A 288,358-nucleotide genomic window follows, 5' to 3' on the forward strand; every position below is an offset into this window, starting at 1 on the left:
AAGAGGCAACATCCCAGTTACTGACAGCGTCCTCACATCCCTTGAAGGAGGAGTTTGGCACAATACTCCATCTCGTGGGGCAACATGTGACTTACTGCCCTTGCTTTCTGGAACTAGGCGTTGCTCGACTCTCAATCACATTACCCCGCTCACTCACACCCTAGTTAGAGACTGATGAAATGATGCTGGGCCATACTGTTCAAAACAGCAGCACAGATTCATTTCTAATTATCTTTTCTTCTACCCACTCTTGCCCTGTCCTAATCCAATGCTTGCACAATGGCAAGCATTAAATACTTCGAATCTGGTGGCTAAAAACCTATGGCCAGAAGAAGTGGCCAAGTAGTAGGATAGCAAGGGTTGGGAGGGACATCCACCCAAAACATGGCTTAAGGCAGGGTCAGCTCCAAAGCTAGATGTGGCTCCGAAGTTAAATCAGGTTGCTGAAGGCATGGTGAAGTGCTTTTGAGTATCTCCAAGGATGGAGGTTCAACAGACCAACACCTTCAGAGACCTGGTACATACTGAAGTTTACAGCAACTTCAGTTAACCAAAATTCATAATTGTGCATTCATCTTCCCAATCGCCGCTCCAATGAGAAGAACCATACTGGCAAGTGTGGTGGTCAATGGCTGGTGGCCAATGGCTCCGTGTCCAGGTGGGGGCTGGTGACGAGTGGTGTCCCTCAGGGGTCTGTCCTGGGACCGGTGCTGTTTAATGTCTTTAGCAGTGACATAGACAGTGGGATCGAGTGTGCCCTCAGCAAGTCTGCAGATGACACCAAGCTGAGCGGTGCAGTCATACCCCAGCAGGAAGGGATGCCATCCAGAGGGACCTGGGCGGGCTGGAGAAGTGGGCCCACGTGAACCTGATGAGGTTCAACAAGGCCAAGTGCAAGGTGCTGAACCTGGGCAGGGGCAATCCCAGCCATGAGCACAGACTGGGAGAAGAACTCACTGAGAGCAGCCCTGAGGAGAAGGACTTGGGGTTCTGGTGGACAAAAAGCTGGACAGGAGCCATCAGTGTGTGCCTGCAGGCCAGCAGGCCCATTTCACTACAGTCTTGGTGGACATCCTGAGATCAGACAGAAAACAGGAGATTTCGTGGTGGCAGGGAGAGGGCTGGGGTCACTGCCGAGGGGCAACTTAAAGAGGGAGCAGGTAGCCCTGGGGCAAGTGAGGAGGAGCTGGAAGAAGGGAGCACAAAGGCAACAGCCCTGGGGATCGCCTTGGGGAGGAAAGGTCGATAAGAATGAAAACAGCTAAGGATAGCTGTTTTGTTTGTTTGTTTGTTTGTTTGTTTTTCTTTCCCAGATACACACAGAAGAAAAGAAGTGTGTTTTTTTTTGGAAAAAAAAAAGCTAGAAAACAGGTTGTATAATTCAGTGAAATGGCATTGTTATCACTTCAATACACCGAGCAGTTGTATATTAATTTCCTCCTCTTAAACAAACCCTGAAATACTACCTATAAAGATTCACTGCGTGTAACTCACTGAGACAAACAGGGAGCGAAACCACATGTGCCACCACCTCTTAAAAATGCTAACACCATTGCCAAGTGGTATTGAAAACCAGCCATGCAATTGCAATCACAACAAGTGACAAACTACGGTTAAAAACACTTTGGCATTTACAAGGGTTAATTAATTGGCTCTCCTCTAATCTTCTTTCTGATGCTTGATCACGGCATTTAAACCATGATTGACCTCTTGTCTGATAATTGCTATGAGAAATAATTTCCCTGAAGTTCACACGACTGATGAACTATTCTTAAATTCACTTTTTTTATAACCAAACCACCGTCATGCCAGGGTCATGAAGCCACCAGTTTCCGCAGTGAGAGGACAAAGCCGTGCAGTCCCAAGCCAAGTTTCGTAACGGGGGGGAATGCCTTTGGAAAGACCCAAGGGGAGGTTTCCTCAGGAACAAAAACACCATCTCAGGGCAGGCTGGGACCCTCACGTCCCAAGCAGGAGCAGGTATAACAGTCACGGCATTGCTTTGATAGCATTTTTCTGTCATGTACCACTTTCTCCCAGCCAACAGACTGACTCAAGGGCTTGTTCTGCTCATGGAGAAAGATGCACACTTTGCAACTCGTTATTTTCATTGCCTTCAGGAGCAAACGTTGCCTATATCACAAGCTTTGTCCATGTATCAGACACTGCTGCTCTCCACGAGCTCTCTGCTTGAGCAGCACCAGGAGAAAGCAAGGGATGGATTTGCAGAGAAAACCAGGCTTGGGAAAGCAAAATGGACCTGAGGCAGAAAGCAGAAATAATGAGACCAAAGACCTTGAAAATGGAGGAGAAACCAGATGGCAAAAGCTGGTGAGAGGATGGACTTGGTCGTGGTGCTCCCCATCAGGCAATCTGCAGAAGGGGTCCCAGCACCCAGTGACTGGGAAACCCATCAGATCTCCCAAAAAGCCATTCAAGGGTGGAGGAGGAGCGCAGCACTGCGACTAGCTGGAAGTGTCCACACAGCGTGGTTCGGGGTTGAGCATTCACAAAAGTGGAGAAAGCATCGCTCCTTGGTTTGGGTGGGAGAAGGTCGGCAGGGAAGCAAAATGTGTCGGATGTTCCTGTTTCTGCAAGACAAGGTGGGACCCATCCCTGAATCAGGGAATGGATGAGGTCGGAGGACATCTGGACCAACCCTTGCTCGAGCAGCGTGCCGAGGACCATGCCAGGACCCCAGGACCATCACCAGCAAAGAGCAGGTTTGGGGCTGCCACCATGGGTCCTGAGCCTCCAGAGCTGCCCTGAAGGAGATGGGGACAACATCTGCGGTGCCACCAAGCTCTTCAAGACACCTCTGGGGGCAGTGGATGTGTCTGGGTGGCAGTGGCTGTGAACATGCACCACGGCAGCAGCTATGGCAGGGCAGCTACAGCTGGTTCAGCCTCCAGTTTTCACCCTGGTGTTCTCCTTTAGAGACCTTTCTTCTCCTGTATTTTCTCCACAGGAAGAACTCGTGGTTTACCTCAATGAGATGTCATTCTGTCTTCCATAAAGAAAACAGCCTCGATGTTTTTGTTGCTCTTTTCTGCACCCTACTGTAACCACATTAAAAAAATAAAAAAATAAAAATCGATCACTTCGCTATCTATTCCCCAAAAGCATGAGCAGAAGATAAAACCTTCTTGTTCCCTGCCATCGCAGATCTGAAGGCTCCATCAGCCACCTCCACCGCTGCACTCAGTTATTAACAGAAAGGCACAAATGCAGGAATATTGCAGAACAGGTCACGGCCACCAGCGCTCAGACCACACCAGAGCCTTGAACGGTTGCCATCGTTTTCTTCATAGCAGACGCATGCTAATTAAATAATTGCTGTTTCATTTTGGTGGTGGAAATTCACGGGGCTCATTGCTGTCTCCTTGAAGGTGATGGGCCCCAGGAAAGAAAATAATACCCTCAAGGGAAGGGCATCCAAGAACATACTTGATGTGGGGTTCAGGACTGCATATATACCCACTAGTGCAAGTACTGCTATAAAAGCAACATCAACCTTTTAAAAATGAAGAGATAAAATAATAAAATAAATATTACATCCAGAAGAAAAAACGCACCCCAAAACCCTAAAACCCAAGGACAGTGCAGGAAATTTCAGCTGTGAAACAACAGCAATGAAAACAGGCTGCCTCACTGAAGTTACTGACTGAGTCAAGGAAATGAAGAAGTCCACAAGTGTTTGTTTTTGTCCCATCCTGCCTGGATTCCAGTTTATTTATACACAGTCTGTGATTTTGATTTCAATTTTTGATTTTTTGATTTTGATTTTAAGCTTTTTTTTTAAGCTTTTTTTATTTTAAGATTTTTGATTTTTTATTTTTTTTTTAATTTTTTTTTCATTAGAAGCAGTGAAATAAAGCTGATTTTCAAAAGTTACAGTAATTTTTCTCTTTCCTTTGAATCGAAATGCTTGGGGCAGACAAGTCACAGACCAGCGCAGCAGGCTTTGTGTAAGAAAAACGTCTCGCTTTTCCAAATTAGCTGGAAGGAGAAGAAGGTGTTTTTCCCCTGCTGCCCTATCCCAGCTCCGTGGCAGCACCGCTCTCACCTGGGCAAATGCCCTAAACACGCAGCAGGGAACTGGGAATGAGGAGCTCACAAGCCAAGTTCAGACCACTGGTCTTATTCCCAGTGGGCATGGAGACTGATCTATTCCTTTCACCTCTGCAACCGCCTTTCATACCTTTAAAATGTAAGCCCACCTTAAGCATTATCTTCCATGGACTAAACCACTGCTTCTTTCCTAAGACGTTATACTTAAGGAGGGTTTCACAGAATCACAGAAGGGTTTGGGTTGGAAGGGACATTAAAGATCACCTGGTTCCAACCCCCTGCCATGGGCAGGGACACCTCCCACCAGACCAGGTTGCCCAAGGCCACATCCAACCCTTCCTTTCAGCTCCAAGTTTAAGAAGGCAATGGGGTAGGACATGGCTCTTGTGGGAGTTTGTTCTTTACCCAGCTGGTGAAAAAGATATTTTCCAGCAGAGCTGGCAGTGCTGTAAAGCTGGAGATGTTCCCCTGAATCTGCGCTGCTAAGCATGATGATCCCTGCAAAGTCGTAGTAAGGCTGATGAACCTTCAGGTAAGCTCCCGGGCTCTTTATAAGGTGGTGGCCCTTGGTGCTGGGGCCCTGCGTTGCACCACGGGGAGCTCCAGACCAAGGATATTATCAGCAAGTGTCCCAACTAGGGGCTGTCCCATGGGGGAACGTGTGTCACGGACACAGGTGGTCCCTCAAATGTGCATGGAGATGCCACCAGGAGGCTTCCCTCGGTCAGGAGTCCCAGAGGAAGCTCCAAACTCTTGACTTGGCTTTTACCACCAGACTTCTGCTGGTGGTGGTAACCAAAGCTCGGCACCACCCTGTGCAGTGCCTCAAATGGGCAGCTTTTCACCTAAGTTACCAGTTGCCTGAGGGGAGACAAAAAAAAGCCCCCAGATCCTCAACCCTGACATTGTCACGCTTGCAGCAGTTGTCCTTGAGTAGGTGGATGGGTTTGGGGTAAGAGCAGCAACCGACAGAAACAAACCGAGGGGCTCGAGGGCTCTGAAAACACTTGGCGAGATTCCTGCACCTGTGAGCATGGGAAGCAATCCACAGGTTTATGCCAAGAAGAATCCCAGAATGTAATAACCTTCAGTTTTGAAGCCTGTAGGATTCACATTTTCAGATTTTTCTCTCTCATCATTAAGTGCCAAATAGCTTTCTTATTTTTCCTTTAAGTTATCATCAAAAATGCAACTGGTTAAGTGAGTAGAACTCCTGGAGTATTTCAAGAGCTCAGAAGTTGACTAAAATACCAAATAGACCTAAAAGCGTGAAAACTGCAAGCAGATTTCTCCCCTTTCCATCAGTTTTTATAATACTAGCACAGACCTGGGGCCGAGTTCTCCTAAAAACTCCTTCCCAGGTACCGATACCCCTGCAAAGCTTAGCGCACGCGGACGTTTGGGTTCGTGCTGCTGTCAGTGAGGTACACCCTGAAACCACGTTGGTTTGGCAGCAGTTTCTCAGCAAGGGGTTAAGCATTTCAGCGGGGCCACGGCACGTGGAGATTACAGGGGCTGAGGGATGCAAGAACTGGAAGGCCACTTTTTTTTTTTTTGGTGAAACTACACATTTTTGGGGAAACTTTGGAGATGCTTGACGTAAACTTGAGAATTTGACAAGCCCTCCAAGGACTCCCCCAACGCACACTTCATGCCCTGAGATGTCCTGCGTGCTGCCATGCTCAAAACAACAAACCCAAGGGCGCAGAGGCTGTTCCCAGAGAACTAATTTCGAATACTCTGTTTCACGGTGACAGGGACAGGGCCAGACCTCACTGTGGTCATTTCCCCCATAAGCTAGGGCCAGCCCTGGCAATGAGAACAGAAGGAGTTAATCCCTTATTTACAACACCGTAATATATGTAATATATATATTTACAACACCTCACTTCTCCTTCACACACAGGTAATTTATACGGGGATCATCTGGGCTGACAGATGAAGGCAGACGGCTGTAAAGACTTTCCTTCAGTTCAAAACACAGGGATCCAAGAATCATGATATTCTTAGGAATGCTATATAATGCTGTAATGTCCCAAACATATTTTTAAGCTCAAGTAGGAGAAAAACCCACCCTACGTTCCTCTATCAACCCTTACGCTGCTCAGGAAGGGTTTAGCATGAACCCATCTGAGAAGGAAGGTGCTGGAGATCTCCAGGCCCAGCCCAGCAGCACAGCCCAGAGCTGCCTGCTACCACTTCCGCGGATAGGACGGCATCAATGTTAAGCCAACATTGTGAAAATGGAAGCGTTTGGTCCCAGCTGCTCCAGTTCCTGACTTCTCATCTGAACATGAGGCCACTTCCACGAGCAGTTTGCAGGGACAACGCTGAGGTGGATCTGAGCAGCTCCCATGGACGGCAACGCACACGGGGACAGCGGGGATGGACGGTGGCCATTGTGACAAAACCTTGCCTGTTGGAGCCCAGTTTTCTACTTTTCCCCCCTTTTCTTCTTGAAAAGTGCTTCCTAATGGTTTGTAGTAATTTGTTGTCCTACATATGTATGAAATGAAGCATAATTGTGACACGAAAGGGAGCATTTTTTTATGCAACCAACCAGAAGGAACACAACACAACTAGGCTGCTTTGGTAGAAAAGAACAACTTGAATCACATTCAAAATCATTAACTATTAACTATCAGATTAGAATAACAAAATGGGTTGTATTTAGGGCCTGGATGGATTTTTTTTTTTTTTTTAATTTGCCTGTCTGTGGATCTTCTCATTTCTGCTTTAGCAGATCAAGCGAACAAAATGAAAGTGCTTATATTTTAAAAAGTATGAGGGACATCAAGATATCCCCCAGGTTTTATTCTTTCCAAAACGTCTCCTAAAGTAAGGCATTCTTTATTCCAGTGTAGCATCTTCCAAGCCATCGAGGTAGGACCTGCTGGGACATTATCTGCTGGGCAATGCAGATCCAAATCTAACCCACCTGAGCGGAACCCAAAAGGGGTCCCCTGTCTGTCGGGGTCAGGGACGCTGCCATCCATCCCGGCTATGGAGAGCCATGGGGACGTCAGCTTCCTGTCTAAGGCTGGTCTTGGTGAAGACCAAGGAGCAGTGCCCACCTGATCATAAAACTCGTGTGGTATCAGCAGTTAGAGCCCAGCACTGGGACCTGGAAAACACGTTTCTGGAGCTCCCCGGTGCTGTGGTGCACCTCCACACCTTTAGCAGAAGTCACTCTTTCATACACAGTTGTGCAGAGTGGCTGCAGCCCACTTACCATGGCCTCCTGTACATGTTTGGGAAACAATTCCCTAAAATAAAACTCAGTAGTAGAACAGTACCCAACGTTTCAGAGATCACTGCGTTAGCTTACTTTATTCATTCTTGTAACATATGTCAAACTTTGATGCGGAGTTCTGCTAACTAATATCTAGTCAAAGACAAAAACCCCTAAGTCGAGATCTGTGAAGACTAAGCAGTTTCATAATTTTCAAAATAAGTTCTTGAATTTTTTATAGTATTTGATAGCAGCTTTTTATTGGTTACAAAACCTAAGCCCATATACAAAATTAGGAACACATTTAGATGCCTCTTTGAAAGAACGTTTTAGTCTATTTTAACTGATAGTTTAAAAAAATAATAAAAACAATGCAATTTTAAACACTGTTCTGAAAACGTAAAAGTGCAGCAATATACTTTGTTTCCTTTATTAACTATGAAATGGTGCAATCCCAATCAAAAGCTGATAAGGTCACAACAGAAGGAACTGAGCGAACGCTTTGTCTTGCTTTACCTCAGTTCTCCGATGTTCACTTTTAATGTAATGCATTGAGTGCAAGAAAAAGATCAAATCTTCACAGTAGTGGAAAACTGTTGTTTTAGTATCAATTTGTATATAACCTGTAGGATAGTAGTGAGTGCAGGCTGAACAGGGTAACCGTCATTCTATATGGCATATAGGGAAACTAAATTGAGTTAGAAAGGGAAATATTTGTTCACAATAACACCTGCTGGAACTCTAATTTCACAAGAACTTTGTGACCTTACCTAACTTTGACTTTTTATTGTTTAGTTTTTTAGCGAACACCACACAGTTTCAAGATCTTAGACTATAGTGTGTGAATAGGATGCAGTTACCATATGAAGCTTCAACTCAACTTTTGGGAAAAGAAAAAAGGCACAATGAACTTCAACTCAATTTTATGTGCACAAGAGTTGAAAAATCTGAGCCACCTTAAAGAGAAATTGATTCTAAAATTTATAAAACCTATAAATAATCAGAGGCCAAACCACTATATTAAAACAGATTATCTAGCAAGTAAAAATCTTGCAGTTTAAACATACGCTTGTATCAAGTTAAGATACAAGACAACTCGCTCTTTAAAGTGGCTCCACCTTGGCAGATATATATTTAATGAATGCACACCTGCTATGCGTTGTTCATCAGTGGAAAAACAGCTGATCCACAAAGCTCTGATGGCATCTGTCCTTATCTTCATCACAGTAAATACAACCCACATCCAATAACTAAATTAGTTTAGATTTTTCTATCCCTTCACATCAATGCATTGGGAAATTACACCCAGTAAACAACAGCAACAAAACCAGTTTGTGTGATAGCTTACAGAATTTCACAAGTATCGATCTTCGCTCCAGCAATACCAAAATCCCTTTGAAAATGACTGGGTCAGGCGATTTTCCAAAAGCAATGACCTCACATACCTTACGTAAAGTTATTTAATGTGCACTGCACATCGGGTTTATGCTGAATCATGGCAGCTTCCATCCAGCCTCACACATCAACCAGTTTGCATCTTTTGTAATCACGTGAATAAGATTTGAGACTAATTTCTGAATTACTCTTCCAATACTCCAAGAATGAAGCTTTTATGACGCTTCTAAGTAGTTGCTGGTTTGTTGCCAACCACATCATCATAAGCACTGGTTACTAAGTAAAAAATAGTTTAAGACTAAATTACAGTAAACATGAAAGCTCCACAGTTTAAACCCAATATAAATCAACCATATCCAATTATCAATTTAAAACAAAATATATTGACTACTGAAAGTTGAAAGCAAGATTCTTTTTTAACTAATACATTTTTGGACAGATTTTTTTTTTCTACAGTCTGGGATTCTTGCTTTCAGCTTAAACAGAAGTTCAAGTCCATAACAGGTTTGTAGCTCAGGTAAAATACCATGCACAGCATTTGATTACTTCAAAACAGCAGGAACACACAGGCTGAAGTGAGTGGTCAAATAGGGCTCGCTGTTCTCAAAAATTAGGTATAATGGCAAAGCTTTACCAGTCCAAATCTACAGTTCTTTCTCCAACCCTGGTTTCTGAGGCAGTTAACGAACACACATCAATTACTGATAGATGAAGTAGTTTTTTTGTTTGCTTTAAACTTAAGTGTTTAATCAATTGCCAAGTGTTTTTTTTTTAAGTTACTTTTATTTCAGTTTCACCAATGAAATTCAATTGGCTTGCATTTTTTAATCTATTCTTCCACATAAAGTATATGAAAATATGTTTGTGGAGGAGGATGATGGAGGCTCAGAGCAAACTGGGCCCCTGTAAAGTCTTCCAAAATGTACGCATCATACCAAAGTGTCTTGATCCACAGCGCACCATTTTCCAAAGAAGCTACTTTTCCGTGGAAAGCCAATGTGCCACCACTATGGAATATTCTTAACAAAACTGCAGATTGCGGTTGTCAGCATGTGGCACCAGGAAAAAGGCAAAAAAAGGTAGTTGGGACTGTTAAAAAGAATTCTGAAACAGTTTAAGAGATCATGCATATGCATTTACAGTCCATGTGATAGTGATGTTTGGCAACTGCAAAGTGACCGATACATGGCTTGCTTTAGAAGCATCAAAACGAAGAGGCATGTGTGTCTTGGAGCCTTTTGTTTCTTCACTTGGTAGCCATCTGGTGGTGCTTCATACTGGTGTGGGACAGAGAAGCTGCACTTTTTTGAACTTAAAAATTAAATTCTTTTGTTTGAAGGTTGGCCGTTGGGTCGAAATTGTAAGTACCTCCTTGAGTGGCTTCAGGAATGAGACTGGGATCTTCATCGATCTGTGAAATAAAGCAACAAAAGTGCATCAGAGGCCAATTCCCAGCACAATCCAGCACACGTAAGCGAGATTCACAAACCTTCATCTATTTATTAAGCATTATTGCAATAAAATTAGATTAGTTTTTTCAATTCAATTCCTCAGCTTTGTTTAAAAAGATCAACACATCAGCTCTGTTCTAATACCATTGGGGGAACAGAAAATCAACACGGCTAGAGACTGGGTTGCTGCTCAGTCAAAGCTGTTGCTATTTTAGCTGTGCAATTTAATTTTCAATGCCAATTTCCAGCACTTCTTCAGTTGGCTGATCACTAGATGTAAATTCCAAAATTAGTTTTGTACTTTCTCCCATTTATTGCAACATGAAAATTTTTATTAGCAGCTGATAGAAAGACTTGTATAAAGCTTAAAAGAATAATTGGCATCTCCTATTAGGATCTGAAGGATTTAGACTAACTCATTTCAGAGCAGTTTTACGTAATTCCCGTAAGTGCAATCTGAAATATTTTTAAACCAAAAATACTTTATGAATATAGAATGCAAGGCATCTGCACCCAACTTTATCCAACTTCCTCAGGGCTGTGAGGATTTAAGCGTTCACTGCCATAACTGCCTCTAGAAACCAGAAGTACCACTGGCAGTACCCTCAACCTGCACAACTTCAACCCCTACACATCCTCCTCCAAATCACCAGCTGCACCCGTGCCCCGAACACACCGTCCCTACAAATCAGGCTGTAGCAGTCACACGCTGGTTCAAACTGTGTGTCATTTTGGAAGCACATATAAGAGCCCTTGTGGGGTCTAAAGAGGTTTCTGAGGTCTGTCATTGGAGTAGTGCAGACTTCTGAACTGACACACCTCAAGTCTTTATGTTTCTTTCTACTTTGGGCGACTTAACGGCTAAATTGGAAGGAGGGATTAAGGCATCTGGGGACAGCAACAATTCGCAGGAGGAAGACTAGGGCATGTCACTACCAAATGAAGATCGAATCTGGTTTCAGAATGCTTTGCAAATGTTTGTGAGTTGATAAATTAGCACTTCTGCCTTCTGGAGGGGTACTACAAAGTAATGTTAAAGAAGTTCTCCTATCTTTTATGAAATAAACAAAAGTCAGGAAGCTATCAGTGCTGGTCCTAAAGTACCTGCCAACTGCCTGTGCACTTTACAGGGCTGACTCAGCAAAGGAGCATTTGGGATTAACAATGAAGGGGTGAATATCTAGTGACCAGCAACATCTTATGAGAACACAGAAACTCAGAAGCTCCTGAAGTGACAGAAGGCAGGAATACTCCTGGGCAGTCAAGCTTAACACTACCAAGGAGGCAAACATAACCACTCTCTTCTCTCCTTGGATTTCGTTTCAGTTTTTTTTTTTTTTCTTGTTTGTTTGCACTGGTACTAAACTGACAAGGGTTCATTTTGCCACTTACAGTTACTGCCTCAAAATTTGTTTGTTGCTGTGTTTTAGTTCCAATCTGCCAATTATGGAATTTCTACAATTCCTAGTAAGTTTCAGAAACTCCAGAACACGCGCTACCAGTATAAGCAATAATTTGAAGTAAAGTCTCGCTCCCAAGTAAAGGAGGTAAATTCAGCCAATTAGGCACAGACTAAATCACACCAGTTTATGTAAAAAGTAAATGCACAAAAGGGAGTAGTAACCTCAACAGGGGTATTTTTCCACCCACACCAACCAGACTGTGCTCTTCAGTTAACTACGGAAGTCTCAGAGCCATTATGGAGATTATTAGACACTGCCCACAGAATCATTAAAAGCATAGGGAACTTTTCACAGATCTTAACTTTTGGTGACTAACCTCACAGCTGCACGATGGGACCATAAATGGAAAATTAGGAAGTCATAAAATTAGAGCTGATATCTGAAGAGTTCAATTTATGAGGCTTGTTAGCCAAAAGAACCGAAGACACAGTACTGCCAGGCTGCAGAAGTGCAAACACCCTACAAGGCCTAGAAAAGGCAACCATTATTCCTGAAGTGTTTCTGAGGCACTCACAAGCAGCCAGCAGCAGGAAGAGCTGTAAACCAAACTGTCAAAATGTCTACTTGGGATGCAAGAAAATATCTGATGGTCTAGCTCAAACAGCTGCAGAGAGTCTTCTGGTTTTAATGACTCTCTTCAATGCAGAATCCAGACTGAGCAATTACAGAGCTGAAATACAGTAATCTATCTGAAATTAAGGATCTGCTCTGCCACTCCTAAGACTGATGTATGAGAAAGCAAAGCAGGAGAGCCAGAGAACTGTTTTGACTCTAATCACAAGTAATTACATGTCAATGTACAGGTCAATATAACATTAGGTCAGCATCAATCAATTTGTTTAACTAAAACGAGATCACTCATCATAATGTTGCTACAGAAGTTCTTGATATTGAGAAACTCTTCAAAGACTTTCAATTAAGGGAAGGTGAACTGAAAAAGGAACAGGAAAACTGACCTCCCGGCCAACCTATTATCACAACTGGAACTGAGCAACAGTGACAACGTACATACTACGATAACAGTAACAGCACAGCACATATGCTTTTCAATCCTTAGCATACTTACATCATCACCAGAGAAATACTGATCTATGATTTCAAATGCTAGTTTATAAATGTCTTCATTCTCATGCTGTTGCAAGGCTTCAATTTTCTCTAACCCTGGATAAAAGAAAAAGGAGAAGAATTTTAAGTTTAATCTAAAGTGAGTTACTAACTACTTTGAAAAAAAAAAGAAAACAAGAAAAATCATGAGAGATTACTAAAGAAACATAATAAAAAAGATGCAGCTCAGTTTCCAAGTATTATCTACACAATAGCTATCTTTGTCTCCAAGATTTTAAAAAAAATAGTTTGTGAACCTTTGCATGCCATGGAATATCCCATTTTATGAACACAGGATAAGGGAATTTTCTCTCTTTTTAGATAAAATTCTCTGTACTTCTGTGTTTGTTTTTTCATTTTTAAATTATTTTTTAAGACTTCTGCTGTCTAACATGTAGCTTTTGTCCCAGTCATTGTGCCTTCTGCATATATGAATAAGGAAGTGGCATTATTTGTGAGTTGCATACAATTTTTAAACAATAAGGCAACAAAGTCTCATGCTAAGAGCAGCTTAAAACTATAGTCCCATTTTCAAACTGGATGTGGTATACACAAGGGAAAAGTTTTCAATACACTAAGTTCTTAAACATCCATTTAGTGCTACCTTACTCTACTATATCAACTAAAATTGTAGTCCCAAACTGGGAAAAAACAAGGAAGCCTTGAAGAAAATAGGGAGGCTTGTAGCTTGTTAATACAAAGTTTGCAATACTTTGTTAATACTGAGTAAATACTAAGACTGCAATATCCGAAAGCCTGACTCCTCATCCTGTTTCGGTCTTAATGGAATTATGATCCTCACATCTGCTTCCAAAGCAGTAATTAAAGCAAGAATTGTGTTTTACCACACAACCAACTATATGCAACAGCCAAATGAAAAGAAATACAATTCTCATTTAAGTCTAGAAATACCTAAGCTACAGAAAGCTCCTCCACTGACTGCCTCCAACATGACCATCCCCAAAACAAGCTAAACAGGAAAGTGTGTCATTTTCCTCATTGCAAAAGTCTCGATTGCTTATTTAAATAGCCCACGGTCACAAAAATGCTGTACTAAACATCAACAACGGCCAGAAGACAGAATAAAATTCAGTAAATTAATTTTTTAAAAAGCCTAAAAAGCACTTACCTCCACACTCTTCTATAATTTCAGCTATTGAGCTGGCCTCATCACCAGCCATTATCAGGATGTTTTTCAGACCATCCAGCACCACCTGTACCACTTGAGAATCCTTTACTGAGAGTAGATTGCAGAATGGCGGGATTACGTTTTGCTGTACAAGGTATTCAACCTAAATAATAGGAAAAAAATCCTTTGAACAAAGCATCCAAAATGCTTTGAACATTTTACTTCTTACAAATGGCTGCAGGTACAATGTTTTCAGGACAATTTGAAATCCTACTACACATACCTGATCTTTTCTCCCACTTATTGTCAAATTGCTAATTGCCCAAGCAGCTTCCTTTTGTGTTCCAAAGTCCCCCTGAAGAATAAAATTAATAGCTCATTAAAATCCACATGGAAACATCTGTCAAGCTTATTATTAAAAATCACCGACTCCTCATGTCAGGTTTATAAAAAGAGGATGACAACTCACATAGCTGATAGTTTGACTGACCTTAGCCAGCTGGTGTATGATCATAGGGATTAGACCAGCATCTATTACAGCCTGAACTTGTTGTTGGTTTCCTGCTGTGATATTGGAAAGGAACCAAACTGCTTCCTAAAAATGGAAAAAATAAAAAAGCAAAGCACTTTTCAAAAACAGTCAACAGATAAAAAAAAAACAAACCGAACAAAACAACCTCAAATCCTCAACTCATACAATGACCAATCTCTAAACAGCCTCCGGGTTTCCTCCCCACTAGCACTTCCAGCACACAACCTTTATTGCACTGTGAAAGCCAAACATGCAGGGGATCAATACAAAACTGATATGATTAATTCCCTGGGCCAGATTATTACTTACACAAGGAGTGTTTCCATTCGCTGGGAGTGATACTGGCTTAAACCTTACATCCACTTTGCGCTGCTGGAATCACAGCCACGTTTTAAACTTTTGATCAGTTTTGCAAAGAAAATCAGTAAAACCCCATATAAAAAGGGACTTCTGTAATATTTGACCTGACAGCTCAGCAGTAGCTTTCTGTGCTTCCAGCTCCCATTTTGTTCCTGAAACATGAAGTAGAGCTTATAAAGCTCATTCGAGTTTTCCCATTAATTATCAGACAGGACAGGACTCTCAGTCCTCAGACCTTACTCAGCAGTTATCGCTTTCAGGTGGTTCCTCAGCATAGATAACATTTAATGGCAGCAACAAATTCATGGTTACAATGGGGGATACTTGTCAAGACAATTGAGAACATCTTAAAAAAGCTCTAATCTTTACTAAAACCAGACTTTAATAAGCCATCAAAGAGCCAATTACAAAGTACTGCAGAAAACAATGGGTTCCATTTTCCAGGGACGTATATCTGACTTTTATTTGCTCCTCACAACATTTATCAAAAAACTCGAAGGTGTTTATACACTCCCCTTATACAATAATAGTTCATTTCTTGGCATTCAAAAGCACTGAATCTTGGCATTTCTCGTTCTTTCCTGAGTGCTACAAGGGCAGTCAGAAACAAATCATAGCTGTTTGAACTGTCAAAGATTAACTTCTTCAGTGCTCTTGGCAGTTGCCAGGCCCTGAAGACATAGATTCCTCACTAACAGATTTCCCCTCAGTGGTAAGCTAAAATAGGGAAATAAAGATAAACAAAGACAAAGATAAGTGTAAGATAAGTGTAAGATAAACAAAAGGCGAGAGAAACGAAAAAACTTTCTTCTCCTCCACCAGTCCCATCTCCGCAGGGAAAGATGGCATGATGATTAACAAAAATTATTAACAAAAAACATCATCAAATACAGCTCTGGAAAAGAGGCCATCGATCACATTCTTTCCTCTAACTCTCCCTATACCACCCAGTCCTCTGCAGAAGCAAAGTTCCCTCTGCCAGAAGGAAGGAGAGGAAACCCAGGGATAGTTTTCAAAAAAGGGCAATGGTATTCCCTACTCCCTTGAAAGCGAGGACTGACAACAGAAGAGAAAAAACTCCGCAATGAAAAAGGTGTTATTTCATCAAGCCTCTTTAATTTTGCTGAGTGGAAAAACTGGATCAATCTCACCCATCTCACTGGACTCAACCCAAAGTAACAATCCTTACATATGAAAAACCCTAATGCAAGTTCAGCAATTACTCACTGTGCAAGCAAACTGAAAAAAAAGTATCACACTTAAAAGCAAAAACCATCAGTCCTCCCAAAAAGCACTGGGCATCAACACCAATGCACAGATCCCCAGTATGCCTGGTTGGCTTCAGCCCTAATTAAGCACCAGCCTCAAAGGCTGCTGCATCTTTATGCAGAATTGCTGACATCCCAGAGATAACAGCTATAAGAAATTCTTCTCTAACGTGCTACAGACTACAGTTCTACATTTTAAACAACAAGATTAAGTTAGGAAGAAGCAGATCATAATATACCTTGTTTATCTTCTCTTTTGGATGCGTCAGGAGGTTTGGGAAGTAAGACAAAACATCACAATTGAGAACAACTTGTGTCTGTTCATCAGTACCAGTTACTATGTTGCCTACTGCTCTCAGTGCTGCTGTCTGAATATCCGAAGTGGGAAGGAAAAAAAAAATTGCATGTTAAAGACGTTGCTGTTACTTATGCTAAAACAAAGATCATTTTAAAATGCCTCTACAAAAACACTTTGCAAAACACAATTTAGCGCTTCAGCCTGCCAGCTACACTCTAAAAAGGGGTGCTGTTTCACCAGAACAGAAACACATACTACAGAATTTTACTCAATAGATGCACTGCAGCCCAACTCCAAAAGTGTAAAGACTAGAAAGTAAAAGGGTATTAAAACAATAAAATAATTCATTGTGTATCTGATCTGATTTACAATAAATGTATCTAGGTCTTGACTATGTCTGCCAATATTGCTTACTTTTCGATTCAGGTCTCCACTGCAGTATTAAAAAAAAAAAAGACTACTTTTATTCTTATTGACTCTTACTTGACTTTCAAAAATGTACGCTATACTCTTATGTATTAGTTATTTAGTGCTTTATAAGTGACAGAATACTGGAGGGACTTGTTTTCATCAAATGAACTGGCCTGACAAATTTCAAGACAGCCAAGTCTCATCCAAAGTCCAAACTAAACAAACATGATAAATGCGCAGACATAGAAAAAAAAACCCTTCCACATTCCAATGGTTAGTTTATAAAAATCAAGGACATATTAACTAACTTTAAGTTTCCCTTCATTTTTGAAATTAATCAAACAAGGTCAGTTACCCTACCTTTTGTAGATAACCAGAAATTTACTCTACTAAAAGGACTAAGAATCTGCAAATATTTTAACATTCATCAAGTCTCAAAATCATAGCTGATTTCCATGAGCTATTCAGATGCTGCAACCATACATGTGGCAACAGAAAAAAAGAGTATATATAATTTGGAAAATGTAAAACCTATTGTCATTAAGTATTCTAGGAGCACAAAAGGAATGCACCGCTGGTAATCACCCAATGGAAGTTAATGTTTAACCTGTCACTAACAAAATCAAAGAAATCTCAAAACAACTTCAATGTAATTTTAAATTACCTTTTTTCCTTAGTGTAGGTAACATTTTTGTTCAGTTTACCTACAACAAATGTAGCTATAAATGCTCGTCTCAGAACACCACTAATAAATACTTGGAAGCACATTCTTTAAAGCAAATAGGTTACAAAAGACTATTCAAAGACACTGAAGCAGACTTACTTGAACTTTAACCTCCTGATGACTCAGAAGGGGAACTAGGAAAGGTACAACTCCTGAATCAATCACCATTTGTATCTGTTCATTACCACCGTCTGTTAAGTAGGACAGAGCCCAAACGGTGTCCACAAGAATCTACAAGTTGGAAAGAACATGGTTTATAGATTGAATAGCAAGATCCGTATAACCCAGTCTTAATTTAGCGATCAACATTCCACACATCTGGGTAAAAAAGGAGCATGCAACTCCGCTACAGGAAAAACACAAATACTATAATGCAAACTGATTTGTAGAATTTTAGATTATTAGGTACACCTATGATAACTGGGGTCATTTGTACCATGAAAATAATTTCTATGTCCTCTTTTTTTTTTTTTTTTAACTAAACACCACGTTTTGGTGCATAAAATTACAGCACACATCACCTGACTAAAGTAAATTTTTTGGCTTGGTTTGCATTTCACAGATTGATGATCAGCTCAGGTAAGTAACTATGCTAGTAACTTTCTGAAGACAATACTGAGCCAGCCTCCTGGCCCTGCCCTAATCTGTTAGATGTGCTATCTTCTGATTACAGAATACCTAAATTCCCATGGTATGTAATCCATCTATATACACTTTAACATTTCTGATCCATAGTGCAGTTTTGAAGTTAAACTGCAAACTATCCTCAACGTATCCTCTTTGGCCTTCATATCGAGATTAAAATCCACAGCAAAGAACTTCTTACACCAGCTAAAGGAGTAACAGCTATTGTAAGGTGGCAACTGTTCAAGCAAAGGGAAAAAACACAAAGGAATGATTATCATGCAGGGCACTCTTAGTATCTTAAAGAAAGTAATGACTACATCACTGACGACTCGATAAGGATGATTTGAGAGCCCTCAAAAAAAAAAAAAAGGAAAGGTACAAAAGTTACTGTTATTTTAAAGGAAGTTTTTGAAGCAGAAACAAAGCTAGCAGAAAGAGTGGTAATATCCCATCACTTAGAGATGATGTTAGGAACTGCAGGAAGAGAAATCTGGACCCCGCTGAGGGCGTCATCTGTTGAGGTATCTGGATCTCTGCATTTCTAAGTAAAAGTCCATTGCAAACCAAAGCAAAGCAGTTGCTCTCTGTAATAGTAATGAAGACTAAGGCCTGAATTCATTGCACTTAAGTGAAGTGCCTAAATTAAGAGCAGAGTTAGCCTATGCTCCCTCTATATTCTGCATGCTAAGGCACCTTTTATATTCTGTGTACTAAAACACCTTTTGAATGTGGCTCTCATCCGGTTTACCACGATGAGCTTAGAGCAACAGGCTCCAAATCTAAGCATCTTAATTATGTTCTGAGATCAGATGGTCTGAACTTGTGTTTGAAAGGCCTTGTAGGCAGAGCTTGTGCCCAGGCTGAGTGCTCCATGGTAAGCAAAAAGGAGCCAGTGGCCCAGCTCACTGAGATTTAAGGGAGCTTCAAATGGGAACAGCACAACTTGCACCCAAATAGCAACTTGGGAGCCAGCTTCCCCTCCCTGACAACTTAACCAAAAGAAACCTCATCTGCTATTTCCATAAAGGCACCTGCATTCTACTTTTAAAAGAGGTACCCATCCAAAATTTCCAGCTATTAGGACAGCTAAATAGTACTGAAGATGTGGGAAGGACTGTAAAGTCCTGTCCCATAGGCTGTCTCCACCCATTTCCAGGGACCAGACAGCATGGACCTAACGCTCTCCTGACACAGCCTGCTGCTGCCCTCACCCACTAACGCCACAGGGACAGCAGAACGTGCTGCAGTGGAGCCGGTATCGCAGCAGAAGCAGTGAGAGATGGTGCCTCACCAGTTTGCTGCCTCACAGCCCTGTTGGTGACGAGAGCAGCAGCCGCCAGAAGTGCTCACAGTACTGTTGGCTGACCTACCTGCATCACTGACTCATCTCCAAAGATAGGTTTGCTGCTCCAATACTCAGAGGCTGGGACCACAGTGGTACCTCCAAACTAGCACCTGACTCTCAGGATCAAAAAGATGGGCACCCTAATTGAGATCAGTCAAAACCTGGCATCACATAGTCTCATATCTAATTTAAGAAGCTCTCACACAATCATTGCTTGCAAAAAGCTTTCAAATTTGGCAGGAAAAAAGAAAAAGCCTATAGGTTAGATACATTTTGGTTTTACTATGAGTTTCCATTCAGGTTTGTCCAAATCACGAATTGCAAAGTCACCATGTGCTGTCTCCCACTCATATTACACTGGGAAAACTCTGGCAAAATCCCAAACTAAACTGTTGGCAAATATTTGTGGAGCCATGCCCACTACACCATTAAAAAAGCAGCAGAAACACCACCACCTCGTTGTGGAAACAGATAACCTAAGACATCTCCACCAACCTTATGTCCTACCCCTAGACACACCGCAAAGGTTCCATTTTTGCTTCCCTAATTTGGAGGTCACTACGGGGAGCAACAGTCCAAGACATTACAAAGTCCTGACAGGAGGAGGAGTAGAAAAGCAGCTCAGTAACCCTTAGTTATACAGATCTTGGTTCCTGAAGTCATGATGTAAGACCTCAGGAGGTAAGTCCAGATCTCTAGGACTTTACTTTGAGAATGTATGTAAAACCACGGTTCAGGAATGTGGGAAGTACTGAAGGTTTAGCATTAAAAATCTGAAGAGAAGTTGTTGAAGGTGCCACAGAACAATAGCTGATTGATATTTACTTAAATATATTTTTATATGTGATTTCTTTAGTTAAACAGGTTGCAAATTCAGGCACCCAACAGGTTGTAAAAATCCGAATTACCCACATAATTACAGTATTTGATCCAACTAATATATAGAATTATACATATCTTTGCACACATGTATTATATATCAGCTATTCAAAATTACAAATTGGGGCAGAATTAAGTCAAGTCAATAGTAAAGATCACAATTCTAAATTTTCAGTGCTCAATTCTGCAAAATAGTATTTTTTTAAAATGTAATTTCTAACGTAAATATAAGCCTTTTAGAAAAGATATTTTAGGAGTGGTGCTTGCACTTCATTTTTCATGGTCTGAATGGCTAGTTATAATAATCTTAGCATCTAATTGTCCATTTACTGCTTAAGTATATGTAAATTAACACACAAAAACAAATTAACCACCAACAAAATCTTATAGCATTTTCTCTTAGAGAAAACAATCTAAATATTTAGAACTTTAGAAATTACTTACATTTATATCTGTATGGTAAATGAGAACACACAATGCTGGCAAAATCTGAAAAGAAGTTCATCAGTCATTAGAGTAGAATAAAATTTGCTGTGTAAACACGAATCCAAGTAGTGCAGTCACAAAACTTGAGACTCGAGACTAATGTTTGAGACTGCATTAGTACATTACTCATGTATTTCCCAGCAACTGCTCATTCCCTCCCCCAAAGTATGTATAAAAATATATTTTATTTAAAATTTGTAAAAATACAAGGAAGTAATTTATTTCAAAGACACACAGAGAGCAGACTAGACTTAGAGAAAACACAAAAACACCGTAAATAAGACATCTCCCTGCTATTTATGAAAGCTTAAAGTTATTGAAAAACATAGTAAAAATTATTTACATAAAACCCTCTTTGGATTGAAATAAAATTATATATTTTTGTATTCATGTACAGAGAAAGTATATAACTGAGTAATGGCAAGACTGCTTATAACAGTGTTGTTTTTTTTTTTAATTTGGTAAATTCTTACTTCTAAGAGTTTCTGCTTCATTTTGGAGAATACATTGGAGTTTACTCACTACCAATCTTACACTTCCAATCTTCACACAGCTTCAAAAACCGCACCTGGGCTTTGGAATTTATCTTAAAATGAAGAGCTTTACTTACAACTGTAGTTCTAGTCAAATAACTTTACTAGATGCGCCTACTCTAAACACTGTATTTGTTCACCAGTTTAAAAAGATTTGCAGATGCTTCTCAAGTGAGGACTTGACAATGACTGCATGTTCACAACTAATCAAAACACAAACTACACTACATTCAATATATGTATTTCCTCTTACTGAAAATAATTGCGTTTGAATAATCCTATATACAGAATATATATAGAACCCTGTTTGTAGTCTTTTTTGATAAAAATATTAAATGCTGAGTACGTTAACACTTTCTAGAGTGTTAATTTTGTTGCATCCATTCTAATATATGAATAATCAATCTTCAGTTTCAGATGTTATGAGTAGTTTTGCTATAATCTCAGTAAGAAGCACCAAATTGGTCAAATTACTTCATTTAATAACTGGTAAGTGACAGAAGACAGTGGCAAAAGACATACATAAATTCATAGTATGACAATGTGAAATATCTAGCTTCTAGCCCAGAGTATAAAAAATTATCTCTCTTGTAATTCTTTATTTACCTCCTGAACTGTCTCCATAGGCGGTGGGGGGTCCTTATTCCTGCAGAGATTTACAATGACCCATGTGACGTTCCGAAGGAAGGTGATGGGAATGGAGGGATTGATGAAGGACAGAAGAGGTTTGACAACTCCCAGTGATATGACATAATCTCTACACTGAGGACCATCACCTACAGAAATGAAAATTGTTGTAAAAGAAATTACATTAAAAATGGAAAATCTTGAAATGTATGCAATGACATGTCGGGATACTGAAATTCTATGTTTCCTCACCAATAGTTTACTACTAAAAGTTCGTGTTCAATTAAATATACATACGTACGGATATGTATGTATATTTTAGGAGACACAGAATTTATCCTGTTAACATTTTGTGTAGCAAGTGGCACTACTCTTTAGAAAAAAATTGCATGTACAGATGTAATTCTTGCCACATGAAAAATTGTATTAAGCCACAGAATTCAGAGGAAACATAGTCTCACATGATAATGCCGATGTTCAAAAGTCAAATTCTAAAATGAAACACTCCCTGAATTCCAACCATTGTAAGAACAACAGTTACCTATAATATTTCCGAGAGCCCAGACAGCCTGCTCACAGACATTCTGGTGTGGTGAATGAAGTAGTCTCAAAAAGAGGGGTACTGCATCTATAGAACGAAAGGATTGGATTTGTTTTTATTGGAACATAATATGCATAATAAGTTCATTGATCCATATTAAACTTTCTCTACCACACCTTATACTAAGATACAGATTTCTCTTATGAACAGCATATAAAATTTCAGTTAAACATTTCTATAAAATCTGGAGAGGGGAAAAATAGACTCAAGAACAAGCAACTATTAAACAACACTGCTCCCCACATTTAAATATTTCCCCATCTTTCTCAAAGTGCTATATAAGAGCCACAGATCTGTAGGTGCTAGGTTTAATGTCCTGGTGATTCAGATTTTCCACTTATCCAAAACAGCAATACATACCTAGCAGAAAGACATGCCTACTCATGCAAATGTGCTTCAAATCTTGACTTTAAGAAAATAGCTTTCCTCCCAAGAGGTGGCTATAGTTAGTTTCCACATGCAGTGAAGACTTGCATCCATCTGCCATACAGTACTAAGACGAGTTTTTATTTGTTCTTATGTAACACAGGCAACATACCAGATTAAGGAAGTGCTACTGATTTTAGATTTCAGTCTTTGATGAAATAAATACATTTAAGAGATCTAAGCTACTCCCATGTGCTATTTCCCCTCAGAGAATCCGTATTCTTTGAAAGCTGGGAATTCTTACAACAGTTTTATAAATCTTTATATTATCATACTCATCCTATAGCCTTTCTAAGTAAAGTAAAATACATCAATTTGTATACTCTGGAAGAAAAGCGTATTTTTTCTTTAGATACCATAAGAACCAAAATAGCTTTAGAAATTTTACAGAATTGCAACACAATTTGTGAGCAGCTATGAATCAATATTCTGTTGATAATTTAAGATGCAATAAGGAGCCAAAACATGCTGTTATTTTTCTGGAAAAAAAAATAGAGAGAGTGATGAAGAATAAAGAGAACCTAAATTTCCTTCCCCAACCTGAATGAGTAATTCAGCAATAGCCTACAACTGACAAGTTGGGAGGGAAAGCAATATAACATTGCTTAAGAACACTTTCTTTTCTTGTCACAATTATCCTACTTCCGTTAGCTCAAGAGGAATATTCAAGCTTCCTTTTCCCAGTGATTACAGAGACCACATTTCAGCCATACATGTATTCAACATATTTCAGAGAGAGGAGGGTCAAGTATGCAGTTTATATTAGACTGCAATCCTGGTATGCTTTCAAAAGCAGGAACGAAACTATTTCATATCAGCTCTCAAGCAGGACAGTCTGAGAAAGCGTGAGTTGCACGTTCTCTCATCTACTGCTCTCAAAAAATTAATTGCTTCTGCTCCAAATTGGCTCGTGCCAGATCTATTCTGTGAGTACAGGACTTTCCCTCTCTTGCTAGGCCCTCCAACTGCCATCTGTCCCTCTGGATTGCAGGAAGCCTTCTTCTTTTGGATTTAGGCTGGAGCAGCCTTCTCTGAAAGGGTCTATCACTTTGTTTCCTCAAACTGTCCCTTATCAAAAATAGAGCAGAGTTCAGAGGCGCTTAGTCACCTCCCAGTACAAGGCAGCCAGACTAAACTTCTGCCATTTTCTCTTCAGAAGCAAAACTTAGGAAATGTTTTTTGCTTCTGCAGATCATTTTATCACACTTGCTTCTTTTCAAGCATTAGCTGAACAGATTTTGTGCGGGACAAATCCCAGCCTGAACTTCGAGTAATTCTGCATCTAACAGCAAGGCTTTTAGCTGTGCACATGCATTTTTTCATTCTGATTTTAATTTTAATTTTCACATTAAGATCTTATTTCCACACTCTCTTTTCTGCAAAGCAAATACTATAAGTAGCCTTTTCATTTGGATTCATTCACCCAAAGATGATAACATTGCAACTTGAAAAAGGATGAAAAAAAATGCTTAACCGATTAACAAGCTGGGAAGGATGAAAACTTGGGAATACATTTTCAAAGATAGACATCTGTAAAGCAGAATTAGATTAAAGATGCATTTAGATTAAAGCAGAAGTGCCCAAATGATTTAATTATTTTTTTTAAACAATTTCAAGATTTTTACAATTTTTAAAGGCTTTGGATTTTTACCCAAAGCTCATTTTGATAAGCGTTCTTATTCTATTGCTCCAATATAGTAACTATACAGAATCTAACTGTGAGATATTTTATAAGCCAAACATAAAAAATTGCATTTTGATTTGAAAGACAGGTTCAAATATTTAAAAAAAAAAAATCAAATAACCAAGTCACCATTTTCCTGCATAAGAACACTGACTATGAATAAACTAAGGCAATTTATTATATAATTACTTAGCTACAGCCTCCCATTTAATGACAAAACATTGCACTTAGCATAAAGGTGATTGTTGGAAGATAAGCATGTTGATACACAAAAGCTACATATAAAATCCAGAAAAATAAGAACAGATTGATTGAAATCAGCACACATAAATTATCTTCAATTAGCTCTAATTTTCTGTCTCTTCATAATGGAAGTGTCAGTGGCTGGTTAAATAAGAATCGAAGCCAGCACAACAAACACAGTGTGTACAGGAGAGATGAATCATATGGTCAAAGGAAAGGACGGTAATTTTCTTAACTGTGTATTTAAATGGGCAATCTTACATAACCGTGTATTTAACAACTTTAGTACGATTTACGAACATACCCTTGAGGTAGAAAGAATTACTTCCTAATGTAAGGTTTAGCTGAAGGGGAGTTAACGGTACATGATTTCAATAATCAACTCCAGAATTAGAAAGGACTAACGCTCTTGTCAAACTCATATCATCTGTCATTCTCTATCTTCTTTAAAGGGAGATTCAGTTCTGTGATCCTTAATATTAATTGTTACTGACAAACAGACCAACCTTTAAGAACAACTAGAAACTTTCGAGAAAGACCGATACATACAATTTTATAATTTTAATAGTTTTGATGACAAGTGGTATGTTATCCAAAAACCCCCTTTTTGCCTTTTACCCAAAACATCCACAACCCCCCAATAAACAAATTTTAATACTTACTAGACTGTACAACAGCTTGAGTTTGTGCAGAAGTGCCTGATGCTATGTTAGTCAATGCCCATGCAGCTTCAAATTGTAATGACGGGCTGTAATGAAATAATTTTACAGTAATAACTTGAAACAATCTTCAGATTATTTTATGGATGACTTCAGCATGAATAGCTGCGTGCACTCTCGGACTCTACATTTAAGCAGTGCCACCAAACTAAAAGTTTTTCCAAAATACTCTAAGGCTGGACATTTCAGAAGAACAGAGATGAGAGAAAAATATTAACTTTACATTCTATGTCCTTTTTTAAACTGCCAATCATTCCAACTTCGTATTAGTAAAAACTAAAAGAAATAAAAGAAAAACAAACAGTAATACTTGTTGAAGCACACACCAGCTAGTGAAGCTGACCGCTACTCTAATTAACTAATTATCTCCAGTATGAAAGATTTCAAGTACACATCATCATAAAATTTAATTATGCCTCTCTAATGGGTAACAGACACCTCTTCACATCCAACTGACCCAAAGGCATACTTAGTGAAGAAGTGCAACCGTCTTACTGCCATTAGCAGTTCTCAATAAATTAACCATGGCTGACCATAACTAATAATACACTTGTGGCCCTTCTAACATCACATCCGAGATGAAGTACAAGCAGGTACACTGGGACAAAGGCATTTTTCTGCTCCATCACAGACAGGGTAAAGATCTAGAATCAGTAACGAAAGACAGCATCATACCTGTACTACAATCAACTTACTAAATGCAGATAAAATTAGTTACAAATACTACAAAAGCTGGGGGAACGTCCAACCCAAGATGGTGTCTATCAGCTGCTGTTGTCTATGCCACCAGAAGTATAGTAAAACAGTTTGCATGAAAACTTGTTCAAACAAATGTTAAAGGTTAAAAGTTGTAAAAGCTATAAAAGACTTTACAGCTTACAGTGGTTGCAATAATAGCAAGGTGTCTAGCTTCAGGAGGAACAGAGAGCGTTTACTATTAGGTGACTCTTTTTCATTCCTGTGCTTTTTTGGTGTCTTCACCATTATGTTTTATATACAGCCATGCCACCTGTTTCCCTTAAGCTTTTCTTGTGCATTAGTTTCCAAGGAATTTTAAAGTATTACTGGGGATGGGATTGCGAAAGAAACGGAGATGAAGGCCCAAGAGGTGTAAATAAGGATTTGTAAAAACAAATAGTACCTGTAGGCAGCTATCTATAAGCCTTATGTTCTAGGATTAAACGCATTAACATTCTAGTTCTGTGTGGTCCTCAAGCACACAATGAAATTTTTCTTCCCCTTGGGACCTGAGTGGCCTTGGGATAAGCTTCCAGTTACAACATGAACATCAGCTTTAATGATCTGTTACACAAAGCCTTTGCAGAATTTACCTCTACTAAATATTATATAGCAATCACTATTAAAAGGACTGCTTAAGAAAATGCTATGTTCAGTTTCAAAAGGCTTATTAAACATTTACAGGGATAAACCATACAAATACTACAAATAAAATTCAAATTAAATGAATTTTCACGGCACTGAACCGTCTACTTCTAGAGCAGATAGACATTTGTGACCCATTTTAAAATGCTACCCTGATATGAACGTTATTGCCAGCTGCCTTCTTAGTAATTGTTTTGTTAAAAAAACTAGAACGCTACTCACGCTTCATGTTTTGCAACCATCAAATTATACCCAAAATGTCAGTTTGCATTTTCTGAAGTTTCTAGCCCTTGCGGTTGCAGAAATAACCTTGAAAATGGAAATACTGTAAATACATTTATGGCTGCCCCAGACCAAAGATAGCCTAAAACATTTACTTCAGATGTATTAATCCCCGTCTATCTTAAGGGGCTCGTGGATTGCGGAATATAGCAATTTTCTGACATGACCTGAAATCCATGCAACTACACACTCAGCATTCTCATTTATTGAAACTCGTTTTCCAATGAATAATCAGAACCCAAAGCATGCTTACTGTTTTGTTCCATCACATAACGGAGCAGTGCAGAGCCAGAAAGAAGCCCACCTTGCAGTATGAATGAAAGGAGCTAGAAACTTAAGCTAATTACCTTAATGAAAGAGATGACAACTGTATTCTGGTATAGAGAACAGCCCTGTTCACAACCAAGCATATGCTCTGCCTTCACAAATACACGCACCAAGTCTGAGACACGTTTCTTAAAAACAGTTAACAGGAAAGTCTGAAATATTCAAAACCTATGAGAAATGTAGTAAAGTATCTTCCTTCACCTAGATATGCTCAAGCAAGCACTAAAAAAGAAAGTGACATTTCAGTGGCAGAATAAATGCTCCTGGAGAATTAAGGATTTATTGTCATGGAATCTGATCCACTGTGTAAGATTTTGCGGTGCTGTGGATCCCTCAGTTCCACTGGCAATACCCAGAGTGTTTTGGTTTCAGTTTTTCAGTAAAGGTGAACATCTTTAAAGGTATACTTACTTATCATCTCTTTCTAGGCATTTTACCAGAATTGGTAAAATTCCTGATTTTATTAAGTCATCAATAGGTGGATTTCTGTCACTGGATAGGAGTTTTCTGTGAAATTAAATGCAAAAGTAAAATAAGTAACTCATCATGAAAAAAATGCGTAGGAAGTATATTTCTATGTCTTTATTTTTACCTTGCAGCTTGGACAGCACTCAGCTGGATCACTGGGTTGTCACTTGTGGCATTCTAAAAAAAAATGACAATAAAAACTAAAAAAAATCCACAGAACAATCAATTCTAATTAAAAATAAATAAGTAAATATAACATACCTGCAGTATAGCTTCTAGTGTTACATTTTGCTTGAAAAGAAAAATAAAATGTTTTAGTAATTTTGTTGTTGAATCATACTGTCTTTTTCAGCTTTTAATACAATCAAACTAATTTTAAAGGCGTATCAGTTTATAATTTTCCTTTCAAATAACTGCAAGACTTCCAGTGTTAAAGTAAAAACAGAATACATTGTTCTGAGACACCAAAGTTTTAAAAGTAATTTCCAGAATCAAGGTACTTACTGCTTTGAAGTCAGCATCAACATCAGAATCTTCTAAACTTTCTTCCTGGGGAACATTCCGTTTTTTCAAAAGATGTTCATCTCTTTTGTTCTATAAAGGAACAGCAAAAAATAATGACATTCAATGCTAATTAGTATAGGGTGACGATATTATGGCCCTTTTCAAAATAAAACTTTAGATAATAAAACTTTAGATAAGATCACTTTCATAAAGCCATTTATAGCTGCAACCAGAATTAACAGTATTTCAGGTGTAAGAACCTAGCAGCTTGCAAATCACAGACAGAACTAGGATAATCCATGACATTTCAATGAACTAAAACTTGCAGTTTGGGTAGGAATTTTCTAACAAATTTACAATACACATAGATCTGGGTGACACTGACATTTAGACTCATAGAAGACAAATTATTTTCCAGTGAAAGATTAATTTTCAGCTAAATTCACTTTCAAGTTCCCTTGTTACATGAATTTACACCTTGTGTGTAAAGTAGCATGCGTCCTACACACTGACACCTGCAGTATTTCCTGCTCACTCACATTGTTAGCCTAGTTCCTGAAGTAAAAAGCACCGTCTAGCCATAGCTCCCTTAAGGAATTAGTAGAGAAAACACTGCCTTTTTGGTGATAAAGTACCCATTTAACATTTCTACTTTGCTTAATTAGAATATCTGAGCACCTAAAACCCTAATTAAAAAAAGAAGGCAGTAAAATCAGGAGTTGTGACTGTAACCACACACACAACTTTACAAATTTAGAGTGCCTTAAAAGCATTATTATATTTCAAAGGTGTGAAGTGGCATTTTCCCAATTTTAGACTGTATTTCTTGTTTGCTATGTCTAGATGTACAATCACAGAAAGTGCAATGGAAGAAGGTGATGCAGCATGTATATCTGAACGCTTTTGCTTATAAGCGTATCAAGATTTCAATCTCCGATGAAGTAAAACCTTGAAAAGGTGTATTAAACAGCAATAATATCTAAAACAAATCTATTGTCTTCGCAATGAACAGCAGGCTTTTCAGTCTCCAAACAATTATCTGCTAAACAAACAGTAGTGACTATGGAGATTGTGTCATAACACGCCTTGCCTGTAAAGTATAAGAAACCCTCTAAACTGAGTCATGTTTGTTAAGAGTCTCCCCCCAGTGTTTCATTTCATCATGTGTTAGATAGACAAATAATTTCAGACCCCAAATTTCTGACTCTGTCACCATTCAGACACTTCAAAATGAATTTAAAGCAACTTTACCAGCCTCAGTGTGAAGGGCTCCCAAGCAACATAAGATTTTTTCAGATACAGAACGCTAAAACAATAAACAAGCACCAAAATTAAACAGCTCTTTAATGCAGAAGAATGGATTTCACAGACTCAGCTTAGCTTCATTTTTTGTCAAGACTAAGAGCAGAAACTAAACCCTCGGGCAGCACGCAAGATCATCAAGATGAGCTACGGCAGCCTCTCCAGAGCTGTACAGCGATGCCAGAATACTCGAGCACACCCATACAGCCAAGCATTAGATGTTTGTTGTTGTCAAGTGCTTTTGGAGCGAAGGAAGATAGAAATGAGCAGGCATCGAATGCTGAGAAAAAAGCGTCACGCAGACGAGCAGTACCAGGCGGACACTGGAGGATGGATTCTCTGTGAAGACCTATGTCATATTCCTGCTGTTCTTCCACACCAACTACTTGGCACTGCCATTTTAAGCAAACACCACTCAACCCCAGTCAATCTGGCTTTGCTCAAGCTCAATTCCTTTTCCTCCTGTTTGTCTAAACCATGGCCTGTGCTTTGGCAACTGCAGGGACCAGATCCGATTTCCCCACGTGCAGCTCAGCGCTCCTGCCCAGCGCACGGCTCCTACGCTCACATCCCCCTCTGAGGAAGCAGTTCTTCCTGCCTCTGATGGTCACAGCTCCTACACGAGCAGCTCTGCCTCTAGGGGAAAACAAACCAAAACTGGGAGAAGGATTGGTGCCTGATGTCTGACGTCCTGCTGTCTTCAGTCCTTCTCTTTCCACCCAGAGATACCACTGCAGATCACATCGGTCCACACTGGAGTTTGCACATGCACAAACAAATGTACAGGGAGAAAAATGTAATTATTAGGGTGCATGCGCTGGTCCAGCAGTCATTCCCTCTTTGCAGAAAAGGTGCAGCCTGAATAAATTGGGGTCTTAGTGCAGAACTGTTGCCAACTGTCTGCTGGAGCAAGCTAACTGACTCACAGTGAATCATTTACTGGGAAGGATTGAGTGTCACTAGCAGCAAACCACTGTGGTGCAAGGCAGGGTTTTCGGACCAAGTTCTCCTAAAGTATTTGGCTGGATTTTCATGCTCATAAAACTCAGGGAAAGAGCTTTACGGGGTTTTTGTAAAGTATGTTTGTTTCAAGAGCTGTTATCCATACCAATTCAACTGGTGATATTTACTGATTTCTCAGTGATTCGTTATCAGTGGCACTCAACTACGTGTTACAACACCCTGCAGTAAGACAGGTGGTCTCTACTTCTAAATTTCTGAAAAAATCCTCTTAGATGCAGCACTCTTGCAGATTCCTTGATTCAAATGATGATGAAATACCCAGAATAGCCAAGAATTTAGCAAATCTAAAATATTTTTATTGAACTTTTTGAGAAGAAAATTTCTAGTTAGGAAATGTTACATTGTCTCTTCTGTTATTTTCAAGTTTCTTATTCACAGAAGTCTCCCATCTGCTAAAAAAATAAAAGTTCAAGTCATGAATTCTCCCATATAGTGTTTTTTTTTTTTTTTTCCACACCATTGTGTTAGCAGATTCCCCCACCGTTGAATCCTCTGACCTTCAGGAAGTGAAGGTACTGTCCCCACATTTGGGGAGAGGAAAATGGCACACCGCCGTCCCACAGTGCTCCACACAAAGCATCTGTGCTGGCACAGAATGGAGGCAGCTCAGACAGCTTCAACTGAAATCCCTCCAGGATGTGGAAGGTATGCAAGAGACATTTAAAGTCAAGTTGCTTCGCTCTCATCCTAAGCACAAATTGAGAAGTAAGGGCAAAGTCTTGTCAATTGCGTTGATTTTAAACAGATCCCATCCATTTGCAACAAAGATGACCTTATTAAAATCGGTCAGAATATTATGATATCCACACACGTGTGGGCTGTATCTCCTGAGCATTACTTCCATCCTCTGTTTTTTCCTCCCAGAGCTACATTAGCTAGAAACAGTTGAAAGTGCATCGCGCGTTTTCTAGCTTGAAAGATCTAGAAGTTTTTGGATGCAAAAAGCAAAGCCATGCTGCAGCAACTGTGGCACTGATATTAATGTGTATCCCACTATAGATGCATGGGTCTCGTCGATTTATACAATTGCATTGTTCTGAGAGAGCAGTGTTCTTCAGGGCTGTGCCTCTACAAGAGCGTAGCACAAAGGCTGCGGTAACCAGTTACTCCAGAAAACAAGACTGAAGGTGCATTTTGGTATCTCCTCTCTAACATCCTGAAAGATAATCCTGGAAAGTCATCCTCCACAACCACCAGGCAGTAAGTCCAGAGCATGCCAGTGGACAAAGCACTGGATTATTCCCTGTCTCTTCACTTGAAGAACTTCTGAAAGACAACCTGCCTGGAAGCGTTATTCTTTAAGATACACACTTCATGTTTATTCACAGTGAGCGAGCATCTGTGCAAATGCTGTTAGCTGACATAGTTTGCTTATAGCATCTCGAGAGACATGCACGAGTTCTCTCGAGAGACATGCACAAGTTCTGTCTGCTTGTGGCCATAAAATGGGTGGTGAACACATTTATTTTGAGTTCTTCCAATCCCCTAGATATCTTTCAGGGACTTGGACAAAGAGGGAAGAAGGGCAGGTTCTGAATGAACACATCGTTACAGAAGAACAGGAATAGAGAAGAAACTTCTCTCTCTCCTTCAAGCACCTGTCCATGCGGACGTTAATGCAGTGGGTATCTCCAGACAGTACTCCCCACCAAAATTTCATTTACCTTGAAGGGGACTCCCATGAATCCCTGAATAGCCCCTGCAGGACTGTTCTCCTAACAGCAGCAGCGTGCCTAGCTGTGAAAGACAATGGAGCTCCCCATGAACAGCTCCGTGGAGAGCAGGAACGAAAGCACCCCGCTGTGAGGTCACCAATGATGCAGACAGTCACAGAGGAATGCTATTTCGAACTCTGAACCCTCAAACACACACAATTCTAGGTTTAAATCTTTCCTATGAGGGTGGTGAGGCACTGGCACAGGTTGCCCAGAGAAGCTGTGGATGCCCCATCCCTGGAGGTGCTCAAGGCCAGGCTGGATGGGGCTTTGGGCAACCTGGTCTGGTGGCAGGTGTCCCTGCCCATGGGACTGGGGGATCTTTGAGGTCCCTTCCAACCTAAATCATTCTGTGATTCTATACAATCCTACTACGGGACCCCTGACAAAGGAAAATGGCATCAGACTAATAGGAAATCTGAACACGGTGAGACTGTAACACTGAAGAGGCTGAAAAGACTGTAAGACTGAAAAGGCTTCCATTTCTAGGTGCATGATAAAGACAGCCAGAAGATACACCATAACTGAACTAACCAAGAGCCTGGTTCTCCCCTGTTCCAGCAAGTAGGTCAACAGGTCCCTAGAGAGCCTTTTATACCTGCATACACAACTACCCAATTCCTTTGGCAGCATGAGCATGCCTAAGAGAACGATTCCTAATGTTGATGTTAACCAAAATAAGCAGGAACGAGCATGTAAGATATTCTTACCCTCCTTAACTGTCAGAGAGAACTGAACTTCCTGGGACATAACTGACCAAGTTTGATACTAGAATTTCTGTGAATGCAGGCAGCATCTTCAGGCTGTCAGTCATATGGTACGAGAGGCTCCAGAAACTATGACCTTAGCCAGGAAAAGTGAGAAAGAACAAGAATGTTCCTGTAGCTTCTCACTGTTTGCAGATGGTTGGGCTGAAAAACAACTGGCAGGAACATATATGCACTTACTGAGAAGCACTAAAAATTTCTTACTAAGGAAAGCTATTCTTACTAGCACTTCTTATAAATTCAAAGTGTCTGTGGAACCTTCCAGTCCTAAAAAGTAGCCCTTAGACTCTTTGAAACAGCTGTGTTCATTTTCAAAAATATTCGGTTTCGGGCCACCTAAATCACCGAGCACTGTATACAGTAATTTCATAGACTGATCACTCCCCTGCATAAGGTGAAAGAACATGATTTGCACCTCAAAGTGATCGTAAAATGTTTGTATTTTGTCATATTGTAACAAATCTCCATTCTTTTATTGCCTATATCATATCATCAGCCTCTTCTGTAGGCTCCTATGGTGAAGCTGAAGGCAAACAAGCATACGTGGACACAGCCATTCCGTTCAAGGACCGGTGAGAGATCTGTCAAAGGGAGAGGCGTCAGGCTGGAATCCCTGATGAAGGGTAAGTTCTCGCCACCAAGGAAACCAAGCAGGTCTTCTCCTTCAACGTGGAAGATTCTCAAAGGCTGCCTAAACCATGCATGTGATGTACAGTGGCGTCTGAAAGTTTATAAACAGCAGGTGAGTGCTTGTTATGAGCTTGTCAGTGTTCTGGTGGGGAACACACCATGACAGCCTACAGACGTTTCCATACAAACAAAAGGTTTGTGGACACACCTGGCCTGGCAAAATTGCCAAATAGGAACAACAGGAACTATACCATGAGTGCACTTTCTTGTCCACCGTGATGATCTGTGCACAGTCCTTGATGACAGATACTCATCCTGTTCGTTTCACTGGCAGGGGGAAGGCTAAGCATCGTGACCAGTAAGTATGCAAATCCTGCAGATCCTGGTACTTCTTGTTTACCTTCTTGGATGATGGCTACAGGATTCAGAAAATGCCTATTGGCACAAATAAGTTTCTAAAGCAACATGACCTACAGAAGAAGAACCCTTCATGTCCGATGAAGAACTCCCGTTTTTTATATGGGAAAATCCTATGAAGGGTCTCACCTCTATTGAGAAGCTCCAAGGTCTAAATTGAGAAGTTACAATAAAATACTTGCCTTCAGGTAAAAAACATCTTTATCAAATGTTTATTCATGCCAGGGAAAGGCCCAGGAACTCAGCCTCTAGTAAGAAGAAACTCTTTCAGCACTGAAGTTAAGACTGCAGGGCTAGGCCAGTGGTGGAGATAGATCCAGCTTGTCTGGCCATCCCTTTTAAGTTACCCCCGCTGTGACAGAATGAGCTGGGCTACTTTTTAGGTTTCATTTAAACATAATTTCTATTTTATTTTATTTTATTTTTTAAATTTGGGGGGAGTGCCTGACAGCACCTGCCACAATAAAGGAAATTAAATGCCTACTGTCCAACTTCAGGGTGGTAAAGGGATAACCTAAAAACCTCAGTTGAATATCCTCTGAACGAGTTTTTTAGGTGGGCTATTCAGTCTGAATGGACTTCTAGTAACAGCTCTTGCATATGAGCCTGGGGAAAGACTTAATTTCTTTAATGGCTGGGAAAGGACCATTAGTTGGCTCTACTCATTGCCACAAAACTCTTTAACCCCTACGGGGATTTAAGAACATGACAAAGGAAATAAAAAAACAAACAAACAAAAAGCCTTGAGATGATGACACAGGAACACGTTCTCTGGCCATTTGGTTAGCATATAAGGAGGCTCTCCAGGAGAATACAACAAGCAGTTAGTGATCTGCTCCAGTAAAGAAAACTAGACCTACTTTTCTTCTAGCAGCTCAGTTAGGACCTTTACTACAATAAACAGGCCTTTATTAATAAACATCCTACACATCTGGATGTGCTAGTCCTAAAGGAGTCCCTCTGCAACATTTCCCTACTTAGTATCACATACAAGGCTTTTTGTCTTAAGGACAATTATCATAATGCTTCAAGATTAGGACATGAATTGGTAGTTCAGTGGACACCACTGGCAAGAAAGTCAACTTCACATCTCTTGAATTCACAATTTACATGGAAAACAGTGGACAGAGCCCCCTTCCAAAGGCAGAAGATCAAGTCTGACAATAATCCAAGGATCACATCCCAGACATCTTTTCCTGGGACTTGCTTGCCTGGAGTGGTGAGTAAATCTATCCTAAAAATTCAGTTTGACCTCCCCACCCCACTCCTTTCCTGCAGTAATTCCGTCTCCATCCAGACTGTGGCATAAACTATAACAAACTGTGAAAGAAACATTTATAACCAATTACAAGTTGCCTATCTGGAAAGACAGCGTGGTTTTTTTGGTCCCCAAATGACAACCAGATCTTAAGCTATAACAATAACAACAGCAGCCATGCATCCAAAACTTGACAACTTCCTACCAGAGATGATAAAGTAGAGTATCACAACAAAACTGTCTACTGCCAACAGTATTGTAAAGTTTTGAAACCCATACAAATGCTAAACAGGTCAATCTGATGGTGCTACAACCCACGGATATCAAAACAATATCCTAAATCCTTGAGGAACTAGGTCCCCTGCATCCGAAGATGGTCAGATTCCATGACTGCTTCAGATAGAATGAAGTTACAGTTCGAAGACAAAGGTTTGGTTTGAAGACAAAGGCAGTGGTTTGAAGACAAAGGCAACTTTTCTACATTTAACTTTTGCTAATTCACCTTTGTGACAACAAAGAGCAGCCACAATCTTTTTATTAGGCTAGTCCACATCTTGCTTAGAAATTATAACTAAAGACAAGCAGACACATACATGCACACCAGTGTGTGGCCCAACAGCTCCAAGCAGAGCTGCATCTTGGTAGATTCCCTGACTCGACAGGCCCCAATCTTTGCAACAGCTTGCTCTTTCTAAACTGGATTCAAGTCAGCCACCAAGGAATTTCTTCATAGCCCTTTTCAGCTGAGCATCCAGATGAACACATTGAGAATATTCTTCTCTGAGGGTGTTTTCTTTGAGGAATCACTCAAAGCAGGGTAGATGGGCAAGAATCTGCATAACTCACACTGGCTAGAGAAGCCTCCAGAAGAACACACCGATTGTGCTTCAGTGTCCCTGCAGGGACTGTAGTTGTTCCTTGAACTGATGCCTGAAACGCGTACATTGCAATGAATGAAAAGGTATGTGTTCACACTGAACTGGACCTCATACACACCAACAACAAACAATTTGGGAACGTGGAGGTGAAAGGCAGCTTTGGCTGCAGCGACCATAAGATGGTGGAGTTCAGGGTCCTGAGGGCAGGGAGGAGGGTGAAAACCAAACTCACACCCTGGACTTCAGGAGAGCAGACTTTTGCCTCTTCGAGGATCTGCTTGGAAGAATACTGTGGGATAAAGGCCCGAAAAAGCTGGTTAATACTCAAGGATCACCTCCTCCAAGCTCAAGAGTTGTCCATCCCAACAAAGAGGAAATGCCAGGAGGCTTGCATGAATGAACAAGGAGCTCCCAGCAAAACTCAAATGCAAAAAGGAAGCATACAGAGGGTGGAAGCAAGGACGGATAACCTGGGAGAAATACAGAGACATTGTCCAAGCATCCAGGGATGGAGTTAGGAAAGCTAAAGCGCTAATGGAGCTGAATCTGGTCAGGGACGTCAAGAGCAACATGAAGGGCTTCTGTGTGCACAGCACTTCTGTGCTGTGCGGGTGACCGAGCAGTGGAAGAGGTTGCCCAGAGAGGTCACAGAGTTTCCCTCCTTGGAAATCTTCAAAAGCCACCTGGATGTGGCCTCGGGCAACCTGCTCTAAGCAGTTCTGCTTGAACACTGGGTTTGGCCCAGGTGACCTCCAGAGGTCGCTTCCAACCTCAGCTATTCTGAGGCAGGGGGGTTGAAGTAAATAGGCTCACTACTTTGCTTATGTCTACAGTAGCTCCTAAATTACCTTACAGAAGAAAGATCAGGGTGGGGACAAGTACAGCATGCCAGAGAACAGGCTAAAAAAAAAAAAGGGACATGGCCATGGCTTCTTAATCCACCCCTCATTTAGAAAATAATTGCTTTGTCATGCATCAATCTCAACTGGCTATTAGAGCCTTCATGAGCTCATGTCTATGAGCTCAGAGACAGCTGAATTTGCCAAGAAAGTAAAAAAAACCCAAATACCTTGTGAGGGACCTGGATCTTTATAGGATTCTAGTTAGCTGGCCTTAAAAGATGACAGCATCTTCTGTTTCTGCTGAGGTTAGGAGTATAACCCTTCAAATGAAGGGCAACATGAAACCCAGTGACCCTACTGACTACATTTCCCAAAACACACAAATGACCCAAGTTGAGTTTCCTCCTCACAGAAAGCCAAATGAACCAAAGAATCCCTTACAGCAGTAGACTTACTGCCTTCATTCAGGTATGCAACCTTAAACTGAATCCTAACCATTATTTCCCCACCACCACGGTTTAGATTGACACTCGACAGCTATTTAACCTGGTTAATTCCAGGGTCCCTGTTGCTAACAGAGCAGTCTTAGGGTGTTGCTGTAATGCTGACATGAAGCGATGAACTTTCTAACTCAGACTTTGCCAGGACACTACATTGAGCAGTGTCTGTACAATTCTGAATCCTGAGACAGTCTCCAGAACCAAAACTGACATCATTATCTCGTCTGCCTGGAAAGACATGGCTACTTTTTAACTCTTAGGACCATCGTTGTACTAACAGCACAGCCAGAGACCAAACCCATCCTTTCAAAAACGTAGTACCCCGCTGCCACAACGCACTGAGCGTTCAGCAAGGCCGATACGGAATCAGAGAAGGACACCTGACTAGGAGGAGTGTCATTTGACTGGCTCACTGTGCCAGCTCAGGCCCGGGCCAGGATTCTGCCAGACACTGCTACGTCAGAGATGGCTTCGTTTGCTCAATTCCTAAACGAATAACAAGTGCTTGGAAAAAAAAAATCTTAAAAAGGTAAAGTTGCTTTCTGAGTAAGAGCTGCAGTGTGGTATGGGAACAGTGAATAGAGCTGTGAATTATTTTTGAAATGCCATGGGTTGTACGTGCACCCTGATGCCTATCATCTCAAGAAAATAAGCACCTCAGAGGAACACACACAGAAATTGTTTATTACTGTTCAAAGCGGTGATTTATTTATTCCATCTTACAAAACAGACATGTAAGCAACTCCATCAGATCCATTCATTTAATATTTATACACAAGTTGATTCAAAAGACAAGCCCGTTCCTATGCAGCCCTTCAACTGCACGGATCAAGAATACGCTCAATTTGCCTGTTTTCTTCAGAAGCCAGGTGCACACTCAACATCTGGATAGCTGGGAGTAAGAGAAGCTCTCTCTTTGTTTTGAAGAGAAGCTCTCTCTTTGTTTTGAAGAGAGACAGATGGATTGTTAAGGTCATGCCAACACAGCCATAACCCTCCCGCTGTGGTAGCAGTGTTAGTTGTATAGATGAAAACTGAAGCAGTAATACTACATATTACCCACTCTACTGCTGGAGCTCAATAAAATATATCCCCTTAAATTTCAGCCCCAGTTCTGCACCAGGAGCAATGGTCTCCTACCTGCCACAGAGTTCCCACAGCAAACCAGCTGCCCACCGGCAGCGGTTCACTTGCTGCAAATGAACGACTCGAATGCACACTGGATCTCTATTATTAACACAGACTTCTGGTGTACGCAGTGGAAGACGCTCAGCAAACACTCCAGAAGAACACAACTTCCCGCGTTTAAGAGTTCTGCAGCTGCTGTTCACTCTTGATTTACAGCCTGTCCTAAATCCAGTGCTTAGGCTTCTCTCTAAGCGTGTAACTGATCTGTGTATGTGCAGTTTTTAGTGAAAAGAAACTAGCAGCTCACGAGTTTCCTTTCTCATCTTCACTTACGTATTACTGGTACATCAAAGATTCCTTCTACACAGAACAATCCACTGCCTTGTCTTCAGCACATCACCTGAATTTCATTTCGGTAACAAGTGGCTGATTTAATTTTTCACTTGCTACCCGCCACTGTATGCAAAGCCAGCTTCCTCCACACCTTGGGCTCTACCAGGCCTAATGAAGCCACATTATGCTACACAAGATTTTCAGACATGTTCAGCTAGTTTCTTTGATTAGGAAAATAGGAAACCATTAAAAAAATCTTTAGGTTATACATCATGCTCATGTAAGTATTTAAATATTTTCTCCAGTCATGTGGGTTCAATAATATTTCTTCAACTAATTCTTGTACTCTCAGGATGATATTGTAATGAGAGACAAGTGGTCCTGGGAGAACTCAAAAAAGCAAGTCTCTTCTTAAAAACGAGCAGAAGGCTCCCAGAAAATACTAGCAAAAGATTCTTGGTAGCTCCTACACAATCAAGTGAAAAGTAGGGACAAGATTTATCAAAAAAAAAGAAGTCAACAGAGCTTCTATCTATATAAGCTTCTATCTTCACCTTGCTTTTAGCAAGGCTTTTGGCTTCTCTTGGTTTGCAAGTAATTTGGGTGGGTGTGCACTCTTAAGAAAGCCCCTGGTGATTCAACTGGCCAAATGGGAGATGCATCAAACGGAGACCCAAAACAACTTGGCCTGTATCTGGAACATTCAAAGCACACACTTCCATCAAGTCACTAAGGGAAATATTAGAAAAGACAGAGCATACAGAAAAAAATGAGGATGCCCTGAAGCATATTGGGGAACAGAACAGGAATTTAAGTCAAGAAACCGTCTGGAAAAAGCAGATGCAATTCATAAGACAAGAAGCAATCAGGTTTAAAACTTCTGCATTCACTTAGCTACCCAAATAGAGCACAAACAACTACCCTTGTTCTGCAGTACTGTAGGAAGTGTCCAAAGGATGCAATGGATCACAGGCTGAGTTTGAGTCAACAACATACTCAATATAAATAGGAATACTGCGTTAAGAATCGCCTTTCACTGTCCTCAGTATCACATGAACCTCAGCTGAGGCCTGTTTTGGGCATCACACTTCCAGAAAGATCTCATTTGAACCTGATGAGTAGCAACAAGTCAGATCTAGGAAACAGAACATTCCAGGAAAGAGCGAACAATTGAATTTGTCTCAACATGACAGAACTTTAGGGGACAGTGTCAGTCCTCAAATATACTGAAGGTACCCAAAGGTGAAGAAAGTTTACTTCTCTTTACATGTATAGTCCAAAAGTTGTTTAGCTTGTGGACGCTTCCCCCAGCCTTTAAGGTGCCCAGAAAGGCTGCTGGAAATGTCTTATAAATGACAAGGGTGCAACAAGTCCTGTATTGAGACACATTGCTGAACTAGATGACTTATTGTCACAATCTTCCCAGCTGTATTAGAATTTACCCAATATAACCAAAGTCTGACCCTAAAATTAACTCCCTCTACAGTACAGAAGCAGTAATTTCCAGAAAGCAAAACACGGTAACTGTGGTATCACAGTGAGAGGCAGCTCAACTACCACATCACTCTCTCACTCCCCCTCCTCAAAGGAACAGGGGGAGAAAACGCAATGAAAATGGGCTCAAGAGTTGAGACAAGGACAGGGAGATCACTCAACAATTATCGTCACAGGCAAAACAGAATCAGTACAGGGAGATTAATAAAATCTATTGCCTATTACTAACAGACCAGAACAGTGAGAAACTAAAAGCAAACTAAAACCGCCTTCCCCCCACCCACCCTCTTTTACTTCCTCCCCCTGAGCAGCATAGGGAAATGGGGGCTGCGGTCAGTCCCTGACACTTCGTCTCCGCCACTCCTTCATGGTCACTCTCTGCCCCTGCTCCACGCGGGGTCCCTCCCACGGGATTCTGGCACCCCCAGGCCCCTGCTCCTGCGTGGGCTCCTCTCCACGGGCTGCAGCTCCGGCCCGGGGCCTGCTCCTGCGGGGGCTCTCCATGGGCCGCAGCCTCCTCCAGGCCACCTCTACCTGCTCCACCGGGGGCTCCTCCACGGGCTGCAGCGTGGAGATCTGCTCCATGTGGGACCCATGGGCTGCAGGGGGACAGCCTGCTCCACCAGGGGCCTCTCCACAGGCCGCAGGGGAACTGCTGCTGCGTGCCTGGGGCACCTCCTGCCCTCCTGCTGCACTGACCTGGGGGGCTGCAGGGCTGGGTCTCACTCCTCTCTCCTCCAACTGCCATTGCACAGCAGGGTCCCCCCCCACCCCCGTCTTAAATGTGCTCCCACAGAAGCACAACCAGCATCACTCACTGGATCAGCTCTGGCCTGCAGCAGGGCCCTTTTGGAGCCAGCTCTGATCTGACATGGGGCAGCTGCTGGGTTCTTCTCACAGAGGCCACCCCTGCAGCCCCTCCACTACCAACATCTTAGCACATAAGCCCAATATAAGAACTTCCACACCTTCTAAGTGCTAAAATTCTCCCCTTTCCCATTCATAAACCTTAAACATTCAAACAGCTAACAGCTTCACAATAAGATGAGAACTGGTACAGAAACTGAACGTGGTTTATTCCCAAGCCATACCCTGGAGTAAAGCGGTACTCTTGTTTTGCTGTGCTGAGCCTAATGAGTGACAGAGTAAATCTAACATTAGAAACCACAATTTGTAATCTACAAATATACAAATTCTCTATTTAAGTTTGGGGCTAGACAACAAACCTTATGGCAAATTATTTAGCAAAGACACCAGAGCATTTTAAGCAAAGAAAAGTAACATAGCTGATAAAGAAAAGCAGACTCACCTTCCGCAATTCAATCGTAACTTCATTTCTGTGTCTTCTCATAGTCTGTAAATAAAAAATAACAGATTTACGTATAAAGAGTTTTGTTTTGGAATCAGTTGTTTCTAGGTCAAAAGTGCAGTTATTCACCAAAAGAGAAGTAAAACTGTGTGCATAATTTACAGCTCAATCTTTCCTAGCAAGATGCATGAGTTGTTTTAGGTTCTTTGTTTGTTTGTTTTTTAAAAAAAAGATTCCATGCCTCACAGAAGGCTTTGTTACAAACCACAATCAGTATCCCAGAGGCAGAAAACATTTACTTCCCCATGGTTTCACTGGGATGACTCTCCTGAGGTTTGTGTGTGCACACCAAGAGACGCGCTAAGTACAGGTTTAGACAGCCCCATATTCGCATATGACCACATGCCCAACCCAGACACAGAACCTATGCCGACTATCTGGCCACAATCAACCACGAAGAATGTCTAAGAAGATGGCTGAGCTCAATCCAAACAAGATAGATTAGGCTTGTAGCAAAAGGAGACAAAGCAGTACAATGGCGCGGTGTCCACTTTGAATCTATAGCTTAAACAGTGTAAAGGAAAACCAACCCGTAAACGTCTCAACTCCTCAAAGATATCGGGCACTCAGATGTATTCCCTTCAATACAGTTATCACCCCTCTTAGCTAAAAGAGATCAGAAGATTCAGAAAGAACAATTTTTGCCTACTGAAATCAATTTCCCTAGGTCCATTTTCAGTGGACATAGCATTGGAATGCAATTCAGAAGAAAATCAGGACTGGGTGACTGCTGGCAGCCTACAAAGATCACCCACACTAACTAAAATTAACCTTTTAAAAGGCTTTCTATGTTCCATCCTTGCTGCTGACCTTCACTGCTACTATCATTTGCTTTTGAGTTGGGGCAAATCACTTCCCAAAGTGAAGAAGTATCAGTGAAAAGAAGCAGTACAGAGAAACCACCACTACTCCCCCATCAGCCAGCTAAGAAAATACCAAAGATCCTAAAGCTCCGATTTGGGTAAATGAAACGAGCAGACTTCATTCACACCATGAATCTGTATGGGACGTGGATTCAGTGCATAGAATATAACCTTGGCTTCACTGTTCTCAGCCAGTTTGCATAGCAGGATCCATTTAATTAGCTTAGGCTGGCTAAACCAGAAGGAAGGCTTGTCTTCCCGTTCGGTGCTTGATTAACCAACCCACTCAGGTACACACAGACACTTTGCATTTTACATCCACAAAGAAGAGAGATGCTACTTTAAACAAGGCAGGTCCTCGTTACAGGAATAGGACACTAGCACTGCAACACCTACCAGAAGCACACCGTCCTCCCTCACTCATCATTTTGCTAAATCATTTGATCCTTGCGACCACCCGAGTGCTGCAGAAGCTCGGTATGCCAGGACCAGGTTGCTGAGGTATGGGAAGGAACTGGGCAGGTAAGAAATGGACAGAAGGTGAAGAACCTGTAAAGTCACTGCACACAACTAGCTTGGCCAGTCATTCAAGTTCTAAGTAGTATTAGAATTTTATATTTGAATTATCTTAATAACTAAGTCAAATGTAAGGGCACTGAATAGCCTAAAACAATTTTCAATACTTCTTCCCCACAATAACTTAGCACTTCAATGACAAATGCAGTTAGACAAGTTTGTCTCAGATTTCTGCTATAAAAGCTCCTTTTCAGGATCGTTCTGAATGTGCTGGACACCAAAAATCCCCAGGAGACCTCCCACTAGCAAATCTTTTATTCCTACTTACCTTAAATTTTAAGACATATCCTATCACAAGACAAATCCGTTAACCTGAGTGTTCTTTAGGATTCCCCCCCAGCCAGATCCAGTATTCTCAGTGCCAGATTATGAAATCTCAGAGATCTAATAGATGCAAAGCAAAACTTAAGTTTCAGATTTGCTCTCTGCAACTACCTGAAAGGAAGGTGTGGGGAGCTGGGGGTCGGCCTCTTCTCACAGGTAACCAGTGACAGGACTAGAGGGAATGGCCTCAAGCTGCCCCAGGGGAGGTTCAGGTTGGAAATGAGGAGACATTTCTTCCCAGAAAGAGCAGTCAGGCACTGGGACGGGTTGCCCAGGGAGGTGGTGGAGTCACCGTCCCTGGGGGTGTTCAAGGAAAGGTTGGACGTGGTGCTTAGGGACATGGTTTAGTGGGTGACACTGGTGGTGGTGGGGGTGGTTGGACCAGATGATCTTGGAGGTCTTTTCCAACCTTAGTGATTCTGTGATTCTGTGAATTTACTCCTCCATTAAATCTATGTGATAATACTCCAGAATATTTTCTATTGAGCAGAAAAAAATCAGACCAAATTTCAAACTCTGTTGGGGGACAACTATGACATTTGTCACCTACCATTCTAGAAGGAAAAGAAATTGAAGAAAAACTATATGCTGCGTTCAGCAGCTTAACATTTGTTTTAGAAAAGACAAACAGAGTGCAGTCCCAGGCAAGTATTACTATTCATTTCATGAATTTACTGTAAAACCTCTTCGAACAATACTTTGACTGAAGATGGTTACTCGGAGTCAACCCTCCACAAAAGCTCTACTGGGAATACCCTAAGCTTCTTTCTGAAGGCAAATAATTCACTCAGCTTTTCAGTCAGTGTTTTGCTTCATGCTCCCATTATTTCAGCCCCACTGATCCTATCCTATTACAATTCTGTCTCTGTTTTTCTTTACTAGTTGTTTCTTTTATCAAACTGCTCTTCAAAACATTTGACTACTCCATTATGGTTTTACATTTGATGTGCAGGAAGCCTCCCATCTTCTCCTCGTTTAGAGCACCACCACTCTTTAGAAAGATTCTTCAAAGAGGCTCTCAACTTTGTGCGCTTTTTCTTAGTAGCCACATACATTTTCTGAGCTTTCATGTGTGTCTTAAATCAATGCCTGCACTACCTGAGTTTTATCCTTTTACCTGTTCTTTTGTATTTCCCTTTAAACTTCTTGTACGTAGTTTCTCTTTCAAAGCAGCTCTGCTACATTTTCTTTCTTTCCTTCCTTCCTCCTTTAAAAGGCAGCACACGCACCACTGGCTCCAGAGCTGCTTCTCCATTCACAGAGCAAGCGGGCTGATAACCGGCGATATCGCCCAGCCTCAGCTTCACAAATGGGCTCCCACTCTCGGAGGTTCCTGTTGACCCTGCATCTTTAAAAATTCAGCATGTTGGGGTCACCGGGACCATCCAAGACTCGTTAGTGCAGTATTAGGGCTACGGTCCATCCTACACGTATGTGGGACTGAAGTTCCCAAAGAGATTCCATTTCATTTGTTAGTTTTATGCCTGCTATTTAATTAGGATTTGTTTAAACTGTTCCCCATCTTGGTTTTTTCCCTCTTTTCCACAGGAGGTGACAACGATCCCAGTAGCGATGGGACTGCCCCATTACAGGCCTCTGAACACCTGCTATTTGGCTACCCTTGCCTTGCAAGACCTTACTCTTAAGACCAAAAACGTGTTGCACCCTCATCTGATGACAGGGAATGCAGGTAACATACAGCACCATGCTATACAGCAGACTCTCCTGCTGGGCTTTTGCAAGCTTTGTTTTCCAATTTGCAGATTGATAAATGTACCTTGTAATCTTATCTATTTTTATTTTATTCCCCCAACACAGACTTAAGTGATCCAGCAAATTTTTTGGCATTTCTTAAAAAATAGGTATTTAAAGCTTGCGTTTCAGATGAATCATTTCAGAAACACAGCAGGTTATCAGCATCTTCCTACAGCCCCAGAAGGAAACACAGCATAACCCAACCGCACACAGAAGCTGTCTTGGAAACTGGTGCTAGCCCTCCTTTAAGGAAGCACTAGCACTGTGAGCAGAACACCATGCTCTCATACCACCTGCAAGCCCCAGCACGCATGGAGGTAGTACGTGCTATCTGAAAGAGATTTATACTGTAATAGCTTAAACATTTTCCCCAGCTGAAACAGTGAGTAGAGACAAAATTATCCTGCATCCTAGCCCCGTGGATTCATTACCAGCTTTCAGGCTGGGAGGACAGCCATCTGCTAAAATCTCTCCAGGCGGTATTAGCTGAAGCCTAGCGAGATGTTGGATGTAATACCGCGTGTGACATCCACAGCATCCAGCTAGTCATTTCTGAGCTCAATGTGCTCAAACATGTAACTTCATGTCACGCTGAAGCAGCGTATCCCAAAACTACCCCAAGACAAACCTGAACCGTTCCACTGATTAAAAGCCAGGCTCTAAATCTCAGAAAGGGAAAACTCTGCATAAGCACAACCCTACAAAACACAAGCTGATGTAAGCTTATTCCTACAGAATCTGAACTAAATCTACCCCACTCCTAAGCACAGGGGTATTAATGCACCATTTTCAAGGTACAAAATGATTGAAAAAAATTAAGTCAAACGTAGATGTTTAGCTGTATTTCTAATGTCAAGTTCCTTGATATTTTATCTTATAAAATAATCCAGAAAAACAAAAAGTCTACTAGATGCTGTTAGGTAAGTTACTGTTCTCACTTCCACCCTGTATTTCTGAATACTCTTCCAAAGGCAGATGCAAAGTGTTACATGCCAGCAGTCTCCCCCTGACATCTTCCACTTCAAAGAGAAATAACCTCCAGATCCAAAGGACCAAAACCGAAATTGATTTCAGATGGCAGCAAACAGAGTCACTGTGCACATTAGGGCTGCTGTGTTAAAGACTGCCACTGCACCTCCTCCTAACTGAATGCAAATCTTTCAGAGCTGCTTTTTAGGCTCTTCCATCCTTGTCATAATGGTCAGAAAGAGATGAGAAGTCAAACCTAACAAACTGAGGAACCTTATTTCAGGCCGATACAGGACACAACAATGCTAAGCTGACAGAAGATCAAAATTTGTTAAGAGATCAAGCCTTGAAAATAAAGCAGTTTACAGAAATCAGTGCCCAAAAATAAGGCTTCAGAGAATGCTACTGTTCCTGCAAAACAGTCTTTGATACCCTTTAATGGGCAGAAGCTACAGAAAACACAACTATTCTCACCAGATCAGTGTTTCAACTCCGGTATCTCTCCTCCAACAAGATGATGACAAGCAACCTCAAAGCTTAACATCAGAGACACCTACGGGGAAGGAAAATTTCTCCCAATTCTTCAGCTGATAGATGGTCTATGATGACAAACCGAACGTGGAACTCTTGATACCAGGACGCAATGGCTGAAGATAATCCTACAAATTTCTGACTTGTCATCGTAATAGCAACCCTTGCCAACAACACATTTAAGGAAGCATTTTTAAGTGACTGAACACTTGGGACCCTCTGGCTCAGCCATATGTACTAAACTAGCCCTGCTTGTGAAATGCTGTACAAAGGTGTACAGGATGCTCACTACACGTTAAAGAGCAAGTATTGCTGCTGCAACACCACCTCTTGATGCCTTTATGATGGCCCATCCACACTCGTGTAGCAAAGAAACAAAAAAAGTACTTCAAAGTTTTGGACAGCATTTAGATTACGCTTCTAAGGGGAGAATTAAGTCTCTTAAGTGTGCCTCTTTGGCCTCTTGGGCCTTTGCTCTAACTCAGTAAAAGTTAACTGCACAATAAATTAAACTACTTGAAAAGGCAACTCATGGCTTCTGTAAACTAAAGGAAAAAATCAAGAAATCCAGCAACTAATCATTTCTTTTAGTCTAATGTACATCAGAACAAATTAATAAGTTTTCCAAATCCCTCTGTAGCAAATATGTAACGTGGTGTGTTTCTCCTGAAAATAATACACATATGTGACACTCCTACCAAAGTTATACGAGAAGAAAACTCAGGCTAATTCAAAAGGACAAAACCATCTGAGACACAGCAGTCATAAGTGGAAGGGCTATTAGGAGAGCAGTAATGGATGTAAAACTTTGGTACTGGTTTATGCAAGTTAGATTTCAACACACAATGAAATACTGGGAATAGTCTTCGGGTTTCCATCAACAACATACATCCTCTTTACATAAAAAAAAATCAAACTGCCATGGTAAATGGTATAAACTTTAAACTTTTTAACCATTTTTAGCTATAACTATCATGTCAGAGGGGAGATTAAAGCGCAGCCATCATTTAGTGACTCAAAATCTCCCTACCAGTGTAACAACGAGATCTGGAGCTGTGTGGTGCTCCCCCAGACCAGCCACCTCGTTAAGTGGGATACCTGAGGAGTGACATCTTTTAATCAGCGCACTTACACACCACGTGCATTGCAACAGGAGTGAGGCCAGAAAAACTCACAGATGGAGAGCAGGACACAGATGTTTTAGGCAAGCCAGAGCAGCAATCCTGCCAGCTAGCCCACTAGCAGCTAGCTGCCTGCTCCTGCTCTCCAGCAGGTTTCAGTATCCCTGCTAGTCCTGGAACAGAGGAGCCAGCTTCATCTGGACAAGACAAACACCACTCACCAATATCAATTTTGGCAATTCTGTGGACACAAAACATATTTTCAGGAACTTTGATAAGACGTGCATTTAGTTACTTTTGAACTTTCAGCCATTAAGTGGAGACGAGGGAAGAAATTCATTGACTGATTCTAATTTCTCAGGGTCTACAAACTTCATTAAAAGATAACTGTTCATTTAAATTCTTTACTTCTGCTCTTGCCTCTCGCCATGAAAGGAACCAGTCTCAGAAAACCAGAATATAAATGCTGACGGGCAAGAGCTCCCCTGAATGCATAGCTGGGAGAGTAAGGTAGCTTGATTAAGCATACAGGGCACCAGAAAAGCTTAGCATTTGCAAGTCAATTCCAATCTGCTTCCACCTGCCTAACTGAAGAAAAACTGGCCCACTTCCAACAGCTGGACTGGATTTAACTAATACCTCCCCCCTTGCATACGAGCATACCCTAGAGCATAGTTTTAAATAGTTTACAAGGTAGCTGTGGGTGCAGTACAGTGAGAGGAGGTGTTTGCACTGATGAAGTTAAACACTGTGCTTCCCCAGAATTTTTACTAGCCTTTTTTACCCCCTTATTCCTTCTCCGACACCTTTTAGCAAGCATGAAATACTGCGATGCACATGAAAATGCAAAAGCCCCACGGGCTGGGCTGGTTCTGGTCAGAAGACAAAAAAATTCAAATATTTGTTTGTATACAGCCTTTGAGATGACTCAGGTTGGCAGCTGCCTATCTTTGGTTAACATTAGAAGTTAAACGTTCTGTATTTGCATAGGAATATCATTTGTTGGTGCGTTCAAAGTTGAGGCTTAGCCTGATGATATTGTTTTACTCACTCTGGTAGAGCTGGCTTCAGCCAAACGAAGTGTCACGCAAAGAGACACTGATAGAAGGTGATGCTGCTGTTCTCCTTGTTCACATTTTCAAAGCACACAAAGCCTACTCCAAGAACTGCAAGCAAAATTAATACCCTTAATCAAAGTTTTGGGATGATTAAGCCAAAATTTCGGGATAGCATCATGGTGGTGTGAATGCAAGTACTTCAAACTGGAAGAACTGAAACCAACGATGATGTGGACACTGATCCCCCTATTTCTTTCGGACACGTGAAAAGATTTGCTATCCATGCCAAACTAAACCAAACGTATAGTCAGAATTAAGCCTCCCTGCTAGGTTTATTCCTTTAGGTACGAGCAGCATGGATAATTGGCTAACCTCACGCTCCCACACCCAGTGCATAATGAAAGCAGACTTCTTCCTCACACCCAGTCGTGAGATTTAACTAATTACCGAGTACTCCTATAAACCTCCAAATTATTCTTTGAAGAAAAAGTGATTTTTTTCGGCAGTCAAATAGACTACAACATTAGCACATCGCCACCTCTGGCTTCGTTATCACAGCTCCTATTAAATTAAGGCCACCCAGCTGGTTAGAAATGCAGGCAGCGTGCGTGGATTCCACAACACAAGCACCAGCTCCACCAAAGCAACCAAATAAGACAATGTACCTGCACACTGACCTGAGACTCCAAGAGTTTTATTTCATTTGATGGCTGTTGTGCCCTAAAGGTATTTGTTCCTCTTAGGAAAACATTATATTACTTTGCTGAAAGTATTAGAACTTAGTTCAGATTCTCTGTGCACTGCAGAATCTTACAAGAATAAAGATTCCTTTTGGCTAGGAACTTTTAATGCAGTACTAGGGACATCAGGAGCAGAGTGCAGTGATTGTGCTACTCTATTTGATGCCACAGTCTGTTTTGTTTGGGACTCACAAAGGCCATTGAGGAGAAACTACTACTTTTTCAGTTGGAGCTACCACACTAGTTTATTTTATATTTTTACTCCCCACTTTGGGGCCTCTAAAATGAATACCAGCTGCTTTTTGTTAGCCAGTCTGGGGCAAGATAATTCACGTAGCTGAACCTGGACAGTCTCAGCAAACTGGATGCATCAGATACCCACTGACTCTTTCACTTAGCGATGGGCAATGACTCACTGAAGTCGGACACGCATGCCAATATGAAAAGCCACAAGCCTCCAATTATTGTTGCTCACGGTGTTGAGTCACCTGAAAGCCCTACGGAAGCAGACAAAGCTGCCCATCCATGTTATCTGCTTCTACTGCTCCAAGTGATCTTGGCAGAAAAGCGGTTGCCAAGTTTATTTTTTAACCACCTGTGTTATAAGGAAACTCTTCAAGGTCCTGATACCCCCTCTTTGCATTTGTTTAAGCTGTGTACTGAGCTACGACCAAAGCAGTGAGTTGTGAGCACTCCTGTTTTAATTTCCATACACCAATTACCTGGTTTACAAGTACAGATGTATCAGCGTTCTCAGGAGACCGGACCCAAAGCAATTTAGCTGGCTGCATTCAGCACAAATTGCACTGATATTGAAGGACACGAAGCAGCCCGGAATACAATCAACATTATCTGGTGTTTTAATACAGCATAAAAGAAGAGCTGGAATTCTCTATCCAACATCACCATGCACGTATAGATTTCCAGTCTCTGCTGCGGTGTGAATCAGGCTCATTATACCTAGCAAAAAGTTTCACAGCATTTCCATTCAGATGGAAATCTTAACGCCGCTCATCACACCTCTTCTGACATCAGAGGAAGATTTAATGCAGCCACACGGGCTCCACCTAAGTCCAGCTGAAGTTTCCAGGTAACCCCAAGCTAACTCATCGCTGCACAATGGTTGTTTGCTCAGGCCAACAGGATCACCAGCTAATTCGCAGCAGTAATTTTGTCCTGCGGTCCTACCAGGAAAAGCAACCTGTCCACACGGCGTTCCAAGGGACTGGGGCAACGTCTCGCTTTGACAAGCCTCACTTCACGAAGGGCCAGCCTTGAGGAACATAACTGGAGTTCTGACGTTCATGTTACAGCCCAAAAGAAGCTGCTGATCTGCAGGATACCTGTAGCAAGCATTTTGTCTTTTCCTGTATTTTTTTCTTTTTTGGAAACAGAAGGGCATGCTGAATGAAGTTTAACTCTGACGAGTTGTCCCTTCTCTCTTTGATTTTCACAATGGTGGCAGGTCTGCCTTATCCGGACACCTTATATACACCTGGAACACTGGGTGATCAAGATAGGCTAATTACAAGTGATTCCTATTCAAATTTTTTTAAAAGTTTAGAAGATTAAGGCTTCTGGACACACTAAATACATCCAAGGATTCAAAACATTGGTACAGGTTTAGGTTACGGGAATCTGCTCTTGCCAGCATACAAATTCCCATTCAGTTGTGCAAACACTGAAGATATTTATGACCTCCTTGTGTTGCAAGAACCGTGTATCAGATGCCTTAGAGCCTCCCGGAACCAGAAGCACACCCTCTCCTTGAAGCAAAGCATCCGTGCTGCCCTGCTCTCTCCCCACACGACCCCAGCTCTGCCCTCCCCTGGAATTTCTAAGGAAGTCATCATTGCAGGTGACTACTTTCAATAACCAGTTACAAAATGAAGTATTTGGTCAGAAAGGCCTCACAGATTTCTGTGGCAACTGTCACAGAAGAAAGGACATTCTTAAGCTTGTCCAATATTTATACTAGTTTCCCCTTTCCCCTCCTTTAAACGAAAAAAAAAAAAACAAGCACACAGAATAACTCTCCCCAACTCCCTCCCTCTTTAAGCTAGAATGTGGCAGACGCCTTTCTGGGGCTGGTCTGTAACCCAGACACTGAATTTGCGACTTATTTTCTTACATCCCTTCCAGAAGCATCAGTTCAGGCTAAGGACAACAACCTAGATGTCTCGTAACAGAACGAACAGCTACCAGGCCAAATACCAGCCCGACACCTTCTTGTACAATCCATGTTTGAACAATGACACTCCCTCTCCAGACACTTAAACAGTCTTCAGCTGTAATATCAAAGTACCTCACACGATACATTTATAAGCATCCTCCCTGTGAAATGAGGGAAAAAAGTCCAATTATTCCCATCTATAAAATGGGAAACAATAATTGCAATTTGCATACATTTACAAGGTGCCATGAAAAAAAAAACAACAGGTCCCTAGAGAGCTAGACTGTATTCAACCATCCTAAGTTTTTTTGGTCTACTGTTACATGACTCAAATTAAATGTTTGGTTTTTTTCCCCCCCTATTTTTGAAAGACATAATCAAAAGGCACAAAAAAAAATTAAATGTGCAAGCTGCCTAATTAAATCTACGAAGAGATCATTCTGCTCAAGATGCAAGAGAAAACAGACCCAGCTGACAAGCCTGGAAGAAAATGGAGCACTGGGAGCCGGAAAATACACTCCAGCAACATCCCACGATCCTTTAGGAACCCTATCAGCAGCCCCTCCAAATGCAATCATTGCAGTGTCACGAACTCTAGATGCTTCTACCTCACTTTTTTCACGTGACATGAACCTGAATTCATGTTTCTCCTGTCTGAAGGTTCTCTCCTTGAGGTGCCTGCAGTTTACCCTTCCATAAAAAGGGCACCAGCTAGCCCTAAGAAGTCAGACCACCAGAAGTGGCCTGGTTCTGATGGACTTGTGTCAGAGTCCCTTAAACACCTCTGCTTGCCTGGAAGGGTGTTCTCCACAACTGCTTGTTCCATGTTATGAACTCTTCGCACTGACAGCCTATGTTCTCCTTGACTCCTGGCTGGGACCTTTCTCAGCCTTCTCCTTGACTCCTGGCTGGGACCTCACTTCAGGATTTGCTCTTGGTGTGGAGAGCAGTCTCTACCCGGCCACAAGTCAGATGTTCGATGCAGAGAAATCACCACCTCTGACTTTGCATCCATTTGGTTGCGAGCATGCAAAGAAGCAAGAGACTCTGATGCCAAAAACCCACATACAGTGACGGTGTTTGGTGGTTACGGTGACCTTGGCTCACCTGGGAGGGAACTACAACATCTCCACGTAATTCCATCGATACTGGGACTTAGATTGCAGCTGCCTAGGAGAAGGCAAGGACTAGATTATGCTGAGAACTGCAAACCTGCGATCTCACGCTACGCCCAGCCAGGAATCCCTTACTGCATCCCCAAAAAACAGGCACAAGGTGCCCTAACACCTTGTCTGACCACCTTATCCTCATGCAAATGAGCTTTGACTGGGTTCTGCACCAGCAAGTTTGCAGTGGGGCTTGATTGCTCATTGAAATACACCTCCATCAAGGCTAACAAGTCAAACTATGAGGAAGCCATTTCTCCGAGCTGATTTTGCAAATCACCTCTTCCATCACTGCCTCCGAAGTCCATTTGTTACTGAACTTGACAATTACCAAGGTTAAAAACGCAGAAGAGACCCTGAGCCGTTCACAGGCACTACAGAGTATGAGGGAAATGAGTAATGCGGCAGTAGGTGGCTGAATGGGGAAGGATACTCATTTTGCCTCTAGTTCTGCAGCCATCCATGCAGCACACACTCCTATTTTGTGCTTGCTGTACTTTATTAAACACACACACCAAATCAAGCTCAAAACCGACGGTAACATTTGCTTAACCTGAGAGAGGAGACGAGTGCCAGCTGACCCAGAAGAAAGGGCACAGAACTTCCTCAGCAGATTCAATGGCATCAGCCTGACAGCGAAGGGATAAGCACCCGACACCAAGCACCACCCCACGCACACGGCGTGCTTTCTCCCTCCACGCCAACCACACTTTGAGCCACCACTTGTCTTCTCCTGGACGTGACAGGCCAGCGCAGGAAGCTAAGGGAGCAGATCAGAAGAAACGTGAAGAGCTTTGCACCTAGCCCACCCCACTGCACCGCCGGTTCTGGGGCAGGACCAGCTTCTTGGAAGAAACTGGCTCTGACTACCAACGTCAGTGTCTGTGAAACAGAATGCAAAGCCCACAGCTTCTGCTCTTACAGAAGTATCTAGGAATAAATACCAGCCCAGCATCAGTATTTCACAGTGCCAGGTATTTTAGAAGTAATAGCCTGTATTCTTGGAAAATATATAGGGTTTACAGTTCTTTTGCATCTCAAGTCAGTTTACTTGGCAATTTCTTCACATGCCCCATCAGCTTCAGCCACCTTGTTGCCTCTTCAGGCTGTAATCTCATACACTAGGTGCCTAATTCCACTTCCAACCTCATAATAAATGCAAATCTGATGATCGCTCGGTTGTAGCTGGTACATCCTCCTAAGCACTGCCTCTTCAAATAATGAAGTTGTAGATGAAAAAAAAAAAAGCCTGGATTTGTGCTAGAACTGCACAAACATTATGAAAATCTCAAACAACTTATGTAAGAAGAGTTAGAGAGCTCTTTGAACTAGTATGACAGTTATGTTGCTCCTGACAGTTTACACGTTAATAACCTACCCTTTAATAGGAGAGGTTTTAGGGATAGTAGAACAACAGCTATAGTTGCTAGACATACTAAAGAATGGAAAAAAAAAAAGAAAACCACGTGTAATTACAGAAGATTACCTAAATCTTGGCATATCTCTACAGCAACTAACAATAATGTCATAGAATCACAGCATATCCCAAGTTGGGAGGGACCCACAAGGATCATCAAGACCAACTCCTGGGTCCCCACAAGGCCATCCAAAAAAAAAAAATAAAAAATCAGACAATACAGCGAGCACAGACCCCAATCAGCTTACAAAGATTACGTTCATCAAAAGACGCCATCTCCAAATTGCTTTCTTCACAGGTTGAAATAAACAATGTCCTCCCAAGGTATCTGTGTCTTTGAACATTTTACAGCAATGCATACAGCTGATCTGGAATTTCACAAGGAAAACATAAGACAGTATACCTAAGTGAACTTAAGTGTTTTTTTTCTGCCACGAGTGACAAACTTTTGACAGCACTGCACTTTTTACTTGCAGACTAACTAAAGTTTGCAAAATTCTGCAGCAACAGCAAGCAAGGAGGCTTCTCACACACACCTCTTATTTTCTACTCAAGTAATTCTTTCCAAGGTGCAGACACGGACACCTGCATTCTCCCAAGGGTATGCTGGCCTGAAAGGTTAATAAAGAAGCTGCAGGACAGCTCAGAAGCTCTGCACGAGAGTATTAGATCTTACCTTAAACGTGGCTCCCAGCAGGAAGCTACCTGATACCTGTGTTTTCACTTTGACTGCTGAGCTTCACTGAGCCAGCAAGGCTATTAAGGCAGCAGGCCCACGGTCACCTAAACCAACCTAAATCAGCTGGTCCAGCCCTATTCCCTCCCAACCCTTCTTTTGCCAGCATTAGATCCTGTGCCAGCAGAGGGAAAAGCAGAAAGCTGACCAACCTGTCAAAGTGAGCTCCGGAAAGAACCCGGGTTGATGCAAAATAGCTGGGAGTAAATATACTGAAGATGCCCGAGCTGATGACAGAGATCCGGGCTAAGCCCAGTGTCTTCCTCTGCCTCATACAGGATCAGGAGGCTGAAGGTAAAGAGTAAGAATGGATGCTGCAAAGTCCCTAGACCAAAGGTGATATAGACCAAAAGGTGATAGAGCTGGCCCCAAAAAACTGTAACTGGGGAGAAGACATCAGTGGTCATGACCTCAGTAATTTAAAATCAAATATAGCACTGGGAGGTGGAAGATGACAGGGTAGCTATGCCTCCTTTTGGTAAATAGCCTTTAACAAATTTCAGCAGGTTCACCCTACAGATCAAACAACAAAAGTTCAAGATACCAAATGTCTGTATTATTTTGCCTTGCGATTAGAGGCATGACAAACATAGAAAAAGGAAATTTTAATCCCAGTCATTAAAAAGTTTTTACAAGTAGTTATTTAGGCTATAATGTACTAGCTCCTCAGTTGCTGCCTCTTTTTTACAGGAGTACAGGGAACTTTACTTTTGATCCAGTATGCATTTTGCTAATTACATGATCACAGTCTCACTGTACCACACAAAAAATAACAGTAAGTCATACAGACAGTCCTACAAATAAGAGCATCTCAGTTTATCTAGAATTTTTCCTCAGTTTTAGCCAACGATGCTGACTGATCCCGATAAAAAGAAATGTGCTGAATTGTTTATCTATCAACTTAAACACCATGACAGGGAGCCAACAGATTGGTGCCTGCTATTTGTCATACAGAACAAGTAACAAGTTTCTGGTCCAGGAAGTCAGAAGAGTAAAAAGCTGCAGGAAGGACGTTACCAGGTAAAGAATGAAGCTGAAGAACTGCAAACAAAAAAAAAAAAATCAGAAGGCTGAAGTTTGGTTTTATAAAAGCTAGGTTATCTTGGATGTAATTATAAACAAATAAAGCCAGCAGTTACAAGGGGTATTACAAATTAAGCGATTGCAAACTGTTCAATCTTTTCCTGCAAAGCCTCAATTGTATTGGAATAATCAGCGCTGTACATTTAGAAAAACACCCACTGACACTTGAGGCTACATGCCTGTGATCAACGCAGGAAGGCTTTCTCACCATCCATGGGACAATTTTAAAAGCCCCTTCTTATCTCTGGAGAAAATAAAATTGAGAAGGCTGTAAGGAGAAACTGTTGTGACAGTCGTTGGTCCAAACGAAGCCGCTTGGCTCCTCAGCGCCCAGCTCTGCTGGTTCAGGTTAGCTCTGACTGCTGCTAATCACATCTCAGGGCCTATAAAAACAGAAGAGTCTCGCTAATAAAAGCGAGAACGCAAGCTAATATTAAGTGACTAATGCTTTGTTTCTGGCATTTGATTTTGCTTGGAGATAAACGCCTTTAGTATTAATGCTTCAAAACCAGAATTCCAGCTCTACATGCACAACTCTACCTCATTAACACAAGAAGGCAACTAAAAGGTGAGAAACTTCCACCCAAACCTCAAACTCAGAGAAGCAGGGTGGGCCTGTGCAGGTCAAGGAGTCTGCGCGCACCTGCCCAGCAGATCCTTCTCTTCGGTCCTAGAAAAGGAGCCCAGAGAGAAGTGGCACGGGGTACGAAGGTCTGTCTTAACGTGAAACCAGTGCTTACTAATCCTTTGTTTCCCTTACGGTTGCATTAACGAAACGCAAAGATGATCGTGGCCTAGCAAACCCAGTAATAAAATATGAGTTAACTACAAATTAAAGGAGTGTTTTGGTCTGCCATAATAGTCTGTACCCAGAGGGGATCAATAACAACTCATCAGTATTTATTAGAAGCCAAAGGAAGACTACTAAGGTACTCTTAAAACGCATTCAAGGCTGATGAGTTCAAAGGCAGGGACTGTCTCCAGGCAGAAGGTGACTCAAACAACACTTTTCAAACCGAACCGGAGAGCACACGGCCTTGAATATTTGAGATTTTCCGAAGGATATAATCTAGATACCAGACCATGATTTATTACTCCGTCGTTCTAACCACTTTTTTCCTCATTGGTGGAATCTGACAAAAAGCATAGATGCAGATCAGCAACAGCACTTCTCATCTTGGTTTTCAGAGTACAAGAAAATTGGAGGCAGGATCTTTATGTAACACTCCTTATTGAAGCACAGGCACTGAAACAAGCGTATTTTATTGCTGACAGTTGAGAATTATGTACAATACTTGATTTAGGAAAGAACTGTTTGGTGGAGAACTGATAATTTTCACTAAATACAGACACATTGTCAGACTGCGTAGTAGTACCTCAAGAGAAGCACAGCAAGTAATGGCAATTACGTGGTCCTGCTGGGCTCCTTCATTCTCTGCTATAAACTTAGCTTACCTGGTTTTACTTCTAGGTACCCAAGTTACATAAAGTTTACTTCGCAGAATACTCTGAACTTTTGAATAAGTACCATGATTAGAAAAAAAAAGCCAAAAAGGAGGTATGGTAAAAAATTTCACACGTGACTTGTGTTGGGAAACATGAAAGACACTGGTTCACTTAAAGGCCTGTGAAAGATGAGAAATGCACCTAAATTCAATTAGCATACCTGCACAAGTGTACAACTTTTACTCACTCCTGAGTTTCACCTGTTTGGTGCCCCCAGAAGACAGGTGCTTCTTTGATTTTAATGCTTTTTCAAAAGCATGGGTGAAAGCTTCGGTTCTGGCACCGTTAACGTGGTTATCTGGCAAAGTCTTAGGCTCAGCTACAAAAGGAAGTCAGTCAGCATACTGGAAGATAACCCTAGAGGATACACTTCTCCGTAACAGCAAATACCCTATTCCAAAATAATTACTCCACTTCAGGAGGAACTGTTCTCCTGAGAGCTAAGGTACCTTAGCCGGTCTGGTCTAACTAATTCCAGAGGAGCTTAGGCAGTCGATTCTCCTCCTCCCCCCCACAGAGGCGGATATTTAATTCCCCTAGTCTTGGGCATGCTATAACATAAGCAAGCACGGGTGACAGATCAGTTCACACTAGGCATGAGCATACCTAACCTTTCCCTGTTTAGAGCTCCGATGGATTCAGGCCAGTGGCTGAGAAAGCGGCAACAAAGCCAGCAAGCAACACGGGGAGATGAGACAAGGACAAAATGAATGAGGAGCAGCAGCAGGAAGAGCCTCGCTGGATAAGAAGGGGAAAAAGAAACCCACCACGCCTCCTCCTACCCTGAAAAGCAACCGCTTAAAGGAAAGATGGGTAATTTTTAGCGGCTTGCTAGCGTTTACTAATGTTAGCCAGGAGTGTTGAAGTTAACGCGCTCCTCGCAGACAATATTATCCGTGAGAAAGACCCGCTGTCACTAAGTTAAGCGAAAATTAAGAACAGTTTACATGGTGAATGTCATCTTAAAGGCACTGCCGCTGCCAAGGCTGACCCGCATAGAACCGTCTCCACCCAAACAATAGCAGCGGAGGTGTGAATTCTGCTCAGACACGAAATGTGCTTTCGGAGGGCTAAAGCCCCGGCCGGACCGATGACAGAGGTGCGTTTCGGCGATCGTGTCGCGGTGGGCTACCAGCAGCGAGGCGAGCACCCTGAGGAGAACCCGGCAGTTACCTGACACGCGTTTCGGCTCCCCGTTCCCGCGAACCCTCACCAGGCTGGGAGTGGGATTCCAGCACAACCCTTACACACCCCTTTTTTTTCCGTTTCTCACCCCCAAAAAAAAAAAACAACCATAAGGTGAGGGGTTTTCCCCCTGGCTTCGATGGGGGCTGGCACCGAGGACGCCCCCCTCGGAGGCCATTGGGGGCGAGCGGGGCCGGAGGGGGCCAGTGAGTGAGAGGGGACCCCCGTGGGCGAAGGGGGCCCCCCGATGCCCCCCCAGCCCGGCGTTTTGGGGCGAGGCAGCGCGTAACCCCCCCGAATATTGCCAGACGAAGCCCGAGGGCCGGCTGCAGGCGGCGCAGCGGCCCTCAGCGGGGCCCGGGGGCGGCCCCCCCCCGGCGGCGGCCCCATTGTGCTCCTCTCCAGCCCCCGGGGGCCGCCGCCCTCATGACGGAGGAGAACAAACCGCCGCCGGCCTTCCCACCCCCCCACCCCCCCTCACCCGGCCTTCCTCCTCCTCCTCCTCCTCAGCCGCGGCGGGAAGGAGGAGGGCGAGGAGGAGGAGGAGGGAGGCCAGGCCGCGGCCACCGCCGCTGCCGCCCACCTCCACGTCGCGGCCCTTGTTCTTGAAGCTCTTGATGCGGTGGTTCTCCAGCCCGGCGGCGGCGGCGTTGTCGGTCATGGCGGCGGCGGCGGCTCTGAGGCGGCTCCGGCAGCGGCGGCGGCGGCGGCGGCGGCTCCGGCTCGCGCGAGGGGCGGGGGACGCGCCGTGACGAGAGCGCGCGCGCGGTGGTGGGAGGGGAGGGGACGGGACGGGAGGGGGGGGGGGGGACGGCACGGGCGCGCGCGCCGTTGCCTAGCGACCGCGAGAGCGGCGGGCGCGGCTCGGCCAATGGCGGCGCGGCTCTGCCGCTTCGCCCCGCCCCGCCCAGCTCGGGCTGAGGAGAGGCTGCGCTACCCGCGGGGCGCGGGGCATGGTGGGAGGTGTAGTTCTTCGCCCCCCCTCCGCCCCCCCCTCCCCCGAGGGCGGCGGCCTCGCACGTGGAGCGGGAGGAGCCGTTGGTCCCGGCCTGTCAGGGAGCGGCCGTGGCGTTCGCCCTCTCCACGGGGGCTCCCCTGGTGTCTGAGGGGGGCAGCGCGCCCGCTGTGACCAAAAGATCCCCCCCCATAGCCGTCAAAATTACTTCAGCCCCCAGGCCAACGTGAAACACTATTTCTGAGGAATAAAACCCAAAAAAACTGTCCCCCCCCAAAAAAAAAAATACCCCAAAATGTGTCATGTTCACACCTAGCCCGCCTGACACCACCTCACGGTCTGCGACATATCCTTACAGACCCCATTTTCAGAGAGTCCCCCTCTAATCACTCAGCTCCTTAATACCCCAGCCCTTCTTCATGTCACCGAAATGGCGGCGACCCGTAGCTGCCTGCTCTGCCATAGGGAGGCTTGCAGCCTGCTGCAGAGGAATAAAGTCTGAAAGACTCATGCTTCGTCACCGTCTTTCAGCTGTGTGCCAAATGTGTGTATCTAAGGGACCGGTGTAGCATTTCCATCACTTCCATCCCTCCTGTATCCACGCAGTTTTGGCTCCCGACACACGTCCCTCTGTGCGTTTTCCTGACTTTTTTTTTACCTGGGAGTGCTTCACCACCACTGCTAGCAATGGAAGAGAAGAAGGAGCCCAGAGCAGGCAAAGCCCACGCGGCACGAGCAGTGTGACGGCATTTGTCAAGACGGCTCATGTCAGAGGCAGCTTCTGGGCCCGACGCTTGCAGTTTTGAAGGGGAACTGGATCCAGCTGCCCAGCTGTCCTTGGCAGAGCTGCCGAAGCAGATTCAGTAGCTGAGAGCTTTGCTTTACCCGCCAAGAAAGGTGGCTGCAGCTGCCAGCTGTGGCTTACTCAGACCCGCTCGGACATCAGAGCAACGCCGGCTCGGTCGCTGCCAGACGGGGTGTTGCAGTTATCCTCTTCAGGAGTTGCTGGCCATTGCCACGAACAAAGGAGCTTTGTTCAGTATAACCTATGAGGTAACATGGAAAACTTACAAATAAGAAATGGAAAGCGCCCAGACTGCGACAACTCAATTTACCGATCCATAAATCTATAGCCGTTCCACCAGATAGATAAAATTTATAGATGCAATCGTGGCAATGTCTTTTCTATCCCATTTCTTCTTCCTCATGGTATAAGCCTATCAGAGTGTCTGTAGTGCGTTTGATTCCTCTTAGTAGACCCTCAGGTATTGAATGCCTCTTAGACAGAGCTACATGGTAGTTTGATCAGTTTTATTGCCTGAATAAAGTGGTGCTCATGACTATATAATTAAACTTGCATGTACTCAGAGAGAAAACATTTTGATGTAGTTAAGCAAGTACTACTTTTTGGCACTGTAATTAACAGATACTACCAGTACTTTGCTACTTTGGAAACTGAGTGAACCCTGTGGTTCAGGGTAGCCATTCTTCCTCACCACATGAGCGTCATATGAACATGTTCCTGGCCACCAAGACCTGAAATGTACATGTCAAGCCCTTGAGCACAGTCATAGGATTTACTGGCCTTGAGCTGCCCCCTCCCACGCCATTTCAGCCCCCCAAGGCCATGAGTCCCTGCCCCAGCAGTGCTGCAGCAGGGTGGTCTCCAGCTCCACCACAGCCCTGCCTGGCCACGGGCCCTGAGGTAGGCTGATGTCCAGGGCAGGGCTGAAATGGGGCTCCTGGGCCACTGGAAGAGGTGAAGGGGAAGAAGGGAGGCTGGTTGTGGCCAGCAAGGTCTGTGAGTACCTTCAGTGCCTCAACAATATAAATTTTGTCACTTAAGAGGCATGGGGAGGAAAAATCTTTCATAACAATTCAGAGATGAGGGACTGTAACAGCTCTTTGGGTATCCCATGGCTGAACAGAGTCGAGCTGTGTTTGTTTCTGGGACAATCTGTTGGTTTCAGCTAAACAAATTGACCCAGCTGGCAATACTGCCATATTTTGGAAATCACCTCAAGAACGCAGTGTCAAGAGGCTGCTTACTCCTGTGGTAGCTAGTCACTTGCTCTTTTGCTGTCTGTAATCTTGCCTATATCTGCCAGTCAATATAGTTGCAAGAAAACCAGCATGTGAAAGAAATGTGATGAACCTGAGTCACGCTCTTGCCGGCTGTCCCTGCAAGAAAGCTCGGGGAGATTTAGGTGCGGTGATTTAAGATGCGACCTGTTGCCAGTCCCACCCTGCTAGTGGCTGTCAGAAGGCAGGAGGGGTGAATAAAACATGTGTCAGCTCCCCATTCTCTCTATCCACAGTCACAGGTAGCTGAAGCCAAGACCCACAGCATGAAGAAGGTGTGGGTGCCTCCTGTTGCTCCCAGCAGAAGAGGGGGGCAGCTGGCAAGGTGGTGTGGTCTCAAACTGCTGCTGCTGAATTGGCTGTCAAAAACAGTCCATAAAATCGTGCCACTTCTAATCACAGAAAGGTGCAAGGACTGTTAATTAAGTCTCCAAGATCACCTAAACCACTCATCAGTCTCATGTCCTGCTCACCCATCCCAAAATGGGATGCCTAAGCATCTCTGGCTTGGGTTTCAAGACTGCTGTGACAACATAAGACCATCGGCACAGTGGAGCAGGAGGGAGCTTTTCTCTATAAAATCTGCTGCTTTTCAAGTGCTCCCTAATTCCCAGCAGATGTTAACTTTTGGGGCTTGCTTTCCCTTGTCTGATAGAGGGAGGCTATTAATGCATGTTTGCAGTACTTACTGTCACTGAAGTCAAATTTTGTCTTCATAGGGAAAGTTATGTTCTTACCTCATGGTGACTAAGGCTTAGTAATGAACATGAAGTAAATCCTGGTAAAGACTCAAGCTTTGTTAAAGGCTGCCATGAAACACTGTGGATGCTACGAGTCAACATGCCTGAAGGAGAGGCGAGAGATCCAACAAAGAGAAACCCATGGAAAGTGGCTGTGTACAAAGATACACGCCCAGGTCAGGAAACCCCTCATCTGAAAACGAACCTGGGGAAGTGTTGGGGGAAGCATCAACTTTTTTTCTTGTTCTAATGCTTTTCTGATGGACACGAGGAGGAAATCTGTGCCAGGACAGTCCCAGAGGGTTGGCTTTGCTGCTGGGAGAAGTTGCTTCTGGGGGCCATACGAAGAAATGGCAGAGGAGCTGGCATGAGGCTGGCTTTGGAAGAATCAGTGAGCAGCCCAGGGGTTGGGTTTATGCAGGCCTTGGTATCTGCAGACCAGGAACAGGAGCACCGATGGGACAGCTGGCTTTTACACCAGCATTTCCAGAAGCTGGGGGACATTTCTAGTGAAGGAGGAACCGTAACACCTCCAGTTATTCACAGCCCCCCGGGTTCAGTCTAAGAACCAGATTGCTGCCTCAGCATCTTTGTCTACACTTTTGCAGGACAATTAGGGGAAGTTCCTCCTGGGACAGAGTATCACTTTCATCCTCCACTATTCTCACAAGAAACCCCAGAGTTTCCTCATTTTATGCTGTTTCCCACTGCCAGTGAGCAGCTCAGTAAGAGAAGGTGGACCAGGGCCAGGGGTGACAGCAAGGTGGACGTGGGGTGGGGGCTTTGTGGGCTTTGTGAACAAGGGCCCTCTCTCGTGGTACACAAACAAGAAGAGCTGGTCGGGTGACAGTAGCCAGGGCCAGCCAAAAGCCCAGATCACCAGACAAGACCGTAGTGGTCAGTCCCAACTCAAGTCAGGGTCCACACTGGTGTTATAGTTATATAGTATATATAGTATATAGTTATAGGGCCAGGTATGGCCGCAGCTGCATTGTAGCTCAGGCAGAGACCAAGGGCCAGAGCCCTGCTTAAAAGCAGCTCCAGAGAGAAGGGCAGCGAGTCCCCGCCAAGGCCCCTCACAGCTTGCTTTTTGATTCAAGGACAGCCAGCTGGGCTGCCAGAGCTGGCCCTGGGCCCAGCCAGCCCCAGGAGGAGGAGGACGTCCTTGGTGCCTGGGCACATACCTGGAGGTGAAGATGTCCCTTTCTCCTGACATCTGAGCTTCAGGCTGCTGCAGAACCAGAGGGGGCACTGAGGCTTATTCCAGGGCCTGGCCAGCCCTCCCAAATTTAAGGCAGTTAATAATCAGCAGCCTGTGCCATTCTACCCACAGCTTTGACGTGAGCAAAGCTTCTGAGATATAGCTTGCAGAGCCATGGGTCCATCACCCTCCTGGAGCATGGCATTAGGATGCAGGCAATAGGAGGCTGGGCTGTACCACAATGGGTTCGCTGTTTTTTTCTGGTGGAAACAGCTCTGAGAGGTCTCCTCCAGGGCCCAAACCCTCCAGCACAGGCAGCCTGGGGATGCCAGGCCCCAGCACCAAAAAGAGCCAGGAAATTCCTGACGTGGACTGAACTGTGCCTGAAGGAGACAGCAAAGGGATTCTGTTTACAGGAAAGGTCCCTGAGGACCTGGGAGTGACTGTCTGCAGGATGGCTCTCTTAATTTATATTTCAAAGTGGATAATTTAATTGGCATAATTGGGAGTTTGCTTTCTTCTCTTCATTACAGATGTGCAGAATATGGCAGCACAGTCAGCGAGAGGGAAGCGTGTCTGGAAGGGAGATAACTGCAGAAGAGCTCTATAACAAAGTAAATAATGTCGTCAGATTTGGGAAACTTTATCTTCGGGGTATTGAAGACCTCCTTTAAATGCGCTGGTCGCGGGGTATGGGGCACCACATTCCTCACCCTCTGGAGCAGGAGAGGTTTGGTTCTGCTTCATGGCAAAGAGGAAGCCTGGCTGCCTCTGGAGCTCCTGGACTCCGAGTCAGCCAGCATGGGAAGACCCACAGCTTGCTCCCACCGGTGGCTGCTGCTCCCCTTGACCAAAAACCGCTGCTCGGTGACAAGGGGACCTGGATGGGTGGGGGAGAGCGGGTAGAGGTTAACATTTCAGCCCGTAAGCTCCGGCATGAAGAAGATCCACCTGCTACAAACCAGACAGCCTTGTCCTGAAGACTGAATGAGCTTGAGGCAATCCCCCACGGCTCTACCTCACCGTACAAACCATGATGCTCAGTTTCAGATTTTGGCACGTGTCAACAGTATACTTTTTCTCCTAAACACAGCCTCTGAGAGCTACAGGACTTGCTACCTGCACTGCAAGAAATAGGCTTTTTTTATTATTATTTTATTTTTAATCAGAAATATCTCAGAGTGGAATCGCAGTGACACCAAAGCAGTTTTCAGCGCTCACGTCATCGAAGGTTATCAAGAGCCTTCAAGTGGATTTGATGTGATTTCACTAAGTCAGATTAAGAACTTTTCCTATAAGCAAAGGCAATTTCAGGTGAATAATTACTGCAGACAAGACAAGGGTTTACTGGGGTGGCTCAGGAGGCTTCTGCTCCCCTTGGTGCCAGCAACACAACGCGTATTTCCCTGTTGCATGCGCGTTGTGCAGGCCGTGCCTCCCGCGCCCTCCCAGATCAGGCTGTTCCTGTCCCTGGTTAATGCAGCTCTGATTACAGCATCCTAAGAAAGGCGGATTTTCTTTCGTGCTTTCATATCCAAGTATTAACCTGCCCTGACATCGCTTCATTTGTGAGAGCTGAGATCAGTTCCCTGCAGAGGTTACACCCAAGTGTACGACAGAAGTGGAGGCAGATTCCCGTAGCTTCTGTTCTGCAAAACAAGCCTTAGCTTCTGCTCAGATATATATTATATATATGTAAGCATATCTCACAGAGAATATCACAGATGCAGTGCTGTGGGATGCTGGAACAAGGCACACTTCCCTTTGTGTGCCTTAATGGGAGAAAATTGAAGCGTAGTTATATTTCTGCTATCAACACGTACCACTAGAGCTGGCTATTGCCACCATGTCCCATTCATTGGAGGAGAGGTTCTACATATTTAAAGCCTGCAAATAATTATACACTTGGTACTGTGCTGTTACAAACAACGTGTAATATTATTGTCTCAGTAACTTCCATTTGTAAGAAGTCAGCACAGCAGCAAGCCCCCAAGCTTACACGTTGAAACGTTTTGCCGTTTTCACGTGATTATTGGCAGAAATGGCAAATTTATTTTAAAACCTCTCGTGATCTGCTCTCAAGATCTATTTGGATTTTCAGTCCCCATGGCAATAGCGTCCTAAGTTCTGAAAATAACAATGTGCACAGCTATTTTGACTGAAGGAACCAGACGACACACGCGCATAAGGCTAAGCAGATGGGTACGTGCTTTCAGCGAGAGAGTTTCGTTTCAGTCATGAAGGTAAACAGCTATTTTCCGGGCACACAGAGAGATCTGCTCTACTTGGCCAGACGTGTCAAGCGAGAGAGCTCTATTTTTACATTGTCACTTTTTAAAGTAGGCCGGCATTCATCCTTTTGAATGGCTTTCTAATGATATCAAATGTGTTTCGTGCACCGTGAACCCATTTGGCATTGCTCTTCTCAGCAAAATGCCACTGAGATGGTGACACAGAAGGCGAGAGGCAGGGAAGTGGATCCTGGCCTCATTTTCTATGTTTACGTGTTCCCCCTTTGGACCGAAGCCATTAATCACGACGGGAAGCCTTCTGGGTTGCTTTGGTTAGGGGCAGGAGTTTGTTTTCACCTTTGATGCTGCCTCAAATGTTTGAAGATAATGGACGATGATGCAAAAATCACCTACACGGGACGTTTCTTTGCTCACAGCTCTCTCTGCCTTTCTGATGAACCTTGACTTCACCCCAAGAATGGATGGACCTTATCTGCAGGGCACCACATGGACCTCATCTCCTGGCCACCTGGAGCCCATCCCTGCGTGATCCCCAGTGCAGGAGCATCAGGGCTGCTGGGCACGTGGTCTCCTTGGAAGATGGACACCGTCTGCCGTCGGCACTCGCTGGCTGGCACTCAGCTGCCCCCGTCCTCCCCCAGGGAGATGTGAGGAGGGTGCTGAGACAGGTGGAGCTGCACAAAGATTGGGTCACAGGATCTGTAGCTGGTGGAAAGCTTTGACTCCAAAGGTCGCTTTTGGGGAAAGATAAAAAAAAAAAATAGAGAAATAAAAATAGAGAAACAGAAGGGAAAGGAAAACTCTCCCCAGCGGTCAGCTGGGAAGACAAAGAACAGGAGGACCCCAGAGGAGCATCCTCTGCTGGGCATCCTCCACTGGTGCCCCAACCCCAACAAATTTCCCATAGTAACCATAATTCTTTTTTTCATATATGTATATCTTGAGCACGTATATATACAGTTTGAGCATATCTATATGCTCAAATCCCTCTTGATAGTTCCTGCTCACAAGGCTGTTGGCACTGCTGGGAGCACACGTTGATGGGGGCAGGCGTGGCACGCTGGTTGCCTGCGAAGCTTTGTGCGTGCGTTTTGTGGGGTCCCCCACTGTGAGCCAAGAGCAGCAGCCAAGGAATAGGAAAAGAGGGGATAAAGAAAGGGTGATTCTCGCACCGGTGGTGATCACTTCTCGTGAGAGCCCGTTGTAACAGCACCGTCAGGACTTGCAGGTGCACGGCTGCGAGAATAACGCAAGAATTACATGGAGCATCCATCTGCAGCCCAGAGGCACCGCTACAACTGACCCTGTTCCTGTCCCCAGCATCATCGGATGGATAGCATCACCCCAGGCAAGGGGCAAGGCAAGAAAATAAAAGAAAGGAAAAAAAAAGAGAGAGAAAAAAAGGGAGCGAAAAAAAGGGAAAGGAAGGGAAGGGAAGGGAAGGGAAGGGAAGGGAAGGGAAGGGAAGGGAAGGGAAGGGAAGGGCAAAAGAAAATGAATAAGGAGGGTTGCAATTCCTACTTCACTTCGTGTCTCGAGCTGCAGTGGATTTAAAGTACAACCTCAAACAGCATGAGTGTTGGCAATGCTGTATCGAAGCTGACGCATGATGATGACAACACAACATGAATGAAAAATGTGGATGTGGAGTAATTGAGAGGGGAGGGAGCTTTCTCCAAATATTTGCTCACGGATCGTTTTGTGATGATTCAACATAGTTGATGTAAAATCTGGCTGAGTTGAACCAGGTGTGAGCCAGCCTGGTGTGGGTACTACAATATAGCTGAAAGTGATATTTAATACCAATTTATTTGGTCAGGAGGGGCGGTGAGAGGCAGGAGGAATGGGCACAGACCAGTAACTTGTTTATCTTCCACAGCCACGAGCGGCACACGGGAAGGCTGCAGGCAGGGCTCAATGCCTGGCCTTCCAGCATCGCCCCTCCAGCCACGAAGCCGGTGGTGAGCCAGGTCAGGGACCTGATCCAAGGTAAAAAGAGAAGGCTAGATGTCTATATTATTCTTCTTCCCAGGCTATTTTTCATGCTCTGAGCCAGCTAATAAACCAGAGGCCACCAGGACCTCCCAGAAGCCCTCCAGCAAAACTGCAGCAATGCGACTCGGTACTTCCTGCCCTGCCAAGGTAAATATAAGCAGGGAGGAAAACCAACAGCAGCGAAACCAAAAGCCCTGCAAAGCTTCTTCGTCAGTTTGGAACAACCCAAAGTGGTAGGGGCATGGTTTGGAGGCAGTCCCAGATGAGTGACCCTTAGAAAGACCCCGGGCTCCTCACTCTGCGCATCGCTGTGGCCACCGTCAGTGCTCTGGTGCCCCAGGTATTATATAAATACACATAAACATATGTGTGTATATGTATATCTGAAGTTGTACAGAGGATACTGAGTGAATCCTTGCTCCATCAGTGTAAAAGGAGTTAGAGCGTCCCTGTGTTTGAAGAGATAGCGGTGCTCCAGGCTGCAAAAGATAACTGTGCTTTTCAATTTAAGCTCACAGCTATGACAGCAGCGCAGGGGGTCCCCCTGCTCTGAGCGCACCCAACCTGCGCTGACTGATGGCTGTTGTATTCAAAACCTCCTGGGCTGCTGTGGGGAAAGTGCCAGAATAAACATCTCCGCTCCCTCCAGAGATGCAAAAGACTGAGATGCATTTAGGTGCAAATACCTGGTTTGATAACTAACACGTCTGGGTTTTCGTTCGGGCTCTTGCTAGGTGCTGCTGGTGGTTTGATAATAATTGCGGTTACTGTTTTGGATGGTATCAAGCGCTGGGAACATATGTGGGGATGCTGAAGCCAGAGGGGAAATCCTTGCAGGTTGCGAGGGGTGAAGGAGCCACCCGCCGTCCGCCTTCCCTTCGCATTTAACTTCTTCATCTAGCAGTTAAGCCGGAGATGATAAGATTTCTATGCAGATCATTAGAAACCCATATGGGTAGGGAGTGAGTGAAATATGAACACATTTTGTAAATCTAGTAGAAACGCAATTCAGGAAGACAAATGGAGCTATTAAAACTTCATATCTTAGATATATCTGACCAATATACACATGTTATTCGGAGCTGTAGTTTTGGGAAGTTACTTATATAACATTAAAATAGCAATAAATCCCTCAGAGCGATCGTTATTTAGCACCCACGTTTCACTTTATTCCCCAAAAGGATGCTGAGAAGCGAAACAAAGAATTAGAGGGCAGATGCCTTTCACAAGCTCTCCTTAATTGCTGCCCAGGTCGCGTTTCTGGTGGCTCAGTAGTAGGGGAGCTCTGCAAAGGCCACTCAGAGCCATGGAAGATATCATGGTGATGGGCGTGCGAAACACCAGCAGTCCCAGAACAATGGTCCCAAATTTCAGTCCAAAGCAGCCTATCACAGCGGTGACATCCCAGGGTGCCAGCCCTGTCCATGGCACAAGGAATCGGCTTTGTAACCCACTTTGAGAAGCCAAAGAGCAGGGAAGGGACCTAGAGCAGATGCCTACTGCTAACAAAGCAGGACCACGAGCTGGATGGCCTCAGACCTAGGCGGGCCACCTTCCCTGGTGCCACCAACCCTTGCTGTCCTCTCAGCAGACCCCCCACACGCTTTCCATTCTCACCCACGGTATTTCGCTTGCAGCGTTCATGCTCTGACTGTACGAATCTCTCCTTGGGCAGCAGGAGAGCAGCAAAGGGGAGAACCAGCTGACTGAAGAACCCGGTAAAGGCTAGGTGATTAGTTTTCCAATCATCGTTTTCTGTCTTTAGATGTAGACACAAGTCCTGTAAAGTGCACTGGCGGCCGGTTCTGCTGCACTTGGGTTTCTTCACAACCAGTTTAGCTCGACTGCATTTTTTTGGGCCTCTCTGTTGGGCCCTGACAGCAGATTTCACCATGGCTTGTACTTCTTTGCTAGGCTCTCCGCAGGCGTAGCATGGGGCATTGCCGGTGCCGGCAGCGCCGTCCTTTCTGCCTTCACACGCGTTGTCCCCGCTTCCCGTGATGTGCAGGAGCTGCGTGCCGGCAGCCAGCAAGCCCTGGGGAGAAAGTAGGGAGATCAAAGATTAAATCGTCTCCCTTAGCCGTCGCACACCAGCCTGCCAGGCAGCGAGCGTGGGTGCGACACGCTGTGCCTATTACCTTCAGCCTCTCAGCACAGACACGCATAATCCGGGGACGACAACTGATTCCACATCCCAGACCCAACAGAGAAGCACATATAAACCATGAAATTACTTGCCATGAATCACGGATTCATTACTTTAAGGAGGCGACAGCGTCCTTGAGAAGTGCTGAGGGATGCTAGTCACCCTCTTAAAATCGTTCGTGGGTCTTGGTGCAATGCAGGAGGCAAAGGTGAAAGGAACAGCACGCAGCAACAGTTGCTGACCTGTATGCCAAGTGGTTTCACAACGCCGTGGCTGTTTTGGTGTCCTGGATGTCTCCTGGTGACTGACACAGTAAACTGCTGACAGCGTCGGAGTTTAGGCAAGCTTACAGGGAGCAAACTGGAGCATGATGGTGGTTTCTGGTGCACGGCAAAGACCAGTGGGTCTGGGAAAGAAGATGGGGGAAAAACACTGCGTTTTTGTGCCTCTTCTGGGTGAAAAAAAAAATCAGTTTTACCATATTTCGAGTTTTATCTCCCCAAACAAAGAATGAGATTGGCAACTTTATGCTATCTCAGAGAGGAGAGGAGAGGGAGAGAAGAGGGAGAGGGGATGGGACGGGACAGGTAGAAGAGAACAGAACAGTTTTGTTGGAAGAGCTTCAAAGGTCATCTACTGCAACTACTCGACCTCTTCAGAGCTAACTAAAAGTTAAAGCATATCAATGAGAGCATTGTCCAAATGCCTCTTGAGCACTGACAGACATCAAGCACCTCTGCATCCTACGCTGAGAACTGCCTTCAGCTGCCAGGGAGGAGGTTTTGGGGAAGCCCTGTCTTTTTGGGCACGCTCCTGATAACCCTGACACATGGTGTGGGCATCTAGCAGCATGCTGGGGACGTGGGACCGGCCACCTACGGGGTGTCCAAGGGTGATGGGGTGACTCGTGATGGCCAAAGGGCACTGTGGTGGCCTGCTGGAAAGAGAGATGATGCTCAGAGCCCGAGTCCAACAGGGAAACATGGATACCCTGGGCTGATGTGCTGAGTCAGGTCAGCTACAGCACTGCACTTCATTGTTTTTTTTGCAGGTATCAGGAGCATCCCCAGGGTGTGCAGGGCTCTGGATTTCACACCCAGAGCCGTCCTTCCCTGCAGTGAGACACCGGGACAGACAGTGGCAGGTTCATCCCTTGCAGGAGCTGGGACTGCACAAATAGTTCAGGATGGTGAAAGCCGAAGGCAGACGGCACCACCCTTGCCAAAGAAACCATGCCGGGCCCCTGCTTCAGCAACGCCATGTGCAGCAAGGTGAGCCAAGGCATTTCATCCCAGGAAAAGCTTCTTGTCCAGCCTGGGTGATTTAGCATCAGTCAGCACCAGAGTGTTTGATTTAACACACATTTTCTATTTTACTTTGCATATTTTTGAAATAACCAGCTAGGAAGCTATTTGTATCCTTTTCACATCCTAATTGCAGGAACAATGCTTTTACACTGATATGTGTAATTTAACCTGTTAGCTCATTCCTTCCAAATACTGGCTTTCCATGAAGCGAAAGGAGTATCAAGACAAACAGCAAAAAGTCTGAGGGGCGAATATTTACACTGCCATTTGCCACGTGTTACTCACCATCGTGATGGCAATCTCATAAAGCTCTTATTCAAGCCTGTTTTCCTGCTTTTTAGCACCAGATTTGCCTGTTTTGTGACAGGACACCCCCCAGCCTGCAGACTTGTGGTGCAGATTACGGGGCTCAAGCGTGTAGGAGACCCTTGGCTCATTTTCCTGCCTGATGCTCTTGCCCAGGAGAATGTCAAGATCTTGCTCCTCTCAAATCTCCATCTTCCATCGAGGTGCTGGAGGTAACTGGGACTGGCTTTGGGGACAGGGCAAGAGAGGGAAGAGGTCTGGGAGGATCTGCCACAGGGCCGGGGCCGATGAGACGCAGGTAATGATGATCCTGAGGGTGCACGTCCTTCACAGAATCACAGAATCATCTAGGTTGGAAGAGACCTCCAAAATCACCAAGTCCAACCTCTGATCTAACACTGACAAGTCCTCCACTAAACCATATCACAGAGCTCTACATCTAAACGTCTTTTAAAGACCTCCGGGGATGGTGACTCAACCACTTCCCTGGGCAGCCCCTTCCAATGCCTAACAACCCTTTCAGTAAAGAAGTTCTTCCTAACATCCAACCTAAACCTCCCCTGGTGCAACTTTAGCCCATTCCCCCTCATCCTGTCACCAGGCACGTGGGAGAACAGACCAACCCCCACCTCGCTACAGCCTCCTTTAAGGTACCTGTAGAGAGCGATAAGGTCGCCCCTGAGCCTCCTCTTCTCCAGGCTGAACAATCCCAGCTCCCTCAGCTGCTCCTCGTAAGACTTGTTCTTCCTGCCATCCCTTCTTCTTCGTGTGGTGGCATCAGCAGGCTGCCACCGCTGTGTGAGTTAAAGCCAGAGTTCGGGCTTTCCTTCCACAATTGTTGTGTACTGGGGGGTTAATGCTACAAAACTCAGCTACGAAATTGTTATGTACTGGGGAGTTAATGCTCTAAAACTCGGCTACGGATGGTGCATAGGAATTTCAGAAAATATGGAAATGAACTCAAAAATTCACAAGTTACAAAGACGAGAAAATTAGGAGGGGGTGAATCCGCATTCAGTGAAGATAAGACACTTGTTAGCATTTCATTATGACTTTCCTCTTCTGGAGGGCTTACAGACATAAGACACCCTTGTTAGTATAGCTGCATGCTTCAGAAAAAACAGAAATTGCAAAATGCAGCTATTTTGGTGCTGGCATTTTCCTCTCTCACTCTATTTAGGGGGCTCATTTGCCTGTATTAATGCTAGCAGCTTTAGGGCTGGGCCAGCACATCCAGCTGCACTTTCAAGGCTCAGACCGAGGATAAAAACCCTTCCTAGGTTCCTGAGCTTGTTTTCGGGTCTCAAAGCTCAGCATTTTTGCTGATTTAAAACAGGTCCCCAGGTGAACACTGCCAGGTGGCTGGCTGCCACGCCACACTTTGGACCAGGTCCCGTAGGGATCCTCCAGCACCTGAGGTGGCTTCTCAGTGGAAAGCACCTTTTGGGATGCTCCTCACCAAGGTCCTGCTCCAGAGGGGGATTTAGTGGCTGCTGCGAGCTCAGCCAGCAGCTCCCAAGCCCCAGTCTGGAGCTGTGAACCCCAAACCACGAGGTTACCTTTCCATCCCTCCTCATGGCTTCAGCACATCCCCCTCGAGAAGGTGTGGGGAGCCCTTTAGGATCCCCTGGGTATGGGTTGGGTCATCCCGCATGTCCCATCCTGGGGCAGCCTCCAGGCACCAAAGAGTGGGGCGAAGAGAGGAGGCACCTTCTCCTCTCACATAAACTCTACAGTTGTATATAGAGATTTATATAATCAATATAAATTTTCTTTATAGCTACGCATTGTAAATGTAAGATGTGTTTATCACAGATTGGATGAGGTTGGAAGGAACATCCGGAGGTCATCTCCAACCTCCTGCTTGAGCAGGGCCGCCTAGAGCAGGTTGCCCAGGACCACACCTTTTATATTACGTTTTATATTTTACATTACATTTTATATTTTACACACCCAGCAGCTCTGAGACCCCACAACGACAGCACATTTCCATGCTGTGCATTCCTCTCACTGTGGTGGAAAGGGTCCGGCCGTGTGAAGCACCCACCTGTGGAGTGCAGCACGCAGAGAGGCACAACGAGACCCAGCTCCTGTCGGTTCAACCCGCCCCAGGGGAAGCTCCGAATTCCTCCTGGAAACCTAGTTTGGAGGTTTCAATAGGAGCACTGAAGAGGATTTGTGGAAGGTGATGGGACCAGACAGAAAAAGGGTGAGGGAGGCCCCGGCGGCAGTTTTCAGCACACCAGGGCTCGGGCAGGGATGGGATTTCTGATGGATGCAACTCATCAGCAGGAGGGTGCTGCAAGCGTGGAGGCACCATGGGAGAAAGGAGGAGATGCTGGAATGGAGAACGTGCAGGGTTTTGGGTCTACCTTTCACCCCAGGACTGAAGAGGCTGCTCTCCGTGACATTTGGGAAGCCAGATTCCCATCCAGGTTTGTTTATAAGTTATTTCTTACCTGACTCCAAAGCTGGATGATGATTTCAGGGCAGGAGGTAACTGTGTTGAAGTCCCCATGTCCACCCCATCCTCTGGCCAGCAACGGCTGTGCTCTCAGCAGGAAAAGCTGATGGGGCCGAGCATCCCCTCCGCTGCCCACGTCCACGGGAGAGAGCCCTTGGCTGCCCGGCTGGTGCTGGTCCCGCTCCTGCGAGGTTTCCGTCCGTCTGATGGAAATTTGTCCGTGCAGAGCTGCTCAGGAGGGCTTTGCCATGCTAGCAGGGAGCGAACAGTTGTTTCCCCTGCCAGCGAGTTCTCGGATGCCCACATATCCCCGCGCCTTCCCCTAAAACAAGCTTTTGCGAAGAAGCTGAAGCGGTGCTATGCAGTTACCAGAGACGGCTTCTCTCGTGTAGCTAACCTGAGAGAAAAGAGCCAGATGAAGTCACGCATCGCTAATGCGCTCCGGCTTAGTCACCGGGGAGGGCAACGAGCGCGGCAGACTTATTCGGGATAAAACCAGCATCGGGTACAGCGGGATTATGAAACAATGGGGACTGATGGAGAGCCGCGCGGAGCAGAAGCCTCCCTGAATGGGCGTTTGAATGAGCCCTGATGATAATCGCTGCCTGCACGGCCCCGCAGCTCGCTTCAGTGCCGTGCCCGCACGTGCCAATCGCCCCGCTTAAAGAGAGCGCTCCCATCCGCACGGCAATATTTTCTGCCACTTTTGGCTGTTTGCTCTGCTCTTCAAGCCGCTTGCTGCCTACGAAGGCTGCTGGAGTTTTGCATTTATACCTTGCCTGGCATCTGCCGCTGCCCGACTTCCATCCCGTCTCTCCCGCTGGTTCTGCCCCGCTGCACTTCCCCGTGGTTAAACCGTCAGTGCTGCAAGTTGTGTCATGCCCTTGATGTCCAGAAAGGAGCGGGGAGCTCAATCCCAGCTGCTTTTGTGCAGGGTAGCTCCTAGGTGTGAATTAGCAACCGCAAGGCTGTATTCCCTCCGAGGTGGCCCTCGTTGCCATCCGACGGTGCGTGTGCGCTCTCCCCTGGGCTCTGTGTTGCAGAGGGCTTTAGAAAGGTTTTTGTGGGGCTCATCTAAAAAAGATGCTGTGAAGGCCTCTCTCTCCCAAAACAACACATTCCCCAGAACACTAGGTACTCATGCTTATCACTTAGTGTGGGTATTTCACATCCCACCAAAGCCTGCCGATATCAGTTCCACTGCCACGCTCCGGAGGTATTGACAAAGCAGTTACCAAGATTAGAAAAATTCATTAAAATATAGTGGAAAAAAACCAGGCATGCTTCTTGCAAACGCAAATAGCATTGCTAGCAGCTATTTCGCCAGGTCTCAGGACCTACCTGACAGCAGACAGGCTTGCTATTTGTTTCCTGTGAATCAGTGGAGAAAGACTATTCCCTTTCCTGGACCCAGAAATCATTACCACGGTGAACTCCCCCCTGAGCGACTCTTCCTTGCTGCTGGACTAAAAATGCTCGACAAAGCTGAACTCTGTTATCCCGTGCAGCCTCAGCAGTCATACTGTACTGAAAGAAAAAACAAAACAAGACAAAACAAGGTTTTGGTTGCAAGTTTGACCAGCTTTCAGCTAGAACTCGTGAATGTCTTTAAAAGGATGTGATTGCACCCACGTTTGAGTTCCTCTATTTTGCCTTCTTTTTGTTTTGTTTTCACTTGTGCACTGAAAAACAGAGGATATTTGTCAGTGAGGGAGAAATGTTTCTACATGGCTTAAGGACAGACGGATACAGTAGGTGTCCTGCTGTGGTCACGGTGCAATGCTGCTTGCCCCCACCCCTTTTAAACATGAAAGATGTGGCCGTATCGCTGCCTGGAGCTGGAGCTGGAGGTAGGAACATTTTACTTTCTGAAAAGACTGAAAAGGAATAAAAAAAAAAACAAAGCTCTTCAATTGTAGGACCTTGCTCAAAATGCATTAGAAGAGGAGTTACCTAAACTAACAATAGCTCTCTGACACGGATGGGCAGCCTAGAATTATCCTGAACCACGCGGCTCAGCAAATGGCTCTGGGATTGTGCAGCTTCTCCTCTCAGGCACTGCAGCCCTGTCTGAACGCAGAAGTTATTTCCTTTCTGTTCCTCGCAGGCTGTACAACTCCTGTGTCTCCTTCTCTCCTCTCCAAGCGTGGAAGCAGATATTCTGGCCAAAAGGCATTAGCAGCGTAATTTATGTCCATCAAAAGGAGGGAAATAACCTATTATGCCAATGCACCTGTGCACACCACCCTGATTTACACCACAGCGTGTGTTTTGGAGGAAAACTCCATGCCTCTCCCAACCCCTTGAGTCTTCCCAGAAACCTTGAGCCTCCTGCACACATGCTACATGCCCTCCTCACCTGTTGTCCAGAAGTGGGGATCAAAACCTCAATTTACTGTGCCACACCAAGTAGCTTTTTTCCAAATACTCCCTTGGGAACGGGTCACAGACTGAGTTAATTCTTCCGGAAAGCTGCACGGGTCACAAGCTGACCGCTGCTGCTTTGGGGTGGAAGTGTGGTGAAGCCTCCTGTATGTTGCCTGCATTATTTAAGTATTTGTACGCTGGCTCTGCACTTGTGATTTTTGGCCAGCAAACGGGTAACGAGGCTCTGCTTCACCTGGCAGAGACTCAGGCCACCTACCCGCAGGACAATCCGTTGACCACCAGGCTCCTGGCTGCTCCTGGATGGAAATGCTCTCCCTTCTCCTCAGCTTCAGTTTGGAAGCTTCAAAGTCCTTGGATAAAGAGGAACGTGGCTCTGTGCTCCTGAGAGTACTGTTCTTGTCTGGGGGTGACTTTGGTGTCGCAGGTTTCATGCTGAGAATTGTTTTGTGATTTACAGTACACCCGTGTTGGATAATCACCAGGTATTACGCAGGATATAGCGCGCCGAGCTGAGCAGACTTCTGGCTTCACCTAACGTGGGCATTTTATTATTAAAGTGTCCTCTTCATGGCATTTGAAAGAACACGGGACAGCTACTGGTACTTAAAAGGAGGCTTAGAGCAATTCTGGATGCCCTGAGCCACCCTCAGGCATCGTGTCCCAAAGGAGAGCCACCGGTGCTCTGGGGGAGAGGTACAGGAGTGACTTGGAGAAGCATATGCCAATCCTGCCCTGCTGGCAATCCGATACGAGGGCTGGGTTTTGCACGATTTATGTGCTGCCATCAAGGTGAACAAGCCAATGAGTGTGTTTGAAATTCTGTGCGCCATTCAACACTGCTAGGAGCAGCAGCCTGGGGAAGGGGGAAGGACCAAGCAGCGCCTCGTGGCACCGTCCGAGCCCCTTACGCAACAAACGCCGTTCTGCGATGCGTTTTAGGCTGCTTGCAAGTTAACAGCACTTGGGGCAGCTGTGCTGAGACATCGGGACTCCTCAGAGGATAGAGACCAGGACACCAGGTGAAAGCAGCGTGACAAAGGAAGGCATCGAGCTATCTAGAGAAACACATTGGCTGTAGTTTCTGGAGCACATGGGCTCAAAGAAGTGGAACCTGGCTGCAGGCCAGCGCGACTTGCGACTCCGCAGGAGGACGAGATCATGCAGACCACGAGAGGAACTGGGCAGCCAGCAGGGCAGCGTAGCTCGCCCTAGTGCAAAATGTCTCCAGGCTCTGGGGAGTCAAAATCACCCAGTAATTTGCAAATCAGGCTAACGAGAGCAGCTGCAGATCCTTTCATGTCAACACAACAGGGCTTGCACTGGTATAAATCATGCGTGTTGCTATGTCTAGAGGCAGGAAAATAAGGAAGGAAGAGAAACAAAGGGCAGAAACAGAGATGGCCCTAAAAGGGAACTTACTTTCTTACAGAGCAATCCTGAAGGCAACAACAAGGCACTAAACAATACAGCACGGCCGGGTATTTCGTTGCTGCGCTAGGTCGGGGTCTGCCTTCCCCCACAGCCCTGCGCTGGGACAGATACAGAACTGGACAGACTGGGGGGATCTGGCCTTTGCCCCAGGGTGAATCTGAAATCCGCGTCTCTTTGGGCGAAGATGAAGAGTGAGAGAAAAGAAATACCTTGATCCCCATCCTACAGAGAAGGGACAGTGGCGGCAGTAAGGTGACCTGCACAACGGGACGGCTTTATCGGTACGGGCAGAGCAGCGTGCTGGCCTCTAAAGCTCGCCTGGTAAGGACAGAGCTATTTCTGTAACACCGGATTAATTTATTTATTTCAGCAGAGCGACACCCTCCTGAGGGCAGCGAGCAGCTACAAGCAGTGCTTCTGACGGTTCGAGACTCACCAGCCCAGAGCTCCTTCCCACCTGCGCTAGCTGGGGATGCCAGCCCACTCATGCGGCCCTGCGAGGAAAAGCTTCAGGAAAACGTGGGGCTACACCGGCAAAAACGTCCATCCATCCATCCATCGCTGCTGCTCGCGCTGGCCGAGGAAATGATTCACGGAGCATCAGCGGAGCTCTTGTGCTGCACGACACGCATCTCCCGCAGGGGCTTTAGCTGGCAGGATTATGTCCACCTTCGCTTTTTGAATAGGGACAAAGTTTCCCAGAATTTAGGAACTGACAACATGCGACAAAAAAAATGGTCGTCTTATTACTTGTGGGGAAAATGGGCCTTCGGAGCAGGTAGAAAAGATGATAAATTAGATGAAAGCCAAGAAAAATCAGCCCAATCCTCTCCTAAAGCAATCTGTGGCAAAATAGAGACTCAAAGATTATTAGACAGCCCTCCCTTCACCGTCACATCTGAAGGTGTGTTCACACCCCCTACTCCGTGAGCCTGATTTAGGAGTTCTAACTACTACATTCAAATGAGAGTGATTCAGACTGCTCCGACTCGATTTCTCAGACAATGGAGAGAGGGAGTTGTGGCAGGCGTTAGCATACAAGCAGCCTGAACGCGGCCCCAGCTGCCTCACGCTCCCCAGGTTTGTTCTCCTGACATCCTGCTGGAGGAGGAGGGGCTATTCCCATCCCACAGACAGGAGATGACTTTGTCCAGAGCATGCTACCATGAAACAAGCCCCTTCCACCAGCTTATCTCTATCGTGCCAGAGTTTACTTTGGCTGAAGACTGCATTTTTCCAAGACAAAATCCTCACCAAACTACTGAAATCGTTATTCAGTGTAGTACCTTTTTACTTACGAAAAGGTCATAAGCCATCTTATGCCGAGTGCAGATATTTTAGGGCAGAAGGGAGTTTAGATTTCTCAACAATGGGGATTTTAACATGCACTGCTTGCCAATGAAATGAGCACATCCAAGAAAAATGACTCAAGTCTTCATGTTTCTTGAAGCTAGGGACTGTCTTGTCTCTTAAATTTGCCAGTTTTTTCCATGGATGTGACTTGGCTTCTATTTTTGCTCTCCTTGTATTATCTTGAATTAGATTGCATGCACAAGGCAAACTAAATACATACACAAAGATATTTTTTTTTCTTGACGGGTTCTGGAAGTAGGTAGAACTGGCATTAAGTTTATTTGTGCACATCTCTTCACACTGAATATCTTCCATTTTAGCAGATGTCTCCTCACAAGAACATTTTTTTTTCGATCTCATTTAATCCCCAGCCCACCTCTTGACTACAGCAAAGGAAATTCCAGTGCCTAAGCTATTCCTCTTCCCCAGAAGTGTCAGACGTTTGTTCCCTGTGGGGAGATAAAGAGCTCTTCTGCTGACTCATCTGTGCAGCCAGATCAGGTAGGCTTCCTTGGGTCCAACACAGGGCTAGAAAAGGGTCTAAGAAAAGCTAAAATGTCTGGATGGAAAAGAAAAAGGAAAAAAAAAAAAGCTCTCAAACAAGCCAGCTCAGGAAGGAACTGGTCCTACCAACTGTTTGTTCTTGCAAATACTCTATTTGTAAACATCCACCATCCAAGCAACCAAGATTTCTGCCACTGTACATCCGAGAGCTCTCCCGAACCCCTTCAGTTTTTGTGTGGAAATCCAGATCTAAGATGTCAGTAACTTGAAAAGCACTTTATTTGGGAATTAGGGACAAAACAGTGAAAGGATCATTTGGCACTGAGATTTGTTCAAAATCTTTAGCAGCAGTCCTGCAAATACTGTATAGTTTTGGACATATTTACACAACCAGGTCCCTCACTACAGCAAGAGGTGATAGTTAACCCAATTTCCAAAGCCTTCCAAAACGTCGTAGCTCGGGAGCCTTAGCCGTGGACCTTAAATCCTGGAGTGACAAAGACGCACAGGCACCCATTTCACTGATTCACCTTGGGAAACCTTATCTCAGCCACGAGCCTGAGCAGTTCTCAGTATACAAATCAACATCAGCACAACACAAACTGGTAACAGAGCTGAGCGAGTACTGCAAAAGCAATCAACGAGCTCACTCATATGTGGTTAAGGCGTTCTTGTTAATGACTAAGGAGTCTATTCCTCTTATTTTTGCATACCTCTATATGCATGGCCTTCCATTCCCAAGAAAGCCTGCAGAAAGGAAAAAAAAACAAAACCACAGCATGAATACTCCTAGAAGTCTGTCTTCACATGAACGTTTGCACCTGCATGGATGTACAGCGACCTCCGAGCGCCCTTGGTAGGCCTGGGAGCAGAAAAGCTCTCCGTGAGATTTCAGAGACCCAACGCACATCACAAAGCTTCTCTCAGCAGTGTTTATGTTGCGGTATCCTGACACGACTCTTTTGTCTAAGCGTGCACAAGCTTAGTAAAAAACACTCCCCCACACCTCATTTATGTCTATTTACCACAGAATTAGGGGTTATACTAACCAAATGAATTACTCATTGCAAAGAGCTTTTTTTTTTTTCAGATCCAGTATTACCCAATACAATCTGACATGTCACTTTTGAACCCTCCTCTTTTCAGGCAATCCTGAAAAGGTATTTCTGGCTTTACAGTATCTAATTAGGATTTTAGGCTCCTTGGAATAGTATTACCAGGCTGCATCTATCCTGGAGCACCATAAACAGTTCCAGCGTTATCAGAGTAACAACTCTACTGATCTATATGCAACCCGTATCACGTGCCCTGTCAGTTCAATTTATTTATGGATACACAAAGTCTGGTTCAGACTTCCTATCTTGCTGCCACTGTACGATCTCAAGAGGACTCATAAAATCTACAGTATTAGTTAATACAAAGTTTTGCACTCTGATAGCGTGTCCAAATTGTAACATTCAGAGATTAAGAAAACATTTAGGTACAAACAATTAGTGGAAATACCTCGACAATTTCACTGGGAAGCATGATTCATTCTTATTAAAATGAATTTTGCTACTAGGAAATATATTGTTAAATCTTTAACTGAAAGTGACATCAGAGTGAAGCTTTCAGAAATATTTACTGCGCCTCATTTCTCTGGGCAAAGCTGGGGCTGGGAACGCAGTACGCTGGTTTTGTTGCCAGACGTTTAAATGACACGCTGAGATACAGGTTAATTCATTTGCTCTTTCTGTAGCTTCTTACCTGTGCAATGGAGTTAACTGCACCCTTGCTTCTCTTATGGGCTATCTCCACAATATTTATTTCCAGGTGAAACCCGTGGTGTCTTTCCATTTCGATAAGTGGATGGTAATAATCTTTTATTCATCCCCCTTACCTTAGACAGTTTCCCTGCGACACCAATTATAGAACAAGAAGTTTTCCAGTGTTCAGACAAGAGGTGTACTTACACTGTGCAGTTTTACAAATGCGTCTGACTCTGTTTACGATGAGAAATGAGCAACTTGCAGCTGTAAAAACAGGCTCCTCTAATATTTTTGGTGATTTTAGCAACTATTTTGAATATTTTGTATTTATCAGAATGTTCTCCATTTCAAACCTTTGACTTTGAAGAAGACAGCCCTCTCTGCACCTTCAAGGAGAATGAGAATTCTCTCACCAAGTCTATGTTAAGCTCAAGATAGCAGCTTTTACTGTTAAATATTCTTAAACAGATCAGGCTTCAAAATAAGTTGTTTGCTGGATACACTTAGATGAAGTGATAAAAACTTCTTTAAATATTTCCTCCTTTCCCCAGGAACACAAGAAACTTAATTCCACATGAAGCACTTTCATCTCAGTAGTCTTTGATGGCAAAGAAACACTGTTGAAGGCATTGTTCAAAGATACCAAAAGGAAAAAGAGGGACACCTTCCCCCTCCTTTTATATTTAAAAAACAAAACCGCATAATAAGCATTCCAAGTTTGAAAAGCTGAAAAATTTGATTACAGAAACATTCCTATCAAATAGCAGAGCAAAATCACCTCAAGGACGAATGTTTTGTATAATCTTCAAATATAAGATGCACAGCAGAGCAGATTTCAAGGGGAACCAAAACTGCACCACTCCAAGTCTCCCTGGTTTATACCATGCTGAAAAGGGCATCCCGTCCTTTCAGGCTGAAAAGTTCCATGCTCTTACATGATAGAAAGGCGAAACCGAAGGAAAACGTGGTCCGCTCAGAATGCAAAGAAAGATGCAGAAAACCATACGTTGAAAGGCTTTGAGAAAGCTGTATTTGAAAATTTCAGAATCAGATCATTTCTAAAAAATATTTAAATAAATTATTCCTTTATGCAACTGCATCAACCCAGGAAAAGTCAAAAACAAAAACCAAACATCCAATACGAAGATTTTCTTTACAATAAAAGTTCTTCCAGGAAGTATATTAAATACATGACAACAGAGGAAAAAAAAAGCATCTCAATTTATACTTATGGGCATCACATTTTAGAACAATGTCTTAGCCATTAATCATTTATAAATGATTCACAGAGAAATTAAATAAGATATTCCGTAAAAGAATAATCTGATTTACAGTGTAGATGTAAGGCTTCACCGTAACATCTCATACCCTTCACCCATCTCTCTGCATACCCAAGCTGAGCAATCTGTACTGAACTCTGCTACCAGAGCGACACAGAGCCATGGTCCTCAAAAAACACAGGTGGCGTTCAGGTTTGCTTTGTTAAGGTTCAACAAAATAGCGTCTGAAGTATTACTACACAGTAACCTATTATCCATCGCAGTCAAAGGAAATGAAAAGCTAGGAGAAATACACATTTGCCATTTTAAGACGGAGGGAATGGATTAAACGACACCTTGCAGAGGCAAGAGAAGCCTAGCTGCTAGTTATGCCATCGTATCGTTAGTCATCGTGCACAACCAGGACACCGCAACTCCTAATCACAGACTAGAAATACAGTACTTCCTTTTAACAAGGTATATAGCTTCCGTCTGAAAAAGCTGGGAAAAAGATCATGAGAACTATCAGTCTCCATAGCTATCATATTTATAAGAACTACCGGCTTTACAGAGCTCCAGTTCATCCAAAATACTGAATTGAATGCTGATGTCAATGATATTCCTTAGTTACTTTAGGCATCGAGTACAGATCAGAAAAAAACTGGCCCAAAACATTGATTTTTCAACCACAAAACATTGCCAGAAATCTAGTATTTGCAACACAATTATCTGGTGTTGCAGTTAACATATTAATTCCGCAGACAACAGTCACAAGTACTTACTAAAAATACGGATATGTTTCCTAAAGGTAACGTGAAGCTTTATTTAAGATGACAAAGCTTTTTCTTAACAGTGCAGGGTGCAAATTTTCAGTACGAAGACATTCAGAAGATTTGCTGCTCGAAGAGGATCTTCTCAAACCCTGGGGGAGGCATATGATAAAATTCACTGAACTGACAATCCAGAATGGCACTGTCATCAACTGCAGGAAAGAATTAAACAGAAGAAATTAGAGAAGAAACACATGCAGCTTCATCCTCTATTACACCACCTTCCTAGATTATATTTGCCATGCTTATAACATGAGGAATATTCTACAACGTCCGTTACCTACACATAGGAGAATTAAATGAAACTTCTCCAACAAATTTGCTAAAGCCCTATACGCATACCCAAGGAGAGCAAGTCACCTCTCTGTGCTGGTATTTACTTTAGTCAGCAGCAGTCCTTGCTGAACCCAAAGAGTACGCTACCTCTGAGTTCACGTTAGCAGGGCTTCAGACAATTCCATTCAAATTTTCTACTCTATTTTTCTGTAAATCTGTAGACTAAGGACACTACTCGATGCATACTGCAAGGCTGTCACCTCCACAGCTGCATATTTTTTCTGCCCGCTTCCTATTTTGCTGGAGTTTTACAGGGTTTCAGCTGCCTGCTATCACTTTTCTGGAGGTTACCAAGATCTCCAATGTCTGTAGTGGTTGGTGTCAGACCATCTGTTCTAAGATGTAATACGAAGAGAGCTTCCTTGACTGCCTCTTTAAGTTGGAAATTAATGCTTTTTACAACACCGTTCTCAGTTTTGGACCTCTGCATAAACTGCAGGGCACGTGTTATTAACCTTCAGCACAAAAAAAAGATACTACTGAGGATTGTCACAGAAAAACTTTCATGTACCATATAAGCAAACAGAAACGCCCAGCTGGACAGAAAAGCTCTCTTTCAAAGATAACTTTCTCCAAATAAACCAGGTATATTAGATCAAAATAGGGGAGATTCATCTCCATAGTTTGGTTTTAAATTTAAGTATCTCAGAACCAAGGTAGGAAAAAACTCTTATCAGTACATTTATACAGTGCTGTAGCATTTATGCAGAGTCTGCATCGCACTTATGCAAAGGTGCCTCAAGTACAGCAGCTGTGGGGAGCAACCTTCAAGTTCACTTTCCTGTTTTACACACCTGATAGAGTAGGTAAACACAGTATCAAGTTTCTTTTAAAAAGATATCCATAGTTCTACTCTGAATTCTGGAAAGGGAAATGCTTAAGAAACTCTCTTCACTGTGTTCAGATCCTTTCCCATGACTAGAAGTGCACATTAAAAAAAGGACGTTTGTATTTAAAATGTGTACCAGTGTAAGTGCCACGCAAAATCAATTTGGAGGCTTCAGTTGTTACAGCAGTATGTAAGAAACACTATAGTTATTGTGAAATTTTGTCCACTTGTAGAAGAGGATAATAAGAACCTGGCAAAAAAAGGCTGCTGAATTCCCCTGGCACAGAACTCTAAGTCAGAAAAAAGATGATTTCTAATAGGCTAACAAGTTACCGAATGTTTTCTAAAAACAACCTGCTTTCTCTAACACCATTTCCAAAATAAAGGGAAGATGCAAGAATCAGCTATCACACCGTAACTCTTCTCCCACTGCCCGCCAAGCTTTTCACACGAGGAGAGCCGGCAGTGCTGCGGGGCAGCTACTGGCTGCCACAGCACTTCAGCAGCGCCATCATGTGGCTTACAAACACATCACAAAATGACTGTATTTCCACTCCTAATACCTCGGAAAGGTGGAAGTCTAAATTTATAGACTTCAAAGGCTCTGCAGCATATCTAAGAGTATTTGCTTCCTGCTCATAAAATGCAGTATTACGAATGTGTCAGGATATAAATGGGAACATGCCAACAGTTCGTTGGGAACCAACCGTGAAATGAAATAATTATCCACATCATATAGCTAATGATATCTCAAGAGCTAAATGAGCTTGGGGGAGGATACTACTTAGACAAGACTCTCACGTGGGAACAAAGATAAAGTGGAGAAGGCTGGAGGTGCAATGCTGGGAATCCAATGAGCAGTGATCGTTTGCTGTAAGTTATACGACAACCCAGAGTGCAGCACAGGTTATGTGCTGAACGAGGGGAAGCGCTGCCTTTCAGATGAGATGTTAAACAGCCTTCTGACTACTTGGGAACTACAAGAACACCGCCAAGTTCTGGAAGGGTAAATTGTTAACACACGCCTTGGCCAAATTCCAGCTCCCGTAATTCATAAATTCTTTCTTAAACCGCCTATGAGGGGATTAACTGGACGTGGTATTGGTTTCTTGTTCAAAATCGCTCTGCTGTATTGATAGGTGATGGCAAGAGCAGCTACCACACCTCACCCACCAGTTGCTGCATTTCAGAAATGGCCATCACCTTGGTACTGCAGCAAAGAGCGGGCCCACCAGGCAGCAGGCAGCTGTACTGGCACGACAGGGGAGTTATTGCTTCCGTAAGAGAATACAAATGGCAATTCAGTATCTATTCATATTTAACACTGAATACATTTACAAAGTGTGAAATTAATGGGCATAAATGCCAAGCTGCAGAGATAAACTAGATTAGCCCACATGTCCATACTAGGTTGAATTTGTTGTTTTTCTTTCTTTCGTCTGCTTCATGTTTTTTTTTTTGCCCAGCAGCTTTTAGACTAACTGCAGGAACTTCCCAGCTTGTCGGATGTGGATACTTTGCCAACAGTCAGTAAGCAGTGCTCTTTTTTTCTAGCTATTAAACAGCATTAAAAAATTAAGTGAAAATATACCTTTGTATTTTCCTAGCTTTGTGTTTCCAAGCAGTTCTTCGTTGTAATTGCCAAAACAAATGATTGAGGTGTGACTGGAAAGATGTGTGCTCCATCCAAGTGAGGAGAAGAATTCACAAGACAGACTTGGTGCAAAAATATTGTCCATACTATGAAATGGTTTGAAAATCTCCTACTTACCATAGACCACTGGATAGACAGTCCCTCGGATTCCTGACGCTGGACAATGCATGTTCTTCCCATTTAAATATACATTTAGTTCTACATGGTCATATGTAATGCCCTACAAAGCACAGAAAATTAAAAACAAAACAAAACAAAAAAAACCACCATCAACAAGTTTATACACACAACATTGCTACTTAATTCAGCTTTTTCAGCCACAGGCAGATTTTAACACCATTATGCAAACCACAGCATTCTAGAAAACTTCACTTGAAATAGTTCAGCACAGGACTGGAAGTTAATAAATGATCAGAAACATTTGTATTTTCAAATACTTGGGATTCCTTAATGCTCATTCAATTTAGATGCAATCAGTACTGTACACGTCTTACTAAGGCCAGTTTACAAAAGACATTTCTAGACTATTCCTCACCATGGCACAGAATCACAAAATTTCCAATGAATATTAAGCAGTTCGCAGTCTTCGTTTTTGTACCTTCCCGTGGAAATGAGTTTCCTAAATAACGACGCTATGAATTCAGTTTATTTGACCAGCACTTCACACATCGTTACAAACATGCTGACCAGAGAGCAGAAAGCAAACACTCATGAGGTAATAAATCACTTATTTGTTAGACAAGGGATTTTTTTTCCTGACTGTTTTGGTATGGCTGAGTGTGGCACTTTGTGTTGTCGTTCACTGCCTCAGAATCTATTTTCATGACAGAACACAATAAACTGACATTTATGAAAACTGGGGAGTTACCAAAGTAACACATCAGCTACACTTTTGTGACTGAAGTCGTTTGAAACTACATTGCTTGACCAAACCCTGAAACAGACTGCAACCCTCCAATAAAACAACTTCAGAAGGGGATTAAAAGAATAACGTAGTGTCTGAGGTAAAGGGTGGAGGAGTCAGCTTTAGCTGTTTAGGGCTTCTAGGGATGAATTTTCTAACCATTGCTATACAGAAGCAAGGTTACCCAGCAAGAAAAGTAGCAGTGATAAATGGTCTAAATGTCATTGCTCCCATGAGTTTTCGAAAATAAATCTCTAACAGGAAATTGAGAAAACGACAGTAATGAACTGGAACCCTTTGAATGCCAAGCCATAAAGATATTTTGGAAACAGTGAGGTACAAAACCTTAGGATTCTCACTTTGCTCTCATTCTTCAATTGTCTTCCCACTTGGTATCTCTCCCCTTCCCTACAAAAGTTTGGCTAAAAATACAATCCACCAGTCAGCCAGGCCCTCTCTCTGCTCTCTTCTAATTATTAACCAGTCAGCTGTGGGATCTAGAGTTCAGCTGGGCACGGAGGCAGGCCACGTAACACATTCCAGCGCGTTATTTGTTCAGGAAAGTCCCATCTCAAACAGTGCAGGACCCTTCTGACGGAGTCATCAGCCAGCTGGATACAGCAGCCGGGCTGCGACACAGCAGGAGAGGCCACCTTTCAAACCCTGGTAAGACCTGTCCCCCACTCAGGATCACACGGATGCTCAGAACAAAGTCCACTTATCTCCAGGCTGCTGATCCATTCAAACACAACAGGAGTTCACATCAGCACTTTCCAAACTGGGAGACGACAATAATTTGATTGGAAACGGTCGGTCTGACCACACAGCAGCTGTAAATAAAGAGAAATCTGGGAACAGCTGGAAAAGATGCAGCAGCTTTACGAAACTCACCACCACATCGCCCTCCTGTGGCAAGTTGTTTGCTGGTAGCCTGTTTTTCTCCTCGTTGTTATAATAGAGAGCTCCATCATTCCTCATTACCAGACTATGGACGTCTCGACCCAGTGGAATTTGATTCAAGTTTGCTTTCTGGGTTGCAACTCCAATACCCCAAATCCCTAAAACATGACATTAACACGATAAGAAAAAAAAAGAATATATATATATATATACACATAATTTTGACTACCTGACTGAAGCAGGATAGTATAAAGAATATAACATGTTCTTAACTAGTGCCATGGAGGTACTACCAGTAGATATCTATTGGAAATACCAACAGTCACAAAAGATTGAAGATCTATCAGTATGTATCTTGAAAATAAGGATCCAGAGAATTCTAACCACTTAGCTTAACTTTTCCTCCTAAAAAATACTAGAAAACAACTCGGAGAATCTAGGAAGATGTAAAAAATAAATCCAACTAGCATGGGTTTGTGAACAACAAATCTAGTTGAAACTATGCAATTTCCTTTTTCATCTGGTTAGACCAGCCCTAGGGAAAAAGGAGAAATGGTAAACACGATAGATATTGATTTGGTAACATTTCTGATCCTCATACGACATTCGAACACTCAAATGAGGAAAGCGTAGTCAAGGTGAAGTTACAGCAAGGCGAGTGCACAACTGGTTAGGAAACTGTATTTGGAGACTACTCATCAGTAGCCCTCTGTCAAATCAAAAAGATGACGTGAGTGGGGTTTCAGACTTTGCAGTGAATGCCCAAGGTCAGATGCTATTCCGTATGCACATTAATGACTTAAATAACATGACAATTTGCTTGTTAAACATGCTGCCAATATCAACCTGACAGGAGTGCAAGCTCTTCAGAGGCCAATTTTTAAATAATCCCAACAAATTGGTTAAGAGGTCTGAAATATGGAGCAAGCATTTCCTTTTTCTGAATTACAAAGAACAGCAGGTAAGCAGGAATAAGTAGCAAAAATACAGTAGTGCCTTGGCAACCAGTTCAAAGAATATAATTTGAGGGTTATCATAGAACACATGCCGTATTTGAGTGTGTCGTACTGTCATGAAATACTTCTGGATGTATGGCATGTATAAATGAAACATATTGCATATAAAGTACACAAAGGACATCCACTGCTGCTGCAGCTGGAGCACGGCATCCATTTAAAGCATCACCCCTCAAGACAAATCAGGTCAATTAGAGAAAGTCTAGAAGAAACAAGAAAACCAGTCAAAAAAATGTAAAAACATTGCCTATAAGTAGACAATGAAAAAAACTGGGGCTCTTTAATCTTCAGAAGACTAAAACAAAGCAAAAATATAACTAAATTAATTTCAGAAGACAAAATTGCAGAACAATTTATTCTCATATTTACAAATCCAGAGTGAAAACAAAATTCAGATTGGGCTTTGTAAAGCTTCCCAATAGTCAGGCTAAATGACCCCTGGTAGACTGCGCAGGGACACTTCTGTGAATTGAAGTTTTAAGCTAAGCTATCTATAACTCTCCTGCCCTGGGACACAGGACAAGATGAAGCCGGGCTCAGAGAAGAGTTTATTTCCTGTGTTTCTGAAGTGTAACAACGCAGATACTGTACTTGTGTGAATGATGACAATACGTGAACAACAGCTGCAGTTGAGTTGATTCTCCCCCTCAACAGAAAGGATACTAAAATTGCCAGATTAAGAGTGAGCTGGGGTTTATATGTAGTTTAAAACCAAACTGGTTTAAAAACAAATGGTTTGAGTGTGAGGTGTTTTAGATAGATTCATGTTCACAGTGCCAGCACCCCAAACCAAGTGAGTGCAAACAATCCCTACCCAAAAAGCACTGGGTTCAAGCTCCAGTATTGTGAAGCCTGTCTCTGGACAAACACTTCTCTCCTTTCTTCTCTCTGCTCTTTGAGAAAGAACAGCCCCATCTTTAATATCTGATGTTTTTAAAAATACAGTCTGATTTTTAATATTATAATACTGATAAGTCTGGAGTGCCCTCTGTACTAGTTGAAGCAGACTGTATTAGTAAAAGTACAATGTTTCCAAATTTCATTCACTTTCTGCTACCTTGCATTGCAAAACCGTACAAAACAAATGAACAGGGTGCTGAAAGGCTCCTCTTGATAAAGCAGTGTTGAAAAAGTGCTACACATTAGATTTGGAGTGCAAAGCATAGCACAAGGAATGTTACTATTGCTCAAACACAGTACATCTTAATAGCAAATCAAGGTAGACAAATAGCCAGAAACATTGCTGGATAAACTGCACTATTAAAAAGCTAACACTTCATGGCCAGTGTTTTATGTGGTCATAAATGTGTATTTACCAAAATACATTTCTAAAATGTTAACAAAACACATGCATATAACAGCATACAAAATAATATGGTGTTTTAGGATTTGCACTTACCATTCTTTTCAATATTGCAGAGCCACAATTAAAGATAAGAATAAGAAAAAATTTCATTTTATAGAATGACAACCTATAAGAGCCTCCAATATTCACAAAGTTCAAGGATGCAATTTGAAAGATGCATGTGCTCGGCATTTGAGATACGACCGACAGCAAGCAATCTGACATACCTTCCACGTTTAAAGTTGTACATTTTTGCTGACTAACCTGTGGACTGGATTTTAAACTCAAAATAGCTCTTGTTCTGATGCAAAGGTGCATTGGCTAGGCAGCCTCCTGTACCGCATATTCTCCTGCCGTTTTTAACAATGACAACATCTGTTCCTGCAAGAAGAAAACAAAACACAGAACTTCAAAACATTTTCAGAAGTCTGGAAGCAGACCTTAAAAGCCCTAGACATGGAGAAAAATTTTTGTTCTTTCAGCCCCAAGTAAGAGCTTCATTAGTCCAAGAGAATTACGATGACGGGCCACGCTTTGAAGTAAGAAACGGGAGGCTGTTTATAGGCTGGTTCATCTTTCAAGTAGGGTTTATTTATTTAAAACCTATACGCTGCTCTAATTTCATCTCTTGGGCTTTAAGGCACCATGCTGATTACAGCCTTTGCTCAGCCACATCAGAGGCATAACTTACAATTTAGTCAGAAGGGCTCGCTGTGAGGAGGACCTAAGCCCCGTACTCGGTCTCTATAGACTGGAGAAAAACATTCTGCAGTGAGAAGGAAAGGCACATCAAGTAGAAACATGTGATGGACTTGCGAGGCGTTCAGGTATTCTCAGGTGAAGTCCTTTTGTTAGAAACATGCCTGCCAGTATGGAGAGGGGAAAAAAAAGAAACGTAATCCTGCTAGGTTCTCTTTCTCTGGCAGAAGACTTCACCTATAGGTACCGTTGGCACAGCCATGAATATGGTAGACTCCCCAGGTCCAAAACAGGCCAGGAATTGCGCTGGAAAGCAGCCAGGCTGCTTTCCTCCTCACTGAGCTGTGGATGAAGGGCTGCCTCCTCGATGGAGCCTGGGCACGGCTTGGTGTGAAGATCACCTCAAGAAGAGCTTCAGGCAAGGCTGCAAACGGTTCTGCTCCTTCCCTGAAGCCAAGGAAGGTGACCGCACACCCGCTCACATCATCTGCCTCAACTGAACCTAACTCAAACCTCTTTTTATTATTTTTATTTTTATTTTTATTTTTTTCGGCTTCCTCTGCAAACTCTTTCGATGCGAATCCCTTCGCATCCCTTGGCGGTGGGCTGCATTCCCAGGCACCTGCTGCCAAGCGCCGACCCCTCCCCGCGCCCTTCCACCACAACCCACGCCACAAAGCAAGGCGAGAGCCCCCTGAGGCCTCCCCCTCACCGCCTCATGCACGGCGACCCCAAAACGACAGCTTTTCCCCCCAAAATAACTCTCGCGGTGACACCTCCCGGCCCCGGGAGCCGCCTCCCCGAGGCTGAGGGGCAGCCGCGCTCACCCATGCGCTGCGTGTCGAGCTGCACCGCCGGCATCTCCTTCAGCGGGATGTGGCCGGCGCCGCCATCCCGGCACCAGCGGAGGCAGCAGAAGGCGGAGGCGGCCATGGCTTGGCCGGGCCGAGCCGAGCCGAGCCGAGCCGAGCCGAGCCGGGCCGGGCCGGGCCGAAGCGCGCAGCCGCCGCCGAGCCGCGAGATGGCGGCGGGTCGCGGCGCCCCCTGGCGGGCGGGAGGTGGCGGCGGGCGGGCGCGACATGGCGGGGCGCTGAGGGGAGCGCGGGGAGCCCGGCCCTCGGGGAGAGGCCTCGCAGCGGGCCGGGGGCTGGCAGCCGGGCAGGCTGGGCTCGGCTGTGCCTCCCCTGTGCCTCCCCTGCAGTGAGGGGTGATAATGCGACAGTGGGAGCCCGCCCGGACCCCGCTTTGCTCCCTTCACCCCGCTTCCCGCTCGGATTTTCTGTCAGAGAAACCTCCGGCAAATGTCGTGCCTGCTGGTCCACAACGCTCTGCCGACATCAAAATACATGTGTTTAAAGGCATATTTATCTCCAATTTGAGATGAAATTGGTCCCCGTGGTTTTCAGCTGCCATCTCATTTTGCTACATTTCACCTAGAAAGCTCCCTTAACGTTTTCCTGCAGTATGCACCTAATGTAACCCATGTGGTACAACATCATCCGTCTTGGGGGCTTACGCGGGTGTTCACATCCTTTGTTAAAGGAAAGCTTCACGGCAAGAAATATCTTATTGGTCTGGATGGGCTGTATCAGTCACACTTACCCCTTCGCTTGAAACATGAGGTGAAATGCTGCCTTCCTCAAAATTGTGCCTAAAACCAATCTGATTTTAAGAGCAGCTTTAAAATATGCTTCCTTTCTTTTATTGGACTTACTGTTACAGCCCATAAACATTTGGGGTCAAGAGCTGACTTCCTTAAAATATGCCAAATGGGATTATTCTTGGACTTCTAAGAAGTAAATATTAGGTGGAAACTGATGTTTATTCATTTCGTATGTAGGGCATCGTCGTTCTCATTGGTAGCTCGTTGTTCACATAATTAGTCCCATTTAAGTCACTGCGGGATTTTTATTGTCTGTCGCACACTGCGGGTTTGTTACAGTAAATGCTAAATGACAAATGTTAATATATTATATAAAAAAAAAGAAAAGACTTAGGAAGAGACGCAACCTCCAGATGACTTCCTATCCTATTTCTTCTCTGTGCCCCAATAATCTCCTTTCTTCCCCGAAATGACCACTGGGGAAACAAGCACATCTTGCCAAAGCTGTCAGACTAAAGGGGAACAAGGCTTTTGGGGGGCGGTTGCTGGCACTTTCCCACTCCAGTGCTTTCTTACTGGAGATCCTGGTTTCACCAGTCCCCAGACAGCAGCAGCTGTGGCGCTGGGTGTCCCCCAGAGCCAGCACCAAGCCCAGTGCTGGTGACAGCTCAGTGTCACGGCAGGGTGCATGGTAAAGCTGCCAAGCCCCACCTGGGAAAAGCAACAGGGGACAAGGCTGGTCAGGTGGAAAAAGGGAATGTCAGCTGGTAATAAATACAACTTTTTTGTATGCCTCTTGTGGAGGAGGAGGTGAGAAATGGCAGCAAGATAGTACCATATCTGTAATTTTTTCTTGACAGCCTGTTTAGAGCATATTTGAACAGCTAGATTTCACAAAATTTGTACAATGCCCAAGCAGCTGCCCCAAGGAAATGGAGATCTGGGCTCCAGCATTCACATGTATAACTGTGGTTGGCAATGAAGGGTTAATTCAGCGTCTGCTGAATTTCTTGAATGTGCATTTCTTTCGCTGGGGAGGCCAAGTATTTAGGGCCCTCCCACACTGGAAGCAAAATTATGCTCAGCATGCCTAAACATGCTTGTTGCTCACAGGGTTTTAGCTTTTTTTTTTTTCCCTTGAACAGTAGCAGCAGAGACATTTTGTCTGGGAACCATGTTAGAAGAACAGGAAAAAGAACAGAAAAGAAGACCAGGTCTCATCCATTTCACAAACATGGGAGCGCTGGAGATTGTGCTGGAAGAGAAGGGTGGTCATAGACTTGTTTTGTTCCCTTGCTCTGAGTTTCATTCACAAAACACAACTGTCTCTCATTAGCCCTGCAAAATAGATCCACAGGCTGCAAATACGTCTCGGTAAGGTTCCCTGATGTCACCAAATTCGCAGGAGAGAGGGGAACTATGTATCACCCGTTGTTACAGCATGTAATACAACATCACCAATTAGTCTCAGCACGATAATTCCTCTTCATCAGAGCCTTGCTAGGGAAAAACACTGGGAATTGCTCCTCCACTGCCACAAGCATTTTGGAGGCATTTCCACCTGTGAAAATGAATTAAAGAAAGCAAAAAAAAAAAGTTATTAAATGTGCTGGAATAGATGTAGTAACATCTTCGTGGGGCTTGCACAGAAGTAAATGATGGCGCAGGACTGGAAAATCAAGGTTTGTTTACTGAAAGCAGTCCTTCCACTCACAGGGTCAGGCCTGTGGTTTGGAAGATGATACAGACAAGGTCTCAGATGAAAAACAGGTTGTGCTCTTACTCTTCAAATCTTCGTTATAACGTGTTCTGGGGAGGATTTACTTTCTGTAGGAAGTCTCCTACTTCATGCAGTTAATCTGACACTTGCCAAGTCATAGCAGAAATTGTGTATGAAAATTAATTTTGTTCCCAGTTGTTCTGTTTACTTTGGAGGTCACTTCCCCTTTCCTTTCTATGCCGTAGAAGCAGAACCGATCAGGGCAGGGCTTTGATCTATAGGCAATCACAAACCTCATTAAAACCGACAGGCAGGCTGGCCAGGCTTCATTCAGGAAGGAGCAATTAAGCGCTTTTATGGCGTAAGATAGCGACAAACTAGAAACCGCTGCCCAGGGCACCGGGCTGCACAGCCAGGCACTGAGATGAGCTAATTCGTATGAGCAAGCACTAATTTGGGGAAAGTCAGAGTTCTCCGGGGACCGCTTGCGAGCACGGCAGCAAGAGCGCAGATTGGTTGCAGCTGTGTTTGCCTGCGTGCATGTCAGGGAGCGGAAACACCACGCGAGAGCCAGCAGACAGTGGGAGAAGCAGTGGTGCATGGCCCTGAGAAAAAGCCAAGGGACAGCTTCTTCTGGGCAAGCATCCTGGCGAGAGCAGCAGACTTGGACCGCCGCGCCGTATTCCCTCCCATTTGCTTCCTCTGCGTGCAAGGAAACGGGACGTGGCTGTACATTCTTTGTAAATAAATAGGATTACACCAAGGAGATAACTGAATTCACCACCACGTTTTCCTCCTAACGGGGAAATCTGGCGACGAGCTGAATATTAGTTAACCGTGCGGGTCAAAGTTCCGCATGGAAAACTAGGGAACTTTTTGGCACTGCTAAAATAGTCATCAGAGACCCTGCAGACACCGAGGCAGTCTCTGAAATTCAGACCTCAAAACTGCAGTCGATCATTTCAGCTGCTGATGATCCTTCACGGATTTTTAATGGCTACTGTCTCTACAATGCATATGAAAAGTAGTTTTTATGGAATGATAACAAGAAACTGCTTTCTCTGATCTCTCCTTTGGAGTGTTTAATACAGCCCAGATGTATCTGTTGAAAAAGAAGTGTGGTCAGATGCAATGTAGTTGTGCGACGTTTATACACGGCTAAGGTGTTTGATACACAGCGCTGCTCTGAATAGTTTATTCATGTTGTCTCACAGTGTCTTCTTACTGAGCTGTATTGGCATCGCCTCTCTGGCAGGTTTATTTCCATATTTAGGTCCCGACAGCAGCCACACAGCACATCTCAGGTTGCCTCTCTCCATTTGAGGATATGCTCACATGAATAGAGCAGCGTGCTTCGAGAAGTTATCATCCTAAAGCTGGACCTGATTCTGGGAGTGCTCCAGCACCTCTGCAATGGGCCGTGAAGCCTGAACCTCCTTCAGTGGGAAATAAAGGTAGACCTGGAGCCCAGGATAAGTCTGGGAAATGCCCTCAGCTCTTTTCTTCGGTGTTTCACCCTCGGAGACAAGTGCAATCGGACAAGTCTTTGGTAGCATGGCTTTGGAAAAGCTTTACTGATGGAGAAGACAAACCTGAGGAAAAAGAAAAAAAAAACCAAACAACTGCTACTTTTAACTCCTGCTGCTTTTATCCATCAGTTTTGTGATAGATATCTTCTCCAGCACAGCACAGAGGGTGGCTGGGGCCTGCAATAAGCAGCTGGTGTGGCCAAAGGGCAAGACTCTGTTACTTTTGGCAGCGATGCCAGCAAGAGCTGGCTGGAAGCATTTGGGAAATTATGGCTGGGGGGGAGGCACTTCTGTTTTATGTTGACACGTGTGCAGGCTGCCACTGGAACAGGCCCTCTCTCTAGCTCCCTTATGCTGGCGTTAATGTCTGTTTGGCTGCGGGATCAGCTGGGTGAGGAGATTGATCCTGCTGAAAACCTTTTTTTTTTTAAACTGGATTAGCTTTCGGCTCCGTTGGCAAGCGGGCCTAACCTAACATGTGGCCGCATGGATGTCAGAGCCAGCAGAGAGAAGGCATCAGGAAAGCAAAACTAAGGGAAGGGAAAGGGATGGGGCTCTCTTTTGTCAGTAGCACAGTTGGCTTAACTCTCTGTCAATCCGCCTCTCAGGGCGAAAGTACCTGTTACAGCTTGAGTCAGTTTAATGGCTTGCATCCACAGAGAGGAAAAATCCTTATTCCTGTTTTCCTCCCTCCTCTTACGTTAGGTCTGGTGATTGTCTAATCGTGTTCTCAACTGGTTCAGCTCGTTGAATCAGCAGGAAACGAACCCAGGCACAGAAAAGGGAATAGCGTTCTGCTGGCATAGCGGGTTGAATCACCTCGGGAAAGTGTCTGTGAAGCGTGGTGGAGCTGGTACGAGCAAGGCGAGTAGCAGCAGGGAGCTGTCAGGCTGCTGGCTGAGCCACACCACACAGCTTCAGTCTCAGAAATCGCCCCTCACAATGCTTAACACAAGAACCGTGGTCTAGGTCCTCTCTGGAGCTGAAAGATGCCAATAGCTGCTGCTGCCCCTTTGCCTTACAACAAATAGGGATGTTTGTCTTGTGAAGCTGGTAGTTGTCACTATTTTATAATACCTCACAAATTAGGCTGGATATAAGGAAGAAATTCTTCACTCAGAGGGTGGTGATGCAGTGGAATGGGTTGCCCAGAGAAGCTGTGGTTGCCCCATCCCTGGAGGTGTTCAAAGTCACTTTGGATGGGACTTTGAGCAGCCAGATCTAGTGAAAGACGGGTTGGACTAGTTGTTCTTTAAGGGGCACTTCCAACCCAAACCATCCTCGGGCTCTATGATTTTGAATCCTCCCATTTATCCTAACACTTCCCTTCTAGCTGAAACTCTTCTTTAAACCTGGATTTCCCTTGGGTTTGTTTCCTTATTCGTTAAGAAAATACTGCTGCAGATCTATTAAAGCTCTTTTTCATCAGCCAGAACTTTCCTCTGAAACTTCAGCAAATGGCCTCTGATGCTGCTTCAGGAAAACACTCTGTGCTCTCAGCTGTGAGAATGCAGGCTATAAGCAACCTGCCCTTGAAAAAAAGCTGCATTAACAATGAAGGGATTACAGAGTAGAGGAAGATGGACTACATTTGTGCAAAACAACTGGTTGTGTGCAGTTTCCTGACCTGTATTATATATTTTGCATGTGTAATAGAAATAATCACTCAGACAGAAGTAATAAAGTGCCCCAAGTATGTTTGATGATGCTGAGGACAGCCATGGTACACTTGAACACAGAAATCCCGTGACTGCTTAGGAAATGATACTGTGGCTGCTGTGTTTGTCCTGAGGTTTAACCTTTCAGCTCTGAAAGAAGCCCAGGAAAGGAAGGACAAAAAATTTTTGGATGGTCCGGATGAAGAGGAGATACCCTAGGCAAGCTGGTCTGCGCTCTTATGCCCATACAACTCTCTCCTTGTTTATAAGGAGACAGAGAAGGACAGGAAAATGAGCCAAAAGAATTAATAGAGAATAAAATATACTCTAAAAATACATCAGGAAAAAAAAAGTTGTACAACAATTTTACAATGATTAGGGAATCTAAAATGCCAAGAATGACATCTTGTTGTTAATATCTTTAATCAATATATTCAAAAGAAGATGAGTAAAAGTAGGATTTTTTTAGTATAAGGATGGCAGTTAGGAAAGCATAGACATGGGAAACTTGGAAAACGTAAATGCACAGGCATTGGGATATTACTTGAAATCAATCTGGATAGCTGGGGAATGGATTTAAATATCAGTTTTCAGAAACTACCTGGAACTGCTTGCTTTTAAAAATCACAAAGAAGGTGCCAAACAATCAAGAAATAAATGGGCCATTCAAGTGCACCTAAAAGTCTTGGCCGCTGTTGTGTGGCACCTCTATCTTCTGGAACCATTCTCCAATAATGAATGGATGAAATGGCCAAGTGTGTGAGCACTCTGAAGAGGATGTTTGAAGATACCCACCACTGGTCAAACCATTCTCAACGAGTCTAGCTGAGAGGGCAGAGAAAGAGGTCTGGGAATCAGTGCAGGAGGAAAGATGTGAGCTCTTCCTCTTCTGGCCACGGTAAATAGGGGAATCACAGCTTCTGTGTGTTACTGAACAGCTTTTAAAATCCAGATTCCTAAAAAAAAAATGGAAAAGAGATGTCAGATCACTGGGGGAGCTTTGTTTGATAGAAGTATGGTCCAGCCTGCAAACTCCACCTGTGTGAGTAGTCCTGGACGCGAACAGGGCCATGTGCCCGACGAGTGATCTGACTGGGGTGGACAAATGATGCGTGAGGGAATGACACGAATGCAGGGAGCAGAATACCTCAGTCTGGGCACAGAGCTTCACGAAACCATTTCGGCTTCAATGGCGACTGACGGGACTGCAAAAGGATGCGGACCAGGGCGGTTCTCCCCGGCCTTGGAGCTTCGTGATGCTGCACGTATGTGAGGGACCCTCCAGCTGGAAGGGTTGTGGAGCCTCAGGACATCCAGGACCGCGTCCCCACCGCGTTTTGGAGCGCATAAAGCCACCCGGCTGTGCTTTAGCACCCGGCAGGTGATTCAGCAGCATCCCCCTCCAGGCAGCACTCCCAGCCACGCCACCCCCCTCACACCCACGTTCCCATTTACCAACCCTAACAGCGGGGCCGCCTCTCCCACACCCCCTGACCCCTTTTCTCCTCACGGCCCTGCCTCGCCGAGCACACCCCGGGCCCTGCCCGCCCCTCGGCGTTGCGGGGAGAGGAGGGGCGTGCGGCGGCGGGGCCGGGGCATGGCGGCCGGGGGGCCGCTGAGGTGAGCCGGGAGCGGGGCTGGGGGCCGCGGTGCCCGCCCGTGAGGCGATGGCGACCGCCCGCTGCCCGCCTTTCCTTCCCCCCCCCTCCCCCCCCTCGGGCCGGCGGCTGGGAGGCGGCCCGCGACCATTTTCTGTGGCGCCGCTGCCATTTCGGGAGGGCCCCGAGGGTGAGGAGCGGCCGGGGGGCGGCCATTTGTGCCGCCCTGCGTGTGGGGCTGCGGGAGGGGGCGGCCCCCGCGGGGTTTCTCGGCTCTCCTCACACGGAGAGCTCCGCGGTCTGGGGACGGGACCCCCTGGGTGCTGGGGGGACTGGTGGGCTGCCCTTCCGTCGTGCCAGCGGTGGGTTTGTCAGGCCCTCCTGAGGAAACAGCGCTCGCCCTGACTAAAATTACCCATTTATTTATTTATTTTACAGGCCTTTCCAGCTTTCCGAAAGCTGAACGGCTTTGGATCTGCCTGGCGCTCCTGGGAAGAAGAAGAAGAAACGCTTTGGCTGTGAAATAATCGATATTCGAAGCGTGGCCGCTTGCTTCAGCTCCTTCTTGGCCGCCTGGACGCTGGGTGGACGTGGAGGTCGGCTGTGCCGCGTGTTTTAGCCCCGGTGCGTGGTCAGGTCGCGGTTCCTCTCCGTGGGGTGAGCGGGATTAAGATTATTGCTGCCCAAAGGAGGAGCTCCCACCTCCCTTCCTCCCGTCTTTATCTCGTGGGACCCTTGTTTGGGGTTGGTTGAACACGCTGACCTGACAGAAGGCTGGTGAAGTAGCTGATAGGAGGCCCTGACAAGGTCTGGGGCCCCTTGCGAAGGAAAGGGGACAAGACCCATCCTCACTACTTCAAATGCTTGTGGAAATACAGCCTGACTTGGTCACGTTTTACTTAGAGCACTTACATGTCACTGAAGGAAACTTGTAACTGAAGAAAGTTCTCTTTCTGTTTCTGTTTTCTTTAAAGTTTGGAGAAATTTTGGTTTTGCTTTCTGCCTGCTAGCTGGTAAACCCAACTGTGCTGAGACGTATGCTAGATGAATTTGTTTTTGGAGTGCAGTAAAAAGCTACACTGCTTGTTTTCGCAGTTATGGTTGCATTTGTTTTGCCGTTCTTCTGAATGGTAGAACCGTGGCAGTTGCTCTTTCTTTCAGGTGGGTGACATCTGCTGGGTTTGTACCCAGAGAGACCTTCTGTAGCTCAGGTGAAGAAAGAAACCATTGTGCCTTTTGGTCTGTGCGCTGCAGGTGGCGAACTCTAGTTCCTTATGCACCTGTGTGAGAAGTCACACAGAGCTTCCCAACAGAGAAGTGGTGGTGTTGCTGGGTTTTAAGCTGTACTTACTCGCGCAAATACCGGGTTGCTGATACAAAGGGATGTTTGGGTACAAAGGGACGTTTCAGTCCACAGGCAGTTTATTCTCTGAAATTAGCCTCCTAAAGAAGATGGAAGTTCAGCTCTCCAAACCAGTCCTACGAGTTTTCAGTATTTTCAGTTTGCTCTCCTTACTGTTGCTGTAAGAGATTTTTTTTTTTTAAAGTAAGCTCATAGCCTTGCCAATTTCCTTTTCTTTTTCATTATTATTTTTTTTAAATCCTAAGCTTTTAATGCTATCATACAGTGTTTTTGCAGTTCACTTGCATTTATAAAGTGTAATTATTTAATTGGATAAGCGGGCCTGGAATGCACCAAGACAGTTTTATTTGGATCAGGAAACCTTTTTGTATACGCTTTTGTATTTATAGGAGCTTGAAAGTCTTCAATGTTTGTCCTGCATTTTTGATGGGACACGTTGTAGTAAGCGTTTTCTGCAGTGGTTTGCAGTGCGTGCTGTCAGGCATACAAAGCTTCTTTTCCTGTTCCCTAACTAAGAAGCAAACTCCTCCCTGGTAAAGGAGGTGGACCGGGGCAAATGTTTTCTGCACTGTGGATTTCCAGTTACTAGAAGATAGAGAACTGTCATTTTCATTTGGCAATTATTATCCTTTTAATGCATGAGCAAAACTGATCTTTGTGCTGCTACCCTGGCTAAAAGCTACGAGTCCAAGTTGGAAAGACAGAACCGTTCATAAAGACGATTCAGGCGTTTAGGGGCAAAATCAGCCGCTTCCCTTCATCCTATTGTTTTTACCATTAGGAAGAGGAGGCAAGAGAGAAACCTTGTGTATGCCAGCATTAAGAGGTGTTTCAAAATTACTTTCTTTTTACAGAAAATGAAGTTTCTGCGTGGGATCTGTGGCTTTAAAGGAAACCCTTGGCGGCACATGGAGTGATTAGACCTTTTTCTCCAGGGCTTTTTCCCTGGCTTTAACGGGTGCCTTCTTCTGCCTGATGACCTTAGTCCTCAGGGTGAGTAGAGAACCTGGCAAACTTTTCAAACTTTGGTTATCCAAACACAGGGAATCCCCCTCCTCCTTGGTGCTGGAGGAGCACGGGAGTTTGCTTACACCTCTCAGGAACGTGAGGTCTCACCGTGGCTGTATCTGTCCTCTCGTGGAGGAAACTCAGCGTTGACCTTGCCTTTCTTCCCTGTAGCTATCTGCGCTTTCCTAGGATCAGTGGTACGCTATTGCTCTTCTTGTCCTGTGCAGCATGGATCTACCTTTGCAGCTCTTCTCTTGGCTCCCTTTCTTTGCTGCTTTATATTTCGTAGAGGGGACAGGAACCTTAGTAATAACACCAAAACTACTTAAAAGAGCTCATTCATATTCTTTGCTTGTTACGGGACTACTTGGAAGCTCTTTTTTTGTGATAAATCTTCTAATTTATAAAAGGAATTTTATCATATATTTTAAAACATAGTATGGAATGACTACACAAGGGAAGCATCTTTTTAATTACAGTTCCAAACTAAGCATTTGAGAGTTTTGGCAAATACAAGCTGTCACCGTGTTTGGTCTTTATAAATTACGTGTTTTCTAGAGCACGCTGTAATTACAAGCTGCCTGCACCTGAGAACTTGGCTTTGGTTAGAGGCACTGGGAGAGCAGTGGGATGTGTCCTTTCATTGAGACTTCCCATTGCAAAGGAATGCATGGTTAAATCCTTTTTCAGTAAGTCCTGCCCACGAAAAGAAGTTGCTGAGGCATTAATGCTGTGAGAATGGAACTGGAAATAGAGATCGCGGATGAATAAAATAGTTAAGAGTTTCGTTTCGCTATGAGTTATCAAGGATTATGGGCAGCTGTTCTTTGAAGTACGCTAACTCTGTGCCGAATAGCTCAACGATAACATACTCGCCTCGTTACTTACAAATATTGCGGGAGAAAATTAAGTTTTTACATGATCAGTGACTCACCTTTGTCTTCACATGTAGAGAAAAGAGCCATGTGCTCTGTAGCTAAAGATCTTCTGAAGCTTTGCTTTCTCAGTCACCTTTAATATTGCCTTGAAGTAGCGGTGCACGGTGTTTGAAACTGAGCTTTGGGTGAGTTGAGCAAGTGGAGGTAATCAAATCTTAGCAGGGCATATCTGCTGTGGAAGTCCAGTTTCTGGGTATTGCAGTGAAGGGAGATGTAAGCCTCGAGTTACTAGGACATGAGTTATTTTCATTTGACGCGGAAAGCCCTCGCTGGGTTTGGCAAGCCTTCTTTTTCCAGCGTTTCTGTTTGTCGGAAAATGGTTCTGCCTGGAAACCAAGCCGTTCTTGTGCCTGCCATCTGGTGGCCAGATACCACGGCTAATTTAGTCTGCAGAGTATCTTGAGTCTGGGCCTGGGCTGGTTGTGAGAACCCAGCCGAGGGTCTGTCTAAATCACACCTGAGGAAAAAAAGTAGATCCTTTTCTCACCGAGCCACGCCTCAGATTATTTTTTGCCTGGTTCCAGGGAGGAGAAATGCATTCCAAAAGTTCTGTTACCATCTTTATTTTCTTTCCTAGGATACGATGGAGCTCCTAGAGGAAGATCTCACCTGTCCCATTTGCTGCAGCCTGTTTGATGATCCTCGTGTCCTGCCCTGTTCACACAACTTCTGCAGAAAGTGTCTGGAAGGCATACTCGAGGGAAACGTGCGGAACGTGCTGTGGAGGCCGTCCCCTTTCAAGTGCCCCACGTGCCGGAAGGAAACTCCTGTGACGGGGGTCAACAGCTTACAGGTCAACTATTCCCTGAAAGGCATCGTGGAGAAGTACAACAAAATCAAAGTCGCTCCCAAAATGCCCGTGTGCAAAGTGCACAGCGGGCAGCCCCTCAACATTTTTTGCCGGACGGACATGCAGCTGATCTGCGGGGTTTGCGCCACCCGCGGCGACCATACGAAGCACGCGTTCTGTTCCATCGAGGAAGCTTACTCCCAGGAGAAGCGGGCTTTCGAAACCCTCTTCCAGGGCTTTGAGACGTGGCGGTGCAGGGACGCGCTCTCCCGCCTGGATACTTTAGAAACCAGTAAGCGCAAAGCCCTGCAGATGCTGACCAAAGATTCCGACAAGGTGAAAGAGTTCTTCGAGAAGCTGCAGCACACGCTGGAGCAGAAGCGGAACGAGATTCTCTCCGACTTCGAGACCATGAAGCTCGCAGTGATGCAGGCCTATGACCCGGAGATCAATAAACTGAACACCATCCTGCAGGAGCAGCGGATGGCTTTCAACATCGCGGAGGCTTTCAAGGACGTGTCCGAGCCCATTATTTTTCTGCAGCAGATGCAGGAGTTCAGGGAAAAAATCAAGGTGCTCAAAGAAACCCCGTTACCGTGTTCCAACGTGGACGTCAGCCCTACGATGAAGAGCTTCGATACCAGCCAGTGGAACGGGATAAAACTGGTTGATGTGGACAAACTGTCCTTGCCTCAGGAAAACACCACCCTGAAACTGAAGATTCCCTCAGTCTTTTCGCGCAGGTTTATAGCAACCTCTCTTATTTGCTTGCTTCTTCTTGCTGTCACCAGAATGTCCTTTGTGGATTCTGTCGTTGACAATCTCCAGTGCTGGAAGTCTCAGTTCTTTACGATTAGCTTATCTTATTTGGCAGATACAGTGGAGATAGCAGATCATGCCGTCTTTTACTGGGAACAGATGACAGATGGAGCTTCACTTCTGAGGGAAAAGTGTAAAAACTATACGTTGGTGGTACTGGATAACGTTGCGCAGTTTGTGTGCAAATATAAACTGTTGTGAAGCCCCTACTGAAATGTAAGAAGTAAAAGAGATCTGGTGAAGAAAACATAAAGCTTTGTAAAATTAATTGTGCTTTTTTTTAAAGACTTCCGATGAAAACACTCAAAACGTTTTGATTCAAAATGTTCAGTAATGATTCAAAATGTTTCAGTAACGTTCGTGCAGTTTGAGCACTGCTGAGCTGGAAGGTGAAGGGGAGCTTTGGAAAACACATTGATTCAGGATTCTTGTTGCAGGTGATGAGGGGGATAATTCCTCGTTTTAAATCATTTTCCTTACCGAAACATAGGGCCGAGCTATGTGCTTAGTGTGATGGTAATGTGTTTGTAGAACCAGAGATTGTGTACCCTTTGATAAGAAGCGTTCCTCCCTGAAGGGCACAGTTAATTTTAACGTATTTTTTCCCGACGGGGAGGTGGTTTGGAAACAGGCAGAACAGTTCTGATGGAGAAGCGGAGCACTGTGCTGGGAGGCGCCCTGCAAAGCACAGGGCGCGTAGCTCCCACCCTGGAAACACTTTCTACCTGAGTATGTTTCTACTGGTACTCACTGAAATAGGTACCCGTATATATGCGTATGGGTATGTATACATACAGGTCTATATATTTTTGTGTCTAACCAAAAGCTGAGTATCCTGTGTACTCAGATTACTGTAGGTAATGGCTGTTGTTTACATGTACTATACAAAAACCTATCTCCAGGGCAAGCATCTTGAATAAATCCTAGGGGTAAAGAGAAACCAGCCGAGGCTGCTGCGAGAAGAACAAGCTGCGTGCTCGCAGTTTACTTTTCCGGCGTGAAATTGTCTGGGGGGCGGGGGGAAGAGCTGTCTTGGTAGATCCGTGTTTCTTTAAAGCCACAATTCCTTAAAAAGTGTCTTCAAAGCAACCAGCTCGGCGTGGTGAGAGGCAGGCCTGTGGTCGGCAGGCCTGTGTTCTAGCCCCGCAAAGGTGGCAGCAGATCCTCTGCTCTCCTCTCTGTCGATCCAGCTTGTAATTGCAAGAGCCAGGAAACTGTGTGTAACGCCATGGGAGCGTGGGTGTCGGTGCTTGGAAGGGCTTTAGCCCTGGAACGTGTTATAGGCTCTCCTACTGTTACTGGGTTGTCGTGCACCTTGTTTCAGGAATTAATTGAACTTTCTGAGTGCGTCGGCTTGGCTGTAGGATAACGCAGATTTCAAGTGAGCTGTAAGCTTGAGTTCCCCGAAGTGCCCTTCTCTAAGAGCATACGATACCGAAATATATTGCCTGAAGTACATCCAGCCTCTTTTTGCAGTGGTCCTCTGAACAGCAAGAGGTAGAACGAAAACATGTTGTCAACGTTTCCAGAAAACAAACGTAATGGGTGCCATACTGCGGGGGTATTCCTCGGCCTCCGTCAAGATTTAATCTGTTGCGACGGTCAATTCGCTGTCTTCCAGTAGTCCTTGCAAGCGGCTCATTTCAAAAATAAAACGCTAAATTCCAAGAATCAAAGTCTCCAAGCAACCGAGCCCTGCAAACAAAACTATTGTACACGGTATTTACAGCTTTGTTGCCTGGGAAGCCTGTCGCTGCTCCACACCTCGCTCCAAACACTCGCAGGAAGCGGCGAATGCTTCGTGCAGCTGCAGATGGCTCGCAGTTTAGGAAAGATCCAGCCACAGACGTGGAGAGCAGAGCGTCATAATAATTCTTGACGGGCTGAGACGGCAATGAGCAGTCGGGAGGTGGTCGCTCTGAGCGTGGGAGGTGTGAGATTTGTAACCCGGGCGTCCACCTTGCGGCAGTTCCCCGAGTCCAGGTTAGCACGGATGTTGAGCGAAGACGACCAGGAATTTAAGCTGGTGAACGGGGAGTTTTTTGTGGACAGGGACGGAACTTTGTTTAGTTACATCCTGGACTTTCTGAGGACTCTGCAGGTCTCTCTGCCTGCTGATTTTTCGGACTTCGAGAGGCTGCGCAGAGAAGCAGAGTTCTATGAGCTCTACCCTCTGGCTGACCTTCTGGGCCAGGAACACCTGCTGAAGCCAAGGCTGGAGATCCTGGAGGTGCGTTTCTTCCTCCAGGAGACGCAGGCTTTTTTCCGCGTCTTTGGTTCCTGCAGCACCACCGTGGAGAGGCTGGCTGACCAGATCACCGTGTTTTTGGGGCAGAGCTGGAGCAGCCCTTTTCCTTCTCAGAAACCACTCGTTCCACTTCCCTCGGAAAGACCTTCTCATCACGACCTGGTTTTTCAGTGTGGAACTGAATACGCCGCCGGTGACCAGTTTGTGGCCAGGTACTCTCCGTAGTGTGACTTCTCAGTGTGGAGATGTCTTCAGGACTTCTAGTCCACGAAGTACACGCTCTTTTAAAGAAACTATTGGACAAATGTCTGAGAGAAATGAAAAAAAAATCCATCTTTCTGTACTTTATATTTCTCCAGTTCTGAAGTGCCCAGTTGAATTTCTGTTACACTGATTTGCCTGTTCTTAAAAATGTTCCTGACTTTTAAAAATCCTGTTCTTGATGTATGTTTTTTCTGTTCTGTTGGGTCTTTCTCTCTCCTTTCCTCTGTGCTCTCGCTGCTAGGCTCTAGGATTTCGTGGCATCGGTGACCTCCTAGAAAACTTGAAAAACACAGGGCGAAATGAGAGAAAGGAAACAAAATCAGGAGCGAGGTGCAGGAGAAGGCTGAAATCCACTGGCTCATGGCCCCCTAGACTTTCATATCAAAAAAAGAATGGCTAAACAGGGTTGAAAATACCGGTGGAACTGCGATGGTAATTCAGGGGCTGGAAAGCTTTTGTAGAGCCTTTTAACCGCGGGGAGGGAGAAGGGGGAGATCATTAGCTGTGTGCTGCACAGTGGGTTTTCTTTGAAATCAGAGCCAGGTTCGGTTTTTATTAAGACTGCTCTAAATCAGCGAGTTTTGGGATAGCAGTACCGTATTCTAATGACAACTTATAGTTTTTAAACAAGCTCTTGCTGGATGTCTCCATCATATGGAGACACGTTCTTACTGTATAAGAAAACGTAACCTCATTTGTCCTCTGCGACTGTTAGAACATCTGGAACTTTATGGAAATTTCACTGAAATCGTTCCAAAAGGGTTATTCTCTCTGAATATCTGAATTAACACTGCAGTCCTTTGATTACTGAGTTTATCTTCCTTCCTTTTAGCTTTCTGTAGCTTTTCTGAGCGAGTGGAGGGAAGAGAGAGCTACTTTGCATTTGTGAAGCAACACGTCTTTACGTGCCAAACCTTAATTTTGTAATTTTTGAAATGATTTTGCTTGACTAACAGTTGGCTGAGTAGGTTCCGACAACTTGAAGAGTGGGAAAAATATTTCCGATTCTTTCCTTTATTTCTTCAGACGTAGTGAAACTTTTCCTTTGCAGACTGGTGGACGAGCGTACCTTGATTAGTGAAACAAGAAAATTTTGATTACGCAGCCTGCTGAATTTCTGTTGACTTATTCTCTGTGGTGAAACGGATTCTTTTGCCTTTTTTTTTTTTGTGCTTTCCCTGCCTGTTTGGTGTAATTCCCTGTGGACTGTGGAACAGTTTCACCCATCAGCTTACGTGTTTTGTAATAGTATTTTTACACGACTGCTGTTCCTTGAAGTGTCTGGGTAGGTTCTTAAGCTGTACTTTATATCAATTAAAGTTCTTTGAGGCGACGTGGATATGATTTTCGTACTTGTCACCACACGGCCTGCTGTACAAGGTAACTTTGCAATAAATGTCACTGTTTGTAAGAGAGATCCTGTGTGCTTTTGGGACGAGCGTGGCTTCGTTGTCCTTCCCGTCGCTTACTCCTACCTGAAAGCTGCTGCAGCTTTATAGCACGGCACTCTCCTTTTCAAGGCAGTAAGTTGTGATGTGGGGGTGAGAGAGCAGTGCTTATTCCCTGGTATGGTACAAGCTGAGAAACACCGTTCTTACGATGAGGGAAAGAGTTGAATTGTCCTCAAAGGACGGAAAAGAGACCCGGAACCTTGCTGCTGGAGGTCTGTGTGACTGTGCTGAGCTGCACCACCTGAGGACCTGGTTTGTTCTTAAAAAAAAAAAAAAAAGATTGATTAAATCCTTCAAGTGTTCAATCCTCTAAAGTGCTCTGTAACTGCTCTTTACAATTTATTTTTTCTTATTTTAGGTATGTTTCCATAAAGCCTGACAATAGGAAGCTGATTAATGGTGTTAATGTGCTGGGTCTGCTGGTTGACACCTTACTCAAAGACGGATTTCGCCTCGTAAGCACCAGGACAGTTTCCAGTGAGGAAAAAGTCGAATGCTACAGCTTTGAAAGGCTGAAGAGGCCAGCAGGCCTCGCCGTCACGGTGAGCCAAACCCCAGGGAGCTCTGGGACAGCACAGGCAAAGAGAAGCCACACGCAGAAGGGGAAATAAAGCCTTTTCCTGTAATCTTTTGAAGGTGGAAGAGGGGTGTGTCAGCACCAGTGGCCTTTTTTGTTTGCTTGTTTGAAACTGCAGCTATTGAGGGAAGTAACAAACAAACAATTTTTTTTTTTTAAAAAAAGTATTTGGAAAAAAATTGTCTTCCTGCCTTTGACTGCTCCACCCTCTTCAATTCTAAATAAACGAGCCACAGATTCAATACTGTTTTTGTGGACCAGATTCCAGTATTTTCAAGGGCTGTTTTTGTTTTTCTCTGTGGCTAACATTTATGTTAGGACTCACAGAAAAATCAGCCCCTCCTTCTAGAAACTAATTTTTGTTCTGTGCTAAAATGTAAGTAGACTTCAGATGTGAGAATACACGGAGGAATAAACAACGTGACCTGACTCTCCTCTGAGCAGTTTGGAGAAGTGGCTGGAGGAGCAGTGCGAACCGGAACGGTCGGATGCTGCTTCTGCTTTCGGGAGAGGACCTCCACGGATTCTCCTGCGCTTAGCTGAAAGCAACAGCGTGGCAAGATCACAAGTTGTGTTGCTGTGTGACTCAAGACATGAGAACGTGGCTTTGTGAAGCCACCACTAGTGTTCATGGAGTAATAATGTGTTACTGTCTCTTGCAAAATACTCCTCTGTCCTCTTCCCCTCATCTGAAGCCACTGAGCTGCTCTTTGGTGCTGAGAATTAAGCGATAAAGGTCTGCAGAAAACACTTGGGAAGCAAACAAAGGGTCAGTTTTCAGAGCTTTAACTGTAAGAAGAATAAAAATATGACAACAGTCCTTCAGATGGAAGAGTTGGTAAAATTTTTAGCAAAATTAAAGCATCTTTTTAATGCTTGCTAAATACGAAATGTATTTAGGAGGAAGGCTGGGCAGAAGTTGCTTTAAAAGGCATGGGGATGTTAACCCTGGACGATGCTTTGTAAAGATGCCCAAATTATCTCAGGTTCCAGGCAAGTTAATGGAGCTTTGTAAATTAAGAACCTTTCATCCTGCCTCCTGCAGGAAAAAAATTATGGCAACATCAAGTATTCGTTATTTGAAGCTGACTTTTGTTTTTGTTGATAAAACACCATCTTTCCAAAGTTACATCAGCCTCTTCGGCTGACTAATTAGATCTGGCTTACAATGAGCTTTAAAATGTGAATTTATTTGCAGCACTTAAGAATGAGAGTGGTGGGGATCACCCTCCTGTTCCTTGCCTGCAGGATTTTCAATGAAATGGATCATTATCATACGCCACTATTGGACGTTCATTTTAGTTTGCTGCTACAATAAAGCATTTTAGCTCGACACAAGTTCGAGAGTTCGCTGGCAACAATTAGGTTCTCTTTGCTTCTTTTAGAGCTTCCTAGCAGGGAAATAACGTGATTATGGGACTACGTCTCCTAAGCAGCTTACAGGTTATATACATTATGATGTTCTACATTATATAATGTGGAACAACAGCCTGGATGCCTTCAGTTCAAACTGGATTAATTTTTTTTGGTCAATGTGTTAAAGTGTTGAGCACAGCCCTTTTGTTAGGCCTCTGTTTATTGTATTTACTTCCTCCTAACTACAGTTGCGACAGTGGAACAAGGAACCAGCCCCTTCCAAACTTGCAGGACTGCTTCCACGTGATTTCGGCTTGCCCCGAGGCCCCAGGCCAGCTGGGTTTGCAGACTCTGGATGGTTCTGCCCTGCTGGGAAGGTCTGCGTCAGGAGCCACACAATGGTGGACTTTGTGGTTGGCCTATTGAAGGCAGATTTAGGGTGGCACAGCAGACAGGCGGTGTGGGATGACTGCCCCGGCAGGGTGCTGTACAAAAACAACACTCCTTGTTTTCGAAGCAGTTGGTTCGTTTTGAGGTACGCGTACTGACTTTCCAGAAAAGTTCCCGTTCCTCAAATCGAAATAGAACCAAAACCAATAATTATGAGTATTGAATGAGTCACTAACTGTGAATATTAGTGAGGAGACTTACCAATAATAGCAAGAAGAAGACAAAAGTGACAACTTTGTATGGCAAAGAGAAAACTAATGGACTTGAAACTGTATTTAAGCATCATGATATAAATGATGGCTGACAGCAACACTGTAACTACATGAGAACTGTTTTAGAACCCTCTGTAGTAACAAAGTTAGGCTATTTCACCAACTAGAAGTAGAGTTTATTTTCACTGCTGTAGCAGCCATTTTGCAAACTGAGTTTGGACTCCTTTAAAATAAAGTGAAAGAAAATTTGAAATACTTACATTTGGATTAAAAAAAAGCTTTAACCTATGTCATTACTCATGCTCCATGGTTCTGCCTAAATGAATACTTACTTAATACAAGCATTTCACAGAACCACAGCAGGGCAGAGGCTGTCAGGGAGCTCTGGAGGCCCCTGGCCCCAAGCCCCGCTCCAGCAGGGCCCCCCAGCGCAGGGTGCCCAGGACCCCGTCCAGGCGCCTTGTGCCGCTCTCCCAGGAGGAGACCCCACAGCCTCTCTGGGCAGCCTGGGCCAGTGCTCAGCCGCCCGCCCAGCACACAAGCGCTGCCTGGTGCTCAGAGGGAGCCTCCTGCCTGCCCCTCGGTGCCCACTGCCCCTGGCCTGGCGCTGGGCACCCCTGAAAAGAGCCTGGCTGCGGCCTCTTTGCCCCCTGCCTGCGGGGATTCACAGCCCTGGGTGAGATCCCCCTGAGCCTCCTCTTCTCCAGGCTGAGCAGTCCCAGCTCTCCCGGCCTCTGCTCGCAGGAGAGGTGCTCCAGGCCCTTCCTCACCTGGGTGGCCCTACATGGACTGTCCCACCAACACTGAGCAGAGGGGAAGCATCACCTCTCTCAACCTCCTGGTGATGCTTTGCCAAACGCAGCCCAGGACAGCATCAGCCTCCTTGGCAGCAAGGGCTCTTTAGTGCAGGGCTCTGCACTTCTCTGTGTTGGCCTTCAGGAGGTCCCTGTCAGCCCGTTTCTCCAGCCTGTCGACGTCCCTCAGGATGGCAGCTGCGGCCCTCTGGTGAGTTTGCCACTCCCAGCAGTTCTGTGTCATCTTCAGACCTGCTGAGGGCACGCTTGGCCCCATCAGCCAGGTTGTTAAGGAAGCTGCTAAACAGGGCTGGACCCAGTATTGACCCCTGGGGCTCACTGATACTTACTGGCCTCCAATGAGACCGATCACCACCCCCGGGCTTGGTCATTTCAGTGACACAGCTTACAATGGGTTAATTTTTATTGAGCAAAAACACCATTCTTTGACCTTAAAACTCTTGACAGTGGAAAAATACACCAGTGAAAGTTCCCGTCCTGTAAGGAACCGTGCATACTTTACCTCGACCTGGTGTGAGCACGTGCGGTGGGACTGCGCGCATTTTTGAAGTGAAGCCCATGGCAGCCAGTAGGTTTGGATTCCCACGTTGTTCTGTCATTTTTTCCTGGAAATGAGCGGAGAAGTATCACCTCTGTCACTTGCGCTCCTTGTTTCTTTTTCTTTTTCTTTTTAAACCGGTACTTGCTTAAGTAAGTTTGAGAGCATGTGTGTGTATGTGAATAACCCAATAGAAATTTGGTGGAAGTGCATGAGTGCATGTTGTCCTGCAGGATACCCACGGGACAACCAGGACTTTAATTGGAGATGGTTTGGTGTTAAGCTGGTTCCTCGAAGGAAAGCACCTGCCTGGACTTCTCTGCATAGAAAGTGGAGGCAGCAATGGCAGAGCTACAGGTGTAGCTTCAAGCTACAACCAAATGGCAGTTGTCACAGAGGAAGGGGTGGAACTGTGTTTGTTTATAAAAATAACGATTTACTAAAAGGATCTTCAGCTGGCCTGGGCTACTGCCCTCCACCTTGCAAGATCACGTATGTTAGTGGCGCTGAACCAGAACGACAGTTCTCCTGCGCCCTTTTGGGAGGGGTATGCATCGTATCCCAAGGCACTGAGGCAGACAGAAGGAAGCAGTGGCTGAAGTTCCTCCTGTTCCTTTCTTTCGGAGGTCCCAAACAGGCGTTTATGAAGTGGAGAGCAGACTGTAGAGTATGGTCAGTGGAGTAGTTCCCATCGGTGCATTCCCACAGAAGACACTGGCAGTACAAGAGGTGAATTTGGCTGATGGGCCTCCAGATGAGCTGTGAATGATTTTAAAAGCCTTCCGGTCAGAACTAGTTAGGTATTAAACTGAAAGCTTTCACACAAATCTTCGCAGGTACGATACAATCTCTGCTGGACTAGGTGTGACTTGTAGGTGACGTGGTCATGCTTTTACAGACAGAATGAGGAGCTGTGATCACTAACATCTCGCTCTATTTCTGATTAAATAGGAATGGGATTTTGAAACATTTAGACATTTTTTCCAACAAAGTTGGAATTTGTAATCGTTGGCTTGATTCACTTCTTCAAGTCATTGCCTGCTTTCTCAAGAGAATTCCTCTTCCCCAGGAGGGTACAAAATTTGCTGATTACAGTAAACTTAGTTCTGTATTTGCCTTTTTGTTATTCCTCAGATTCTGCAAAAATGTGCAAATTGCTCCAGTGCTGGAGATGCTGGAAATTGACTGCGGTAGCGCTGGGGCACCACGAGCCAGTCGGTCCTCCAGCTCACTTCTGGACGTGCAAGGCACAGTGAGCTCTCCTCTGGTTATAACACACACGCGTACTCCCACAACAGAAAGGCTGCTAGAGGGAAAGGAACTAAAAGGTACGATAATGCAGCCATTGTGTCCTTCAAGCACTTAAAGTTTATGTGACAGAAGTGGATTTTCTAAAACTAGGTGATTGCTTGCTGCTAGATTTGTTAAAGGCTGATGATTCAGAAAGACAGCACCTCATTTGTCTTATAGAATCATGGAGTCATTTGGGTTGGAGAAGACCTTCAAGATCATCAAGTCCAACCACCAACCTGATGGTAGCTACCGAGTCCCATCACTAAACCAAGTCCCTTAGTGCTATGTCCACACATCTCAAGTACCTCCAGGGCTGGGGACTCCACCACTTCCCTGGGCAGCCCGTTCCAATGCTTGGCTGCCCTCTCCATGAAGAAATTCTTCCTCATGTCCAATCTGAACATCCCTGGAATGACTTGAGACCATTGACACAACTTGAGACTGTTTGGAACAACTTGAAACCGTCTTGTATTTTCTTTCTTATTTTAATAATTTTTCCCTCATTTTTAGTTGGATTTTATCCTGTATTTCTTTATTCAGTGTTCGAAAGTTCCCTCTTGTTCTCATTATCTCTTCTGGGGACATGTCCTTTGTTTACCACCTTAACTGTTCATGGATCTATTGGTAGCAGCAAGAGGAGAGTCCAGCATGAAACACCTTCCTGTTCTTTGTGTCGTGTTGTCTCCCCTGTCCCATAGAGATTCTTTGGGTATTGATTTCAACATGGTAATTCTTGAGGGGCTACACTCCGTCAGGAAGTATAGTCGCTACACTACATTCTTGTACATCTGCTGTCAGTGCTCCTAATACTGTATAATCAATTAAGAATAGATGTCTAAGTAAACCTATTGTGATTGATACTGTGTTAAGACTTAAAAAAGAACAATCTTTCAGCTTGGGCTTTGTACTGTGAAGTGTTCTCCTTTACTAAATAATTCCAAAACATTTCTCATTTCCCTGTGTAGTTGAATCTCGTGACTTGAAGACTCCACCCAAAGATGCAGTATATGAGGAATTAGTAGCCATAGAGCAAAGAATGATGCCAGAACAATTGCATCCTGTCTTGTGTGCAAACAGGGGTTGTAAATTCTCTTCTGACTTTTGGGGAGCTTCTATCCACAGTGGGCTGCTCCCCCTTTTTACCTACTTTGGCTAATATCCAGTTGTAATGTTCACAAATTACCCAGTTAACCCGAGCGGAGCAAGGCCAATGTACTTTTTTCTGTCTCTGGAAGGGATAAGGCTAACGTATATCCAATGCATAATCTGGGTGATACTCGGTTTTGATCCATAGCTGAATTCAGTGCCAGAAAGCAGCCAAAGTGGATTAGAAGTCCTGTTTGAGATCACAACGGAGCGTTCGTAACTTTGAATAATTCAAAAAAAAAAAAGTTTGTTCCCAGATTGCTGGAAAGTGTTATTGAATATTCATTGGGAAACAAGCTGGGAACTATCCAAGAGGGGGAGGGAGACTCATTGCCTCTTGCTCCTTCCCTGTGATTTGTGCTGAACCCTTGCCAGGCTTTAACTTTACAAGGTTTATTTTTATTGATTTTCAACAATAAACAGTGGGAGTATCTACAATAAAAGATTTACAGTGCATCACGAGGAAATACAACTCCCTACCAAATATTATATTGATCTATTCCCAGATGCTACTGAAACAGCATATAAAAGCCCAAATCAAGCCCAGTGATGGAGAACTTCCTCTCTCTAGTGACAGATGCATATGACTGTTATGTCTTCAGAAAACAATAAAAGGGAAGGGAGTGACTCTGCTTCTTTGACCGTATCTTCAACAGCCCAGTTAAATCTGTCAACTCAATGTAATCCACATAAATAAAGAATTGAGAACCAAGGGAACTGCTAGTGCGTCTGAAGATTCCCACTCTTTGAAGCTCCATCTCCTGCTGCAGTCAGGCCCTAATTAGTCACAGAAGGCCTCGTTGTGACGAGTAAATGGATGGACCAACAATGATTTGAATAGTCTGGAACTGGCTGGAGATATGCCTGGAGCCCAGAATACTCTCAGATGGGTGGGTGGGATGTAAATCACCAGTCATCGCACAAAACACAAACAAATCTGACTTCTATTTGAAAAATGGGGGAATGGCAGCGTTCTAGACTGTAGTGTAGTTTCTGCTGAAATAACCCCCTGAAGTTTTATCTGCAAGTGTGATCTGACGTGTAAATTTCCCCAAGAATTCTTACTCCGTTTCTACTCCATTTCCCCTCTGACGCAACGGTTCAATAATTGGTGGCTTCTTTCTGGTCAGAAGGATGATGAATGTCGCCCTACAGGCTGGAAACAGTAATGTGTACAAATCTGCTTTGGAGAATGAATTTAGTGCTTTGCTTTCTAAGCAAGTTTCTGCTACAACAGTCAGCTGAGTGCTTGCTGAAACTGTTAAGAATTAAACATTGCAACATTGTTCCACCCTGATTCTAAGCAGGAAAAAAAGGCAATAGCTTGGAAACATCAAGTCTTGGGTTTTACTGGTAACTCTGGAGTTGGGAACTCAATTTTCTTTAAGTTTCAAAGGCAGTTTGCAGCTTTCATTGAGGGCCTTCTGAGAAGACTGGTCTATGCTTCCCCCCCAGTAATAACTAAACTGTAATAAAATTAATTGCAGACAAACCATTTCATTTACAACGCTGCATTCAACCATAAACAGCACACAACACATGTTGAGCCTTCCATCTTTAATCTTTGCATCTTTTTGCAATCGCTTCAGCTTGCTCCTAGGCCTGGCCACTGGTGGAACAGAGGAACAGGTCATGCTCTAGAGGTGGGCTGAAACCCATAGAAGAAAGCAAGCCCGCTTATTTTCCCCTTTAAGAGGAGTAAAGGGATAACATATGGCTGGAGAGGGTCAGTGCCTTTGTAGGACAAGACACAACTTGCTGAATCCAAGGGAGGACAGTTAACAGCTGTCAAATTTTAACAACATCAGATACAGAAGAGCAAAAGATGTGATGGGGTGAATAAATGGGTGGATGATAGCTGCTACAGGAACTTGGAAGAAGCACAGAATGACATCTATACATTATGACGACAATCTAGACATTAGTGAGACTTTAGGAACATTTTTTTTTCCTCCCAGTTTGTTAGGTAGGTAGATCTGTAGAACATCTGACACCATATTTTGCATATCTGAAGAACAACATTTCTCTCTCAGGTCAGTTCTGTACCTGCACTAGGAGGTGAACCATTAGAGGATCCAAACATTAGGTGGGTTAATCATCTTGGTATCTCACATCTGGAAGCAGAAGCTGAGCTTTTGCTGGCTGCATAGACGAGTGCTGAAGATACCAGCGCTGCCTTGGCAGCACAGGGGTTGTAAGCCTCCACCGGACTGGACACCTCCTCGTGGTAGCCTTTACTTCAATTCCACTTGCAGCATAGAAAGCAGTAACACTGTCAGCAAATTCCTAAATGGGGAATTAATAGTGAATAAATCCTCTATCAATTTTCCATAAATTAGAAACGCATTCTCTTCCAGAACAGACTTTTACTTTCCTTTTCCCCCCCTTTGTGAATAGGTCCTTAAGCCATATAATCTTTGTTTGGTACCTGTGATTGTCCAAAACCATCTTCTGAAAATGGCTCAGTGTACTGTGGATCCCTGGGAGACACCGATGGCTTAATGATTAATATGGCCACGTTGTCAAGACAAGAATGTAAATGAGAAGTCATAACTGTGTGACCCTGGATGTAACAGATCCTTCTCCCATCTTTGGTTAGGTAAAGCAGAACCTGCAAACTGTTGCCTGTCACTATTCAATAAGAGCTTTCTTTGACAACTGAAATATGACAATGCAATCCAGAGCTAACTGCTTCTCATACGGAGTCCTGAAACCTGTACAGATAGATGTAGAAAAGGATGGACAGAAGATCAACTTTTTGCTAGACTCAGCTTTCATTTCAGAGACTTTCTGCAGAACCTTGTCTGGAAAGTGCAATCCCAGGTAGAGGGACACTTGTGCAACTTCTCCATTGGGTATAGCATGTCCTGTATGCTGTGCCACAGCACTCTGTTGTGCTTAGCTATTGAAAGCCTGACACACTCTCACTGAACTTCTGAGATATGCTTGAGTTTGAATAGGAAGGTCTAACATCACAGGAAGTTACACAAGATAAAGCTATTGGAAAATAGTCTGCTATGGCTTCGATAATCTATATTCTGAGGAAGGATCAGTACTGACATCTGCTCACAGCACCAAGATATAACCACGAGTGGAAGACAGGCACAGGACTTCATACCCACAGCATTCAGGATGCAGAGATGTGGTTTTGTTCTGGAACAAGTGATGACAAGAGCACTGGTCTTGCACAGGAGGCTACAACTCTCACTACAAAGATCGCGTAGCTCCTTCAAGCTGGGTGGATAGCAGTGTGGAAATAAGTGTTTTGAAAGCTCAAAGCAAGGCGTTTAACCTGGTTTTGAAAAATTACTAGCTGAAAATATTAGTCTGATCTTCCAGATGTACGTATTTGCATCTCATGAGATCCAGGACAGGCCAAAGTGAATGCTGTATTGGAACCGAATCATTAACTCAACACCTTTTTCCCCTCCCTTTTTAAAAGATCAAGGGGTTTCTCTTATCTTTCATAGGAAAAGGGATGCTACTAATTATCTATATTAAAATGCCCTGGAAGAGAATAGAGTCAATGAGTAACTAAAATAGACCATGCAAGCCCGTCTCTCTGATGCCTGGCACTAACCTGTTAACAAAACCACTTCAGTGGTTGAAAGGAAGAAGGTGGAACTTCAAAACTTCCAGATCAAAGAGTCAGACGCTCTGCCATGTTGATGAAAGATGCAGGTGAACCACTAAACACGAGGAAGAGGTTTTTTTTTCATTTTTTTTTTTCCTCTTGAAATCTTGTGTTGCTTTGCTGGAAGGCATGTAGGTCTGGGCAGTTAGAAAGCCTGTGCTGTGATGCCTGTTCTTGGGAACTGGTATTTACTCTCAGGGACCTAAGAATAGCGTGCAGGACCAGTCTATACTAAACAGATCACAAAACATTTAATAGCTGCTTGTAATTCAAAAAGCCCATAAAGAAGTTGTCTTTTTATAAAGAGGTCTGTCTCTGGAAAAGTAATTGCTATAAACCGTCTCTACTGCACCAGATCTAAAATTCCTCCCCAGGTGCCTGTGGCAATTCTTAACCCCACTTTAAATTATTGATTGCACCTATTAATTAACAATACCCTATTGGGCTTGCATGCTTGGGTAGTTTGGTACCCTCTCTTATAGGAGGGTAGCTCTTTCTGCAGCAGATACAGAAGTTACAGAACTTCTTCCTCCGCCCCATGTCACTTTTTGCTGTTATCGGACTGCCTTACTTCCAGTGAAGGCTGTCCCGAGACCATATTCTGGTCTGACCACACTTAGTGATGTTTCTGGTATTTGGTGAAACTCTTCTGCCAACTGGATCTTTGAAGACTCTGTAGGTAATGAGTCAGGAGCTGCCATGTGGTGAGAAACAGACAATGAAGTGTGGACACAGACAACTGAACCTGTCCATGTGGTATTTGGCGACACAGCAAGAACAGGCATTCTTTGAAGGCTAAAGTTAAATATCACAGAATGGCTTGAGTTGGAAGCAACCTCAAAAGATCATCTAGTTCCAACCCCCCTTGCCGCAGGCAGGGACACCACCCACTAGATCAGGTGGCCCAGGGCCTCATCTAAACATCCAGATGGTACCTTCAAGGACCTCTGCCATTTAATAACTGCTCGTGAGCGTACAGAAGTGCTGAAAAATGCAGTAAGTCCCCATCTCTATCAGTAACCCTACTGTGAACGAACCACAGCTGATGACTTTATCTAGTGTAGGATGTCCAGCTAAAGAGAACCCTACAGAAGGATCCTTCTGTTCTCCTCTGATTCTGACTGAGCACAGGAATATTTCCTATAGAATTAGTCCTACAGGATGTTGGAGACTTACAGGAACTTATCTCTCAGTACCAGCAGATTAGAGAATGGTTCAGTCACTACTGAAAGCTGGACATCCACAGAGGCTTGTAAGGGCCAATTCTAAGCCTGATTTGATAATGGACTGCTGAACTGCTCCATCAGCTTCCAGCTGAAGGATCCAAAGGTGACTCAACTTCATCAAAATTAATTCCAGTATCACTGCCACTGGTGATTTCTACTTAAGCAACACAACTGGTAAAGGATCCAGGGACTGCAGACCACATACAATGAAATACCTAAGGTAGCTCCAAGACTGCATCATAGAACAGCCCGCTGTTCCCAGGTTTGAGCTTTGTACAATGAGAAAATTAGGATCTGCTTTGCAAATGTTCTGCTCCTCGTCACCCTCTATTCAAGGTCTAGCTGTGTTAGGAGACATGCTGACAGCCTAGGGCAAGAAGTGGAAGAAGCAAAAGGGTTCTGGTCTTTCTCAGTGTTTCTGCTCAAGCAAACTAGAACCAGAGACAAGGTGCCTCTATCACTTGTGACACTTTGGGGCAAGATGTTCTGCTTGCTCAGCCTTCTTAAGAGATTCAGGTAATGCTCATCAAACCAAGTAAATGGTATCTTACATGGACAGCCTGAACACATTACACAGGAACTTTCTGAATATTCTGAATGTACTCATTCACGGGTTACATCTTGATATGAAATTCCTCCTGGGCTAAAACAGTTCCTCCAACAGAAAAACAACAGAAATGCTACAATTTCCAAAACTAAAACCAATCTTAGCAGCTAAACATCAATAAATTAGTGAATAACAGATGACTACCTGATATATCACAGGCTAATGAAAAGCTCTATTGATAGTCACTGGCAGTCTGGAGAACTATGGGATGGAGGAATGAACACTGCTCTTCCACAGAGCTGTTGCTTCCACGTGTACCGTAGAACAACACGCTCCTGTACCTGTAGAGGATGAAGAAAGGAACAGCAAATATAATATGATTTGTTTTTAATATAGAGGGTGATGAAGAAATTCCTATCCCAAGGGCATGCTTTATATGGAAATGAGAGTGGTTTCACTAGGCCTAGAAGTCTCAAAGGAAGAGTCTATTGGCAGCTTGAAAAACTCAAGCACTATAAATCACCAGGAACCGATGCTGTTCTCGCAAGAACTCTGAAATCAATGTAAAAATTAGAGACACAGATAAGAATGTCGTTACCTTTAAAAATACCCACTGCTCTAGACTGGATATCTGCTCATACCTAAACACTTAGAGAAAAAGGTACAGCTTTAGAGGAAACTGACTGACAAATACTTCCATAGATTAAGGCAGCACCTTTCAAAAGCTACTTACTTTAAGCCTGAAGAAGCATAAAACATTGGGATCACACCACCACAGCTTTGCCAAGTACACTGTATGTTTTAAGCTACTAGAATTGCTTGAAAGAAATACAAGTTACACAGATGCTCCAAGAGCCTTGAGGGATTCTTCAAGTTTAATCATAATTTGGAAATTAAATAACCAACCCCACCTCAGAGGAGGAAAAATGTTGTAATTTTTCTGACCAGAATAAGCTGTTTAAATCTTTCACCCAGAACAGGCTCCTGTCAATCCCTAGTTTGGGAGGTTGTCAGAAATAAAAAAAAAATGATGGTAGAGTGAAGAGGCGAATCATTGCTGGCAGTTAAAGTAAGTCAAACTGGTAAGGTTCTTTACCTGTTATTTCCCCTCTTGAGCTGCTGTATAGAAACCAAGAACATAAAAGCTTAAGTACATCTTTACTGGTGCTCTCTCTAGCAATGTAAAAAACTTTGGCATAACAGATGTCTGTGATCCAATTCATAAATACTCAGCTATCTCAGTGTTCATCTTTGGAAACATAAGGTACTCCTTTAACATGGTTTAATGGGGACTATAATTTATTGTATGCTCTTTTTACTATTACTTCAGGAAACATCTTAGGAAGAGAATATGGAACTTGCAAAGAACTGCACAGTTAGTCCAATAAAAGCAAATTCAAGTACCCTTTGAAATCCTACCTGCAGCTTGCTTTCATCTGGTAATGGTAATAATTATCGCTGCCAACAACCTTTGAACAAAACTGTTTTGTGACTTCTATGCTTTTTTGCACATATCATCGATTTAACAAGAAAGATGGGGAACATCTGTGGACAACTTCTCCCAAGCACTTTTCCAGAAGCTAAAGGCATGAACATGAGTCTCCCCCCAGGCTTGTGAAGAACCCAAAACCCGGGTTCTCTGTTTCTCTGGTGAGTCCCTTGGCCTTGAAACCACTTCAACCAATTTCTTAAGAGTCTTCTGATGGATTTTAGCAGGTCACATCAATTTTTAAAGCAGCTCACTGGACTTAGTGACCTTTCGCCTGTCCCTGTCTTTCCCATTCCTCCTCTTCAATCACATCATGTATTACCACCCTCGGTTGTTTTTGTCAACTGTTTTATCTGATTACAGTTAATCTTTCAATGTGTACCAAAGAGGAGAGAGAGAGAGAAAGAAAGTCGTTGAACACTTCGGCTTTCTCAGCATCATGTTAGTCTTCTGTCCTATGCTGTAGTAGACTAATTCTCACATGGGACTCTCTACTACTGTTACAGAAAATAATTTTTAGCCACAAATCCAATTCTTCAAGTGAAGACAATTTTTTTTTTTAATAACATTAGCCACATCTGATACAGAACGAAATCATCTGTGTTGTCTAACTTAGAGCAGAAGATTCTGTGCCTTTGAGACAGTTCTTCCTGGAAACTTTCCTCGGGTCACCCATTACCCTGGGAAATTTCCTCAGGTCACCCGTTACCCTGGGAAATCTCCTCAGGTCACCCTGTTCTACCATAAACTGTGCCTTTTAAGCATGGATACACCATTAAATTCCAGACGGTCACTGCTTGCTTACAGACATATAATTCCTATTATCCCACTGTCACAGGGATGTACAGTGAGCATTACAAGGCAGGTTTTAGATTTCTTTCATGGGCAGTTGATACCTAGTACGGCACGTCCTTCAGCTTTCCCATATTTTAGGCACTTACTTCTTCTAAAGAACAAGGCTTTTTGGTGTTGTGACACAGGAAAACACAAATGGGAAGTAACCAGCTGGTTGCACAGGTAGCAGCTTAAGCCACATACAAAAGAAGAGACTGAAATAAAGCAAGCATGAATAACTAAAACACAAGCCTCCTGGTAAAACTGAACCTGGTTAAACTGCAGAAACTCTCAGACAGATCTAAAAGAGTCGCAGTCATTAAATAAGGCTGGAGCCTCTATCTTATTAGTTCACCAACAGGTTTTTTAAAACCTAACTTTGCAAACCATTACCTGCATTCTTAATAGAAGTTAATCTAAATACTTTGCATCAGACAGGCTGTGAATGTGATAAAGTATGCTAGTCTTACGTTTTGATCACAAGGACAAAGTACCAGTCTACATTTTCACTGCAGCTCTCTAAAAGTAGGTTTCTACAAAAACATCCAGAAACTAAACACAGATACTCTGATACTCTCTATAACCAAGCTTTAGCATTTATCTTATTCAGAAAAGGGATAAAGCTCAAAGTTGTTTTTTTTTTTTAAATACGCACTTTTTGTCTCTTCCCATTTTCATTATTTGAGATATGGGATTCAAAGAATAGCTTCAGTGCACTGAATTGTTGAATTTGATCACAATTCATTTCTGGAGCCTCCACAACAGAACACTACAGCCAACAGGGGGCTGTCTGGCTACATGATGTTGTTAAATCTTCCGCGAAATCCTTTTTCTGACCATACAACCTACCACTCAGGCAAGCCCACTTTCTAAATGACCTGTGACAGCTAGTTCTAACAGACTTTATGACTCCCAGACTGTAACTCTTTTCCATCTTTGGATGACACTACTGGAAATTTCTTGCTCTTATGTCTGAAGTTTCATTATATATGCATATATATATAAATATATAGTGTTTTTTTTTTTTACTTATATGTCTGAAAATAACATATCGTTTATAGGGGAAGTGGGAGACTTTCACATCGATAACAGGAAAGGTATCACAGCCATTTCCATGTACTAAGAAGCAAAGTCTACATGAGCACTCTTGTGTTAGTTTTTATGTGTAGAGTGTAGATATCAGTCTTCTGTTGAAGGAAACAAGTAGAAAAGGATATTGTTAGCCCCTTTGACATTGCTTCTGGGACTCGCCCCCCAAATATACTTCTCCTCATTCCCAGGTGAACCTACAGATAGTACAGATAGATCTAGGAAAGAGCTGCTCTGCAGTGAAGACTTGCAAATACTTCCTAGAAGACTAAGGACAGTAAGTCAACAAGCAGAAGTACACAAAGCAAATTTTTCATTATCACTTGTACTGTGATAAGTAATAGCAATGTGTGCTAACAGATGATGTAGACCACTATGCTGGGCAATTTTTACTATATTAAGTGTTTTTTAGTTCTACAAGTTGAATATTTCTTCCATATCCAAATTTAAGGCTCATTAGCTAGTAAATCAAACTATTTTGTAGCAACACAGTTTCAAAGTCAACAGGTACAGCTTCAGGTAGTAAACCAGGAATGTTTTCAAATCCCATGTTTCTAAGTTAACAGAAGTACAGGAAAATAAAGTGGTACTTGGCAAACAGAGATAGAGATGTTCTTTTCCCTGAAAGCATGTCAAAGGTACTGAAATACCACACTTGGATGTAACTTCCTCAAAAAAAGAATTTGATTCTACTTTTCTGACAGTTGCTTTGGAACAGCTCTTCCTTTCTCAGCACTGTAACAGAGATGGCACCCTATGCACAAATTAAGATGACTCAGACTCCTATGGCCATTTTGCATGATCTACTTCTGGCATTTCTGTTATGGTACTAAGATCTTAACAGCCATTAAGTTCCACGAAGTTCTGCATTCAGTGTTGAAAGGCCTATAGAAGAATAAAATCCTTGAAAAGCTCTCCGTGGCCTGTATAGCAGGGTTTCTTTAAAGAACAAACTTGTGTTACTCAAGACAGAGCAGGAAGGAACAAATTCATTCTGAAGGTTCGTTACTTTTCCAATAGATCATATGAATATTTGTTTTCTTTGTTCAAACAGTCTCCTCCCAGTTATTATTAAAGTACACAGTGAACATGGACACTCATACTAACACCTACGAGGACAAAAGACAAACTTCATTTTTTCCCCAGATCCTGTCCTTTTGCATAACTCTGAAAGCAGTTATTCTTTTAATTTTTACACTGCATCTATTTATATTTATCTCTTTTACTGCACCTAGAAGACTCAGACCAGACTTTCTGCAAGCTCCTTTGAAGGATTTGAAGAGCAGATAGGCAAAGTCTGTAGAAGTGTCAAGAAAAGAAGATTACAGCCCTGAGTATTTTTTACATTGGTTGAAGTAATAGAAATGAACTTCTCCAGACTGTCGTTCTCAAGGGAGTGGGGGGAACTTCTCCTTGGTGCCAGCACTGCTGCTCACAGATGAGGCACACTCAGCTGGCTGAGCTTACCAAAATCTAACCCAAAGCTACTCGGTGAAACCACCATGGAAACATCAGAGCCAGGCTAATACTGAGGGAAACAGGAAGACTGTCAGCCCTGAACTTGTCTTGCTTCAGATTCAAAGAACTATAGTCATATTATTGTTGACTACTCTAGCTGGTCCAATAATGTAATTCCTGGAGCTGCTTCTTTGCCTGGTCCATCCCATGATCCATCCATAGCTAAAAAAAAAGCAGAGAAAAGACATCATGGCTATATTATTCCTATCTCTTAACAGAAGCTAAGTCAGTCAGCATTTAGCTAGTCAGCACTGTATACTTAAGACTGAAACTGAACACATGCTACTATAATCAATCTTAATTTCAGAAATTCTGTATACAGGGATCAAATTTCATATTAAGAAACAGAAGCAATATTAGGTAAGTTTCATTTGGTTTATTAACACAGGACTATTACAAGCAAGTCAAATTTTGAAAAGTAGAGCCATACCCGAGAGCTATTTAATAACTTCCAATAGAAATAAGCTGTTTAGAGTGAAGAAAGTACTGACCAAGTGATACTAGCTCCTTCACAGAAAGAGATGAGCAACACCACTCGTGCCACTGCATTTTTTCCATTATTTTTTCCTCATTTCTAACTGTAGGTAAATGTTTTCTGATACAAACTTAAAACTGCCAGCTTCGAAACTCAGATCTTAACATGTACTCCAGACATTGATTTTTTTTCTCTAAATAAGTTTTAAACTTTGTTTGTTCATTTGTTTTAAAGAATCGCTGCTTTGAGTTAAACTGTGGTAAAATAGTAGCACACCACTTCAGATTTATTGCTATAAATCTTGTGACTTTTACGATAGGAGGTGGTAACGAGGAACATGAAGGGAGTCTAAACATTTCACTGATTATTGCTACTACTGCTACTCAACCGGGAGAGACTTCCCCAAACCACGGTATCTTGTTGAGTATTAAGGAAAAACAAAGATTTTCAGTTCTCTATATCTGAATATTAAATACAGAACCCTTCTCATCCACTCAAGTCTGCAGTACCAAGAAAACTGCTTTTGAAATTTGAAGAACAATGGTCTGTAGAAGTCCTGAATACATGAGTGCAAGTAACTTAGCATTTTTAATGAAGTGCTGTTTAATACTGTGCCTAAGAACTTAAGTGTTACAATTTAACTATTTCATTCTTTCAGCAATACATATATTTACAGGTACATTTATTGTATAACATGCCAAAATTCAGACATGAACATTACCCTCAATATATAAGGGATCTTGCAGAATACTGACAGCATTATTTGTGAAATTATATTCCAAAAACGGGATAAACAGACGTTCAGTTATACCTATACATGCAAAATGAACCAGTGACAAGATAGGACACAGATCAGAATACTTTGAAGTATACAGGAAGGGACAAATAGACCATGAACCAATATGGAAATTCTGTTTGTCAGCTTGAACTGGTAAGAAGGAAGTGTACATTACTCACCTCTTCAGATCAAAATTAATAAATGCCATAGAAAATTCTATGAGGAAATGCATCACTGTAGCATAGCCACTGAACGAAACTTTGTAGTAACAATAAAAAACACACAAAATCAGCCCTTCAAGTGCCTATTATCTCTATTTTAAATGTGATATGGAGATATAGAAACTATAATAGTACCCAACGGTTTGAGGTATCACATGTAATATATTTAGGAGACTGCAAACACACATAACATTACATGACATTTTAATTCAAGTTACAACTTTTAAACAGCTCAGCTGCAACATGAACAGCCAGTGTCTCCATCAGACATAAGGATCTTAAAGCCTCTTAAAGCTACCTCTGAAGTGAGGAAGACAAGTACTATGAAATCAGTGTCCTAGTAACTTGTTTAGCATCACACAGAAATAAAAGCAGAAAAATAAACATCACATCCAGTTCCTAGGATTTCTCATTTGACATAGCCATGAAGACACGATTTCCTCTACTTGCAGACATTGGTCCGTTCCCCACAGAATTTTCTACCTATTTCTGCAGCACCTGTAGCAGCATCGAGCTTCTAACTTGCACAGCCCACAAGCTCCTTGCCCGACTCAGCACCATACCAGGCCAGTCCTTTCATTAGACTGGATATTCCCTATGATCATGAAGATTGCTTCACAGTAGACTAACACAAGGGGGCAAATTAAGATTGCAGAATCTTAAAATCAGGAATTACATAAATCCTCAGTGTTTCATTTTGCAATCCACATATTCTTTTTAGTTTTCACAGTTAAGTTATTAGTGGGTTTCTTTCCTTCTCAAAAGCATTTCCTCCTTTGAATTCCGTTTCCCCTATTAATTGAAACATTTTATTTACTTCCACAAAGGGCCACAAGGATAGTCAAATAACTAAAGCATCTTTTATATGAGGTGGTGAGAGCTGGGACCCTTCAACCTAGAGAAGAAAAGGCTCAGGGTTTGTGTGTGGGGGGGTTGGTTATCAGTTTATAAATGCCTGCTGATGGGGTGAAGGAGAGAAGAATCAGGTTCTGCTAAGTAGTGCCCAGTGACAGGACAGGAGGCAACAGGCACAAAGCAAACTGCAGGAAATTAATCTGAACAGGATAGGTTGTAAAGTCTCCATCCTTGAAGATATTAAAAGCCTGACTGGATGCAGCCGTGAGAAACCTGCTCTACCTGACCCTGCTTAGACTAGATGACCTCCAGAGACCCGTCTAACCTCAACTACTCTCTGACTTCCGGGATTCTTGTTCAGGACCAAAGTTTGCAAAGTAGCCAAGAGCAGTAATAAAGTTGCCCTCTTCTGCATGGGACAGGATGAGAGGGAAATGAAGTTGGCAGCGATTTCACAGCAAAAGCTGCTACTTAAGTCAGAAGGCAGTGCAGACTTAAGTGCTAAGCATTCTAGTTAATGTTAGGAACAATCTGAGGTGCAAGCCCCTTTCCCCAAGCCCGACTTAACACTTTCTTTGCAGGATCAGGCAGGACCCCTTCTATCAGGCTGCTGCTTCTTCCACCTTCAAGAAGCAACCCCCATATCTTTACCCAACCTGTACCAATCTTCCCAATTTTCCAGTTATCAGATTATCTCCTTCTCCTACCAGTTCCCAGCTCCAGTCTTTCAATGCTGGATTTTCAGACACGCTCCTTTGACCAGTTGTCTACACTTACACAGCAACTAGTCTGTTTAATTTCAAGCAGGCCTATCTTTTATTGCCCTTATATACGAGTTAAGCATCTTTTCCCCCTAGAGATCCTAAGCCTCGCACAAAAATAAGCACTTGAACTGAAGACAGTGAGCCTTCTTTTCTTAAATCAGGTAAATCCATAGGACCCCAGAGCTGCAAATGCAGGAGAGTTCCAGTCTGCCATAGGCTACAGCATGCCCATACAGGTAATTCTCTGGAAAATATAATTGCAAATATTTAAAGCAACTATGAACTCTGCAAGAACTGTGACATTCTTTTCAAAGGTTTAGGAGCTGAATAATATCGGTAGGCCTTCACAAGCACTTGAAGTCATACACTTGATAGTAAATCCAAACTGGAACTTTCATTCCTCATTTGAGTATTTGCAGAACCAGAGCTCAAACTGCTTTTTCATCACCTCACTTAACTGTTACAAGCCACAACAGACACCAAACAAAGCAGTCCAACCTCTCATTGCTGCTGCTTCACTCTTCCATCCGCTGCCTTGTGCCAGTGCAGGGGTTTGCATGGTGAACAGAAGGAAGCAGTCCATTTCACCACATGACAATCCCATGCAAATACTTACTTGTTGCATGCTCCAAGATCTTTCTGATTGCCTTTTTAGATTTGCATCTACTCCCAGAAGCCCCATAGAGAAAGCCCAGATACATTAAAATACTGGATCCACAGGAGCAACAGGATGGATGGCTCTCTGCAAGCAGCACAGTCTGCAGTGTGCTAACAGAATCAGCAACCTTTAAAGGGAAGGGAATACTGGAACAATATCATCTTTATTCTTTTATAACCCCAGAGTATGGCCTTTCCAAGAGTTTCTGAATTTACAGATGCTGAAATATACATGCAGGTCTTTAACACTGCAGTTAGAGATAAGCAAATATAGTGCTACTTAAAGAAGCCTCAGTGATGAAGCTACCAAACTTCAAGCCAGATAGCAGAATTTGAGTAGTCAACCTCATTTTGTCCACTTACCTCAAGAGACCTGTAGCAGGTAAATGTGCACGCAGAAGCATGGTTATTTTATGAAAAGATATGGGCTATGTAATACTGGATAGCTTCACTATTGAAAAACGCTCAGGGGTCTGAATTAAATAGGGTATTTTAGTCAACAGTCATTTTACCATTTCAAATCTACAGCAAATGCAGGGGGAAAAAAATAACTGATTTTCAACTAGTACATACACCAGACTGAAATTCTGTATGGTAAAATAACGCAGATTTATGAATTATAGCTTGGATTCGTGTTCATCTACATCATGTCTGTACCTGCGCAACAGCACCAGCAGCAGGCCTCTGAAGCCTGAAGTCAAAACAAATCCCCAGTGCAGTTAATCTATTTTGTTCTCCATTTAAAACATCTATATGATGGATAAACTTAAAGTTGTAAGACATTTATTTCAAGAAGGCATATGTATTTCAATGCTAAAATATACCAGGGCTAATAAAATAAGATTTGCAAGTGATACTGAGTCATGATAGTGAAGAAAATAAAATCTTAAAAGGAAACACACTTTCAGATCTTGACTGTATCTAAAATTAGTGACATTTACATAACCATTAGTCTACGTTTGACTCACCACACAGTTCTTGCGTGCAGCTTTTAAAAGGAAAGGAACCCAAGTAATTTCCATTCTCACTGCAGCAATATCAATCATCTCAATTCATTGAGATTCCCCTACAAAAGAAACATGGTAGTGGAAGATGAGAAAAGGATTAGTAAATTCACAGCCTGTTATACAGCTTAAACTTCTAACCCTAAAACTGTTACCTGTATGTAGTTTAAGAAATAAATTTAGAAAAGAATGCCTGATTTAAGATATGAAATGAAGATCTGAATAAATTCTGTTAGTAATTTTGGAAGGCACTTCTGCTTTGTGTGCTCACTTTGCTGAAAACGTGACAAAACATTTCCCAGTTTCCATCCACTAAGAGAAAGTGGAAGGTTAATATAGCTTTGAGTTTTAATAAAGATATATTGACATTTAAAGTGACATAGTTTATATAGTAATATATAAATATATACAAAAACACACTTACCAAAGCACTGCTAGACAGGTGTAGGTTGAGCTGACTCCTTTATTATATGCAGCTTTCATGTAAAGCAAAGCATTCAAGATTACATATGCACCTATTCTACATTTACCTTCAGATATTCTGAGTTCCTCTATACTGTTAGTGAACAGATGAAAATACAAACAGCCAAGAAAAAACAATCAACATATAAACAACAGCGCTTCAGAAAAAAATACGTCAAACATCCTCTCTCATGACTCACATGCAGAAGTGGCTAGCCTTACTTCAGCAGCACAGTTAATACTGGAGATATTTACAGTCTTAACACCAATATTTACGTGCTGCTAGAGTATGACAGACATCAGCATCACAAGATTGACTAATTCCTAAGTTATATTTCTGTTCGGGATGATGAAATCCTTGTATTTTTGAGGCAGCACAATATGGCCTGCACCTTTTCAAAACCCACAAACCATTATGTGCTGCTACGTTATGCCAAGGTGTCTACTGTACTTCAAGGAAATAGAAACACATGCTGAAACCTTAATGTAGAACTTACTGAACACCAGTTTTTGGGTATTGACATGAGTAGCATAAACTACAAAGTGTTTATAAAACATTTGTTAATTGCTAAGGTGTTTACTTACAGTGCAGCTCTAGACTTTATTGTCAAGTGTGCATAATACCTTAACAGGACACGAACCAGAAACAGGATAACTGCATCTGATTTGAGGGACTAAAGATTATGCAGATATTTACTTAAAAAAAAAAACACAACAAAATTCCACCACCACACACTTGGTTATTTTCTCATCCGACTTTCGGTCATCTGGAAACCCCTGATGTGAAACACAGCTTTCATCTGTAAGGGAATAAGAGCCAATTTCAAAACAAGCTTCTGTCAAGTACTGTATCAGTCCCTCAAGCCGTTTGTTACCTTTTATAGGTTACCTTTTCCACTGTCTCTGAGCAGAGGGGTTTACAACTGTTTATTATGTCATTCTGGAGCAAAAATCAGATTGTTAGCAGGAACAGTAGCTTGTAGCAGTCCATATGCCTCCAGCCTAAAACTGACCAGGCCCCTTCATTTGAAGATGTAGGTGAGAGACTTGGACTTCACATCTCCCGTGCATCTTTTTTCTTACACAAAAAATAGCAGTATTTTAAATGTGTACAGTACTTTTACTGGTTCCTTAGATAACACAACTGACATTTTTATAACGAATTATTAGGAGAAAAGCTACTTACATAGACCAGATCCAAGTGTCCCTTCCCACAGTAAGGAGTTTTCTAGTCAGTTCAAAGAATAAAATAATTTTCTTAAATTAACAGGGCTATCTTGAAGAACAAAACAGTTTCGCAGACCACAAATGTTTGTGGAGTTTTCCTCTTCTTCTTTCCTGTGTTTGCTCTTACAATAATACTGCAGGATGGTCTCTGCTAGAAGGGTCTGTTGGTAAAGAAGTGTCAATTAAAACAAGATTTAAAACAAGATTTGCCAGTGTAAGTATACAGGAACCTGCAGCAACACAAGTTTTTATACAGCTATCTAGCTACTAATACTTTAAAGACTGCATAAAGGAGTCACTTTCAGTACATTTTATATGTGCACAACTATATCTACACTTATTTTTCTCTTCTTAATACTTAACTTTTTGGTTTTATTTTTAAATTAGACAGCTATAACAGGCAAGCTAAATTATATAGGCCCAATTTACCCAGTACCTTGGTGAAATGAAACCTGAATACAAAGGCAAAACAAACCTAACTGCTAAGGTATGCTGTGACAGCCTTCCCCCCAAAGAAGCTACGCTGGGCATAATCCAAGGGGTAAAGAAAAACATCCAGTGTATGTATGTGTACACACACACACACAGTATGGAAGATGAAGATAAGAAAAGCATGGATGCAAGCAAAAATGCTAGTCAGCAATAAGATTTGTTCACAGTTCTCTGGAAAAAGATTATGAAAGATGTTCTCCAACAAGAGCAAGTACTGCCTCTTACTTGTAGATTTACCTGAAAATATCAAAGAGAAATGATTTAAATAAGACAGCTGCAACACTTAATACCTTTGGAAGAATTCTCTCTTCTATGTCCAGACCAAATTCTTAATTTGTAAGCTATGTGTGCTTAACTAGACACTGTTGTTTCAATTTCCTTTGTTTTTAGTTTTCTAGCTTAAGCACGGAGGGTTTTGTTCTTTTTTTTTTTTCCCTGCTTTATAAGCAATTCCTCTAAAATTAAACTACATGCACTATGAAACAAAGACTTGGCAAAGCTATTAATGCTATCTTCCACAGTAAGTACATTAGTAGGAGAACTTGCAGGTAATTTCCCCTCCTCCCCAAACATGAACAAAAAACCTCACATGCATTACAGGACTGTATTTTTTGTTTTCTTTTAACTTATACTAGCAAAAATACCCCCAAACAAAAAGTAAATTAAAAAAAAACAAAAAAAACATGACTATATTTTCTACTTTCCTATTAAAAATATGCTTCTGCTCCTTACAGAGAAAACAGATTAAAATTGAAGACCTCATATGTGAGAGAAAGGGTTGAAGAACAGGAAAAGGATGAAAGGAGGAAAACTAAGATAAAACACATACAGATAACTAAGCCAGATATCTAGTGAAATATGGGAGTGTCTGCACAAAGCTTTGAACCTCTGCGCTCTTGGTCATAAAGCTTACACAGCCATGCCATCAAGTGCTTCTCCTATCTCTTTGTGTCCTAAGTTGTTAGGGGTGGCAGGGAAATTACTGGGGAGACCCTCAATAACAGCCAGGAAACGTGCATACAGCCAGCTCCATTAGATCCCAAGTCCTTCAACGCGAGAGCTCCGCTGAGGAAGATGGAAGAGCTCTGAAGCAGCAGAAGTTCAGTTCCACAGAAGCAGGCTCTCTGCGCTGCATATACACAAAAGTCAGGAACGCTGATAGAAAAGCAATTAAACTGCTTCAAAATAAATAAAAAGGGGTGGGGGGGGAAGGAGCTTTTCCTTGGTTTCACTGTTTCTTAGTTGATTTATTAAAGGACAGCCTAGTATAAAATACAACGTTGAGCTTTTATTAGTTTAACATTAAGAGTTTATGACAATATCAAGCCCAGCACGTTTTCTTTCTGATCTCATGAAAAACAATTACAAGTGAATTTCCAGCTACTATAACTACCAATACGCTCCTTTAATTCTACATAACATTATATTCAAAGCAATCTGACAGTTCGGTGATTTGGAATAAAACAAACCAAGGCCTTTCTCTTAAGTAGTGTATCATCTCACATGTCCAAGACTGTGACACAAGCTTAAACATTTACTTTGGGCATTGTGCTCATATACCACCACCACCCTCCTGATATTTCTTGGCCAACACACCTTCCACTTGGGTAGTGTTATACACCACTTACACACAACCATATTCCTTTGTTTGGGTTACTTGCTCATTAAAGCAAAGCAACACAGATCCACTCTGAAAGCGCAGCTATTGCTTCACCATGACCCTTTCCCAACCCCGTTTCAGTTTAAATCTAGAAATCTGAAGCTGAAAGAAACTGAAAGGCTCTTAAGAGTTCCTCAGCCTAAAGCATGACATTGTTTTTCCACCAGTGCTACCCCCCCAGCACAGTCATCACAACGTACACCTCCGTATCTGAGTTTTCTCCAGTTTAGCCTCTTTAGCTGAAACTGCAGTAAGGCAGGGTTTGCACTGGGAGGCAGGGATGGCACAGCATGAAGTGGGACGGTTCTGACAAGCATCCTGTGCAACTTACTCTTCAGACAAGGCGTTTTGCAGTGATAGCTTTTTTTCCCGAACTGCAGGCAAATTTGCAAAGCTCTCCTCCTTTCAGGGCTCACGATTCAGCGCCACTAATACCGCATTCTCTACAAACACACACACTGACAGTTACTGTTTGCTGCAAATACATATTTTTTACTAAACTAAATCTGGGCTACCAGTGCTCCTACCTCTCTTTCACTACTCTGTGAAAAGGACAAAATTCAGGAGATACTCTCACCACAGTATTAAGAAACCTAAACATTTCTATTCTTAAGCATCAAAACTGTAAAAACCTAAAAGCATATGTAGCTGAGCCTTGATAATGCACTGTTTACTTTTTCCCCCCCCACCAGCTTAAACAATAGTAGTTTCACTTTTTGTCATATGCTTACTCAGTGCTGTAATATTTGTGCTGCAGACACACAGGATTTTCTAACTTCTGCTCACTCTTAAAACTTGCATTTTAAAATAAGTGTGGGTTAAATATTCTATTATCCTTCTCTTTTGGTTGCTTTTGCTAAGGAGACCTCTTTACCCCTAATTATTAATGTCAGCAGCCTTTAAGTGACATGCATATTGTAAAAAGGATAGATTAAATAGAAATATCACTCTGAAGTTTTAGCTTAAAGATAAGTGTACTTTTGGCAACTATTGCATTGTTATTTGGTTCATGTAATACATGATGTTCAGTCAGTACACTCAACTTAATTGAGACTACTTTGTGGTCACAGAAAAAAAAAAGAATGAAGAAAATAAGCTCTACACCTTGATTGCTTTTCTCCTGAAATAACACTAAGGTTTTGAACTCAAATTTAAGCATTGACCTAGCATTTTTTAAGGATTATTATTAAATGACTGTAATCAAGCAATAAACTAGCACCACTTCACCCCAAAGAGGGGCAGTCAGTCAGGATCAAGCTTACAAACACTCTCCATGTATAAATCTTCCCCTACCTTCTACCAAGCAGCTAAATATTTCTAAGACTATAATAAATTTGTATTAAAGAGTCACAACGCTTTGAGTAATCCTCTGAACAAAAGGCTGAATATTTGAACAGGGATAACAAGCACTGCTCCACAGTTTTGTTTGTAAATTATGGGTAAGGCCAAGCACACAAACTTTGACAAAAAAAAGGGGATTATCTGTTAACTGTTTCATGATCATGTCAACAATTTTCCCCCACAAAATTATAGTAAAAAACAGGCAACAGAAATCTTTCCAGTGTAAAATATTACTCGTGAAATTTAAGCAGATAACTGCTGATTACAGAAATTTACTGCTACTAAATTTGGAGAATCTACATCATGTGTCCAGCCATCTCTCCAAGGACCATGAACAAACATATTTAGACTATCTGGAGAACTACTGCATAAGATAAACATAAAATAACAAAGCCAGCTAAAAATAAAAACCAGTAACTAAAGCATTAAGAAAGTCTGAAGTTTAAAAATACACGGAAATTTGGAAATACAGTTATGGTCTATCAGCATCAAATTCAGTTCTACATCCTTTTTCCTTCATCTCAGTACTCCAAGCACAGCTTATACTAGCCTGACTTGCATGTTCTGTTGTATGAGGTGCGCTCTTCCTTCATTGCAGTCATGAAAACAAAAAGGAAATAAAAAAAGTTATTTGGTAGCGCAATATTAAAGCTTCTATAGAAATAACGGATACAAGCAAAATGCAGTGGACTTATGTGGAAGGCAAGAAACCAAAAGGTAGTTAGATCTGACTTGAGAAATCAGTACAGGACTTCAAACAGTATAACCTGCTAGCTAAAAAAGGGAAGCTGACAGAAATATTATGAAAAGTATGCTCTGATAACATACAAACATATATTTTAGTATTGAGTAGCTTAAAACCAAAATTGAGTAAGACTAACTCCTCACACTTCTTTTCCCAGCTTCTAAAAAGTGTTTTGTCAGATGTTGATGCATTAAATGTACTACTATATGATACATTTTAAAGCAAACTGGTAAAGTCTGACAAACTTTGGGTCCCAGAGTTTGTAAAAGTTGTATTTCAGAAAAGCTTTCCAGACCCCTCTTTATTGTACTAGTATAGCTTGCACTCAACTTTTAAAAATCTGTCTTCCCTGCACCTTTGGCATGCACACTAGAAGAAGACTGTGTGAACACTTCCAATTTGTACCAGCACTCTTTCTGCTTCAAAGGACACATACAAAATTAAGACAATATTTTTTATGTTCTAGGAAGTAACCTTTATTTTATTATAGCAGTTTTTAAAAAATCCCTTTTCCCCCCCCAACTTTAATCACAAAAATATCAATACTTAGTCTGGTGCATCTACCAAAAAAGAAAGGAGCTATCTTGAAATACAACTTCAATTCCTATGTGTCTTTTAAAAAGGTTTCATAACATCTTTTCAGATGAAAAATAAAATCAATATACTTATTTTTTTTCCAAGTTCTCCAATAAACATGTATTGTTAGATTATTGCTTAGGTCATTATACTGTTACCTCCAGAAAACATTATCCTATCGTTACAGTTCAAGTTCATAAAACCTACTAAACAGAATTATTGCTGGTGAAGGAGGAAACAGAAGAATCCCTCCCTAAATAACAAAACACACACAGCACAAACACACTTATAATGGAAAGTTACTAAGACAGGGAAACAGGTTCTCAAATATATTACATTCCTCCTAGCTCTTCCTAAAAAAAAGGAATAGGCTAAAAGGATAAAAATTCAGAACATCTAAGCAAGCTCTAAGGTTTCTGTACTTTTCATTCATTTCTAGCCTTCTTAAAGAATTAAGAAAATTAACCTTTCCTTTCTTCCTCCCAAATCCACAGAAGACTTGCTCTTTTAGCCCAAGAAAGCAGTCACAGGCCTAGAGTAAAATTTTATGCTCTTCTAAGCTGGCACCAAGTCTTTTATGAAAGAAAGGCAGGCGAGTATTGCTTTTTAAGTATTCTAACTCCAGAACGTACATCAAAGCTTTTCTTGTCCTCAACAGAATGCTTAATGCTCAAGGAGCATTTTGCAGGAACCCTGGTGGTAAGGGCACAGGATCAGTTTCCAAAGTACTGCTGGGAAAGTGGAAAATGCATTAGTCGGTATTAGCCAGGCTGCCCTCCTACCTGCTATCCTATCTGAAATTGGTAAATAATAATAAATCATAAGATGGCAATATAGCGTTATGCACATAAATATATTTAAAATATGCCTTGATATGCAAGTAATATTACTTGCAGTAGACAAAATTACACATATTTTTAATTCTGTTGCATCTTAGGATTGCATGGAACTATAATAATATAACTAAAGACCAAAAAGAGGCCTATAGTTCCGAATGCAACCCCACTTGTAGAGGGCTAAATTTGCCGTACGTCTCCTTCAGAAGATTTAGGGTCAGAGTGACAATGCTGTAAAATAAGGGTCAAAGCACAAAAAAAACCCAAGGCCACAGAACAAAGAGCTTTTCGTGTCCTGAAAGAAGTTGCTTTTTGTGCGCCTGCCTTTTGGCTCAGACAGTAAATTTGTCTTTTCTTCTGTATCTTGACATCATCACTACATGACTTCTATGAAATGCCAGACAACTGTATGACTTATGAAAGGTAACACTGAACTGTTAGAAGAAATTGACTCAACGGTTAATGGAATCCTTTAGTTAACAGCAGAGGAACACCTCCTGGTAGCTGCTGTAATTTTTCCAATCCTTAGCTGTATTTCTACAACTTCGTTATTTAGGCAGTTACTTGAGCAGAACTTTTAGGGGTCCCCTTAATGCCTTTGGGGTGCAGACTCCTGGTCATACTATCTACTTAGATTGTTTAGTCAATGGTAGCTGAAGAAACAAGCAGAAGCAGCAGCTCAGATAGAAGACTTTCATTCCCCACTCCCTCATCCCTATTCATAGGGAAGATATCCATCTACACACACACACGTGTATATATACTCCCATCTAAAAGACATTTAGATGTTACCCACTCCCCCACTAGGGAGACAACTCACAGAACTGAGCTAACGCACAGGAACACGGTGCTTTCTAAGGCTGACACACTGTTAAACATGAAATTGATTTTTCCAGGTAGGAGAATGAGATTCACTTAGGATATACCTTTTCAAAGCAACAAGTTTTTGCTAAATAAAAGGAACTTTATCCACTACAAAAAAAAAAGAGGATGCTGGGTGCCTCTTAAGGCTTTATATTAAGCTAGATTTTCAATATTTCACTAACAAGCTTAAAGTAAAACCATGCTGAATCAACCAGAAGTTAATATATCAAGAAAAAAAATGTAAAATCCAATACCTAAAAGCACAGTAGCAGTCAAGAAATCTTAATTGTATTATCAGTCCTATCAAAATGCCTAATAAATTTCCATAAAAAGACACGAATATCTTAACAATTAGCATTTGACCCCCCCACTTTGTCACCCCCCCCCAGCTTATTTTTTAAAAAGGCTAGTTGATAGTACATTCTCTGAGGAAATGCCAGTATTGAGAGAACTCTTCCTCATATCCCAAACCTTATATGAAAAAATCTGAATTATCACAAAATTGCTGCCCTATTTTTTTTTTAGCAGGTCTAAAACACAACATTTTGAAAATCAGATCTTCCTTACTTGATGTTAAGTATTTTCCCTTTCAGAACTGAAGCCTTTTGCTCACAAATTCACTACACATACATTTTTTTTTAATCTTACTAGCTTACTTAAAAGCTGGAACTGGAGATTGAGATATACAGGATTGAATTAAAAAAAAACACAACAACTTACCTTTTGCCTGTGGAGATCTATAATAGTTTGTTAGAAATCCAGCAAAAGAAAATATTTTCAAAACGAAGCAGATTCCTTTGCTTTTATTCTGCATTAAGCTATAAGATACCTGATCCCTATTTTAAAAATAGCATTTAAGAACATTATTTGTTTTCCTTTCTTCCTAAAAAATTAATACAGTTGAAAAATACCTTACAGGAAAAGCCTAGTGTCACATACGAAAGGCCTACTCCAATCATCCTACACTTTCTGAAGGAAATGATTACTCTTCATCTCTCAAGAAGCACTGGTGCGAGTATACCAATTTTCCTTGTGGTGAATAGCAACCCACAAGTTGAGGAACTGATGCAAACTGGCAGATTTCCCCTTCTAATTCTGAGTCATATGCGTCATCTTTTTGTCAAAAGCTGGGAAGAAAAAGAATCTCTCCTCCAGCCTGCCACATGAAACCACCTGCTTAAAGACAGAACAGAACAATATTGCAATACTGGTCTGCACATTGCTTATACTTACACATTTGTTCTTGCCTTGCTCAAATAAGTAAAATTCTGAAGACAGCCTTAAGTTCTGTTGATAAGTGAACATTTATCTCTTTGATTTAGGGCCAAATAAAATCAAACTAGTAAAAGGAAAAAAATAAAAAACAGTAATTTTGACACAAATAGGTAGTGTCTTACCTTCAGAAGACTAGGAATTCAGCTCCTTAAAAGCTTACATGTATGCTTGGTTTAATCACTTGAATATTCAGCCAAATTTTGTATAAAAATTCATATTCTCAAAAATCAAGAGTTCATATGTATGGTTAGGATCTCTTCTATCACTGAACCTGATTATCAGCTAATTCCTTACTGCTCCCCCCCCCACTAAAACAAAAGCCTCCTCTAAGACCCAGAGACGCTAACCACAGAAGTGTTCAGCTGTCTTCCTTTTTTTGTTTGTTGCATTTTGCAAGTTATAAAGTAGAAAAGCAAAACAAAGCAAAACCTGTTTTCTTCTGTCACAGTTTCATCAAGGTCAGTCACTGTGGGACTATACATCGTGCGATGACACAATCTCTCTTCCAAAGGCTCCAGCTCTGATTAAGGTTGGGTACATCATTGCCAGCAGATTACATATTTTCAAATTGCACTGGAGTTGCTGACCAGACCTGCAGAGACAGGGGTAAATTACTGTAACAATGCACTGCAGTATTTCTACCCATTTGTAGCACTGCCAAAATGTTTTGTATACATTAAAAAAGGCAGTAAAAGCCTGAATAAGTTTTAGATAGCTATAGTAAACTGTGCAAGAAAACAAAGATAACAATTCTTGAAAACGGGTACAGAATGGAGGAGTGACCATGCCATTTTAACCTCAGATCAGCCCTTTTATATGTAAGTGTATATAAAATAATGTGTAACTATATAGAAAGACAAACACACAAGCTTATAAAATACCCTTGGTGTTGAAATCTGTACCGTGGCACTTGCAAGCATTCACATGGCTGGATGCATACATTTCAGTATAACAAGGGAATCTGCATTGCTAAAATAAGAATTCTTGAGTGCATTTCAAGCACCATGACATCACCATTTGCACTACAGGTTACTATTTACAAGCGTTTGAGATGGTCTGTGGATCTATAACGAACGTCGCAAGCTGTGAAAACTAGAATTTATTATGTAATGCACTGTTATGTAAATTGTTTAAATCATGCACAATATACACAGATGATCACTCCTCCACAGTTAAATACTAAATACAGCACTTGATTGCTCATCTTACTTCAACCAAGTTTTTGCATTTGATAGGTTTTGCTTGATAAAATTACACACACAAAGTACCCGTCTGATGCCTTATACTTTTTTAAAATTGAAATCAGTTTATACTTTTTAATTCACATAACTCAGCGGTATTTTATAAGGGCTCTCCTGGCTATTGGTATTATTATACATTTGTTAATATTTGTTAAAAAAACATGATTTCTTAGCTACTAGCACATTTCAGCAAATCCAGAATATTTTCTTTGATACTTGAAAATAAAAGACATTTAAGTTTCAGTGCAATGTTACTTTACCTCCCCAAAGCATTTTTCACAGAAGATCTAAAGGGTTTAGTGTAGCACATAAGAGCACATTTAAAAGAGAAAAAAAAGACCACAAATTGTGTCTTGTAACAGTGGCAAGAGCAAACGAGATGAGAAACCGTCAAACAGGCTCCTTAACTTTTAATTCAGCAAAGCATTAGCAACTGGTTTAAGTTCCTTCTCATTCAGTGGAGCACTCCAAGAGATATAAGTTTTATTTAGCTTGCTTTTCATATCCAGTAAAAAAGATTCGGGAGTGTAATCACCAAGGCCAGCTTCTGTCTGGGGAGGGGACCCACAGAAAGTCCCCCCAGGTTCCCTCTTTTTCAATACAGGGCCACAGGCAGGCCTGAACTGCTCTGGGGTGGACTCTTGCTTTGAATTGCCCTCTAGTGTTAGCCTATATGAATTCCTACCTCAGTGACAAGTTCTGTTCAGGTTTTTACATAATGGAAAGTGGGTCACCAACTTAAGTTATATTAATCCAAAAAGAAAACCTTAAAAAAATTGAAAGGCATTTTGGAGGATCATTTTCATGTCAGAAGACCATAAGATTGACAACCAGAGTACTACACACCAAACATGCAAGAGGAAGTCTGCATTCCTAAATAGAAGAAAAAAATCAAGGACAATAAGTTTAAGAGAACTTATGAACATTCTTGTATTTTACATTTCCATTAATTTCTTATGCAGTTTCACAAAATATCAGCTTCTGAAACAAACACACGGTATTCACAGCCAAATTCACTGTAATTACAGTGACATAGCTAGAATCAAAACTTTCATGAAAATTGAAGAGTTACTGGTGTAAAAACAGAACACAGCCTACGAGCACTAATATTCAGGAGGAATTACTCTCACTGCCGATTCAAGAATCTCCTAGTTACACTCTAAACCTGGATGCAAAACAGGCACTGTGCAAATGCAAATCCAGATTTTAAACCTTGCAATTCCAGAAAGAGAAGTCCAAGCATTTTCTTCTGTTTCAAACCATGTTTTATCTTCTCTTGTATTCAGATGCAATGAATTTAGGACAAAGTATGGAAAATGTATTCTTGGTAACCCTTGCATATCAGATAGAGATGGACATAAATTAAGATCAACAGAGGATCCTTTGCTTAAAAAAAATAAAAAAATACTGTCATACAGAAGTACAGCCCCTGAAGTAACAGCCATTCTGCCTGAGAACTGAAACACACTCAGAGTCCGGTTATAAAACAGATGAAGGAAAATACACCTTTCCCTGCTGCTTGTGTAACTGCTGTGCTTCTCACTAAAAGCATCATTCTCCCTTCTCCTGAGAACTCGAGGAAAATCTTCTAGATCTGGGGAGCCTGGGGGCAGCAGAGCAAGTACCTAAGCAGAAGCCCATTGTTTTTGAGAAGGGGTTTGTCTGCCTGTGCAAGATACTGTTGGTACTGTCAGACATGTCAGGGAACCCAGCTCTGCAACAGACTTCTCAGCCTGTCTATAAATACACTTTCTCCTAAGAGCAGTTACAATGTTTCACAACAGAATCCTCCTTTTCAAATTCCTCATCCCAATTAAAATATGTTATAGCTTCTCGCAGGGGGGAAGCAAAGTGTTTGCAGAATAACTCAAGTGATAACATCCTTAAGACCACAGGATCTGCACATTCTACCAAGAAAAAAAAAATGCCCTGAAAGAATACAGAAATTCTAAATCCAAGGTTTTTATTTCTCAGATCCACTGAAATTCCTGTCTTCCCCCAAATTTTCAATAAATTTAAGTGACTTATAGCTATTTTGAAGTAGGAAATTATCAGTTAGAGTTGGGAAGATCATACATTTCTTAAAAATATGATAATTTTCAACATCAGTAAGTTAACTTTGATATTAACACTTAAATCCATATTTTTCTAGAAAAAAATACACCCCATATCAACTTAGAAGTGGATAGATAAAATTATGATTTATTTTTTTTTGCTCAAAGGCATCAAAAAACACACCAAAAACAGAGGACAGAAGAAATAAAAAGCAAACTCTTAAAATTTAGTGGATTAATGGGAAGGTGTAAATATTCTGGAGATATTTGCACACTACCAAGATTTTTAGATGTTGCACAAATTAAAAAATACAGGTACTGCTATCTCTTCATTTAAACTCATCTTAGTAACATATTTTACTAAAAGCAATAATTTTCCTCAAAATATTGCTGTAAAAACTTTGAATAATATTACCAAAAAAAAAATCCCCCCCCCCCAAGAAAAAAATCTCCCTCCAACAGGCTTGCAAATAAAAATCTACTGTGAATATCTATGTATTTAAAATAAATTCAAACTTGACAAAGCTAAAGACAGTGGCTTATTTGAAAACACTACTGAATCAGCAATCACATCTTTATACATGCTCTTTTTCATGTTAGTTCATGTTAGTTTGTGAGCAGCAGCCCAAAACAAGGTGGATTAACAACCATCAATACAGAAGTTGAACATTTATGAAAACTGAAATTATGTTTTTCACTCTCCCCTACCCACAGCTTAAATGCGTGGGTTTACACAAACCTCTGCTTCGCTTTTGTTGAAATAAATAAATAAATAAAAAGGGGCAATACCCTACTTTTGTGCCTGCCTTTGGCTTTGAGTGAGAAGCACGAGCATTTAAATATGCCAATTAGCATGTTTTAACTATTTTTCCTAAAGAATTTGTATATAATTTGTTATTCTTTTTCAATTGCTTTGCAAGATCACTTCACCAACAGACAAGGAAAAATGAGGTGTAAGTACACCACTCTTAAATCTTTGCTGTACAGCTGTTTCATTAAATGTCTAGTCTAATAATAAAAATTAATGCTTATTTAAATCTAATAGTACACAAAACTCCATTTTAAAATACCGTTAGGGCTGGATCTAGTTAAAACTAACAAAATCCAGAAAATTCAGTTCTTTCAGATTTCAAAATTTAAACCAGCCATGCCTAAGATAGCACAGGGTTTGCAAACAATGGCTGATTTTACATGTGCTGTAACAACTGGGCATGGGTTGCATTTATAGCTACATCTCTCTTTCAGGAATATTATTTAAGTTGCCTCTGAAAAGCAACAGAAGCCCTTCAGGAAAGCACAGATGAGCTAACAGAGTTATCTGCAACAAGTCTTTCAGAGGAGCAGTAAGTGTGCATTGTTAGCTATCAAATTCTGATTTAGTCAACGAGGTCTGTAGAGCCTCAAGTGTGCACCTATATTACAAACAGTAAAAGTGGCCATGAAAAAGTTACCCCTGAGAAGCACTCCAGCAGAGAAGCCTGTACATTTTTATCTTTTCAGCCTCATTACAATTAGATATTGCAAAACAGTTGACGAAGTCAAGCATACAATTTGCAATAGCCACACCAACAATTTTTTAAGGGGCCAGCACTGCAGCCCTTATTTCAGGCTCAACTTCCAACAAAATCGCTAGTTTTGGTAAATAAAAACTGCAACAGCAGGAGCCAGGGGTAAGAAATTACAACACACCCCACAAGCCTTGAAAGTTTCACCTACTCTGTGGGGCATGACACAGCCAGGCTGCCTAGTTCTAGAACAAACAGGCTGCCTAGCTCTAGAACAAAATTAATTAGGCCAAATTTCAGCATAAAAGTGCTCTAGAGTCAATCAACACTTGAAAAGTGGCTTCTTATGGCAACTGACAACTGCAGCACTCTCGAGAGAGATTTCAGCCTGTAAACGAGTAAGATAATAATTGCATTACTGCAAAACTCTCCTCTTTGGTCTTTTTAAAAGTGATTTAACTTGTCTCAAAGTTCTGAATACTTTAATATATTTTATTAATTAAAAAAAAAATTAAAGTTTGGATCTAAGGACAAACATGGTTCTGCAAATCCTTATTTGTGGAAGTGAGGCACTAGGACTACTTGTGTATTTAAAAGTTTTCAGAATTAGGCCCTAAATTTAAAAATCCTTTGATTTACAGTTGTGAACCATACATTATATTTTTTTTTTTTGCTGAATAAGAACCTATGAGAAATACTCTGAACTTGTGTCAGCCCAAGGAACACTCCATCAAACTTTCACCTTTTAAATATGTCACAAGGGAGCCTTAGATACCTTTGCCTTGCAATATAATCCTGATTTTCATTAACAAGAATGTAATTGCTTTTGTACAGAAAAAAAGGAACAAAAAGAATGAACAAATTCAAAGAGGTGTTTTGTGAAATCCTTATATTCTTAAGAGAACCAGAAAAAAAAACAACCAGACCCACATGTAGTACACTCAGAGCAGAGTTTCTGGACAGACTGTAAAATATTTATTTATTTGGGAGCATATTAGACATGTTACCCAAACACTGACAGCATTAATAAAAATAGTTTTATTGCGACTGTTAAGCACAGAAAGGGGAAAAAATTAAAAGTTACCTATTCACTAATCACGAATTGCAAAGTTTACATAAACTTCTGTTTCACTTGTTTTCCTCTAGATCCCTACACTTTCTGTATTCAAGGTTTTGTTTCTTAACTGATAATTTTCTGTAGGTGGTCTTAACTACCCATAAAATCATAATATATTTTTCATATAGTGAAAACTAGACTCAGAACATGTCTGCCTCGATTACTTCTATGACAGGAGGTGTATAAATGGTAGAAGCCAGCAGTTCTTAGGTTATATTAGACATTAGTTACAACACTGAGGAAAGATGAAATTTACACTTCAATTGATTTGCTTGGTAAAAATTAGCAGTTACCAGGATAATCTCAAATTTTGTTTTTTAAAACTTCTCCTATTTTACGACACAATTACTTCCTGCAAAAAAAAAGTGTTCTTAAAGACAGACAGATTTGATTAAGGATAAAAACTGGATTCCAGCTGAAAGCTGGAATTGCTAAAGTCACGACATGTTCATAAAATTTGTTGCACTGTAATATATTTTGCTGAAGATAAAGTTTTACAGTTTTTACTGCTCCATTTAATATTTAAACAAATTTACTCAATCCAAGAACAGTTACTATTTTAATTTCAATTGTTTATATAAATGGTTAGTTAAGATTATTCATATACAAATAGATAGGTTATGATTACTCTGAATGGATTTCTCAGTTTCAGCCAAATTAGTACCTTTAGTGCAAAGCAGGACTTGCAATATGAGTGTCGCCAGTCCATATTTATTATTCTTAAATATTCAGTGTTTTACTATATGAAAATCTACTTACTGACAAATACATACATTAAATTAATTTTCTGACTATGCTGCCACAGGTAGAGGCCTCTGAAGACCACTTTTTCTTGTTTCCTACTTTTTAGCTTGTCAAGTAGCTAGGTTTTTTAATATATGTAAAAATAAATTTTGTACACCACATTGAAATGCAGTCAGCTAGCTCTGTTCTTTTCTTTAGCACACCCTCCCAACAAAAAAATTTAGTTACTTAAAAATAAACACTATATGCTCTATACTTTGTTTTCAGATTAGCAACATTTCAGTTAGAGTAATTCCCAAGACAAGAATTTGAGGGCAATATTATATAGAGAATTTATATAACTTCTATGATCAAGGCCGTTGTGAACTCAGCTTTTTGTACATATTTTGGCCACTTCATTTCCTCCCGAGGACAGCTTGTGTGAATACTTTTCCTTAGTCTCTTAAAATTTTACAGAAGGAGTGTAAAGAAGAATTATTTTACCAAACAAAAAAATCTTGAACAAACCCAGAAGAACTGGCCTATTTTGAATAATCCAAAAAAGTTACATTTACTATATGTATTTTTTTAAATAAAGAACATATGTAATAAGAGAAATGTTAATATAATATATACCATGCTCATGCTCCATCAACCTTCCAGAAAGAGTTTTTCAATCACAGGACTAAGCCGTTCTCCAAAATCAGCTCTCTATTGAAAGGTCGAAACCTGCAATAAAAATGTCATGTATTATAACATATTTCCAACACCCACAGTTTCATGGTTGATCCCCAAACATAGATGTAGGTCATCAGGTTGACCCTCGCATTGTCTATGTTACAGGAAATCCTAATTTTAAAAATACTCTTTTTTTTTCCTAAAACCAAACTGACTTGATTAGGAACACCTGTGATATGCCTCTTTATTATCAGAAGCCTCTTGAAACAAATCAGATTAGCATGCTCTGCTTTCATTCTTCCTGCAGCATTTTAAGATGAAAGTAAGAGGAAGAAAAAAAAAGGGGGGGGAGGAGGGGGAGAACCCCTCCTAATCTCTCCCTCCACCCTCAAACGAGCAAACAGGTAAGTACAAACTACTTAAAGGATGTGTACTTACTACTGTCACGCTTCCCAAAATATTCTACAGACTATTAAGTATTTAACTTATAGTGTTTTCTTTAAGGAGCTTTAATTTCTGCTCTTCAAGGCAGTACCCATTACTGCCTTTATTAAAATGTAGCTGTACAAATACTGGTTTCTTTAAAACACTTGATGGAAATAGTGGAGACATAAAATGTAATAAAAGTAGTAAAAATAAAAAAAATAAAGTTTACACCACCCCCCCTTCCAAAAAAAAAAAGGGCCATGAGAGTAACCAGGTAAGAACAAAGTAAAATTTGATATAGGCAGCAACTATATCCAAATATCTACTGGAGAAAACTGCGCATTCACGCAGCCAATTTCTTAAATTTATTTGGACTTTTTTCACTGTAGATACCATGACAAGACACATCCAGTGCCTAATAAACGAGCAGCAGATGCCTAGATCAGGTCACCTGCTTCCAAATATTTCGGTAATTTTGCTTTTTACTGCTTAATCATATTCTAAAAAATAGTAAAAAAAATCTCCACTGCTATGGAGCTCAAACAAGCACCCTGCTTTAATAAGAAAAAGGAATTTTCTTTATTTTCATGTATATCACACCTCATCTGCTGCACCTCTTGTTTTTTTAGAAAAAAAGTTTTTGTCTTTAAGCCAAAAACACAAAAAATGCTTCTCAAAAGTTCCCCCCACGCTTATATTGAGATTTAACATTCTGAAAGATAATATTGAAACCAAACTTACAGAAAACCGTCTAATATGAAAATATAAGGTTCAGCTCTAATCCTTGTGTAATTCTCTTTTTCTCAGTCGAGACTTTAAAGTGAGTTTCAGCTCACTCGAAATAAAATAATTAATTGCAACTAGATTTGATGTTGAAAAGTTTATTAATAATCTATTTACTGTTGATACACTCATTGCAGTTTCTGAAAACAAACTGAATAGGGGGAAAAAAACCCCGTGACTATTTCTAACAGTGGTTTCCTTTAGACATTAATAACGATCACTGAAAGTCACTGCTATTTTTCAGTTTTGAGCAACATAACAGTATCATCTTCAGTTTTAGAAGACATCCTGGGAAACTTTTAACAAAATAAAAGCTAAATGTACATGCTTTACATTTTCTCCTGTTCTGTATGTGGTAATAAACGTGTGTCTGTGTGTGTGCGAGGTCATCCCTACACACTGGCAACTGCTCACTACCGAGATATGAAGAAGTGTTTAGAATTATACAAAGTAATGAAGCTTCGTGCTCTCTGTACAGATAACCTTTTCTTTTCTTTTTAAAAGATATGCTAAAATATTGTTAGATGTTTAATATTAAAGGAAAAAACTGTCAAACTGAGAATTAGCTGCATTAGAGCACAAGTTCTGCTTTCCCCTCGAATGTTCAGGCAAGCCTGCTGGAAGTTCTCACCCAGCAGCACACGAACCTAAGATCAAACCTATTCTGCTGTTAGGGTGCCACCGACAGACACATCCCAAAAGGTTCTTACACCAGAATTGAAGTGCTTTGAAAACTTGCAGCGAAGGGTTAAAAAAATTCAGTACAGACACTGCCTGACACCCTATTAAACATGGGCAGAGATTTTTCTACCTAGCTCCATCTAACCATTTCTGAAATCGCCCAACCTCCAAAATTGAGTTATTTTTCCACCAACTAGATCCCTTTTTAAGCCTATCTAGCTTGTTGTGTATTAACGCATCAGTTACCTAAAAATTCTGCAGGGCTCCTGCCAATAATTCACAAAATAAATAAATAAAATCGCAAAGCAACAATTTCACTGAGTTAAAAAGTTATTGGAAATCTCTGCCTACACATCTCCACCCTGTGTGATGCCCCCTTCATATTTATGGGGCACATCATAATTGTTCCTACCTTAAAAGTACATTACTAGTTCTATTAAAAAATGAGATGTCTGTGTGAGAAGAGTCACAGAAAACTATGTACAAAAGTAATTTGGGCAGCCTGTTCAAACAAAATTTTCCCAAGTATTACTGATAACAGAAATACCATAATTTTTGATATCAGGTCCCGGTGTTAGATGTTGAGTGTTCAGAATCCGTAATAATAACCACACACCCCCCGCATCCGTGGAAAAGTCGGGTGTGTGTACACAAAGTTATTTTTCTTGTTAAAAAATATCATAAAAATATATTTCTGCTTCTACACAGAAGCCTCCAATTTCGTTCCCCATTTCTTTCGCAGACAGAAAAAGCAAGCTCAAGATGCATTTTACCTGTGACAATTTGTACTAAATGTGAATTACTGCAATGACTAGCACCGGGCCTGAGGTATGGGTGGATGACTGAACCTCCGACCCAGAGGATCTGCAGCATACTTGTAGAATAGAGTGCTAACCTCCCCTGTTGTCCTTTACACATTCAGTAGTTCACTGCAAATAAAAATCCCTAAGTTCCTGCAACAGAAATGCTGTTATGGGACTACTTTCGTGTAAGGAAAGGTAGCCTGCTTGTACGTAGATAAAAGTGCCACAGGAAAGTGGTGATACACCTGTTAGGATGGCTTCTGACACTCGAGATGGATGAGATGTGCACCTTCCCTACAGTGCTCAACAGGCAGGGTGTATGGAGACAGGTAGGGTGTTTGCAGCTCCACTTGTACTTTGCTGCAGAATTGGACTCATTACTGCGAGGATAATTAAGGAAATAAAGACTACAATTTAGGAGCAAATCCCCTTCCATGGCATTATATTTTGGATGGAGTAGTAAGAAGTCCAGAATTCCAGAAGCTAAAAGGGAAAAAAAATCCAAAAAAAATAGAAAAATTCCCCCGTACACCTTGTAACCGCATAGTCTGCCTTTAAAATGTTACTACAATAGGTTTCCTACGAAATACTACCCCAAGACACACAAAAGTCACAGACACAACTCATACTTTCAAATTACCGGCATATCTGAAAACTAAAAATCTCAAAGTTATTCCAAGCTTCGGGAGATCTGTACCTATAAACACAAAGGGTATCTCTTGGAAACTTTCAGTACAACTTGGTGATTTTTTTTTTGTTCCGGGTCGATTTTTTTTTCCTTTAAAAAAATATTGAAAAAAATAGAAAAAAATAAAAAATAAGAGAACAACTGAAGCTTATTTGGAGTTTTTTCCCTCAGAATCCAGATAAAGGGTCAGACAAAAAAAATTAAAAAAATTAAAAAAAAATAATGTATAGGTAGTACATGCTATACCGAAGAAATATTCTATTAGGCACAGATCTTTAACTTTCACTTAGCGATATAATGTAAATACATACGTTTAGATCTTTAAGTTAATTTGATATTTCCTCCGAATGTAACTTTTGCAGGGCCAAGTAATCCCTGTTAATGTTTGACATTTTAACTAAGGTGAAAAATGCAAGCAGCTCTACAAGGGTCTATTCAACCTACGTGATTTTTTCCCCAAAATATCTCAAAACAAGGAGTACATCAAATATAAGAAAGGAAAAGCTACTTCACATACACTATAGATTGATACTAGATTGCTTGCTGCTTTCATTTTAGCCACACCCACCTTTATGTAATTATAAAATGTGGGAATGGTGCAGCTGAGAAATAAAAAAGCTAGAAAGAGCAATTGTTTGATCCGGCCAAGTATGTATTAGGCAGAGATTTTAATTAAAATGAAAATAGGCACAAACTGCACGCTAGCGAACACGGCTGTCAAACGGCGGGGGGAAAAATGCATACGCACCTGTACGACACCGAATTAGAGCTTTTTCTCTAAATAAGCCACGAGGCAAGACAGTTATTTCCTTGAAAGTGAAAGTCAGTGCCTGGGAGTGTGCTTGCACCGCTGAATAGTGCAAATCTGCTCAACCCCTGATCATTTCCAAGTGTCCACAGGCAGAATGAAACAGCTCTGTGCACATTCCCATGCTAACTGCTCAAAACGTTTCTCGAAGCACTCTGAAAGTACCGACGCGAGCCTCCAGAAATAAGTGCTAAATTTCCAGGGGCTCTTACTAGTATCGCGATTTCGGAGGTTAAGCTGCGTTTTTCTAGTTATCGGGGCACGACGGTACAAATTGTAGGGAGCGAACGGAGCAGCTACTCCTAGGGAAATTAAAAAAAAAAAAAGGAAAAAAAGGGGCTGGAAAAGCGCAATTTGTGTACTGGATTCAAAAAAGCAAGGCACGGCAACTCGGCGGCGGCAGAGCCTCCTCCTCCGACTATTGTATTTCTGCGTGACACGGGGGGGGGGGGACGGACGGACGGAGGGGGGGGGGGGGAAATAAATAAAAAAATACCTTGAATCGCGATCCAGTTGCCATGCTGGAAAGGCTAAAACTTCTGCATTTCGCTTTAAGGCTCCGGGCTCTCCCCTCGCCGAGCACACAGCGGGCTTTTGTACGGCCCCGCTGCACCCCGGCTCCCCTCCTACGCCCCGCCGTTAACTCGTTGCTCCCGGCGGGGAGCTGGGGGGGGGGTGGTGGTGAAGGAACCGAGGGGGGGGGGGGGACACGGAGCCGAGCATCCTGCGCTGGAGGATGAGGGGAAAAAAAATAAAGGGGGAAGGGGAGGCGGGTGGGGGCATCGCCCCGAGGTGAAAAGGGCCGGGGCGGCCCCAAAACGGAGGAGGGAGAAGGGAAAGGGGGGGGGGGGGTGTTGGAAGCGGTGGCCCTGAGGGGGTTAAGCGGCTCCGGAGGGACGGCGACAGACAGGGTGACAGGGCCCGGGGGTGGCTGCCGTGTGTCGTTCCCCCCCCTCGCGAGGAGGGCAGGGAAGGCGGCGCGACAGGCGCTCATGTCGCGACACGGGTTCAAGGAGGTGGGGGGGGGGGGCGCGCTCGGACGGAGGGGTTAATCTGCTGGCACGGAAACGGGCGGAGGGAAGGAAAAGCACGGCGAAGGTTGTCCTTTTATATATATCTATATTTAAGGGGGGAGAAATAGAGCGGAGGGGCATTAATCCGGGTTACGAAAACACAAGGGGGGTGGGGGGGAAGAAAGGCGAGGCGGGGATGCCCCGAAATAATTTCCACAGAGGGGAAGGAAGGGGAGGGGGGGTGAGCCTGTCACCTCCTGTCACGACACGGCGGGGCCGGCCCCGCGCCCCGCACCTCACAGCCCCTTCTCCCCGGGGCTGAAGGAGCCGACCCGTGAGGGGGCTGCCCGTGACGGGGTGGCCGTGAGGGGGGGGGTCCCTCAACCCCAAGCCGCGCCCGGTCCCCCCCCCCCCGCCCCCGGCTCTTACCGCCCGTAGCGGAGGCTCCGGCTCCGAATCCGCGGCGGCGAGGAGGAAAAGGGGGGAGAAGGGACGGAGGAGAAGGGGGGTGTTTGAGGTAAGGCTGGAGGAGGGGGGGGGGGGGGGGGGGAAGGAGGAGAGAGAGGCGGCGGCGAGCGGCCCCGCGGCAGCGCCGCGCTGGGGCACCACTCGAAAATGGCGCCGAAAGAGCAGGGCTCTTCATTCAAATTCGTTAGGGCCAGCCCCGCCGCCCCGGGGCATGCCGGGAACGGCGGCGGCGGTGGGGGGGGGGGAGCGGGGGGTTCGGGGGCGGGGGGGGGGTGGAAGCGCGGCTGGGGCTGAGGCAGCGCCGCGGACACGGCGCTCGCTGTCAGTGCCGCCCCTCCCCCCCCCCCCCCCTTCCCTCTCGCTCCCCCCCCCCCCCCCCCCGCCCCGCTCGCAGCCCGCGCGCGCTCCCCGCCCTCCCCGCCAGCGCGCGCTCCCGACCCAACCGCCGCTGATGGGGGGGGGGGGGGGGGGAGGGAAATGTCACCCGAGGTGGGTGAGGGACGGGACGGACCGACCGACGGGCGGATGGACGGACGGACGGACAGACGGAGGGACGGAGCGGCCCGCCGGCTTGTCAAGGTAAAGGGGGTGGGGGGGGGGGGGGCCGCGCGTTTTGGGGGGCGGCAGCGGGAGGGAATAAGGAACCCCCCCCCCCCCCCCCCCAACCCCGGCTCCTCAGGGGAGCCCCGCACCCCCCTCAGGGCTCCCCTCAGGGCTCCGAGCGCCCACGCGGCGCGGGTTCGATCCCGCCTCACACCCCCCCGAGAAAAAAAAAAAAACACTAAAACCCAACAAACCACCCCAAAAAAAAAAACCCAAACCTCCCCTCAGCTCCCCTCAACCCCCATCAACCGCCTCAGCCCCTCGTCACCCCCTCAGCCCTCTCATCGCCCCTTCAGCCGCCTCAGCCCCTCGTCACCCCCTCAGCCCCCTCAGCCCATCCCGGCTGAGGGAGGGCGGGCTGCCCGCCGCCGCACCGCGTCGGGAGCCCCCAAAACCGAGGAGAACCGCCCCAGAAACACACATTTACACCGGGGAATCGCGACGGAGCGGCGGTTCTCTTCCCCCCCCCCCCCCCCCCCACCTCCCAGCCGCCGGCCGTTTCGCAGCGCTGGGAGGAAAAAAACGGCAAACTTTCATTTTGTCGCCGCGCCCCCCCGGCGGCTCGGGGCGGCGGGAGGTACCTGCTGGCTCGGCAGCCGCCTCTGCCCCCCTGCCCCTCACGGGGAGAGCGGCCCCGGGCAGCGCTCGGCCCCCGTCTGCACTTGACTTGGGGCTGAGGTGGGAGCCTTCCCCCCTGCCAGCTCCCCTCAGGCCGCAGCGAGCCCGAGCGCATCGGGGCGAGCGGCTCCTCGCTGCTCCTGACGCCGTTTTGTTGTGTTTTATTTTATTTTTTTTTTCCCTCCCAGGCTCGCTTAAAAAGGAGAAAAGGAAAAGCGGTGGAAAAAAATCAAAAAGCAGAGCCCCCCCTCTCCGTCCCCCCCCCCCCCCCCCCCGGACCCGCACGCTGTTGTTGTTGCCGCCGCGGCTCCGGGAGGATTTTCGAAAGTGAGCGAAGCTGAGGAGCTGCTGCCTTCCCCACCGGCTCTGAAAATCTTCCCCTCACGTATCCTGGTCCTGCACAGCCCTACTGGACTCCTTGCAGCCGAGTGTCAGCAGGCCTGAGCTTCCCTGGGATCCCACCGCCTGCTTCCAGAGCTGCATCCACGAAAATATCAGCAAATTTCGTAGGGAGAGCCAATCTCTCTCTCTCTCCCCCTCTCTTTTTTTTTTTTTTTTAACCAACTGACACAGTTGGAGAGAACAGCAAGCTTTTGGGCTCACAGAGCTTAGACCATCATGGCTACGAAAACTAAACTGCTAGTCAGAAAAAAAACACGTAATTCTGGAACTCCTTAGTGAAAAAGCAGTGCAGAACAACGTGTAAGTAATCACATAGCGAGTATTATACATTTATGTCGGATATTTTCCTTGCATTTCAAGCTCAGGATCATTCAAGAAACTAATTCCTATTTTTTTAAGCGAGTTCTCAGGGAAAATTAGCCAGATGAAAAACTCGAAATCCATAAAATCTTTTTCTTTAAAAGGGAGAAAATATAAGTGGTTTGCAGTATTTTTACATTTTCACTCTTATTTTATTAAAATTATTGTGAGTGAAATTTTCAAAAAGTGTACTTTTGGACGGAAAAGAATGATAGCAAATGTCTCTTATTTTTTCTTTTTTTTTTCTGAAGGTTATGTGCCTGTGAAATTAGAATTTTGTAGTAGAAATAGCAATGACAGCAATAAAGAAAAATATAAAATTATGATGTTGCTTACAACTGCTCCTCTGTACTTAGATTATGTATAGTTTTGCCCTAAAGTAATTCTGGCTATTATTTTTCACCCATTTTTTCCAACCGTAATATAGAAATCAGATATAGCAGATACTATGTCATTCTGTTTAACGGGACAGGGTATTCTCTTATATGAATCACACTATTGTCCTTTTGGATGGCTTTTCTGAGGTCTCCTTCCGATTTTTAATGAAAGTGAAATTTTTACATCCCCTAATATCTAATACTCGCTCTCAGATTCCACACTTAACGCGCACAGGCCCCAATCCTGTACAGGCTGAGAAGCATTTCGTTATGTGTAAGCACACCGAGTGGCTCTGTTCCTTCTTATGCTCTTGTGTTTCAGACTTAAGCTGATAGCTGTATTACACAATCATTATTCTCAGTATTACTTAGGACTGCACAAAACATAAACCTAATGCAACAGGCTCGATTTACATCTTCCATTTGTATCTCTGGGACGTGAGTTAAATCCTGCGCAATTACAATAATTTGGGGGTCGGGACGGTTAAGTATTTAACTGAGTATCAGGAGAAGTAAGAAAGGCAGTCGCTCTAGTCTAATAATCCATGCAGTACGAGGTGGGTATTGCATTCTCTGGCTGTAGCATCTGGGAGAGGATCAGCAGTGTGTTTCCTCAGTGACTAGCGAAGCCAAAAAGTCACAGCAGGAACACAGCTGAGGACAGAAGGGAGAGGAAAGGGATTTTGAGCCTCACCAAAATGATGTCAATTCTTTAGGTCAGATTTCCATTCCAGATAACTTGGGCTCATCAGAAGGGTGGAAGTCTGATTGGCTGTGGTAGCGGATACGAGGTAAAGCTGCAGCCTCTCTCCTGGACTCCTTTCCTTACACAGTTCTCGTCACAGCACTACCTGCACACCTTCTAGTAGTGCCAGTCCCCTGTTAGAGATGCCTCTCCTCAGAGAGTGTCATTATATTCTCGGAGAATCTCCCACTACTGTAACATGTGACGTTACCAGCATTTGTCATATTATCTGTTCTCTTGTTGCCAGGGGAAGGAGCGTGTGCAGCTGAATGTTTTGAGTTTATTTCATCTGTCTTTTTTTCCGTATACGTGTTGTGTATTTATGTTAGTGAGGCAAGGTCAAAGTAATGTGCTTTGTTCTTCAAGCGAAAATGTGGTTGGGATTCTGATGGCCCTTAGCTCCTAGGCATATTCATTCCCTAGACTTGCACCAGCCCCCGAGAATGTTCTGTCTCTAAAAATGTTAGCTTTTCTCCCCTAGTTGTGCAAGTTGTCTTGTGTCAGGAGAGAAACTGTTGACAATGGGATGCAGTCTAGAGGCCTAGGCATTCATTTAGGAGCCCTGGATTTAGGCCCTGGAGGATCTGGGGACCCTGAATCTCTAATTTAAAATTCTAAAGAAAATGAGTATTGAGTGGAAGAGAAGGACTTGTAATAACCTCCACTGCTGAGATGACATCCCCTCCGGCTTCCTCTGCTTGGGAGTTTGCTGTATGCAGCTGACTTGATGTTTGGGTATACCGAATTGCCTAGGTCCAGCTGAGAGGTGGCAAAACCAAAGCGAGATACGCATCTGCCAAAATGGCACAGAAGCTCCTAGCTAGCCGGGGATGATTAGAAAGCTGGAGGCTGTCTTCTGACTCAGGCACGCATTACTTTACAAATTACCTTGCTATGTGTTTTTAAGATTTATTTTACAGCCATGCGGATTAGAGGCATTTGTTGTAATGAAAACTGGCATTGTGTCATTACTATGTAACATTTCAGCTAGATGCTTTGGTCTGCCTGGGTACTTGCCTGTTATTCCCCCTGGTCCAGTTCCTACGTGAGCAGGACCAAATGGAGGGCGCCAAGATACACCCACACGTAGCAATTATAACAATGTTTTCAAGAACTGCACATCTACAGATTATTTTGGTCTTGGTATGGCATATGTGCATGCAGCCAGTGGGAATTCCAACATTTTTTATATTTATTTCTCTAATTTAAGCCCTGCCTTGCTCTTGGTGCTTATCCAGCCTTCTTTGCTAGATCCCTGTTAGGGATTCATCTAGGCCTCCCTTCAGACCTCTTCTGAAAATTTGATAGCAGTTGAAGTTTAAGGTTTCGGTTTAATAATCTAGTAACTGTAGTTGAACATCCTCTTTCATTTATGAGTTTTCGGCTTCCTTCTGTAGTCATTCGGCCTCCGATTTGCCCTGACAAACACAGGATTTGGAATTCATTACTTTAGTCGTTGCAGTGTGCGAGCAGTGATGGAGGTTGTAATTTAGCAAGGACCGAAGTGTACACCATTTGTTATCGCATGGTCGTTAGGCTGCAGTGGCAGTGAAAACAAATTCTGAACTCACCAATTCAGACCTGATCTAGGGATACTTCTCTTGGCAGAATGGACTGCAAAAAGGATGTGCTGGATTAGGACATGCATCTGCTTTATTGATTTTCCTATAAATAGATAGATGAAAAAGGAAACCTTTTTTTTTTTTTAACTATTATTTTTTTTTTACTGTAGACTACCTGATTTTTCAATAGCCAAATTTCAATCTATTTTTTTTTCAGTGTCTGAAATGCTCAGCATAACATAAAGAGTAACGGTACAGCCAAAAAGTTGGATTTACCATATTTTCATTCAGACCTGATGATACTGACTCTGACACAGCTGTAGGCCTAACTCATGATCATGAACACATCCCTGAGGATTTAAGAAAGATTTGTTATTAAACTTAGGTTCTGTGGTGAAGTTTTGCTAAAATGGCCTAACTGTAACTTCTAAATATTGTCATTTTTCAATGGATTTGTATGGTTGCGAAGAGTGCTGGGTTGTAACCTGTGAAAACTGAAGCCCGTTCTTTATGGATTAATTGCAGCAGAGCAGTTGCCAAGTGATCTTCTCCGCAGCACCCACAAACTTCAGCCTTGAACTGAAGAGGACTCATCAAATGGTGAGAAAATAGTGTGGTTATCGTGACTATGAAGTTATTGAGGGGATGCCCTATTGTTTTCTTCTCCCTAGCATCAATTCTGTTATTTAACTGGTATTAAAGTTAGATTTTTTTTGTAGGGTAATTGCTGGGATCATAACTTAATTTCTCATCTTCCCCGCAGTACATCAGTTGTTACTTTCTCAAGCTTTATTATCTTCTTGGCTGTCCTTGACTTTTCAAAATAATGGTTAGTTATACACTGAATTTATTAGCTAATTTCTTTATTACTTGCTTTAGCCTTAGTCCTGTGCACGTGCTGAACTCTGCCCACATGAGTGTTTCTATCAGCAGCACTAGTCGGTGGGGTAAAACTCAGATAATGTGGAATTGTTTGAAAGATTGAAGCTTAAACTTCATAGATACGTATGCCTGCATTTAAACGAAGTGCTATTGAAATTAATGCAGGAGTGAGGGATCTGGTAATGCTTTAGCTAGCACTAATTTGTTTGCTTTTATGCTGTTCAATTCATTTCTTTTAAGATGGCTTGATGTAAGTTGTTCATTTGCTTCCCTAGTTTCCTAATTTCTGGGAAATTTTGAAATCTGAGCTTCAAAACATTTATAAAATTTTAGTAATGCTCGCGATTCTCATAAAAAGAGCAACACATTATTTAACCATTTTATGAAGAGGGGGCTGAATCTATTGAGGAACTAATTCTATCTCCAACTTACTGCCTTAGTCAGGTCTGTAATCTTACTCTAGCTACCTACCTACATTAAGTTGTGATTCTTACATGTATGGATTTATTAAACATGCATCTGAAAAACAGGGAGTTCCCTTTTTTACAGCTGTAGGTGAAGGACGGAGTATTAGTGGCAGGAGCGTATGTGCGAATATACTTGCTGAGTGTTGGTACTGGCTTCGTGGTCAGTCAGCGAGATGACAGCTCAAAGTAACGCTGCACAGATCGATCCGTAGCTTAGCAGATGGATCACAATGACCAGAAGTTCACAGGATGCTGAGAGATGTCCCAGAACTTTGTTGGCTCACTGTGTTGAACTGAGTGGCTCGGTTTCTGTTTTCTTTTAGTAACTGTGTTGTAGAGTAAGGAGTAAAAGGGACAGAACCCTAGTAGCGGCTTATCATTTCCACATTTCCTCCTACGTTTATGGTCGTTACCATAGAGATTGGAATACTGGGTCTTAATCCTCTCCCAGCTATTTACCAGAGTGGGTTTGGAAGTGCAAGTGTGTTTAGTAGGCAGAAGAGATGGTGAGCCCTGTGTGCCTGTAGCTGAACGACACCCTGCGTTAAGAATTACTTTAGTACTGTCATCAACCACTGACCGAATTTAACCTTTGCCAGAGTTATTTACCATCTCATGTATTAAAAATAAGATTTAATACTTCAGCCAAAAAGAAGCAGTAGTTTTCAGGCAGAGTGCATTGAGATATAACCCAGAGGTCATTTATTTTTAATACAGATTCAACCGTCTGTTTCTTTTTTCTTTCTCAGCTACTTTTCCTTTAGTTTTCTTTTTGAGGCCTGGTTCTCAAATTAACTTTAAGCACTTAATTATTTACACTCTGCTTCATGAAACAATTAATCTCGTACTTCAGTCACGATACTCGCATGAGTGTAGCTGGTGAGAGAATCCACATTAGTCCCTTGCGTCTTGTACTTGAGTTTGCCTATCTGATAACCAATAGGCTGGAGCCAGACGAGCGCCAAAGTGTGAGTCAGCATGTAAGCAGGGTAAGGAGTTGGGGCTCAGATCTGAATGCATGCTTGATACTACAGCCGTAGTGAATGATTACAAGATGATTTATTAATATTATTTTTTTTTAATTTAAGCACTTCTTCAGTTGTTTAGCTGAGCAGAGTTTAGATCCTCCATATGCTTAAAGTTAAACGGTTAAAGCTAAGTCTATTAAAAATTTTCTTAAAGCATATTTGGAGTTTATGTAATTCTCTTCCTTCAATAGAAGTCAAATGGTTTTGAAAATCCTATTCTCATTGCTCTGTTAAGATGATAATTTTGTTTCTTGTATTCCACCCTTTTTTGTTAAATTACTTTAATTTCCCTGGCTATTCCTGTTCACATTGTCTCCTTCTAACCTTTCCTCTAATGTCCAGTTTTCTGTTAACTTTTCTGCACTGATTATTCTTTGTCTCTCTTCCTTTTATTGGAGTTTTGGAGAGGTCATTACACTCTTTCAGTTTCTTTCCTTCTTTCATCAGTTCCTGGAATCCATCAGCAAATAAAACCCTCTGATTTCAACTATGCCTTTTTTGCTGAGAAACACAAGTCAAAATTCAATGCTAGAGCAATAGAAAGGCTATGAAGAGCACAGTGGATGCCATTTTTAAGGAAGGGAACTGGGACCTGCTTATTATTAAAAATAATTCTCTAAATTGGGATAATTAGGATCTGAATCCAGATAGTAGCATCGGGATGTTAGGGTGATTCTTTAAATAACCTTTATGCTTATTCTATATATATTAACAAAAAAAAAAAGAGTCAAGGTACACTGAATAGATTCATTGATTCTTTAAACTTAATGTCACCATTCAGTTACTGAGCTATTTATCACTGAACTTTTCTTAAGCCTTGGGAGATACAGAATGGAACTGGAAGAGAAGCAGGGGTCTACATGAAGGGCAGTCCACTGGAGTCTTGGTGAGTTCAAAAAATATGGATAAAATTTTATTCCTGTTAAATTTTCACCTTTATGAAGTGACATATACTTAGGGTCCTGTGCACAGTGGCAAAACAAAGACAGTTTTATTAAAACAGTCTCTACATTCTCTGGATTCGTTTATACTATCATCGTGTAAAAATCTGGGTTCAGTTATAGCAGAGTTTGTGGTGTGACTCCTGAATGAAAACAGTAAAGACATAAAATTCATTAGTTATTTTCACAATGATTATGCTACAGTGTTTACATGCCCAGTTTCTGAACAAAACAAGCTATATAGGATTCTGTTTTCTCCTCATAATTTTTGAATCCAGCGCTTAATTTCAGCTGCATTTGATCCAGGGATAGAGGTTACAAAGTCAAGTTTCTGCAGTTTAAGTTACAGTTCTTAGCAGATGGGATTAGAGAAAAGACTCAAATTTGTGCCCCCAGGATAGAAAAAGCTGCAGCTCGGACTTAGAAATTTTCTGTTCTGTTCAACCTGTTAACTTTGTAGAATCACAGAATGGTTTGGGTAGGAAGGGACCTTAAAGATCACCTCATTCCAGCCCCCCTGCCATGGGCAGGGACGCCTCCCAGTAGACCAGATTGCCCAAAGCCCCATCCAGCCTGGCCTTGAACTTGCCACTTAGCCTCCTTATTTAGTCTGACAGTCGGGGCATGTGTTTCTTAAACCCAGCCGCAATGTGGGTTGCTCTCGGTAGTGAGAACTTGGTGTTTTGCGAAGGAATTTAGGGCAACTACTTAGAAGGGAGTGGGAAACCAACCAGGGTAGTGTCAGCTTGGGAATGCTGCACAGGCGTGCTGGGGACATGTACAGGCCTGTCTAAGTAACTAGACTTCATTACTTTTCCAAGCTTCATGGTCATGGCACCTAGAGAACCGATTGTCATGAGAGATACGGTCTGTCCCCTCTTCTCAGTCAGTGAGAAATTGGCGGATGACACCTGCCAGAGGTACTGGTTCACTCACTTTGCAGGCTTAGGTGGGCAGCACTAACTTGACTGGTGTCTGATACTTCTAAATCTTCTGTGTAACATTAGATCAGGGTTAAGATACAACACTTTTTAAACAGGGCTGGAGTACTGATCTTTAGACACAGTTGAATTTCTCATAGTAACAGTCATGCGTATAAAACGTACATTTTAAAAGCAGTAAAATGAGGAAAAAAACCCACTTCAAATTCACTTATTTGTAAGACAACTGCCTTGAAATGTGTTGTAACATCTGAAATGTACATTTCAATTGTCCTCCTGCCCAGTTGAAAACCATCAGCCTGGCAGGGAACAAAAACAGTGATACTCTTCACCATTTTCTGTTTATTTACAAGTTTGTTGTTTGACAAAATCACAGCCAGTAAGAGAACAACTGGTCGTTCAGAAACAAAAAAGGAAGAAAAAATGACTGCATTCCATCTGTATGGAACTTCTGGTTCCTCTGTTAGATTCTCAAATCTTTCATTTGTTTCTAGTTTTGTGTTTATTTATTTATTTATTTTGAAAAGTATTGTTGTTTCTCTAACTGTATCTATATTAAAGGAACGAAGAAATGTCTTCTGCTTGATTCTAAGATCTAGTGGTTGTTCTTTGGTCCTTTATCACCAGTACTCTTGCATACTGTCACCAGTTAAATATTATTTCATAGAACCCATAGCTAACCTGTTTGTAAATGGTTTATAATACAGAAAAGCGTTGTAACTTCCTTTCAAAGATCAACATAGATGCGTGTTTAATAAGAACAGCAAGGTCAGATAATAAATGTTAAGTTTTGTGTGAACAGTGAAGATGTGGTATATATTTAATGTTACATTTGTTCTTCTTGTTTTAAATAATGTTCATTAAGAGCTTAAATTTATGAAATAATTATTGTTGATTTTCATAAGGATTTTTATTTTTTAAAAGCTCACTTTTAGTCTAAAAGTAACCGCTATTTATCATGTATTTTCAAAGACCTTGGTCTCGTGTGCTACTATATGTGGCCCGATATTTTCATGATCATGAAGACCTCAATAAACTCACAGGCCTATGCTGTCTCCCCAAAATGTATGTTGTGGGACAGATTTTAAGCAGGCTTAAGCACTATAAAACAACTGGCATTGTAGACCAAAGGAACTAGGATAACTAGTTTTTGCAGAATAATAATTAAAAATACATCTAAATGTATATTTCAAATGTGTATCATTAAAAGTTCCCATGATGTGCTGTCACTACATGTAAAACCCATAAGCAATTTTAAGTCAACATTCTGTAAAAAGGGAACTAAAGATTCCTATAAATAACACGCAACTTAAAGATGTATGGAACTCCTTTATTATGTGCTAAATGCTGTAGTAAAACAGGCTATCAGAAGCTTTGCTGCATGTTACTAATTCTTTTTTCTCCCAATATTTTTGCAGGTGTGTGGAGGAATGGGTCCTGTTCTCGCTGTTGTCACTCCCACATAGGTGGACTCTGTAACTGATTATGTGTGGGTAGGGCCCTATTGAAATTAAGGAGATTCTGCAATAGCGCAGGGTTCTGTTTGTGAAAGTTCAGTTGCAAGATCAGGACCCTACTGTGACTTCTTACTGTGAATTCTGTCACTGTATCATTGCTTGTGCTGGAACCTGCCTTTTGGGATAATGTAAGTCCTGCTTTTCCCCCAAATGTACTTTAGACATGAAATAATCATGAAAACGTTCCTAATTAGAAAATAAATATCATTTACATGCATTCTTTTAATTATGTTTTTTTGGCAGTACCAAATAATATATTCCTCAAAACTTCTTAATGGCACTGAGGCTTTGTGGATAGTTGGTCACATGATGAGAAAATTCAGCTGTAAGTACACTGAAATGATTGAATTTTTCAATAGCTAGTTTTTACTGATGTTGACAAACTAATAATGATAAAAAGGTTAACCGAGAGGTTTGACTTATGTGTGACTTCAGTTCTTTTTGGAAAATACATAGAATACATCCATTAGGGATTTCATTATTCTTGTGTAATTCACCATGTGAACCTGGAGTCCTTCTGTACTGCTGCTAGGTAGGGAGTTCTAATTTGTTTGTTTTCGTTGTTTTCAGAATAGCATGTTGCTGACTTGCTCTGTATTTTCACCCATAAACTTCTTGAAATTTATAGATCTATAAAAACTGTTTATACCACCAGTATTTGTGTAGATATTACAAACAGATTTACTAACATAATTGTCTTGCTGAGTTGAACATTGAAATGTTAATAAATATACACTTATACTCGTGTCAATGGAACTTGGTTAAATTAAACTAAACTGATCTGGCATTTTGAACAGCAATGTGATCGTGCATGCTGATTAACTATAGTCTTCTTAGGCAGGAACTACATATTTTATTGTAACTAAGTACATTGTGCTTAATCAATAATAATTACCCATATTGTATGTCAGTGGATTCACCCAAAATAACTATAAATATGCTTGGATTGAGGAGGAAGTTCTTTTCCTGTAGCTATGGGTACAGTCATTGCTACGACTCCTATTTTTATATCCTAATGAACAAAAACTACATGTAGGTGTTTTGCCTGTGGAACACAAGTGGCATTATAAACTCCATGCCCTTTTTTATGATGGTGTGTTTCCCTTCTGGTGTTCAAATACATTTTTTTTTTTGAATGTGGGACTTAATATTTAAAAAATAGAAGAACTGGAATTGTTATGGAATTTATGAGGTGTAACTGAGGTGTTAAGATGTAGAGGAGTTGTATGTAAGGACAGTTAGAGATTCTTCACTATGGAGCAAAGATACAGACAATGATTGGTGAGTAAAGATTAAGGAGGGCAGGATTTCTTATTTTTTGCTTGGCACAAGAGCAGCGTGAAATGAATGGAATTTGAAGAGAGAGCAAGACCAAAGAAGAAATCGTAAACTCAGATCAAAAGCAGACTAGAGAGCCTGATCAGCAAAAGCAAAACAAAAACAACCAACCAAATAGAGAAATGGATGGCAAAAATATGCCTGAAGGGAGAACTTAAACACATAGCTCCTGGTATTTCTCGTTGCACTGAATGTATGTTAAGTTTAAGTTACATATCTATTTAGTTTAAAACTTCCAGTAAATGTTTTTCTCTGCATTTTTTTTCCTGTTGGAGGGGACTATGCAGGCTTTGAAGAAGAGTTAGTGACTAGTTCTGAATTATCTGTATAAACTGATGTAGATATATAATATTTGAGATGACAGTAGCAACTAAGAACAGAGGAGAATGGGTTATGTGTGTTAAAATATGGCTGGTGCTAAGCAGAAGACAATTTCTTGTTCAAACTCATAATTTATACCATCCTGAAGCAAGCTCAAAACACAATTCCATTATTTTCTTTATAGGATGGCAAATTTTAAATTTCCAGTTTAAAAGCTTAACGGTGCTTCTTTTGAGATTTCTGAATATAAAATGAAATGGAGATTTTTTTCAATATGAAACTAAATCATGATTTGAGAACATTGGGTGTTTCTCATAACAATGAAAACGTTGAACGTTTCATTTTACATCAAAACTCTTGATCAGCATACATTGTGTTTACAGTGATTTACTGTTTCTAGCTTTTAATCCTGTATGCTGTATTTATTCTTACTCGCACTCAGTTGGGTAGAAGAAAGAAAAGGAGAGGGAGATGAGGTGATTGTAAAATAACCCAACCTCCTATGTTCCCTCACCACACTAGATTAATAAAGTACCTCAGAATAGATCTAGTTTCAGAAGAGAAAAAGAAACAAGGTTACATGATAGTGAGTGGGGTATGAAAAATCCCCTGGATATTTCATATGCCTCCATTTTTTTCACTCATCGCTGCGGAGGGCAGCTCAACTACATCTGACTGCATCTCCTTCTTGAGACAGCAACTTCCCTGGGCTTTGAGGGAGATAAAGTAGGGGCACGGCTCTATTCTGCCTGTGGTAATGCTGCTACAAAATGTTATTCAGAAGAAAAGGAACTCTAAATTGTCTCCTGCTGTAACCAGCTTTCCACTACTCACTGCTGCTAAACCCCATGGTTGAGCACCTGATCTGCTCGTTTCTTTGGTTCGACCCATGCGGTGATGTCCTAAATGAGTAAAACTAGGAGAAGAGCACGAAAGCAGTCACCAAAAGAAGCTGTTGATGTTGGTGCAATGTAGAGAGTAAGCTTTTGCTACATGGCCACACATTGTGCAGGTTTGGGAATACTTCAAGAGCTGGAAATACCAAACCAGAGTAAATTTCCCTCAGTGGCAAACTGAGATGATAGCCCTGGTTCTGTACAATAAAAAGGAAGAGGAAAGGAATGTGCCTGAACATTCAGCATGTTAGTTGTTGTAAGTTTAAGTTGTAAGATCCTTTTCTCTGCTGCTGTTTGCTTGGCTTGTATCACCACTGTCCTGTCTTTGAGCTGGATGTAGCATGTTTTTGTTTGTTGAATGAGGCACCCGTCATCTTACAACATCATGAACATTGTTTTTCTTCAACTCTTGAAAGTCAAAACACGGTAGCAGAGGTAGCTGTAATAACTTAGCAATAAATGCGACCTGAAAGAATTTTCTCGTTTCACAGTATAGGAAAAACAATGTTTAATGTGTCACTTCATATACCTCCTCCCATCTTCCTTCCCACTCTTAAGCAGATCTAATGCATGAAAATTTTCTTCAGTAGTGTTCTTGGTTCTTTATATTCAGTTACAACTATTGGTCTTCTGTTAGTAATTTTTTCATATTTAAGTTGAGGTCCTCACAAAACCTCTGTGAATGACACCATCATGCTGTCGTTTGTTTTAAGTCATCAAATTTAGGCTAAATCTGAGTTTTGGAAACCTTTTTCCAACACTTTAAGGATGCTCCTTCTTCTCTGTCGGACGATTGCGTTTTTCATTCAGGTTTTCCATGGATCATATCTTTATTGGAAAAATCTTTTTCTTTTGCCTTGACAAATGCAGTCTTGGAATGCTCGTTACCTGTTCAAAGTGCTACTGTACATATCAGTTTCCAAACTTACACCTTTGGCTTTTTAAACTTCCTCCTTCAATTTAAAACAATAAAGATAAGCTATCTGTCTTTGTTTTCAAGGCCCATCAAGACTACTTCTACCTGATACCTCTCCTTCAGTATCAAGAGGTTGACTCTGATTTTGATCAACATATGATACCAGCTTCCATCAGTTGCTTGTTAAGGTTTCACACCACACCGGATACTTTCTCCTCAGCTGCCTCTCATGTGTTGGTTGACTCCTTCATAAACAGAACTGTTCGCCCTCTTCCTTTAAATATCTTCTTAAAAGTTTTATGCACTGTGAAGCTTAAAGCAATCTGACGCTTATCACAGTAATACTTTGTCGTTGCCTTTGTACTTTGCAATAATCTCTGTTGTCTCTTTACATAGAAATCAAGCACACTCTTTTTGTTGTACGCTTATTCATGGCCCAGCATAACGAGAAGTGGATACAGGGTGAGGCCTCCTAAGATTTGTGGTAATACAAATAAATAATAATGAATGCTCATTGGATACTGCAGTGTAGCTGTTGGATCCTGCTGTGCCTTGTGTCACATCATATTTAATGCAGAAAAAAGGTGCTACAAAGAGAAGCCTCACAAAAGGGAAAGAAGTAAGTCACAGTGAACAGATGAAATGCTAGCCCCCAGGGGCCTTCTCAGCTGTCAGACCCAAGTCAATAGCTACTGGCATTGCGTCCAGAAAGCATCCCTCATTCCTCTCCGTCTTCTCCACAAACTCTCCGTCCTCACAGAAGGAAATTAATGTGAATGTTACAAAGTTCTCCGGTGTGTACAAAAGCTTAAAGGACTTCACATACTTCCATAGCGTCCTTCTGCTCCTTAGTGCATTCCGTTCCTGACACAGCATCTCTTGGTACCGAAGTCTTGAATAAGTACAAGCTGTTGTTCAGGCCATCCTGTTGGTCAGTCCTTTTTCAAATGCCACCTGGTTCTCTGTTGAGAAGGAACCTGCGCTAGTTTTGATTTGGTATCTAGGTACATTGCTACCTCATACTGCTCTGTTTCCCTGGTACCTTGAAGATCATGATTCTTCAGAAGAGCGGTAAGCATGAAATGCATCAGGAATTCCTCAGGTATGTCGCCCTCTTTCTGGAAGTGGGTCTGCATGCGTCCCTTTCCTTTCTTTCCAAGGGACACTGAAATATCAGTGCATAGGTGGCACAGAAATGATGGAACGTTAGTCTCCCTGATGCAGAGACAACGGATTGGTCTGTGCAATAAATAGGATAAACTACAAAACATAATTACAAATGTTTCCGTATCTGAATAGGAGAAGCCTGGTAGAGCTGTAAACTACTTATGGGATGGAGACAGTGACTGTGAAATACTGGGGGAAACTAGAGAAGCTATGCAGCCTAAAACCTTGATCATAATGAGAGATCTTGGTTATCGATGTATGGACTGGATAGCCTTAACATTAGGCCGTCATGCATAAGCTGTGTTTTTAGGCACCATCAAGAATTACTTTTTGAGCAAACCAGCTAGAGAATGCAGAAGAGTGAGGACAGCCCTTGGTTTAGTCTAGATTAGTACACAGGACTTAGTTGACGAAGTAACTATAGAAGAACCATTCAGCAGTGATATGTCATACCAAACTGAAGCGTGTCGTATTTGTAGGAGAGAGTAAGAGTAAAAGAAATCCAGTAGTGTGTAAAAAAGAGGAATTGCATACAAATGAAGAAATAATTCAAGTAAAAATTAAAAGAGACCATGAGAGGCACAGAGACTTTGTTTTCTGATTCTAACCAAATTGAACAAGAATTCTCCATCACAGCAGAACAGTAGAGGAGGTTACTAGAACTAAATAGATGTTTTTCCAAAAATGAAATCTGAACATCAAAGAAGAAAAGAGCACGATTCTGGCAAGTTAATTGTAGAACTATTGTAAGGCAGGACAAAAAGATTTTGAAGAGCAGCAGGCTAAATTCATAAAAGAAAAAAAAAATTTGACAAGCGTAAATTCTACAGATAAAGGAATTCTGCTAGCAGGGTGGCAAGTTCAATAGACAATCAAGGGACAAAGAGAATATTTAAAGGCATAGCCATTGCAGAAAGAAACAAATGAACTCTTTGCATCAGCAGGGTTTACTCCAGGGAGATTATGGACACCCCCACATAACAGTAATTCATTATAAGGAATATTTCAGATTTGAAATATCAATAAAAGATTTTTGAACAACTTGATTGAATAAGCATTAACGGATTGCCAGATAGCATATCATTCATTCAGTAGTCCTAGAGAAACTGAGAAACGAAATTGGTCATCTGTGCATTGTGTTGTATAATCCATCACTTAAATTGGACTTGATAACAGAGGGATGGAACGTAGCTAACGTGACACCAGGTTTAAAAGGGCTCTAGGGACGATCGCGGACTAATATACTAATAAGTCTGACTACCCTGACAGGCAAAATGCCAGTGAATATGATAAAGAATGTAATTAATAGGAACGTGGATGGGTATAATGGGCAACTATCATCTTGGCTTTCGTACGAGGTAGTTTTGTCTTACAGCTTTGCTAGTTATTTGAAGGAGTCAACACAAATATGGAAAAGGGTCACCCAAAAATCTTTAAAAAAGTCTGACACCGAAGAATGTTAACGCAGTGATTCTTTGTGGGTTACTAAATGGGTACAAGATAAGGAAGACTGTAGCAATTAATCAGCAATTTTAACAGTGCCGCCTCCCAAAGACTGGTACTGACACCTTTGCTGGTCCACCTGTTCTTAAATGGCCTGAAAAAGCGCAGTGATAAAGCTCAGAGATGATAAAAGGGAACTATTCAGTTGGAGCCAGACCTGATGTTGACCCTTGAAGAGTCGGAGAAGGATCTCACAGCAGGAGCTGAGGAGAGGCCACGTATCCGTCAGCAGGGAGGGGCAGCACCCCACGAGCTGTGAGCTCAGCGGGCTGTGAGCAGCGCTGCCATTCAGCAAGGCAGGGACTTGTAGCTGCTCTTTCTAACCACAACAGGGCCTGCAAGCTGAAGAGGTGAGATGCTTCCCTATTTCTCAGGGTTTCACAGCCCCAGCTGAGCTTAAAATACAGACTTTGATCCTACAGTTCCTGCCTGTCACAGTGGTGGAGCAGCACTGTTAAGCTGATAGGTAGTTACCTCGCTGCTGTGAAAAGCCGTGGTTCTCAAGCCATTTTACTGCTATTTGCATGAATTTTTACCAGCTCCTGCTAATTTTTTGAAATCTTTCTGGGCGGAATTCATGCTAGCAAAAACTGGCAAAATGATATTTGAAACAGAGAAGTCATGCTGGCGTGCTGGGCAATTCTGAGCATTGATGGGAACTGTACGCAACATAGAAATGAATGAGGAAGGTATGGCATAGCTCTTGTGCAGGGCCAGTAAATGAATCGATTCTTCAATATGGCAAAATGTTGACCGAGGAGTAGGTAACATGAGAAGGGTTTCTAATATATGGAAATGTTTAGTAGGGGACTCTTAACTCCTTGTTTCTTAGAATAGAATAACGATTAGCCTTTGGTCACAGTTGTATGTAACTTAGGTGACCTTTAAGATGGCAGAAGGCTGCTTATCACCAATGTCATCTGCCATAGTTTTGTGAATGCATCTTTTTACATGCACAAATCCCAGCTGTTACTGGTCTTGAAAACTCCACTTATCTTGGACCAGCTGGGGCCAAAATCCAACCTGTGCAAAATTATAGCTTTTCTGTAAATAAAAGTCTGTTGGTGATAAGTTTTCAAACATGAATCAAATGCAAACTTGTCCCATTTTCCTAAATCTGCAGATTTATTTATTTATTTATTTATCAACCCTCTGCTTCTCTTTGTTCCTTTATCTGGCAGTAGTAATGTTATGGATGGCCAGATCGGTTTTACTTGTTTTGTTTGCAAACCCGTGGGCAAGGGAGAATGCCAGTTTGCTACTACAGAAAGCTAAAAGCAATAGCAGGCCCTAAATTTAATCTCGTGTGGAAATCAGATAAAGTAGCAGAAATGTTTCACACAGCAAGCAGAAGGTTTGGACGGAGGGAGGAAGTAGAGGAAGCATTGTACCTTTGAAATGGCTGGAATGGTTTCCAAGCTGTGGGCCACAAACCCCTCATGGGCTACAAGGCTATGGTAGGCTGAACAGCTCTTTGGCTAAACCACATTTAATGGTGTTTAAAATAGTGTTTTCAATTAAAAGTTTGATCAGATGGATGTGTGCTGGTTTGTGAAAAACGTTAGGGGCTGACAACAATCTGTTGTTCCAGACATTTGGGATCCACTGCTCAGGAGTGTACAAAAAGGTAGAGAGCTCGCCCCCCCTACTCCTCCAGCCTCAGATAGGCTGTCAGCAACAGCAAGAGGTTCCCAGAAGGGAGCCAGGAAGAGCAGTCTGGCAGCATTAACCCCTCTGTCCCGACCACATCCTCCCCAGGAACTCGTAACAGAATTGTTTTGTTAGTCATTGCATTGTCCTTGAGTATCACTAATTGTCTTTGCTGCCTCTCTTTTCATATACGCACACAACTAGTAGATGTAGTTTCCTGACAAGTGAGTATTGGGTCCCCGTCAGACAAAGATTAGACTGCTCAGCTTCATCAGATGAAAATATATCTGTCTTTGAATGCATATCTGATTTCTCATTGTCAGAAATTCTTACATTTTCTTTCAGTATTAACAGACATAAACTTTCCTTATGAGCATTAACATGTCTTAGTACAATATCTGCTCATTACTCTAAAAAAATCCCATTTCTATTTGATCAAACTCTTTTAATTTACCTAAATTCCCTGAATGGTGATTTTACATTGCAGAAATCTTCCTTGTCCTCGCATCAGGCCTCCTATTACTTTTATTGTTTTTCTACTGAAAATTTTCCAGAATTGTAAGGTATTAGCAGTGCTTTTAGTTGCCCTTGACACAGGTTACTCCCCGTTGTCCTGAGTACCAGGTCAGCACATCCATAAATAATTTGCAGAGATCGTGGCTTTTCCAACGCATTGTTCATCTTTGTTAGCAACTACGGTGGTGTTGAATTGAGAAATGCCAAATTATAAACCTTATTCAAATGATATAAATTTGTTTTTCTGAAGAAATCTGTTGTCTAATGTAAAATTAGACCGTAGCTTATGTATTTTACAAAATTTAAACAAAACACTGGAAACAAGTTATTGACAATCATGTTCTAAAAGGAATTAGTTTGGCAGGGTAGCATGCTCTTTGTAACCTTTTTTGTTCCGTATTTCTTATTTGTGTGATACTTATATGGGAAATGAGGGGTTTTGTGTATGCTTTATGTTATTATTATTCTATTACTGTTGCTAAATATCTGTTGCTGCTATGACTGAAGTTGTCCTTCAGTGTTCTGAGTCCTGTAGTACGTATGGTTGATTTGTCTTGTTCAGATGCTCAGGGTTAAGGGGCATACGAGGTCAGGAAGAAATCTTTGCCTTGTATGTGAAAGGAACATATAAGGGAGGAGAGAGTTTTTCTTCTGCCATAGCGTGGAAAAAGGTTATTTCCTGGTGCCATCTGGGGGTTGCTGTGCCTATAAGCAAGGGATATGGGTACGTGGTGAGGGGGACATGTGGGTAGGACTGGGGATCAGTGTATGGGAGTAAGGAGCTGGGGACAGGGGTCAGGATGGGGCTTCTGTGGGGATTGGAGCGGTCACAGTTGGGTAGGTGTGTTGGGGTCGGCTGAAAGTCACTTTACCCAGAACATGGCAACATCTCTCTCTGCCTCTGCCTTGCTCCACGCTTTCCCCATCTGTTCCCTCCCTGTGTTTCTGGAACCCCAGCTTCTTGTCCAGTTTCTGCACGTTGCGCTGTTACATGAAAACCCTACTTTCCTGTGTGCTCTAGGAACAATTTTACACACGCAAGCACAAAAGGTCCCACGAATCCCTCCCACCTGAAGCTTCTCTTCAGTCTTGCTATTCTTTCTCCTCCCTCCTGCCTACGGGGTTCTGCTCTGCAGGTGCAGACAGGTAACAGGTGGGGGCTGGGTGCAACATAATGCCTCTCCTTCACAACACAATTTGCATCTTCTCCAAGTAGGACATAGCCCACCCATAATTTGAAATCTGCCGATCAAAGATTAATTCTTTAATTCCTTTTCCTCCTTTTCATGTAGTAATCATTAAAAGGTGACCTTTTTTTTTTTTTCTTTTTCCTCCACATGTTGAAATAATTTCTTCACAGTCTTACAAAGAAGCAGAAAAGTTTTGGATTTCTAGACCCCGGTCCCTTCTGATTTGCAATTCCCTCTGATTTATGACCTTCTTAAAAAACCTAGTGGATGATTGTACCTGCTGGTCTAAAGCTAAAGCCTTCTGACAGGATGCTTCCTTTTTTAATTACTTTTTTGCAGACCACTTAAAAGATGTTTAGGAAGTCTAAAGAGTCTGCAGAAAGATTGAGAGCCACTGTCTTAGGGTATTCCCTTAAACGCATTTTTTTAAAATGCATTTTTTTAACACAGACATTTCATAAGTCTTAAGCTTTTATTTATGATTTTTATAAGTCCTAAGCTTTTCCTTCTTAATATATGATTACATACTTATGTCTATAGCAAGCCAGAAGCATGGTTTCTGTACAAGTTTCCAATTCAGTAATTAATTAATATGCCTTGTAGCACCTGACAATACAAATAGGTTATGTAGCAAGATCACCATAATAATAAAATAAAGAATACGTTTTTGTTGTTGTTAGAGGGTATGTTTTTGTGGAAAACTATTTTGGTATTTCTTTCTTGGATGGATTTTTATAGTGGCCACTCTTTCTGTTAGTTGGTATTCATTCCTAAAAATTGGCTCCACTCTTGTTGCTTGTCATATGTCGTTTTACCTTTAAAGACTGCAGGAGTTCATGACTACTGGGAGGTAACACCTTGAAGTCTTGGCACTATCCTCTACAAAGTAGCTGTTATACTGAGCTGACTTTCTATTATCCTGTAGGTGAAACACCAAGTGTTGATACTATCTGTGAAACCATATTTAATATAATGGCTATTACGTTGCTTTAAAAAAGAAATCTCACAAAGATGGGTTTTGTGGTTAGAAGAGCTGGCCTCTGAAAATGCGTGTCATGGATACAGGTAATAATTTTTGCTTGTGAATTGTTACAGGAGAAAAAAGTATTTACATTTGTGTTCAACACACTAGTCTTTTTTAGCTGTTTTTATCTCAAATATCTTACCACTTACTGGTTATAAAGTATTTAATGACATGAATCATTGCATTTGTTGAAGTATTCAGTGCATCATTTAAAATGGCTACTAAAGCAGAGAGGTGGAGATTCAATCCTCCTAACAGCTAAGCATAAAAATAACATATCAGAGATAATAATACGGTTCCAGATCAGTAAAAATCATTGTTATGTTTTGCTGTATGAGCAGAGCTCTCCACAGAATGGTAATCTCATTCTGTTTTATCAGATTACAGTCACCTAAATAGATGTTTATTTCTAAACTTTATCCTGGTGATTTTGTGACTGTGTTCAGAAGTGGGAGAATACAAATACTAGAATTTTAAGTCATTCCTCCTCAGCCATGCTAAACGCTTGCAGGGCTTGGTATCCCACCCGAGGACTGGATCCATATAGTCCTTTTAAGTTTTGGAATTTCAGGAAATGTGCAGGTGAGTAGGGAAAAGCAAATATGGAAGGAAAAAAAAATCAAGTGGAGAGAAGGAAATTTTCCTTCCTTTACAGAAGGGAGGGAAATATGAATAACAATATAATGAGCATAGGAGAAATAACAGGATGAAAAGGGAGGAGTCAGGTAAGTGTTTACACTACTGTTTTCTATTTAGTGCTCAGACTTGTTGTGCTTTATGCTTGCACGGAAAACAGGTTGAGGCTTCTGCGTTCTGACTAACTGCTGTGTTGTGCTGAACTTTACTCTCTACATTTTTGTTTTAGCGTGGTTGCTTCTGAGGAAGGCTTTAAATTGACTTTGTGGGGCAACTTGATTCACAAAATGCATTATCCCGGTAGAAAATAACAACTCCCTCCAAGCTCTGTCTTCCTCTGCTAGCTCTCTCAAACAATGTGGGAAGTGACAATGATAAAAAAAATAGCCATTTTTTGGGATGTATTTTTCTGTTGTTAATTCCAGTCACCAGCGTTGGGGCAGGGGAGAGGCAGGCTGTGACACTGAACAGTGGCAAAAATTCTTTGCAAAACCTAGTTGCACTAATGCTGAAAATGACAATTGGCCTCAATTTTCAAGTTTTTTTGTGATGTTCTTGTCCATATCATGCTTGGGATCCTTCATTGTAGATAGAATGTGCAGAGCTAGTACTTTTTATCCTGTCCTCAAAGAGCAATATGAAGTATAAAGGATTTTCCAAATCAAGAGCTTTATCCATCTTTACATCAGCTTATCAGAACTTAAATGGAAAATGAGACTGAATGAGAAGCTGTATTAAAATATAAACTCTTAACTGCTAATTAGTCATTATTCAGCTGGACTAAGCAACGTCAATTCATAAGCAAATGTAGGTGTAGAACAATAGACTACTTACGTTGGCTTTCATTACAGGTTAGACATCAGCAGACGGATTTCATCCATAATCTGTAATGAAATGAAAGAAATTAGGAAGATGGCGAAAAAGGCTGAACTCAGTAATTTGTTCATTTATGTGTTTGGTTGCTGCATGTTTCCCTTGAGTATATATGGTAACACGGAGGAGTAAATGTTTAGGGAAAGTATGTAGGTTTTTTACAGTAAGCAATTAACTAATATTTATATAGCGAGTATAAGTGGTCTTCATGAGTTGCCATGCTAAAAAACATGTTTAAATACAGAGATAAGGACCTCCTAATTTCTTAGATTTGGTTGGTGGTACACATGAAACACCTTGACTGTCCAGCTGAGCAACACCTGAGTGTAGCTGAGCCCTGAGCTGATGTACAGCAAGCAGAGTAGCATCCCTGCAAAACTGCCTGGCAGAAAGGGTGACAATGGGTGGAGCCTTTCCGGCGCCAATTCAGAATTAATTACTGGAGTGGTAACATCTGCTTCTTGGAAGGTAGAACAGCTCTGTATTAATTTCTGCTAATGGAGAGATAAATACAGGGCTGCATAGGAGCTATGCTGTAAATTGCTGCGTGATAGGATTCCCTTTCCTGTGCAGTGTCTGTGTCATTGTACAAGAGAATCGGTGTAGCAGTCTTTAAAGGCACCCACTGAAGATAAGAAGACAAAAAAACTGACGTAGCTGTACTCTATGTTCATTCAAAAAGGAAATTGAAATGAAAAGCAGAGTACTTTTAGAAGTGCTAAATATGAGACTGCATGCTGTATATTTAGCCCTTACCGTTATGTTGTTCTGCATTAGTGCTCTACTGTTTTCTGTTACAAGAAGGCAGTGATTTTTTATCTGAGGTAAACTCTTCAGTGCAAAATCACATTTCAAGTGGGTTAATAATGAGATTTTAAAGATGTCTTTTTAATTTCATTGTAACTGATAATTCTGTGTTGTCTTCATAATATAGCAGGCAGGACCAGGGTGACTGTGTCCTGATAAAATCATTAAAAAACATTGTGTGTGACCATTAGGTGCATAGATCTCCAGTGAGATATGAATCGCACAGTCCCAGGATTATGTCTCAGACTTTCTGTACTAAAAAAATAAAAAGTGCACACGGTGAACTGTCCCACTGGAGTGTATTGCCAACTCCTCAGATCAGTGCCCAGGAGGAAGCTACCTTTCCCATCCCCTTCTCTGATTATTTATGCTTTCCTAGTGCAGTCTGTAAGATCAGAGTCTTGTTTTTGCATCTGGGTTGGCAGTCTGGTGAAGGTGGTATTAAGAGGTTATCCCTGCAGACTTGCTCCACGCTGAAGCTCCTGCATGCAGATAGGACTACATACAAATATTAAAACCAGCCTGTTGCCCATGACTCCTGTATTTAGTTATAGTTCTTTTAAAGTAACCATTATAATGTAAGCATTCTATGTGTAAGCATAGGTTTTCAACATTTTTTTCAAAACAGTATTTACTGTGTTTAGTGGCAAATTACTGAAATATCAGAAGTGTCAATTTAATTATCAGATGTGATATTTCCTCAATCAGATCTTCGTGTTGGGAATATAGAATCCCAGTCATGCTGAGCTTTGATTTTTACTTAGGGCAGATGAACTTAGAGCCCCAGTAGTACATGCTTAGGCCTAATAGGAAAACAAACTTTCTTTTGACTGGGTCAGATTATTTTGTGTGGGATTAATATAGTAAACATGAATAATGTTCAGTAATAAAAATACTACTGTGGCACAAACCTACTGCATGTTCTATGCAGATGAAAGTCATTAGTATATTTTCTTTGTTCAGAGCAAATGAAGTTGAAAATGTGTTGTCTCTCATATCATTTTAATCCAAATGTTTTCTGTAAGAGCTCAGTGCTGCTAGGTTCAGAAATACCTAGTGAATTTTGAGAAATTCATTTCAAATACGTGGTTCAGAGTCTGAGAGATAAACCTTAGGATGGGATGAATCGCCCTCTGGAGGTGCCCGTTTCAGTCTACTGACTTCACAGGAATCCTGCTTTGAACCGACTAGCTCAAACTGAAAGTGAAGTGAGTGGACTGTCACCTTAGGAGAGGAATAGCAGCATTTCCTACCATACTAGGTCTTTTCTGTAGACATTTCTTTTTGCTAAGAATATCTGCTTATTCCTCACCTTTATTTGTCAGTGTTCTTCTTGTACCATTTATAAAACGAGTGAATACAATTGTTAGCTACTATTTCCTGTGCTTTTTCTGTTTTTTTCCCCTGTCCTTTTTTATCTTATTATCTTCTCTTTCCCTTTCCCCCCTTTTTTCTTCTCTTACTTTTTAGCTACTATCTCTTCTGAAGCTTTTCATTTGCTACCTCTCTGACCATCCTGCCTCCCATGTGGACAGCATTGTCCTAACTTCTGATCTGGAAGACTGCTGACCATTTCCTTTGACGCTGGTATCAGTATTTTCTGTGAGAGACACAGAAGAAGAATATGGCACTCCTGTGATTTTATTTTATTCATGGTTTTGAATAGTCAAGAAGTATTGTTCTTCTGCTTGCAGATAAAGTGTGCTGGTTTCCTAATGAACTTGTAATTTAAAGATGTTTGTAGAAATGTAAGATCAAATGTGAAGAATATAAAATCCACATTAAAGTCATTTAAGTGTAACAAAATACAGCATTAGTCTTTGTTTTTAAAAATGGAGACCTACATGGCTCGCTTGCAAAACAAATGGGATATATTTTGAAAGTTGTGGAATGGTAAATTTTGACTTATTAAAAGGTAAAATTATTTTGCTCCTCCCTATGGTAATAGTTTCTTGATTCATACCTATTGTTAACAGTCTCTCCTTCTATTAAGTTTGTTTCTTTCTCTGTTTTCTCTTGGTTTTTGGTTCCTTTTATTAGCTTAAGTTTCCTGTTCCTTTTTGCACTGGACTTTCCTAACTCTCTTGGTTCAATACCAATCCATTTTTCTCTCAAGTTTACATTCATTTGCCTAAAATATTGCCTTAGCATAATCATGTATATTCAAGGATATATTTGCTTATAAACACTGAACAGATCTGCTGTTTCAGGACTTCCAGTAAATCAGATAAAAAACAACAGCTCAGTGAGAGCATTTTACGTTTTTTATGCCACGCATGCCTTCATAGGATCAGAGTACCTTGCCTTCTACCTCAATGGAATAATAATTATGGATAGTCATAAACATTCCTGTTAAAATGCAGACTCAAGGTACTTCTTCAATATAGGATTGCTAACTTGAAAAGATCATTTGAATAACAGCAAACATACTGCATTCAAAAATGGTATGGCAGAAGTTTTTAGATTTTATTTGCAGGTAGATTAAAGAGAAATGCTAGTGGAAAAAGTGCTTTACTGTCAGTAATGTAAGCAGTTAAAGTGAAAAAGACAACTAGAAGCTGTATATCCATAAAATCAGGGTTTGTTTGTTTTTTCAAATCATGCTTTGTTATAGCAGGAATCTTTATTAAAAGTTAATGTTTTCTGAGGGGAAGATACCTGCATATTTTGTTATCTTTACTAAATGTGCTTTGCCCAATCTGAATTCCTTGGATTTGAGATAGTACAGTAAAAGGAATGCTAAGTACATGATAAAACAAATAGTGATGTTTGGAACTTTTTTGTTTAGATATGTACAATATGATTTGAAGCCTCTTCTGATACTTAAGAGTAGCTTACAGGAATAATAATACTAACTTACTACAAAATTATTGCAGGTGTGGCTGAGAATTTCATTTGTGATGCCCAAAAGTTTTTAACAAATGTAGTTTTAAGCAGAATATTGCATAATTCTGAGTCCATTAAAAACGAACCCTTTTTGCCAGATTCGTTTTCTGAGCATGAGGATGACAGTATATACAAGAAGTAGAAAGCAGAGGAAAAATGGACTCTTCAAAGCAGTGATATGGATGGTGAGTCCTTGTGTTGTACAGTAGTAGCAGTAAGTTTTTTATTAGAATGAATCGACTGCAGTTAGTTTTATAGAAAAAGAACCATGTGAAAATTATACATGGAGTGAGGAAAAAAGATTGTTAAAAAACATGTCAACTCTATTAGGATTTTCTGGGGTATATCCTCAAATGGTATAAATTGGTATGTGCACAGTTAAATCATCACTGCCTACTGAAATTGTGTCCTTACTGAAGTTTTGTCCTTTTTATTAACTATATAATACAATAACAGAGGCTGAAATAGTCTGTTACTTAATACTTGTATTAATTTTACAGCAGAATGATTATGGAATAAGGTCTTATAATGAGAAATAATAGAGGTTTAATTTATTTTCTTAATTATATAGTATAATATTTATTATTTTTAGATGGAAACACATCAAACTGACCTGAATTAGCACAGGAGAATCAACTTTGGTTATGAGAGTACTGTATTGGTATCACTTGTTAGGTTACAAAACCATTTCTTGTTTAATAGTACTATTATCCTAAAATTTAGGGTTGTAAATTGAAGATAAAATTATTTTTACATTCAAGTTTATGCATTTTTGCTTTGCAGTTTTTGGGTGATTATGTCTCCGTTAAAATAACCACTTAAAATGTCTATCTCTGTAATATATGAAGAATAGTGACGGAAGCATAGCTGGAAATGCTAACAAAGTAGGAATAATTTTTCAGCAAATAAATATATGTAGCCATAAGGAAACACTTGCAAGAGAAGAATAAAGTTGAGTGAATATTGCTACATTGAGATGTGAAAACATACATCATCGAGAAAGTCCTGCAGGAAATAATCATGCGAAATTAGATATTTCTGTTCGTAAACACAGCTTAGGTACATGTGGTCTTGAGAGGAGCAGTGCCACAACCAATTCCATGAAATGCTTTGTGACTGCATTGCAAACAAGTCTGGCTAAGACGTAAATAGAATATAACTACCTGTTTCTATATAAGGAAGCTAAGGTGAGGGAAGCATAATTTATAAAAACAACCACCCAGCATCCAGATCCTACAATTCACATGGCTGGCTTGTGCAGAAATAATTTCACAAATGAAAATGGAAGATGCAATATCCATGAAGCTGGTGATGAAGGTTTATTTCGTGTGACTTTCTCTAGGATTATGAGGAAGGATGCTGCTATGTATATGAAAACAAGTGTGTGGAAAGCTTCAAAGAGGAATTTGAATTACATGCAAGAAATGTTTCAAAATAGGCTACAGGAGGATATTTCTGTTTAGTACTTAAACCAACCAGAAGAATTAATGATACTTTAGTCCTGGATCTGATCGTGATCAGGAAAAAAAAATCTAAAATGAAGATCTTATGAATGTAGAATACTTTTGCTTTAATAGAGAGACCAGAAAAACAGTAATCACTGAAAATCACTGACAGAAAGCTGAAGAGTTTGAAAAGTCGTATCAGAAACTGGTTCGGCAATAATGTTGCAATAAAATAAGAGTAAGATACCCCTGAAAATAAGTGTTTAGTGAAGTCAAATACAAAATAATAAAGTAAGAGCTCAGAAGAAGGAACTGGGAATAGGAGTTTTAAGCTTGCTATCAGGCAAAGATAAAAAAAAACAAAAAACTTGGACTATGTGATGCTGAGAAAGCCTAATTACCTGCTTAATTAGGATAGTTTTGCTAATACAATCTTAAAATATATATAATAAAGGAGAAACACTAGAAATCAGTTTTTTTTCAACCTGTAATTTTTTGCTGTTTCTAATAGAGTAACACTGAATAAAGGAAAATCTGAGACCCCTGTCTTCAAATCAGATCATACCCTTGAAAAGGTAGTTGAAGAGACAGCAAACAAAACCGGCAACTGAAAATCCAGAAAAGTGTCTGAAAATATTAAGGGCCCAGATTCTGTGCTCCTGTTTTGCCCGTGGAGGCAGCGCAAAGTTGCCAGGATCCGTTCCCGCTGACCAGGCTGAGAGTTCCCCCGCTGCGGAGAAGTCGCAGCCAGCCTGAAGCTGATCTACGCCTCTCCCATGCCAGCAGCTCTCGTCCTCGGCACACGTTCGGGAACAGGAGCATAAGAAAGTACGCCAAGTCTCTACCGATTTTCAGCTGCCTTTATTTTCTTAGGTGGCATCTGTGCTAGAAAAGAAAAGGGGCCACAGCCCAGTCACAAGTCGGTAGCACGTTACAGCTCGTATTCACATGGCTAACCCTTCTGCCCTCCCGAAGGTAGGGGGGCGATTGTTCTTAGCGCCAACTAAAAACAGTCCCTAACCCACATCTAACCCTGGTCCCACATCTTGCTGTGCCTTAACCTGAGTGCTCCTTGGCCTGGGCCCTCTTTAACAGGGAGTGTGGTGACAAGGGACAAAGAGTAATGGCTTTAAGCTAAGAGGGAAGATTTAGACTAGATGTTAGAAGGAAATTCTTCACTATGAGGGAGGTGAGGCCCTGGCACAGGTTGCCCAGAGAAGCTGTGGATGCCCCCTCCCTGGAGGTGTTCAAGGCCAGGCTGGATGGGGCTCTGGGCAACCTGGGCAGGGACACCTCCCACCAGACCATGGCAGGGGGTTGGAACTGGGTGATCTTTAAGGTCCCTTCCAACCCAAACCATTCTATGATTCACTCTGTGATTCATACCAAAGAGCATGCTAACTGTTAAATGCCATGGATTATCACATGGTAGAGCTCAAGCGTGTCCCTGGGCCCTGTTTAACCCAGTAATACAGATGTAACCTTATGAACCACATCCAGTTGGCAATAATTACAACTGGACTAGCCTGCTCCAAATTAAAATTGTAATGGCTTGAAAACGAATAATCTACAGTTATCCATCAGACTACTGTTGTTTCTACTTGAACAGAAATGTCAATGAATGTAAATTCTGATGTAATCTGTGACTTAAGGAAAGGAAGCGTGGAAAATCAGAAAATAAATCAGTAAATTAAGAAAGTCAGAGGAGGACAGCAAAAGGTAAAGCAATGCTTAACTAATGTGGAAGTGTTTTTAAATGGAAACTGGAAAGCTGGGTAAATGCATGAATATTCTTTTCACATAAGCACATAAGTGAATATTAAATTTTCAAGCATTCACGTAAGTGAATATTCTTTTCACAAATTCTTTTACAATAAAGAAGTTAGTGTGTGACCATTTGGGTAAAGAGTTTTGGTTCATTACTAAAAAGCAGTTTGGGTTCTACCTCTGCGGACCTCCTTGTAGGATAAAAGCCTGGCACATAATGCATTTGGTTATGATATTTTATTCTGAGACTTTTGAGAAGGACCTGATGCTGAAGTGGGCACACTTCAGAATAGTGACCTCATCCTGCACATGATGCAATAAGTTCTTTACTGAATATTTATACAGATTTCAGAAAGGGATATGCAATAATATCTTGGGATTAATATAATCTCTGTATTACTTGGAGAGTTTTCCAGTATGTGATGTAATTACTATTAGGTTCCAGGTCGTATTTTGACCCAGTGAGGTCACCAGTTGTTTTCGTTATTGTTTCTGATTTTACAGGTTGTGGAGAGCTATGTGCAGGATACACAGAAGGGGAAATAAAATTACATTCACAGGCTACTTTAAGACCTGGGATTAACTGCTTAACTTTGAAGACAGGAAAAAAGAAAGGAAAATGTGGCAAATCGGACAATATCAGAACATGAGCTGTTAGCATTCAGTTGAATATTGTCATTTAAGTTGCTCAGATGTAGAGAGAGGAAATAAACTGTGCAAATATGAGCTATATGCAGATTCTGAAAGGGCGTCAGCTCCTCTGGTGAGTGCTGAGGATCTCTACTTTCTATTTTAGTTTGCAAAGTAAATTCTTGAAATATCTATCCAAAGTACGGTAAACTCAAGAAAGGTATCAGAATGCCATTGGGTTTATGAGAAGAAAGCTGTCCCTCTTAATTTGTGTGTTACATTTGAAAATACATAAAATTAAAGCACTAACGAGTTCTAGAGCTGTATTATAACATGCTGTTATAACCACGCCTATAGTGCTCAAGGCATTTCGGTATGGAGTGTCACAGGCAGTTCAAAAGAGAACAGCTAAATGCAAAACAAGGTAACCAACTGTGAAAACTTGCTAAATTTACTAAATGTATGTAATCCACAAACAAAGTGATTTTGGTTGGTTAAAGATTTTGTATATATAATACTGACTAAATTCGGTCAGTATATGAGGGACATAAATGAATGAGGCACAAGTTTAGGACGCTGTAGATCAAAGGAAAATGTCCAGAAGTTAAGAAGGAAAGTCAGGAGTAGGTGTTTGGAAACAATTTAATAGGAAACAATTCTTACTGTAACAGTGGGAAGCAAACAGCCCATGATAACAGCTATTCAGCAATAAATTTGTCTATAGATTAAATGTAATAATTTGTTTGAAGAAGCAGTCCTGAAGAAATGCAGGACTTGCCTGCAGCTTTTTGAAGGAACGAACTGGCCTTTTCTGGCTTTACTGCATTGCCATCACCTGGATGTGCAACATGACAGGAACTTTGTTGGGAAAAAGCACCTCTACAATGTGAATGCATAACTCTGTACCCATGACTTGCTCTGGCTTCAGTAGAGTTCTGTTCTTGCAAACAGTAGAAATTACATGTTTGAAAAGGCAAGAGAATATCGATGTAAATTATAAGAAAGTAGAATTGCATACACATAGATGGAGAAAAAAAGCAAAGCAAACGTCACATTTATTACATATCTGGCTGAAAAAAATTGTTCTTTCTTACACTGACCTTGTAATTTTGAAATGCAAATGCTTTATATAAAATTCTAATATTGCGATCCCCTCAAGTGCAGTTTTAGAAAATAGCATGAAACAAACAAAATATTTGAAGTTGTCCACTTCTTTCTGAACGCGTTACATACTCTGAACCTAATGTCTCAACTGCCGGAACTAACAGTTCCTGTTTTGAGGAAAAAAGTCATTTTACGACTTCTCTGAAAAGAGATAGGGGAAAATATTACAGCAACTAGCACAGGTAAGACTGTCTGCTGGAGAAGTGTTCATACACTGCTTCTGTGCTCACTGTGAATACGTTCTGTGCCCATCACTCACTCCTGCTTAAATCGTCACTTGCTGGGGGGTGCCTCTCTTTTTTTCCCAGAGAAGTGAGGGGACATTATTTTGGGGAGCTGCTAAGCTGGAGTATGGGTAGGAGGAGGCAACTACATCAGAAATTGATTGAAGAGCAGAGGAATTGTAAGCAGGCTTTTCCTGAGATGAGGAATGGGTGGCTCTGAGCAGGGAGCTCTTGAGCTCTTCGTCATCGAGAGCACACCTAGGTACCACAGGATGGGGATCTTTGGCAGACGGGTAGGTTAATTAGGTTACAAAGAGCAACTACTAAATTTCAGGATTTCATTATGAAACTACCCTATGAATAGACTATATGAATATTAAAAAGCAAAACCAAACCGTAGAAACCACTTCTTAGAAGAACTTTCATATGTGACTGTGGTATAGTTGCATAGTCTGTGCAAGTGAAGTAGAGCAAAAAAGCAGAAAATCTGGGCTAGATGTTATAAACCGCTGCCCAGTTTTCCACTTTTTTCTTTCTTTCCGAGGAAATAATTTGGAGATTCCTGGGATAAACTAGCTTTGGTTAAAAAAAAGTAAAGAGGCTAGATTCTCTAAAGGCAGGCAGCTGGAAATAAATGTGAAGAAAGACAGCCACTGCAGCATTTAAAGCACTTTGATCTGTTATCTTACATCCTTTGTTTTATTTTACTTGGTCCAGAATATTTCGGCTTTATTCAGACAAAACTCATATTGAAAACAGTGCGGAATGTGACATGTGTTTACCACGAACTAATAATCGTGTAATCATCAAAAGGGACTCCAGTGCACATTTTAGCTAGCAGCATTTTTCTACCTCCAATTCAGAAGGCTTTAGTATCTGTTTGCAGACAGAGAGAGAGACGGGCTTTGAGTCAAACCTTCCTTCTGTTTATGCCTGATTCTCAAAGAAAACGATATTTATGCCTGCCTGCTCATTTAGTAAGAATATTACAATTCTTGTTTTAGCTGTTAAACCTAAAAATACAAGTTGTGTTGCTAAACAGAAAGCACACAAAATTCCTATTTTAACCAGTACTTGGAAGGGAAGGGAAAAAAAAAGAGAGAACAAGTGAATTACTCTACATTCAAAGAAAATTAAGTGCCATTACTGATTTCCAAAATAGTTACTGAAGAAATGGACAGATTCATTTTGTTTCAGTGGTCCACAAGACCTGCTGTTCTAGAGCACTACAAAATTCCAAGTGACATTGGTAGTATCTAGTTTTACAGATGAAGCAACACTGAAGAACACTCAGGCAAAATGGCCAGGAAAAAAAAAAGAAAAAAAGCCAGTGAATAAAACTGTTTTATCTCTGTGTTAAAATAATACGTAGAAAAGGCAAATGATTTTGATGCCCAGGTAAAAGTGAATCCATAGGAGAGCACACGAGTGAAAAGGATTTTGGAAAGCGAGATTTATAAGGCAGGTTTTGAAAGAGCTGTGTTTGTTTAGTCTACAGAAGGGAGAGCTGAGGGGAAAATAAAATAATCTGACATCTAAAGATTATTGTGAAGAAGACAGTCATCAATTGTCTTTTGTACCCGGTTGTGGAAGGACAAGAAAAGATTATCTTAATTTACAGAGAGGAACAGGCTACATATTTTTTAAATACTTCTAAGTACAAGGACAGTTAAAGACTGGAATTGGGCTATCTAGAGATGCTGGAGCATCTTCCTCACTGGCAATTTAGAACACATTAAACAACAAGTTCCTGCCATCACAGTGCTCTTGCATCTATCTTCTTTCCTAATTCTGTTGGCTCCACTCAACACAATAAATAAAATGGAATTCAAAGAAGTAATTTGAAAAATAAATTCTGGAATGTGGAGATGAAATTGGATAGCCTGAACACATGATAAATCGTCAAAAATGCAGGTATCTTTTTTTGTCAATAGATGTATTCTTGTATTTTGTATGCCTTTTTTATATTTTAATGTTCACCGGTTTCAACTTTGAAGTTCAAATGCATATGATTTTTATTTACAGATCATGGGCAAGGAGAAAACATTTTACCTATTCACGCAAGCAGTGCTATGACCCTGCTTACACTCCTTAATCGTCTGGACAGGAAGCTTGGCTTCTGGTTCAACCACATGCTCTTCAGGTATGTATTGCTTTGTTGATATTATGGGGAAATATTCTGCATTCAAAACATACATAGTTTCTTTTAAGTCATATATAGATAACTAGAGTGTATTATTTGACAGAAAATCTGAGAAAGTCCTAAGCAAAACCAGAACTTTGATGATCAATTTTACTTTCTGTGGTTAACAGCCTATTTTTACTGTGATAAGTAAAGCCTGTTAGTAATAAAAATGAAACCTAGTATCTGTGCTGTCATAATGGAACCCTAAAGTGAAATTAGTTAGTGATATTAGAAAGTATCACTTGTATTTGTGCTCCAAACCTCAAGTTATTTTATTTTCCTGTACTCAAAAACAACATTAAAGAATATGTATGGTTCATGTTACCAGCATTCATGGCCTTGATTATAACAGGAATCATTCATATATATGCTGTCGGTAGAGCATAAAATATGTGACATAAAAGAGCAAGGATATTGAAGGAATGAATATCATTTGCCTATTCAGAGTGCTGACAGAATTCAGTCTACTCAGAATACTGACTAGCATGTCTGTTCTTTCTAAGAAATTCAATTTGAAGGAAAATGAGAAAAACATTTCATTATATTTATTACTGTGATAAATACTAAAAACACAGATCTGGTAGCTGCTTAAGGACTTATGTGTTCATCTCATACAATAGCTAGTTAAAGTCTTCAGATTAAAATGTTTATTTTCCAGTGATAGTTCTTCTATTTGGTCTGCAAGGGGAGAGGCTATGAGCATTTGAAAACGGGCATTTTTTTGTACCTTCTTCCTTCAAATTGTGTTAGAAATGTTTCAATTATTAGAAGCAGCTGTATGAAAAACGTGAATAGTACACAGAGACTCAAGTGACTTCTGCTCAGTCAAGATTTAAGTAAGAAAGTTAAAAAGAGAGGAAGATTTAAGTAAGAAAGTAAGAGAAGTAGCCCCCCTTCACTTTTGCAGATCTGTCTTGTTATCTTGATATAGAACCAAGGGGCTTCGGTATAACTTTCCTGTTTCATATGACACATAAATCATCTAGATTTACTTGCCTTTGGTTTATTTATCTATTTTTTTTTTAAGTAAGACACATCTACGTATGTTATTTGAGAATTAACTTAGAAGGAGGACTTCAAAGTCTTCAAACCTTTATAATAAAAGCCAATCCAGAAAAAGATTGTTATCAATTCGATGTAGTTAATTTGGGGAGTCTTATTTACCAACAGTAATTGATGGCATTTTAAGTTCGTTTGCTACAGGCAAAGTAACCGTATGTTAAAATTCCCACAGAAGTGTGGAACAAGCATATGAATCACAAACCTTTGCCATCTTTATATTAATATAGTTTAGAAGAAAAACAGTTTTCCTCAGAGAAGCTGTTGGAGGAACATGTCTAGCAAATAACCTCAGAATGTTTAACTCACACTTTTTACAAGGAAAGGAAAATAAAATTTCTGGATAGAACTAAAATACTGCTTTATAAACGGCTCTGAAAGTTGAGTGACTTGACTTCTCATTAAAATCCAAGAAGTAGCTTGTTGTCCAAGATGTTTCATGAGGAGAGAATAGTGGTTCTAAATTGTGAGATGCTTTAATGAATAAAACAAACTGAGAAAAATGCAGAACTGCTAAGTCTCCTTTTATTTACAGTTGAAATCTAAGCTAGCCTGCTTTTACTTGTCAGAACTTGCTCTTCAACATGGCTATTAATTCAATAAAATTAGTAATTGAACATTCACATTTATAGTTTGAAGTTATAAAATATGAACTCTATTTTCTGCATTCCCATTTAATATTTTATTGATCAGTTAATCCTTTTTTTTCTGACTTAAGAAAATATTTACTTAACCAGAGTGGATTTATTAGGAAGAAAAATTTAGTTTCCCTGCATGTCTTCAGAGGCCCAATGCAGCTATTATGGAAATCAACTCCCAGAAAGGGTCTATTGTCTATTTTCGATAGTATGATACTGAGAAAAATGTACGGCTAAGAGTATAGAAGGCTCTGACCTCCGTTTTCAAAGGTGCCAAATAATTTGTCATTCGATAATTTTGAAAAATTTTCTTAAGGCTTTCTTAAGATTAAATAAGGACATTCAGAAACAGTAAGAATAATTAAGGGGCAGTTAGGGAGAAGAAGAATATATGCAGTTTGATTGAGTGAGGTAAACAACCACAGACAATTAAACTGGAATGATGTAATAGTATTTAAGTTAGCAGGAGAACATATAATTGGAATGCGTGTGATAGAACTGGGAAAACATGATGTGCAGTCATTCTGAGTTAAGCTATCTTAACCAATTTAATAATGTTTTAAAGAGATGCTAATCCCCTATTTAGCATGATCGAAATCAGACTGGACGAAGTGCTAGAAACTTCAGAAAGACAATCCTATGGTTGGGTAGAGGTTGGAAACTATAATCATTGGCATTTAAAAGTTCAGGAGTTCTTCTGGCCAGTTTTGAGCAATAAGTAAGAGAGGGTCAGAATTAAGAAAACCTTTTCTCTGGAGTATTAGAGATTGTGTTTGTATGTAGTTTTGGGCTCCCCAGAGTAATATTGTGATACACAGGACCAGTATAAAGAGAAGGATGCTCTCTTAATGCAGTTTGTGCGTGTGTTAATTTGTACAGCCCAGCTTTCCATCTAAGTTTGCCCAAGCACAGAAAGTTATTTTAATTGCCCAATTTTTATAAAGTGCATGAATAACTCATCTGCTTTTGGCCCCTTCTTTGAGTGCTTAAGTAGACAGATTTCATTGGTGGTGTGTATGCGCCCTGTGAGTACAAGGCCAAATTATTTGGACAAGCAGAGTCTATTAGATGCTATCAGTGGACTGCTACTTGAAGCACCCTCGTGTTCTATATCCTCGGGGCATTAAATAGCGGTGTGAGTACAAACATTCATGATTTCGTTATTTCCATCCTACCACAAAGATGGAAATGGTGCAGTATATGTGCTGTGTGATTCTTTTAACTTTACATGTAATACTACAATTAATTTCATGCAGTAAATTAGGTCTACCTAAGGACATTAAGAAATATGGTTTCAATTAACATACTAGATATATCTCTTTCTATAGGGATAAAAGAGTTGAAAGTTACTGGGGTTTAATGTTTTCCCTAGCATGATTCTTCAGGACCTGTTTATGACAGCGCTGTTACTGGAGAGGTACATGACCCACCATAACATTTCCTTTTTCCAAGAGGAAACGTACAGTGGAGGAAGGAAAAAAAAAAACCAACACGGTTTGTTTCTAAATTCCATGAGTAAAGCTCCAGTTATGCTTTAAGACAGTGTCTCTCACTAAGTGTTCTACAAGCTGTGATTCTGGGCTCCTGGGACACATCTGTTGCCACGGTCCGCTCGTACTGACAGGGAAGTCTGACGGAAGCAGGAGAGGCGTGTTTCCAAGCACGAGCTGCTGCCCCTGCACGTAGCAAGGGATAAAAGATTCACCAGCAATACGGTGCGTCTTTGATTCCTGTGTTTTAAGTCCAGGGCCTGAAAAGACCTATTCTAGTGCTTGGATGCTCCCCGCAGGGACCTCGATAGACACTGGCTTTGTGCTGAGTGCCTTACGTATTTAGAGCCCTGGCGGTGGTGATCACCTTTGTAACTTCTGTGCCATCTGACTCGTAGTGCTGAGTGACTCCTGCCTTTTCTCTTACTCTCTAACAAGTTATCCAGCCTATCAGAAACAATAAACACCAGAAATAGATTCCCTTTTACGACTGATTGCAGAAGCAAACATACCACCGCGGATCAGCGACATAACCTGCTGTGCCTCCAACTTTCTTTACAGGAAGGGTGAAGGGGCTGGCCGTCCAGCGTGAGCCATCAGTGCCTCGGCACTTCCATTTGCTGTTTCAAATTCAGGCTGGAGTAGTATCCATAATCTCCTAACCAACCGCTAATCCTCAGGGATTTTGAACTGTCAGCCTGCAAGATGTCTGGTTTTTTACGTAGGGGTCCGTGCAGCAGATTCCTAATAGGAACACTGGACTGCTCTGCAGAGTGCTACCCTTCACGAGTCTTTCTCGTGAACCAAGGGGCATTTTTCTGTTGTTTTGGTGTTCCACGTGCCTCCTCCCCCAAAAGCAGTTGTCATCGCAGCCTGCCTCAGAAGATAAAGAGCTGAAGCACTGTGCCACCACAGATGATTGATTCTTTCACACAGGTCTGAAACTGTAGGATCTGTAGTTCTCAGACTTAAAAAAAAGCAGCACCACTGATTTGAAACACTTGGTTATGGGGTTGCTGTCACACACCATGTTATCAAGAGCTTTCTGCTTCCCAGAGGAGAGATCCTAGATGGTGACAGGTCAATTAAATCCACTTCTAAGTCATCTGTTAAGATCAGTGAAAACATCTCAGCATTTATAGTCTCTCGCCGGACATTCGGCGCTTTGTCTGCGTTCTGACTGAAGCCGCAGCCCTGCCTGACACGTGCCACATCAGATGGCTACGGTACACAAAGAGGTCTTCTTCTCGTGAAACTTTGGACAAACCAATCACAGATACTCAGTACGGGGTCGTCTTCGTGCGTCGCATCTTGGGTGTGCCAAGGGTTGGGGTGACAGACAGGTCTATTCAGAGAGGGGGGTTTGCTCATATTCAAAACCTCTGTGATGCTCGAGGGATGCTTGGACTCTGTAAACATCTCTGAGTCAGGACCCTCTGCCTTGAACAAAAAGTACACTTGGTTTTGTTTTTCAGGGACTTGCCAAACAAATGGGGATAATCAAAGTGATAATTAATTATGTTTTGTCAACAAGCCAGCAAGGGGCAAGACCATCCTCAGGAGCTTTCCTATGACGTATGGCTCTGATTTAAGCCAAGCAGAACCAGGCAATGGTTAGGGTAAGAGCTGGTAACGTTAGAGGCTCTGAACCTTTCTAACCTTCAGCACATCGTAGCAGGGAGCCAACAGCAGTGACCGGTCTTCCAGAGTTACCTTTATCAAATGGGGACTCCTAAACGAGCTCTTGTTTGTACCAGACAAGAGCAGGTGCCCCGTTCTAGCAAGAGGGGTACCGACAGTTCCTGGAACAATGTTCTTTTTACCTGCCTAGGAGCATGAGCTGTGGATGCCTTTTCCTTTCACCTGTCTTTGGGTCATGTGAACCTTTCAGTGCTATCTCTTTACCTGCTTAGCCAAACATATTCTTTGGAAATAAAATCAGATCCTGTGGCCAAACCCAGTCTGATTGTAGCCAAGACTGGGTGTTGCCTAGGTGAAACCTAGTGACAAACTATTTTGCAACACTACAGATTATTTTGTAATCCACAAAGATTTTGTAATCCACACTTTAACTAGAGTTGCAAACCCAAAGGGAAAGACTTTCTGCAGAGTACCCTAGCATCTTCAGCATCTCCCTTAACCTCTAGTTTCAGTCATACCAGCCTGTGTAAGAGATTTGACACTGACTGGAGTCTGCATAATTTCTCTCAGAGTTCACCTAAGAGTTCATTTTTCTGCAGTAGCTGCCTATCTTCCTCGGTACCAGGACGCAATATACCTTACCTTGCAGTAAAAGGCTCTGTTTGTATTTTTACCTAAGAATGGAAACGGGTCTCACCTATCCATCTTACAATTTTTTACTAATAGAAACTGGGCTTTCCTGTCTGCTCGAGAAATATTCCTGCGCCTTGTTAAACCGTAGCAGGGAAAATGGGAGTGTACTCTACGGGCTGTGAATCTCCTACTGAAATACTGGGAAACTCTCACAAGCTTCTGCTGTTTTAATTGTTATGTCAGCTGTGCCTGTTTAAGGTCTACTGCCAAACTCGAGAAACAATGCCCCGCTCCTTTAGAGGAAGCTTGAACTACTTTATCTTCTTCTTTTTTTTTTTTTTACTTCAGTTTTCAGCTAAAGTTTACGTCGATTCCTTGAGCTTTAATTCTTAGCGAGCGATTTTCTGAGAATGGGGCTGGTTTCTGTCGATTGGCAATTTTTCTTCTCTTCATTTCCACTCCCTACTATCCTTTTAGATTCTGCTCGCAGAAAGACCAGCAGGGTTTTAAGAGCACAATATGCATGACTGCGTCTTTTCCTCTAATGCATCTTCCCTAACAGTGGGAAAGAGTGGCTCTCTCCGAATGTGCTCAGCTGAGCTTCCAGTTCCCTGGGATCTTGGAAGGAGTTCTGTGCAATAGCAGCTTCAGCATCTGCCACGGAGAGCGGGTAAGCTGGTGCCTGATCGGTAGAGCTAAGAAGAAATAGATTTCCAGCACAGAGGCAACGGCTTCTACTTCAGAGGCTTTAATTACAGCACCCCTCGAACATTTCTTCAAAATAGCAATAATTTTTTTTTAAGGTGATGCATGAAAAAGGATGGACAGGGATCAGCTTTTTGCATTCTCAATACAAAAATGAGGATACATCAAATGAAGCTGGCAGTAGGCGGGTTCACAGAAAATATACTCATGCCATCCTTTGCCTAAAGATGTCTGGATGAAAGAAGTCCACACAGATCCATGGAGACACTGCAGAAAACCTTGGTAGAGGGACCTAGTGAAGCCAAACAGTATCAGGCTCAGGAACCCCCCCGAGCTAAGAAAAACTTGAGTAGTGGGACCCACGGGCAATATGCGATGTGCTTGTCCTGGTCCTGCTGTTTGCTGGGACAGCACCTGGGTGAGACCTGGCCTGTGTCTGCTGCTGGGAATAGGATAACGGGCCTGGCCTGAACCAGCCTGACCTCTCTTACATTCTCAAGTAAGGTCTATTTATGAATCACTGTCTACCAACCCAGTCTGTGCAATAGTGAAACAAACACTCTCAGGACCTTTCCTTCTTTACATTCAACCAGCTAGAGCCAACCTGAGGCAGTCCTCGTCCTCCCTGTTACTGCAGCGTCAGCTTTGCTAACTGCACGGTCTGTGGTGTTTCAGAGATTTTATATGTTAATAAAATGTCTCTTCCTCATCTCTTTTTCCTCACTTGATTATGCCCTTACCTAAACCAAACTTTCTTCCTCTTCATCTCCGTAGAAAATTGTTGCTTGTAATTTTGACTAGTGTTTTTTCTTGTTCCTTATGCTTGCCTTCAGATTCTCTCTACTACAGAGAGGAAGTCTTTGAGCCCATCAAAGAAAAGAGCAAGAAAATCCCTAGAAAATCCATGGGATAGTGTTGTTCCCATCACAGTAACCTGGGAGGAGGAATTTCATTCTGATTTTTATTAAACTGAATCCACAGCTCTGTACTGCCAAACCTGTACATTATGTTTCAGAACTGAACAGGCCAGGACCACGGTCTTCGGACATTATCAGAAATAATTTTCTTCCTTTCTACTTGGGAAGTTGTCCTGCTGCTAGGTTTGTCCTCCACAGACATGTAGGAAGGACAAGGAAATTCAATGGGAAGTCTCTAAATTTAGCAGGGATGAAGGTCAGCATTGCTTATGTTCAGTTCCCTGGTTACTTTAGGCTCTTTCCAATTTTCAGTCGACAGGCATAGGTGAATGCAGCCAGAGCTTAAAGGGTAAGGGAGCAGGAAGGGATGGAGGAGCAGGGGAGGATCTGGAGCCCTTCACAGCATCCTTTCACCCTCTGCCTCCTGGCGCTGGTAAATCCGCACTTGAACAGTCAGTGCTTTACTGAAAAATAAAATAAAAAGCCTCTCCTGTTTGGCTTTACTTTTAACACCTCAGGTGTTGAGCAAATTAAGGCAAACCTCTGTGCCAGGGCTCTGTCTCTTTAACTTTATGTGTACACCAGCAGGCACAGTAGGAACCCATTCTGTTTTGAACACCCGATAGCATAAATGGCTGATAATTCAGAAAGGAAGGAATCCACGTTTTCTATTACTTCTCTGGCCTCCCGGAATTATTAATCTAAGTTTAATGAGTTCTATATGTGTACTTTATTTTGTTTAAATGGAATGTTTCTCTTTTAACAAGACCACTTAAAATTAAATTCGAAAGTAGGGCAGCCTGTATTAATGTTAAATTTATTAGGATATTTTAAAATAACACAATAAAAATCCCATGCAACACGTTTTTTGATGCCAAAGTTTGAGAGAAAGTCAAACCACCGAAAGGGTGGGAGTCGCTGGCAGAGCACATGGAGCTATAACCTATGCTGAAGTGGCTTCTGATATAGTTTTTTTTCCCTTTTAATGTACTCGTTTACTTTATATTAATGACTAATACTTTCAAAATTGAAAAACCCATGGAGGGATGAAAAAACAGGCAATTTCCTTTTTTTTTTTTTCTTTTTCTGCTGGAGTCCATGAATGAAAATGGCAGGAGGATGAGATGTACTAGTTCCAAAGTCCTGCAGGTCGTGCTGACCAGAAACAATCGCTTAAGTTCACCAACTAGCAGCGATTAGGCCTTGTTGAATAAATCAGTTTTCAGTGCACTGTGTTCTGATAAATGTATTCTTTTTCCTTACATGTTATGTGCATCTGAGGTTATTTCATTTAACTGATAAAAAATGAAGTGCTCTTCTGCTACATTTTAATTGAATTCCACTCTCCATCTACACGGAGTTTATGAATTGTAATTGGAAGACTGAATCATCCAGTAAAGAAAATCCATTAAAATTTCTATCATAAAATGTAAAAATTAAGGAGCAGAGGTTAGCTATGGAGATGATTAAGTAAAAATTGTATGGCTACGCAATAACAACTTGGATGGCAAGAAGACTCCTGTTTTGCGAAGTGGCTATGTTTTGTTGAATAAAGGCCTTTAAAATGAAAATAAAATAATGCAAACGTAAAGCTGTATCAAAACAGCCTGAACAAGGCAGGGTCTTTCTGTTTTAAAAGGCAGTTAAAAGTGGCAATTTCACTCAGAGACACAACCCAGCGCCCTGAGAGCTGCCACCGGGCCCAGCCCACGGCGGAAAGCCCTGGTTCATCATCAGCCGGCCCCGAGCCCCCTCTGCCCAGCGCAGGCCCTCGCTCGTCTTGGAACAAAACCCAAGCAGCTGCTGCTTATATAAACCGTGGTGGTGCAGCAGCAGCACCCATCGCCTCTGCCTCTGCCTCCCGGGGCTCTTTGGTGCCGGCAGCAGGAGAAACGGGTGCCGGCAGCTCGCAAAGGGGAGCAAGCAGGGCAGCGGAGCCACCAGGACCCGCCTGGGGATAAGGTGGAAGACGGCCCGAGGTTAGACGACCCCGACTGCCAAGCGTGTTGCCTTGACGAATCGCAATTGCTTGACAATTGCTCCAGGCTTGGAAAACATCGCGTTATCGTGTCGGTGCTGTATGCACTGATAGAGATTGTTTTCCTTGTACGCACTGGGTATTTCTGACTCGGCTAGTGATGTGTGAAAACATAGATAAGTTCAGGCTGGAGGTCTCAAACTTGAAAGTCAGAGGCTTGAAAGGGTCTCCTTTTTGAATTCCTCCTTTTGGCTAGCGGATGTCTGACTTTAACTCAAGAATCAGTCGATGTCCAGCATCTACAGTGGTCTTTGAAATGCTTTTTTTTTTTTTTGAATGGTGTCTTTGTTAGAGCTGGAGAAGTTTCACTGGACAAATATCACAGTTTTGTGCTCAATGAATGCTTTTGTATGAATTATCTCCTTGCATAGGTTTCAGCATTATGGCTGTTGGATACATTAAAGACTAGCAGTGGAGCAGTCGACACTCCCAGCTCAGTATTTAAGGCAAATGCAGAAGCTCAGCGTTGATTACATATTTTATACGCTGTAAGAACTTAATTTTTTTGGTCTGGACTGTAACAGAACTTCCTTTTGAACCGCTGTCTGCAGTTACTGTTTCTTCCCCTTTCAGCAAAAGTTTTAGTGATAATATAAACATCAGTCTCTTTCAGTTGAAGGTTTTGTTTTCCACGAAATAAAATGCTCCTTTTTCTGCAAAGCAGCCGAGGCTCTCCCTGAAATAACCTTATCTTCCTACATCTTTCCTTGTATTTTAACACGTCTGCTTAAGTATTACGAAACTTCTTGGTACAAGAAGGGATGTAGAAAGACATGAAAAATAATGGGATTTTTTAATATATTAGTAAAAAAAAAAAAAAAAGGAAGGGGGAGGCAGCATGCAATGTATGGCACTCATATGGGCTCGTATGACCTCAGGGGCACAGAGAGGTAGGATCCCTGTGATTTGCAAGATAACCTGTGGGCTTTGATTCTTTCATCTACACAGCATTAGAAAGTAGGCTAACAGTCTTGATGAAGACTTTGGTCATCAGCTTAGCATTTTCCATGAACCTTCTTATCTTCCCCTCTGTTTTCAAGTGCCTCTTGCCTATTTCCAGCAGCCTCTCCCTCCAAAATCACTTTCTTGCATGAGAAAAGGACAGGTTGGCTACTACTTGTAAATTTGCCAACCTGTCAATATTTCAGTTCTTGCTTTCAAACGAGATGTCTGCCAGTCTGTATGCTAAGATCACTTATTATTCACAGCTACAATAAGGATACCTGGATCCGATATACAGCTCTTTATCTAGAGAGCTCAACAGCTTTTTAAAGCCTTGAGTGAGACTTTGTTCCTTTTAAAAGTCACAGAGCTCAGGTAGAAGTGGCTAAGGCAAGGTTAAACTGTTTGTACCCTCTCACACTCTTGGTCTGCTTGACAGACAGTACCACAATTACACAGCTCCCCTAGCCTGGGTGCCTTTTCGCAGCCCAGAATCTCTGCAGTGCTTCGTGCTGAATCTCCTACCACTCCCCAAAACCTTTCCTTATTCCAACATATGGGAGGCTTATGGCTTCCTTCCCCAATTCCTGTAGGAGGATCCTTCCCTAGGTGAGATACAAGGGGCTTGGTGCCCTTTCCTAGTCAGGTCTTTGGATCCCAATCATCCTGATTTTCAATTCCTTTTTGTGGAGATGAGTTACAGCCTGAGAACTCCTTTCAGGGAGATCTTCCCAGCTGGATGAGCTTTGTAGGCACTGTTAACTAGGCATCTTGCCTCTGGAACAATGACTTTTGTATTTTGCAAAAAACAAATGCACAAGCAAACACAGTCTTGCGAAATACTTGTTTCAGGTCTTAGGTTAATTTAGATTTTTCCTTGTGGGTCCCTTCCGACTTGGATATTCTATGATTTTTCCTAACCTTAATATATGTAACTTTGGAGCATCCTTTATGCATTATTTTGTCTCTTAGGTTCAGTCCTAGGACAGTTTTAATTGTCTTTATCTTTGAATCAAAAAGCCACTGGTGAAATTCAGAGACAGGGACAGAATTACAACCCTAGCCTAAGCTCCCATTCCAGACCTTTCCCCAAACACAATCCATCTTCTACCTTGCTACAGATTTAACGTCAGCTGTATGATGTAACTTGAAATGTCTGCAGGAACAGTAACAAGCAATCTGCACTCAGGTGGCGGGGTGACAGAGACAGCAGTGATATTTTTCAATGTGTTAACCAACCTAGTGTCTTTAAGCACGTTCAGGAAATTATGCTAAGTCACTTGATTTTGTTTTTTTTTCTCATATATTTACAGGTCGACTTTGCCTGTAGCACTGAGTGTATGGTTTTTATGACTAGCGTCAAACTTGAAGCTTTCAAAGCCATGTGTCAAAGGTAAGTTAGATCAATAATCTTTTTATTTGTATACATCACTAAAAATATTGTACATTTGCAGGGGAATTTACAGGGGAATTGAGGGCTCAGCTCTGTTGATAAGGCACGGTCCTGAGTGAAGGGTGTTGTGAAGCAGCGTGCGTCCCTACAGCGAGCTCTCCAATATACTGAGGAAGCGTGCATACTGCACCAGCTTCTAAAATAGTGCAACCTGATCCCTTCTGTACAGCTCAAGGGGTGGGGGTGAGGAGCGAAGGTGAAGGAATAGTAGCCCAGATCCTCCTTCCCATTTGGGGTCCGGTTTGCTCTGTCGAGTGAAGAGAGCGTTAACTGCGTACGGACGTGAATCAGAAAGGAGCCTTTGCTCTCACCCTTCACAGTTCCTGTGGCACAGGCCAGGTTTAATCTAGTCTGTGTTAGGAGAAACCGAGTACACGTACAGGGTTATAATGAGCTTCCTCCTCGTTTTCATTTTCCCTCGCTGGTATGTAAATTATTGCTCTAATGCTTGTAAGGGATAAAAATCTGTAGGAGTTACGAAACTGAAGTGATTGCACTAATGCGGAGGTCCTGAAGACTGTTAGTCTTCAGTGTTTATCTCGCCGTTTAGCATTATAAAGCTAAAATGAGCTAAGCTCCAAATCAAAAGAGACTATCTCATATTTCTCTAACCAACAAGTGCAGAAAAAAAAATGTCAAGTAAGTTACTAAACAAACCTTTACAAACAAGGACAGACAATATGCAAGTCAGAAAAGTGGTTTACTGGAGTTTCACTTGTGGGTAGCGATTTAGAAGTTATCCAGGTATAGTAGTTCATAGATTTAACTTGGAAAGACTACCAAAATTAATATTTAGTCAGTAGTTGTGACAGCCAGTCAGTACACTGTCATACAGTAGGATCTTTGTGAAATTTATTATTTTATAAGAAAGGATGTTCAGGCACATACCACATTCAGCCAGAAACAAGATTATTAAGAGCCCTGAAAAAGTACAGTTGTTTCGATATTCTGCCTTGCCAGCTAGTGTCACCTAGTATTCAGCACATTTATTTTCTAATTGTTCATGCAGTCTAAAGTGTGTATTTCCCATCTGATGAACCACTTCTGATTTCTTAATTTGCGTTAATCTTATTTATGTGAGATATATTTGTAGCTCTCATATATGCTGAGAGTACATTTTCGGTCTGTGCTAGGTGTCTCTTTTGTACACATTAAGCACACATTTTAAAGTAATGCCCCGCTTGGCTAATACCATTTATGCATATAGAGTATTAAGAACATCAACTGTACATAGAGAAAATATTCATCAAAACCACTAAAATACTTTAAAAATTTCTGAAAAAAATATATTACTTTTTATGAAGCATTAATGCCAAACTTGAAAACTGCCCTTTTAGACATCCCTCGGTATAACTAAAAGGTAAGAGCAGAACCCAGAAGCGGTGTCAGGAGAAGCAACTGGTGAAAACGATACTTCTAATTTCCAGCTACTAGAAATGAAAGCTACATAAAGATTTCTCCAAGAATGCTATCAGTCTTCAGCTAGGAGGGTCACGCCATCCCTGTCTAGCTGCTGGAAGGAAGGGAGAGTTTTCTTTCCCCCTTTCCAGAAAACAACAGTTACTATAAAAGGATAGCTAGATCTGTGCTGCTTTCTTTCTGTGCCTCAGGCTCCATGTTTTAAAACTTTTCCTCTCCCACCGTGTCTCGCCCATCGAGAATAACCACTGCACTTCCCCGCTGCTAATAGTTCTGTCATATGGCAGCAACAATATACAGCGGACGTTTCTGCTCGTTTAGGACCGGGTTACAGGCTTCTGAAAAGCAGTAAGTGGACTTGCAGCCTTGTTAGCTATGCATGGCTGCTGCTTGTTAAAGTGCTACTGTGCAAAAAGGCAGCGACGCTGGAAGTGCCTGCCTGCCGAACCAGGAAGACCGCGCTGTCCGTATCGGTCCTGTTTCCAAGTGTGAGCTCAGGACACCCTTTATGGCTGAGAAATGTGGTTTACGTTTTAAACGAAAGCTTTGGCAATTCCTAGCCGAGGCCTTTAGGGTCAGCAGGGAGAACTGCTCGTTATCACTAGGAATATCATGAGACCGTGTTTTTTAACACAGCTGGGGGACGGAGGACAGAATTATGTTTTTAAAAGAAAAACCATCAGATACCACCACATGGTGCAGCCAGAGCGGTCCCAAATGTAACGCTGGAGCAGAAGGTGACCGAGAATCTTTCTCAAGTGTGAGAAGGGAAAGGGATGATCGGTCAGATAATCATATGCTAAAGTACTCATGTCTGTAATTCAGGCAATCTAAAGCAAAACAGACTTAGATCCATTAGTGATCCACAAGCTATATTTTCTATAAGACCAGAAAAACATTATCTTGATCTTGCACACCTGAAAAGCACTGGTATTGGAAGGTAACATTACGTAAAAGTACACACTGGGTGTACTTAGGCACTGCTTTCGACCTCCCAGTGAATGAAGGTAGTTTCACTTTTCTGTGTACCCTACTAATCTGGCTCTCGTTTCCGATGCTTTTTGATAGTTAAAACAGCAGGGGCTGGTAACGCGAGGAGATGGGGCTGGGTGTGTGTGCACACATACACACGGACCTCCTTCCACTCATGGCTTCATTTAGGGCATACGTATAACACAGGGAAAATACGCTCCTGTTGTGTTTGCTGAGCGCTAATCCCTTTACACGTGGGATATTGAATTGAGATTTGTTTGTCTCTGGGAGCGCGACAGGTCTGCAGAGCCTGATGCACAGGCCTGCGTTTCAGAGCAAAGCAGATTCGGGGTGCACACAGGCTCAGCTCACGGTGGCCGAGCTTGGCCGTGCTCCCCGCACCCCTATCCCTAAGCCACGTCCCTTTCCAACCACTTTTCCAAAATCCCGACAGCTCCCAGCGCGGCGCGGCCAGGGAGCCCTCCCGCAGCCAGCTGCGGCCCCCGGCCAGCCCCCCGCTGGCTTACGCGGACACCGAGCCCCTCGGGGAGCAGCCAGCAGATTCCTCGCGTCCCGGTGTCAGGACCCGCGACCCCGCTGGGAAAGCCAGCTGTGGCAGCTCCTCGCCCTCAGGACGAGAGGGGGGCTCATTGCCATCTCCGTCCCCCCCTCCCCGGCCCCGCTCTTTTATGATGGGTTGTTTTCCTCCTGCGTGAACGCGAGGGCCGGCGGGGTGCTTCCAGAGCGCGCATTTGTTCCCTTGCGGAGTTTGGCGACAACAAAACGAGCGCGTTTTGCCCCATTAATTATGGATAATGGAAAAAGTGTAAGTATCTACACGGTTAAAGCAGCGAGCGCGCCATCGCTGACGGTGCCGCCAGGGCTGTGTCCGCGGGGTGCTCCGGGAAGGCAGACGTGCCCGGGTGTTCCCGGTGGGATACTCTATCCCACCGGGAGAGCTGTGTGCCAGGGAGACCTCAAAATGTGTGTATCCTATAAACAGGGAGACCTATAAATGTGGGTATCCTACAAAGAGGGAGAGCTGTGAATGTATGTATCCTAGAAAGGGGGAGAGCTGTAGAGATGTATATATCCTATAAAGGGGGAGAGACCAGTAAACATGAACATTATGCAAAGGGGAAGACCTGTAAGTGTATATATCCTACAAAGGGGGAAAGCTGTAAAGATGTATATCCTACAAAGGGGGAGACCTGTTAGCATATATATCCTACGAAGGGGGAGACCAGTAAGGATATATATCCTACAAAGGGGGAGACCAGCAAAGATGAATATTCTGCAAAGGGGGAGACCTGTAAGCGTATATGTCCTATAACGGGGGAGAGCTGTAAAGATGTATATCCTACAGAGGGGGAGACCTGTAAGCATATATATCCTACAGAGGTGAAGAGACCGGTAAGGATGTATATCCTATAAAGGGGGAGAGGTGTAAAGACGTATATCCTACAAAGGGAGAGACCTGTAAGGATATATATCCCACAAAGGGGGAGAAGTGTAAAGATGTGTATCTTACAAAGGGGGGAGAGGTGGTAAAGATGTATGTTCTCCAAAGGGGAGACCTGTAAGCGTTTATATCCTACAAAGGGGGAGAGCTGTAAGCGTATATATGCAGTGAAGGGGTAGACCCGTAAAGATGTATATTCTACAAAGGGGTAGACTTGTAAGTGTACATATTCTACGAAGGGGGAGAGGTGTAGAGATGTGTACCCTACAAAGGGGTAGACCTGTAAGCGTAGGTACCCTACAAAGGGGGAGACCCGTAAAGACAAATATCCTACAAAAAGGGGGACACCCGTGACCGCCGCCTCAGCAGCCCGCCTCGGCCCCCCGCTAACTTTCGGGGCAGCGGAGCTCGGGGCTCGGCTCGGGCAGGAGACCGGGACTGGAGCAGGGAAACGGGCCGGGACCCGCCGCCCGCCGGGGGCCGCCCTCACGGGGCCGCCCTCAGGGACCCCCCCCACGGGCCCCCTCCTCTGAGGGGACGTTGGGGGGGGGGGGGGGGGGGAGGGCTGAGGGAGGTGGGCGGGGCGCCAACGGAAGGGCCGGCGGGGCCTTGGCGGGCAGCCCCGGGCGGCGGGGCCGCGCGCGGTTGGCCAGGCGGGCTGTCACTCAGCCGACGTCACAATACGGCTGCGTGAGCACTGTAAACACTCGGCGGCGCGCTCGCGGGTGCCGCGGGGGCGCGCCTCTCCCCCCCCCCCCCCCCGACAGTAGGGACCCGGCGAGGGGGGGGGCAGGGGGGGGGGGGAGGCGCGCCCCCGCGCTTTCCCCCCCCTACCCGCGTGCACGCGGAGGCAGCATCCCCCATAGGGATGATGTAATTCCCCCCTGCCCCTGCCCGCACCGATCCCGCCGCCGCTCGGGACACGCGCGACCCCCCCACTCCCCGATTTTTTTTTTGGGGGGGGGAAGCACACACACGACACGGACCCCCCCCCCCCCCCCCCCCCGTGCGCGCACACGCCGGGGAGCGCGAACAAGCGGCCCCCCAAATTCCCTCCCCGCTCCGCAGCGCGCTGCCCCCGCCCGCAGCCTGCCCGCCCCGCGCACCCCCTCCCCAAATGTGACCCCCCCCGCACCCCCAAAAAAACCCCAAACCCACCCCACGGCCACGCGTGTCCCCGGCACTTACTGTCACGAACTGGGGGTGTGGGGGGGGGGCGGCAGGGACGGGACCCCCCCCCCGCTGCCGGTGCCCAGCGCTTCGCAGCGAGGAAAAATGATAATAATAATATATATATATAAAAAAACAAATCCTAAGGAGAATAAGAACCCCGCAGCTCTCAGCTCCCAGTAGCGGGGGGGGGAGGGAGGCTCCGGCTTTTAACCGGAGGGAAAAAAAAAAATAGAAAAAAAAAAATCAAAATATCCACCCACCCGCCCGCCCCCCCCCTCCACCTTCTTCTTCTTCTCCTCTCTCTCTCCCCCCCCCCCCCCCCCCCGGTTGCCTTTTTTGTGCCGTTTCAGCAAAGCTGCGAGGAAGTTGCTCCTTTTGTTCCACTATTTATAGATTGCGTCAACGTTGCGAAAAGGGGAAGGCGGAGCGGTGGCACTTACTCCTCGCCGGGGGGGGACACGCACACACACACAGGCGTGACCCCGGGCTCCCCCCGGGCAGAGCCACGCTGCCTCCTCCTCCTCCTCCTCCTCCTCTTCCTCGTCCTCCTCCTCCTCCCGGCACGGCCCCGCCCCGCTCCCCCCCCCCCCCATTTTTCTTTTTTGGCTCTTTTTTTTTTTTTTCCCTCTCCCCCCCCCCAGGCTGGGGGAGGCGGCGCAGGAGGGAAAAACCTGTTGCGGCCTCGGAGGGGGGAGGCCGGGGAGCGGCCCTCGCAGGTGCACCCGGCTCCTTCCTCCCGGCTGAAGGGGAAGGGGGGGTCGGGGGGGGGGGGGGGTTCACATGGGGCCGGGAGGGGGGGGGGGGACACGGACAGAAGGGGCTGGTCGCCCCTGTGAGGCGCCTCGGGGAGCCCGAGGTGGCGGCGAGGCTGAACAAAAGGGGAAAAAAAAAAAAATAAGAAGAAGAAAAGTGCAAACGCCAGGCCGGGGCCCTGCACCCGAGGCCGCGGGGTCCCCCCCAAACGCCCCCGGCCCACGCAGGACCGGGGCCGGGGGTCGGAGGCCGCGGAAAGCTCGGAGGGGGAGAGTTTTGGGGGGGAGCCGCTTTCGGGGTCTCCTTTTCGCCATCCGCCTCCCCGACCCCCTTCTCTCCCCGCCTCCTCCGTCCCACTCGCGGCGGGCACGGCTCCCCGTGGAGCCCCGGGGGTGGTTTTATTTGATTTTTTTTTTTTTTCCCCTGCCCTGCTCCGGTTTAAAAAGGAAAGAAAAAAAAAAAAACAAAACAAAACCCAAAACGTGTAAGAACGAAAATCGCCTCAGGTGGGAGGCGGCCGGGGCTCGGCGCCGCTCGCCAGACGGCTCCGCTTTTTTTTTTGGGGGGGGGGGGGGAAGGGGGCGAAGGGGAGCTTCCCCACGGCCCCGCGTGGAAATAAAGCAAGGGAGCGGCCCGTGGTGTGGGGCTGGGGCCGGCCGAGGCCGGGCTGCGTGAGTAAAACCTCGTGGGGAGCGCCCGGAGCCGAGCCGGGGCAGAGGCAGGGCTGGAACCGAGACCCAAGCGGGACGGGGGGCACGGGGGGGCCGCCAAGGGGTGGTGCGAGGGGGCTGGGGGGGCTGCGGGGAAGGGGGCTCCGTGCGGCTTAGGGAACCGAGGGGAAGTCGGCAGGACCTTTTCTGGGGAGGCGGCCCCGTCCCCTATCCCCATCCCATCGCCATCCCCTATCCCCATCCCCTATCCCCTATCCCCATCCCCTATCCCCATCCCCTATCCCCATCCCAATCCCATATCCCTGTTCCCAATCCCCTATCCCCATCCCCTATCCCTTATCCCCATCCCCTGTTCCCCATCCCAATCCCATATCCCTGTTCCCAATCCCCTATCCCCATCCCTCCTCCGGTTTCTCCTCTCCCCGGCAGCCGCCGCGTCCCGGCCGTTTCGTTTCTGCCGTCGGGAGCGCCGCCGGCTCCTTTTCTTTCCTCTTTTTTCCTTTCTTTTTTTCCCCTTTTTTTCCCTTTCCTTTTTTTTTTTTTTTTTTTTTTTTTTTTTTTCAGCGGCTCGCCTGCCCTCCCGGGGAAAGCAAGCGGGAGGCTTTACCACAAGGTGTTTTTTTTTTTTTATTTTATTTTCTTTTTCTCGCTTTTCCCCCAAGTTTTTAAAGAGCAGCCGAAGGGATCGGCTGCCTCCCGCCCCAGGCAGTGGGGTGCTTTGTAGGGCTGCGCTCCTTGCGGGCTGCTCTCCTCGCACGGCCAGCGGCGCTCCGAGCTCCCTGCAACCTGCCGAGGGGCTGGGCGGCTCGAAGCGGGGAAGGAAGGGGGCGAAGTGACCCCAAACTTTGTGCCTTTGGTGGGGGGGGGGGGGGCACAGGCGCTCTCTGCTGTGAGACGGGGATTTTTTTTTAAAAAAAATTCTCCCATCCAACTTTTAGGGTTTTAGCGGCTCAGCGCGTTTCCAAGCGGGATGGGGAGATCGAATGCAATCCCCCAAACGCTTTTTTCATATAAAATATATGAAATAAAACCCTTAACAGCCGGCGCTTGGTCGGATCCTGCTTACTAACAACTTTCCCGAAACGGCCAGAGCTCAGCCTGCCTTCGGAGGGAAGCGGGGAGGATTTGGGGCAGCACCGGGGCTGCGGGTTTTTGGGGTCGGGACGGCAATTCCTGGGTCCCGAGCGCCTTATCCAGCGCACGCTTTGCCTTACGGAGCTGCTGGCAGCCGGAGCCGGGGGGATCCCCGCTGGGTCACCACGTGGAGGAAAAAAACTGCTCGATTTTGTCAAAAAAAAACCAACCCTAAAAATAATAAATAAAAAATCCCCCATCCCTCCCCGGGGTGGCACGGAGAGACAGCGGTGCGAACCGAGCTCCCAAGCTGCGGGGAGAAGGCAACGCGGGGACGGGTTTTGGGGGTGGGAAATAGTGGAAACAATTAAAAATAATTAAAAATAATTAAAAATAAAAAAAATAATTTTTTAAAAAAGCTAACCGAGCAGGAGAGGGGGGTGAGGGAAGGGCTCTGGTGCCGGGCTCGCCGTGCCCGCACCTCCAGCGGCCGGGGGCGGCTGGGGACACGGTTTTGCCTTGGGGTTTTTGCTTGCCCGGTGCCGGGGGGGTCCCGGAGCACCCCCGGTCGCCACCGGCCTCCCAGATCCCGGCCGGGGCCCCGGAGTCCCGGGCTGGGAGCGCTCCCGAAACGGGCTCAGAAAGCCGGATTTCGGGAAAAACCGCGCAGGGAGCAAACCGGTTCCGCGCGTCCAAGCGGAGCCGGACCCACGGCAAACCCGAGTCACCTCCAGGCAGATTTCAGGGCTTTTTATTATTCCTCTTTTATTATTATTATTATTATTTTTTAAAATCATTTCGCTCTGGAAACCCGCCGTGCCGTGATTCCAGCATCGTTATTCCGGGCTCCGTTGCCTGCCCCCGGAGTGCGCGGCCAGCTCGCAAAAGACTTTTGCAAAAGTTTTTTTTTGTTGTTTTTTTTTTTGCTCGTCCCGACGGATCCCTGCGAGGTTTTAGGATCCCGCCCCCCCCCCCCCCCCCTTGCTCCCCCAAATCGCCTCGCTTTTGGCCAGCACGGCGGCTCGCTCCGGGGCTGCGCAAACGGACCGCGGCTTTTCGGGGTGTTGCAGAGGCTGAGCGAAAATCCCGGGACGGTAAGAGCCAAAAAACTGGGTGCCGGCCAAGGGCAAAATCGTTATTTTTAATTGAGGTGGTGTTTTATTTATTTATTTATTTATTTATTTATTTATTTTCTCCTTTCCCGGTGTAGCTGGAAAGTGTCAGCCGCAGCCTCGGTGCTGCTGCGTAAGTTAGCGGAGGCTTTTTAAAACGTGGGAGGATGCGTACGGCAAACAGCGACAAACCCTACAGAAATGCAAGAACCTGGGCTTGGAGGGAGGTTTCCCAGCGACGACTTGTTATTTTTTTCCTGATTCTTTTTTCTTTCCCTTTCTTTCATTTTCTTTCTTTTCCTTTTTCCTTCTTTTCCTTTTTCCTTCTTTTCCTTTTTCCTTCTTTTCCTTTTTCCTTCTTTTTCTCTGTCTTTCTTCATCCTTTCTTTTTCTTTCTTTCTTTTCTTTCTTATTTCTTCTCATTATTTTTCCTACGACTATTTTTCCTCTAAACCCCCCGTTCCTGCCGAGCAGCCGCAGGAGCAGGGGGCTCTGCTTTTGGGGTGCCCCCGGCGGCCCCGAGCCGGGCACGGTTGCGGGGAGCGGAGCGGGGCAGGGGGGCCGCGGGCACCCCGCTCCTCCCCGTTCCCCGCCGGGAACCTGCTCTCCCCTTTTCGTTCCCCAGCCCCAAAACCTTCCCGGCGACGAGAACCAAATCTGCCCGTCCCGACGGGCTCGAGGTCCGGGGCACCCCCCCCGGCGGCAGGTTTCCCAGCGCCCCGTTTTAGGACGTTTTGTCCCACCGAGATGGCCCCGACCCTATAATTTCGGGCGTCCCCACTGCCGCCCCCGGTGGCACCGGGGCTGCCCGGTTCGTGTCTCGCCCAGCTTGGCGTAGATTTGGGTGTGAGCTGAGGTAGGCTGAGCGCTGCAGATGGCCGCGTTTATCCTCCTGTTAGGGCACAACCTAAACTCGGCGGGTTTCAATCCCGTCATTAAAAAACAAAACAAAACAAAAGAAAAAACCACCAAATGCAAATCCTCGTCGTCCCGGGCGTCTGCCGGGACTTTTCTTTCTGCCGGCACACGGGGAGTTGTTTGACACACAGAAAGGAGCGACGGATTCCCTCCTTTGAGCAGGAGGTCAAACGATGCAATTAAGAAACAAAAAAAAAACCCATAAAAGAACTAACAAAAAAAACAACAACCAACCCAAACAAACAAACAAACAAACAAACAAACAAACCCCAAACGCAGCCAACTCCGGAGAGTCACAAGAGGCTGGAATATCTCCGGGAAAACAAAAAAAGGGGGGAAAAAAGGGAAAAAAAAAAGACAACGAACAATTGCTTTTCCAAGGGTTTGGGGTTCGACCCGGTTGCGTCCTTGTGCGGGGAGGGGAGGGGGGGCCCGGGGGGCCGCATCCTGCTCCCGGTGCTGTGAGCGGGGCTCGGGGCCGGGAGCAGGGGGCTGCCACCGGGGCCGTTCGGGGGCTCGGGGGTCGGGAGGGCGAGGGGGTGCCGCGGCGCCTCGGGGCTTCCCCAAAGGAAACTTTGTGGTGCCTTGGGAGGAGGTGGGCAGCCGGGGACAGCGAGCGGAGTAACGCCTGGATGCCTGGAAAGCGAGAAAAAGAAGGGAAAAAAAAAAACACAAAACGATCAACCGAAAAAAAAACACCCTACAACCAAAACTTTTAGGGGCTGGCACTCGCTTCGGGTCGTTCTCACCCCTCTCCATCCCAAAGCGCCACGCGCGGCGTTTGGGGCCGTTTCGGCAGCCCTTCGTGCTCGCTGCCCGGCTCCCGGGGGGGCCGCGCTCAGCCCCCAGCCCAGCCGTGCCCGCTGTCCCCGTGTCCCCCCGTGTCCCCCCCGGGGCAGCCTTCCTCGCCCCTCGGTGTCCCCCGGGTCCCCCCCGGGTCCCCATCGCGCCCCCCGACGGCGCTCCCCTGCGCCGGGCGGGACGAGCGGCTTGGCGAAGTCGCAACGGCTTTCAAGTTAATTAGGGCTTCTCGGTATTTTATTATTACTATTTTTTTTAATTGTTTCTCTGCACCAGCCTCTTATCTTTCCCTCGCAGGCAGCCGGAGCGGTGAAAGCTGTGCCCCCCCCGCCTCCAGGCTGCAGCCACCGGGTGCCTCTCCAGCTGCTGCTGCGGGTCAGTATTTGGTCGCCTCTGTGTCCCCTCCCCGGTTTTTCTCGCTCGTGTCCCCTCGGCAGTGGCCCTGGGATGTCCCCGGGCACGGCGACACCCGCAGCGAGGGTGGCACTCGCCGGGTGTGGGGCCGCGGGGGGACACCGAGGGGGGAGGTGGCACCCGCAGGGACAGAGCTGGGGACGGGCTGGGACGGTGCTTGGGCACTGCCGGGACAGCTGGGACGATTTAGGGTTGTTCTGGGACGATTTAGGGTTGTTCTGGGACAATTTAGGGTTATGCTGGGAAAGTGAAGGGACAATTTAGGGTTGTGCTGGGGCAGTTGGGACAGGGTTAGGAAGGTTCTGGGACAATCTTGGCACGGTTTAGGACAACGCTGGGACAGGCTGGGAGCCCAGGGGGATTGAGCCCCCATCCCCAGTCCTGGTGCTCAGCGTCTTGGGGGAAGGGGAAGGGAAGGGGAAAGAGAAGGGGAAAGGAGAAAGGGAAGGGGGAAGAGAAAGGGGAAGAGAAAGGGAAGAGAAACGGGGAGGGAAGGGGAAGAAGAAGAGGAAGAGAAAGGGGAAGGAAAAAGGGAAGGGGTAAGGAAAGGGGAAGGGAAAGGGGAAGGGACCCGTCTGAGGGCTGGCTGCAGGCAGCCACCGCCTCCAACTTGTGCTCTCTGCCTGCGGGATGTCTGCCTCTCTCTGTCTCCTGGATGTAAAAATCAATATTTTGCCTCGAGCTCGAAGATGCGGCTGGTGGCATCAACCCCTCCTGGTTTCTATACAAGTGCACCGAGTGCACCTTGTGGCTTCCTCCCTTTTTATGTTGTTTTTAAGCCTTTACCCTGCCCTGGGTCAGCTGCTGGCAGGCAGCGCAGCAGCCCCTTCCTCTGCCCCGCAGTGCTGCGGGCACACCTCGGCCTGGTAGCTGGAAAAGTGAGGGCAAAGGACGAAAATCAAAAGTGCCTGAAACTGCTTGAAACTCCTATTTTTTTTGGGGGGGGGAAACAATCATCAGAAAACCAATCCCCAACCACCCCTATGCTCACATGCCAGCAGCGGCCCTTCAGAGCTCCAGAGCTCCGGGAGTGTGAGAGGGGGACAACGGCTCCCGGAGAATAATTCAGACTTATCACACAAAATCATATCAAAAATATCACTATTCATCTATTTAACTTGAAAATCACACTCAGAAAGGCTCCGAGAAGTTGTTTTCGTCATTACTTTTGCTTAGAGGTATTAAATGCAGTTTATCCTTGGCCATATGCTTGTGGACCAAATTCATTAAAGACGTGTATGCTGTACAATCCCGCAGAGCAACTCTAATCACCAGTGAATTTTATTTGACTTGGCAATGTAACGGTGGCGATTTGACTCATTGGGATGTAAATGAAGAGTAAATAGAGAAAAAGTGTTTCTCTGCATACATCTGAATTTACATTTCCTCATTTTAATAGATTAATTACTGTTACTTCTCCACCTCAAATTAATAACTGCTCCAGGGGGGATTTGGAGAGGAGTAACCACGAGCATTAGTGTACTAAAGGGCTAATGCACGGAGAAACTTGGTTCAGTATCTCTGATATACATCTGCATAAGAGAAATGAAAGTGGTTTGAGTAATGAAGTGTTTGTGGGGAGCCTTGTGATGTGTAGACGTGGTGGTGCTGCTCCTCCTCAAGCGCCAGCTCCTGCCAGCAGTGCCCAGCGCTTACGCATGGTGTGAGGTACCACTTTTTAACACTTTTTATCAGCTCTTACACCCTGTTCTTGTTTGTATCTTGCCTGCTTGGCTTGTAAGATCATTTCCTGGGAGTCCAGAAGCTGTCTGACTCACTACAGTGATTCTGTCCATTTACCTACGGTGACTGTGGGGAGCTGTAGTGTGCTTACAATACGCGGTCCTCATGGTATAGCCCAATGGCCTAAGGATATAAGCAAGACAGCTAAAAATTATCAAATGTTATATGAAGAGGAAGTCTCCTTTGTTATTAAAAGCATGCCTGTGTAGAACGCTATTCAGAAAGGATTTGCTCATTGCAAAGTAGCTACCTTGTTTTAGTAATGCAGCTTGCCTTGTTTTGCAGCTCGTGTGAGTGGCTGGACTACATGTGATGCTACAAAAGCCATAACTCAGTTAACACAATCTACACATCTTCGTCTGGTTTTATCCTGCTTTCCATATGTACTACACAACTGTTCCTAGTAGGCATCAGCTGTCTCTGATACAGATTTCAGGAAACAGACCAGGAACACCTAATTCAGAAAGTTCAGAAACGTTCCCTAAGTTTACCACATCAGACTCTCACCCCTCTGAGAGCATCTTGAATTATTTGCTGCTTGAGTACCTCATTTGGCTCTGTAGGCCCAGATCCCCTAATGTTATGTGGGATCCTTGGGCATCAGACTCCTGTTTAGCTATTACCCTTAAAGGTAAATATCCAAGTACCTTTAGATGTTGGGCCTCATTCTTTTTTGTTTTCCTTAGGTATTAGATTAGAGATGTCTCATTGCAAATAGCAACGTGTGTTTACTAGAAAGTAAATGGACAAGAATATCCTGCTTCATTGTATTCAAAATAGTTGTTTTCCTTACATCTATTCCTTTACTTCTAAATTTGAATGGCTACTGCAGGAGTAGGTACAGCATCTAACATCCCAGCATCCCAGGAAAATCGTCCCCTTGCCCAGCTCAGACCAAGTTTGGGTGAGGAAAGGGGCCTTGTGTTGTCTCCCAGAGTTCAACAGTTCAATTGAGGGCCTTCTATGAGGCAGGAAGCAATCTGCACAGGAGCCTTCCCGTAACGATGGACGTGTTCCCAGAAGCTCCAACTGAGGAATTATTATTCATCGTACTCTGTTGAAACTTGTTCTATCATGCAGAAGGCAATTACATGAGTTAGCTTAAAATATATAGATTATTGCTATCCCGTGGCTATATGCACTAACTGTATGTGCTGACTGAAGAAACGAGACGAGGCTAATGTGCAGAATTATGTTTTTTAACTTTCTATCTATGTTCTCCTACCAGAACTGGTTTCTAGAATACGCATGTGCACTTGCCATGTTACTACAGAGGTTGTCCTCTGTGAAAGTTTTGTAGGCTTGTGCACCTTGTGATTGTCTCTGCTCCTGCTTTTTGGAGCCCTGGATCTCCGAGGAAGGAAAATAGGCATGTCACGTGAAACCCCCCTAAAGTTTGTACTTGATATTTTAACTTCCCTTTGCAAGGCAGCTGCTGCATTTGCACGTGTGGGAATCTGGTGAGCCATACAATTTTAGGCTGGGGATTTCTATTCACTAGGGATTAGCTGAACTGTTTTCCTAAATCAGTCACCAGATCTGGATTCCAAATTAACAAAGTGGTACTGAGCATTAGTGTAGGCTCTAGGTAGCAGCTTTGCAAATTCATTCAATGAAAGCATTATAAAGGCAGGCTGTCTAACTGCCTTAGCTTTAGTGCAGTGAACTCTGAGAACCAGCGGACTTACTGAATTTGTAACAACTAAAAAGCTCAGGTTCATTCAACTCCAAGGATGCTGAATGAGCAATGCTGGTCTTTGTACAATTCCTCTAAACGCAACTACTCAAAAAGTTTAGGAGATGCAGAAGGACTGTATCCTGGAAAATAGTGTTAGAAGGGAGCTCGGAGATCGTTGAGCCTCTCCCTGTGCCCCGTTGACCCCCTATCCCTTTGTCTTGCTGGACAGACGTTTGCCTAGCCTGTTCCTAAAGACGTCCAGGAATGGAGATTTCACATCACATCCCTGTGCAATCAATGCCAATGTTTAACCATCCCTCATGTCAGAAGGCTTTTCTTGGCACGTTTTCCGTGATCTTCTCTAGACTAAACCACACCGGTCCTTTTTTTTCATAGGGGTCCCGTTTTTTTGACCTCTGACCATTCTTACCTCCCCTTTCTGAACTCTGTCCAATCTTTCTTTTGCCGTGTCCCAAACTAGACTCAACATTCCAGCTAAGACCTTACCACTGCTGAGTGAGCAGACAGCTCAAGTCTCCGAAAGACTGTCTTACTCTATGTATCCCACTATCGGGTCTGCCTTTTCTTGCAGCAACAGCACAGTTGTTTATACCTTGGCTGTGCTCCCCTTTGCTACTTTTCTACAGAACCAATTCTTGCCTAGGTTGTATTTGTACACTGTGAAGGTGCAGAACTTTGTGTATCTCCCTAATAATTCACCACCTATTTTTAAGACTGTTTCTCCAGTTTGTCAAAATAATCTGAGTTTCGGTCCTATCTTCCAGTGAGCTGGCAAGCTCTATTAGCTTGGAATTACCTGCTCTAGTGAGTAAGTATATTTTATCTTCCATCGTCCAGGCTGTTAATGGAAATATTGAGAAATCCCAAACTTAGTCTGTACACCCTTCCATGTCAATAATTCACTGTTGGTAAATGCTTCCAGTGACTGACTTCCCAGCCAGTCTGTACTCATCACATACCAGTTTCCTCTAAACTGTGTTCTCTGTCTTGGGTAGAAGAATAATACATGTCAATGTTGATAACAGTCAAGATATGACACCTTCTGCTTCTCCCATCTGTTATGCTGTTGCAGAAGGAAACTAGATTAGTATGTCACCACCTAGTCTCATCCAAAATAGGCTATCTACACATAATTCAAGACTTTATAAGGCCTGCAGCAGCAATTGCTGAACTATGGCCTCAAGTGAAGGCACTGCCTGTGAGTGGAGGCATCAGCCTGGCTGAAATCGTATTGGAGAAGCAGGGCTCACGAGCTGAAGAACATCTGGCAAAGCTTTTGTGGTGTCACAGCGTGGGCAGTGGTACCTCCAGAAATGTGAAACTTACAGTCATTAACTTGATCATCTGTGGCAGGGCATGCCAAGATGAAACAACTATTAGGCTGATGGAAAAGTTGGTGGGCATTAATATAACTTCTCTTCAGAGGTGTACAGTGTGACTCTTCGTGTCACATTGCACTTCTTTATAGTCAGAGGAGAGAAATACATAGTTTGAGTATGTAACTCGTAATCTGATTTAGAGAGGAATTGCACCCAGAAATACCCTTTTGTGTACAGTGTGATCTGACAGGTCAGATGGAGACACCTCTGTTTTAGATGTCTAAAGTTAGTTTAGATGTCTAAAGCAATTTTTGTGTCAGGTGCACAAAGTCCACATGTCACACAAGTCACTTCTGGTCTCTGTCAATTATTATGAAAAGAGGGGCAAAACCTCCACAATGGGACTACCCCATCAGTTTGAATTTTAGGAGAGTCTGATGTCAACAAGGCACTATGGAAATGTGCAGTACCCAGACATCTCCTATTATAACCTCATATACAAGGATGGGCTTCTTGTCTGATGGATATATCGCTTCTCTCATAACTGCTGTCATTTCTCTTGTTGCCTAGTTAAGAATTGTGGGTTTACATAGAGCCCCTCCTAGCCCTGAATAAATCTTAAGGGAAAAATAAAGCGTTATGGCTTGTATTAGGGAGCTCCTATTAAGAAACTACCACTGTTGGAGTTCTTGGCATCAAAAACTCATCTCTGTGAGACAGGGAGGTTAATCTCAATAGATTTCTAATGCAGATATACTAAATAGTATTAAACACTTGGGCAGACAACACATACAGAATTTAAATCCAATTATATAATACTTATATATAATATAGCATATAGCATATTGTACATAGTATATACTATACTATATATACACTATACACTATAATATATACAATGTAATATAATAGTTTAGAACAGTTTACTTCACTTGGTTGATCTGGATTAATTTTCTTGAAGTGCCTTGATAAGACAAATCCTGAGCACGTTTCTGACAGAACTAGAAGACAGAGCTAACCTGTCTGTGCTGTGGATGTGGATGATGTCCCCGATTTTGCTCCAGCCGACGGTGCCTGCCCTGGGTCTGCTGGCTTATGTGTTGCTGTTTGAGGGGTTATAGAAGCCAAAACCAGCGCTGGAATTCTGTTGTAATCTGATAGATCTGATGACCTTGTTAATTTCTAAGGTCACAGATATTAAATCCTGGTGGCATGTGTGACTTCTCTTTTAGGCTCGTTATATGAAAAGCCAATGTGCTAACCAATAATTTTGAAGAGGATTTTCCCAAGACTCATAGGAGAGGCATTGTGTGTATACAAGTATAGCAGTCTGCGTGTCATGAGTGACACCATTTACACTGGATTTTTCCCCAAAGTGCTACGAGACAGATAAGAATGTCTGATATGAAATTGAACTGGAAAATGAACTGAATTCTAAAATTTGGTAAAAACTCTTAAGGAATAGATAACAGTGAGATGATAATTTCTTGCAGCAAGGCAGGTGAAGCCCACACAAATGCAAAAGAACACTTGGCTTTAAAATGTGAATTGCCATGTTTATACTTCTCCTCCTCCTGAACATTGCTTTGCTGGAAGGCTCCGTAAGGTTGCCATAGGACACCACAGAAATAGTGGCGATATGCTTGGGCCTTCTAAAACAAGTTACAAGGTATTTTTTCAACCCCGAGCTGGAGTCATTGAAATTTAATGCCAGAAAATTGCCTTAATTCAGTGCAAATGATTGGCATGGTTTCTGAGAAGGTACATGGTCTTAACAGTTATGTTAGAAGATTAAGAAGCTGCAGTTTTCATGGTGATCTCCCAGCCCATCTGTTTCAAAAAGATCAAAGAATGAAGTCATACTTCTGGGTCTGTGTTAACATCATGCTACAGGGAAGGCATTGAAGAAAAGGAAAGTGATCTTTACATATGGCAGAGATGCTGCTGCTTCATTTGTTCATGTTTGGAAGTTTTCTTTGTTATCTTTGTTTCAGAGAGCTTGAAGACAGCTTAAAAAGATGCAAAACCACTGCATGAAATCACATGCATTGTTCTGTATCAGTGTTTGCTATGAAGTATGCATGCAATTACTGTGCCGGTTAATTGATATGGCTGCAAATACAAGTCTGAATTTTATACAGTAAATGACAAAATTGCTCAGTTTGCATGTACAGATTCAACAATAATATTGATGTGTGTGTTTACATACATGTCTTTTTTTAATTTGCAAGTGGTCATCTATTTTTAAAATGTGGCCATTTAAAAGAATGTTTTTGTCTTAAGAATAGGTAAGTACTACTGGCTGGTGTTATTTAGAAGAATGAGATAAGTCAGGGTGTTCTAAGTCTGGATATGCCACACTTGTAGTCAAAGGCAAGTGATATTTTTGTTTCTGTGTCTCTAAGATGGGCCATTATCACAGAATTATAGAAACCAGTGCTGGAGCAGATCTGAGGTCATCTACTCCTTCCCTCTGAACAAGGCAGAATGAAATATACCTGTGTTCTCCTTAACAGATATTTGACTCATATACTATCTAATACCTACAGGAAGGGAGATCTGAGAACCTCTCGAGGTGGTTTACTCCAGTGCTAAGTCATTTTAGAAAACTCTTTTTTGACATGTACAATTTAGGTGAACAAGCCTGCACTGTAACCCGAATCTCTTCTGTTGCAGATTAAGCCCATTGCTGTCTCTTCTCTCTCCTGACTTGAAATGGCTCGAGAATAACTTATTTTTCTTGACTTCCAGCCTTTCTGACAACTTTAGTTTTATTCCACATCTTTCCTGATGTGTGGTGCCCAAAACTGTACACAATACAACCTGTGTCAAACAGAATGGAAACATTCCTTAATATGACTTGTAAGGTGTACTTCCCATCGTGTATCCTAGCACTACGATTTCTTTTTTTAATAACAACATGACATTGGTGGTTAATCTTCAGATTATTCTGCTATAATCCTTTTTTTTTTTTTCATAACTGCTGCTTTGCCTATCATCCCTCAATCCCCGTGTATTGCCTAAATGTAGAGCTTTATTCTCATCTCAGTAGAGTTTCCCCCTTTGTTTTCAGACCACTTCTCCATTTTGTTAAGATCATTTAGATCATTGCTGAGCTGTCCTGGAATATTCACCTAAGTGCCAGTGAAAGCTGTGAAGCCTGGGAGAGATTTTCAGTGTTTGCCTTTGAGGTAACTGTAGGTGTCCACGTGTGAGTTAGGTGTCTAAGTGCCCTCTGCAGTCAGAATGAACAGATCATTCATTGTACCCTTCATCATTAATTAATGTTAATTCAGTGTAAACGTATCAAATGAGAGCTGTAGGCCTGCTCTAGCTTGGAAGGCCAATTGAAATAACATAATAAATGTGTCTGAGAAAGGCATTACAACAATTTTCTAGCTTGTGCAGTAGGAACTGGAAGTAGGAGCCTCAATTACGCCTTCCTTTCTCATCTCTTTGTTCACATGGAACAGCTCTGCCTCTCACCTGCCTACTCCTTGTTTTTCCTTATGAAAATATTATGGAGGAATCTTGTTACAAAGCAAGATAAAAAGCTTATTTTTCTCCGAGCCTGTTAAAACACAGAGCATATACCTGCTCTGCATAGGATTCCATCCATGGGTGGAAAGCAGCCCCCACTTCTGCAGATCTCTGCCTTTTGGTTCCTTGGCAAAGAAGTAGATCAGCCCCCGTGTTGTATTAGTCAGGGATAGTTTGTTACTACTGTACTTCATACTTGCTGTATTTTGTTATGCTAAGTGTGTCTATGTGTTTGCTACCAAATAAATAAAATAGCGGTTAATATGTATGCAATTTCTTTTAATAGTCAGCTTCATGAATTTCCCAGGCTTCAAGCCATAGGTTAATGAAACACGACATGGTGGCCACAATCGATGTTTTACTCTTGAGAAATAGGCCAGAATCCTCCCAAATGTGAAGCTTATCCTGTATTATGAATGTCCAAAGAAGACTTGGAAGTCAAAATTGTAAATCTTTGTAATGTAAGTCTTTGACTGTGATGATAATATCACCTCATAGGTGGGTCTGCGTCTTAAAGCACTGCTGTTTTCTGCTTCCAAAATGCAGATATCTAGGGTGAGATTCTTCTAATCTAGATGTAGATGTCTGCAGTATGGATATCTGCACCAAAGTGTGTCACCTTAGGTAATGTCTATAGTCAATGGGGAGGAGTAGATAATTCTGGGGAATTATTAATCTGACCTGTTTTTGACATTTCCTTTATGACAAGAACCACTTGCTAGAAGTCTCTACAATGACTAAGTGAATTTTACCTCTAGTGTCCTGTTAATGGGAGGGCTGAAGTTGGGGTCCAAAAGAGGCCACCCACTGCCCTCAGCTGCCTCCAAGACCAGTGTTTCCAGGAGACCAGTGCAGTAGCAGCAATCAGCTGTCACCAAAGCCCACAGATGAAGGGAGGCCAGCTCTTAGCTAGCCTTTTCAGTCCCCCTCACTGATACCAACCAAACAAGGAAAGGCCACAAAGCTCAGAGGCAGACTGAGCCGGTGCATGGCAGCTGGCACTGCAACAGGCAACGGAGGCTGAACTCTCAGGAGCAAAATCCCAACTAATTTTTGTTTTTAGATCTTCACTATCTTTCCAGTCACTGGTAAAAGTGTCTTCAAGGAAAATAATGTCTCAATATTTTTGTCTGATTCTATATTGGCATTTCTTTCTTCTGCCTCTCATGGCGTTGGTGTTCTCAGATGATATTTCTGGACTAGATTCTCTCTAAAAATGCAAAGAAATACGTATATTTCTAGGGAGAAAGTCCTCACCTTGACTTTCTGCTTGGCTACAGGAAGTGCTTTTCATCATAGGTTGCAGTGAGGAGCTACAGTCCAGACAATCCTTCTGGTGTCTTTGTTGTCAGGAGAAAAATGATCTATCAAAGCCCATTTAGTGGGAACTTCACTCAGACACTTACGAGTGCTGATTCTTCATTATTTTCTCATTATGTGGTTCTTAGGTTTCTAAAGGTCTTGACATACATTCTCTACCAATAAGAAAAAATCCCTCCTCATGAGATTTAAGCATGTTACTTTTATCTTTAATGGAGCCATGTTTGAGCTGCTGTCATCACGTTCACTAAATCATCTGTCAATGAAATCCACATTTTTAGTAGCCATTACCTCAGCTCACGGATAAATAAAGTCCTAGCTTTTATGTCTAATCCTCCATATTATTTTCATGTGGATAGGGTGACTCTGAGGCAACATCTTAAATGTATTGTAAAGGTGGTTTCAGATTTCTTATTAATCAGTATATCCACTTACCAATATTTTTTTCCCAAGACCCAGTTCACTGGTAGGAAGATCAAAATGTTGATCGTCCTTGAATGTTAGGAGGCCATTAATATATTACTTGAGCTAGACAAAGCTCTTCTGCAAATCTGTGATGCTCTTTGGTCTCAAACAGCCTTTGTTGTACAGTAATGAGTCGAAAAAGACCTAGCAGCAGCTTCAAATGCATTCAGAATGAGTTAGCAGGCTGCATCAGAGCCACCTTTGATGTTACGAGATTAGATCCACCAGCCCTTATCAAGGCATATGCAACTAAAGCACAAGGTGCTGCCACAGCACATGCTGGCTGAATTCCAGGAGCTGAGGGCTGTGGGGACACCACACGACCACTGATACTCACACTTCTGAAGCAGTACTGCTGGTGGTAGCACAAAGGCTTCACGCTGCAGAAGGACACTGATTCTTCAGTCTTTGTTGCAATGAATAGTAAGCATTTACTGGTGTGACTGCACTCCTAACGAAACACCTGGAAAGGGTTTTGGAACAGGCTGCCCAGGGAGGTTATGGAGTCTCCTTCTCTGGAGATATTCAAGGCCTGTTTGGACGCCTCCCTGGGCAGCCTGCTCTAAGGAACCTGCCTTGGCAGGGGGGTTGGACCCGATTATCTCTTGAGGTCCCTTCCAACCCCTACAATTCTGTGATTCTGTGATTCTGTTTCACAGGTAGCAGAACTTGAAGAAAGAAGAGTAGTTACCTTCACCACTGTAATTCTTCGACGTGCTCTTTGTACGCAGCTCCCACTGCTGGCCCCTCGTTCCCCCAGGTCGTGTGGACTGAGGGCTGCTGAAGAGCTGGGCGGCGATCTGTTTGCACGCTGGAGGGAGGAAAAGCAGAGGTGAGCAGGTTATGCACATACCTTGTGGTGGACACATAGCAACGTTAGGAACACTCGAATTCTTGTGCAGAAGAGACCTATCAATTTACAGCGGGTTGTACCTGCATAGAGCACCCTGAAGTGTTATAGCTATGAGTTTAGTAAACCTCTTCATTGTTCTTTCTACAACACCTCACGTGAAAGACGTTGCTATACCTTTGCCAGGTATTCCTCATTATTATTATTAGCAGCAAAGAACATATGGTTGCTAGTACTGTTAATGGGAGTCGTGAGTTTTTGCATAGGAATTAGACCTCATTAGAAACCAGGATTTGTTTTGTGCGCTGCTAAATTTTCTTTATTAAACCCACTGGTCTATAGCAAGATTACATGCCAACCCACAGAAGTCCTTCAGAGTTGTTATTTTAAATTTATGTCAATGAACAGTATATTCCAAAGCCTTTCAAATGTATACGCATGTGCATTATATACATATATACTATATATACATATATGTGTATAAGTAGTGACAAAGCAAGTAGTTTAATATGTTTTATGGGTCCAGCCTGGAGTTCTGCATACATGAACTTGTGTGTGGTCAAGGAGGCTTGCATATTTTTGAACTCTAAGTTGGCCTAATAAAAGATATCAGACTACAGTGCTTGCTTTGTCAGCCCTGTTTTCCTGGTTCAAAATGACTTGCAAGATTAATTTTCAATTTCTAACATAAAAAAATGAGAAAAAGAAGTGTTTACTTACTGCAAGGAGTTGATTCCCTGTTAATGACCCCGAAGGAGGCTTGTACACAAGGTAAGGATTGTTGCCAATTTGATGTATATTCATGTTACAGAATATGAAAATGTGAAGTTACACCATCTTGAGGATTTTGTTTTTATAAGTAGGATTGGTTAAAAAAAACCTTTAAGTAATCATACCATGCGTTTGATGGTGGAAATTAGTATGAATGTTTCTGGCAGAGGAACGATGTGATGTGGTTATGCATTTCTGTTTTCACTGCCTGCTCAATATTGGCCTTTTACAAATACAGATTACCATGTCGATGGAAGGAATTTACAGCTTTGGCCCCCTTGTCTCACTCTGCGTTACAGCACCTTTTTTGTACTTTATGTTATACATCCCCCCAACTGTATTTTTCTGACAGAAAAAGGAAATGTCTGTGGACTGAGACCCTGACAGCTCGTGAGCTTTACTATTTAATTGGATGAAATGAGTATTATTTCCCACTTACCTTGATTTCCTGCAGGGTAAAAATCTCGCTCTCTTGAAATCAGCAGCAAACTTTCTGCTGAGTGCAACAGGATGGAGAGTTCACTGGCAATTCCTAACCAGCTAGAGAAGTCCCATATTGGAAGTCCAGAAAGAAATACCTTAATAATAACCACGGTAGAGAAAACACTTCTAAAAAAGTATATTTAGAGCTGTCAAATAAAATCCACAATTAAAATCTGAGCTGAATACAAAAGCTACGCATATGATATGTTTAATATTATTCGTTTTGGGGCCTCATGGCCCAAATAGTTCAAGCTGCAAGATCCGTTTGTGTTCTGTGGGCTGTTACACTGCATCCCTTACTTACCTCATCTTGTGGGCAAGGAGCTGCTTGCTCTGACTTCATGGAATCGCAGCTGTATTTGTGGAGTGCTCTCGTCCTTTGGCACTCCTTCCCCTGTACATTAACAGGCTTTGAATGCACCAGCGTTTTCCCTGGAAGCAAACTTCAAAATTTGTCTTTAATCCTGATGCAATGCATATTCAGAATTTTTTCTTTTCCTGAAGTTTAGTTCCAGGGGAAAGCGTACTTACCTGGTGCTCCCACCAGCCAGCTGCGGTTCATAGCAATAATTAACAGTAAGATACTGCAGCAGAAAGAGGGAGCAGGGAAATGCAGCCCAGCAGCTTCAGTTATGTGGTTCTGTTCGTGTCGACGGATTCCAAAGTGCTTAACAAACAATATTGCAGGCAGGACGGGCAGCTCTGCCCACGAGGAAGTTTTCCTAATGCTTCCTGCTATAAGATTCTGTTCTCAGTTGTTCAGAGCTTTGCTGAACTCATATTTGGGTCAAATATATTTACTTCGGATGTCATTCTGTAGGATTTTTTTTTTATTTTTTGAGTATCAGCCAAAGCGATTGAACTATTTATAAGAAGGTGTCCGGTAAAATTTTTTTTTTTTCTGCTTTTAAAAAAAAAGAGTCTGGCCCCTGTGTTTTAAAAGGTTTTAGAGCAAAGATAGACCTTTCTCAGCTTTTGAATCAGGCATGTGCCTTTTGCCATCCTCACAAAGCTTTTCAAATTTGGTCAACTGTTTCAAGACGTGGAAAAAACACAGTTACCAAATATTCCATAGAGATTTACTAAAGCCTAACAGCAAATATTTCCAGAGATTTCATCTTCTCCGCCTCGCACAGCTCCTTCCCGTGTTCAGACTTTCCATACACTGTCTTCACAGAATGACTGGGCAGTCGCTAGCTGGGTGCACCGGAGGCCAGACCAGAGGTGACCTCTGCAGTATTGTCCCTGGTCATTACTTGGAGCTGCAGCGAAGCTTCGTTTAGCCCTTTGGACCTGGAAGGAAACTCAGAGCTCCCAGTTTTTATAATTCGTGTGCTCTTGGCCAACCTTCATTGTAGTTTTTCTTTACTGCTAGCCTGAATGCATGTAGAGAGTAGACAACCTCAATAAGGCCCTGAGAGACCAAACCTAATGTTGAAATTAGCCCTTCTGTGCTTGGTGGGTCGGACCACGTGGCCTCCTGAGGTCCTTCCCAACTTCCCTTAGTCCACGGTTCTGTGATTCTTTGCCATCAGTTTCTGTGTCAGTCAGCGTGGACCTGAGAGCACCATCCACCTGGCCCTCAACAAAACCCAGTTGATGGATCTCTGTGGGTATGATGCCACATAGTGGAAATAGTCTTTATTAGTTTGTTTTTAACACCAAGTATATGCAAGACACCACATTAAGATGATATTAAAGTTACAAGGACAAGTATCCTAAAATTAAGAATAAGAGAATGATCTCTGCAGCCTCAGTATGCTCCCAACACGTGTTTGCATTGTAACACTGACTTTAGTTTTGTGTTTTGTGATTGCACTGTGTCTTTTCTCGTGTGGCTTTGGCCATATATTTAGCATGGATCCGCTCTGGATGTGAACCAGCACTGAGCAGAACTGGTGGATGGCAACTGCAGAACCCTAGCTCACTTGTTGAGAAGGTGCAAGGTTTTTCCTGAATGAATCATCGCATGGTAGAAAAAGAAAACAAGGTCTCCTGATTAAGGTGGTTGAATTCTGCCCTGGGGAGCTGGACAGTATTCCTGCCTCTTCTACCATGCTCCCGTGCCGTAATGGGCAAACATTTCCCATGTGGTTATTAATTGCCAAAAGAGCCTTTCTGCTTGTGCCCGAAGTGTCTGGAACAAGATGATTGTGCAAATGTCATCCATCAATCACTGCTCTTTGTTTGGTTATGTCATGTATTGTGTTCCATTTAATAGAGCCTTCATCAAGTCAGTTCAGGTAATTATTAGCTCCTTATATCTATTTATCATCTAATGTTCACCTTCTATTTATATTTACACATTATCCTTATAAATATTTATAAACACTTATTTGGCAATGAACTAGGCAAAGTATCTCGAAAATCTCTGAAATTCGTGGAAATGTTCAGGCAGCATATGAGATTGTTTTTCAAACCTCAGCAGGCTTAATTAGATCCTGCAGTTCATTCATTTTCACTGAAGTCAATTGGAGTTTTACATGTGGAAAGTCTGCGAGATCAAAAATTATGCCCAATGGGCACATAGTTCTATAGGAGAAAACGTCAGCTCTGGATGGTAGTGTTTCTGACTTCTCATCGGTTAGACTCTCTTTCTCAATTAGCTTTTCTTGTAATTCTATGTGAGTGGTTTTGAAAGGGTTCCTGGAAAAAAAATTGCTGCGTATACTGTACATGTTTTCATTTACAGATCACTGAAATGGATAGACAGATAAATAAATAGATAGGGTTTTCTGAGCTCGTGAAACATGTCACATAGCATAAAACCCTCTTCTCAGTCTGTTTTGTCAAATATGTCAAATGATATTTTTGAAATTATATTTTTGGAATGTATTTTCAGCATTTCTTATTGCTGTTCTTGATCTATGCCCCCTTGTTTGACAGTCCCTTAATCTGTTCGATATAAACTGAATGAATAGCAGCATTTAAAAATATGGCTTCAGGGACTCCTTAGGAGGTTTCTTTGTAAGTGTACATTTACTAGTTCATCTGTAAATTTATTTTATGAGGTGTTTAAACCTCAAGAAAACTGAAAAGCATAATATTAATGCCTGGTTTACATCTACTGAAGTCAATGGGAACTTTCCAATTGACTTTAATGGTAGCCTATGTCCTCTAATTATGAAAGTGGCAAGGATGATATACAAAAAACCACAAGGAGAGTTTTCTGTTTCATCATACCCTATTTTGTTTGCAGATGCATAAGCAAAGTACAATGTGGTTTGTTCTTGGATTAAACAATTCAGCGTTTTGGACCTAATCCTGAACCACGTCGCTACTTTAGGTAGTGTTTTGCTTCTCAGAAGATCACGGACTACTCATTCTCTGTGTGGCTCACAGAGGTGACAGGGTAGGAAATCCAGCCAACTTTTCAAAAGGCTGTTGCAAATGATGCTTTTGGTTTTGATCATACATCTACCCCATGGTATGAGCAATGGAAGAAGTTGATGAAGCAGTTTTCTTTCTAATTGTCTTGTGTTTTTTTTTCATGTGATCAATTTTGACAGGGTTCCTGGAAATGCACATAATATCTGTAGTGTGTATGTACATGTTTTCCCTTAAGGTTCACTGAAGTGTAGTAAAAAGTTTCCATCACGCTATTGTAATCCCAAGGCATCATTTTCGTACTGTGTTAGTGAAAGTGAGCGAGAGTACGCCGCAAGAAAAAAAGACTTGCAGAATTAAAGCTTTCTTTTTTTTTTTTTTTTCTGTTGGTGTAACAAGCACAGCGGTCTGAACAGGCTTGATCTGGTAAGCAATTTGTAGCAGTAAATAATGCTAGACAAAAATTCCCACAAACTTCTTGTTGAATCTGCTTCAGAGGTATTACTCATTTGGTGGCTGAAATGCTGGTCTTGCTTCACATTTTTAATGCTTGTGAAAGATTTACATATTTTGGTGGTAACTGGAGATGCCAGCGCGCTGCAGAGAAGAACTCGTCCAAACTTTTCTGATGAGGCTGTGCTCAGCTGGAAAGCACCACTTTGGTGGGGCAGAAATGCTGTCCTGAGGTGCAGCAGCTCCACTGAAACCCTGAGGGAGCCGAGCAGGGCAGCCAGGTCTCCACTGGGCAAGTCTCCGGGATGCTCTGACCAGGGGTGTAGTGGTAGATAGCAGAGTGGGCGAACTCTTCTCTTAAGGTGGATAAAGTCTACACCACCAGCAGGAATAAATGCTGTTTCTCACCCTGCCTTAGCATAGCCAGCTCCCTCTTTGTCCTTGCAGCAGGCTAGCAGCTCTGCAGCCTCCTCCTCCTAGGCTGGTGGAGCCTCAAACCTTCCAGGTTCTCCTCCCCAAGGCTCCCAATTCCTCAGGCTTGCTGCTCCTTCAGGGTACCCAGCTCTAAGGCTTCCCCATTCCCAGGCAGCTGCTTTTTTGAGGTACCCTATGGCAGCCAGGTGTCCAGCAGCTCTGGGGTTTGTGCTGTCAAGTGATGCCTGTGCTTTGGGAATGAGCTGGAAATTTCATATACTGGCTTTCTGATAAAAACAAAGTTTGTCACAAATTGTCCCCCAGAAACAAACAAACAAAACCAAAAAATCAAACAGATTTGTTGCTGGCCTAACACCGAACTTGTCTACGTCAAAATGCCTTGGGGAAAAGATAGTTAAAAGAGAACCCGTAGGGATCATTCCAGATGGATGCTGTAGCCTTCACTGCATCCTTATCATCTACACACAAACAGAGATCTGTTTAGTATAATTTGAGAAATAAATACAACTGAAAATAATATCTTTCTTGGAAACTTAAACTTCCTAGGTGTATCCTGGAGGAAAATGTGCAGAAGTCAGGCCCTACTTCTCAAGGTAGAGCCCATGTGCCTATAAACACAGTAGGTAAAATACGTCTTCACCAAATGACTTCTCAATAGATCCTATTTAGACCTCATTTTGATGAGCACCATGGCTGTTATAGAAGACTAAGCATAAAAGTAACTTTGAAACAAATAAAAGAATAAACAGAAGCAGGACTATAGTTAGGGTTCCTAATTTTGAAGAGGAAAATTTTGATAAACTACATGAATTTGTGGATGATGCTAAATTGGGAGGAGCGGTTGATTCTTTTGAGGGAAAAGAGGCCTTGCAGAGACATCTTGAAAAATTAGAGGGCTGGGCAATATGAAATTTAAGAAGAACAAGTGCTGGATTCTGTGCCTGGGACGGGGCAACCCTCACTATACATACAGATTGGGGGACAGGAGGCTGGAGAGCAGCCCTGCAGAAAGGGATCCGTGCATTTTGGTCAATGGCAAGCTGAACGTGAGCCAGCAGCGTGCCCTGGCAGCCAGGAGGGCCAACCGTACCCTGGGGTGCATCAGGCCCAGCACTGCCAGCGGGTGAGGGAAGGGATTGTCCCGCTCTGCTCTGCGCTGGGCGGCCTCGCCTCCAGCACTGTGTGCAGCTCTGGGTGCCACGGTGTAAGGAGGGCATAAAGCTATCAGTGCCCAAAGGAGCGGCTGAGGCCCCTGGGTTTGTTCAGCCCAGAGCAGAGCAGGCTGAGGGTAGGCCTCATGGCGGCCTGCAGCTCCCTCACGAGGGGAGCGGAGGGGCAGGCGCTGAGCTCTGCTCTCTGGGGACAGCGACAGGACCCGAGGGAACGGCATGGAGCTGGGACAGGGGAGGGTCAGGCTGGGTGTTAGGGAAAGGTTCTGCACCCAGAGGGTGGTCGGGCACTGGGACAGGAGTTCAAGAAGCTTTTGGACAACGCTCTCAGACACATAGTCTGATTTTTGGGTGGTCCTGTGTGGAGCCAGGAGTTGGACTCAATGATCCTTGTGGGTCCCTTCCAACTCAGGATATTCTATGGTTCTATGATTTTACATTAATTAGTTGTTGAAGTCATCCGGATTGAGGAGCCAAGGAGTTGAAATGTGGAGGAGGTGTTGATTTTTTTGTGTCTCAGGTGTAAAAACTATCTAGAACTTGTATCCCAAATAAAGCAGCAAAATAGTAAGGAAGGGCACCCTATTTAATGTGATGGGTAATCATCACTGAAAGGATGTCTGTAGGTAGTGCAAGGACAGAAGGAAAAGAGGGATCAGCAAAGAAAGTTGTGAGTCAGAAGGCAGAATATATAGGAATAAAGTAAGAGCCAATGAAAGGAGCCTGAAAGAAATAGAAAAAAGTCCTCCATCTAAAATAAATGAAGGAAAGAGCAAGGCTCCTCTGCAGTGGAGGCAGAGGCAAAATGAAATATAATCTATGCTGGGTGTCTGAGCTAAAATTATAAGGAACTAGCAACAGAACAAAGAAGAGTAAAGTCCAGGGAGTGGGATAGCTGTTGTTCTGGAATTCAGACAGAATAGGTGTATGAAAACATATACTTAAATATCTCATAAAGGAGAAAAGGGACCATGTGACAAGAGCACTGCTTCTCTGTATAAGAAAGGAAGAGAGAGTCACCAGGACAAGAGCAGGTCTGTTAACCTGGAACAAAGCTCAAGGGTACAAAGCTTTGAAACAGATCCTGAAGGAAAGAAATGTGTATCTAGTAAATAGAATAAAAAGAATGTATTAATTAATTTTGAAAACAAAACAACAAACAAAACACCATGAACATGGTATGCAAGTGGAGAATTTGCTGTGGTACAGCAAAATATTTGATTCTTTTTTTTTTTCTCTGAGAAGAAGGAAGAGAAGTAGGGAAGTAGAAAGGGGGGAATTGGGGAGGAAAGACGCGTGAGGTTACAATTCTCTAATAAAGTTTACCTGCAGCTAGTTTGGGTGAAGTAGATATACTTTTTTTTTTTTTTTCTCCATGGACTGCCATTACATCCTGCAGTGTTTAGTGGTCCTGTGCAGACTCAGAAAGCACACACAGTGTGGATTATCTTTTGTTTTGCTCTTAACAGAATTTAAAGTGTATGATGTTTCTGCTGGAAGTGTACATTTTTAGATGGAGAATCAATAGCTGTCATTGTGGTGTTCAGGGTAGGATTGTAAAATGACAACTCAGATGAACAAAAATGGAGTAGTAGGGGAAAAATTGCAGTAAAAAAGAGAAATTAAAAAATATGCAATGGTCTGGAGCCTTCTTACTTCTTCCATGCAAGGGAAATTTTGTGGTTCTGGATCTGTACTGTGTTTTGGGGTCAAACTCCAGCCTAGTACTACCCATTCCTAAGGAGCGTGGGAAGGGAAGAGTGCTACAGAGCAGGGAGGCTGCCCCAGTTTCACATCTGTGCCTTTCAGACCTCTTCAGGTCAGTGTTAGGTAAGTGACATTCAGAAAACTTAATTTACCTAGCATTCATCCTCCTGGGACAAGTATTGGTCACTGAGAAATGATGAGAGTGCTTAAAAACCTCGTAGCTGCATTGCTGAGACCCAAACACAGTTTCTGCCCAGTGAGGTGGGCCAGGTCTGTGGCAATCATGCGTATCTCACAACCTGGTGAGCAAGGCATTGATGGTAGAAGTTAAGAATGTCCTAGGCGGAATAAAAAGAATGGGATGTGAAAGTAATCCCAACGCTAAGGTTATTCCAAACAATGTGACTTCAATAAGCAGAGCTGAGAGAGCGGAAAAAATTGGCTAAATTCAGAGCTCTCATCCTTGTGCAGAGGCTTATTTGAATTCCAGGCTGTTTCTATAACATGCATACATTTCATTCACCATGTGTGGCATTAAAAAGCTGGAAAGCCTTGTGATTTGGGGTCAGCAGTAACCTGAGCTCAAAAGTAAAGCTGACCTCTAACAAGACAAGCGGTGCCATCACTTTGGGATAGGGAATGTCTTTTTGCTGGATTGTGGCTCAGAAATGAGACAGTCACAGTCAATTGTCGATGATGTGTCTCCTTGAGCTAAGCAGAAGCAGCCAGCAAACCTTCGGTAAAGCTCCTTGGGCTCCAGCAGCAAAAAGCAGGAACATATTTGCACGAGCATCTTTTCTGCAGTTTCCTCTCTGCTTTCCAGCTTGCTCAGACCTTGTGGGGATGGCCAGGCTATCACAGGTTTGGGGACTATATCAGTCCTTCTGCTCCCAGCCTGCTCCTATGCTCAGCAAAGTGCTTAACCTGGGCTAGAGTCTCACTCTGAAGGCAGGGGATGTAATGGGGCTTTTCATGATGGCGTTGCTCTGCTAAGGAGGCACAGAACAACAAACGGAAGTTATGATAGTCACTTTTGGTAGTCATAATTATATGCATGATAAGCAAGGACTCTGTAAACAGAAGTATGTGCAACCATATGTTGGACATAATGAATTTGTAAGGAATATATCTAAAGAAACTCTCCGGTTCTAAGCTATCCGTTGAAGCAAACAACCTCGTGTCTTACTTTAATCAGTGAATTTACAGCACCGTACCCCCTTTTTCATGTGTTTGCATTTACCAATGTTATCTTCTTCTCACAGATGGAAGAACTGGAGGAACAGGGATGTGAAGTTGTCTGCTCAGAGCTATATAAGAGGCCAGCGACAAATCCAGGAATAGAAGCTAAGTTGCAGTCTAATATGCTAATCAACGAGGAATTTTGCCTTCTGATACTGCAATGAGGTATACCATAACATTATCTGTATATTAATAATTTACCCAAGAGGAACACCCTTGAATGTGTATGCTGCCTATACTCTTCTTGTAAATAAATCAAAAGAATTATTTGAATTCTAATTCTGAATTGAATTTCTAACACTTTTCTTTTTACTAGACATTTTTTTCACAAATATTTCTTCATAAATCATGCTCAAAACATACAGTTCTCAAAATCTAATTTAGTGTAATGGCCACAAGCTACTGTCCCAAAATATCCCCATGTAGCTTTAATAATTCAGATTTCTAGGTTTTTCAGAGTCCAACTTTAGCATTTTCTTCAGGGTCTTGAGCATCTACGCTTCAGCTTGCCTTTACAGAAAACTCTGGGTAGTTAGCATCTCAGAAAAAGGAAATACAGTTGTGTATTCCCAGCGAGGATGTTCTTAGCATTGGAAATCACTTTGGGAAATATTGCAGTAAATATGCTGGAAGCATCAAAAGCTCAAGTCTGGATCCAGTTTAGCTGGAGGCTTCTCCTGTAGACTGAGACAACAGAAGTGCCGAGGGTATGGAAACCCATTACAGATCCTAATGCTGCCTGGTGTATTTGGAGTATTTGTCACAGTTTTGGCAAAGGCACAACTTGCTTTCTGTCCCTCCTAGCTATGTCCTCCCATACCGGGTGAGGGACATGTACACAATGCTTCTCTTTGAGATGCTAATCTTTTGGGGTGTTAAGCACCAATAATAGAGCCAGCAGCTGGTTTTGCTTGCACTGGAGGGTTTGAAGCAGCACAGCAGCTTTTTGCATAGGATAGGAAGGGTTTTCTTCTGGCTTTCATATCAATTTGACATATCCATGCTGTGGGCTTCTCAAAATAGTTCTAGACTCTAGCACTGAAACACCATTCTCAGAGTCTGTTGGAGGTAGCTGGTAACTTGGTGATTTAATAAGAGCGAATATTAAATCAGAATGGAAAATTATATTGCTTATACAACATGCTCCTTATAGTATCTTTGCATTTCCAAATCTTTATTATCAACAGTTTGGCTGGCATCAGTGACGAGCTTGCTCAAAGACTATGGTCAGGTTAGCTGCTACCGAACCTACAATGTATCTGTAATTCATCCATGCTTCTCCCACCAGCAGGTGTCATTCTGGAAAAAGGAAAATATTGTAAATCCCAGAACTGGAGAATTTGGCTGTGACAAAGAAGAAAAAAAAAGTTCACTTAAAATACAGCTTTTGAAGGATACTTTAAATAAAAACCAAGACAAAGTTGGCTGGTCTGCATGAAGCACAGCCTATCAGAATATTTTCTCAGAATCTTTGCACTGTGTAATCCTGCCATGTAACAAACAAAGGGCAGAGGATGAGTAAGGCAAACCAATGCCCAGTTAAAGCTGTCTTCTGCCTTCTGCTGTTCTCTCTGGCATCTTCACCACTGTGTACTCACCCCCCATGACTATAAAAACGGTGATAATCATCAATTTTTATGATGGGCTTTGGGCTGTAGATGACATGCACAATTAAGGCGATGAATTCAGATCTCATTTACTTCGAGGAAAGCTTGAAGTAATCTCATTGAAGTAACTGAAATCAGCAGACTTACTTGGGATTTAGTCTGAAGTAACCGCAAGTAGTATTTCACTTTCTACTTTATAAATAAATCTTGAGCAGAAAAGATTCACATAATCATTTTAATGTCTGTTGTAATACTTATGTCATCCCTTAAGTGTTCATCTGGCTATTAGCTGCAGCCTCCTCTAATATGAAGAGATTATTTTTGATTTCTGAAAATCACGCTGAGAAAGCTGTGCCTGAGCTATGAAGAACCAAGATTCTTCTGGTTTGTTGCTGGGTACTTGTGACCTACTGAATCTGATCTTCTGTCTGTTAAAACCAAACTTGCCATGAAATCCACGCAGTAGGTGTGTTGCCCACCCTATATCCCAATGGAGGTTTGTTCCAACCCGTGACAGTTCTGATGATTATAAATAGTTTTCTGTCTTTCAGCCTAAATTTCATAGAACCATGGAATGGTTCAGGTTGGAAGGGACTTTAAGGACCATCCAGTCCCACCCCCCTGCCATGGGCAGGGACACCTCCCACCAGACCAGGTTGCCCAAAGCCCCATCCAGCCTGGCCTTGAGCACCTCCAGGGATGGGGCAGCCACAGCTTCTCTGGGCAACCTGTGCCAGGGCCTCACCACCCTCTGAGTGAAGAATTTCTTCCTAATATCTAATCTAAACCTATCCTCATTTAGTTTAAAGCTGTTACCCCTTGTCCTATTGCTACATTCCCTGACACAGAGTCCCTCCCCAGCTTTCCTGTAGGCCTCTTTAGGTTCTGGGAGGAATTTATTCAGGAGGAAGAGAAGAGTACAAGCTCCAAGACTTGGCTGTGAGGAACACATTAAGATGGGAATTAATTTTATGTTTTTAGAATTTGTAATTACAATGAAGTGATATGAAATAATTGTGGTGTAGGCAGCCATTTCTTTTTCAATAAGTTATTTAAATACAAATGTCACAATGCTTTTCTTGTGAACAGTATCAAACACTTGGTTGCTGAATTATAAAAAATAGTATGTAAACTTAGAATCAAAAACTTTAGAATAGTTAAAAGCAGTAGACTTGGGCTTACATGGAGCCTGTATTAGTGTTTTCTGACTTCTTGAGTATTTAACTAAAAATGTAGCAGTCTTCTATAATTTGAATTAAAAAAGTAAAAAATTGTGAATTTGACTAGTTCATTATGCACTTTATTTTCATGGAACCTAGGTGATGAGCAGTGATTGTCTACAACTGTTTTCTATATAGTAAAGTATGGGATTTAGTCTGCATATCAAAGCAAAATTATATCTTTGGAGTCTTTACAGTGAATTTTTCATGTTTTTAGTTAAGTGATCATATCATATTTATTATTATTATTATTATTATTTTTACTTTATGCTTTATTTTATTAATTTTGGAAGAAATTCATGTGCCTAGACATAGCCCTCCTGTGTCATTTTGGAGCCCTTGGGGAGTCCCAGCTGGTCTCTTGCTGATGGTTCAAAAGTGAGGGTCTCCTGTAGGCCCCACATTGTCTCTGCCACCCCAGTGCAGATGCCCTGGATACTCCAGGTTGTTCCAGAGAGCATTGGGTATGTTCTTGTAGGTATCTGAATTTCTCCTTTAGATACGGCTGTAGAAAACCACCATAAAAAATAATATGACCCTACAAAGGCTTAACAAAATTAAAGATGGCACAGCTGTGAAAGTAATTCCATCCAAGGTGTTTTATTCAAGTTTAACAAGGCATAGAGGCAGGAAAGTAATTCCGTATCTAGCAAGTAGAAGGTTATTGTGTTTAACAGGATACCATCAAGAGTCTGCTTTGAATTATGGTGGTTGAGCTGAACCTGTGCACGAGTAGGGAGCCGCTGATACTTCGGGTGTGGACCAAAGCGGGCAAGAAGAGAGGCTGCAAGAACTGTGTGCTTGGGGCAATGAATGCTTAATCTTTCCCTTCTAGATAATGCATCCAGGTCCTGGCTAAGAAAATGAGGTTTTCCATCAGGAACGTTGCGGTCTGATGTTCAAAACTTGTCGTGCGTCTGGTAAAAGTGAGCATAATTCTTCAGTTTTGTGCATGATGCAGCAAGCTAATTTCACTGAAGAAAGTGGTAACTTCAGGTACCGGGGCACTCAGCTACAGGGAATTAGAGAAATACAAGCAGTAATTACAAACCTATGTTAATCAGGTCCATTTTTGATGGTCTACTGAATAGGAGGGAAGTTAAAAACCTTGAATATATTAGTTAGTGTAGTTATATAGGAATTGTACAATGCTGGGTTGAGTGTTACTGAAATGTTCTTTTAGAACAAGAACAATTTGTTTTTTGTATAACCTATAAAAAGTATATATTGCATAAGTATAAAATATATAACTGATCTTATAATAAAACTAAAGCTATTGGAAGGTAGCAAATTCTGGATAGAATTCACCACAGACACTAATTAGCGTTGTATAGACAGAGAAGACTTTCCGATGAGCTGTTTTTTATGAGACATTACCATTACATTCAACAGGAATTTGGACTATATTTTTAGAAGTTTAAAACATTGAATTATTACAGAAAAAGGCATGGTGCAGGGTGACTTACAAAGCAATCAGAAAATCTGATTTAATAATGTACAACATTAATTTTGTTGTTTGTGAATGAAGCAGAAGAATTCTTCTTGTTTAGTATATTAATTTATGTTTAAATCTGTATCAACCTTTTTCAGGATGAACCCCCAAGGCATGGCTGCAGTGGCTGTGTGAAACAAGAAACAGATACCCTTTTTGTGTCACTCGTTTCACTGATCACCAGGACTCTGAGCCAGGGTGAAGGTGGAGGAAGACTCCTACAGAGAACCAGGAACGGTTTGTCCTTTTAGAAGGGAGTAATGGCATTTTTAAAGTTTTTACCAAATACCAGGACATGTGATAAAATTTTATGGTTGAGAATTAATCAAAAGACCATGAAATAGGATAGAATGCACATTACAGAAAGCCTTGGAGAGCTAAAACCTAAGCACCCTGAAATCTGTGACCAAGTCCACAGGACACCTCTTGAGTTATTGCAACCACCTCCAATGACTGCTATTTTTTATATAATTTACCAGCCCCAGTAAACTCCCCCAGACAGACTGGGAAAAGATATTCCTTCTATCAATTTCAGTCCAGAGGAAGACTCCAGATGTATTCTGGGTAGTGAAATATTTGGTTCATGGAATTAGCTACAGAACTCAGATCTGAAAAAAAACAAGCAGTGTAAATTTGCACCTTGGAGGTGGTACATGTTTTGGAAAGGATGGTTCCAAAGATAATGTGCCTGTATCTAAACTCTGTTACCTGCAACATACAGATTTACAGTTTTATCTCTATTAAATAACACGTCTGTGTGCTGAAACGTGAAATGTATAATTAAAATAATGACTGTAACTATAGACCTATGTAAATATTTTCTAGATCATATGTGTAAATATTAAAGAACTTGTTTAATTTCTAGGGATTACAGACAACACTTTAAAATTTTACACAGTCCCCCCCTCATGAGTTTTTTATATAATTACCAGTTAAGAGATAATCCATCTATTTGCTTTTTAAAATATTTGCAGTTGTGTTAAATTTTACTGAGGAGCAATTTAGTTTTCTTGTTGTTTGAACAAGAAGTCCCCGAGTATTTGTCCCAAATACCAATATTTTCACTCTGCTGGCAGCTGTATATTTGTGGTCACCCTTCGGCAATGTATGTGAAGAATGCATACAGTGGCAGTGCCTCTTCAAGAGAGTACCAGGAGGAAAATTGTATGTGGTCAACCCACACGTAATTTGTTCTCCTTAGTGGAGGTCTCACATGTAGAGCACTTAAATGACACTTTTTGTTTCTGGATAAGATGAAGGTAACTGATAGAAACCATTCAAAAGCCTCTTGGGCTGTTGCTTACGTTCCCTGAAATGGGCTAAAGAGAACAGCTCTTTGGAGACACAGCTTTACATTGAACATATGCAGGGCTGTGTCATTATTAATTCTGCAAATGTGTTTACAATGGTTAGGTAAAATATTTAGTTACTATTTAAATATTTTGATGTATTATAGCTCATACCCGAATTTCAGATGTCTACTGCACTTAACATTTCCAATTTAAATAACCGGTTTCATTAAGGTTTTTAGTGATACAAATTAATAACAAAAGGCAGTTAATGCAGAGTACGGTTATGAAACCAACATACATGTGGTTTAAATTTAAAGAATTAAATGTTAGCATTTCCCTATAGAGAAAGGTTATTTGGGCAATGGTGTACTGACATTATCACCACCCACGGAGAAGGGGACCTGTTGATCCTATTGGTTAAGCAGAAATTCAAAAACGGAAGAAATGTCAGTCTAGAGGGTTTGCTTGGTGTGAGTGAATCACACAGGAAAAATGCTGATACCTAGAGTAGCTGCAGTGACCTTCTTTGATGGTTAGAAAGAGAAATAATCACACAGGATTTTTTGTCAAAGTTAGAAGGTTTAGATTGCTTGCTGGCTAAAATCGGCCTTGGTTATTAATATAGTGGAAAGTTAAATGATGAGCATGGAAATATGATAATAAGTGCTGTTGTAAATGAGACAGAAATGATTTTCTGTGGCTGGTAAGAATGGTAATCCAATGGGTTAACCATTGGGCTGGTGGGCTGCTAAGAAAATAAATGTGCAAAGTGGGTAAAATAAAGGATAAAAGTATGTTTATGTAGGCGTTTCTTCAAAGCTTCTTCAGTAAGGTGTTTCTGGACACTCTGCTGTACTGCTTTGGACAAGTCATGTCTGTTAAAATAAAAGTAAGGAAACAGCTTTTGTTTTAGCAATAAATACCGCCAGCTGTACCTCTGGATTTCTGCCTTTGCGTTTTTATTATAATTTTAGTGGGCCTAGCTAGAAACCAATCTATTAGAGAGAGCAATTACTAATTTGGCACTATTTAATATTAGTTTAATCCAACAATGATGTTTTCACCTATTATTCCTGGAAGAAAATGCATGAAGTTGTGTGGTTTGGGGTAGTTTTGTGCGGATATGGGACCGCACAGAGAAGGCAGGTCTCAGCACCAGTGCACGTAAGGAAAGCTTGTCTCTGACCCTCAGGCTGACAGCTTGAAAATGGTCCAGATTGAAACCCAGGCTGCCAGTACTCTGCACTCTGGCGTTTGAAAATTTCTGGGCGAGACTTAGTTTCAGTCTGAAGAGTCAAAATAAAGTGGTTTACACTCAGTTTTGCTTTGTTTGAAGCTAAAACTCAAAGCAAAACTCCTGGTGTATAGATCTGTACGTGGCAGAACATAAGAAAGTGATCCCGAGAGCTCTGCAAACTGAGCAAGCTAGTTTCACTTAGCTCTCAAAATAATCCCCATTTTGCAAGTTCACTTTTCAATTGCACATGTGCGAGATGTCAAAAATGAGCTGGTTTCGCTACCCCAGGGGTAGTGCAGCTCCAAAGCATCACTCAGTCAGAGGAAGGTCTCGTGTGCTCACTCTCTGTTTCAGCTGATACTTTGGATGTCTGTCAAGAGATGAAAGTTTCTCTGTCCCAGGCTGGTTACGTTTAGCTTTTGTTCATCTGTAAGACAAGGGATTTGGGGTAAGGCCCAAATCCCAGTCCGTATGTTTTCATATCCAGCTCTAAACTTGTTTCCTAAATCTCTGGTAATGCTCTAAATGGCACCCAGTCCTCAAACGGCAGGAGTCACTTACTTCACCTCTGGGAGGTCATCCAAGGATTCACGTATGTTAAGTTGAAGGCCTGATGTTGCAGAGATGCTGAACATCTGCTGCTCTCCCTAGCTAGCATGGGAGCTGCAGGTACTCAGGCCGTTGTCAACGTCAGATCTTCGTTCCCTAGGCACTCTTATTCAAAAGGAAGCAATGAGCAACCCTCCGGTCTGCTTTATTGTTTTGTAAAAATGTGGTGCAACTGGCTGGAAGCAAACCTATGAGCTGCACCCAGACAGCGACACTTCTAGCAGAGCATTGCTGAGCTTGGGAGCTCGTTCTGCTCGGGGTGCCTCTGTTTACTCATCAGCTGATCCACTTCTTTCCTCGGTTTCCAAAAAATACTGAGAGACTGCCCTCCTTAGCTTCTAAAATGACCACTGATGGGAAGGCGAGGTCTCGGCAGTAGTGAGGCTGAGTCAGCTTCTAGATGCAGATCTCAGACTCTGGCAGCTCTGTTAAGAAGGAAGGACTAGAGCGATGTTCAAAAGAAATGTAGTATCAGATCATCAGTGATCTCCGGTGCATATATTTTGCTCATTCAGGAAGCAGAAGTCAAATTCTCATGGCAAGCCAGGACACAGTAAAAATTCAGAGTGCCGGGGAACTGGATGAACTTGAAGATTTAAGGATATCTGGAAATATAGTTCGCAAGCTGGGTTACATGAGGATTATATTGTGAGTGGAATTTACAATATAATGGCTCACCTCTGCACAAGAGTGAGTTTTGTCATGTGTGAGCATACGTTAAAGGAAAAACCATTGGGCTGCTGGTGGAAAGCAAATATTATGTGGCTCTGAATCTCACTTGGTATTTTAAACCATAGGAGTTTCAGATTTGAGTCATAGTAACTTGTGAGTAAGATATATATATATATATATATATGTACAGAGAGCTTGCAAGCTGTAAGCAAGGCTTCTGCCTTGGGGTTATTTTCACCTCAAATTGCACATTTGGTCCTCTGTTCTTGTAAATCATTGTAGCCTCAATTCAGATTTAGAAGTCAGGTGAGATGCTTCCAAACTTTCAGAAGAAATCGGATCCAGAAACTTTTACAGTCTTCTATTTTCTTCTCTGTTTGGCCACTTTGGTGTCCAGAAGCTCTGGTCCATCTGACATGTTACACTTTTCTCACTCCTCTGCTTCTCTGCACGGCTTCCTGAACAGAGCTGACATCAAGATTCATCTAACTTCTAATTTCCCCCTTCAGAGCTTTCAGCGGCATTGAATCTTTCAGCAGGAGCAGAAACTTTCTTAGCACTGCTCAGAGAGCACCCTCAACCCAGGATCTTCATTGGAACACCCCTCTAGTCAGAGCAAGAGCTGGAGAAGACGGCACATGAGAGTCATCTCATGTGGGGAAAAGTCTCTTTTCTTTTTTTTAATTCAGCACTTTGACTTAAAACATCTAGAGGAGCTATGCAAGGAGTTGCTTGTTGAACAGAAGACTGAAAGGTAGGATTAGAGGCTCTGCTTAAGAGAAAATCTGTCTCAGCCTAGAGAACAATCCCACCACAAAATAAAATTAACTTTAAAAGTAATGAGATTTTCCACTGTTAACTTAATAGCAGCAAACCACATGTTCTAAACAATGTTTTAATTTTTTTTTTGTATAAGGACTCGTTTTTAGTAACAAACCCCAGACTATTAGCCCTGCCATTTTTTCCACTGCTGGAGGAAAACGTGGACTCTTGCTGAGTTATACGGTGAGTATCAGAGATATTTGAATCTGCCACCAATAAAAAGGCCTCTAAGAATGCTAGCATGGAGGAACCAGTTCAAGGTAGAGGAAATGGAAAAATGGTAAAAAGAAGAAACATCTCTTTGGATCTTTAGCTCTGTTATTTTTTAGATTATATTTCTTCTGGGCTCCCAAAATCTTCAGTAACAAACAAGTTTTCTTTTAAAAAGTATTAAGTTATCAAAACATTTGCCAGGTCCTAATATTAAATCCTAGCAGTCAGCAATGTTTAAGTTCAGCCATATCATTTTGCTGAGTAAGTCATGCTAAAACTTAAAGTTTTCCCCTCAAAATGATCTTTCCAAATGAGATTGATATTGTGAGAAAAAAAGAAAAAAGAGAAAAACGCCTTCATCATAAGGAATTATGGAATTAATTTTCTTTATACACTGTGTTTGCACAGGACATTTTTGTTAACTCTTAATAAAAATACCATTCAGCTGCTACTTTCATTGTTTTTATCCTGGGACCAATACAACATTGTCATTATTGGATATAAAGTGCTGTAAAAACAAATCTAATTTGTTAAGTTTATTTTGATAAGAAATAAATATAAAGGTAGTGCATAGTTTGTGTAGTGCTGCTATCATAGGACTCCTGGGTATAATTTATATAAAGAAAATAAAAAAGCATACATAACTTTCTAGTTGATTTCCTTTAACAGGGCTAATTGAAAACAGTTTCTGTTATTTAAAAGTAATTTATTTTAAATATACTTTTTAAAACAAAGTTCTTATTGATATCCATTTTAAGTATAATATTATCTCAGTGTGGGATACAAGTAAAAGGTCAAATCTTGTAGGAGTATTTTCTGTATGACTCAGTTCTGATCACAGATAAACTTATCAGGGAAACCAAATTAGTTAACCTTTTCAGTACCAAAAGCTTGTTTTAACAGGCCACAACTGTTTCTTTCACAAATGCAGCACTTCAAAGCTCATGCTTTTGTTCTGAAACATGAAAAAAGAGTGTGCTAATTTCCCTTTTCTCTATCTGATAACAGGCAAAGGCCGGTGATTTTTAATATGAAATTAGACTAGTTGGGATCCAGTATGTGGGCACACAAAGCGATAAAGTATTGATTTTTCATCAAGGGTTGTTATGCAACAAAAATGCATGATTTTTTACTTCTATGATGCCTTCAATTTATGGACATTATTAAAGAATATGTTTTTTCTTGTCCAGTAGCACAATCCTTCTGTACAGGTCTGATTACTGGAGAGCTGAAACATGCTTTATAAGCAAAATGGCTGCATGGGCACACCTAAAGGAACCTGCCTCTTTCCGTATTTCTTGGTAGGTGCTTCAACTCTTGCCCAGTCAACCCGCTTGTTACATTTCTCAGAAGTCTCTTCAGCTCTGCTTCTTTCCTATTTCCATTGTGGCAATGCCAACAGTTCGATGGCTTGGGTTGCTCCAAAACATTCAGTCGAACTCAATACCAAAACCTGCTCTTCTCTCTTAAAGCCAAATCTGGGGCCATTGAAAGGTTTTTATGGACTTCAGATTTTGCACCACGCTCACGTCTGAGAGAAACCCTCCCAGATGTTAACAAGCCCGTGGCATTCATGAGCTTCATGGCGTTTGTGCTGTCTCACCGCTACCAGCACGATTTAATGTGGTCTTTGGGGGACAGTTTGACTCACTGAGGGCTGTGCCTGCAGACTCACTTCTGCCACCTCTACTCATTTTGCATTGTATTTACTCTCGCTGACGTGCATGGAGAAGTTGTACTCCAGGGGATTAAAAGCGGCAAAGCCCTTCCCCAGACAGCTCCTTGAGAGCTACGTCTCAGACACTATCTGGTGGAGAACTCTTGAGTTGCAGATATTAGCGATATTTCTCCTATTCAGTGATGTTGATGCATTAAGAAAATTCAAGGGTAAAGATATCTAGAAATCTGGTTTTGAAGGTCAAAGCACATGCAGCACTAGCTGAGCTGTAGGAGCGTATTGGTTGTGCACAGCAAAAAGTCAAAACACAAGGCTGTGAGACATGTCCCAGGCTGAACTAGAATGTGCTCGGGGTGGAAATTTTGTCAGCTGTAGTCATACGCAGTGAAACATTCGTCTCATGTTGGCAGTGGCAATGAACTATTTTTTTTTTCTTCCATAATTTACAAAAGATGACCAAGTAGGTAGTTAAAACATTTCAATTCTTCCATGAATGGAATAATTTTACACAGTATTTTCTCAGCAGAAAAATAAGTGGCACTTGGGGAACTATTTTGTCATTCTCACTAAATGTAATTTCATCCAAACAGGCAAAACAATGCAATTATCTGGGCAGATAATGCAGCACACTCCACATACATGGGCAGTGAAGATAATGTTTTATTCCACGAACAGGAGATGGTTCCTTTGGAAAACTTGCTGGGTCACTTTTAATTATTAAAAGAGCAAATTCATGGTTTCCTCACAGAGCAGTCACGCTGTACAGTATTTTCTTTTTTGTTCTATTTAAATTTAGACTGATTAATCAGACTTCCTGGCAGTGGTTATATGAGGAGGATGACTGAGAATTTAGTAGGTGAGTTAATTCTCATTTTTACTATGTCTCAAGAGCCACCCACTTTCCCTTCCCATGACTCGACACCAACAAGCCTTTACAAGTTTTGCAGAGCGACACCAACGTGGTGACCTCCTGCACCCCTCCATCATTTACCCTGGTTTTGCTGCTCCCACTTTGACACATTTCTCACTTTTAGCTCCTCTCACCAGCCCCGCACTCGGGTCACCTCCACACATGCCTGGTGCCAGTGGCTGGGTGGCCGCAGACTCAGTGGGTTGAAGCCCTGAGGTCCCCAGCAAAACCCCACCTCCAGCCCAGTACCCTGGACATGGACATGGTCTTCATGTCCATCAGGGATGGCTCAAACATTGTGTCTTCTGGAGCCCCACGGGCTTGTTTAATGGGTGAGCATTATGAGATGATGAGAAGGAGGGAGAGTCCAGATGTTTCATGGCACCTTTTGACAGATATTTTCAACAATTGTCTTTGTGTTGGAGAAGCACATAAACCCTTTGTGATAAATCTTTCTGGTGCACCTCACAGTTTTGCTGTAAGCTCTCCAATATTTCTACTCCTAAAAAACCCTTCTCATTGGTCTGGGCTTTCTAAATTAAGCACCGCCAAAATGTGGTGGTGCTAAAGGGCCATATGTCCCCACCACCACCCTGGGTCATGGGTGTTCGACGTGCCCAGTGCTGCGCTCTCATCCTGTTTGGGGAGACAGCTTCCAGGATTCAGCACTCAAAATGGAAGAACTTGAAAGCCTAGCAGTGCTATCAAGTGCTAAAATGATCAAATACCATCAAGAGTTGTAGGGAGAGGTGAAAGTTTGGAGCTGGAGAGAGGTTATCTTTTTATTTTTCTTAACTATATATAAGATACTACCTCTTTCCACAAATACCACCACACTTACAGCCCTCGACTATCTTGATTGCAACAACAGTGAACATACCTCCATTTCTTTTCCATTTCAAGCCCTCTAAACTGCGCATGAATGCAATGAGGTGCATCACAGAATTACAGAGTGGATGAGGTTGGAAGGCACATCCGGAGATCATCTAGTCCAACCCCTATGCCGAGCAGGGTCACCTACAGCACGTTGTGCAGGATGGCATCCAGGTGGGTTTCGAGTATCTCCAGAGAAGGAGACTCCACAGCCTCTCTGGGCAATCTGTCCCAGTGCTCCATCACCCTCACAGTAAAGAAGCACCCCCTCATATTCAGCCAGAACCTCGTGGGCTTTAGTTTGTGCCCGTTGCCTCTCATCCTCTTGCTGGGCTCAGCTGAAAAGAGACCGGCTCCATCTTCTCGACACCCTCCCCTCAGGTATTTATACACATTGATGAGATTAGTGAATGAAGTCCTTACACGTGATAAATCGGTGACAATCTCTTTTCTCTCCTATGTTCTCACCAGACTCTGACCTTTTACAGATACGCAGTCAGATGTTGCTTCTACCAAATGTATTGCTGCAAAAACTGGAGCATCTCTCACTGACAGCCTCTTTGACTGAAGTGGTAAACAATTGCTTGAGGGTTTCTGCCTCCCTGGCTCCTGAGCACAGATGTCCATTATTAGCGATTATGGACCTTAAACCTTCCCACAATTACAGTTCTGCAAATAGGAAGTGATAGCGAGACACAATTGCTAAGCATGGTCCTGTCGTGTTTGTGGGTTATGTGGTCTTCTCTAAATGTTGAGTAAACACAGTGTCCCACCACAGTTGATTTTTCCCTGCAATATATTATCTTTAATAAAGCCAAAGCTGTGCAGTTTGCCCATTGCCCTCCCACTGCATTTTTATGTTCTGAGAACAAAAATTCAACTTCTTTTTTTTCTTTTTTTTGGACTGGTGGAGACAATATATATGCTTTTAACATGCTCTCTGTCTTGCTATCCAGCTGCAGAAAGTCCTCCAGTGTGCAAGCCCAGAAGATGTGTTTATGTGTCTGGTCATCTCTGGAATGCGTGGCTGCAAAGCGAAAGGCTGGGAAACTCTTGTGGGGTGGGACGGCTGCGCTGGCGGTGACCTGCCAGCCCCGACAGACGCATTTCTGACTGTGGAGAAGGAAATCTGGTGCCGAGGGGCTTTGGCATGCCCGAGGGATGCCCTGTGCCACCCCACAAGTCAAAAAGCTCATCGGGCACTGCGATGCGTCGGGAGGAGAGGTCCACGGTGCAGCATCCAGACTGTTGGGACTCTTCGTGTGCTTCCTCCACGGGCTTCGAGGTGATGGGGTTTTGGGGTCAAGGTGGACCTTGCATCTCCTGGTGGTTGCTCGAGCCCTTCAGCGCCTCGCAGCCGGCACCCAGTGTTTTGCAGGATGGGGTTTCCGCCGGCTGAAGAGGAAAAAAATCCCAATCGCGCAGGGCTTCTGCGTGTGCAAAAGGTCTGCTAGAGAACTGCCGAAGCTAAACTGATCACACATGTCCTTCAGCTTAGGAGAGGGGAGCTCTAAGTGAGAGCATGTGTGCTCCGAGTCCCGGGCTGAGAAAATGTCAGTCTCAGGCGCTTGGGAAGTTCATATTGATACAAACAGGGAGGCTCCCTGCTGCCCACAGATTTCCCACATAAAAGTCCTACTGGTAGCCGTGGGAACTTCGCAGCAGCCACGCTGTGGCTAAAGTCACCGCTCTGAAAATGCAGTGAAATTAGTGTTCATAAAAGTGAAAAACACGCCACAAGAATGAAGACGTTCTGATTCACAGCCACGGAAATTACATGAGCTCTGGCATAGAAAAAAGCTGCATTTTGCTGTTATCCTGGCGTCAGAAAGGGATTGCTGGTGAATTTAAAAAAAAAAGCCTCTTTGAGCAAAAAATCTTTGCCTTTTTTGCAAATGATTTTTTTTTTTTTCACCAAAACACAAAAAAGCCAAGCTGTGCCCATTATGCCCTGTGGAAAGGGCAGATCCTGCGCTGCACAGTGGCCTCTAGTGAAGCTGAGCAGTTTGCTCCAGAACCTGTGAAATAATTTCCAGCAGCTGGTTTGTTACTAATTTCAGTTCTGCCTTTCGGTCTGACCGTCACCTCCCCCAGCCTATGCCACTCGCGCCGTATATTTTTAAGGAAAACAAAAAAGAAAAACACGGCAGGATATGATGGGGCAGTGGGTTTGTTCTGGTGTGAATTGAACATGAAGCTGGGATCCAGAGTAAAAGGTAATGCTAGCAGTAAAGCAGCTCTTATGGTTTAACAGTATTATTTAACACTATTTGAAGTTCCTTTTTTTGACCTTTTCTGCTGTAAGCAGAGGGGATGGCGATGTCAGCTGTGACTCTTGCTTGTAGGCTTTGGATTTGCGCATTGTGTCTCTGTTCCCTGTACAGGGACTCACCCTCAGACAGGCTCCCTTCACCCTCACTGATGTTTTTGCTTGCGCCACAAGGATTTGGAGCACCCGCTCTGTAGTCAAAGCATCTGGCGGGATCTGTGCCCCAGTGACCTTGTTTCCCCTGATTTTCCAAAAAGGCTCACGGAAACACAGCAGGGCAGAGGCTGTCAGGGAGCTCTGGAGGCCCCCGGCCCCAAGCCCCGCTCCAGCAGGGCCCCCCAGCGCAGGGTGCCCAGGACCCCGTCCAGGCGCCTTGTGCCGCTCTCCCAGGAGGAGACCCCACAGCCTCTCTGGGCAGCCTGGGCCAGTGCTCAGCCGCCCGCCCAGCACACAAGTGCTGCCTGGTGCTCAGAGGGAGCCTCCTGCCTGCCCCTTGGTGCCCACTGCCCCTGGCCTGGCGCTGGGCACCCCTGAAAAGAGCCTGGCTGCGGCCTCTTTGCACCCTCCCAAGCCCTCCCAAAGATGCCACCGATGAGCAGCACCTCCTCATGCTCCTCACTGGGTTTCCTCCACCACCACCCCATCCTCGCTGAACCCCCTCTGCCGTGCTGGCCGGGCAGCCAGCACCTTCCCACCCCCACCCCCCACGCCCACAGCTCATTACAGCAGCAACCTTAAAAATACAACAGGAAATGATTTCAATAGGGGATGTGGTAGTTGACATAGAAAAGTGGAGTAGGGCTGAACTGCTGCCGTGCTTTCATGCGAGTACGGGGCCCTGCAGAAGAGCTGCGGGGAGCGTTTGTGCAGATCTTCTTGTGGCAGAAGGACCCACGCTGGGTTTGGCTGCGGATTCTGCAAAGACCTGTTGCAGTGGCCACCCTCGCTGCTGGGGTCTGGACGCAACGTGGCAGCGTTTGGCTGGGGACACCCGGCCCTGGCATGTTATCAGCACAGGACACCTTGATAACCCCTCCACATCAACCTCACAACTGCTTCCTGCATCAGCTGCCTCTGGGCACCTCTGCTTTGATGGGGAAATAATTCACTTGCCCACCAGATTGCAGTGCTAGATACAGTTGGGTCTGATGCCCAAACAAAACACCTACCAAACCCGCTATTTCTTCTGTGAAGAACTTTTAACATCCGATTGAATTACTGAATGGGGAGTCTTTGGGTGCCCTGCTCCTGCATGTCACTGAGAACTCCTCATCCTCTTCATCTTCTGCTGGGGGACCAGCTGGGAGGAAAAAAGGGTCTGGTTTCACCCTCTCAGGGTAAAAGAGGCTCCTGGGCCTCAGAAAGCTGAGCGTTTTCCGTGAGCCACTGCCGTGGGCTTGGAAATGGGCTTTCAGTCTGCTTCCGCCAGCTCCGTATTTATAGTGAGCGTTTATTTCTCTCACCAGCTGGTGAAGTGTTTTTTCCTGTATCATGCAAATGCTTGGGACAGAGGTCCAAATCCTTCTCTGTCTTCAAGCACAAGCACACCATATCTGGGTCAGGAAGTCCCTGACCTGCAAATCATTGGAGGCTGACAGGGTATATCATGGCACTTTTATTATAGGCTTGCCCTAGTCTCGTACTCTTCCCTAGGCATCTGCTATTGCCAGCACTAGAGACAGGATATTGGGCTAGAGGGACCTCTGCTCTGACCTCCTATGGACGGTTTTATGGTCTTTGGTCTTTATCTGCAGCCTCCAGAGGCTAATAAAGATTTTGTGAATATAAAGAATTCATTGTGATCCAAGCAGAAGTCAGGAGCATAGGAGGGCCCCGAAAGAGCCCAGCGCTGCCGGGGAGCAGAGGTCTGATAAGAGAAGTGGGTGTCTGGCAAGTGCTGATGAAACAACTTCCAAAGTCTATCACTGCTAGATAGATGGTCCTCTGTGAGCAATGAAAATAACTGTTCCTGGACACTTCTTAACACACGCTTCTCCGTACAGTGTACGATTTAATAATTTCATAAGCGTTCGTCATTCGCTGTTATCTAAGCGGAGCACGAAATCACAAGGTTGTGCACGGGCATCGGGCTGGCTGAGACACATGGTGCTTGTGCTGCCACTGGAGATGAGCTCTGAGATATCTCCAGTGCACCAGGAAACGCCAAGGGGGGGTTGAGGCGGCAGAAAAACGCCTGCTGAGACTCCTCTCAGGTCTGTTTTCTCTCCCACCTGCCCCCCTCCTCTCTGAGGGAGCAAGCAGGACAGAAATCCCTTGTATAAATCACTTTCCCCGTATCAGTGGGCTTTTAAAAGACATTTTTGCATGTGGCAGGGCAGCCTCGCAGCAGAGGAAGGACCTCGGTCAGCCAGCGGGTTCAGCCAGCAACGCGGCCGGTGGATCCAGCCCACGGTCACCTGGTGGCAGCGACCGTGCCATGGACGTGGCACCGGGCTGGGGATACTGAGCGGGGCTGCTAGACCCTCACCTCTCTGGTTTGGTGGGACACCAGGTGGTAAGGACAGCTTGCCTGACCACCTCCAACCCGTGCCTGCCCCTCTTTGGGGCTTCTGACAGGAGAAGATGGGCAAATTTGTTCCCATGGGTGACGTGAAAAACCAATAAAATCAGACAAGGATTTTTTTAACTTTTTTTGCTTAGTTTTCCACCTTCCTCTCCTTCTTTCTGGCCTAGAAAAATTCCCTTTTCTAGCAAGAAGTCCCATTCTCTTTTTCATCAGATGCTGCTGCGTGTTTTAGGGCTATGGTTTCCATGGTCTGCGCTGAAGCTGCTTCACCTTCACTAGCTTCACTGCGATCCCCGCGCCTTGCCCTGGAGCTGCAGTATTGACAGTAGTGATGAGGATGCTATTTTAAAAGCCAGGCTCTACATTCATGTTTTGCCTACTCCCGAAATAGTCCTGAAGACTCAGATTTCTGGGTGCCACCTCACATGCATGGGAGGACGACAGCCCTGCCTCTGCAGCTGGAGCACATCGCTAGCACGGAAAATGCAGCAGAGCTCGTGCAGCCACACCACGAAGGAAAACAGGGCATGGCTTGCACAGTTGCCGTGTGCCTGGGCACTGCACAGCTTTAAAAAAAAATAATCTAGCATTTTAATCAGAATGAGCAAAGTGCATGGTCCTGCTCAAAAACCTAAGTGAGACATTAAAGCTCAAGCCAGTCTGTTTCAAGTCATTCAAGTGCCAATGCAACACACAGCTGAAAAAAAAAAAACAGTGTGGAAAAATACTCCCTTCTCACAGGGGTGATTGAAATGTGGATCCTGCTAAGAAACTTCAAAACAGCCAAGAAGCAAACCCACAACAACGTGTGGAGGGCATCAGCCTAGAAAGGTAAAAATACCTAAACTCAAGCAAGTACTCTTAAAACTGTTACAGGTGTCTGTGCACACATCTCCCTTGCCTCATGTGTGGGTACCCTCGTTACTCATTCAGTGAGGGAGGCAACCATCACTGTAAGGCAATTGAAGAAGAGACTTCAGCTGGGTTTAGGTGTTACTGACACCTGTGCTGGTGGAAGCTGGCTGCTTTCTACAGAGGTGGCCAAAAGCTTCCCTCCTCTCATGGGCTGGTGAGGCTGGAAATGAAAACTTCTGAAATATTTGGGACTGCTCAGCCTGGAGAAGAGGAGGCTCAGGGGGATCTCACCCAGGGCTGTGAATCCCCGCAGGCAGGGGGCAAAGAGGCTGCAGCCAGGCTCTTTTCAGGGGTGCCCAGCGCCAGGCCAGGGGCAGTGGGCACCGAGGGGCAGGCAGGAGGCTCCCTCTGAGCACCAGGCAGCACTTGTGTGCTGGGCGGGCGGCTGAGCGCTGGCCCAGGCTGCCCAGAGAGGCTGTGGGGTCTCCTCCTGGGAGAGCGGCACAAGGCGCCTGGACGGGGTCCTGGGCACCCTGCGCTGGGGGGCCCTGCTGGAGCGGGGCTTGGGGCCAGGGGCCTCCAGAGCTCCCTGACAGCCTCAGCCGCGGTGGGGACCAGGGGTGCGGGCAGCAGCCCCGCTCTCAGGGGGTGCCCGGGGACCGGCTCTCTCCCGGCCGGCTGGCAGCAGAGCGGGGCGCTTCCCGCGGTGTCCGGGACAGCTGTGGCGCACACAGACAGCCTCCCACCCACCCACCCACAATGTCTGCAATGCGCACAGCTGCTGCCTGGCTGCCTTACAAAGGTGCCTGCGCAGCAGCACATGGCCCGTCTGCGCCGCGGGCTCCGAGCCGCGCTCGGGCTATATTTTACAAGTCGGTTTTCGGCCCTGCTTGCAAGCACAGGCACGCTTTTATGGCATCTAGAGCATTTCGCCAAATGATTCGGTAGTACGCTACTGACCAGACAGTGCCTTTCCAGATTTAGATTAGCAGGGGAAAACAGCAAGTGGTAGGTTCAAGAGCGGGTCAGTGGATACGTTACACCCGAGCTCCTCCGCCGAGCATGGGAGCGCTCGGGCTCCCTCGGGACCAATACTGTGAGCCGTGCTCAACAGAGATGGCCTAAGGTGTTTGCTTTTATGATTACCAGTGCCATTCGCGCTGGGGAAATGCTGTTATCACGTTGTAAACATCGTTTTTAATATCGCAGAATCTTTGCAGTTGGTGTTTGGGCTTCAAAGGAGAGCGCGCTGTGCTCGTTTCGCTCTCAAGCAGCGTTTTAGCAGGAGGTTTTCAGGGAGGAAAAGTAGGGTACAGAGGTGGGAGAATATTCCAGATTTGCTGAGGGACTTGCTCTTAAATATGTATTAATGCCAACGAGTCCAATTTGGAGGAGGGAGACAAGGAAAGCTGTAACCCAGACTGTGAAAACCAAAATCGGTGCTGATGGCTGCACTGTGGATCCAGGTGAAAACCCACACACCTCACCAAAACACTGCCAAACAACATGGACAGCAGCGTTTAAATAGCCCATCTGTAACAAAACCTGAATTTACAAACAACAGAAACCAGCACACTGTCCCAGCACATAGCCACCACCTGAGTTTTGGTGGAAGAGTCTTTCCTGATGATCTGAAAAATGAAAAAAAAAAAAAAAAAGGCAGATCCCGATAATAACCTTTAGTGATCGCAGCCTGGCTCCGAAGGCTGCAAGATTTTTAGATTAAGTTCTGTTTGGTTAAACTTCAGGGTGCTTTTCGCAGGGAAATATTCCCCTTTCATACAGACCGAGGCTGCACGAGCCCCCTCTCCCCTTCTCCCAACACAAATCGTGATCACCGAGCTGACAGCTCCGAGATCAGGACAGAGAGCTGCTTACCCTCGCCTTGCCGTAAGAAATAAAGCGCTTTGTCTCACCCTTGCTGTGCTGAGCTGCTCGTGCAGGCGCTGCGTGTTTGCTGAGTAAGATCTGGCCCGCGTAGGAGTAAGTCATTAATAACGTGCCCGCAGTTACGCTTCAGCTCGCTCAGGGCTCTCCCACATTTTTGTACGCAATGGTATTTTTAATACTGTCGTGCCCGTAAGGGTTGCTAAAAGTGGCTTTGGGGAACGCGGTCCCTGTCCTTGGGCACATCTGGCGATGCCAGAGCCACCTCTGCCCAGGGATGCTGAAGGCGACGGGTGGGGATCATGCCTGACCCAGTGGTGGGGATATCACACGTGGCACCTGGGGCACTCACCTGCCTTTACTAGGTGGTAAATTAGATTTTATTTGAAATTTATTTATTTATTTATCTATTTATTTATTTAGTCAGAGCAGTGCAGTGTCTAGGCCAGAAAGGGAGACGACTGCAAAGGTGAGGTGTCAGCAGCTGTCAAGCTTGAGGCTCTAACACACCCCTTTGGGCAGGTTTGCTTTGCTGTGGCAGTTAAAAACACGATAAAACACCTGCACACCAGCACTGTTAGAGTGATGATGCTTAGTTGTGGGATCTCCTCCTGGGAGAGCATCACAAGGCTCCTGGACGGGGTCCTGGGCACCCTGCTCTTGGGGGACCCCGCTGGAGCAGGGCTTGGGGCTGGTGACCTCCAGAGCTCCCTTCTGACCTCAGCCGTTCTGTGAGTCTGTGGTATTTTCAGTGCTGGTACTTTTTTCCCTTCACACCAGTCCAAATCCCAAATTCCTGCCATTGCTCTTACTCAGACAAACCTCCCACGGACCTATTCCTGTCTGGGCCAGAACTGACCCAAACCTTTACGTTTTGACCCAGAATGTACAAAACAACACCAAAAATAAAGGTTCACCGAGCTACACCCCTTTTATTTAACCTAGTTTCTGTATGACACAGGCACATCTGACCACGTGGAGCAAGTAGGACAGATGCTGCTCGATCAGAAGACATTTGCGCCATACCCATGCACATCCAGTCCCTTGCTCCCAGGATCAGGCTGTGCCGAGACAGGAGGGAGGGAGCAGGGGAAAAGGAAATGTTTAGGTTTGCCCTTTCTGAAATGGGTGGCTGGATCCAGCGGATCTCAGGAGAGAAAGCTGTACCTGATGAATTTTCCCACCTTAATGTGCTCTACAGCTAGCAAAGGGGGACCACGGACATTGGGGTACATCACTAGGGTGCACGGCTTCGCAGAAGGCCACCCCGAGGAGAGAAAGGGAAGGGCTGGCACTGCGGGGGGCAGGTGTCACAGGGCCTGCAGCTGCAGCTGTGATTGCAAGCAGCCTTATTTTGAATATGAAAACTCTGAGCTGGGAGGCACACGGGCTGGCTGAAAGGGGGAAGGAAGAGGAGGAAGGCCCACGCTGGGCGTACTCAAAGGAGTGGAGCTGGGTTGGTATCTCATCATCCGAGCGTGGCCAGCAAGAGCCAAGAGCCTCCCCGCCGCCTTCCCTGCTGCAGCGCTCGGGATGCTGCTTTAAAAATCTGGGCAGCCCAAGAAAAAGTCACACAAAAATGCCTGCCGGTATAAATGGATGCATTCAGACAAATGCCTCCTGTCCAAAATCAACAGGAGCAGACAGAGCTGGTTGTCTGTATTTCTGCATAGTATGGTCTTCCTGTGCCCCCTGTTTGCTGCTTGGGCTTCAGTGAGAATTTGAAGAGAAGAACATCCATTCCAGAAGGTCCAACCTTTAAACTTATCATATAGCAACACTTTTCCTATTCCGTAGTTTTTAAACATTTGCTCTAACATTTTGGTCTGCCCCATCATTTTAGGTTAGTTGTTGGGTTATTAAATAAGGACTGAACCCACGACTGACAGAGTTCCCAAATCTCTGCAGCGGCAATCGGATAAAGAACGATAGAAAGTTGGCTCAAAACAGCCAGGAACATAAACTTCTTTCAGTCAGGACTTCATGTCTTTGTAAACTATTCTTCATTTCTGTTTTTAGAAAATTTGCAGCCTTATCCTCATAACATGCATACTTAAAGGAGGAGATCTGTTGCCTTTAAGAGGGTAACATGCCTGAAAGTGGCAAAATCTGCCATAAAGTATACACCAATGATAATTACTGTTAAAAATATGCAAGGAACTTAAAGTACGTATTTTAACCTCATTAAATACTACAATTCATTCATTTTTGCTTAAATACTCCATTACATTGATACGTAAATATTAAATAGTAAATCTGATGTTTACTGCTACTACTTATTACTATGAGTTTTATGTCTGGTTCTGTTATTAGTACAAGGTCTATTTTCGGTGAAAATTCTTCAAATGTGAAAACATGACTAAAACACAGTAAACTGCAAGTAAAGCAACCACATTTGAAAGAATGCAAAGAAGTGCTTTGGCAAATTGTTATCTTTACAGTGGTATCTTTGCTCTATATATTTACACAAATACACAGAAAGATATTGTATATTAATTACACAGGAAAATCTTACTCATCTCTGTAGAAAAACAGGATAGAGATTTCACATGTGGCTCAGCTCTAGGACGATGTGATATTTGTGTCTGTGCTGTTTTCAAGATGCAATTTATCTAACACTGGAAAAGGGTATGGTTTGGGTGACTAAACTCTGGAGTGATGCTGAATGATAAAAGTGCTAAGGGGAATTTTTGGGGCGTCTAAAAGACAACGTTTAAGACTCTGTAGGTGTAAAAAAAACCCAAAAGACATTTTTCTGGTGGTAGTACAAAAAGCTTACTGACATTTTATGACACAGACTAACCTCCCCCCACACCTTCAACCCCCCTTGCAAAACGCAGCTGCCTAAAAACTGAAGGCAAGCTTGCTCACACACAGGCATTGCTTTGGTTTGTCTCACCCCTCTTTGAGAGGTTTGCTGTACATTTAGTGTCCTCAACCTGCTCAAGCTGTAGCACACACAGGCATGACTGACGAGAAGGGCAGGCACACGAACCCCAGAGCTCATATGGGATATGCACCACTAGTTATTTGCAAAACACACAGCCCTGCAGGCGTTTGAGAGCTGGGACAAACCCTGCACTGGCTGCAATAGCTGGGGAGGGGAAGCCCTGCTGATCCCATCCCACCATGGGGACCGTCCTGGGTGAGGGATGGCTCCTCGGCTGCAGGAACCTGCTGAGCTGAGTGGCTTTTGGGAAAGACCCGCCAAGGAAGGGCAGCTTGAGCTAAGGAAGCTCCAGCACTCAGAAGCCCGGTGTGGAAATGAAAGTCAGTGGGTTGGTGGGGATGCCTACGGGAGCAGCACTCTGCAGGAGAGATTCGCATCAGGAGAAGCACATTCGGCATGACACTGATGGATGGGTCTGGATGGTGATGGATGGGTCTGGATGGTGATGGATGGGTCTGGGTGGTCTTCGTCACCTGCAGGTGGGCTGCTTCCTCTCCATGGGTGCTAAAGAGAGCAGTGGAGCACTGTGTTATGGGGACACTGTTGTTAATGCAGAAGTTTGAGCTCTCTCTCAGATCCAGAATCCCTGGCACCCCCATCCACCCTGCCAGCTGCATGCTGCAGGTCTCTGTGAAGCGTGGGGGGCCCTGGGCTCCCTCCTGGGCTGCCCAGGTGCAGCTCAGGGTCCTGCACAGTGGGGAAACTCTGGGCAGGATTCACCCCATCCAACTCGTGGGCCAGCTTGTGGGGAGAAAAATGTATCTGTGGAGGTTCATTTGGGTCTTAAAGGCACTATTGAAGTTTCTCTCTGCAAGAGCCTTTTGGTTTTGGCTCAAGAGAGAGCCTGGCATGAGCAGGGCTTGCTGCTCTTACCTCCCCAGTGTCATCGGGTTGAAATGTCAATTTTGACCCAAGCTGCCAATGCCTATGGGTGTGTAGACTGACAGTCAGTGGCCGCAGGTCTTGGCAGAGGTAAGTACTCCCAGGTCTGCTCCTCCTCTTGCGGCATAGCCCCAGGTGGGACATTTGCCCTGTCCCATCTCTACCTACCACTGTTTCAGGGCTTTTCCTCATGGGAAATGGGGAAATCCTGGTGCCCGTTAGCTTAAGGAGCACAAAGATGTCTTGTTTTCTGTGGTACAAGGTCTGGCTTTCCTTCCCTCTGATGCTGGACCTTCATTTCAGGTCATCAGAGCAGAAACATGATTGCTGCTGCTCTTTCTGGAGTCCCAGGTCTGTGTTGACAACTTTCCCCAAAAAGCTTTACTGCCTTCTCTTGCAGTCCCAGCCCTGGACTACATGGCAATTCCAGCTGTGAATGTTTTTGGAAAAATAGCTTGGCTCCAGCACAGTAAATAAAGGCTTGAAAAGTCAATGGTCCTCTTTCCATCCCCCCGGCTCTTTGAAAGCACCTCAGAAACAACAACAACAACAAAGAACAATTATTATTGAATCTCAAGATTTATTGAACCAAAAGGTACAACTTAGGGGATCTGACCCATGAATTTTGAATGACTAGAGATGGCATTACTATAAATTCAGGGCAAATTGTCTGCATCACAAAGCCAGAGGAGGTCTTCAGAGAGAGGAAGAATTAAGAGCTATGTCACAGAAGCAGAAAGCCATGGAGAATTCCCAGGGCTGAATTTCAGTTTCCAATGGCTAATCTTGCTCAAACTTTGTCCCCAGACCAGAATAAGAGCACTTCAGGAGTCTAACAGACGCCATCCTGGCTGCAGTGGGCTTAGTGCTTTTTCTTCTTTATGTTAAAACCTCACTGAGGTTGCCTGCCAGGTGTGGGTGGCGAAGCTCTCAGATACTGATTTTCAGTCTGCCCGTCTTTAAAGCAAAAACTCCTTTCATGTCACCAGGCACTGTATCAGAGCCCACAGTGGCTTGCAGGGTATTTCTGCGCATCATCGCAATGAAGACAATAGAACATCCTGTGAAGTAACAGCCTCAGCAAAACACCACAAGAGAAAATTGTGAAAAACACAGTTCTCTGTTCCTTTTTTACACAGGCTTCTGGTTAGAAGCAGAGACATACTGGATCTGAAATCGCTTTCTCTTGTGATTTGGCTTCTTTTTAAGCCTCAAACCATTTAAAGCTCCACTCCTCTCCCTCAAACCCTGTTGAAGCTTGATGTGGGAGAACGTAGGCTTTTTTCCTACTGCTTTCAGTCACTGTCTGACATATTCTGAATGTGCCTTGATGTGTCCGCTGCTTTTAATATTGCTGGCTAACACAAAGCACTTGATTTGTTCCTTCTTACTGACACACATAATTTGTATTTCCGTAGAGAAATATTGCTCTATTTTTCAGGGAGCTTACATGGGAGAGCAATGTAGAAAGCTCCATAGAGTCACTGTTTGGTGCTTAGTCATTCAGTTTTCCTAAGGCATTATATTCCTATAGACTTGGGCGTCTTGCATGCGAAAGATTATATTAATAGACCTTTATGCATGCAAGCAGAAGGCTTGTTCTTATAGTTGCTGCTTTGAAGTTGATGGAAACTGTATTTATTCTCCTAAATTTGTTAGTGCCTGTTTTCAGCGCGCTGTGGGACACTGCGCTGTGGGAAGTTTAACCTCAGGAATGGGAGTTGGTATTGAGGTGCTGCAGCCTGCAGGAAGAAGATGATGTTTTTTGCCATTTTTCTGGGAGAGGCATCATGCCCACACCAGGCTAGGAACAGACTTTCTACCAATGTACAGCTCCTAAGCATTTTCACGCACATGCAACATCTTTTGTTGCTCCCTGGCCTAAGTCCACGTCCAGCCTTGCTATATTTGTAGTTTATTGCATCTCCCTCAAAGCTGGCTGAACTCTGCTGGTGGGTGAAATGATTCCTTTAACGTCTTCTGAGTTTATGGCTGCAGCAACTTCATATTAATATTTTTTGTGATTGTTAATGCTTTATGAAGGGAATGATCTGCTAGCAGCTCAGGGTAGGAATTGGCCAGCTACATTGCTCACTTGTACAGACCTTTGGTGGGGTATCAGCATGAAAACAGGAAACAATGTGGGAAATATTAATAAAACTTGACAACAACAGCTCAGAAAGGTGTTTGATCCACCGTTTAAGTGTACATAACTATTACAGGATGAGGAAACAGGAAATACGCTGAGGGGAGGAGATGAGAACAGAGAACTGTAAAAAGAATAAAACGACTGAACTGAAAAAATTCCAAGTCACCCATTCTGAAGTCAGCTGAGCACACAGCTCCTTACCTAGGTGTTATGCTGTGAACCACAAGGAGCTGGCATTGAGATCCTTCAGTAATAAATTTCATTGAAGCATTGAATATGAGACCAGGTTAATGCCAAAAAGAAGAAAAAAAAAGTTATTTCCAGGCAAGGGTTTTAAAATTTTCAAAAACAAATCAGCTTTCTGTGGTTCCAGTTTCTTCAGAATCTGCACTTGCCCACAGCCTCAAATAGATGAGATGCCATTGTGCTAATCCTATTCAGAAGGGATATTAACATCTCATGATCACTTTTTTCTATCCTCGGATCCCCCGCACACCACCCCACATTCTTTCATAAGTAACTGAGTCAGAAAAAAAAAATCCCCTCTTTTTTTTCCTGATGTGTTTTATTGCAGTAGGTTCTCTGCCTTCTTCTCATTGAAGTTTGCATGATTAGTTCCCTGGTAACCCACTCTGGTGTTACTGAATGGAGTCTAGCAAATGTGTAAATTTCAAAGAACTGCTCAAGGAAAAAAAGTGTGTAATGATTTGGATATAAGAACAGCAAAACCCTTCCTTTGTGTCACCTTTCATTAACAGCATTCAAAACATTTTAAACGCTTGAAGTCATGAGTCACAGTTCATAGACAAAGAAACTGGGCTCGAGAGTTGAGGATGTTTGATTTTTAGTAAAGTAATTGTGGAGTTCAGGTCTGCTGAGTTTTGGCCTCATTCCCTCTTTGTTGGATGATACCATTTCCTGTGACAAATACACTGGAAAGAACCATTGTCTAATGTGCAGGACACCCACTATTTTCCTTAAAATGTCCTTTGGACCTTTGCAAACAGGGAACAGTAGCTACAGCTACTTCTTGCCAGCCATAGGCCTGCACAAGACAATGAGGCTTCGCGTCTTTGAGATGGGGCAGAAAGGAGACTCCCCTGAGGCAGGAAGGCAAGGAAAGAGGGACCATCCCAGGAGCCATGAACAAATACCAAAAAGCAAGAGCTGCATTGGCCTTTCTTCATGCCATAGAAGCAAGGGAGGTTGCTAGCATTTTCTGGTGTTTAGAGGCTTGTGTAGGATTTATCTGCCCAGCTTCGTTGTTCTTCTCACTGATAGTCATGTCAAAGACAAGCCAGATACATCACCCTGTGCTGGTTTTACCCAGTTGGGCAGCTGTGAAACTCAAAACAAACTAAAACCACCTTCGCCCCATCCACTGTTTTCTACATCCTCCTCCCCACGAGTGACGCAGGGGAACGGGGAATGGGGGCTGCGGTCAGTCTGTATAGCACTTCGTCTCCACCGCTCCTTCACGGTCACTCTCTGCCCCTGCTCCACGCGGGGTCCCTCCCACGGCATGCCGTCCTTCCCAAACTGAGCCTGCGGGGGCTGCCCACAGGCAGCAGCTCTCCAAGAACTGCTCCCACACGGCTCCGTACCACGGGGTCCATCCCCCAGGAGCAAACTGCTCCAGCACGGGTCCCCCACGGGCGGCAGCTCCCCCCAGACCCCCTGCTCCTGCGTGGGCTCCTCTCCACGGGCTGCAGCTCCGGCCCGGGGCCTGCTCCTGCGGGGGCTCTCCACGGGCCGCAGCCTCCTCCAGGCCACATCCACCTGCTCCACCGGGGGCTCCTCCACGGGCTGCAGCGTGGAGATCTGCTCCGTGTGGGACCCATGGGCTGCAGGGGGACAGCCTGCTCCACCAGGGGCCTCTGCACAGGCCGCAGGGGAACTGCTGCTGCCTGCCTGGGGCACCTCCTGCCCTCCTTCTGCACTGACCTGGGGGTTTGCAGGGCTGGTTCCCACTCCTTGCTCTCCCAGCTGCTGTTGCACAGCAGGTTTTCTTCTCCCTTTCCTAAATCTGCTCTCACAGAGGTGTAAATAACATTGCTTATTGGCTCTGCCCTGCCCAGGCGGGTCCCTTTGTAGGTGGCTGAAACTAGCCCTCACCCAACATGGGGCAGGTTTTGGGTTCTTCTCACAGAAGCCACGCCTGCAGGCCCCTCTACCAAAACCTTGCCACATAAACCCCGTACACACCCTGAGTGCTATCTTGGTTTCTGTGCACCCACTGCAAAGGGTATCAGGCTTGGGTTTCAGTGTTTATCTTCTGATTTTCTATGGGAACACTCTTACCCTTTGTCTCTCCCCTTGAGGAAGAGGCTGGAGGTGCGTGTGGGCTTCCCTGCATGCAGAGCTGCCCCATGATACAACAGCCTGTTCCCTGCCGCTGTTGGTTTAAATGCACTGCCTACTGCTAGTTTGGCAGACACAGTGGGCCTCTGGCACAAGGTGGCTGCCTTTGATCTCTAATACGGACTGCACTTCTCTAAGGAAGGTGAGTAGATGGATGTGTTGTCACTACATGGCAGCTCAGACATGACGTGTAGCCTCCACGGCTTGGACACTTTCATGTATGTTTCTCCTTCCTTGTGATTTTCATGTTTTGGCTTTATGGGCAATGGACAGTCCTGGCTCTGTTTAAGAAGCTGACCCTGCAAATTGCATGTGCTCTGCTGTGCAGTTTCATGCAGACAACCCCTTTTGGAGACAGCATACTGCTTATTGGTACAGCTATGACAGCCAAACACGTAAATATTTAACCAAGCAACAAATAAAACTGCTCCTGCAAGACTTGCTAAGTATCATAATGGGGTTATTTGTTGCTTTCTAAAATGATATGCACACACACACACCGTTATACCTGTCCTTCATCCAATGTTGAAGGTTTGCCCTATTAAAAGTGCAAAAGCCTATTGCTTTTAGTCTTTAAAAAGTCCCTCCCCTAAGTCCATTCCATGGACTTCCTCCAAAATGCTTTCATGTCCTCCTGTGTCAGACAGTATTGCGAATTGCCAAGTTTACTCATAAGTGGAGTGAAATATCACCTGCATGTTGGCTTTTCATGCTAGAGATAGTGTGGCTGGTGATGAGCTCCCTTTTCTTCATCTCCCAAAAGCAGGAAAGGTAATACACGGTCAGCTATTACAAAATAGACTTTTTATAGAGGGTGATTTCTCTATGCCATGGTACCGTGTGTGTTTGATTCTTCTTTGGGTAGTGATATTGAGAACAAAGTAATCTCTTGGTGGATAGAATGCTACGGTGCCCTTCTTCAGGACTAGCTGTAAGCATGAAAGCACTTCCCCTACGCTTCCTTTTGAAAGGCTAAAAAAAAAGCAACATCCATTTTGACTAGTGAGTCATTTTCTGCCTCCTTGGTCCAACTCATGGCCTACCTCACTTGTTCCACCATAGGCTCTTCTGCTGAGCCTTTCCCTCACTCTGGACCTGGGCAGGTGGCAGGTGGCATTTGCGGTAACCTTGGGGAGGCAGTAGGAGCTGACAAATGTGCCTAACATGTTGTCTCCTCATGAGATTTTAGGGGGAAGCCTTGTTTGTTGGTGCAGGAAAAGAAAGAAGAGCCAAGTGCAAAGAGGGCTACACGTCAGCAGTGTGGTTGAGGTGGTCACTGGTGCAAGAGGATTAATTGTCATGGAGATTATAACAAGGAGTGAGGTGTGAAGAGGAAAGTGCAGAATATTTTAAAGCGTTGGACATCCTGTGGTGACCACTCAGGGGTTAGCTTTCTGAAGGCAGCAGGATATGGCAGTGCATTTGGTCTCTGTGTCTGATGCTTCTTGTGGTGCCTCTCAATGAGGCTTGGCTGGGGTCAGCTCCTGAGGAGTTCTGCACACCACTGACCCTTTCTCTTCTCTGTGGCCATGGGAGGGGACAGCACTTTCCAGTGGGCACAACCCTCCCCTGTACAGGGGCATAATGAGAGATATTTGGACTTCTGTGGTTATATGGGATGGGAAAGTGCCACAATGAACTAAAATTGTGATGCATATGAGATACAGAGTGAAGTGATTCCTTCCGGTTGTCCTTGGTCCTCCCTTTTTGTCTTGGTGCTCTGAAACTCTTTGCCTCCTGTCCTTGGATAGAAAACCACGGTGGAGGTTAGCAGCATCAGGGACACCGTGTGCTGCTTTACTTGTGGACAGAGAGATTGACTACTTTGGGTTAAAAAACAAACCCAAACCCCACTAAACAAAACCGTGAAAAACACTTAATATAAATTGGATTTCTTTGAGTGGAAGCAATAAATGTTAGGTTAGAGGTACCATTTGTGAACACTTTCTTCTCGTTGTTCATCTATTCATTAAATTTGCAGTGCACATAAATGAATCCAGTGAGAGCTGGTAAAGGTGGGAGTAGGTGACCAGTTGACAGAGATAACATAAAAATCTTGGAAGAGACGGACAACCTGTAAAGCTTTCAGGGACACAGACCAGGTTTGTGGAGGTACAGAAGGTAGCTCATGTCACAGCCTATTGCCAGCATCAGCTCAAGAGATGGCAATGGAATATATTTATATATTTTCCAATAGTGTGCAAGGCCTTACAGGCAAAAAAAAAAAAAAAAAGAAAAAAAAAGATAAAAGCCAACCCCATGACACAACACAAAGTACAAACTGCTGCCTAATGTAGGACTTGACCTTAACAGTCACCTTTCATAATGAAAACCTCATTGCAATGAAACCTCGGCTGTCTTGGCCTGGTGGAAACCAGAGGCAACGTATCGCTGTAGTGAGGTGACACAGGGAGCAGATTGGAGTCACATCCCAATTTTAAGGCAGTCCATCCCTGCACTGGTTGTTGGTGTTCAAACACAGAGTGCAAAAAGGGACAAGGTTCAGGATAAGCCTATGAGAACCCCTATTTAAGTGTGACATTCCTCAGGCTAGAGAATAGCCACAGAAGCAGCCTTCTCAGGGGCTTTTCTCTTTATACAGGAGCAAACTGGGAGCACCTGGCAGTGCCTCCTCAGGTGCCCGTTGCCTTCCCTAGTGCACGGACAATTTTTCACCTTTCTTTCAGAGCCACCACTGCCTGAGCTGCGCTGTCAGGGGTGGCAGCGTGTCACCTTGCCCTGGTGGCCTGCTGTGAGATGATGACTCTTGGTGCCTGTGAAGAAATGGGTCACCGTGGTTAACCACTCCTTTAGGTGCAGATGATTCTTCCTGAGCTTATATGTATTGATCGACTCTTTCACATCAACAGGACGGCTCGTAGGAGGGCAAGACGTGCTGGCTTCAGTCATTGAAACTTCTGACAAAAATCTCTCACCAGGAAGATCTGTGGGCGTAGGGGTGAGAAGTTGCTATGAGGTATCAACCTGTAGAAATACATGGCCACTTGACAGCCCAGCAAAAGATGGGGCTCAAAAAGCGCCCTGTCCCTTATAGGGCACGTTTTGGTGGTGGTGATGATGGTGGGAAACAACTCTGGGAAAAATAAGTAAATATTTTTGAGATGAGGTTTCACTACCAAACCTTTTCAGGAGCTGCAGGAGTCTCCTGTGCTGCCTCATGTCATGCTGAACCATGTGTTTTTACCAGAAAAACAAAACAGCCAGCACCCACAGGCTCTGTAAGCAAGCCCGAATGGTGTAAGGCATTTCTGGTAACTGAGCTTCAGCAACTCATGTCCCCTGAGACAACAGAAAATACTTGGCAAACAGGAAAATAGGAGGCCCTGGGAGGTGCAACCACCCTGACAAAGCTCCAGACAGTCAGGGGACAAGAGGGGAGGTGGCAATAAATCAGGGCATGGTCGCCATCATCAAGCCACTTTGAGAAGCTCTGTAGGTAACGCTGCCAACATGGAGATAGGAAAGAAAGCCCTGGTGACAGCAGCCTGAAGGCTTCCTGTTACAGACCACCGAGGTGACTATCAGACCTCACTGCACTCAGCCAAAGATGCCAGCTGCTGACACTTCTGGAAAATGACAATTGGCTGTCACACACAATGCAGAATTTTTGGAATAACAGCAAAGGGGGGTGTCATTGTAGGGACATAACAAAAATATTTCCGGGGTGTTTATTCAAGAGAAGTGTTAATGTTACTGCACAAGATTTGTGGTTGCCTTTTATGAAATCACCTTTGAGTATTCAGTACAAGCTGGGAGCATTGCTTGTACAATGTAAAAATGGGGGAAGTAGGTTTGCTTTATGTAGGTCTTTCTCAGCCACTGTATTAATCTTGCAAAAACCCCATAGACATAGATACTCCCGCTATCTGGTACTAGAATAAGGGCACTTTAAAGTTTTGTTTTGATGCTTATGAACTGCAGTAATTGAATTGTGAAATACTCTAAAGATTTAGGAAGTCCTAATGGGAACAGGCACTGTACATTTTGTCCTTTTGTAAAAACAAAATATTTTTTCCTGTTTTTCCTGGAATTAAAGCACTATTTCGAACTGCTACAGGCATTCAGTTGTTTCTACGTGATGAGTAGCTTGCACCCCTGGATCAGGAGCTCAGGTCTCTGGGACAAGTTGCTGAAATGTCATCAATATCTGTGCAAAAAACGTGGATTTATGAAACTGGCAATTGATTGATAAAATTCCTTACACTGGTGTCATGCCTGAGGGCTCTGCCAATACGCGGCATTTATGATGCTGAAGGGTCATAAATGAGATACATAGAAAAACATCACAAGATAGCTGTATTTTTGAATGCTTGCTAGAGAGTATTCGTTCAGCTTGCCTGGCTGGGTTGTATTATGCTTTTGCCAGGCATTGCATCTCTCCCAAATTAAGGTCAAGACCTGGTCATTAAAGTTCAGTAATTTCCTACGGAGGTAGGATGTCACCATCTAATGCATTCAGGTCTGCTCCTGAACATTTTTTTTTTCTGAACCTGTGTTTTTCTCATGCTATTTAGTAAACACAGTGCTTTAAATTCCCATGCCAGTGCATCTCATAAACATGCATGCACATGCAGTCAATGGCTTCGTGATGCACAAAAAAGGTGTCAGGATCACCTATTCAGTGTTCCATGCATTCAGCTCTACAGAGGAACTCTGGGGAGACCAGCCCTCTAATTTTGATGTGCAAGTTAGGTTTATAAAGTGGGAACATTTTCCTTGCAGCAGGTTCAGGACAGGAGAGCTCAGCGCATCCGGACCCACCGCAGCCTCGTGCAGCCAGCCAGCAGTCAGCTCTAGGGCTTGCAGGTGTCTGTCGCAGGATATCTGTACAGTGTTAGCTTCACAGTTTATTAGCTTGGGAATAGGTAGTTTGTCCTGATATGTTCTGTATTATCTATAGTGTTATTGTTTGGGTTCCTATATAACACCCTCCATAGCGATTCTGGAAGAAAAGCAGTGGTGAGATAGTAAATGAAAACGTGGGAAACTCACCTTTTTTGACGTGCACGGGAAATGGGTGAAGTCAGCATGCAGAAATGATGAGTGGGTGAACTATACTCACCTCCATCCGTGCTCCACCGCCGAGCGGGGTGTTGCTGTGCAACTGGAAGCGATGAAGGGACGGGGGCTCCTCCGAGAGTGAAGAAAAGGCTGCAGAAAACTTGTGGCCGGACCCCTGCCCTAGCACCAGAGCATCTTCCCACAGTTCAGGCAGCAGTGTGAAGAACATCTGCTGCAGACTTCGTCTCACGCCCTCTCCCCGAGGGGAGAAGTGTGTGCAGTGGAGTGTGCTGTTTTGCTGGGGAGGAGGGTGGCTGCGGATGGTAGATGTGGTGCAAGTGCGTTTGTCTTAGAGAGGGAAAGAGCCAAGACATGAGCTTGCTGGTGCAGATGGAGGTGATGTGAGCGGTGATGGTGTCCAGACTCTGGGAAGGCCCTGCCACAGCTGTGGGAAAGTTCAGGATCCATCCCAGACAAACTCCAACCTCCTCCTACGGCACCCTCTGAAGATGCTGAGGCCACTGCCTGCTTGGGACACTGTTGGATGCCATTCCCACCACCCAACTGTCCTTGTGGAGAAGCACAACTCTCTTGGGCCAAGACGTGTCTGCACAGTAGGTGTCCTTAAGTAGCCTGAGCCATGGACTGTAGACATCCCAGTTCTGAAGGGAAAGTGGTGAGTCCCACCAGAGCCTCCCTGTCTAATCTGTATGTAATCTCCCTCCTCCCAAACACTCAGTGGTTTACCTTTTCTCCTTGCAAAAGAGTGAAATAAAGTCATTTTTGGAGTTCATACGACTTAAATTCCGGTTATTTTTCAAGTTTTCTGCTTGTAATCAAAAGAGAATTTTGCTGTGTAACCATTTCCTATGAAATAGTGGCTGGGCATTTGGTTGTCATATGGCTGTGCTGTATAATTATAGAACATGTTATGGTTTGATGGATGAAGTCATTAAGAGCATAGTAATTAGTACCAGCCTGCTACTTTGAACTGCTGTGTGGTGTCACATATTCCTTGCAGTGAATTACATCTGTGCACACACTGAATACAGCTTTCTAACCATCTGATGCCTCAGGCTTACATATTGTTACGCCGTATCCATCCAGAACATTTTTCATTCATTTTTAAAAATACACACACATCAAACCAGACAGCAGTCTGTAGCTTCCTACCTCCTAGAAAATACACTTTTTTTTTTTTTTTGAAAGGAAAACTCTAAAAGGAGAGTTGAGAGGCTTATCGTGATGTCTGACACGGATTTGGCACAGGAAATGAAATCTTGCAGCAGAAAGGTAAAGCACTCTGCTGCCATGTGTGGGACCCCATGCCAGAAGTGATCCTGGTTTTCTGCTTTTTGGTTCAGCAGCCTCTGAAGGGCAGAAAACCTTGTGCAGCCTTTTACCTTTGAGATGAGCTGAATGTTGGGGCTTCAGTAGTGGTCTATATAGAAATCCTGGTCACAGAGTGACAGCACGGCTGAGGCTGTCAGGGAGCTCTGGAGGCCCCCGGCCCCAAGCCCCGCTCCAGCAGGGCCCCCAGCGCAGGGTGCCCAGGACCCCGTCCAGGCGCCTTGTGCCGCTCTCCCAGGAGGAGACCCCGCAGCCTCTCTGGGCAGCCTGGGCCAGTGCTCAGCCGCCCGCCCAGCACACAAGTGCTGCCTGGTGCTCAGAGGGAGCCTCCTGCCTGCCCCTTGGTGCCCACTGCCCCTGGCCTGGCGCTGGGCACCCCTGAAAAGAGCCTGGCTGCGGCCTCTTTGCCCCCTGCCTGCGGGGATTCACAGCCCTGGGTGAGATCCCCCTGAGCCTCCTCTTCTCCAGGCTGAGCAGTCCCAGCTCTCCCAGCCTCTGCTCACAGGAGAGGTGCTCCAGGCCCTTCCTCACCTGGGCGGCCCTTTGCAGGCCCCACTTCCTACCCCTCTCCCACCCCAAGCCCCTGGAGGTGACTTGGGATGATCTCTCCTGTAAGCAGATCTGTTTCTCTCCCCTCCTCTGCCCCACCACAATTCACCTCAGGCAAGTCAGTGCTACCGGGAACCCTGGTGGGACAAATATAAGTGCTGCACTGCATTAAATGGTGCAGATGTGCCCTTGGATGTGGCAGGTAAAGGGATGATTTTTTTTTCTTTTTCCTCCTCCACCTGCACCATATTCCTCTCTGGAAAATCTCAATAGGTGTGAAAAACCAAAATGTGATGAACTTCAGCTGCAAATGACAACTCTGCTTTCCAGCATAGGTTATCGATGCTTCATGGCAATTAATGTGCTAATAAATATACAGTGCTGGGGCTATGGTGTCTCACTTTTCTGTTAGGGGCTGGGCACCTCAGCTATGCCTCATCTTGCAGGGTGTGTCAACGTCTCCTTATGTACAAAGTCACCCTGCACTGGGGAAAAGGTAGTTTAAAATAGGGAAGGCCAGCTCAGAGAGGATAATATTCAAACTACGCTGAGTTTCAACTGGATTTGGACCAAAAACACTAAAACACTTTGGGTTTAAGGATTTTTTTTTTTCTTTTTAATGAAAAGTTGAAATTTTGTCTGGGAAACAATCGCTTTTAGAGGAAAAATAGAACTGAACAACCACAACTAAAAATTCCATTTCCTGCTGAAAAAGTATCCAGCAAGAATTGCACTTAATCCTGCAAATAAGAAGCCTTTGCTGGCAAAAAGAGGACATATGAAAGGAAAAAAAAAAAAGGCTTGCAAAAAATACACTGGGGAGTATTGGTTTGACGGTCATATATAATGGTTGCATCAGTCCCAGGCTTCCATTCTCTGATCCATCTTTGCAAGGGGCAAAGCTGCTTGCTTCAGAAATTGCTGCTATGGCTTGCACCCGTTTTTAAAGCTCGCTTGTGGGGGTGGCAGGAGGAGAAATGACCTTTGTGTCGTGGCAGTCGTTTTGTCTGTCACCCCTTTTCTCAGTTTGGTGAGCTATTTCTTCAGCTTCTTCATTCCTTTCCAATGCGGTATCGCCCCGCAGACAGCACCGAACTGTGCTGTACATAGAGCAGTGCCCTTGAGGCCTATCTGCCCCGTGCGCGTTTTGTTATCATCTGCCAAACTATCTGGCTGCCAGTTGCCACAGGAAGCTTTTAGAGGATAAACCACTTGCGTATACACGCTGTTCCCATGGGTGCAAACAGGCACAACGAAAATGTCTCCTGTCCATCCTCTTCGTGCTACCTCGCCGAACGTGCTGGGGTGTGTGGTGGTGTCTGTCCACGTCGTGCTCACCTCCAGCACCGCTACTGAGCTGCCCTCTGCCAAAGCTTCTGTCTGAGCTGACTGACAGAGCCTTCCTGGTACAGCGAGGTGGATTTTCGGAGGGACTTCAACCCTGAGTTCTGTGGGATGAAGGATGAGGTGACGATATGGGTCTGTTTTGTAATACAGCGTGAGGTGATAGAGAGATGTCTCGTGTGAGGGATAGGCCTGTGCCACCGGGACTTCTCCACACCACAGGGTGAGCGCTTTGGGGCAGTGCTCCTCCGTGAAGACATGGGATTCACCTTAAGTCCACATCCGAGCTCCCTTTGCAGTCAGTGGAGGGGAACTGGTGCTTCTGGGTCAGTGCCTCCCATCCTGCTGTAGCTCAGGTGGGATTTTCACAGCATCTCAGCTCCTTGCCTTGTGTGAAAAAAAAAAAAGTGTTTTCTCCTTTCAAGCAGCTGACCCCTCCACGCCAAAACTAGTCATTGTTATCCCCAGAGTCCCTCTCACCACCAGGCTGGAGGATTGGCATGCTGGAACTAATTAATTAATTAAGGCATTGGCTTTAAAAGTAAGATAATCTTCCTGGTTTCCTCTGGGCGCAGGTTAAGACATGACTCCCTTTCTCCAAAGTGACTGATGGCACCATCCATGTTAGATGTGCCTGCTATGGACTGCCTCATTCCCGCATTGGTTTCTGTGGGTGTTTTCCACCCCCCCGAAAGGCACTATGGTGTCAAAAACCAGGTATCCACAAGCTGGAGCACCTCCTACACTAGGCTAGCAGATCTTCGTTTGCTTTTTGAAATGCAGTTGTTGCCTGTTAAAGTCTGTCCTGGCCTATGCTTTACGTGATACCTCGGCCTGCTCAGCATCAGCCCTCAAAGCGGAGCAGTGTACAGGCCCGAGTGCTATTTGTTTTTTCTCTCCTCACTGCGGCCAGTGAACTGATGCCATGCAGGCAGATGCTGGCTGCAGGATGTTGTCTACGGATGGGCAAAGCAGCCCTGGGGATGGCTGGGGGATAGGCAACTGCTTTTTGTGCTCAGCGGAGGGCTCTGAGCTCGCACCTGACCCCCCACCGGGACCCTCTCGGCCGAGCTTCTGGCCCTACGCACCTACTCTGCTGGATCTGTTATCAGGCCCAACTTTATAGCTGTGACTTATATAGCTTGTGGCTTAAACCATATGGTCATTCTTTTATGTAGTATTTCTGCTTGCTTATTTTTCATTTTCCCACACCCACTGCATTTATTGTTGGCTGCTTTCCCAGCACCTTTCCTCCAGAGAGGGAGTTACATAAATAGATCTCTGTAGGCTTTAGGAGGCAGATGCTGATGGATAGATCTTCCCAGATAGACTGCAGAGCAGAGCGAAAAGCACATCACCTACGTACCTGCGCACACAGCCCAGCAGCTTGATCGAGACGACAGTGCCACCGTGTTGACAGTGCCAACAAGGGGCCAGCGACAAACCCCGCGTTTCAGCTGCTGCGTCTTATTAAATGGTGTCCTGCTTTGAGTGATTAGTCTGTCTGCAATCACTGAGAATGAATGTAGGGCTCAGGGGGAATTAGGAATAATTGAGGAAATTAAAATCTGCATAATGTTTGCATTTTCCTCTTCATATGCCTTTTATAATGATTTAATATTTATGTACCCAGTATCTGAAAACATGTGGTTGATTTGTTTTCTTCACTTAATTTGCTACTGAAACATTTAATTACATTTAAGACTAAATGCACTAATATATTTGTTTTGTATGGTTCAGTAAAATTTACTAGTTGCTCTACAGGAGTCTTGTCCTGCTTCCTTGCACATCCAGGACTCCTCTTTGTTTTGGGACAGTCTGTAGTAAGAACAGTGACAGTAGCACTGTCTCTGCAGGCTTAGCAGCTTGGTTTTAGCGAGGCTTCTTTGTAGTTAAATGTGTTTTAATCAGAGTTAATAAAACTAAAATCAAGGTAAGGGTCCCTCTAGAGGAAAACTGGGAAAAAATTGTCTCTGCAGCTGAACTCCTGAGGAAACAGGCATATTTTCTGGAAAGGGGGAAGGCACTGGTAGTTTGAGCTAGGGTCTGGAGGTCATTTTGCAGGGCGTGCTGGGGCAGGTAGCAGGAGGAAGAACCTCCAAAATGTGTCTTTGCTGCAGCAGCTGGCGGCTCTGCCCAGGCTCCCCAGGGAGCATGGTGGTGGGGCTGGACACCAGCACCCAGCTCTTTGTCAGGAAGGGAGGACGTATGGTCTTGTGTGGAGTGGTGTAAAAGGAGAGTGTGTGCCCCAGCTATTGGGCTTGGGGCGTGCAGAAATAGGTGAGAGAAGCTAATACAGCTCGTAGCTGGTGGCTTTGGCTCCAGTGCTCTGAAAGTCCCTGGTGGTGCAGCTGATGGCCCTGGCTGTTCCACCTGGTCCTTGGTGGGACAGCCCCATGCCAGTGACCCCAGGGACTGCACAGAAACCACTGCTGGGCCACTCTGCTGCCCTGTGAGCTATGCCCACAGTCCTGGGGACTGTTGGGGTGGCTAGCTCATCTCCCGGCATGTATCAGTACGGCCACAGGCAGCTAATAGCACGAAATGACCCTTAATCAAATCCCAGACGTGGATATTTCCAAATTGGAAGAGGTCTGTGTCTGGTCTGAACTTTCCAGCTTATGCTGCTTCCTACAAAACACAGGGTGCTGGTTTCCCTGGTGGGGCTGCAAAGACCATCCTTCCTCAGCGTGGGGGAAAGAGCCACAAGCAACTGGAATCCAAATTTCACCCTTGAGCCCCCAAAGGCATGGGGAGCCTGTGGAAAGGGCTGACACCTCCAAAGAATGGAACAAAGCACCCCAAGTTTTTACAACCTCTCTGCTTCCCCTCCCTGGAGACTGGGGAGCTCATCACTGATGCTTCTAGTACAGGGGCCAGGGGGTCATTAACACCACCCACAACAGGAACAGAGCTGAGGGTCTGGTGATAATGGGATGTTGCTGCTGGGGGAGAGATATAGAACCTTGGACTTCATCTATGAAATGCCCCAGTTCACCTTTGAGACACTGAATATCAAAGGGAAAAAAGCCAATCCGTCTATGTAATATCCTCACTGGGGGACTGGAGTATTTCCCCCAGTTGGGAGGGGAGCTGCACCAGCGGCGAAGCTTCTCTCTGTGCTTCAAAGCAGCTTTCTGAGTGTGTGAGAAGCCCGCCTGGGTGTGCATCCTTCCTGCCTGCCTTTATGGTGCAGCTTGGAGACGTGCCATGTTCATTAGCTTTTGGCCAAGGGAACCGCTCCATGTGCAAAGAGGAAAATTCCCCAGGGAATCCACTGCGTAAACCACTGTCTGGGAGATAAGACTGGACCTCAAAGAAGAAATTGATCTTCTCAGACCATATTATGTCTACATGTCTGACAGCAGACGGGCGCTGAGACCAGGAAGAGCCGTGCGCAGGAGGTTTTCATCAGGCGGAGAATTCCGTGGGCAGATAGAGCAAGTTGGCTAACGAGATAAAGGCGCGAGAGTGCAAGGAGCTGGAGAAGCAGAGCAACAGGGGATGGGAGGCATGAGGCTGGACGAGGGTGCTGAGAAAGAGGGGATTTCTGGTACACGCTGGGTCTGCAGTGCTAGGCTTCCCGAGAGAATACTCCCAAATAACACCATCTTCGTGGAAAAAATATTGTGGGTTGGGTGCTGGCGTGCCACACACAAGGAACATATTATGCTCCAGAAAAATGTGCTCTCCAAGGGACTGATTAGAGCTTTAAAGGGACCTGTCACATGCACAGTTCTTCCCCAAAATGTTAGAATCAGTCTGACTGGTTGTGGATGTCTCCTTTGGAGTCTGCTCCTGTTGGATGTTGAAGTGGTGCACATTTCATGCAGCAAGGAGAAAACTTGTTTGCCACTAGCCTTTAAGCAGTTAATCTTGGAGAGGGTGTTAGTGTAACTTACTAAATCCTCCCTCTTTATGGTTCATCCTTCCAACACTTTCTGTGTGTAAAAATTGCTCTGCTTAATCCTCTATGGGATCACATCTTCTGTTTCTCAAAATCCCCCTCTGTTGCGCTCAGCTATAAAAACACTCATCCCTCTCCATACCTCACTTCCCACAAACACACACACACTTTTCAAAACCAGTGGCCCATGAAACTCATCCTGAAATTGTAAGAATAGGCTGCAGGGTTTTTAAATTTATTTATTTTTGCTTTCTTTTACGCCAACTGCTGTATCAAGCTGGATTGGCTTTACACTGGTAGAACGGAGCTGTTTACAGGCGGTGTCCCCGATGGCACTGGTATAACGCACAACTCTGCGTGTGATAATGCAAAGTTTTGTTAACACATTGCATCTGCTTCAGCCTCTTATTTGCTTTGCCTCCATAGGACTGGGGGTTTAAAAAGCAAGCCACTTTCTTATAGCAACCTAGAGAGGCTCCAAGGACAGTCGTGAAGATCTGCTGGCTGGGAAGGTGTTACAATGCTGAGAAGAATCTCATTTTAATCTATTACCTCTTGACCTGCTTAGCCTTCTAACTACAGAAAATGGTTCTTCCAAGCCCCGATAAGTAGCACAACCTTTCCAGTTATGAGGGAAACCTGGACCTAGGTTAGAGAAAGGGGAAAGTGTGGGTGGAAACTAAAATCTTTGGATCATATTCAGACCGATATTCTGCTTTCTGTTTCATTTTTTCTTTTGGGGTTTTGTCGCCATAACTCATCAGGAAGCTACTTGCAGGATTTGGATTTTGCCACTGGTTTTTGGGCAGTGAGATGAAGAGGATAGGAAATGCCTTTTTTTTTTTTTCTTTCTTTTTCCCTTTCTGCCCCTCCGTAACTCACCTGATGTTCAGAGAGGAGCAAATCAAGGAACAAGCTCAGTTTTCATGGAGCTGGACATAACTCCACGTCAGTGGAAAGAACTGCGCTATCTTATAGCAGGAGAAGAGCCCTTGGGAGCCCTCACGGTAACGGGGGCCTGGAAGGAAAGCTTGAGTCACTCAGCCCCGTCTCCTCCCGCTGCCGTCACCACATCACGCAGACCTTTCACACGCCGATCGCCTTCCATCGTAAAAGTAGATAGCGCTCGTGCCCCTGTTTCTCATATTAAGTGGCTCCTTGAGAGCCTCGGTTTTGAAGGTAGGGAGAGTACAAGTTCCACTGCGTTAATGCCAGAGAGGTTTTTGTAAAGGAAAATTCCCGTATGGCTAGGCTCTCTTAACTGGATGGCAACACTCCGAGGTTTTATGATCCATTGGACAACACAACGCATATAAGCAGGGTAGGTGATGTATGTGCACCTCAGCATCCAAGGAGATCAGGAGAACAGGTTTAAATTACGTTTTACAGACGGCATGGATAGAAGTGTGTCCTTCAGACCCCTTGCAGGCTTGAAGACGTGGAATCTGAGTTAAGTTACTGAGGCATGACTAAGTTTTGGTCACGCTGGAAATATTCCACTCTTTGGTAACCACATCAGAAAAAAAAAGGAGCTCTGAAGTCCCCAGTGGATGGGATCCCGAAAGTGAATGCAACCACCTAACGGGGCTTGAATGCAGTCAGTTAAACTATTTTTTAATGCTATCCCAAATGTTAGTGTGAATGAGACCTTAATTGCAACACTTCAATTCCAGGCATATTTTGTTGTTCCTGAAGGCTCTATTTTTATACAAATATGTAAGTGAAAATTTGAAAGCAAACTGCTCTGCTTTGCTCTGCTGATGTGTTTGCAACTTGATGGGTATGACATGTGTGATGTGGATGCTGTTTTTGTCTTTGTTCCAGGGCTAAAAAAGAGCAATTAAATCTATTTAAATGATCATATTTAAGGCAGGTTTGCTTGATGAGAATTGCTGCAGGAAATTTTGCAAAGCAGCAAAGAGCTGAAGCTGAGAAATAAGGTGATGCCCCAGAAGAGTCTTGGAAGGCAATGCACTGGGATGGTTCCCTCCGATGCAAATGCTGTGTTGACACTGTTCAGGGGAGTTGGTGCAGTGCATTTTGCACCGAGCAGGCATGGCTTTCTTAGACTTAGGTTTGCATTTGAATCAATATTAAAACTTGGTGCTCAAGAGGGCTAAGATAGATTGAGATAACAGTAGTAACGTGATTTCTTATATTGGCAGCAAGTCAACCACAAACTCGAGATTTGTTCTGAGTAACAGTTGCTATTACCTTACCCCAGAAATAATGTGAGAATTCTTCCATAACCAGAAAATAGGCACAGTGCATCGTTAGCCACAATGTCAGCCAAAAACCCGAGCACAGTTTTACGGCCTGATATTTAAAGCAAATGGGTAACAGACTGAAACTCCCAGTATGCCTGTCAAAAAGAGCAAATTATTTATTCCTTAGGTAGTTTTAAAATGTAAACAGATATGCTATAATGCAAGACGAATTTGCAAAGAAAATAGAGAGCGCTGTATTTAGATCAGAGGCCACACTATCTGCTGGTGTAAACACTGGTGTTGCTCCCACTTACAAACGAGCATGCGTCAGAACTGCAACTTGGAAACAAATACTCTGTCTGAAGCTCTCACTGTGCTTAGTCTTTCTTGGTTTTTCTTCTCCCTGCCCCTCTAGCTTTTGTTACCCTTCTTCTAGCTGTGGCAGCTCCCTCAGCGACGATGGTGAGACAAGGTGGATGCCGTGCTTCTTGCAGGAGCCAGTACCCTGTGCATAAACTGAGCTAATGTGTGGGTTTATTTTCCACTGCGTGGGGATATTTGGATATCCAGTGCTCTAGGCAAGGGCTGCCCATGACCTGAGTTGTTTGGGAGAGGTGGGAAAGTCCTGGTTGTTTATGTCCTTACTGAGGGAGGAATGCTTTGGGGTAAGGAGGAGCCCCTTCTGCTCCTTGCCTGTGCACGCATAATGTTTTGTTGAGGTCCTCGTGGTCTCTTTGACTTTCCTACTGTTGTACAGGCTGCCTTTGCCTGGTGCAATGGGTTACTTCCAAGGGGTTGCCTGATGGCTGCTGCTGTAGCAGGGCAGCCAGGGCAGCAGTTCCTCCTCTTTCCAGGAGAGGGTAGAGGCATGCACACACACACAAACACACACACACAGCTCATTAAACAGCAAAATGCGCATATTTTTTCTTACTCTTTCCTTAATTTTTTTTTTCCATATCTATTTTCAACTGCTGTAGCATTAAGAAAAAAAAAGTCTTAAAAAAGAAATAAGGATAATTTACTGGAGGGAGGTAGCATGAGTGGGTGAACTCTCTTGGTGTTGAAAAATGCATAGACAAAAGACTTTCAAATGAGATGGTTTGGTGATTTAAGGACTTACCCGCACCTGAGAGTCTGTCATGATGCACTTTCTGAACAAAAGGCAATTTTCAACCTTTCTGAAAGTCAGGCCTGTTGAGATGTTTCACATTTGGACATGCAAATTGAGTAATTTAGAAACAGTAGTTGCAGAAGCCTGTGCTGGTTCACCTCCCCCCGCCCTCCAGTTCTGCAGAATTTCTATTTTGGAAAATTGTTGCTATACATATGTATTTGTTATTTGCGCATTGGCAAGAAATCGCTACAGTTTTCCCCACAGCAAATTTGTTGATATAATTTCTGGAGAGGAACTTACACCCCCTTGTGTAGCTGCGCTGATCCCTGGTTCTAGGTCCAGACCTGTTTGTGTAAGTTAATGAAAAGGGAATATGGCAAAGATGAGTGTCTCTTCTCTCCCTAAAGCTTCAGACTGGTTATGGACTTGACCCCTGCAGTTTTCTCCTTTAAACCTTTCCCATGTACCTATTGTGTTTTGCAGGATCACCCGAAATGAGCCCACTGATATCACCACACCAACTTGCTTCAGACAGTCTTCTTCATTACCCTTTCTTACTGGTACCGAGTGTGACTTGTCACCTGGTACCAGCAGTTGGCATCGTGTCATCAGGGAATGAAACAGTCTGAATCAACTGCAGCACTTGCATGCCATCCTGAAGAAGCCTATCAAGCACTTGCAAGAGTGAATGTTTGCAAGAACAAAGCTATCTTCCCTCCTCCCCAAAGCAAGAAGCGAATGCCAGATGCAGCGGTGTACCTAGTGTCCTGCTTGATAGAGCAGGTGCACATCTGTTTCTTGGCTTGGTTTGCCCAGGTCAAAAATCTCCTTGCTGGCGGTGGCTGACCAGCTCAAATACCTTTGCAGTTTAAAAAGAGATTTTATTTTACTCTGTGAATTTTCAATTATTTAATGTTTTCAATCTCCTCTAAGAGTTCAGATTTATCTTTTTTTTTTTTTTTTTTCTGGTTGTTTCATTAATCTGCCATAACTGTTGCTAAAAGCCATACATTAGCTTTCTTCATATACCTAAGTACTCTTGGCTATATGTGAAGAGCCCAGTCACTTTGAAGTGGGTTTGGTGGGAGAAGATTATGCCTTTTATTGTGGTTTCCTTTAATGTAGTCCCATTGTGCATTATAATGGTGCGGAACAAGCAGCATGACCTTTCCAGCAGTTGCTGCAGAACAGAGCAACCGAGAGGCATTATACACAGATGTCCATTGCCCAGACAGCAAGGAGTGACTTAATTTCTTCGTGTAATGGACCCGCTGATTACATTTAACAAAAATATAGAATCAAAGAGTGACAAGAGATAAAATAAGAACCTTGTGTCGCTTTCTTTGAAATAGCTCGATGTCTCCAGGCGCTGGGCTGGAAGCAGAGCTGAGTCAAGGGAGTTGAGCCAGTGTAGGAGGGAGTGCTGACTCTGCTTTCAAAAGGTGGAGGAGTTGCTGTTTTTAGCATGTGTGGAGGCCTGAGACATTTTTGCTTTTTTGGCTTAGTTAGCCAGAATTGTTCCATGCTCACTCCCCCCACCTCAGCAAGTGCAGATGCTTCTGCACAGGGCCCGTGAGGGGGATGTGCTTTCAAAGCCTAGGTCAGGTCCCTGGCCTGCCTCTCGTGTATTTTTGGAGGCAGAAGAGATTTGTTGACAAGGGTGACCTAACACCGGAGCGTTTTTTGCTGCCACCATTTTAGCGTCACTGAAAAGAGGGCTCCTGGCTGAGGAGCTGCACCTCCTGCAGAGCATCGTGTGACCATGCCCTGAGGTATACTCCAGTCAAACTTCAAACCTTGGAAAAACACGGGGAAAGGAGAGACGAGGACGTGAATGCAGCCTTCTTTGGAGATAAGAAATTTGTATGTGGTGCCTGGGGTCACCAGCAGCATGAACGTGGTGATCTTCTGGTCCTTCCCCGCCACGGGTACTCACACTGTTTGTCACCGCTGCCGATGGCTGCTAGCAGAGGTATGAGAGTTAAACAGCAAAGGTATCGCACGTCAGGTCAGGGACGTGCCGACAGAAGTGTAAAAGCTTGCAAAACGATTACCTGAAATTTGACTGGCTTTCTCCCATGCTCAGAAGTCTCCAAGTTTCAGGAGTAGTAAAACTGATCAACAAAGAAAGAAAAAAAAAAAGTTAGGAGAGTTTTTAATGGAAAGACTGGCAAAGCCAGGGCTAAACTATTTTCACTGGGAGACCATTTGAGCATTTCAATCTTCTCTGCCAAAGTTTGTTAAACTATTTTGCTTATTAACTCTTTTGCAATCCCTGCCTTAACTATGCCTGAAATTTTAATGTTAAACCACTAAATCCACTTTACAACCAGAGATTATAATGTCAAAGAGGATGGATTTGTGAGTTTAAGCACTGACCCTTGAAAGATGAGACGTGAAACATATTTGCTTCCTTTGAGACTGTTCCCTTGTCCTGCGGGAATTGCTGGGGGCAGGACTGAGCCTCTGCTGGAACGTGCAAAGCCCACCAGAGCATGGAGGTGCCACCAGTGTGCTGGCTGCAGCGATTTGCTGACCCCAAAGCCCAGGCTCTGCTGCAGCAGCTGTGAGCATTTTGCTGCTGTGCTCCTGAACTTCCATCCTGAGCAGTTCTTGCGAAGGAGTAAAGGGCACTGCATGTGATTTCTGTGTATCTGAGGTGTTCGTGTAGAGGTCTACAGCAAGACTGAGAACACAAACCGAAAGAAGAGTAGCACACTTGCACGCAAAATCAGAGCTGAGAGAGGAGGGTACTGAGCTGGATTCAGAAAAGACTCGGAGAAAGCTACTAACTTGTAGCTGGAGATGAAGAATGAACTAGTTAGAGCAAGCATGGGCTACAGAGAAAATTAAAGCAATCACCATTAGTCATTTATTAGTATAGGAGAGGCGTCTTGTGGGAAGCGAGCTACAGCTGCTACATAGGCTAGGTGGTTTGATTCACTTAAAATCTTTCGGTTTCTACTAAAAATGAGTAATACCAGTAATTGACAAGCATTATGCCACGGCATTCGCATGACTTTTGAATAGCAATCAAGTTAATTTTAATCTTAACTGCTTACTTCTCCTTCGTGCGTTACTAAATGCAGCAGCCACTGGCACCACCTCTTCCTCGCTCCCTCGAACAGGGAAAGTGAGAGAAATGGAGGAAGATTTAAGCATTGCAAGCAGTGATTCATTCTCGGGCTGCACAACCTGCCAAATGATCTCTAGAGTGGCACTGCTGTTTGGACTGGAAGCCGTTTTCCTCCCTCCCTGCCCCCCAAGCTAGAGGGAAGGAAACCGATACTCATGGCAGGCAACCAGGATGGCTCGGACGAGTACTGGAGAAGTGAAGGAAACTAAATATGGGACCCAGGGTCTGGAAAACACGCCAGGACAAAAAAAGGATAAAAATACAGTAATAACAAAGGGGGAGGAAATAAAAAATAACCAAAAGAGATTCCGTTACCAAAAATCAATCCCTGGGATGAAGTGCTCATTAAAGGCCTAATCTCACCTTCCCGATGCAGAGGCTGGGTTCGTAAGGGACTGCTAGAGGCTGAGCAGCCATTCTTCTGAGGGAAATCAAAGGAAGGGGTTTGGAGAGGATTTTTTTCCTTTTTTCTTTTTTTTTTTGTTCTGAATAAAGGTTTCCAAATCTCAGAGAACTGCAGGAAAAAGATTAAGTGCTAGATTAAGCCAACCTGGCCATGGAAATTAATGGTTAAAATACCTCCTCATTTGCAGGAGTCAGGGGAGCATGTCATCCTAACCCCACTTCAGAGTCAGCAAGAATCCATTTCAACCCGTCCTCGGATCATATTGGCAATTACACCCTGCTAATTTATGCAATTCATTAGCGTTCTAGGGCCAAATGGTGCAGCTGACAGTTCTCAGTGAGTTGTCAAGTCCTGGCTGCTTCGCCAAGGTGCTGCCAAGGAGCTACACCCTTTGGACATTCTTCTGGAAGCATGAGTAGATATCAGGGCAATCATTTTTAGTGTCTTCCCAAATGCCAGTACCAGCTCCCGCTTTGTCTCTAACACAGAAATTTTGCAGGGTAAGTCTGGGCAACTCTACTTTTCTACATTTTGATTTTATTTATCATATGACTCATTAGAAAAATGAAAGCTTTGCATTTCCTTTGTCTTCTGTACTGAATATCCTTGTAAGATTTCAGTGATGACATTGCTTTGAGGGACCCAGTCCCAACAGACTCCACAGGGAGCTCCAACCCTCACTGATGTGTGACCTCAACAGGCTGCTCCTTTTGTCTATCCAAAACTGTATTTTTCATGTCTATGTTAATATTCTTTTTAAAACTGAGCTTGTATGTACCGCTTCCTGGTTCTGGTTATGGCAATAAGTTTCGGCATCGCTGTTGCATGCCCAAGTAAACCAGACTTGCCTCAGCGTGTCATGGAGATGTTGTTTGGTTTTAATCCATTGGTGGCTTTGTTGATTAAGATAAAGGCCTTGATTAGGCACTGGCAAAGATCTGAGGGCTGTGGAGGCCCTGGAGCTTCAGCTTAAACTGCTCTCAAAGCCTGAATCACTTGGGAATCTGACTACTTTTTTTCCATGCTAGCATGAGTTTTTAGAGCTGGTAGACAACTGTTGCCATATTGGTTAAATGCTGGGCCTCTAAGAATAATAGCCCCCCCCCACATGAGTAGGATGTGAATGCCCCTCACAGCTCGGAGTTAATTCTCTGATGGTTGAGTAAACCATAAGAAGAATGGAGGTAATGAAATAAATGGAACCCAATTTCAGTCTTTTGGAAGGGGATTTTCAGTTTCACGTAGGTAATATTTGGTACAAATGCAAGGGTCATCTAGGAGACTGGATTTTCCTTGCAAAAATGGGCACGACTTCTACAGCTGTCAATTTCTACAGTCTCCGCAGTTCTTCTTGCTGAAGAGAGAGAAACATTCATCAGATGGACTCAAACAGATAGAGGTCACAGTGTATTAAAAGCGCATTAAGAGGTCTTTGCAGCTCTTGCAAAATCAATTGCTCCCATTAGGCAATGCTGGAGCTCAGGTCACCATGCGTGCTGACCCTCCTTGGTTCAGATGATGTACTCTTCCCTTCGACCATCTTCCCTGAGGAGCAGATGCTCTTGTGCTGGTAGTTTTCATCTTCTCTAGTTGAGGTGTGACCCTGTGTCTTCTGCACTGTAGGACCTGTCTATAGGCAGACTTTTTTTCTGTGCTTTTCTGTGGGACCTTTGCCTCAAAAATATTACAGAACTAATTTTTGCATGGGAGAAATTGAAGCCTTCCTGAAACTGACTATCTTATATACAGAGAACTGGCCCAAGACAAATTTAAGGTCAAAACCATCCAATAATTGAGCATCCTGCCTTGAAATGTGTAGGGAAGGGTGCAGCCCAGCAGTAGAGACATATCCACCAGTATGGCTGTCTGCACTTGAACTCCTTGCCTTGTAATTCTGCACTGCCACTCCTGTCTGTAGGTGTCTGTCTCATGCCAAAGGATTGTGCATGGTAAGACAGACATAAAACTGCTCTTTTTCCTCCACTGATTATAGGCGGAGTGTAGATAGAGGTCTTAGTGTTACGTAGCATGAATATATTCAGGCATGTTTCTGCTGGCTTCATTAGCATTTTTGTGTGCTTAACATTTCAGACCTCTGATTACTAAGCTGAACATGCAGGGAAAAAAAAAAGGCACAAGTGATTAATGAACTGGAGTGACAAGTTTGGTTTCATTAATTTGACATTGCACGGAAAACCTGCTGCAGCAGCAGGGGTAGATTCAGTTCTTTAAAGTAGCACTCAACAGCCTGAGCTGTGAGACCAGCTTTTCTCTCCCTGCCGCCTGAAGTTGAAAAGGGTTTAACCTAAATTTCATAGAAAGATGGGGCCAGCCTCTAAAGCTATACACCAGACACTAGCCTGTTTCTGGTTTACTGTTTCTGATCACTATTAATAAAATACAGAAATAAATGCACAAAGGAGGGGTACATCTTCAGGTGTTAACTGAGCTGGTCCTCATAGAGGTAGGCTGTGCAGCTCTGGGTGGGGTGTACATGACTCACAGCATGAACTTTGGTTTGGAGAAATCAGAATTTGCCTCAGTAAGAAATCAGTAAAAATTAAGCAAGGTCTTAGAGATTTGGTTAACAAATCAGACAAGTTCTGGAAATGCTCCATGCCTGTTGCAGTCTAAATGTAAGGTAGTGGCTGGTGTGGTTCTTGTATTTTCCATTGATTGTTGGGTGCTTTAGGATGGTTCCTAATGCAAGAAGGGCCCTGGAAGCTCCAGGTGATCTACTGTCCATGCCGAGCAGATTTGCTCAGGCTAATTCCTGCTTTGCCAGCTCATTCTGGAATTGGACAGGCAACCTAAGTAAACTTGTTATTGCCCATCAAAACAAGTAGTTCCCAATCAAAATCTTACCAGCGTAATAATCATTTATCTCAATTGCACCTTAACACATAATGTATTTTATTTGGGTCATATTGCAGACACTGATGTACAAAGAATAAAAGTCCACATTGATTTTTTTTCACATTTCACTTTACTGTACAAGATCATAATACATAAAAATCAGTGATTACTGCCCAGCTAAGCAGTTTAGCTCCAGAAGTCAATGCAGCAGCGAAGGTGGGATAGTATAAAAGATTTTCACATAGCTGCATTGCACAGTGGTACTCCTTTTTAATTATTGTATTTGAATACATCAAACAGGACACATACAAATCTGAATATGCACTCTCCATTGCATACATCTTTTACGCATATGGGAGGTGTATACTAAATGCCAAGGAAGCACATAATCAAATGTGAATTTAATTATTACCAGTGAGAACCAAAGTGTGTCAATGAACAGAGGTATAAAACAAGGTAATTATGAGAAAAGCCAGAATCCATTACAACATAAGTTCTCAGGGAACATATTTTACTGTACAAAGTGGAAGCAGAAACGAGGGAAACAGAATCATTACCTATGTGGCTTCAGGAGATAAATCATCAGTAAATATTATTTTAAGCAACACCGCAGTTAACACAGAACAATTTCACATTTGTAGATAATTTACAACTCAGCAACATTCTGTCAACATTTCCTCATATGCATGGCTTGATTCAACTTAGTGAAAGACACCTCCCATCAGAGCTGAAATGTCTCTGAGGTTTTAATGATTTTCCACATGGAAAGGGCATAGTTGGTAGTGAATATGTTCTGTTTTTCCAGTGTGCCCAAATTAAGTAATTCATGAATATAGTGTCAAGGAATATAATTACTGTAAGGCAAGAATGCAAATCTAAAAGGAAAACAAAGTTCAGTGATGCTTTGCTTCTTCAACAGATGGATTTTTAGACACCCTTAGAGCAGACAGCATATAAGAGAACAAAATGTTAGACTCTTGTTTTTGTTGGCTGTGAATAAATTCATCTTGGGATACATGGTTTAAATATGACCTGATGTAATTCCCATTCTCCTACTACTAGCTGCTATCTGCTGAGCCAATTTCAACTTCAGCTCAGTTTGTTCTGAGTAAAGACTGCAGACAGACTCTCGTCTTCATTTGTTCTGTCCAATTCAGGATGCAAGGCACTCCTGGACACAGAATATAGGGTGTTTTTCATTTTTGTAGTGTGTGACTCAGTTTCAGTGTATGAAATTACTCTCTGCTAATGTATTATGTTAGAATTGACTCATCCATATCAGAGGTGCAAAGTCCTTGAGTAATTTACCAATTGTGTTAGATTTTAGAAAACGCATACTATTCCTTCTTGTTTTTTGCTTAAATTTGTATAGGAGGTTTTGTTCTCATCAATAAATCATACACACAGACAACTGAAGCTTACATTTTAGATGTAATTAAGTCACTGAAAAAATACAGCAGCTTGCAAACTTCAGCAGCCAAGGAAACCCTTTTAGCCTGTTTGTTACCCACAATTTAAACCTGTGGGTAATTATAAAACACTCAATAATTACACAGCATTAAGGGCCAGATTTTTCTAAGGGACTCAGAGTCCACAATCAGTTGCAGGTTTTCAGAACTGCCCAGCTTGTGTTAAAGCACCAGAGTGAGTAGGTGAATCCACATGCTGATTTCTGAGCTCTTCCTAACATGTGGATGTGCCTTTTCTTTGCCCCTTCCCAGCAGTAAGCCCTTGAAAACCTGCCTGTGTTCTAGGAAGAAGAAGACAAAATGAACACAAAATCCAGCATAAGCTTCATATTAGTGACTTGTCTATATGTGACCCCACAAAGTAGCTCCCATTTCCAAGTCAGAGACATCGAACAGAGATACAAATACCTGGGACTTCCAACCGGCTTCTTCCTATTAACGTGATCACCTTTGTGAAGTGGTACACATAAATCAATATTTTCCCCTTTGGAGGGAATATGTGGTTAGAGTTCGGGCCTTCATTAGCTTTTTGGCCATCTCCCCTTGTCATTTGTGAAAGGGCCACCTCAGTTGTCCCAGCTCTCCCGTAGATTTACAGGGAACCCGTGTTTCAGAAACAAGTTGATAACCTTTGCACTGGCATGGAAGGCTGAACTTTTATTACAGGATTGTTAAGATAACATCAGCTCGGAATATATGTTGTAGCTGCTTGAGGGTTTAAATGGAAACAAAGCTCTGCCTGTCTGCCCTGCTACCTGCACCTTGGCGGTGGCCGATGCTGGGCAGCTCTCACACAACCATTTGGTTGCTTCCCTGTTTTGAGGCAGAAGAAGTGCACTCAGCTTTGCTGCTGCTGTCTTATCTAAGGAATCTATATACTACTTAACCCCAATAAAAAAGACCAAAACCAAAACACAACTGTGTTGTGTGAGCTCTGCAGGGAGCATCAGCATTCCAGATCAGGGGCCATCAGGCCTGTGATCAGATCGTAGGGTGCAGAGAAAACTGCATTTTTATAACAAGCTATACCATAAACAAAGGGAAAGGCTGTCTGAAACCATCTGAACTTTTTCTTGGATGATGTGGCGTTTCTAAAATTAAGATATTAGGTGAAAGACCTTTAACTGGCGTGATGACAGTCCTAAAAGGAAGAGTGCTAGGTGTGGCTTCCACCTACCTTGCCATATAGACCTAATAATCACCCTGTTTTATAAGTCTCAAGGAGCAGTTGCCTTCTTCTAATAAAGTCTTCTTTAGATAAAAAACCTGAACAGAAGAGTGGATAGACAATAGGCATACATACATTTTTTGGTCTGTGTGCGAGCCAGATGCTGTACAAAGACCCCATAAACTGATATCCAGAAGCCTTTAGTTTTCTTTCTTCTAAATAAGTGTAGCAGGACAAAATATGATAACAATACGCACTGGAATGTTTATTTTAAGACAGATAACTGCTCTGAAACCCCCTCGCCTAGTTCAGTGCACTGGAACATCCCTGTGGCTTAACCTCCTGTCAATGTGAGCCTGAGCAGGGTGAAGAATGCCTCTTGACTTTCCCAGGTGAACTCCTCAGAGGAAATTTGGAGTGCACAGTTTGCTCAAACTCCTTTTTTCCTCTTCAGGCTTATTAATTATTTCAAGTTGATGCACGAGATCAGGACTGGGCTGGATTCTTTCCTGGACATCTGCCTTAAATGAGTGCTGTGCATCGTGTAGATCCCAACAGATCATGTATCACTGAATGTTCCCCTCATGTCCTGTATACCCCCAAATCACTGCCAACAATGGGTATTCCCACCCTATGGAAAATACAGAGATTTGGAATGAAAGCAGGAGTGGAAAGCGAAAGGCTGAAGCACATATGCTGGGCTTTGCTCTGCCTCCCTCACTTAGGTTTTAATCAGCCAAAACCCCTACTGAGTCAGCAAGATTTTCACTTCCAAAAGAGCTGCGTGAAAACGGAGGGAGGACTTCAGGCAGATCCAGTACAATAGCTGAAAATCAACACGACACAGTAAAAAGAAAGGAGATAAGCAGAGAACACAGATTAAGAAAAGCATTTTCCCTAGACAGTGTCCAATATCAAGCTGCTCCTCTGAAGAGGGAGTGTAATGGGTAATGTTATTAGTGTGATGTGGCATGAGGCATCTAACAAAAATATCCTAGAGCTTCCTTTTTATGTTTTGGAGATGTTAGGAGATTTTGAATTACAGGTAAGGAATGGCGTGTGTTAATGTCAGTCCTCCACTACTTACATCTGGATTTAAAGTCAAGGTTATCTGCTTTTTTCACTTTTTTCTCTCCAGGACAGTAGTAAACTCCTTTACAAAGCCATTTTGTTCATATCCCATGTTTTGTTTGTGCACAATAGTATCAGTAATATCAGGATATGTTTAGATAAAAGATCTATTAAATAGACTGGTTTGCAGGTTTTGGAGGTTTATCTCAGCAGATAATACTCCAGTAGATTTTTCTAGTGGCTCTCATTAGTTGGCTGTGTCTTATCTAATCAGACTCTGAAGCCAATCAATACAGAAACTTGCCAATCAGTGCTGAAGTATTTCATGTGGTTATATTCCTGAGGCTCACAGGAAAAAAAGGGAAAGGCGCTTAAAAGTACTTTTTGTTTTGTTCTGGATAAATGCTGTTCTGAACAAATGGTTACTGGATCCCTGCTAGCTTTTCTGGCACTGCTTGATGCATTAGGCTGTAAATGTCTCTGTTTCTCCTGAGGTGGGATTCTTGTCTGCTTTTCAGAGGAGGCTTCAGTACTTTGTAGCAGTGCTTTTACTCAGCCTACCTAACTGGGCTTGCTACCCATGCTTCTTCTTGTGGAGGGTCCTGGACTGGTGATACTTATAGAGAGTCAAACTACTTAACACCAAATCCTTGCTTTTTCAATGGTGTAGTTTGCAAGCAGTTGAAATGAAATGTTTTAAAACAACAGGATATCAACCTATGTATCATATCGAAGGGAGTTTCTTTTCTTGGTGTTGGGGAAGTAGGCAAAAACTCTTCACACGTGTCTGTCTCGGTTGGCTTTACCTGCACCACCTCCCGAAAGCCGTCCTTTGGCTGTTCTCCACTGCTTGTCTTTGGTCCTGGTTCTTGGCATTGCTTCTAGGAGCTCCCCAGAGGGAGAGTATTCAGAGCAAAAAATGTGACCATTGTCTCTTCTTAACATATCCAAAATGAGTACAAGAGATGGTGGAAGTTCATCTTGACCCACTCATCCTTTAGCTTATAGCCCCTGATATATATCACAGCAGTGTGTGCATGTAGAAAACATCTCAGGTAATGAGACAGTAATAACACAGCGCTATAAGGTCTGCCTTTCTGTCACAGGTGCTTAGTTGTCATCATTTTGTTTGTTTCCATAAGGATATCAGGCATGGAGACTAACACCAGCCAAGAATGATGGCTTTAAGAGAGTTGGACTGACACAGGCTCTGGTGAATCATCTGGAGGGTGTCTAACCATGGAAGAAGTGTCCAGGATCTGATGTTTTCCATGTATTTTTCCAGCCTGTCATGAGTTTGCCTCTTCCAAGGATGCTGACTCATCTCTGACCCTGCAAGGTGCTGAATTTGGTCATCTGACCAATCCAGACCTCATCCTTGATGGGACACGAGGCCATGGAGACACTGGTGTAAAGTGCTGAGATGTGCCCTGGAGCCCCTTGTTACAGTGCAACGCTGTGCATTTATCTCCTCTGTTTGCTTGGCCTGAGTCTAGAACTTGGAAATTCCAGCTTCCTGAAATTGCTCTGACTTCTCAGACTACACCTGTTTTTTTTCATAAATGAAAGCAAAAGCCATCTGTGTCTCTTGCTGCTGCTGCAGGTGTCCACAGCTATGTTACAATTCTGATATGACTTTTTTTTTTTTCCTGTGAAAGCTAAATGAGGAGTGTAAAATGTTCCTGATTTAGTTTCTGTGATGAAAACCATGAAGTATTTCAAGCACTTTCAAGCACAGTGAATGAGAAAAAGGTAAAACCTGTGGGGCGTATGAGATTACCTAACTGTTTCAGCAGGGTGGGACAGTGGTAGCAGGTTCAGAAGGGAAGGTACAAATTCACACCTAAGTGATACAGATCTGGTCCTGGCTGGGGGCTGTAACTGGGGTATATAAGAAAACTCACCCTACTCCTAGAAGCATATGAGCTGTGGTTGGTATGTCTCTGACCATCCCAGTTAATCGATGCATGTATGTAGAGGGAAAATGTGCAAGCAGAAGATGGCTCTAAGGGCAAGTTTGGTCTATTTTGGGGAGCACTGCCTGAGTGTACCCTGGTGTCCCTTTGGTAAAGGAGCAATTTGGCACATGGTCGAGCCCAGAGGTACATCATTGTTAGGTTGTGGAGATAACTGGGGGGTAGGGTTTGAGCACAAAACTGTGAGCGGGGCAGCAACCCACACATACCCATGGAATGGTACTCAGGGAAGAAGACACTGCTGGAGAACACTTCTGCAGAAAGTGTGGCTTCAAAATGTGCTATGAAAACAAAATTCAGGTAGGAGATAAAGCCAGGGGACAATTTCAGACACCTGAGGCTCACTCCAAAAGACAGATGCATGTAACTAAAAAATACAGATGAATCCTTGGCATACATTGTATCTACAATACACACTATAAATACAATATCTCTGATTCTGTTTTCTCTTTTTTTCTTATACAAATGACATATGATTGCCATCGAGATCAGTTCTGGAATAAACCCTGTGCAACCAGGATGAGATTCTGTCCTGTTTTACATCTGAACTTCTAAGCTGCAGACTTATTGGATGTGTGTTAGGACTGAAGTCCCACATATAAATAGTTACTGTATTTGCTTTCCTACTTTATTACAGCTGCAAAAGTGAGCCATAATGATTTTTATAGTACATGATAGTATTTGTCAGCTACAGGACAGAATGAACTCACACAATAACAACTGGCTCAGCCTCAAAGTGATAAACATGTCAAGATAATGGCAATCATTTTTCCCCTAAACATGAGAATACAACACAATTTAAACCTCTTTTTCTTTCTTTTTTTTTTTCTTTTTCTTTTCTTTCCTTCCCCCCCCCCCCCCTTTTTCCCCTGCATTTTCATATTCCTATAATCAATCACTGACCATAACTGCTTTATTATGACTACAGACACAAAGGATCAAATTTTTATGGCCTGGTCTTAGTTTTCCATTTGTAATTTGCCAGCACAAATAATTGCTCAGTTTAGGTCATTTGAGTACCTGATTACCCCCACAAATCAGGTAATTAGACATCTACACTGTATGCTGACATAACTGAGAGAATAAACTAGTTCACAAAACTTGGCACATGTAAAGATGAAAGTCATACTTCATGCCAGAGCGAAAATTTTGCTTTGCTGGTTTATTGTTATGATGTCCCCAGAGACTATATGAAGAAAAAAAAATTGAAAACATTTGCTTAAAACATACAGTTTCTTTCAAGACTCTGTCTACAGGCTGACCTAGAAGTTAGGGGTTGTTGTCCTCAAGCAGGTGGCAGGTAAAGGCTGTCTAGTTAAAATTCTGGATAGAATTCTGCAGAAACTTTCATCAAAAATTCTGAAAGAAAAATGGCTGTTAAAGAAAAAGAGGGGAGATCCAGAGTAATCTTGATTGAAAGATAGGAAAAAGAGGAAAAGGAAGAAGTTATTAATTTACACAATGGAGAAATGCTGCCTGGGGGGCACCTGTATAGGTCAGCATCCTCATAAATGACCTGGTAAAAAGGTTGAGACCAAGGTAACAATGTTTATGGGTAATTAAAAATGATTAGGGTAATAAAATGAAAAACAGCTGAGATGAGCTGCATGAAGGCTTTATTATGCTGAGTGCTTGAGACGTGAAAAGGAGGTGATGCTTGTAGAAGAGCATACCTGCAGGGACTAGGAACTCACTGTCAAAGTATGCATGGCACCTAGACACCCTAGTGTGACAGGGACCTTTTTGGATAGGAGAGGCATTGTGGGGCTGGCTCAGCATCCTGGCAGGTGACCACAGTCTGCTACCCCCTCATCTCACAGTGACCCCTCATCTCTTGTCTCCCACAGGCGTGTGCTCATGGAAATTTCACCACTTAGGGCTGGAGGAGGTCTCCCTCCCTGCTGCTGGCCCAGGCTCGAGGCATCAGAGGAGGGGCAGGCACTGCTCCAGCGCTGGAGACAGCCACCTTGCTTTGGGGATGGGAGCTGGGGAGAGTGGAGAGAAGGTGGTGAGGATGGAGACTGATGTCCTTGCTCTGCCCGGGGTGCAGGAATGGCTCTGGGCAGTCTCTGTGCTCCTGCCTCCTCCGTCCTGGCAAAGAGGGCAATGGTGCAGCTGTCTCTCGTGCAGGAGAACCACACATGTGAGACAGAGAAGGGCTCAGGCATGCTGGCAGCAAGGACTGCAGGCACACGCTTGTGGAAAATTTTGAAAAGGCTGGCTGATTGCTTATTTTCCACTTCATACGTTATCTTAAAGCATTTCTGCAAAATTATTGTGGAAAAATGCCGGCCAAGGTACAGCACTCACTCCCTGTCCTTTGCTTTGATAATGAAAACACCGATGATATTTTCAATTTAGAAAATAATACCCCTGGGAGGTAAGATTTTGCCAGGCTGTTTTAAAACTTTCCTTCATGTCCAACAATATGTACGTGACTCAGCTACTAAAGAGGCATCTAAATAAAGAGGCTTCTCTTGTGCTTTATGTTCACAAAACTCTCATTCCAGTGAGCAAAGAAACACTCCACAGCTTTTCTACATGTTCTTTCTTTCATCTGGAGAGTGCTAACAATAAAACATGTTTGTGTGAATCATAAATGGGGAATTATTTCAGAGTCTGATTTATTTCAGGAATCCTGGTCATAGTTTAATATGACACAACTGTCTAATTGAATAATGAGGGCATGTAGTTCTCTACATTATTTTCGTTCATTTATTCCTTAAAAAATACTTAGCAGAAGTGTAAGAGTCTTGAAACATTTTCATTTTACCAGAGCTCAAAAGGCCTAATGATATTGTGTAATATGGGAGAGAGTTTTAAATTTACTGTCTAATATGAATGCATGCTGTCATGCAGAGCTTTCCCAAAGGTATTTCAG

The 288,358-nt window shown here is 43.3% G+C and overlaps 5 protein-coding genes and 3 long non-coding RNA genes across 47 annotated transcripts in view; 4 read left to right on the plus strand and 4 right to left on the minus strand.

Moving 5' to 3' along the window:
• Positions 1–516, plus strand: part of ARL11 (ARF like GTPase 11) — a 3,822-nt gene extending 3,306 nt beyond the window's left edge. Inside the window, exon 2 of the mRNA XM_083847979.1 lies at positions 1–516. This exon is cut by the window's left edge and continues 2,593 nt beyond it. The gene's annotated coding sequence lies outside the window, so the exon portion shown is untranslated.
• A 7,018-nt stretch (positions 517–7,534) lies between these two features.
• KPNA3 (karyopherin subunit alpha 3) lies at positions 7,535–60,197 on the minus strand. Its single transcript, XM_083796314.1, has 17 exons — positions 60,015–60,197; positions 42,169–42,213; positions 28,573–28,662; positions 28,330–28,359; positions 28,193–28,245; positions 28,012–28,107; positions 25,552–25,637; positions 22,477–22,563; positions 21,915–22,084; positions 20,734–20,778; positions 17,538–17,669; positions 16,245–16,373; positions 14,336–14,440; positions 14,129–14,200; positions 13,846–14,008; positions 12,679–12,773; positions 7,535–10,109 (listed from the first exon to the last, which is right to left on the minus strand). The coding sequence occupies exons 1-17, from the start codon at positions 60,090–60,092 to the stop codon at positions 10,011–10,013; spliced, it is 1,575 nt and encodes a 524-aa protein (XP_083652440.1). The 5' UTR covers positions 60,093–60,197; the 3' UTR covers positions 7,535–10,010.
• Positions 60,198–69,803: 9,606 nt separating this feature from the next.
• LOC310904486 lies at positions 69,804–73,056 on the minus strand. Its single transcript, XR_014588398.1, has 3 exons — positions 72,395–73,056; positions 71,045–71,208; positions 69,804–70,691 (listed from the first exon to the last, which is right to left on the minus strand). It is a non-coding gene; the product is annotated as an uncharacterized lncRNA (long non-coding RNA).
• A 10,254-nt stretch (positions 73,057–83,310) lies between these two features.
• Positions 83,311–93,099, minus strand: SPRYD7 (SPRY domain containing 7). 2 transcript variants are annotated; one of them, XM_083849288.1, is made up of 5 exons: positions 92,903–93,099; positions 91,641–91,757; positions 89,007–89,173; positions 87,329–87,431; positions 83,311–84,484 (listed from the first exon to the last, which is right to left on the minus strand). In XM_083849288.1, exons 1-5 carry the CDS (start codon positions 93,006–93,008, stop codon positions 84,447–84,449), a joined length of 531 nt encoding a protein of 176 aa, XP_083705414.1. In that variant the 5' UTR covers positions 93,009–93,099; the 3' UTR covers positions 83,311–84,446. The 2 variants fall into 2 exon arrangements, with proteins under 2 accessions (XP_083705414.1, XP_083705413.1); XM_083849287.1 differs by having other exon boundaries at positions 83,311–84,544.
• Positions 93,100–100,072: 6,973 nt separating this feature from the next.
• Positions 100,073–105,369, plus strand: TRIM13 (tripartite motif containing 13). 3 transcript variants are annotated; one of them, XM_083804519.1, is made up of 4 exons: positions 100,073–100,205; positions 100,622–100,807; positions 102,401–102,539; positions 104,070–105,369. In XM_083804519.1, exons 3-4 carry the CDS (start codon positions 102,522–102,524, stop codon positions 105,300–105,302), a joined length of 1,251 nt encoding a protein of 416 aa, XP_083660645.1. In that variant the 5' UTR covers positions 100,073–100,205; positions 100,622–100,807; positions 102,401–102,521; the 3' UTR covers positions 105,303–105,369. The 3 variants fall into 3 exon arrangements, with proteins under 3 accessions (XP_083660645.1, XP_083660646.1, XP_083660647.1); XM_083804520.1 differs by having other exon boundaries at positions 100,167–100,373; XM_083804521.1 differs by lacking the exon at positions 100,073–100,205 and adding an exon at positions 100,398–100,545.
• A 1,626-nt stretch (positions 105,370–106,995) lies between these two features.
• Positions 106,996–111,947, plus strand: KCNRG (potassium channel regulator; the record flags this gene model as incomplete). The annotated part of the gene is made up of 2 exons (XM_083804536.1): positions 106,996–107,561; positions 109,423–111,947. 2 exons carry the CDS (start codon positions 106,996–106,998, stop codon positions 109,673–109,675), a joined length of 819 nt encoding a protein of 272 aa, XP_083660662.1. The 3' UTR covers positions 109,676–111,947.
• LOC310883765 lies at positions 108,695–203,366 on the minus strand. 17 transcript variants are annotated; one of them, XR_014573797.1, is made up of 5 exons: positions 152,970–153,101; positions 147,297–147,389; positions 117,498–140,612; positions 112,977–113,079; positions 108,695–109,323 (listed from the first exon to the last, which is right to left on the minus strand). It is a non-coding gene; the product is annotated as an uncharacterized lncRNA (long non-coding RNA). The 17 variants fall into 17 exon arrangements; XR_014573805.1 differs by lacking the exons at positions 108,695–109,323; positions 112,977–113,079 and having other exon boundaries at positions 117,497–125,950; positions 130,507–130,604; positions 130,967–140,612; positions 152,970–153,105; XR_014573798.1 differs by having other exon boundaries at positions 112,977–140,612.
• Positions 153,265–241,053, plus strand: LOC310883733. Of its 21 annotated transcripts, XR_014573698.1 has the most exons (18): positions 153,277–153,587; positions 154,418–154,931; positions 158,201–158,275; positions 160,868–160,938; positions 163,353–163,776; positions 167,007–169,942; positions 179,273–179,359; positions 181,131–183,149; positions 186,430–186,547; positions 189,659–198,045; positions 208,758–208,835; positions 219,620–219,792; positions 229,418–229,559; positions 233,057–233,147; positions 233,812–238,277; positions 238,440–238,528; positions 239,749–239,859; positions 241,033–241,053. It is a non-coding gene; the product is annotated as an uncharacterized lncRNA (long non-coding RNA). The 21 variants fall into 21 exon arrangements; XR_014573699.1 differs by lacking the exon at positions 181,131–183,149 and having other exon boundaries at positions 233,812–239,859; positions 241,033–241,047; XR_014573700.1 differs by lacking the exon at positions 181,131–183,149 and having other exon boundaries at positions 192,613–198,045; positions 233,812–239,859; positions 241,033–241,047.
• Positions 241,054–288,358: the final 47,305 nt, after the last annotated feature.

This window comes from Anser anser (assembly GCF_964211835.1).
Source record: "Anser anser genome assembly, chromosome: 1".
NCBI classification, from domain to species: Eukaryota; Metazoa; Chordata; class Aves; order Anseriformes; family Anatidae; genus Anser; species Anser anser.

Excerpts from the sequence above, each read along its gene's own strand:
- KPNA3 (XM_083796314.1), bottom strand. The coding sequence starts at position 60,092 with ATGACCGACAACGCCGCCGCCGCCGGGCTGGAGAACCACCGCATCAAG. Across the intron at positions 28,360-28,572 it reads TTGATGCTGACTTCAAAGCA|CAAAATGTAACACTAGAAGC; the intron begins GTAAGTACCTTG and ends TTTCTTTTCAAG. Across the intron at positions 20,779-21,914 it reads CTATGGAGACAGTTCAGGAG|ATTTTGCCAGCATTGTGTGT; the intron begins GTAAATAAAGAA and ends ACTTCTTTTCAG.
- SPRYD7 (XM_083849287.1), bottom strand. The coding sequence starts at position 93,008 with ATGGCCGCCTCCGCCTTCTGCTGCCTCCGCTGGTGCCGGGATGGCGGC. Across the intron at positions 89,174-91,640 it reads GTTTAAAATCCAGTCCACAG|GGATTTGGGGTATTGGAGTT; the intron begins GTTAGTCAGCAA and ends GTCATGTTTTAG. Across the intron at positions 84,545-87,328 it reads TGTCTATCCAGTGGTCTATG|TTGATGACAGTGCCATTCTG; the intron begins GTAAGTAGGAGA and ends TCTTTCCTGCAG.